General features: G+C 40.7%; 1 protein-coding gene and 1 non-coding gene across 4 annotated transcripts; both read right to left on the minus strand.

The window, feature by feature from the left end:
* Positions 1-15,742: 15,742 nt before the first annotated feature.
* LOC126195183 (intraflagellar transport protein 56) lies at positions 15,743-224,388 on the minus strand. 3 transcript variants are annotated; one of them, XM_049933697.1, is made up of 11 exons: positions 224,331-224,388; positions 147,661-147,795; positions 147,298-147,486; positions 103,487-103,695; positions 83,681-83,873; positions 77,578-77,733; positions 73,151-73,261; positions 65,357-65,554; positions 43,085-43,193; positions 31,547-31,787; positions 15,743-16,629 (listed from the first exon to the last, which is right to left on the minus strand). In XM_049933697.1, exons 3-11 carry the CDS (start codon positions 147,451-147,453, stop codon positions 16,518-16,520), a joined length of 1,485 nt encoding a protein of 494 aa, XP_049789654.1. In that variant the 5' UTR covers positions 147,454-147,486; positions 147,661-147,795; positions 224,331-224,388; the 3' UTR covers positions 15,743-16,517. The 3 variants fall into 3 exon arrangements, with proteins under 3 accessions (XP_049789654.1, XP_049789653.1, XP_049789652.1); XM_049933696.1 differs by lacking the exon at positions 224,331-224,388 and adding an exon at positions 174,071-174,357; XM_049933695.1 differs by lacking the exon at positions 224,331-224,388 and adding an exon at positions 165,632-165,680.
* Trnaa-cgc (transfer RNA alanine (anticodon CGC)) lies at positions 219,570-219,642 on the minus strand. The gene has a single exon. It is a non-coding gene; the product is annotated as a tRNA-Ala (tRNA).
* Positions 224,389-271,277: the final 46,889 nt, after the last annotated feature.

Genomic DNA, 271,277 nt, shown 5'->3' on the forward strand with positions numbered 1-271,277 from the left:
AATCTGTAGGTCACAGAATTACTACATGTGATTCTTCTGCTGAGGTGGACACCACATGGAGCACTACAGTATTGTTGGAGGCAGAGGCAGTGTCTGTTTTTAGTAGGCTACCTAAATTAATATCACCTTCTTGCTGGCATACAAGATTTGTGTGCCAAACTAATTGTATAATTAGAAGACGTTGATGTAGTGGTAAGGGTGGTTGTGTTTTCATGTAAGAGATCAGTATATATCATCAAAATATTGTTGCAATATCATAAACGCGACCATTAAACTGGAATACATAACTAATGCATGCCAGAGGATGAAGTTTAAACCTTGAAATGCTTACTAAACTTGCACCATTAAGTGTTGTGAGAACAATTAGAAAGTATTTTAACGTCATGTGTCATACAACTTTATGTGGACAGAATGTAGATGTCATGGAAGTTACATAACATCTTTCATTAGCAAAGCAGAGGTACAGTAAATTCAGAAGTGTCAGTTAGTGATTCTCCACATCCTCTCCACCCTGGCCTACCTCCAGAGACATGGCCAAATGGACAAGTCTGGTCAGATGTCTTCCATCAGCAGATACAAGGATGGCTGCATGGGGGACTCCAGCTCTGCCTTTTTTCAGGTCCTGTGCTCATCTTCTTCCACAAGTGCTGTGGGAGAAACTTTTCTTGCAGAAGAATGACATAATTGACTCGGATCCTTACTGATCCTCCATTTTTTTGGCATTTGAATTGGTGGAAGTTGAGCAAGAGCATGAGGTACTCCTTACTACAATGCTTCCAAAAATCTGCTGCTGTTTTTTGCTGGAGTCTGAACTCTCTTGTCCTGTCTGTTACAGTCAGTGGCTCGGGCTCTGTTGGCAATGTCGTAAGTCTCTCATTTGTGAGGAAGTGTGCTGAAGTCAGCACTTCAAGTTCAATTTGAGAGATGGGTCCCAAGTTCAGGACAGCTTCAATATTCATGAGCACAGTCTGTAGCTCTTCTTCATTCATACTGAAGCATCCGAGTACTTTTCAGAGAAATCTCTCAGTTGAGCTGACCATTCTCTCCCAGAATCCTCCCCACCAAACAACATGTGGAGCTATAAACTGCCATGTTATGTCTTGTTCAGTGAGGTATTGGTATGTTTCATCAGTAAAGATGGCTGTCCACAGTTCTGTTATCTCTTTATTGGTTGCATGGAAATTTTCGGACATTGTCACTATATGTTAAATCGAATGCCCCGTCTGCCAACAAATCTTTGTAGTGCCAATAAAAATCAATCCGCTGATGCACTGTAGACTATCTCTAGTCACAGCACAAGTAAACAGTACATTTAGCATTTAGTTGTGATTCTTCCCACTTTGGCATACAATGGCCCTGCAAAATCAATATCAGTCACCTAGAAGGGTCTGTGCAGTATTACCAAGTCAGCTGGCTTGGAGTTTCTATTTGTTGACGACTAACATTGCACACTCTTTTATATGGGATGACATGATAAATAACCTTCTTCATCACGCGACAGGTGTCTAGTATCCAGGAGGAGGAATGGAGCTCTGAAAGCACAATTCTAACTCCAAGAGGATGTAAATGGACACGAGTAGGCAGGATTAAAAGCTTTGTGAAGTCATGGCTTCCATCCACAATAAGTGGATGTCGTTCTTCTATGGTTAATTTGGTGTAATGCTGTTGACCACCTAGATGCAATAAATCCTCACCCAAAAAGAGATTGAGACTTTATTTTTGATCCATTCGGTAGTGATGTCAGGAGAATCGTACAAACATACCGTTATTTGACCATCGCACAGAGTCTTGTAAGGATGGCACAGGGATAAGCATCCCTGGAATAGATAAACAACTGAAACAGTTGAAAACAAATAAGTCACCAGGTCTGGATGGAATCCCAATTCAGTTTTATAAAGAGTACTCTACATCATTGGCTCCTTGCTTAGTTTGCATTTATTGTGAATCTCTCAGCCAGCACAAAGTGCCATGCAACTGGAAAAAAGTGCAGGTCACTCCTTTATATAAGAAGGGTAAAAGAATGGACCTGCGAAATTACAGACCAACATCGGTTTGCTGCAGAATTCTAGAGCATATTCTGAGTTTGAATATAATAAATCTTCTAGAAACTGAAAAGCTCATGTCCACGAATTAGTATGGCTTTAGGAAGCATCGCTGGTGAAAAACCCAGCTTTCTCTTTTCTCACATGATATACTGCAGACTATGGAAGAAGGGCAACAAACTGATTCCACATTTCTAGATTCCCGAAAAGCATTCGGCATGGCAACCCTCTGCAGACTGTTAATGAAGGTATGTGCTTACAGAATAGGCTCCCAGATATCTGACTGGCTCGAAGACTTCCCAACCCAGTATGTTATCCTTGATGGCGAGTGTCCATTGGAGATGGGGGTAATATCAGGAGTGCCCCAGGAGATGTGATAGGATCATTGCTATTTTCTGTATACATAAATGATCAGGCAGACAAGGTGGGCAGCAATCTGTGGTTGTTCACTGATGATGCTGTTGTGACCAGGAAGGTGTTGAAGCTAAGTGACTGTGGTTGATATAAGATGACCTAGACAAAATTTTGAGTTAATGTGATGAATGGTAGCTGGCACTTAGTGTAGAAAAATTTTAAGTTAATGCATATGAGTAGGAAAAACAAACCTGTAATGTTCAGATACAGCATTTGTAGTGTCCTGCTTGACACAGTCATGTCATTTAAATATATGGGCATAACATTGTGAAGCAATATGAAATGGAATGAGCATATGAGGATTGTGACAGGGAAGGTGAATGCTCGACTTCAGCTTATTGGGAGAATTTTAGGAAAGTGTGGTTCATCTGTAAAGGAGACCTGCATATAGGATGCTAGTGCGACCTATTCTTGAGTACTGCTTGAGTGTATGGAGTCCGATGGGGTCTGCACCAGGTCAGATTGAAAGAAGACATCAAAGCAATTCAGAGGTGAGCTGCCAGATTTGTTAACGTACAGCATGCAAGTGTTACAGATATGCTTTGGGAGCTCAAGTGGGAATCCCTGGAGCAAGAAGACATTCATTTTGAATAACACACTGATAAAGTTTAGAGAACTGGCATTTGAAGCTGACTGCAGAATGATCCTACTGCTACCAAAATACATTCTGCATAGGGACCACAAAGATAAGATATGAGAAATTAGGGCTCATACAGAAGCATACAGACAGTCATTTTTTCCCCTCATTCTATTTTGTGAGAGGAACAGGAAAGGAAATGACTAGTTGTGATACACGACACCCTCCGCCTCACACTGTACGGTGGCTTGCGCAGTATGTATGTAGATGCAGATGAAGATGTGTTTTCCTTCAGAGAATGGATTTCTTGAAAAATGGGGGAAGGGGGGGGGGGTTGTTGTTCTCTCAATGCAATTGAAAGTAGAGACAGACTACATTTAAGTACAAAGGGAAGTCACCTGAATTGATTAGTAACTCTTCTTGGCATACTGCTTGTTTCATTTGCTCCACAGCTACGGTCACTATACTTGAACAATCTCCATCAGGTTTCTCTCTTATGGATGGAGAACTAACTGCAATAGGCCTGAGTGATTCAGCAACAGTGGAAATATGACGCATTAGAAAGTGCAAGAGCACTGCAGTTACTTTGAGAGGAAAGTTAGGCCCTGTTTCCAAGACATAATTAAGTTACAGACAGCCCTTTTCATGAGAAGGCCGTGTGGTGCTTTCAAGGTACTCTTTCTCATCGCTATTTGATGAGGCAAATAAAAGATGCTGGTACAAATTTTGTGGTGAAGCCAGTTTGATGTGTTCATTTTGGATATGTGACATTGAGGAAGCATTTTTCAGCATAACAGATGCTATTTGGAAGAACATGTGCCAATTTTTGTGGGAAATGAACTACACTTCACTGATTCTCAACAGAAGAAGAAGCATGAAATTCCTGAATCCCTCTCACTCACTGGTTGATCCTGTCCATCACGTATTCTTATTGTCTTAAATTCCAAAGGTTTCAGACTACATTGCCAAGTGCTTGAATGAATGACAGGTTAATGATGTTAACAACAGCTTGATTTATGGAAATATTTAGGTGGCTTCTGCTAAGGATCCATCTGAATTTCAAGGGCAGTAAAGCCAGTGATGGGGACACACATATTGGCTAAGTGTTCTTAGCAATTTTCCAGTAGTGATCAAGTTCAATTAGTAGCTCAATGGGAAGATCACTGTATCCCACTGCAGAAGTGGCCAGGTGTTAATTACTAATGTGTTTCCTTTTGAACTCTTGTGGTACTGACACATGTCTCAAAAATGAGTAAAAACTCTTGACTGTGGTAAACTACATGAGAATTGTTCCATGTACTTCTCAATGTCAGGCGGACCAGGCAACAAAAGAGTGATGTCATAAATGAAGACTGAAAGGCACTGTCAGTGGATGACTTGCAACAGCGTCTGGTTTCAAATTGTTGTTACTGATCTGCTGACGAAGCTAGGTTAGTTGACACTATCTAAAACACAACTTGGAAGTCAACTTACACCTGTGGGTCCTGTTACATACATCCAGTATTCACATTGCCTACTGAAATGTGTTCAGAAGGAGTAACTGATGAAGTAAAATGTTCCAAATTCCTTCAGATTTACTTGTGACAGCTTTTTCAGCAAAAGAGACAAAATCATTTTCTTGATCATTCGTCATTTTCTCAGTCTTGTGCCCAGTGACCGTGCTGTTCACAGCTTCTACCTTCCATACGAGCTTGCTTGCTGTACATTACGATTTGGACTGAATGTTGAGAGCTGCTATAGTTGGTACAGTGTTAGTTAATCTGTAAGTTTCCCCATGAATTTCTTGAGCCATCAGTGCTCCAGCTATCTCTCCTGACAAGAATTCCATCAATTTCTGAAAATTGTACCCTCTTCATGTGAATTATCCAGTATGCATCTATTGAAAGGCAGGAAGTATCTTTGGAACTAAAATTCAACAATAAGCTTCTATATTCTCCACTGCATGTTGAACTTGCTTATTACATTCAATAAATGTTAAATTAAGAGGTTAGGGGAGTCAAATGGTACAGGTGTGACGTCTTCCAGATAGTCATGATGCACCTGGATAACTCTACTTCTGTTACCATATAGTATATAAAATTTCCTTGTTTTGTTTAAAAGCTGTTGCAGTTACATCTATGTCTTGTACCAAACTCTTGGGTCCCCCTCCAGGTAGCATTGAAAAAATACAGGTTTGTTGACAGTTGACAGGTATGAGTCTGTATCTATATAGGATTCAAATTATTTTCAAAAACGAGTCCAATGCTCAATATCACCAGAAAATGGTTCTAACTTGATTGGTGGTAGTAGAACACTGACTCTACAACTGTGTAGAAACCCCAGACGTTGTCCTGTTGGCCATGGCATCTGAAAGTCTTACCTACGTACCGTATTGTGCCTTCAGGATCACCCACTTTACACTGTTTGTATAATCTTCACATGCTAACATACACACTTAGTATTCCACATCATCAAGGAAGTCTTGGATTGCATCGTCCATGGTCATTAAACTGCAGTCGACTGCTAACATATTCTATCATATTTTTGGGTGGGGATTTGTCAAACAAATTTATTTGATTAATGAAACTTGTAGCATCAGAATGCTGCACTACTCATTAGAAAGGCAATCAGTACAGTGAAACCACATTTTTACGTTTCTTGCACTTGTACGTGGCATACTCAGCACTTTGCATGCAAAGTTGCCCTACTTTCATGTTTTCCATTTACATGTTTTCGCACTTTTATACTATTATTTTTACTCCTTCACAGTCATTTTTGCTGCACTTATACATTACAAAGACTAAGAAATTGTCTCAAAACATTTCATATATTGTGTGGCCAGTGACTGTCGGTTTGCTGTTTGTATGCACAGTCGCAGTTATTATGACGGGTCTTAGCTACAGTACACATGGTGACACTACTGTTATTGACCTTGTGGCAGTTGGTTTCAGATTGTATAACTTGGGGGAACATTCCTCCCAATAGTGGCATTCACACGATGCCACTCAGGGGTGCTGCTGACTGGCCAAGCAGTGGGTAGCCACTTATGAACAGTCGCCACAAGATGTTGGCAAAAACAGCAGCAGTAGCGGCAGCATCAAAGTTGCTCACAGCAACAGCTGCACCTGTTCTCATTAGCAGCATGACATGCTGTATGAATGCATGAGTGGTGCAGAGTAGCACTTCTCAGTGGCATCATATAATGGGACCCTAAGGAAGGGGAATGTGGTCCGGAGTCCAACAATTATACAATACATAACAGTGGCACTTGATGGTAGGGTAAGCAGGTGGAGAGCACACTGAGTGAAACTAGGAGTGTTTTTGCAAGGGGGAGCTCAACTTTTTTGGTGTAGTTTCCAATTTTTGTGCATGCAAAAATGATCATTTCATCACAAAATAAAAGAGGGTCTTTCCATGTAGGAGAAAGTAAACATAACTGAATAAGTGCAAAGGAGTGCTAGTGAACCTAAAGTGAGCATCGCAAAGCATCTCAAAATCCCATGTTCTACCTTAATTACCATACAGGCCAATGGAACACAGATAAGATCCAGTGCTTTGAAAGGCAGGCCAAGTGGTGAGAAACACAAGCATATCCAGGGTGGAAAGTTTGCAGACATGGAAAAATGCCTAGACTTGATTTCAGTAACAGCATGCAGTTAATGTACCTTCATCAGGTGCTATACTGAAAGAAAAGGTTTTATAATTCACAAAAAAAGTTAAATGTTGAAAATTTCATAATTCTTCTGGTTGCTTATATCACTTCAAAGTAAGATGTGGCATTAGTGGCCGCAGAGTTTGCAGGGAGACTAACAGTGTGGATAATGTCACCATAGAATGTTGGAAAGAGCATGATCTCCTAAGTATAATTGCAAAATACAGTCTGAAAGATATTTACAACACAGATGAAACAGGACTTTTTTAAATTTGTTTCTGGACAAAACATTGACATTTAAGGTCAATCCTTGTTTCAGGGGAAGTAGGAGCAAGTAAAGAGTGACAGTACTCCTTACTGCAAACGCAGATGTCTCTGATAAGCTCTGAGAACTAGTGTTGGGAAGGCAGGGGGGCCACGATGTTTCATGGACATAAAGTTGCATCACACTGAGTGTGAGTCAAACAAGAAGGCATGGATGACTGTAAACCTCTTTATGAGCAGTCACCTCAATAAGCTTAATGCCCACATGCGTCATAAGAAGAGGAAAATATTTTTGCTTCTGGACAATTGTTTGGCTCATTCTCCGGCACTGCAGTTCAGCAACATAGAACTGCCACTTTTTCCAGCAAATTGCATGAACCATGTTCAGCCCCTGGACTTGGGCGTCATTGCTGCCACAAAAGCAAAGTACAGGGAAATGCTAGTTCAGTTTATCATCACACATCTCAACAGTGGAAAGGAAGATCCTAAACTGGTCTAATTGCAGGTAGACCAAAGAATTGCATTGTAGATTAGGACACACTTTGCACATACACTATATATGTATAGCATTCCCTGTCAGTTCCCTCTGAACTTCACTAACATTTTTAGACTAGATCTATAAATTACATTACATTCAGCACAGATACATATATGTAGCTTTTTAATTTATTTTCTTATCTAGGCAATGCAATACATAAAGGCTGCTTGGAATCAATTGAAGCCAAACAGAATATGCAAGTGCTTAGGAAAAGCTGGCATCATTAAAGATGAAACTCAAGCTGACCCCAAAAATGTTGAACATTTTGATGTAGATTTCAATATACCAGAAGACAATGACTGGGCTCATATTCTAGCATTTTCCTGATGACCAGAGACTGTGTAGTACTGGTGTGCAAGACTCACACGTCTCCCACGGTTGACTTACATATTGCGCGCAGCTGATCTTCCCCTCAGGGCAGGCGGCTGCGTCGATCTCCACAATGCTTCTTCTCCGAAGATGTCGTACTGGTTACGGGAATTATACTGAACTACTCACTGTCAGAATATTTTCATATCAGCTTGGTTGTATTTTCTTCTTCACAATATAACAATTACACAAGTTTCCCATGCGTTTCCAAGTCTCACAAATCAACCCCATCAGGAAAACATTAGTACATAATACATAACATTACAATCTCTTTTGGTTTCAATAAGCCCTATTAAAACAGTTCTTGCTCCTAGCAAGTCAAACAACAGAGTCTATGTAGTCTCTCTAGATAAAACATATTTCATTTGTTCTCAACAGTCACTACTATTTCACTGTCAAAGAGTGTCCCTTGATTACTCCTTGGACTGGATATACGACCTCCCAGGCATGCGAAGCCCCCACTTGTCAGGGCCACTCTTCTGATGCATCTCCTGGCTTCTCGTGACAGCTGTCCCTCCTGCACACACAGATATGTGTGGCACTGTAAAAAGCTCTCTCACCCTCGTCAATAAAATATCGAGTGTTCGAGACGGTGAAGAGCCAAGTGTTTCTAGAATTTACCCCAAAATTCTCGAAGCACTACAATATTTCAAATGGAACCATTTTGAAAATTTTGATGCTGATAGTGCTGTGTGTTGTGTACAAATTGAGGATGAAATAATTAAAGTAATAGTGCCAGTATCAGCTGAAATAAATAGTTCTAACTGCTTTCGAAAAGCTGGCATCATGAAAGATGAAACTCAGGTTGTCCCCGAAAATGTTGAACATTCTAATGTAGATTTTGATATACCAGAAGACAATGACTGGGCCCATATTTCAAATGGAATTGATTTTGATGATTTTGTTGATTGTGATGCAGATACTGCCATGTAAAGTGTACAAAATGAGGATGAAATAATTAAAGAAATAGTGCCAGTATCAGCTGAAATAAATAGTTGTGAGGAATCCGAAGAATTGGATGGTGAATCTGGTGACGCTCTTAGTCTGTGAGAAGCACTCACTTACAACATGACATAAGATCAAGAAACATTAGTAATGACCAGATGTGCACAGTGATTGTATGGGATTCTGGATACAGATCATAATACATGTAATAAACAGTTCCCAAATTTTCTATATACACATTTATTTTACCATAAAGACTGATACACATGAACACTTCATGAAGTTCAAAGGCAGACTGAATTAAACATGGCGGCTCATCAGAGCAGTTAATATTCCAAAGATTGTAATTTGTGTGGTCATGTGACCTATCGATGCCACACAGCCCCCCCCCCCCCCTCCACGCAGTACGAAGTATGGCCTATGAGACCAGAGGGGGGGGGGGGTCATGTGAGTGTCATAGTCAGCGTGAGTGGTGCAAGGTGGCAGGCGCATGACCGGAAGCTCCATATCCGTCAGTTTGGTGTGCAAAGGTGCGGAGGGTGGCTGCCGGTCCAACTCGTAATCTGAAAACCAGCGGGGGGAATTATGCATCGGCCAACTCAGGAGCAGCGGTATGGGAGAGGAGGCGGTGTGTGAGCGTGCCTTCCCCGAATGCAAACAGAGCCGTCCGAAGAAATGAAAGCTCGAACACATGACGGGTCGCACTCTTGTGGGAGGGAGAAGTTGTGCGCTATCTTGACGTTGAGTTCCTCAGTGAGGGTCGGGTCTGTGCTGTCGGTGAGCAGTACAAGCACATGATTATCTAACATCATAATCGACACGTCGTTGATACGGTCAGGTGGTATGTTGCAGCACAAAACGAAGGACGGGGCATTCGTGTCTCTAGTACCTGAAATGTTTTCAAAACCTGTGAATGATGATGACATGCCTGAGGAACCCGTGAACTGTGGTGGTGAATCGTTGGATGAAGAAAACCCAACCATACGTTGAACAGACTCGTTAGTGGGTTCGTCAAAAGAACATGTGCTCAGGCAGTCTGACTGGGACAGCAGAGGGGTGTCAGAGTCTATGAAGGAAGGCAGGCTTGCGGGAGATATTTTATGGGAATCCCTGGGATCTTGGGGGAGAATTAGTTCCCCAGGTAGAACCGGGTTTTCGCTGAAAACGAATTTGGAAATCATCCCATGTAAATCTTGTTTAAATGTAGAACGTAGGCCCAGCAACACCCAAGGAAGTGCCTCGGACCAGAGGCGGTCGTGGCACCTGAGTGCAGTTTTAAGGGTGCGGTGCCATTGTTCCACCACCCATTGCTTTGCGGTTGGTAGGCTGTCATATGGATCTTTTTAATACCGCAAAGATTACAGAGAATTGTATAAATTGCAGATTTGAACTGCCGACCCTGGTCGGTTGTTTTGGTGGACGGACAGCCCAACCTAGTGATCTGAGAAGAAACGAATCCTTTGGTCACAGTTTCTGCTGTGATGTTGGGTAAGGGGACGGCTTCCACGTAACGGGACATTCGGTCTATTGTGGACAGGATATACCTGTGGCCCTCCGGCAGAGGCAGGGGACCAATAAGGTCAATATGTACATGACGGAAATGTTCCTTAGGGATGTCAAACTTGCCGAGTGGTGGAGAGGTGTGACATCCTATTTTGTTTTGTTGACAGGAAATGCAGCTGCGTGCCCATGTTTGATAGTCTGGTTTCACATCTTTCCACACAAAACGATTGGTGACGAGGCGAGTGGTGGCTAAGATGCCGGGGTGGGCGAGATTATGTAAGGTGTCGAAAACCTGTTGGCGCAGCATGGGCAGGAGCAAAGGCCGCAGAATGCCCTTAGAAGAGTTGCATCACACTTCGTCCAAAATGCCAGGGAACTTAGCCCTGGTAAACACGAGTGAAGACTGCGGGTCTGTGAGCAGAACCTGAGTGTCCTCGTCCGAAGCCTGTAGAGCAGTGAGGTCGGATAAATCAACGATACTTGAAATGGCATTGTTCCGCGAGAGGAAATCAGCGGGGATGTTCTCCGTGCCTTTGATGTAGTGTACATCCGTAGTAAATTGAGAGACCAGGTTGAAGTGGCGGAAACATCAGGGGGCGGGGGTATAGGATCCTCTGGCAGGTTGCAGAAGGCGTCCACCAGCGGTTTGTGATCAGTAACAATGAAGAAAGGACGACCCTTGATGTCAGTGTGGAAATGTTTGATGGCCTCGTACACCGCCAGAAGCTCACTATCAAAAGCGGAATATTTCTTCTGTGCTGTAGACAGTTTTTTGGAGAAGAAATGAAGTGGTGAAACTGTGTCGCCTTTATTTTGTTGTAATACTGCCCCGACCACAATATCGCTGGCATCTGTAGTGATGAACAAATCAGCAGACGGATCAGGATGGGCGAGTACGACTGCGTGAGCTAAAACTGTTTTAAGAGCCCTGAAAGCCTCTAGCATGGGTTCAGTCCAACGGACTGGTTTAACACCCGAGTTTTGTTTGCCGGAGAGCGAGTCCATCAGCGGGGCCTGCACGCCGGCGGCTGAAGGTAGATGATGGCGGTAGTAATTTATAGTACCTAGGAAACATCTGAGTTCTTTGTACGTAGCTGGGGGTGGCAATGACTTGATAGCCGGCAATGATTTGATAGCCTGCACGCGGGATTTGGGAGGCTGTATTCTGTCTGCGGAGACAGTGTAACCCAGAAATGTCACAGAAGACTGACGCAATTGGAATTTTTCTTTGTTGACCTTGACACCATTGGTTGCCAAAGTCTGGAGGACCTGGGATAAATGATCTTCGTGGTCTTCAGTCGATTTGCTGAAAATGAGTATGTCATCCAGGTATGCAAAGCAGAACTTGAATCGTTGTAAGATTGAGTCAATGAAATGTTGCCACGTTTGTGCCACATTCTTTAAACTGAATGGCATGAAGTTGTACTGGAACAAACCAAGCAGCGTGATGATCGCAGTCTTTGGAATATCTTCCGGTGCTACGGGAATCTGGTGATCAGCACATTTGCAGTCAATCAGACTGATGATTGTGGCGCCCAATAACATACGAGTGAAATCATTTATGTTTGGCACGGGGTAATTGTCCATGACAGTGCGAGCATTTAAACGTCTGTAATCACCACACATTCGAAAAGAACTGTCACTGGTGTCGCGTGAGGGACAGCGATGGCCACCGAGTTGCTCGGCTGGTGCGCAGGAGAGGGAGAATGTTTATCAACAAGCAGGGTGGCTGTGGCTGCCTGCGTAGTGGGCATGGTCATGCTGCGCGAGCGACTGTTATTAGAAACACTGTTTGAAAAACGAGGCCCTGCACGTAGCGGGTGCTTGGGCGGTGTGAAGGTCACTGAACGCAAATCGTGATATGCAATGAGTGTTTCTGAACTAACCTGATGAGTGTTCAAACTGATGCTGGGTGATGAAGTTCGATCCGCTGAAGGAACTGCGGATTTCAGTTTCAACAGCGAGTTGTGGGCCGCAGCAAGCTCGTTGTAAGTGTGAGCAATACATTGATTCAGCTCATCGTTCTCCTGGCAGAGATGCACCGAGTCATATTCTGAAAATACATTAGTGACGCAGGTCACAATCTTGCCCGCGAGGGTGGAACACTCGAGAACTAAATCCCATGTTGCGGCAGAAATGGAAAGAGGAGTTTGGGTGCCGGAGCATGGTATCTGAGTGTTAGATGGGTGGTGTAACACTGAACACAGGACTACTTTCAGGGAGAGCTTGTAATGGGACAAAAAATGCATACCGAGAATTGGTTTGTCGATGTCGGTGATGTAGAAGGTCCACGGGAAACGTTGATGCGTTGATAGCTTGTAGGAGAGACTTCGTCGGTGGAAAGTTGGTAGGAGCCAGCGATCGAGGTATGATAGACACGTCAGCACCAGTGTCAATTAGGTACACAAATTGCGATGAAATGTCTGTCACGTATAAATGGCCGCTCGGCCGAGGGGACAAGTGGATGGAGTGCAATGTTACGGGACGCCTGTTAAGTTCCCCGCAGGGTTCGGCGTCACGTAGTTCCTGCGTTTGGCATTTGGGTGTTGGCAAGGTCACTTGTTGGCCTCAGCCCCAAAAATCTTGTGGTACCAACAGTACAGCTGAGCCGGATGTGACAGTGGTGGTGACTGTGATAGTGGAGGAGGCTTGTCTTCGTTGATCTGTTCTGGGACGTAAACCGGGACGTATGGAGCGTGGGTGAGTCTTGAGTGTTCGGAAAGAGGAGAGGGCAAATGAGTACTGCCTGGTGACGTAGAAGGCGTGGAAACAGAGCTGGCCCTCCCCCTGCCTGCAGACGGCCGGTAAACAGGAGGTGTACTGTCACACAGCGATGGGGGATGAGCTGGGTGTTTCTGGCACAGGAGCACATACAGCTAGTCTGTGATGAATAGGTGAGAACCGATAGACTGGAAAGAGTGTGGGAGTAGGTGTATCTGTAGGTCAGTAGGTAACATGGCAGACCATACCACGCACAGGGTGACGTCTGGCATCGTGAATTCACTCATGAGTAACCTGAGGGGGTGCCAAAGTTGTGATGGAGTGCGGTCCCCCAGGTGCTCCTCGTACAGAATCTTGTTTATCAATTCCTGTGGCGAGCAGGCAAGTTGGTCCAATATCGTTTTCTTGGCAAACTCATACTCCGGTAGCGGTGGAGGCGAAAGTAGATCACAAATTAAATCCGGGTGGCCGTGAAGGTGTGTGACCAAACATAGGAACTTGGAATTGTTATCAGTCACTTGATGCAGTTCGAAAAGGTGCTCCACCAGTGTGATCCATGAAACTGGATTGTCCTTGTATAGGGGAGGTAGCTTGGGTAGGTGGCCTGGAGGTGGAGACGAAGGTGGCTTCGGCATGTCTTGGAGCGCCTGCGGTCCCGCTGCACAGGAGTTCATGCTAGGATCCAGCATAACCAGAGCAGAAATGTTACTAGCACACATGTTCGGAACAACAGCTGGTTGTAATGTCTCTGAAGACGCCCAAAAACATGACACAGCAGGCACGGTCAATAGTGTTGGAGCGAACGGTTGAGCGGTGCGTAATGAGGGCCCGTAAACTGGACTGGTAATTGCAGGAATAGCTCTGGCATTGTCCAACTCATAAATGATGCGGAAGGCCGGCGAGACAGACACTGACGGTACTGCGGAAGGAGCGAGCGGTTGAATGGTCGGAATTGACGCCCCCTGTGGGTGAGGGGGGTGGGGGGTAGAGGGGGGGGGTTGTGGGCAGGAGCTTAAAGTGGCAACAATGAGAGTTTTCTGCGCACACTGCCCATGCACCCTTCGTGGTAGGACCATAAAACACTGGTGAAACCTGTTGGCAGTCACACTGTCATAGTACAACATTGCTGGGTGAAGAGGCTATGTTGAGTGCACACGTACCCATGTGATCGCGAAACTGGGCCACTGATCCGGTGGTTTGCTGTGGTGAACTGGATGCATAAAAATGTCTGTTACTGATTTGTGAGGAAGGCGAGGCTGGCGTAGCTTGGTAAAAGTTGACTGCGTGTGCATTTTCCACAAATGGCGATGTTGCACATGGCACTAATGTAGCCGACATAGTGGCGCGTAGAGGATCAAAGCACATGTGTGAATTTCGGCCCCTTTGAACTTCGTACGAGTGATCGATCGTCACACTATTTAGTAGATCATCCACTTCGCTTTTCACATGTTGTTGTGCGTAATCCGGGAAAACAAAGCCTGAGTCATTGTTTGAGGTAACTGTGTAACACTCAGTCATTGTGGAGTTGCTAAAGTAGAGCTTATCCTTGTTGAATATTGTAGACCATTGTACGTTAGCTGCGAAATAACTGACGGCAGAAGGTTGTGTTGGCCTGGTCATAAGAGCTGGGCCTCCAAATCTTCGTAAAGAATGTTCGGTGATGTAGCCATGGTGTTGGATGTGAAACCTGTTGATTCTATATGACCAGCGCAGAAGTCGCGGAAGATGTAGAACTTTTTTTTTTGTCCAGTGTCACCAATATGGGATTCTGGATATGGATTGTAATATACATAATAAACAGTTCCCAAGTTTTCTATATACACGTATATTTTACCATAAAGACTGATACACATGAACACTGCATGAAGTACAAAGGCAGACTTAATTAAACATGGCGGCTCATCAGAGCAGTTAATATTCAAAAGATTGCAATTTGTGTGGTTGATGTGACCTCTTGACGCCAAAATTTCTTATGAAAACTTGATACATGAATGCAGTATTGGTTCCAAAAAACAAACCACAACTGATTCATTCTTTAGGCCCAAATAACTTTAATTGTCCATAATTTAGGCGTAAGTCTAATACAACTATTGTCCCTATTACTGTACCTTATAAGTATCTTCTGTTTGCAGACACTTGAGTTTAATAGAGAGATAAATTTCATTTTAACATTAACCTCACTTGTACATTTATTTTATCATCCCCCTTCAAAAATGTACTAACGAGGTTTTATGGTAGTTTCAATATTTGTGCTCATGTTTAGCATAATTGTAGCATCACTAACAGGTGGCAGCACTTGACAAATGCTAATATCAAACTTTCTCACTACAGGTCAGCTATGTGCTTGTTATGTCATCAAATTATTTTTCTACGCCCTACTCACACATTACTCCAACACTTAGAGTACGGGCAGTGAGCTAATACATTTTAGTAATGAATGCAAATGAGTGGAATGTCTCAAAGCTAAGATGACTTAGCTGCGAGCATGCAATGTATGTTACGCATGAAGAAATTCCTCCACATAGTTACTTGGAATCGATGCATAAGCACTCTCAAAGTATTGTAGATGTCCCAGAGACTCCAAAAGTTTCCATCTGTATCACTTTTTCCCAAGTTTCAGAACAGGAAAATGTGTGGGAACAATTAGGAAGTACTTTATTGTCAAGTAACTTACAACTTTATTTGCACAGAATGTATGTATCATGGAAGTTACATAACATTTTTAATTACCAAAGCAGAGATACAATACAATTCAGAAACATCATTTAGTGATTTCCCGCATAATGTATGACAGGGTATTAATGAGATATGGAACATCTGATAAAAAGTCAACTTCCAGACTTACAGGAAGTTAGTTATCTTCTGCCAATGATACCATAGTTGTCATGTAAATCCTCCCTGTTATACTTCTTGCATTAAAATCCCAGAAAAGTGCAAGATTCTCACATAAAACTGAATAAATTCCAGTAGCTACATACTTTCTGTCACCAATTTTGCATGACACAGATCGTTAAGACCATTTTATCTTCCTTTCATTTATCTCAACTACTATAGTTGCAAGTTTGATAATTGTTATTATGGTATGTTCAAGAAATGTTCACTATCATTCTAGAAATTATAGAATACATATTCTGGTAGATATCTTAGGAGAACCTCAGGCTGTATCCATAGTATGCTGTTTTCAAATACTTTGACTAAGGACAAAGCAATTCAGTTAGAATAAATTCTTGTAAAATGAGAGAAGGCATGGTCTGTGTTGAGTACAAGGATCAGATTTGTCAACTTTCAGCTGAAGCCGGATAAAGAAAAATTGAACAACCCATCAATGTAAATGTTAGTTAAAATTACAGTACTTGGTTCTGTGAACTGGGATGGTTCTGAAATAACACACTTTTAAAAGATCTACTAGATCACTTGTATTACTGTTAGCTTGCACTGTAGGGTAACTGTAAACAATTTCAAACTTGAACAGTGTCAGGATTTCAGGATTCTATTCATTTGAGAAGGATACATTCAGATATTTATTCGATTGTCTTTAGCCCACCTCTTCATAATTCTTATTATGAGTTCTACTTGTGAGTTTGCAGTATTTCGCAGAAGCTGTATTACCTCCTTCAGGTGTTCCCTAAAAACAGAAACAATGAAGAACTGTGTGGATATGAAAATCACAACATGAAACTACAGTGTACAACTATTTTTAGATGTTCATAGAAATAAAAATATTCATCTCTTTGCAGTGGTTAGAGAGAGAGAGAGAGAGAGAGAGAGAGAGAGAGAGAGAGAGAGAGAGAACTTCATTAAATTATCCTTTTATATGTAACCAAAGTATTTTATGTAAAAGCACATACAATGTAATGATTTAGGTAAATACTGAGCTTAGCAATGTGGCAAATGTTTGAAAAGAGTTGAGTTAAAATCCCAGGATGGCCATATTAATTTAGATATTTCACATTTTCCCCTTAATGAAAGGATGTCAACTTTCATAAGCCATTTTCTGATTTCATCATCTGTGTTTGTCAGAGCTGCTAATTTGCCAACTCTAATGGGCTATCTTCAAGATGATTGTAAACAACATGTAATATCTTTCTGTGAGTTTGTCAATTCCATCCTCATTATTTGTTCATTTCTATACAAAACTGTAACTGTATCATGGTTGACAGGGAAGAATGGCATTTCCATGAAATATTCTTCAATAACAATTTAACCTCAGTAGTAATAACATTAAAATTGTATTCACAATTATTGCTTCTCAAAAATTCTCCTTGTGACGAGCAAGGGGAGTAGACATTAATGGAAGGGAGATGGAGCAGTGAGGTAGAAAATGAAAGGAGAGATGAGGTAGGCTGAAGTTGGGGGACTGGCGGAGATATAAGCCGTTGTCATTGTGAAAGCAATGGAAGTATGGTTCGCATCTGTACAGTTTACAGTTCAGATTCAGATACGCTAGATATACTTTTTTTTGGGAGGGTGGGAGTGGGGGTGAGGGGTGGGGAGGGTTCCAAAACTGTCTGCCATGGGTGAGGTTACAAAAGGTCACAACACTTTGGGGGATGAGGATATGATTTTGGATAGGATGACCCCCCAGCTCAGGACAAAACAAGATACAAGTGAACCTCGTTTGGTGCTACTTGTTGGTGACGGGGGTACTATCTGGCAGTCTGTTAACAATTATGAGTTTGTTCAATTCAATTCAATTCAGTTTATTGCTCTTAACATGTAATTTTACATGCATGTGCATTTTTCAACTAAGTATAAAGTTTTTACAATCACAATTTTTTTAGTTTATATTATTTCTTATTACACTGTAATTCATGATAAAGTTATAAGGGCATTTTTGGATAAGACACTGATTGATTCGCTTTTTAAGAGAATCCTCTGTCAATATCTTAACTTCATTTGTAACAAGTTATTAAATACAGCTCCTTTGACATAGGGGCTTTTCACTGTTTAAGTTAATCTTCTGTTAACCATATGAAAATCTTTTCGATGCCTTGTTTCATAGTTGTGAATATCCATGTTTCTTTTTGTGATCTTAGTGTCTTCTTTCACTAGCATTACAGTTTCCAGTGTATGCATGGCATAAACTGTGAGAATATTGTGTCTAATGAATAGGGGTTTGCAAGAAGTTCCTGGTTTTACTTTTGCCATGATCCTCAAGGCTCACTTCTGCAGTATGAAAACTCTTTTCATATTAGTTTGGCATGTCCCACCCTACAGTACTATCCCATAAGACAAGAAAGGATGCACTAATCCATAATATACATTCCTTAGGGTTTCAGAATTAAGATATTGTGATAATCTTCTTAATACATATAGACTGGGTGTCCTCCCGCCCCCCCCCCCCCCCCCCGACATAATCATCTTGCTGCTTCCATGAGAGTCGATCATTTTTGCATAAACCCAAGAATTTATAGTCTGTACAAGTTTTTAGTAGAATTTCATCAATCACAGTATTTTGTCTGTTTGGACCACTTGCTTTAAAATGAATAATATTAGTTTGTTTCTATCTTTGCTTTTAGGTTCTCTCTTTCAAAGTGAGCTCTTGCCTTTTCAGTAAAGTTATGTATCTCTTCAACTAGGCTGGGCTCATTGTCTGCATAGCAGACACCAGATGTATCATCTGCATACATAATGATCAATGGCTTATTGTCAAGAGAACTTGGGAAATCATTTACATAGCATATGAATAGGACTGGACCTAAAATGGAGCCCTGAGGAAGACCAATATGTAAATTTCTTATACTTGACCTTCTCCTCTCCAGTATGTCCCCATTAAGGTACATAATATCTGTGCACCAATGTCTTAAATATGTTTCTAGCAATTGCATGAGTTTTCCAGTGACACCACTCTTCGCAATTTTTGATAAGAGCACGTCATGATGTACTCTATCAAAAGCCCTTGAGAGGTCCAGGAATACTCCTGCTGCTTGGGATTAGTAGATTATTGACAAATCGTACTGCAGCTGATGTGTTACTTCGACCTCTTCTGAAACCATGCTGGAAATCACTTAATATGTCAGCATTATTATTTTCTCTATCAGTTTGCTGAAAGTTGAGAATAGGGCAATGGGTCTGCAGTTCTGTACATGCTTTATTTCCCCCTTTTTGTGTATTGGTTTCACTACAGACAGTTTCAACTTGTCAGGGAATACACCATCTTCGAGAACACAGTTTATTAGATGAACTAGTGGTTTCATTAGTTCATGTTTGGATTTCTTCAATAGATATGGAGAAATCTCATCTAACCCTGCTGATTTTGTTTTGTTTCTGATGTTATCAATAAGCTGCAGAATGTCATATGTGCTTACTGCGGGTAGTGCACAGCAGTTCTGTTTGTTGCAGGACTCAAATGAGTGCTGTATATCCTGTTTCATAGAGACTTAATTTTTGACAGTATCTATGAAGTAATTATTAAAAACATTGCTGCTCGAACAGTCCACGGGTAAACTGCCAGTTCATAGTGTCCAACGGACACAATATTTCGGCAATCAGACATGTCACCATCATCAGGTGCGCTGACAGACTGCGCTCCTGAGCGTGGGCGGCCGATTTAAATCCTCTCCCCCCGCGGGCCGCTCTCTTCGCCGTCCGCGCCCGCGCCTGCGCGCCAGCGGTCGCGAAGACATGGGCGTCGGAATCTGTTGTAGCGTCGATGTGCTTGCTACGTCTGCCCTGGTCACCAGTTCATATTTCTTGCTGAGAGTCTTCTTAATTACATTCAATGACGGGTCCCAAGCCTTGCTGAGATTGTAGCCGCAATCTCGGTTGATAAGATCTCCCCTGGTGGGAATTTTGATAGCCTCCCTTATAACGCTGTCCAAATATTTAGAGGTCTGAGCCAGGATCTTGGTACGCTCATAATCCATCTCATGTTTCTCGGACAAACAGTGCTCTGCTACCGCTGGCTTATTTGGATATTTCATTCGAGTGTGCCTTTGATGTTCTCAGCAACGATCTTTGACGGTGCATACTGTCTGTCCGATATAAGTCTTCCCACACTCACAGGGAATTTGGTATATGCCGGCCTTCCTCAAACCGAGGTCATCTTTCACTCTCAGCAAGAAGTACAAACTGGCGACCATGGTGGACGTAGCAAGCACATCGACGCTACGACAGATTCCGACGCCCACGTCTTCACGACCGCTGGCGCGCGGGCTGTGAAGAGAGCAGCCCACGGGGGGAGGGGATTTAAATTGGCCGCCCGCCCTCAGGAGCTCAGTTCGTCAGCCCACCTGACGATGGCGACATGTCTGATCGCTGAAATATTGTGCCCGTTGGACACTATGAGCCGGCAATATACCCGTGGACTGTTCAAGCAACAAATACGCTGGGAGAAACTGAAGAATCACAAAAACATCGCTGACAAGGAGAGGATCAGAGATATCTCCATTATTCACAGTTAACTGTACACTATTAATTTTAGTTTCTGTTTCATTGTTTCTGATTTTATTTACAATTAACCAGCAAGTCTTTGAAACATTATCTGAACCTTGTATCTGTTGGCTGATTCTTTCTGATTTTAATCTCCTGACTTCTTTGCGGTACTTATATTTGTTCTGCTTGTAGAGTTCTTTATGTAACTCTGAGTTAGTCAGTCTGTGTAAGCTATACATGTTTTCCATTTTTTCTTTCAGATCTTTTGTTTTAAAATTTAATGACATAGGTTTTGATTTTGAAGGTTGATTTTTCTGGATACTCACTTTTTTAATGAAATGGCTCTATTTAAGTGCTCAGTAATAATTTCTTTGAATATGTTCCATTTATTGTTGACCCCAATGGTACTCATTACTGATTCCTATGATTTCCTGGCTTAAACTATGTCTTATTGTAGCAATGTTGTTTGCAGATAATATTCACCTGTCCTCATACATTTTTCTTGGTTTGAATTTGGTATTACATTTTAACACTAGTGTTTGGCCTAAATGCTCTGAGAGGTGACCATTTATTATGTCTGTACAGATGACGTGGTCATAATTCTGGTCGGTACTAGTCCAAGATCTTTAGCTCCACTTATGGTGCTAAATCTGTAAATCTGTAAAATGTTTGCTTTCCTGACCATCATGTAAAGTAAAGTGTTGGTGTTCAGATCTCCCAGTATGACAATATTTACACTTCTACAGCCTGACATTAATTTAGTTAAAACTCCATAAAGTGATTTCTGAAAAACATCAAAGTTTCCTCAGGGGGGTCTATATATACCTATGACATACAAAGGAACAGCGCAAAATGTGATTTTAAGAATTGTAATTTCTAAATCTTTGTCAACACAGAAATTGTTCCCCCATAACTCTTGGTCTTACAAGAAGAAGTTGCACTAAAAGTTTTACTAGATGGACAGGATATTACCAGCTTTTTGAAGGCTCCGACAAAGTAACTGGCATATATTGATAATTCACACTGCAGATGCCCACAATTGTCAAGGTTGTAAGGTCAGGACTATACATACAGAGTTAAATCCAAACTTCACTGAAAATTTTTTAGAGGTTCTTCATGGATATTTTCTAAATATTTAGTTTAAGGGGCCTGTGGTCTCTCGTGACTTGATGCAGAGTAATAATGTAATTATGATTTATTCAGTTTGTTACTCCAGTTATTTTTATTTCTGGAAAATATTTTGTCAATAGTGCAAGAGCGTATTATGCGCAATCACCAAAATATACACCACAAATCACAGGAAGGAAGGAAGATTAGACTTAAGCATTTCATTGACATACAAATACAGAGAACTATGAGGTGATGCAAAAGTAGTGTGGTGTGATTTCCATCACTGTGGGAACAGCTCAGCATACAGTAGGGGACTGAAGAAAGGTTACAGATTATTTCAGAATGAAGAAGGGAACAAACAGGAGTGAGGGCTGTGCCCGAGACAGTCTAAAAGAAGAGGTACAAAGGACAAGTGACAGGATAATGAAGATCGGAATAATGACAAAGGGAAGAAGTGTGGAGGTGGTTCAGATGCATGCCCTTTAAGTGGACTGTACATCTCAAGAGGAAGAGGACTCTGAGGATGAACTACAAAAGCGGTTGAATGAGCAAAGGATAATAGTCATGGGAGACTCGAATGCACATGCAGGGACTGAAATACAAGGGTATGAAAATGATCTGGGGGCAGAAGGATGGGGGAAGTAGAAATGAGAAGGAAAGAGACTACTGGAATTTTGCAGAAAACATGGTTTAGTGGTAAGTAACTTCTGGTTTCAGAAGAGAAAAAGCCACAAAGTAAAGTGGTACAGCAGGAATCTAGTTCAGAAATCTTTGGTTGATTACATACTCTATGATTGGAAAAGAAAGAGGACTGTAATGGAGTTACAGCTACTATCATCTAAGCCATTAGGTACTGACCACCAGCTGTTGGTGATGAGCATGAGAATCATGAAGGAACTGAAGAAGATAGAGAACTAGGAAAGGAGAATTAGCATATGGAAACTGAAGGAAAGGAAGTCAAAGGAAAAGTTACCAAAGGATAAAGTAAAACAGAAGAGGAATGGTGTCAGTTTAAAAGTGCCAGGGTAGAAGCTGCAGTAGCTGTATGTGGAAGGACAAGTGGTAGTAAACAGTGAAAGGAATCACCACACTAGAATGAAAGAGTAAAGGAATTGATGGAGAAAAAGAACAAGGCCTTCAGACTGTGTTTCTGAGAAAAGGTCACATTAGCAAGATAGGAGTATAAGAAAAAGAAGAAAGAGGCCAATAAGACAGTGGCTGAAGGGAGAAGAAATTAGATGGAAGAATGGATGAAGGTGTGGTGGAAGATAGTAGAAGAAGTGAAAAAATACTATATGGAATGGTCAAAAGTAATAGGAGAGGTTTGAGAGAGGATGCAACAGTGATGGATGGATATGGGAAAGAGGTTAATAACAAAGATGCACAGAAGATAGTGTGGAAGGAGGACTCTGAGCACTTGCCACATCCAGATGGACTTGGAGATGAGGATAGAAGATAGAATTAAACTCTGAGGGGGGGGGGGGGGAGGGAGGGGAGAAGGATCTGACATAGAAAGAAATGGAAGTGGCACTGGATAAGATGAAAGGAGGAAAGGCACCAGATGTGGATGAAAGTGTCAAAATGGTGAAGACAGCAGCTGAGGTTTGCAAACAATGGCTGTATCGTGTGATGAGGATGGCAAGGAATGAGAAGAGGACTCCAGAAGATTGGAAAGAGCACTAATTGTCCCTATATTCAAGAAAGGAAGGAGGAAGAATTGTAGAAACTACAGGGGAGTCACACTGATACCACACTGTGCCAAGTTATATGAAAAATCCTGGAGAGCAGAAGTTGAACAAGAGTCGAGAACAAATTGAGAGAGGAACAGCAAGGCTTCAGACCTTGGAGGTCAATTGTTGACCTCATACTTGTTATGAGGCAGTTCCAGGAGAACCAATATGAGGAAAGAATATGGGAAAGAATTTGTTATGGCCTTTCTCAATATACAAAAAGTATTTGATAGTGTTTGTAGAAGAAAGGTCTGTGAAGCACTAGAAAAGAAGGGAGTGGAAAAAGTAACAAGCAGTGCAGAGGAAATGTACTGTGCAATTCCGAGTTGTGTGAAAGTGGGAAATGAAAGGACAAATTGGTTCTAGCAAATAACTAGTGTGAAGGAGAGCTGTTATAGAAGTTATTAAGGCACTGGCAGTTGTTGTGCTTCCAGGTATAGTTTCCAAGAGAAATATTTTAGAAACTAAAGAAACTGCCTCCTTCTCCAGAAGATATTTTGTAAAAAACTTTTACTGAATACACATAGCTCACTCAAGCAACACACCCAACCAGAATCACAGACAGGAAAAGACAGATAGCTGAAGGGTGAAAAATTTGATATCAGCTTGAAGAAACATATGAATGGTTACTTTTTCTTTTTGTATATATCTCCTTCTGGTGTGGGCATGTTTATATTACATCTTTGTCCTGCACAGTGTTCAAATACTTATTAAATGACATATGCTTTATGAGTAAATCAAAATAAGATGCATCGCACAGTGTATTGTCACCTCTCCTCTTCAAAAAAAAAAAAAAAAAAAAAAAAAACCACCCTGGAGAAGAAGACAAGATGACAGCAATGGTGTTTGCTGATGACCTGATGATCTCAGGAAACAGGGAGGAGGAGAGTCAGGAACAGCTGGATGCTTGGGAAGAAACTGTGAGACTATGTTATGAAATTTAACATAAACAACTGTGGGATACGGGTTAAGTCAGAAAGAAAGGTGGCACAATTAGCAGATAAGGATTGGAGGCAAACAGTTGAAGAAGGTGGAGAATGGAAGAATTGAGAAAGAAATCAGTGAATGTGGCAGACAGGCAGAATCATTCCTGCGAAATGTTTGGAGCCTGGTTTGGAACAAAGACATCCCACAAAAAAGCAAAGAACTAACATGTGGAGGTCATTACATCCCAACATTGATCTATGCATCTGAAAAATAGATAATGAAGAAAAAATATGTAAGCAGATTACAGGCATATGAAACGAAGTTCCTCAGAAGTAGGATAAGAGTAACAAGGACAGATAACATTAGGAATGAAAGGCTAAAGGAAACAGTGAAAGAGGAACCCTTGCAGAGCAGAATAGAAACATGAAGGCTAAGACAATATGGCCAGTTAAACAGAATGGAAAACAAGAGGGTTCCCAAGAAGATACATGAAATGGAAATGCAGAGGAAACAAGCAAGATGAAGACTAAGGGATATACGGCTGAAGGGTATGGAGGAGTGTGTTGAAAAAGTAGTGAGGACTAGACCAGGGTAAACACAGAAAGATGGTGGGAAAATAAGACCTGATGGCATGGCTCATATTCCAAACAGACTCAGCCTAGGGTTGGAAACTGTTCAAGATGATGATGATGATGATGATGATGAAGGAAACAAACAAACCAAATATAACAAGCCACCAAAGACTATGGGTTCCTTATACCAACATGCTCACAGGATATCCCCGAACAACCTCCAAAATTTCAGCAGTGGAGTTCAGGTTCGTCCTGTACAACTGCTGACTCATGTGAAAACAGAAGTACCAGAAGTGCTATTGTGGATTATATTGGTGGATATCAGCATCTAGGAAGATAGCTCATTGAAAAGGAGAAGGAGAAGCTGATCTGGGAATAGGTTCCACATGAGAAAGCAGAGGATGCATTCCCGCAAAGTGTTTTGCATTCTCCATTACAATAGGTGCAATTCAGTTACAACTGTGGGCCATGATTTTCACGAGAGTTGTGGCACTGGACCTTCCACAGGTGAAAAAATTTGATGATGGTACTAACAGTTTCACGACATTGCTTATTTAGGTAAGGGGAATCCACAGGTAGTCCTATATGTGGATGTTCAAGACAAAGAGTGCATTCAACAGAGTTTTATATTTAGTCCACAGATGTCCATCATGGCCCCAACCAAGAGTTAGCCATTGCTCATAAGCCTGTCTGGTTTATTTTGCAGTGACATTTATGTTTCAAACCATAAAGGATTCAGTTGCTGAAAGCCCTTCATTATCGTGATAAACTAAAATTGTGAAGTCTTGTGAATTCGTTATGGGTGTGAAGGTGGATTATAACAATTTTCTTTCACGTTTAGTGTTCAATGTTGGAGTTACTTCCCATTTAAGTGGAAAAGTGAACCACTACAACATAAGAATTTCGGTATGCAGCATTGCCATATCACAGTCGAGCATAAAAGTCTTTCTCCATAGCTTCATATGTTTTGTACCATTTCTTGGAAAAAGATTTATGGGTCCTTCCTTTCTGTAGAAAAGGTCACTACAGGAACCACATAGTTCAATATGTTGGAGGTCAGATTTTATTCAAAACTGTGAGAGCATGCTGAAAATTCATTTTTCAACAGGATGGGGCACCACAGAAATGGCAGCTCCAGGTAAGATAATTTCTTAGTGAGATGACTCGACAGTGGATTGGCTGTAAGGGGTAAACAAATCTCATATTCCACCATTGCCCACCAAGGTCATCTGATATCATGGTATATGGTTTTTTTTCAAAATGAGGACTTCTGTAAAACTTCACCTGTGTATCTCCCCTTGCAGCAACTTTAGGTTAGCTACGATGTTGCACAATAATGGCAATGGATTCAGTAACTCCAGCTGTGTTCACAACAGTATTGGATGGGTTTAACTATCAACTGCATGTTTGTCATACATCTCGTGGAGAGAACATTGAACATTTGTGGAAGATAGATGAAAACTTTCAGCTGAAATGTAATTGTAAGAAGCACCCAAAGTTGTATAAGCATGCATGTAAAAGATATACCCTTGCAAAATGAAACAGTTCCTTTGAAAATAAAAACTCTGTGTTTCTTTGTGAAGTTAAAATTTACCCCAAGTTTCTCTCTGCATTCACTTGGTAGATATATTATTGTGAAATTACATGAATCTTTTACAAATATCCTGTATGTTCAGAATAGAATAATGCAAAAAATTATTGCAGCACATGGATGAGATCCTCGAATAGAATACAATGCTCCAAATTTATGGGTATAAATATATGTGACAAACATGTTATAGAGCTTCTCAAACAGCTACGTTCCACCAATTTTTCTCTTCACACAGTTGCGAGGTTTTGTATTATACAAGTCAACATCTTAACATATTTTGTATATTTACACTAATTAAGGAGAAGGAAGGAGACAAGGAGTAGTAGTGAGACAACAAGTGATACGAAGGTGAAGATAAAGATATCACTGAAGGGAAAGATTGTGGTGGTATTACAAATGTTTGCACAAAGGTATGATGTACTTCTATAGAAAAACAAGAATCTGAAGAGGGAATGCCCAGGTGGGGGAAAAGAATCTGATGGAAATGGAGGATTTAAAAAACGGAAAGTCCAGAATGGAATAACAGCAATATGGTAAGAAATTTTGATGAGGTTGGGAACCACAGCCTTCGAGAAATTTTTGGATGAAACTATTCCACCTACACTGTTAAAATAGAATTTATTGCAATTGCAATTTCTACAAATCATCAATGTCAAGCATTGTGGGATTTGGGACCCATCCAACAACATACAGTTGTACATCATGTGAAGGACAATCAAACAACTTAAAATCAAAGGTGGTAAAATAATCTATATTAAACAGAGTGACAGTCCCTATAGCTGTTTATTGTTTTTATCACTGTATGACAAACCTAGACATATATCTCCAGGTCATATCTGCATACAGAATGAAAGTAAAAGTCCTAATAATCAACATAACCTACTGAACAAAGTAGACAGTAAAGCAAAGTACTCACAAAACCAATATTTCTAGTGTTACGACTTCCAATGAGCAAGTGTGCATAAATACATATCACTTCGCAGTAAAACTGTGGATTTACCAGCAGATGGGAATCTGATCTGAACAGTGCATGATCAGTAAAAAATCTCTAAAGCTCTGTCAAAAGGCATGCCCAGACAGCACGTGACAATCCACGTCTGATAGGATAAAACCTATGAGCACAAAACATTGCAGAATGAACATAAGCTATACTAAAACATATGTCATGGTGTCCAAAGAGTATAAAAGAAGAGAAACCTACCATTGCCAAACACCAAGGGGGAAACAAAGAATTAAAAGACACACAATCCTTGGGAGTCATCAACACAGTGAAATATATCAGCAGGCATCAAACAGAATTGCACATTTCAGTGCTCACCACACATTGAATAGTGAAGCCGAGCACACACCAACCCATTGCAGGTTGAAAATTGCGACATCCAGCAGCAGAAACCAAATTAAAGGACATGTAGACCAGATGAAATATGTTACACAACTAAAGAAGCATCCTCATCACACAACACACACACACAAAATACATACATGTAGTATTACAAATAGTGTGTAATGGAGCAGCTTATAAATAAACAGACAAACAAAACCCCAACACCATCCCCTCTGTACTTCATGGCAAATCAATCATTTCCAGTCATCCACCATCCAGTGGTGTTACTCTTTACACCAGCTCCAGTGGTGCTTAGCACTGACTGCAGAAATGAATAGCTTATGAGGAGCTGCTTGATCATTTACCCCATTCTTTTTAACTCTCCACACACATTCAATGTTCTAGCTGGACTGCTGGTTTACATTGGAACTAAAGTATGGTTCCTTCTGCTAATTTATGTGAATTTTTTGAACCACACTCCACACTCCCTGTCCATCAGTATATGAAGTCTGCATGATCTCAGTTTACCTGTTCACATTTCTGCTTCACAATCATATCGCCATTAGTGAACCTGAGCAATTTTAGAAGGACTGAAATGTCCCTTCACTCAGGTGAAATCGAATAACTAGTCCACATTCAAAGTCACCGAGTTGTTGTAACCAACTGAACCACTGCTTCTCTACTGACTAAATAATACTTCCAACATTCTTTTATATTGACAGGTCCACCTCTTGTGACATCTAGTGGTCAATCCCACTTTACATGGGGGTGTCTGCATACTTTTTAGAGATCAGGAACTGAACAAGTATGAGTCTAATGCTAGGGGATGGATGCATTAAAAACCAGAGTTCTGCTGTTACATCAGTGCTGTACTGGCTTCTTTACTTTCTGTTGTAGTTTTGATAATATGACGAGTCTGAGAACAGTGGCACTGTGGTCACTTCCTACTCATTGATTTGTTCCCTCTTACTAATGTGTGCTGAAATGTGAGGCTAGTCATGACTTACAGAATTTGAGTGCATGACGTTGTTGTTGTAAAGTAGCACTGACAGGGTGAAAATGACTGACTTTTGGGATGATATGGCCTCTAACGAAGTTGTGTTTTTGTGAAGCTGTGGAGTGTGTAAGATGAAAATTAAGTGATGAAGTGCACACAACTGCAAATGTGCTCCATTAGAGGAAGAGTGATGCCCAGAAAAGGTATGATGCTACAGTCCACGCTTTGACAAAAAACATCCAAAGTTCATCCAATGTGTACAAAATGATCATATTCTTGTTTATTCCACCTCCACCATGAGAAAACATGGGCTCCTTCAAATGAAACCACGGAACAGAGCAAAGTCACTGTTATGTCCCTGCGGGCAAAAATTTGTGTATTCTTTCAGCCATGGAAACTTACATTTATGGGCTAATAGTGAGTTGTGTACCTTATCATTCATTTCTGTAGCTTTTTCAAAGTTTGCTACAATTTGTTTTAATAAGTAACCACAATTTAGAGAATAAACTTCACTCTTGGTCCTGTTTTTGTGTACTGTCATTAGATGCTCGGAAATGTGTCAAAAGTGTGTGTAAGTCACTGAAGTTGCTAGAAATTTTGAACAGAGATTAAATGTTAAAATAACCTTACCTACAGTCTTTGAAACAGTTTTATGCATACAAACATGTATACACAGTTACACATATACAAACACACATACATATGTAAATACTTACATACAGGGTGTTTCAAAAATGACCGGTATATTTGAAACGGCAATAAAAACTAAACGAGCAGCGATAGAAATACACCGTTTGTTGCAATATGCTTGGGACAACAGTACATTTTCAGGCGGACAAACTTTCGAAATTACAGTAGTTACAATTTTCAACAACAGATGGCGCTGCACGTGATGTGAAAGATATAGAAGACAACGCAGTCTGTGGGTGCGCCATTCTGTACGTTGTCTTTCTGCTGTAAGCGTGTGCTGTTCACAACGTGCAAGTGTGCTGTAGACAACATGGTTTATTCCCTAGAACTGAGGATTTTTCTGGTGTTGGAATTCCACCGCCTAGAACACAGTGTTGTTGCAACACGACGAAGTTTTCAATGGAGGTTTAATGTAACCAAAGGACCGAAAAGCGATACAATAAAGGATCTGTTTGAAAAATTTCAACGGACTGGGAACGTGACGGATGAACATGCTGGAAAGGTAGGGCGACCGCGTACGGCAACCACAGAGGGCAACGTGCAGCTAGTGCAGCAGGTGATCCAACAGCGGCCTCGGGTTTCCGTTCGCCGTGTTGCAGCTGCGGTCCAAATGACGCCAACGTCCACGTATCGTCTCATGCACCAGAGTTTACACCTCTATCCATACAAAATTCAAACGCAGCAACCCCTCAGCGCCGCTACCATTGCTGCACGAGAGACATTCGCTAACGATATAGTGCACTGGATTGATGACGGCGATATGCATGTGGGCAGCATTTGGTTTACTGACGAAGCTTATTTTTACCTGGACGGCTTCGTCAATAAACAGAACTGGCGCATACGGGGAACCGAAAAGCCCCATGTTGCAGTCCCATCGTCCCTGCATCCTCAAAAAGTACTGGTCTGGGCCGCCATTTCTTCCAAAGGAATCATTGGCCCATTTTTCAGATCCGAAACGATTACTGCATCACGCTATCTGGACATTCTTCGTGAATTTGTGGCGGTACAAACTGCCTTAGATGACACTGCGAACACCTCGTGGTTTATGCAAGATGGTGCCCGGTCACATCGCACGGCCGACGTCTTTAATTTCCTGAATGAATATTTCGATGATCGTGTGATTGCTTTGGGCTATCCGAAACATACAGGAGGCGGCGTGGATTGGCCTCCCTATTCGCCAGACATGAACCCCTGTGACTTTTTTCTGCGGGGACACTTGAAAGACCAGGTGTACCGCCAGAATCCAGAAACAATTGAACAGCTGAAGCAGTACATCTCATCTGCATGTGAAGCCATTCCGCCAGACACGTTGTCAAAGGTTTCGGGTAATTTCATTCAGAGACTACGCCATATTATTGCTACGCATGGTGGATATGTGGAAAATATCGTACTATAGAGTTTCCCAGACCGCAGCGCCATCTGTTGTTGAAAATTGTAACTACTGTAATTTCGAAAGTTTGTCTGCCTGAAGATGTACTGTTGTCCCAAGCATATTGCAACAAACGGTGTATTTCTATCGCTGCTCGTTTAGTTTTTATTGCCGTTTCAAATATACCAGTCATTTTTGAAACACCCTGTATATACATACAGCATACAACAATATTCACTGCTAACCGACCTCTCACTGTATTGATACATAATAATCGTCATGTCTGACGATTGCATATGTAGCAGTAATGCCTTGAGTCCTTGGTTATACTTGTGATCTTGTGTACTCACTCTCCTTTCTACACTGGTATAGTTCACTTGTAGCTGACAACAGTTTTCAGTTAAATGGGCAGTGGCAGAGACTGATGAGTCGACTCTCTGAGCATAAGGAGATGGCAAGTTGGGACATGATATCATAAAACCCACTGATGGGTTCAAAGCAAGGATACAGAGCTCATTTATGATCTCTAATACATTTGATCAGGTAGTGTACTCAACTACTGTACTCATGACCCAGCACAGCCTGAAGCATTGACAGTAGAGAGGTTTGTTCCAATGTTTATTTGGATCACTATACTATGTGAAGAAATAGGCATCACTTGTTATTGGTGATGGCCAGAACTGCTGCAAAGTATGAAAATTTTCAAAACCAACTGCTGCTTTCAGGAAACTGTAAAGGCAAAAGTCATAACCATTTCTTAACATATCTGTGATACTATTACTAGTTTCTTCAAATAGAATTACTTTAATGAAAATAAATATAAATGTATGCATATGTGATGCCTGGAAAAAGACTTACTTTGACTGATGACCAGCAATGATCTGCTGAAAAACACCAACACATGCTCCTCTTTTGCCTTCCCAGTATTCAGGATTTGGGTCCAATCTTTCAAGCATATCAAAGGCTTTAGCGGCATACCAGAATTGTCCCATTCTGTAGCAGTCATTTGCAATCAGTTGTAACAAACTGAAAGCCTCTGATGAAGTTTCCATTTTCAGATATAATTCCCATGCTGACTGAGGTTTCTTGTTCATAATATCTGAAACACAAATGCAGATCCCAGTGTGTGCATATCTTGAAGGTACAGGGTATTCATATGTTTGAGGATGTTATTCTAGTGTGTATATTGTTTTCATTTGAATATAATAGAAAGAAACACTCCACATGGGAAAAATATGTTAAAAAAAGATGCTGTGACTTACCAAACGGAAAAGCGCTGGTAGATAGACACAATAAAAAACACGCAAACACACACACAAATATCAAGCTTTTGCAACCCATGGTTGCTTCATCAGGAAAGAGGGAAGGAGAGGGAAAGATGAAAGGATGTGGGTTTTAAGGGAGAGGGTAAGGAGTCATTCCAATCCCGGGAGCGGAAAGACTTACCTTAGGGGGAAAAAGGGACAGGTATACACCCGCACACATACACATATCCATCTGCACATATACAGACACAAGCAGACATATGTAAAGGCAAAGAGTTTGGGCAGAGATGTCAGTCGAGGCGGAAGTACAGGGGCAAAGATGTTGTTGAGTGACAAGTGATGTACGAGGGGTGGCAACTTGAAATTAGTGGAGGTTGAGGCCAGGTGGGTAACGGGAAGAGAGGATACATTGAAGGGCAAGTTCCCATCTCTAGAGTTCTGACAGGCTGGTGTCAGTGGGAAGTATCCAGATAACCCGGATGGTGTAACACTGTGCCAAGATGTGCTGGCCGTGCACCAAGGCATGTTTAGCCACAGGGTGATCCTCATTACCAACAAACACTGTCTGCCTGGGTTTGTTCATGTGAATGGACAGTTTGTTGCTGGTCTTTCCCAGATAGAAGGCTTCACCGTTGCCCTTAAATATATGCTCTCTTCCCGTTAGCAACCTGGCCTCAACCTCCGCTAATTTCAAGTTGCCGCCCCTCGTACATCACTTGTCACTCAACAACATCTTTGCCTCTGTACCTCCACCTCGACTGACATCTCTGCCCAAATTCTTTGCCTTTACATATGTCTGCTTGTGTCTGTATATGTGCGGATGGATATGTGTGTGTGTGTGTGTGTGTGTGTGTGTGTGTGTGTGTGTGTGCGTGCGTGCGAGTGTATACCTGTCCCTTTTTCCCCCTAAGGTAAGTCTTTCCGCTCCCGGGATTGGAATGACTCCTTAACCTCTCCCTTAAAACCCACATCCTTTCGTCTTTCCCTCTCCTTCCCTCTTTCCTGATGAAGCAACCGTGGGTTGCGAAAGCTTGATATTTGTGTGTGTGTTTGTGTGTTTTTTATTGTGTCTATCTACCAGTGCTTTCCTGTTTGGTAAGTCACAGCATCTTTTTTTAATATATTGTTTTCATTTCATTCATGTAGTTCCCTGAAGTAATATTTCTTTTCAATTTCCATAATATACTGAATTCTTTTTAGTAACTTGCAGCATTCTCATTCCGTCTGGTAAGCCTCCCCTGAACTAGGTTTCTGTGAGACTTTTCTGAACTGTACCCCTTTCCCTAAACCTCTCCAGTTCTTTTCCTTCATCCCTCTTCCTTCCCCTTCAGCTCTTCCATCAAAAAAAGGAGCCACAGGCTCTGAAAGCTCAATCCTTTTGTGTGTGTATTCCATGGCCGCCCCTTGGTGAGTATATTTTTTTATCTGTCCATTTACATTACAGCATGTACAAGGATAGATTGCTACTCATCACATAGAAGAGTTGCTAAATCACAGGAAGGCACAATGAAAAAGACTGCTAAATATTTAAGCTTTCAAACAAAGCCATTCTTTCAAAATAGAAAACACACGCACACACACACACACACACACACACACACATATTCACGGAAGTACACTCACACAAACTTGGCCACTGTCTCTGGGTGCTGGGGCCTGACTGTGGCTGTGTCTGATGTAAGCAAGAATCTGGAGAGCTGAGTGATGGGGGTAAGGAGGAGGTGTGGGGAATGGAGGAGGAGGGTAAGCAGGATAGGCAAGGGGGTAAATTTTGGCAGCCAAGAACCACTAAAGCATTTATTTTACAACAGCAAGCACCAAGATTCCTGTGAAAAGTTGAGAACCGAATATCAAGATTTAGCATTCTTACACTCATGTGTCCCAGCACTTCATCTTTAATGGGTTCCTTGACACGTCGGATATGTCCCGTCAACCTATTTCTTCTTTAGTCAAGCTGTGCTATGAATTTCTTTTTCCCAAATTCAGTTCAGTGCCTTCTTGTTAGTTATGTGATCTACCCATTCAATCTTCAACATTCTTCTCTAGGAACACATTTCAAAGGCTTTTATTCCCATCTTGTCTGAACTGTTTATTGACCATAATTCACTTCTGAACAATGTTACATGTCAGACAAATACTTACAAAGAGGATGCCTAACATGTAAATTTATACTTGATGTTAACAAATTTCTCTTCTACAGATATGCTTTTCTTGCTATTACCAGTCTGCATTTTATATCCTCTCTATCTCGACAATCATTATTTATTCTGATGTCCAAAAAACGAAACTCATCTACCACCTTTAGAGTCTCATTTCTTAATCTAATTACATCAGCATCACTTAATTTAATTTGACTACTTTCCATTACCCTTGTTTTACTTGAGTTGATGTTCATCTCGTAATGTTTTTCAACACATTACCTATTCCTTTCAACTGTCTTTCCAAGAACTGAATAACATCAGGGATCGACTATATCCCTGTTGCATTCTTTTCTCACCAACTGCTCTTCTTTCATGTCTTTCATCCTCATAACTGCAGTCTGTTTTCTGTACGAGTTGTAAATAACCTTTTGCACCCTATATTTTATCTCTGCTACCTTTAGAATTTCAAAGAATGCACTCCGCTCAAATTTGTCAAAAGCTTTTTCTAAATCTTCACAACTGTTATTAATATCAATTTGCCTTTCTTCAACCTGTCTTCTTAGATAAGACATAGTTAGTACTGCCTCACACATTCCTACATTTCTCTGAAACTCAAACTGGTCTTCCCTAAGGTCAGATTCTACCAGTGTCTCCATTATTCTGTAATTAATTTCTGTCAGTTTTTTGCAAACATGACTTATTAATATTCACGACTGTCAGTGCCTGCCTTCTTTGGAATTCGAATTATTGTATTCTTGCTGAAGTCTATCATATTTTGCCTGTCTCATATATCTTTCTCACAAGATGGAATAGTACTGCCATGGTTGGCTCTCCCAAAGATCTCAATTATTCTGATGGAGGGTCATCTACACACAAGGCCTTGTTTCGACTTAAGACTTTTGGTGCTCTGTCAAATTCTTCTCTCAGTATAATATGTATTAACTCATTTCATCTACTTCCTCTTGCCTTTCTAAAATATTGGCTTCAAGTTCATTTCCCTTATACAGCTCCCCTATATACTCCTCACACTTTTCAGGTTTCCCTTTTCTGCTTAATACTGACTTGTAGTTTGAACTCTTGATATTGGTTCAGCTGCTTATCTTTCCCCCATAGGTCTCTTGAATTTTCCTACAGTTAGCATGAATCTTTACCCTCGTCATGAATGCTTCTACAACCTTGTATTTCCCGTCTAGCCATTACCATTTTACTATTTCGCATTTCCTGTCAATCTCATTTTTATACAAAAATCAAACAATGGAAAATCTAGGATGGAGTGTAACAATTTTATGAGAAGGAAAGTTGCTACTCACCATATAGCAGAGATGCTGACTCACAGATAGGCACAACAAAAAGACTCTCAAATTACAGCTTTTGGCCATTAAGGCCTTCTTCAACAATAGACTGACATACAGCACACATACACATGCTCACACAAACACAACTCACACACACGACACAACTCACACACACGACTGCAGTCTCTGGCAACTGAAACCACAATGAGAGTCTTTTTGTTGTGCCTATCTGTGACTCAGCATCTTCGCTATATGGTGAGTAGCAATTTTCCTTCTCATAATATCATTTTTTAGACATCTGTATTCCCTTTTACCTGCTTCACTTACTGCATTTTTTATGTTCTCCTTCTTTAAACGATATTCAGTACTCCTGTGTTATCCAAGGATTCCTAATAAACTTCATCTTTTGACCTATTGGATCCTCTGCTGCCTTCACTGATTTGTCTTTCATAGGTAATCATTTGTCTTCTATTGTGTTGTTTACACTGTTTCTGTCAATCTTTGCCTAATGCTCCCTTTGAAACTCACAACAGTCTCTGTCCTTTCAACTTATCACGTCTCATCTCCTTAATTTCCTACCTTTCTACACCTTCTTCAATTTTTATCTGTTGTTCATAACCAATAAATTATTTTCAGTGCACATATATGGCACTACAAATGTTTGGCAGTTTAAAATCTAGTTCCCAAATCTCTGACTTACCATAATGTAATCTATTTGACTCCTTTCTATGCATTGAGATCTCTTCTATGTATACAATCTTATTTCATTTATTAAATTTGCTCTGTAGAAAATTTTACCAATGCACTTCCCCTTTGATTCCTTCACCCCAGCCCATGTTCTCTTACAATTTGTCTTTCTCTTTCCTTCCCTAGTATCACATTCTAGCCCACATCACAATTAAATTTTCATTTTTTTCATCATCTGCGGAGAAAACTGGCATATAAACGTGTACAACTGTGGTGGGTCCTCACTATGTTGTTGATAGAAGCTTACCTGCATTTCTACTTTCTTACTCGTTATTAGGCCTACTCCTGTATTACTCCTACTTGATTTTGTTTTATAACCCTGTACTCAACTGACCAAATGTCCTGCCTTCTATTGACTTTTTCCCTGTTTCTGTCAGTCATTGCCTAATGCTCCCTTCAAAACTCCCAACAATCTCTGTTCTTTCAACTTATCCTGATCTCATCTCCTTAATTTCCTACCTTTCTGCACCACGTACTTCCTGCCACAACACTTCACTAATTCCCATTGTATTTAACTTTAATTTATCAATTTCCCCTCTTAAAATCTCTAACCTCTCTATCTGATTAAGGGATCAAACATTCCACACTCTGACCTGTAGAATGCCAGTTTTGTTTACCCTGAAAATGACATTCTCCCCATCCACTGGTCTGATTAAGAGACTGTTTTACCCAAGGGCATTTCATTGTCATGTACCCATACAGTAGAACTGCATGCCCTTGGAAAAAATAAAGGCTGTAGTTTCTTCATGATTTCAGACATTTGCAGTACCAGCACAGTGAGGCCATTTTGGCTAATGTTGGCCAGAGAGGCGTACAACCATCCCATCTGGCCGAGAATCATGGTTCATGTGGGAGTGGAGGCAATGGTGTAAATATTATGGAAATATTATTTTATACAAAAAATATGGGTCTCTCACATATGTCTGACACAGCCCCCTGCATGTATTATTTCTGCTGCATGCTCTGTCAGCCACATCTGTATGACAAACTCTAGCAGACAGTCAAGTGAGGTGCAATTGTTGTGCTGTGGGTGTTGCTATTTTTGAATTTGCTGTTTGTTATAGTGTGTGTGTGTGTGTGTGTGTGTGTGTGTGTGTGCGCGTGTGTGTAAAGATATCTGGATATAGTTTTGGTGTTTACACAAATATCTTAAGTGGGAGATACTAGGCCATAGTTATTTGTCTCAAGAGCTGATGACTGTAGTTATGAAGAATTTTAAGATACCAACTCAGAAGTGTGTAATGAATATTGGTCTTCAGGATACACTTTTTGAAGAAGACAGAGAGGAACTGGAAGAAAATGATAAAGTAACAGATGATGTTTATGAAGCTGTGTTAAATGAGTTTTCTGAATAGAAAGACTATGGGTGATGCCATAAAGGTTTTGAATTTCAAAGGCAAGTATGTGCATCAAATAGATATACCTAATGATATTCCATTAACATAAAAACAGTATTGATGTTCAAAAATGATGTGAAGCTTGTGATGTGAAGCTGCTTTCTAGCAAACATTCCCTTCATATTCGCAAAGTGATGGACAGAATAAATGACGAATCTACTACAGTTAAGAAACAAAGAAATAAATTGACCAGGAAACACAAATTGTCTTCAGAGGAATTGATTGGATTGATCTCTCCAATCATATTTTTTCTTGTGCGACGACACTTTGCTCAGTGTTAAAATGGAACAGAAATTTGTCCGTGTAGTGTCTCCTTGTGGGATGCATCAAACCAGTCAGAAGATGACGACAACTAAAAAAGCCCCTTTTGGCATATCTGTAGTAGACAAATAGATAACATACAAAGAACAAACCAGAGTACAAATGAAAATCAGAACTTTCAGAGAGAAAATTGCATTTCCTTTAACTGGGTCACAAATTCTTATCCCATAGGGCTCACATGCCCACCTGGAGCAACTGGGTGGGTACGGGCAGGGATGGGCACATGACTGATGCCCGTCTTGCAGCTGGTGTAACATAATATGATCATATTCTGCTGCTAAATGAAGGAGACCAGGGTTGGCCAAGCAGGTTGTGCATGTGCAAGACACATCGAAAGAGGCCATCTGATGGTTAGCCTAAACTACTTGCTCCTGCCCGCGAGCATGCCGACCTTGCAGTTTTGGAATACCCTATTGCAGTAAGTAAAAAAGTGTCCAAGAGATGCTCGTCAAGCATCAGTGGCATATGCTAGAAGCGAATCCTTGTGCATCAGACAGAGGTTTATCATTAAAATATCTGAGAGCGTGTGTTCCAAGAAGTGTCAAGCAATATATTATTCCTTCCCATATATATACATCATTAAATGAATATGACAGGAAAATCACATAAATCTGAGCACATAAAAAGACTTGCTGAGAAGTTGCTCATCTTAAACTCCATTTATGAATGGAAACAGTAAGGGCGGAAATTTTAGAGTTACCTCAAGTATTCTCTGCCACCCGTGTAAGGTGGCTAGTAGCATATACAGGTAGATGCGGACTGCAAGCTGAATGGCAGCATTCAACTTGGTGCTAACCTGTCCAAAAACTGGTTAAGGAAGAAATTTGTGGTGGAAGTATTTAGTCAGCAAGAGAAAGAAAGGTGGGGTTGCAAAGTACCTGACTGGTAATCAGGGACTTTACACCACACTTTTTCATATCCTGGATTACCTCTCCATAATCCCAGTTTGGTAATCAGGGACTTTACACCATATTTTTTCATGTCCTGGATTACCTCTCCATATTCCCAGGGTATGTGAGAATGTCACCCTACTGATGATAATTCATAATTCTCACTCTCTCCCTATTTTCCATCAATAAAAAAACAACAACAACACAAACAAGGAAGATCCCATATTCCTAGATTGTATGTGGTGCCACTATGCAGAGTGTTAAAAAATGTCCAAGCGTACAGATTAGGTTTTCAGATACGGTGGGGGGTTGAGGGGGGGCTCAAAGACTTATTATGTAATAGAGCCTAGTACATTGTCCTTGATGGCAAACAGGAATGCCCCAGGGAAGTGTGATAGCACCACTCTTATTATCTATATACATAAAAGATCTGAGACACAGGGTGAGCAGCAATCTGCAGTAGTTTGTTGATGATGTTTTAGTGTATGGGAAGGTGCCATGATTGATTGACTATAGGAGAATACAAGATGCATTAGAAAAAATTTCTAGTTGGTGTAAATGTGCTGTAAATGTGAGAAAACATAAGGTAATGCACATGAGTAGAGAAAACAATCCTGTAATGTTGAGTACAGCATGGGTAGTGTGCTGTTGGCAAAGTCACAGCAATTAAATATCTAGGCATAATGCTGCAAAGTGATTTGAAATGGAACGAGTGTGTAAGCACAGTAGTAGGGAAGGCTAACAGTTGAGTTTGGTTTATCAGGAGAACCTTAGAAAAGTGTAGCTCATCTATATCGGAGGCCGCATATAGGACACCAGTGCAACCCATTCTTGAGTACTGCTGAAGTGTTTGCAATTCCCACCCAACTGAATTAAAGGAAGACACTGAAGCAATTCAGAGGTGAGCTGTTAGATTTGTTACCAGTATATAAAATCAACTCATGAGTATTACTGAGATGTTTCATGAACTCAAATGTGAATCATTGGAGGGAAGATGAAGTTCTTTTAGCAAAACATTACTGAGAAACTTAGAGAACTGGCATTTGAAGCTGATTGAAAAACAATTCTACTGCCACCAAAGTACATTGCAAGCAAGGATCATGAAGATAATATAAGAGAAATCAGGGCTCATATGGAGGCATACAGACAGTTGTTTCTCTCCCTCTATTTGTGAGTGGAATATGAAAGGAAATGTCTAGTAATGGTACAAGGTACTTTTCATCACGAACAATAAGGCGGCTCATAGAGTATGTGTGTAGATGTAGATGTACAAGAACTGCATTCCACATGAACTCATCATAGTCAAAAACATTAAAACTTCACTCTTATACATAATGTTCAAACTTCACAGAAGAAACAGGAACAATGGGTGGGAAAGAAAGAAAGTCTTTCCAATTTAGGTGGTTGTGCACCCCGGGAGCATCATGGCCAACAATGGCATACAACATTGACATTTTTCTTAGCCGTAAGCAGCTGAGCTTGTAAGTGATTTTTTCCTTTATTTTTTTACTCAATAAAATACATAGAATCTCTAGTATCTTATCTTTTGCACATACAAAATAATTCCACAAAGGCACTACAATGGTGCTGAGGCAAAACCAGGAATAAATAAACGAAGTATTTTATCCATCCTTAGCAACTGTAGTTGTACATAAAGAAATAAATAGCACCTAGCTGCATAAATGAAATTTAATTTCTTTACCGGTTTCAGGCACTTAGTGCCCTTCTTCAGAAGGTTATACCCTACCGCGTTATTTGTGAGTGTCAACAATAAGATGCATACAGCAAAATGTCATGGACATTCATAGTGTCTGTACAAAATTAGTATAAAGAAGCAAAACATTTATAATAAATAAATGTTGAAAATTAACAATTTAGAATTAAAATAAAGATAAATTTAGTAGGGTTTGGTTTCATAACTGAAACTATTAACACAAGCATAAAGATATATAATATCATTATACAGAAAAAAAATGAATGGTACAAGAAAATATCTGTTTCACAAGTGTGCTGTCCACTGTTGCAGCATTCTCATATTACTGAATGGGAAAGTCAAGCCTTTGAAAATATCTCAGAAATGTGGATCCTTGGAGAAGCAATTTCTGGGATTATCTATGAGCTCAATCAGTCTTCTCTCTCATTGGTCAAAAGGCTCAATCCCTAGTCAAGAATCCTTTCACTCAGTCCTTTGGCTAAACCTAGGCATCAGATAAGACAGTGTCTTCTTTCATTTTCACAGCAGCAGTTTCTGCCTAATTAACTTTTCAAAAATGACTTGCTGATACAACAAATAGAGGTAAACTGGCCCACACTAAAAAAAACTCCACAACTGGAATTCCTATGCTTTCATTCTCAGACAAAATAGAGGTGACACCAACATGTGGATAAGTACAGCAAATAGTTCTCTGTTACATGCTTTTAACTTAGAACTTTGTCTCAGTGTGTTCAATGGCAGAAGAGGTGGATGCTAATGATTTTGCATATTTTTATGCTATTATGGTGCAATCTTCAAGGGCCATGCAGCTAGGGTCAGAAAACTATTTATTTTGTGTAACTTTGATAATAAAAGAGGCAATAAGTCTTCTTCCTAATGGTAGTTGTGGTTGATAATAAGGGTCAATTTATGCTGAACTGTAAAATTAACAATCAGTCATACCAGTAATACTAGAAATCAAATTAATTTCCATGTAGACTATGTTCCTGTTTAAGGTTCACAATCTTGCTCACATTGGGAGCATCTATTAACATTTTTTCCATGTTTACAATTATTTTTAACTTCACTTTATGCAAAACACAATATACTTCTTTTTTATTTACCCATACATGTTTTGGCAACTGTGTGTCATCATCTGTCATTATTTTGAAGAAAGGTTGGAAAGAGGCTGAGGGGAATGTGGAAGCAGTGTACATTGTGTTATTGAATATGCTCTTCATCTTGGACACAGGCCATCCATAACTATAGATATTAATTTTAATGAATAGAAGCTCTAGTTGCATACAAACATATTTACATATTTTCACAACTGGTTTTGAACCACCATCCTCCTGAATGTGAGTCCAGTGTGCTATCTGCTGCGCCACCTTGCTCGATAAAAGGCAATTACTTCTCTCCACAACTCAATTGTAACAGTGCTCTGTTCAACACTTTTCCATGTGTATGCTTGTTATTGGATTGGTTCACCTGGCAGCTGACAGTCTTTTGCTTTTGAATGTGCTTATGACAGGGACACATTTGGGTCTACTGTTTCTCATTTGGCTGTGAAGTGGCTTCAGCCAGTATGTACATTGTACATGCAGTGAAGTTTGTTTATATCGCAGATCTAAGAAGAATAATTTAGATTGTTGTTTTGTGTACCTACGACGTGTGTCAGAAAAGTAATGAGGCTGCCAACACTGCGAGCAATCTGCAATGCTGTGTTGTTCTACTTGTGTACACTGGTGTGTTCATTCCTTCCAGATAGTCCAAGTTTCAGCTCCCTACAGCAATCAAATAATTTTCGAGAGCACCATCATTAAAGTTGTGTTTTTGTTGGGTGTTATGGAAATGGAACAGCAGAATTTAGAGCAATGTTATGTCATCAGATTTTACGTTGAACTTGCAGAATTCACAAGTGTGAGCTTTGAAAAGTTGAATGTTTGGGAAGGTGGAGAACACACTGAAGATGAACCTCACTCAGGGAGGTCTTTACGTACAAAAACCAATGAAAACATCGAACATGTGCATCGTCTTCTGAGATCAGACTGACATTTAACAATAAGGGTGATGGTGATCTGTTAAACTTAAACGGACTCAGGAAAAGGGTGAACTGAATGAAACCAGACATTGCAGACTACTGGATGCTGCATCATGACAATTTCCCATGTTACATGGCCACTTTATCATGGAATTTTTTACCCCAAAAAGCATTTCTGTTGTTCCAAAGCCCCCTATTCACCTGATCTGAGCCCTTAAGACTTTTTTCTTTTCCAGAAATTAAAAAATGCTCTGGAGAGCATTCAAAAGAATGTGACTAACATGCTGAAGCCCTACCAGTGAAAGCCTTTCAGTGTTGCTCGCAAGACTAGGAATGATGACTCTACCAGTTTATAGCAGCCGACAGGAACTACTTTGAGAGAGCAATATTGTTGTTTGGAAACAAATGCAAAGTAAATAAATAAATAAATAAAAGCTTTGGTACATGAAAAATCAGTCTCTTACTTTTCTCATACATCTTTTACATGCCTTGAACCAATGAAAAATAAAGGGAAATTCAGAACAAATGATTCTATAAAACAATAGTTACATGGAAAAATTAAATTTAAATTTGCTGTGCACTAATAATATTTGAAAAAACACTTACAGCATCTGGCTAAATGGCTGATATAAACATATTCATCTTTAAACTTTTCATTCTTTATCAAAAGAAATATTTCTTCTGCTTCTTTGTAGCTGCCAGTTGCTGCCTTTGCCTGGAACAAAAAATAAGGTTCTGCTTAAAAATACCTTTTATATTAGAACAAGCTGATCACAGTGTAATTAATTTTCTTCTCCATTTCAGGGTAATTCTAAAATTCTAATTTACTGTAGTAATATCTATTGAGGAACACACAAGTCTGGTAACACATCAGATACGTGATGTACCTATTAGAAACGTAGCTGACATTCCAATAAAGCCTTAATGAAAGTGGAATTAATGTGACAATGCCCCTTACTACTAGACAACTTTAAAACCTGTGCTGAGGGCGTGCAAGATTTTGTAGTTGTGTGTGTCACTTTACCTCTTATGTCAATCACTGGAAAAAAATTGCATTTGTCTGTGTTTGTGTATATTTGTAGAAATTCTAGTTACTATTTGCTCCTCTTCTATGCCAGCCTTGATTCTCTCAGGAGTAAATTGGGCAGAAATCTCAAAATACAAACTGTCATCTCAGTCAATGACATTTTACACCAATTTGTTAAAAAGTTGACACAAAGTTTTCTGGGTAAAACTATTACTGATGAAAAAAAAAAGTTTTAGTGACTGTAACTTTGGTTGAAATATTGGTTTCCCCAGTAATAATTTTCAACAGTATGACCTGTACAATACCAGAAAACTTTTATGTCAACACACTCTGGCAGTAGAAGCCCAAGCAATTCTATTCTTAATAACTGTTTGATTTAGGTAAACAATCTTACAACTGCACAACTCTCTCTAGGATCACACATAATATTTCATGAATCCAAGATAAAATACTAGGACATAATTTTTAAAAGTAAGTTACAAACATTTTTGCATTTTGGCCACTCAAATGGAACTCTAAAGTGTTTGAAAAGCAAAACAAATTCAAAATTTTGCTATAATAAATGACATAATTAAAAAAAAACAGTTTGTCTTCCAAGCACATGAAAGAACATTGTAAATACCTTCAGTTTATTTACTCAAAAGATATGCTCAACATTAGGTAAGGGTATTCCGAGACCTGACAAATTCAATAAATCACTCCTTATGTTATATCCTAGCCAGTAATGCCAACCGAGCTCGCTGCCAAAAAGGTTGGCAGCATCAAAGTCCGGACGCCGTCCGCATAAGCAGCGCCAGCGATACAGGAAATCGCCGCAAGTCTGCGCGCGCCACCGCTGGCTTCTGGCTTCTTAAGCGCTGGAGTCGCGAGCGCTAGGACAGTTCTGGATTCGCCGCTCAGTTGTATAGACTCACCACCGAATTGTGTACTTGCTAGTCAGTTGTGGGTACATCGCAGCAGAGTTGCTGTTTGTCGTCAGCCGACGCCGACCTAGCCGCACCGACTCGAACTAGACAGATTTCTGTAGACCATGTTCACCACTGTGTTCTGTATCGTCGTTAATAAAGATAAGTACCGACTTTCATTTAATCCGAGTGTTTGGGTTTTCATCTTTCTGTTCACTGTTCCAGCGGACCCGTCGGCCCGCTATTAAAAGTGTGGCGGTGACTTCGTAAGCCGTTCCTACAGCGAATTGTTTGTCGCTACGAACGCCGTCACAAAACCTTACATATGCACAAATTATAGATGTATGAAATCAGCGAAAGTGCCTTGCAGTGGTTCAGCTCAGACAGGCAGGAATCAAAGTCTAGTTGTAACACTGCATTCAAGCAATTACTCCCCTGACTGAAGACAGTTTCTCCAAGAGGCCCACCATGTTCGATACTGTGTCCCTGTCTGTTGCTATTCTACTATTCTACATGCATGACCTACAACTTACAGTTTATGTATGTCCAGTCTTTCTTGCAGATGATAAATCAACTCTAATTGAAAATTAGATGCCCGAAAAATTCCAGGTGTTAAAATACTTTAGAAAAATTTGAATCCTTGTTCCATCAAGCTGCACTAGAACTTAATGTTACTCAAACCCAGATGATGCAACATTTAACTAAATCACTAGAACAGAGAGACATAAAATAACTTAAAATGAGTAGGAGTTCACAAGCAGCAAACTAGTAAAGTTCTTAGGCCTAAATCTTGACAAAAATTTAAATTGGACAGCACACGTACAGTAGTTATCAAACACATTGAATAACTTAGTATTTGCAATGTACATTTTGTCAGGTTCCACAAAAATGGACACCAGAAAGGAAGTCTAGCGCTTTTACACTTGGTTATTCACTGTGGCACATCTTCAGGAGAAATTCAACAAATGTCACAACACTCTTGGTATTAAAAAGGAAATAATTTGGCAGTAGGAGAACACAATTATAAAGGTACTGAAATTTGTACGCTTTCAGAGCCAATGGCTCCTGCTTCCAGCAGAAGAGTTGAAGGTGATGAAAGAGGGGTGAAGGAAAAGGACTGGTGAGGTTTAGGAAATGGGAAGAGTTTGGAAAATCCATACAGAGTACTTTGATCAGAGGAGACTTACCAGACATGATGAGAAGGAAAGACTGATTGTTGGGGACCGCACCAGACATGATTTGCAAACCTGAGAGATTAAAGGTGGAAGATAGTGTGATACTCAAGATAAAGACTACTGACAAAATGTTGTGCATGAGTTAATAAGAGCGGAAAGCTAAATCATTTTATGTGCTAGTGGCAGTAGGGATAAATAGACAGCTTAAAAAATAATAGATATGGAAAACCCAAAGGGACTGACGAAAGGATTAGTTACTGAGAAGAAATGATGAGACTGAAGAAATTAATCTAAATTAAGGTCACATGGGTGACGAGAACCAAGGACGTGCTGTAATGCCAATTCCCATCTGTAGAGTTCTGAAAAACTAGTGTCTGGGGAAAGAATCCATATGGCACGTGTGGTGAAACAGGCACTGAGGTCATGACTGTCACGTTGTAGAGCATGTTCTGCAAGAGGATATTGTGTGTGCTGCCAGTATACACACTCTGCCTATGCCTGTTCACTGTTCATACTGACTGATAACTTGGTGGTGGTCATGTCAATGTAAAAGACCAAACAGTGTCTACATAACAGTCGGTACACGACATGTATTGTTTCACAGGTGGCTCTCTATTTAATAGTATATGCTTTGCCAGTTCAGGGTTGATAAAGGTACAGTAGGAGGGTGCATAGGGCAAGTCTTACAGCAGGGACAGTCATAGGGACAGGAGCTGTAGGGTATGGAAATGGATCCAGAAGGAGCATAGAGTCTGACGAGGATATTATAGATATTGGGAGGGTGATGAAAAGCTGTTCTATGTGTAGTGGGCAAAATGTTAGACAGAGTGGATTTCATTTCAGGGCATGATTTTAGGAAGTCATAGCCTTGTTGAAGATGTTGATTAATACACTCAAGACCAGGTTAAGTGACAAGAGGTGTACTCTTAAGCCATCTTCTGGAGGTATCAGTAGTACCAGGACTGGATGTAATGGCCCGCAGAGGATGGCAACTGTCAAAATGTAAGTCGTGTTGTTTATTAGTACATTTAATGTGAAAAGAAGTGTGTAGCTGACCTCTAGTGAGGATGAGGCCAACATCACCGAAAGTGGCATGAGAATCTGAAAGGGACCCTGTGAAATTTAGTTTGGAGAATGTATTTAAAAACTCCGACAATTTTAAAAGGTCAACCTCACCATGAGACCATATGGCAAAAATCTCATCAGTGTATCTAATCCAAACAAAGGGCTGAGGGCTTATGGATCCCAGGAAAGCCACCTCCAAGAGACTCATTAATAGGTTGGCAAAGGAATGAGCCATCCTGGTTGCCATGGCTGTGCCCTTGATCTGTCTGCATGTCTTCCTCTGAAAGGTAAAGTAGTTCTTGGTAAGTACAAAGTTGATTAAGGTGAGCAGGAAGGATGTCATAGGTTTCGAATCATGTGGATACTTACTCAGGAAATGTTCAGCAGCAGTCAGACTGTGTATATGGGGGACACTGGTGTAGGGGGAGGTGTCATCAAGAGTGACAAACAAGGTGTCTGGTGGTAGGGGCATGGCCACAGATTTCAGATGATCTAGGAAATGGTTTGTGTCTTCAATATAGGAGGGAAGTCCTTGTACTATAGGTTGCACTTATTGATCAACTAAGGCAGGTATACTTTTGGTGGGTGTTTGAACCCAGTAACTATGGGATGCCCAATGTGATTGGGTTTATGGATATTAGGAAGAAGGCAAAAGGTGGGGGTATGTGGTTTGGGTGGGGTAAGAAGTTCTATGGCTTGAGCTGTTAGTCCTTGTGAGGGACCTGAGGTTTTAAGGGGGGATTGTAGGTCAATTTGTATCACAGGGATGGGATCTTGATGGCAGATGCTGTATGTAGAGGTGTCCGACAGCTGTTGTAGACCCTCACTTACACATTCCCATTGGTTAAGTACAGGTGGTACTTCCCAGAACTCAACACGAGGGAACTGAAATTACAACATTTCCTCAGTTCTCTCCACCCACCTGGCCTTAATTTATATTAATTTCTTTGGTTTCAGCACATCTTCTCATTAATTATTCCTTTCTTCACTATCTTTTTTTCTAACCTTTTATTTTCTGGCCTGTCTATCCGTCCGTCACCTCTACCACATACAGTACACTTAGCTTACTGTTCTTATTAACACATACACTATGTTTTATTGGTAATCTCTGCCTTGCAGATTACCCTATCTTCCACCTTGACGCTCTCAGATTTGCAAATTTCATCTGGTCAAGTCCCAAACAATAGGTCTTCCCTTCCCATCCTGTCTGATACATTTCCCCTGACCCGGGGTTCTGGGTGACTTTTCCATACCCTCTCCATTTCCTAAATCTCACCAGCCCTTTCCTTTACTCCTCTTCCTTCCCCTTCAGCCTTCTTCCAGAAAAAGGAGTCACTGGCTCTGAATGCCTGCAAATTTCAGTACCTATGTATGTGTGTTCTCCTGCCACCAATTGGTGAGTAGATTTTTTATCTATACAATTAAGCTGTAATCTACTCACATCACTTGAGGTGGAGGGTGCATATGGGGACTGGCATCTGACCTCATCCATTCACCTTACAAGCGGCCACTGCCGCAGCAGGATTTGAGCAGGCAAATGGGGGCAGGGGTTTGCTAGTTGTTGGGAGCTTCAATTTTAGGTGAATTATGGATTTCCTAAGGGAAATAACATTCAGGGCTGGAAAGAAGTCCTATGTGCACTCAGTAAGTCTGTCAGGGTGCCAGATCTGAGATAAGGAGGAGGTCCCCTGCAGCTATCGAGGTTGCAGGTTGTAGTCATCAGCCAAGTTATTGCTCATCTCAACACCAATATGCCTGTTGCTTGGATCTGATGCCATCTTCAGTTTGTATGGATGACTAGTGAAAGTGGTGAAGGCTGCTGGCCCTGCTTGGGCATGCAAGCAGAGCTTACAATTTGCTGTATTGTACCCAGAATTGACTGAGATTCTTGGGTTTGGTACTGAGTGAAGGATCTCAAGTAGAAGCTCCATCAGTTCTGTTAGCTACTCATGTTTGAGGTTCTTTGGTGGATGCTTGCCAGTAGCAGGGAGCAAATTCAGGTCATGTAGAGAGTAAAGATTCTTCAAGTATCAAGATTTTTAACAGTAAATTGCCAAAGCATCTCTAACAAGGTCCCTGAATTTATCACTCTCCTGGAAAGCTGTTGCACTCAAATTATAATCAAAACAAGAGACGGTTGAAACCCAAAGTAGAGAGCTCTGAAATATTTAACGAGGCACAGGACGTATAATAAAAAGAAAAGTTAGGCATCACAGGGGGAGGAGAATTCATTGGAGAAAAAAAAAAAAAAAAAAAAAAAAACCACCAAGTCTAGTGAGCTCCAAATTGAGTCTGACTGCAAAGTTATCTGGATGCTAATAGCTGGCCTAGGTGACCTCACGTTAATTATCGGACGTTTTTACCGAGTACTTGATTCCACTGTAACAGCGGTATAGTCATTCAAAGAAAGTCTACATTTAGAAGATTGGAAGTACGTCAATCATGCAATATTATTTGGAGATAACTTTAACCTACCAAGTATTATGAATTTGTTGCAGTTGGTAAGGGCACACAGTTTTGTGAGATAGTTCTGAAGACATTCTCCAAAAACTGACTTGAGCAGCTAGTTTGACAACCCACATGCTTCGGAAATAATTCAGGCCTTGTAGCTACAAACAGGCTTGATCTTATCAAAATTATCAGTATACAGACAGGGATTAGTAATCATGACATCATCATAGCAATGATAGTTACTGAAGTTGATAAATCTACCAAGAATGTAGGAGAGTTCTGTGCTGGAAAGAACATATAAGCAGTTGTTAGCATCTTAGTTAGGCAATGAATAGTCACCATTTAGTTACAATGTGATGGACCTAGAGGAATTATGAGCAAAGTTAAAATTAGTTGTAACTCACACTCTGGAGAAGTATGTGTCAGGTAAGTGGATTAAGAAAGGGAAAGATACATTGTGCTTTAATCACAAAATTCGAAAAATGTTCGGGGAACAGAGATTCAAACGAAAATGTTGACAAGCAAAAAATTGGTGGAAATTAGAGCACCTGTAAAAAGATCAAAGCATAAAGCATACAATAATTTCCATTGTCATACATTTACGAAAGATCTTGCCAATAATCAGACAAAATTCCGATCCTATGTAAAATTACTACATGAGTCGAAGGCTGCTATTCAGTTACTCATTGACCATTCTGGTGTGGCAAAAGGAGACAGTTAATGGGAGTTGAAATTTTACATTTCACATGTATACAGTCATTCACGTAGGAGGACCTTACAGACATGCCATTGTTTGAACATTGCACAGACTCCTGTATGGAGGACACAGAAATAAACATCCCTGCTACTGAGTTGCAACTGAAAGAGTTGAAAACAATGAAGTTGCCAGTTCCAGACAGAATCATATTTCAGTTTTACTGAGAGTGCTCTGCAACACTGGCCTCTTACTCAGCTTGCATTTATAATGAATCTGTCACCCAGTGAAAAGGCCCAAAGGACTGGAAAAAAGTGAAGCTGACTTCCATAGAAGAGAGAGAGAGAGAGAGAGAGAGAGAAAGAGAGAGAGAGAGAGAGAGAGAGAGAGAGAGAGAAAGAAATGGACCAGCAAAATTTCAGACCATTATCCTTAATATTGGTTTGCTGCCAAATTCTTGACATACTTTAAGTTGGAATATAATAAATTTCCTTGAAATAGAATAGCTTCTGTTCACAAATCAGCATGGATTTAGAAAATGTCACTCAAGTGAAACTAAGCTTCCAAGACCTGCCCGATACACCCACCCAGCAAATCCTACTCTAGTCCTGTCACAGGCGTATCATTATCCCATCAAAGGCCACCTGTAAAAGCAGTTACACCATACACCAGCTCTGCAGCAATTTATGTACAGCAGTTTATATGGTCTTAACCATCAAATAATTGTCCATCCCAATGAAGGAGAGCAAAATTGACCACCCAGTGAGAGAAAGAGATGCTGAGCGTGATATGCTTGATTTAAATGGCTGCTTCACAGCCCATGCTATCTGGTCCTCCCCACCAGCACCAGCTTCACTGAGTTACATAGATAGGAGTTATCCTTGCAACATGTCTTTTGTTTCTATATTACAGCTACTCTCAATGTTCACTAATCCCCTGCATCCACATCCTCTTTCCAACAGTCTCCCTTTCCTCTGGTCTGTTGGTCTGTCACCACTTCCCAATCTACCCCCCACCCCATCGTCACAGTATACTGCATGAATTCACTGGTTCATGTGCATATGTGTCACATGTCTACCCTATACACCTGCTGCCTCTCCCTTCTGGATTCCTATGTTGTACACCCATGGCCTCCCCCTGAGCCATCATCCGACATTCTTCCCCAACCCATATCCTGCTACCCTGCTCCCTCCACCTGATACAAATCACCACCCACGGCTATTACCAAACTGAAGTCTGGGACACAATAATGCTCTGTGCATGTGTGTGTGTGTGTGTGTGTGTGTGTGTGTGGAAGGGGGGGGGGGCGTATAGACATATGTGTATGTTTGTGTATGAGTACTGTAGCTCGATAAAGGATTCCTCCAAAAGCTAGAAAAGTTGATGACTCAACACTTTGACTAGTTACCTTTAATGCTGAATTACATTACAGCATATGGTCACAGTTTTGAAATGTGCAAAAGCAGCATTAACTTCAAGTGATTTTGAGAAATCAAGAACAAATCATGTATTTGGGTTATCTCTGTATGGTTAAAAGCCCAGTAATTCATTGATATGGCATCTTATTTAGCAAGTTATTTGTTGCGACGTTGTTATCAGGAGAAACAAACTGGCGTTCTACAGATCGGAGCGTAGAATGTCAGATCCCTTAATTGGGCAGGTAGGTTAGAAAATTTAAAAAGGGAAATGGATAGCTTAAAGTTAGATATAGTGGGAATGAGGGAACTTCGGTTGCAGGAGGAACAAGACTTCTGGTCAGGTGAATACAGGGTTATAAAAACAAAATCAAATAGGAGTAATGCAGGAGTAGGTTTAATAATGAATAGGAAAATAGGAATGTGGGTAAGCTACTACAAACAGCATAGTGAATGCATTATTGTGGCCAAGATAGACACGAAGCCCACGCCTACCACAGTAGTACAAGTTTATATGCCAAGTAGCTCCGCAGATGATGAAGATATTGATGAAATGTATGATGAGATAAAAGAAATTATTCAGATAGTGAAGGGAGATGAAAATTTAATAGTCATGGGTGGCAGAACTTGATAGTAGGAAAAGGAAGAGAAGGAAACGTAGTAGGTGAATACGGAATGGGAGTAAGGAATGAAAGAGGATGCCGCCTGGTAGAATTTAGCACAGAGCATAACTTAATCATAGCTAACACTCAGCTCAAGAATCATAAAAGAAGGTTGTATACATGGAAGAAGCCTGGAGATACTGGAAGGTCTCAGATAGACTATATAATGGTAAGACACAGATTCAGGAACCTGGTTTTAAATTGTAAGACATTTCCAGGGGCAGATCTGGACTCTGACCACAATCTATTGGTTATGAACTGTATATTAAACCTGAAGAAACTGCAAAAAGGTGGGAATTTGAGGAGATGGGGCCTGGATAAACTGAAAGAACCAGAGGTTGTAGAGAGCTTCAGGGAGAGCATTAGGGAACGATTGACAAGAATGGGGGACAGAAATACAGTAGAAGAAGAATGGGCAGCTTTGAGAGATGAAATAGTGAAGGTAGCAGAGGATCAAGTAGGTAAAAAGACGAGGGCTAATAGAAATCCTTGGGTAACAGAAGAGATATTGACTTTAATTGATGAAAGGAGAAAATATAAAAATGCAGTAAATGAAGCAGGCAAAGCAGAAAGGCGGAAGGAGTATATAGAGGGTCTATACAAGGGCGATGTTCTTGAGGACATTATTATAGAAATGGAAGATGATGAAGATGAAATAGGAGACATGATACTGTGTGAAGAGTTTGACAGAGCACTGAAAGACCTAAGTCGAAACATGGCCCAGGGAGTAGACAACATTCCATTAGAACTACTGACAGCCTTGGGAGAGCCAGGCCTAACAAAACTCTACCATCTAGTGAGCAAAATGTGTGATACAGGTGAAATACCCTCAGACTTCAAGAAGAATATAATAATTCCAATCCCAAAGAAAGCAGGTGTTGACAGATGTCACAATTACCGAACTATCAGTTTAATATATCACGGCTGCAAAATACTAACACAAATTCTTTACAGACAAATGGAAAAACTGGTAGAAGCCAACCTCAGGGAAGATCAGTTTGGATTCCGTAGAAATGTTGGAACATGTGAGGCAATACTGACCCTATGACTTATCTTAGAAAATAGATTAAGTAAAGGCAAACCTACATTTCTAGCATTTGTAGACTTAGAGAAAGCTTTTGACAATTTTGACTGGAATACTCTCTTTCAAATTCTGAAGGTGGCAGGGGCAAAATACAGGGAGCGAAAGGCTATTTATAATTTGTACAGAAACCAGATGGTGGTTATAAGAGTTGAGGGGCATGAAAGGGAAGCAGTGGTTGGGAAGGGAGTGAGACAGGGTTGTAGCCTATTCCCGATGTTATTCAATCTGTATATTGAGCAAGCAGTAAAGGAAACAAAAGAAAAATTCGGAGTAGGAATTAAAATCCATGGAGAAGAAATAAAAACTTTGAAGATCGACGATGACATTGTACTTCTGGCAGAGACAGCAAAGGACCTGGAAGAGCAGCTGAACGGAATGGACAGTGTCTTGAAAGGAGGATATAAAATGAACATCAACAAAAGCTAAACGAGGATATTGGAATGTAGTTAAACTAAATCGGGTGATGCTGCGAGAATTAGATTAGGAAATGAGACTCTTAAAGTAGTAAATGAGTTTTGCCATTTGTGGAGCAAAATAACTGATGATGGTCGAAGCAGAAAGGATATAAAATGTAGACTGGCAATGGCGAGGAAAGTGTTTCTGAAGAAGAGAAATTTGTTAACATCGAGTATAGATTTAAGTGTCAGGAAGCCATTTTTGAAAGTATTTGTATGGAGCGTAGACATGTCTGGAAGTGAAATGTGGACGATAAATAGTTTAGACAAGAAGAGAATAGAAGCTTTCGAAATGTAGTGATACAGAAGAATGCTGAAGATTAGATGGGTAGATCACATAACTAATGAGGAGGTATTGAATAGGATTGGGGAGAAGAGAAGTTTGTGGCACTACTTGACTAGAAGAAGGGATCGGTTGGTAGGGCAAATTCTGAGGCATCAAGAGATCACCAATTTAGTACTGGAGGGCAGTGTGGAGGATAAAAATCATAGAGGGAGACCAAGACATGAATACACTAATCAGATTCAGAAGGATGTAGGTTGCAGTAAGTACTGGGAGATGAAGAAGCTTGCACAGGATACAGTAGCATGGAGAGCTGCATCAAACCAGTCTCTGGACTGAAGACCACAACAACAACATGTTAATATGGCTAGATGATCCTCCCATTATATTAGCAAGTGTATTTTACCTGTATATTGAAATGGGTAATACAAGAATTATTAGTATTATTATTTTTTGTACAATTCATATTTTTATACAATCTCTTGTTCACACAAATAAATCTTTGCTGGCATCCTTGAATAAACTACTTGAACTAAAAGCATTGCTCTTGGCTGTATCTACAGCCATACTCTGCAAAATGCTGTTGTAACAGCCTCAGACACTGTTGGTACCAGTGCCGTATCTGGAGGAGCAGCAACTACAGTAACCGTCCTTCTGACAGAAGCACCCCTCGTCATGTGCCTGCTTCTGTACTGCCACTTTCGCGTGTCAGCAACCTGGGACTTCAGGAAGCGTTTGCAATTTGACACAATGCCACATGACTACAGATCGATGCAAGTCACTGAACCTGTTCCAACCTTCCAAGTAGTCAGCACCAAGCAGCTGCAGTTAAACCCCAGCTCAACCGAGTATGTCATGACTGGCTCAGCAGGGTCATACACTGTGCCTGCCATGTGTTAGTAATTACCACAAGTTCCACTGATGCAGCCTCGGAGTCTATGCCATAAGTATGATGCAGCCCTCATAGCCAGCCTGTGATGTACAGCCAGCTGAGCAACAGACTGTCAATTCCAGCCTTGGAGTCTTCACTATAAATATGTCGCCGTTACCACCGCCACTGTGGGGCCCAATCTGAGGAGAACTGTCTGACTGCTCAAGACTCGGCATCTGACACTCTGCCACCGGTTTTTGGGGGGCTGTTCGTCACTGCCAAAGTCTGCCAGCCATTTGCTGCTGCTTTGCAGCCAACGGTTCAGAGTTAATACTCTGGACAGCAATGCAATTACTGCAGCAGCAGAAGACACTGTCAGCTCTCTGTGCTGTGCTGTGCTGCAGTAGAGCCAAGTGTGGTGCTATGGCCACCACCGATGACCCAGTTCTGGCGTGTCTGTGACACTAGATCAGCACGCCACCACCACAGCAGCACGTATTGTCCACGTACTGTGTCTCGCTTGCTTGCTGCTACAATAGAATAGTATGGGAGAACACTGGACTGTGCCAGAGGAGAGGAGCAGACAGAAGATTACTTAAATTGAATAAATTACTAAAGAACTGTTTTATATTCACCGCTGATTTATCTGCAGCTTTCCCACACATCACACGTCTACCAAACTACTGACAAACTCCACAACATCCTAAGAAGACTCGAGCATATACTGACAATCAGGAACTGTTTATGTTCACTCTTGTTTCCCCACAGTTACACCGGATCACTAGACGGTGAAGAGCATGCCAGAGGGTAATTCTCATTGCACCAATAATTGGGGTTTCTTCCCATTGCATTCATACATGGACCATTGGAAGAACATTTTTTAAAGCCTGTGTGTGCACTGTAATTAATCTAATCTAGTGCTTGCAATATCTGTGGGAGTGGTGTATTGAGGGTTGTTGTATACTCTTAGATTCACCTCTTTAATCTGATTCTTGGTACTCCCCCATTCGTGAAATAAACCTGTGACCATTTGTACTCCCCTTGTTCGTATGAAATCAATATCGTCTGTTAAATCTACCTAGAATGAGTCCCAGAGACGAGAGCAATATTCTAGCAGGAGTTACAAAACTGTTTCCTAAGCAATTTCCTTTGTAGAATGACTGCATTTCACTAGTACACTACCAATGAACCGAGGCCTGCCACCTGCTTCATCTACAACAAAGCCTATGTTATAAAGTAAACTCTCACTAATCTGGCCTCTCAGTAATCCAGCCCAAATCAGCCTTCACTTGCTCAAGCAGAAATGAATTATAATGTGCAATAATATGGTTAGTTAATTACAATGTTAAACAATGCTATACATGTTTGAAATTGTAGCTTTCTTTACAGTTCAGTGTAATTGCTAATAAAACGAAACACATTATGCTAAAAACCAAGCAGGAACTGGAAATTAGAGATAAGCTGAAGTGAGGTTCTTCGCAGAAAGCCATCACTGCTTAGTACAATCTTGGACGGGCAACTATTTATGATCAAACTTAACAGATAAGGAGATAATCAAAAGCACACAAGAAAGTTATGGCGGAAGTGATGAAGACAAGGATGTAGGAGGAGAGAACATGAAGATGTCTCACACTGCTAGTGCTGAAGCTGCAAACATATTCCTGGAGTACATTACGCAACAATCAGAAATATGCAGTATCGGTGTAATGCTTGTAAAACCATTGCATGTTAAAGCATGCCACCGTCATGTATCACCACTACAATAACTAAAAATGTGAGAATTGTGAATTGTGTTTTATTCGTCTCATGACATACATTTGCAATCCATTTGGTTTTCATACAGGAGACATGTCAAAAATTTATAATACAGTTACAATGACTTTTACGTTAATAAATAATAGCACTACAATAAATAATAACATTATAAGGATATTTCTTTGAATATGAACACATTGTATCTAACTGAAATTTCCAGTTTGTCCTGCATGAATTCATACACTGATTAATAACATTTCAGTGTCAGTACCTCATATAGCTTTCTTTTAAGTGAACCTAAATTCATCTACATCAAGTTGTTTCCTTTTAATTTATTGAGGTCCCTGGGCATACAGTCTGAGGCAGTGGGTGGAGAGCATAAAATATTCTTTGTTTCTAGTATCATGTGAATGGACAAAATGGTTTCCCCTCAAATAATTCATGTCTCGTGTACAAAAATATAACAATTTCATAAATTTATAAAGATGGCAGAGTTAATATTTTAAGTTTTCTAAATAATGGTCAACATGGTTCTTTGTGATTTGCAGTGCACATATTTCAAATGATTTTTTTCGGTATTTTTAGTATCCGCACTATGTTTGTCGAGTTACCCCAGAAAACAATACCATACCTAATGATGGATTCGAAGTAGCTCGTATATGCTACCATACTTTTTGTGTGTCCATGTCAGTTGCAGTTGATAATATTTGCATTGCAAATGCAAAGCTGCTAAGTTTGTTTGCTAGGTATTCAATGTGTGCATGCCAGCTCAAATTTTTATCTACATTTAAACCTAAGAATTTGACTGAGGCAACTTCTTCTAAATCTTGGTTGTTGTGTACAGTCTTATTCTGCTCACATTTTGACTGTTTGGTTTTGAACTGCATCATATGAGTCTTAGATATGTTTAGATTCAACCCACTTAACTGAAGTCAAGTTTGTAAGGTACTGAGGGTAATGATCACAGATTTGGGAATTTTTTTCCAAATCCTATGAAAATGGATGTACCTCTTGATTTAATAAATTATAATCCCTATGTGTTTACACTATAATTAAGACACTCAACAATCTGGCATTTCTACTGATCCCCACCCGCATGTGTAAGGAATTGGTGGATTAGCAAGAGTCTAGTGTAGTTCCATTTAAATATCCCTATGAATTGTTACAACCACATATTTGTATCCATTGATTGATTACAATTGTAACTCACTAATATCGAAATCACAGGATACTATGTTTTTCATTTAGTGAAGTACACAATTTCACATTCCTTAGCATTTAAAGCAAGTTGCCAATCTTTGTACTACTCTGAAATCTTATCAAGACATGACTGAATATTTGTGCAGCTATTAACAGATAGTATTTCATTATAGATAACTGCATCATCAATGAAAAATCTGACATTACTATTAATGTACTCTGCAAGGTCACTAATATAAAACATGAACAGCAGGTATCCCAGTACACCTACATGGGGCATATCCCAAATTACTTCAACATCTGTCAATAAATAGTCATCCTAATAACATAGTGTGTCTCCCATACCAAAAAGTCCACAATCCAGTCACAATTTTTGCTGGATGCCCTATACAATCATACTTTCGATAATAAGCATGGATGTGGTACTGATTAAAAGGCTTTTTGGAAGCCAAGAAATATTGCATCTACCTGATCCATGGCTTTCAGGATGTCATGTGAGAAAAGTGCAAATTTGGTTTCACGTCATCGATGTTCTCACAATCCATGCTAGTTGGCAGTAATGGAAATCATTCTGTTTGAGGTACTTCATTAACGTTTGAGCTCAGAATATTTTCTAAGGTTCTTCAACAAATGAATGTCCAGGACACTGTATTGTAGTTTTGTGAATCAATTCTGCTATTCCTCTTGTAGATGGGTGTAGCCCGTGTTTTCTTCCAACTACTGGCTATGGTTTTTTTGTTTGAGTGATTTTCTGTATACTATGGTTAAAAGAGGGGATAACTCAACTACAAATTCGGTATAGAGTCTGATAGAGATTCCATCAGGCCCCATATTTTTGTCCAATTTTAGCAATTTCAGCTGCTTCTCAACACTGACATAAATTGGGGCAATTCTCCTGGAATTTGTGGTGTAGCGCCATACATCACTCCTATAGAAATCTGACGATAACAAGTAGCGTAAAACAGACACTGAGTCACAGTTCATTCATAACAGATGTTCAGACAGGCCCAAGTGCTAGTACTTATAGCTCCAGCGGAGATGTGCCACTATCGTACAGGCCATGAAACCTTAAGCACTCAAAATGATGCATTTTTCTTAACTAATTTTTGTCTGTGGATGTGATATTTTCTGTAATTATTTCAAATTTCATGTTTTTAATTGTCAGATGAATGAAGGGAATTATGTGATGTAACGCAATATGTTAATATCTGCATTTCTATTAACTGAGTGTATGACAGCATGGGAACTTGTATCTGAATAGTGTGACAGAAGCATATATACCAGGCGAAATTAGTGATGCACAATTCAAAAGTTTGTGGAACTGGGAAAGTGAGGAACATAATCCGGTAATTTAGCTATATAAAGATGGGATTATGATTGGTTGTGATGAATCTCTGTCAATCAAAAATGAATGCATTCACACGTATTTTGTGAGCTAGAGAATTGCTTTATGGAGTCTAGAAGCACATTTAGGGCTCAGACATTGTGAGGATCACATGCATTTACACTGAACCCTGAAAAGATGTTTTAATTTTGTGGAATTATGGTTTTAGAAAGATTATGGAGAGTCATAAGGTGTTAATAGGTGAACAATATAAACAAATGTATGAATTCCGGAGTTTTACTGTGAACTGTGACATTTTGAATAACTAAAATATATGTTGTGTATTGCACAAGTCATGACCGAGAACTGATTGTTAAAGTGGTCAATTTGTGTAATATTGAGTGCATTCTGTATCACAGATAATCTGTTTTAATTTTTCTGGTGACAGATTAGGTGTATACTATCAGCTGGCTATTGAGGGTTATTGATTACACGTGAATGTTAAAACTGCAACTTCAAATTAGATTGGAATTGATATTGTAGCATGCTGAAAAGGGTGGAATTGATTGACTGAGTTCACATTAACATTTAGACACTTATTCATTTATTAATAACTTGAGCTAAGATCAATACAAAAGAGTAGTTTTATGAGAACAATAAAACTCTCCTAATAACTAAAATCAAATTGATGACGCAAAATGATTTAATGGCCCAATAAATTCTACATTTTTAAATTCTCAGTTTAAAGAATGAAATATTAAAAAAAATCATCGAAGTCCTTAAAATGAAAACCACTGGTTTAGTTTAAAATCCTATAAAATTTCAATTTCACTGTATTTTAAGAAACATACACATGCTCATTTTAACAACTTACAAACAGATTGGTACCAAATCTGGATTTACATAGAATAATGACGAAAATAGTAATTTCCATATTAAAGTTTATTGGATTTCAGGTGCTCATTCTATCATAGCATGTACTTTGGTGTATAAAAATCAGTCTACTCCAGCTCATACAAATGTACAGACTACCCTCGTTGATTCGAAAAAAGCTTATGGGGCCTGAAGATGGCAAAATGAATTGTCAAAATTGGTTGCATATGAAATAAAATAAAATATCTTAAAGTGTACAGCTGTTGGTAGAGTTTATTGTATTGAAACCATGCTGAACTTGTTGGCAGCCAATAGTTCCACTATTGCTAAGTGCGGATTGCACCATATGGAATTGGATTTAGGATTGTGTCGACAGCAACTGACATTACGGAACTGATTACTGGTGCAGACCTTCTGCTCATTATCAACTAATACCTGACATCCCCTACCCCCACCTGCTGGACACTATTACTGGGTTGTCTATGACTGGCTTTCAACTATGTGTGGCCACATTCGATGCTGGAGTGATCCGGTTGGCCACAGATGGGTATGCAAGCATACTCAAGCAGTTTCCAACACTCACATGACCTCCACATGAGGACAGAAGGTATGTGATAATACAGCACATTATATTAATACTACTGTTGGCCCACCTATTTGCTGTTGACCCAAGTGACTTGCACCAAACTGATACGCTATAGTTAGACCAGAGTTTGATACGATGTTGAAGGGAGGAATCGTACGATTCTCAAGTTGGCAATGGTCATCACCATTAGAGCTAGTGCCTAAAAAGAACAATGCATGGTGGCCATGCACGGATTACCATGCCCTGAATGCACCTACAATCTTGGAGAGGTAACCAATCCCATTTGCTAAAAGATTATAATTATGCCCTGCCCAGCAAAACGTTTTTCAGCATATTAGATTGCGTTAAAGTGCATACACAGATCCCTGTTGGTGAGGAAGATATTCCAAAAACAGCCATAATTACACCCTTTGGCTTATTTGAGACTTTGTATATGATCTTTGAACTTAGAAATGCTGCACAGATATGGCAGTGATTTATAGACTGCTGCTTTGCCTACCTTGATGACATCCTCGTCTATTCAGCCACTCTGAAAGGGCTTGAACATCATCTGTTAGAAGTGTTTACATAAGTGAAAGATTTTGGAATTGTTTTGAATACAGCAAAGTGCGTGTTCAGCAGGGCAGAAATTACATTCTTGGGACAACTTATAACATCCAAGTGGTCACTCCTTCTGTCGTAGCAGCTCCTTATCAGTTAGAGGGCTCGCACAACAGACAAGCCAGATGGGATGCCGTCCTCCCTTTAAGAGCTCAGATCAAAACAACGCCAGTGAATGTAAACAACAACAGACTTTCCCCATAAACATTGAACTAATTCGTGAAAAGCCATGTGACAGAGATCCACCAATTGGAACTCATGTGACTGTGTAGCACTCCGCCGAATCAGCATCATAAGCATGCTAGCAGAATCAGACCGGCAGTGTGTACCTACAGCTAGGACAGTTCCGGCCAATACCAACACCGGATTTAGCATAGTAGACACTCGCTGTAGCATTCAGTAGAAAGTTGTATCTTTGTAATTGTGTAGACTAGTACTCTGGTTATTATTTTCTTTTCATTGTCTTGTACTCTTACCTGGTTTTTGCCACAGCAAGAATTGTTGTGCTTCTTGTTGTTGTTGTATTTGGAAATTAGTGCACACCAAGAAAGCGTTTTAGTTATAATAAAGTGTGTTCAAACTTGATCGTTTGTTCTTTCCTGCCAGCCGCACGACACTACACCTGCTGTCAGAAAAGATTGTGGTTATCCTTAGCATGCCTTGACCACAAATGGCCAAGGAATTGTGTCAGTTCTTAGGGGGCCTCAACTTTTATCACAGCCACTTAATCCATGCAGCAGAGCTCTCAGAGCTCCAAGAACCTCTAATGGCAGACTAGCAGATCCCAAAACTAGAGAAAACCACCCCTGCAGTGGATCCAAGCAGTGTTAGATGCTTTTGAGGTGGACAGACAAATCATTGCCGAGGAGGCATTACTAGCACATCCTGCATTGGACACTCCTCTTGCGCTTGTTGCTGAAGCGCTACCGGTGCTGCACTACAATAATATGTAAGCAATGCTTGGCAGCTGCTTGCCCTTTTTTCCTGGAAGCTTATACCAACACAGCAACAATACAGTGCATATGACACAGAACTGCTAGCTATCTGTACAGCTATAAAATACTTTCATACACAGCTCAAGGCCAGAGTCTTTACAATGCACGCAAAACAAAAGCCTCAAACATTTGCATTACAGCAGAATAATGATAAGTGTTCTCCGTGATAGTATAGCCCGGTAGCGTTTATCTCATCGTTTCTGTCTGCAGCTAATGGTCTAGTGGCTAGCCCACAGCTAACGGTCTAGTGGCTAGCGTTGCTGCCTCTGGATCACGGGGTCCTGGGTTCGATTCCTGATCAGGTCGGGGATTTTCTCCACCCTGGGACTGGGTTTTTGTGTTGTCCTCATCATCTCATCATCATTTGAGTAGTGGCGAGACTGGAAGTGGAAAGATTGGAACTTGAATGGGCGCTGATGACCACAATGTTGAGTGCCCCACAAACCATCATCATAGTTTTCTATTGATGTTAAGCCTGCATAAACACTATTACACAGGCAGTTGACTTGACACACCTCACCAAAGCCCAAGAATCTGACACGGAGCTTTGTGACTGCCTGCGTGATGCTGCATCAGACTCACAGCTCAAGCTTGTTGAAGTTCCAGCTTCAGATACTAGAGTTTATTGTGATGCAACTCATGGCAAAACCAGGTCGTTCGTGCCAGCACCACTCCATAGACAAGTATTTCAAACTCTACACAGTCTGTGCCACCCGGGAGTTTAGGTGATGGTGAAACTAGTCTCCAGCTGTAACGTATGGCCAGGAGTGAAGAAGGACTGCTAACAGTGGGCCCATGCGTGAACACAATGTCAGTATAGTAAAGTAGCACAGCATGTGCTCTCACCAATAGGCAGCTTCCCTGATACGACAAAAAGATATGCACATTGATGTCATCGGGCCACTGGCATCCCCCCACCCCCCCACCCCTCTGAAGGGCGGCATCCCCCCCCCCCCCCCCCCCCCCGAAGTGCAACGTTCTTACTAACCATTGCGGCCAGATTTACACGTTGGCCAAAGGCGATTCTAGTCAACAATATTTCCACCACAACTCTAGTGGCCACATTGATGTCACAGTGGGTTGCATGTTTTGGATAACTGCTCCATATAACTATGGATAAAGGGAAACATTTCGAATCTGATTTATTTACCAAACTGAGCAACTTCTGTGGAGCAGTGCACCATTCCACTAAGAACGACCACCCCACCAGCTAGGGCATGGTAGAACGCTAGGATTGTTCCATTAAGGCAGTCCTAATGTGTCATGAGATGGACTGGACATCACCCTCACCATTAGTTCTCCTGGGGCTTCAGACAATGTGAAAACCAGACTTGGATGCATCACCAGCTGAATTAGGGTATGGTGAAACCTTACACTCACCTGGTGAGTTTATTGATTTGAGAAAAGTACCAAAAGACAGCACTGACTCTTCACATTTCAGTGACGACCTAAGAGAGAGAATCTCATAAATCCACCCATGACCAACATCCCAACATCATGAGCACCAAACTTTTATACATAAGGAATTAAGCAGGTGTACACATGTGATGCTACATAGGGACAGAGTTAAGCCAGTATTAATGCCTCCACATACAGGCCCACACTGAAATGTCACCAGTCGTCAAAACATTCAGATCATGGTCAATGGAAAACAAAATACCATCTCTGTCAATTGTGTCAAGCTTGCATTTGTCATACAAGAAACTGCCGGTATCCAACCCTGTCCTACCAAGCCACATCCCTCGACTATTGCTGAGCTGCCAGTACCAGGACCCTCGACGACGTCTTTTCACAAGATGCACTCTGGTTGCAGTGTGTGCTTCCCAGCAAAGGACTTGGATGACAGATGGTGCAACACAGAGGAGAATGTGCTGCTTTCCCCTGGGCGGCTGTGAAGGAAGGTTGTGATTGGCTTGTGCTTGACAGCTAGCAATCAGCAGACTGCAAAATGTCAGCTGAATTCATGTGCTGGCTGCAAGGAGCACTGGCAGTTTGCTGCTCTTTGCTGAGGTGCAGATGTTCTGCACAGTGAAGTTTTCTTTGCTTCTTCCTTTTTTTACTTTTGCTTGGTTGTCGATAGTGTTTATGTTTAATACTGACTGCACTTAATTGAACTTTTTTTTCTTTTACTGAGTTAGATGTATGCCACAGTATGTGTCATCAGAAATAAAGTGTTGAGTTTAATTGTGCATGCAGTCTTCTTCCATATTTGGACACGAAAATGATTCGCTGGTCTCACTCTACAAACAGACATAAGTGACAATTGCTTCCATCGCTTCAGCTATTTATGTACTCCTGTTTTTCTTCCACTCTCTGGTCCTCCTTTCACTTGTACTGCACCATTTGAAATGGAATTCTAATAAAATATTTGCATTCTTGTGACTTTGTTAGCTGGGACACCTAAAACTAAGTTATGTACTTCAATTTTTAACTTAAAATAGAAAAGGAAGCCAAGATAAAGATAAGATACTCTAGCATACTGTAGCCCTTAGCCAATTTACTTTTCCCCTATTGATTACTGTGTCATTCCACAATAATACTGCTCCGTATGACAGGAACTGCAGATCTGGACATTTGGTTCATGCATTCAACCAAGCAGGCTTGGGTGCAAAGCTAGCATTTGCAGTATTAAGTTTGAATGCCTCCAGAGCTGTAGCTTGTGTAAAAATGTGGCAACAATATCACTAAGGAGTCTTGAGGATCGCAAAGACTCAAAACACATGACTTTACTAGGTATAATATGAAGGGCAGGAGGAAGTTAGAAGTGTACCCCACTCCCTAAAGTCTTATGCTGTGATGGATAAAATGCCACATGGAAAAGTGACATTGTCTACAAGCTCTTTTGTTTTTCAATAGCAGACACTGATGTATTATGTATGAGTAAACTTAACTAGAAGAGAACAATCATATCAGTTTGTAAATATTTAACATTTTAACAGTCTCTTATTAATAGGTATACAATTTGTATAGATCTCCTTTACACACTAACATTTGTGAAAATTGCTACATCAAGAAGGACACATGTCACCAAAGTGAAGATATATAAAATTTAGAGCTCCACATGATCTTTAACAGAGAATTCACCATCATGTGAGGCCTCCATATGCTGCAATAAAATAAAACCATCTACACACTATGGCATGGGATCAAAGAGGATGTGGATATTCGAGGGAGTTTCCTTCCATTTAATTTGCATGTAAGTCACTAATCATCAACAGTGGTTTCTGGTAGACCGGAATGAACAAAGTGTTAACAAAGCAGTGATACTTTTTGTCCTCTGAGGAAAGCCTGCATGTTCTTCACCACACCTGACCAAACATTCATGGGCAACAGAGGAAAGGCCAGTAGCACAGAATCTATAAAAGAGGGTTATCCTCTCTGCACAGCTGTCCTATTTTTTCTGAGTGTTTTAATTCTCACAAATGTTAGCATATAATGAAACAGTGTAGATAAATTACCTGGGCATAATTAAAATTGAAGCTGTCATCATTGTAGAAAAAGCTTCTAATAGAGTTCAAGTAGACAAGCACATCATCAAATTGCCTCTTGAGAAAATATGAAGATGCCATGCATTGCCTGCCAGGAACTGTATCACATTCACTCGCACTGCTTCCAACAAGCTGGAAATACTGCTGTGCCATCTTAAAATTTTCACGCTGAAAATAATGTTTCTATTAGTTAAGAACAACTACTACTATAGTATTTCCTTCTTTACTTTCAGTATGGTTATATATATCAAAATTACATTGAGGAGCATTTGAGGCAATATTATACATGAAGCAATAATTTTAGGTGATAAGTTTCCTTTAATTTACGTCTATGGTCACTGTACTACTAACATGACTCATGCATGTGATGTTATTTATATGTATTTGACGATGCTGGTGCTGATTCCACATTTAACATTTGACGATGCCACTATGGATGCAGTACATTAGGACTTTGTTTTTATGAAACATATCTGATGATGATATTTCATCCTCTGCCACTTCTCTTTCTTCTTATTCCTTTTTATGTTCTTCTTTTCATTTTCATCTTTATGTACCTCAACTTTGATTTAAATGCCTTTCAATTTATTCCAAGCTCTTTTTTTAATGTGGTTGTTTTCACCAAATTCCATGGTTCTACCACCATGTAAGTGCAGTCTTTTGAATTCAATTTTTTGTGATGAGCCACAATGCTTTCTTCACTTTCATCTTCCATCAACAGCTTTCTCAACAGTCATCTTCTGCAATGTCGCTTCCTAGTTTCGATAACTAATCAGTCCACTGGCTGCAACAAACTCGTTACATTTGGTGTCAGGAAGAGTATTTTGAAACATCCATCCTCTCTATCATGATGGCTTTTGTTGGGGTGGGTGCATGCATTGTCCAGATTTAACATCACATTACTGCCCTCTTTTCCTATGGCCTTTTGATACTTTTTTTTTTTTACTTCAGGTATGGAAATTGAATCGCAACATTTGCAAAACAAAGTAGCTGTCATCCAGGCCTTCGAATGATTCTTGTGAAAAGCTTGGGGATTTTCGATTTTCTGTCAATGGAAGTGGTGTTTTGTGGTTTCCCATAGAGTTAGCATAGTTCAGCACTGGAACATTATCTTTACTAACCTTATGGCTAGGAGCACTAGTTTCCTTTAGAAGCCAAAGCTGCTTCAGGCAAAGCCTTCCAAATAAGACCTTTCTCATCTGGCCTGTATAATAATTCAGGGTCATATGATTCTGGATCAATTTTCAATTTTTCAATAACGTTTCCAGCTGGTTTTGGGTCTGCAGATAGTTTTCCATCACTTAAATCCAGCCCATGCGTATTGTGCCTTGCCTCAAAATTCTTTAGCCAGACATTGCTCACTTTAAATGAAGACAAACTGTCGATTTTCTCAACTAAAAATTTGGCTTTTTCACAGTCAGCCCTGAAAGAGGGTTAACCAATGCTCCCTGCTACAAAAACCACTGGAATATGGCCTCTTCAAACTCTTTGTTTTCTGCTGTTTTCATTGCTTTTCTCAACGAATTTCTGCTTACATTCTCAAGGACAGACACACAAAGTTTAAAATTGAGGACTTTTTTTACATCTGAAATTTATGATGTTCCCACACTGAACATTTCAGCTAACTGCTTACTACCCAGGCCTTTGTCTAATTGTTCAAGCACTTTTATTTTGTTTGCCTATTATAAGACAACTCATTTCCTTTTAGCCACACAGTAAATTAAAACACAAATACAAAACAAAACAAATGACATTGAAGATGGAATGCATAGTGACAAATCAATCTATATGGTAAAGTCATGACGCAGACTGATGTAGACTGCACTGAATGATGCGTAACACAAACACAACAATGCGTATACTGTATTCATTGTTCACTGGAGGAGTTGTTCTTTTAATACATTTGCTACAGATTGATTTTAGAATGATTAAGAAATGTACAGTGTACTATATATTGTAATAACTATCGAACAAAACTGACAACTTTGGTCATACAGCAATCTGGACAATTGGTGATCTGAATAATCAGATTTCAGGTAACTGGAGTTCTACTGTACAAACTCATTGAACAATAGATCCATTTTGTCTTAGCCAATAGAACTTCCCATTCTCAACAGACAGAAATTGTCAGAAATGAATATTGCTTCAGGCTTGCTCTAGGAATTTTCTTAAGATCACTAGTGTTGTCAACAAATATAAATGACCTGGTGGATAATGTTGTGAGATCCATGCGGATGTTCGTGGATTGTACTGTTATATACAGGGTCATCTTAACACCAGAAAACTGAAAAGAAATGCACAACAGCTGCAGAGACAAATATACGGGGCATAAGGTGTATAAGTGCAGATATTTTTGTATTTGGTACCTTGTATGTAGAGACACTAGTGAGTTGGTTGTGTTTTCTCTGTGTCGAATGGCCAACCCCCAAACATGTCACAAACCTTATGACCTGACATTTTCTGCACGGCTGTAACTGTACCACTATGTGGACTATGCCTGTCAGTACAGACTACCTGTCTTCGTGTCCACACTTCAACATCTGACCTGTTGCCCGGGAGAAAATAAGCATTACTGGCATTGACACTTGTACTTGGAGATACTAACCAACCTAAAAATGACTTGTAACAGTTATAACAACTAGTCTGCAAAAGACGTAAATACTGATGTAATGTTGTTCAGTACACTGTCCTCAGTCACCAACAGAAATATCTGCACGTATACTCGTTATACCATGTATATAACGTGTTGCATGTGAATAAGTACTATTGTTTGATTACACATGGAAATCAACCACTAGAATCAGCTCCCACCATAAAATATACACACATCAGAAAACGTTTTGCATCACACCAGTTCCCAGAACTCCTGAAGATAGATGTTGACTGTGGATATTGTATCACAGATACAGTCCCTTTGTCACTAAATGTGACCAAAGATGTAAACAACCATGAATGAGCAGCGCCTATTAGGCAGGAGGTCCGACAGCCAATCAGTTCCAGTCATTCTACCAGGAAGGAGGTATATGGCTTGTGTTGTCTGTAGTTCAACCATGCCTAAATGGTCAACACTACAGTTCGATTGTATCTGCATTGTTACTTTGTGCCAGGAAGGGTTCTCAACAAGGGAAGTGTCCAGGCGTCTTGGAGTGAACCAAAGGGATGTTGTTCAGACATGGAGGAGATACAGAGAGACAGGAACTGTCGATGACATGCCTCGCTCAGGTCGCCCAAGGGCTACTACTGCAGTGGATGACCGCTACCTACAGATTATGGCTCGGAGGAACCCTGACAGCAACGCAACCATGTTGAATAATGCTTTCCGTGCAGCCACAGAACATCATGTTATGACTCAAACTGTGCATAATACGCTGCATGATGCGCAACTTCACTCCTGATGTCCATGGCGAGGTCCATCTTTGCAACCACGACACCATGCAGCGTGGTACAGATGGACCCAACGACATGCTGAATGGACCACTTGGGAATGGCATCACTTTCTCTTCACCGATTAGTGTCACATATGCCTTCAACCAGACAATCGTTGGAGACGTGTTTGGATGCATGACGTACCCTGCTAGTGGTCATGGAAGGTGCCATAATGGCTGTACGATACGTGAATGCCATCCTCTGACCAATAGTGCAACCATATCGGCAGCATATTGGCGAAGCATTCGTCTTCATGGACGACAATTCACGCTCCCATCGTGCACATCTTGTGAATGACTTCCTTCAGGATAATGACATCGCTCAACTAGAGTTGCCACATTTCCTCCAGACATGAACGCTATCGGACATACCTGGGATAGATTGAAGAGGGCTGTTTATGGACGGCGTGACCCACCAACCACTCTGGGAGATCTACACCGAATCACCATAGAGGAGTGGGACAATCTGGGCCAACAGTGCCTTGATGAACTTATGGATAGTATGCCATGGCGAATGCAGGCATGCATCAAAACAAGAGGATGTGCTACTGGGTATTAGAGGTACCGGTGTGTACACGAATCTGGACCACCACCTACCTCTGAAGGTCTCGCTGTATGGCGGTACAACATGCAATGTGTCATTTTCATGAGCAATAAAAAGGGCAGAAATGATGTCTATGTTGATCTCTATTCCAATTTTCTGTACAGGTTCCAGAACTCTCAGAACCGAGGTGATGCAAAACTTTTTTTGATGTGTATATAATAGTGTTTCAGGAGTGATCTAAATTTGAATAGCCAAATAAAGTTATTTGTAAGATAGGCAGGTGCCCACCAAATTAATAAAAAAAGTTAGAAAAATAATAAAAATAGTCCACAAATGATATAGTTTAGAAAATCTTTGTTCAGCCAGCTCTTGAGTATCATTAATTTGCACTCTTATCAGCTATGATTAACAGAGGAGATAGCGGAGATTCAAAGAGTTTGTTTAGTAGGCACAGGAGTACTACAAAAATGCTAATACAACTCCAATGGTAGACACCACATGAAAGGAACTGTGCATCATGGAAATGTTTCTTATAAAATTTGAGGTTTGAATGTTCCACAAAGAGACAATCCTGACATGCACACCCACTCACCCTCCCTCCCACACACACACACACACACACACACACACACACACACACACACATATACACATACACACACCTGACATAACTATGTTGGAGGTGACCTCAGAATCTAAATGTGGTTGTTTTTCTTATTGCAGGAGTTTATCTGCCCATATCACACAAAAATATACGATTACTAGATTCAGCAAAATTAAATCACCATCTTCAGGTCATTTGTATAAAAAATGGATTGGTCCTGTAAAAATTTTGTCTATACACATGATCTGAAGATGGCAATTCAACTTCGTTGAAACAAGTAATCATTGTGTATTTTTGTGCGATCTGGGTGAATAAACCTCTGTGCTAAGAAGAACAACTGTGTTTAAAGAAATTAGAGCTAATAAATGGACATATCAATGATCATAATTCCTGCACACCATTCATGAGTGGAAAATGACTGGAAAGGGGGCAGTAATACTAGTATACAACATACCATACAAGCAATATTATGAAAAGGAAAGTTGCCACTCACCATACTGCAGAGTTGCTGAGTCACACTAAGCACAACAAAAAGACTGTCACTCTGTGGCTTCAGCAACCAGAGCCTGCAGTCCTGTGTGTGAGTTGAGTTTGTGTGTGTCTGTGTGTGTGTGTCATCTATTTTTGACAAAGGCCTTTGATAGCAGAAAGCTTATATTGTGACAGTCTTTTTGTTGTGCCTATGTGCGACTCAGCATCTCCGCTATATGGTGAGTGGCAACTAAGGAAAGTTTCATAATATTGCTACATTCCATCCTGGATTTTCCACTGTTTGACATACCATACAAAGATATACGTAGATGTTTAATTTTCATATTTTATCTTATTAATACTGTAACATACATATACAGAGAGAGGGGGGGAGGGGGGGGGGGGGAGTAATATAGCCAGCGGAGGCCAATTTTACTGACTTTATTGTATTTGTTTATTTGAACCCCCAGAAATCTCACACTGTTTAAGCAAAAAGGTATGGGGCAGACAACATTATGTTAAATATATTTTCACATATTACATTTGCAACAACAAAAGATGTTTAGTAATGAAAGAATAACCTTACAGTTATCTTCAACAAGTAAATAGACTAAAATACACAAGAAAATATAGCACACATATTGTGCCAAATATTATTGTTGCTACTATACAGAAATGACAAAAACTTAGTTCCTATTTTAATATACTAAAACAAAGAAGGTGCACGGTAATATCTTACTAGATTACAATACCAGAGAAGGAAAGTTGCTACTCACCATATAGCAGAGATGCTGAGTCACGATAGGCACAACAAAAAGATTCCCACAATTATGGCTTTCGGCCATTAAGGCCTTTGTCAGCAGTAGACACACACACACACACACACACACACACACACACACACACACACTCTCACGCAAATGCAACTTGCACACATGTCTGCAGTCTCAGAGAGCTGAAACCACACTGCGAGAAGCAGCACCAGGGCATGATGGGAGTGGCGACTGGGTGGGTAAGGAGGAGGCTGGGGCGGGGAGGGGAAGGGATAGTATGGTGGTAGTAGCAGACAGTGAAGTGTTGCAGTTTAGACGGACGGCAGGAGAGAAGGTGCGGAGGGGGGAGGGGGTAAGTAGCAGAAAGAAGAGAAATAAAAATAAAAATAAATTAAAAGACTGGGTGTGGCGGTGAAATGACTGTCTGCCACTCCCACCATACTATCACTCCCCCTCCCCGCCCCAGCCTCCTCCTTACCTCCACCCAGTCGCCACTCCCATCATGCACTGGTGCTGCTGCTCGCAGTGTGGTTTCAGCTCTCTGAGACTGCAAACGTGTGTGCAAGTTGTGTGTGTGTGTGTGTGTGTGTGTGTGTGTGTGTGTGTGTATCTACTGCTGACAAAGGCCTTAATGACCGAAAGCTATAATTGTGTGAATCTTTTTGTTGTGCCTATCGCGACTCAGCATCTCCACTATATGGTCAGTAGCAACTGTCCTTCTCTGGTATTGTTATATTCCATCCTGGATTGTCCATTGTTTGATCTTACTAGATCACGTTGCATAAGAGTACAAGCATATTATTTCTTTATAGTTTTATAAAATAGTGACACACAGAAATTCTGATTTAAGTGGGAGGCAAGAATAAAAAGTAATTATAAGGAATGTTGAGCACTGTGTACACAAAATTAGGGACTTTTTTTTTAAGTTTTAAATTTTGTGTGGGAAAGGATAAGGTAAAATAGATCAAGCATGTTTTTCTTCAAGTACACTTCGACAGAATAAAACGTATGTCTCAGTGTCTCATTAGCAAATCCTTAACTTTCTCCCTGAAGGTTGATGGTTGATTTGGAGGGAGGGGACTAAACAGCGATGTCATCAGTCCCATCTCCCTGAAGGTATTACATTTCTTTGTAATTGATAGGAGCAGTTTGTCAAAAAGTAGGCTGCCCATATTTCTCACCCCCTTGTGATCTCTGCCCTAATCTTTGGCTCACCAGATGAATGTTTGCTTTGTTCTTGTTTCACGGCTGTGGATTTCTCCATTTGTTGTAAAGAGTTCTCCCCCCCCCCCCCCCCCCAAAGAAGCTAAAAAGTTTTTCTCTTAGTGACCCCAGAATGGGATGCCATATGGTATTGCTGAGTGTACAAGCCCAAGATAAACAGTTTTTAGTATATTTATATCACATGATTATCTGAAAATTGTGAAAGCATAGCAGAGACTGTCAAGCTTGTTTAACAGTTTTGCCCTGTGGTGGTTTCATTGGAGTGAACTATCAATATACGCGCTTAAAAACTTTGTATGCTTTACTAGTTCAATTTCTTTACCACCAATGTGCAAGGATTCCATATAGGCAGGATGGTTTCAAGGTGGGTAGAAGAGTACATGATCTGTCTTGTTTATGTTTAACAGTAATTTATTGTAGTGGAGTCATGAGAGGAGTCTTTCAGTTGTTTCATTAATTTTGAGCTGCAATTGCAGAGCTGAGATCAACTGAGAGAACAAGTTTGCATCACCTGCAAACTTCATACAGTCTACAGCCACTAAAGTCATGATCAAAATACTCGAAGTTAAATACGTAGCTTTCCTAAGAAAAAACATTTAAAATAAAAAAGTTAAATGTATAATTCAAGTTAAAACATTATGTAAAGAAAATTTTAATTTATGCATTGAAAATTTATATGGCACTGAGTGAGAAAAACAAAATAACAAGTGGAAATACTCTTACAGATCCATTTTCTTGACCGATCGCTGCATACACAACTCCTTTGAGGATGTATTCTGGAGGGACTGATGGTTCCAAATCCTTTATTAGATTGAAAGCCTCTTGTATGTCATCCTAAGAGATGGTAATCAATATGCATATCAAAATATATTAGGTTAAATATTGTATCAATCAAATCAGAGTAAATACATCAACAAAAATAATCAATGTTTGAAAACACTATGCATCTCAAAGTGAATATTGGGGTTTTAAGGCTTTGTAACACTCATTACATTCAACTTACATTTACAAATGGTACATCAAAAGAAAGAGCAACTCAAACAGTTTGTTTCTATACCTGCTAGTATGTTCTAAGGCCTACAGACAACAGTTTCCATGCCAATTTTGCAAATGAAATGTTGATGCAAGATGATGAAGATTTTCTGGATCATGTCTTCAATCACCTAAGTGGAAATCTGAACCCATGTAAAGAGCACATCTGGGGTCAGCAAATACCCATGAGGTGGCACAGTTGCAATGAGACTCCCCTAAATTGAATGTTTTTTGTGCCATATCCCAGAGGAAAGCTTATGCACCTTACTTTTTTGGAGAAGTAACTGTAGGCTATTTCTTCAGTTGACAGAGGCTGAGCCACAGAACTTTAATTGACAGCAAGATGGTGTGCCACCTCACCGACATAACTCAGTATACAATTGGTTAAACACTGTTGTATGCAACCGCCAGATTGGCCACAAGGGGCCAGATGACAGAGCTTGTTTCGCATGGCCCCCATGTTCACACAATTTGATGCCATGCCATTTTTACCTTCGGGCATTCATAAAGGGTCATGTGTATGTGGTCCACTACCTGCTGTTCTACCCAATTAAAGAGAGAGGATTGAAACTATTGTTGCAACAATTACTCTGGACACAGTGATCAAGGTTTAGGAAGGACTCGTCAATCGGCTCTATCCGTGCCATGTGACAAATAATGCTCACATTGAACACTGGTAAGAAAAACTGTTCGAGATGCTCTTTCATTTGATGTATTATTATTTGTAATTACAAGCTGAATCTAATAAATGATACAAACACTTAACATGATATTAATTTTGAAAAACACAGTCTAAAATCGACATATAAAAAAGTGTACTCACTACGTAGCGGCAGGAAAAAACACTTAACAGATGTGGAACACTTGTTTCCACATCTTTTATGTGTTTTCTCCTGGCGACACTTGGTGAGTAAATTGAGAGTAAAAGTATCTAAATTGTATAAGAATACTAAATGCATATTTAAGATAAATTTTACTCACCAAAACAATAAAAATATGGAGAGGCTGATAATATAACAAATAAGTGGGACCATTCAAGTTTTTAGAGGCCGTGTTCCTTCTGCAGAAAGAGGTGGTGAGTAGGAGTCTGATGGTACGAAAGGACATACATCTATCACATGCAACTCAAATCAAAAGAAATGTATCTTGGTTACGACAGCAAGAAATATTAAAAGAGCTTTCTTAGTACAGTCATATGTAGCTAAGAGGCTCATCAATTCAGAGATTTTGCCTGCAGTCAATATGCGACTAAGATTATGAGGTCCCATTTGTCTAGGAATAGAGATGCAGGGTGTTTGAGAACAATTACTTTCTCTCATATTTTATCTACTATATTTAGAAAATAATGGCCATGTTATGGTTTGCCTTAACCAAAACAGTAACAATCTACTTTCTACTCCCAGCACTTTTTTCAATATAGGTGACAAAAGTCAAGAGATAGCGATATGCACATATATAGATGGTGGTAGTATTGTATACCCAAAGTAAAAAGGGCAGTGCATTGGTGGAGCTCTCATTTGTACTCAGGTGATTCACATGAAAATGTTTCCAATGTGATTATGGCTGCATTACAGGAATTGTCAGACTCTGAACGTGAAATTGTACGAGGGTCGGTCAAAAAGTAATGCCTCCCATTTTTTTTCTACTTAAAGAAATTAAGTTAAGTGAAAAATTTGAATTTGGCGCCATTCCTCAAACCTTCTTCTGCAATCCACTGCAGTAGTAACTTTCTGTGTCAACAGGTGGCAGCACAGCAGAAGTTTGTAAGATGGCCGACATCGATGTTCGTTTGAGACAGCGTTGTGTGATTGAATTCTTGAATGCAGAAGGTGAAACGCCCATACGCATTCATGAAAGACTGAAGAAGGTGTATGGTGTTGTGACAGTGGATGTCAGCGCTGTTAGACGATGGGTTCGTCGTTGTAAGGAAGCTGAAGGGCAAACACCGTTGACTGACGAAAAGCGGAGCGGCGGGCCGGTGAGTGCAGTGACTCCACACAACATTCAGCAAGTTGATGACATCATTCGTGGTGACCGTCGGGTGACTGCAGATGAAGTGTGTCGCATTATTTCTCTTAGTAAAGGCAGTGTGATCACGATTATTAAACAATTGGGGTACTCAAAAGTTTGTGCACGGTGGGTTCCAAGAATGTTAACAGATCAGAATAAAGAGGCAAGGAAAACAATAGCCTCCCAACACTTGCAGCGCTTCCGTTTGGAGGGAGATGAGTTTCTGAAAAAAATTGTGACCGGGGACGAAACATGGGTGCATTTTTTTGAACCCGAATCAATGAGGCAGTCAATGGAGTGGCGTCACACAAGCTCGCCGAGGAAGAAAAAATTCAAAACTGTGCGATCGGCAGGGAAAGTTATGGCAACAGTTTTCTGGGATACAGAGGGTGTGATTCTGGTTGATATTTGGAGCAGAGATGCACAATAAATTCTGTTCAATACGCCACAACCCTCAAAAAACTTAAAGCACGTCTTCAGCGAGTTCGCCCAACAAAATCAATGGCAGATGTTCTTCTTTTGCATGACAATGCAAGACCACACACCAGTCGTTACACCTCTGACGAGATTGTCAAAATTGGATGGGAAGTTTTGCCTCATCCCCCATACAGCCCTGACCTGGCACCATCAGACTTCCATCTGTTCGGGCCACTAAAAGAAGCTCATCGTGGGATTCATTTTGAAGATGAGGAGGCCGTCAAAACATCCGTGCGTCAATGGCTTAGGAAGCAGAGCTGTGATTTTTACCGTGCTGGGATACATGCCCTTGTTCAAAGATGGACCAAAACTGTAGAGATGGGCGGAGATTACATTGAAAAATGACAAAATGATCCTCAATGTTGTGGTTTTCAACCTATGTAATTGCATTTAAATTTCCTGACAATTAAACGTAGAAAAAAAAATAGGAGGCATTACTTTTTGACTGACCCTCGTAGTTGGAGCTAGATGCAGGGGACATTTTACTTTGGAAATCAATGGGGAATTCAATATTCTGAGATCCACAGTGTAAAGAGTGTGCTGAGAATACCAAATTTCTGGCATTACCTCTCACCATGGACAATGCAGTGGCCAATGGCCTTCAGGTAATGACTGAGAGCAGTGATGTTTGCGTAGTATTATCAGTGTTAACAGACAAGCAATACTGGATGAAATAATTGAAGAAATCAATGTGGGATGTATGGCAAAAGTATCGATTGCAGTGCCTCTCCTTGGCTCGTGACAATATTGGTTGAACCACAGACAACTGGAAAACTGTAGCCCGGTAAGATGAGTCCTGATTTCAGTTGGTGAGAGCTGATGGCAGAGTTCAAGTGTGGCACAGACTCTGCAAAGCCATGGACCAAGTTGCCAGCAAGCCACCGTGCGAGCTGGTGGTGGTTCCATAATGGTGTTGGCTGTGTTTACATGGACTGGGTACTCCCGTCCAAGTGAAGCAATTATTGATTGGAAATGTTTATGTTCAGCTACTCAGAGACCACCTGCACTCACTCACGGACTTCATGTTCCAAAATAGATAGGATTATCCCATGACTTTGGTTACCTCAGTGTATTCTGGCTTTGCTCCTCGTATGAACACATTTCTCTACTAACAACTATTTTCCACTTTTCTGTCTTTATTCTCCCAAATAAGATCACAATATTTTATTCTTATTTTTTTCCTGCTGTAACATTTATTTTTAATGTATCCTTTCAATTGTAATTAATAAGGAACTCATCTCTTTTATACCTCTTCATATCACTGCTCTCTGTGGCAGTACTCACTCTTCACAATGTACTGAATATTAGTAAGTTGTTGAACAGCTAAGTCTTATCTGATTTTTTATTATTCAGTTCGTCTCCTGGATTTTGTGACTTACTTCTCTTGAATCACTGTGTGAAACAATTCCCTGATTCTCCCTCAGACTTTCAAAGAGGAATTCTTCCACTCAAGTTGAGATTCAAATTGAGAGGTCTTCATATGTCAAAAGAATCTTTTTATGAATCTTGTCCTTTAGATCACACTCAGTTTTCTTACAGATACAATATTGTGGAGGAATGTTTTCTCTATTATGTTTCTTCGGTTTGCAGGAAGTACAAAGTTCACTTATACAACCATGTATAGTACATACCTGCTTTAGGTAGTATATGACTAGATTGAGACGTGCTTCTGGAATAACATCAACAAGAGGAGGAAGAACTTGCAGAGCTCCCTCGCCACCCCGGAAAACAACCAGGTTATGTCGTATGAGATCATGTCCAAAGCTGAATGTTGATGAACTCTGGTCCTAAAATCATATGAAATAACATAATATTATAACCTTCACCTTACCCCTTACACAGTATGTTATATTGGCTCGGTAGTTTCTTGTAATGGCCGAAACTTTGACATTTGACATTTAAACGCAGTTCCATTATGAGAAAATAAATGATTGGATAGTTGCACATCAATATGACTGCTTTCTGATTAAAATGATGCTTCTTTTTAAACATGTTCCATGGATTTCATTATGAAATAATATGGAGTGACTCAACATGTTGTAGTGTACCGTATCACTTGAATGAAGTGATGTGTCGCTCAACGTCTACCACATTGATGAAGGATGATCATCGCATTGAAAGTATTTGTTTTTATTAGTTAACTAACGTAGAATCACATACTGTTTGGAAGTTTATAATTTTCTGTACTTTCACTCGGGTACAGTAGGCACCATGCACCTGCAAGGTGAGATGATAGCAGTTTTGTTATGCTTTGCAGTACTTTCTGGTTTGGGGGTTTATTCCATGCTGCAGTGTTCCGGCTTGGATGTGCGGGGCACACCATGGAACTGTGCATGTTATGATAGTGGGAGTGATGTCACTAGAATAAAAATGCAAGTTTATTGTTTGTCAGAGTGGGCTAAGAGAACTGTCGTTAATGTTAAAAAGAATGCATGTAATATTACAGCACATGTTTGAATACAAATCTTTATGAAGTTTTCTTATTGGAAATGAAGGAGCAATACAGTGTTTCAAAAAGAATGGCCTGATTTTGGATGGTAATAATTATGAAACAGGGACATGCTGGCAAAGAAATGTGTGTTGATTGAATGGGTGTGGCCTAGAGTTTCAATAATTGCTATTAGATGTCAGTCAATGCATCTTCTCAGTTTTCAGTCAGTCATAAGTAAGGTGGCATATGCTCAACAGAAGCCATTTTGTGTGCTGCAATTTGCAAAGAGTGAGGTAGTGATTTTGGTCGGCTGGTATCTGCAGTGATGAGCAGTCCCTCTTGAAATATACTGAGGGTCTCAATGAAGCCTTCATTGACTGTAATTATCCTCCCAACCTTGTACAAAAACAAATCTTCCATGCCTTATCTTTCCAGTCTCCCACCACCTCCCAAAGTCCCACCATCTGGCCAGAGAGGAGCATTCCCCTCATAACTCAGTATCACCCAGGGCTGAAGGAACTGAATTACATTCTCCACCAGGGTTTTGGTTACTTCTCGTCATTCCCTGAAAAGATAAATTTCCTGCCCACTATCCTTCCCACCCCTCCCACAGTGGTATTCCGCCATCCAACAAACCCCCACAATATACTTGTCCATCCTGCTCCCAACCCCTTACCTCATGGCTCATACCCCTGTAATAGACCTAGGTGCAAGACCTGTTCCATACATCCTCCCACCACCAGCTACTCCAGTCTGGTGACTTACATCACCCATCCCATCAAAGGCAGGGCTACCTGTGAAACAAGTCACGAGATCTACAAACTAAGCCGCAACCACTGTGCTGCATTCTATGTAGGTATGACAACCAACAAACTGTCTGTCCACATGAATGGCCGCTGACAAACTGTGTCCAAGAAACAAGTGGCCCACCATGTTGATAAACATGCAGCCAAACATGATATCCTTCATTTCAATGACTGCTTCACAGCCTGTGCCACATGGATCATTCCCACCAACGTCAGCTTTTCTGAATTAGACAGGAGGGAACTTTCCCTGCAATACATCCTATGTTCCAATAACCCTCCTAGCCTCAACCTTTGTTAGTCACTGTCCTCACCCATCCAGCCCCTTCCCTGTTCCCATTCCGACAGTACACAGCCATCATTCCACCATCACACCCAGTTTTTCAGTCTTTTTATTTCTTGCTTTTTCTGCTACCCCAACATCCCCCCCCCCCCCCCACAAACTCTCCCCTGCCCTTCGCCAAACGTGCACCACTTCACTGTGCACCATCCCCACAATACTCCCCCTCCCCCTCCCTCTCCCCACTCCAGCCTCTCCTCTTACCCCCACCCAGTCGCATGCACTGGTGCTGCCACTCGCAGTGTGGTTTCAGTTGCCTGAGACTGCAGTCATGTGTGGAAGATTCGTTTGTGTGTGTGTGTGTGTGTGTGTGTGTGTGTGTGTGTGTGTGTCTGTCAGTCTGTCTGTCTTCTACTGTTGAAGAAGGCCTTAATGGCTAAAAGCTTTAATTGTGAGAGTCTTTTTGTTGTGCCTATCTGCAACTCAACATCTCCGCTATATGGTGAGTAGCAACTTTCCTATTCATAATATTGTTACATTCCGTCCTGAATTTTTCATTGTTTCATTTGTTGTGGAAATTCATGAACATCATGCAGAATCCTGTTGAAGGAACTGGGTGTTCTAACCACTGCCTCACAGTATATTTATTCCTTAATTAAATTTGTTGCAATTATTTGTCTCTGTTACCAACGAGTAGCTCAATACATAGTATCAGTACTGGGACTAAGAACACTCTAAATAAAGACCTGAAATACATACCTTGGTCCAAAAAGAGGTCCAATATTCAGGAACACACATTTTCAATAAATTGCTAGCAATAATTAAAACTTGGTTTCAGATAAAGCACAGTTTAAACAGAGTTTGAAATAGAATGAGATTTTCACTCTGCAGCGGAGTGTGCGCTGATATGAAACTTCCTGGCAGATTAAAACTGTGTGCCCGACCGAGACTCGAACTCGGGACCTTTGCCTTTCGCGGGCAAGTGCTCTACCATCTGAGCTACTGAAGCACGACTCACGCCTGGTCCTCACAGCTTTACTTCTGCCAGTATCTCATCTCCTACCTTCCAAACTTTACAGAAGCTCTCCTGCGAACCATGCAGAACTAGCACTCGTGAAAGAAAAGATACTGCGGAGACATGGCTTAGCCACAGCCTGGGGGATGTTTCCAGAATGAGATTTTCACTCTGCAGCGGTGTGCTGATATGAAACTTCCTGGCAGATTAAAACTGTGTGCCCGACCGAGACTCGTACTCGGGACCTTTGCGTTTCGCGGGCAAGTGCTCTACCATCTGAGCTACCGAAGCATGACTCACGCCCGGTCCTGAAAGCTTTACTTCTGCCAGTATCTCGTCTCCTACCTTCCAAACTTTACAGAAGCTCTCCTGCGATTGTTTGGAAGGTAGGATATGAGATACTGGCAGAAGTAAAGCTGTGAGGACCGGGCATGAGTCGTGCTTCGGTAGCTCAGATGGTAGAGCACTTGCCCGCGAAAGGCTAAGGTCCCAAGTTCGAGTCACGGTCGGGCACACAGTTTTAATCTGCCAGGAAGTTTCATATCAGAGTTTGAAATACTTTTTAATAAGCAATTCCTGCTCTATAGATGAATATCTTAACAGGGACAGTTAGACTAGCTTAAGTTTTGACAGCACTTGGACACAACAGTCAAGATTAGGTATTTCGCATATAATAATTTTTTTTATTATTATTACAGTACTGTAAAAAGGAAAGTTGCTACTCACCAAATAGTGGAGATGATGACTCGCAGATAGGCATAACAAAAAGACTGTCACGAAGGCATTTTTTTTGTTGTGCCTCTCTGCGAGTCAGCATCTCCTCTATATGACGAGTAGCAACTTTTCATTTCACAGTCTTGTTACACTCCATCCTGGGTTTGCCATTGTTTGATTTTATTATTATTATCTGATTCTGACAGTGTATTGATTCTGTAAACATTAGTATTTCCAGTTCAATGTAATGTATTCGCTTATCTTGACAATCTCCTGACAAATGATCAGGGAAGTGAGTATTATATTCCAATCTTCTAGGTTTTTTATGTTATACTTTCTGACATATTCCACACCCACGAGAATCATCTCATTTTTTGGTCTATGGAATGAAGACTGAATCTCCTCTAATCTCTATCAAATGTCTTCACTTCAAGGGCCACTGTGGAGGCATTTGGAACTTAATGCAGGACATTGACATAAAGACTGCTGATCAGGAACTTGACTCCACCAGTTTTCTTCCCTTGCCAGCCAAATACTGTCAGTGGAATTTTTCTGTCACCAGGATTCAAATTGTCTTACCTTCGAGTTGAGTACCACCGCAAAGTCGTGAATAAGCAACATGGACTATGAGGTGGGTTATACTAAACAATGACTTTTTTGGGAGTAATGAGACACACGTTGTATAAAGCTGATAAAGATACGAAGAAAATAAAGGAGACTGGAGAAGATGGATAGTACTTCAGTAGAAATAGTTCAAGCTAAAGGAAAAGTGATATGAAAGAAACTTACAACAGTGTTTACAGAATGTCTGGAGAGGTAGGCAGTTACCCAAAACTGAACAATGGTGTGAATATTCTACTTTGCGAGAAAGCAGACAGACAAGGTATGTAAAACTGCAAACCTATCAGTCTCCTCTTCATACTGTACAAGAAATTCATTAAAATTACCACAAACTGCTTAGTGAAAATCATCAATCACAGGCACAAGTTGGATGCAGAAGTGGATACAATACAATGGATTACTTGCATGGGGGATGTTGTAGAACAGAACGGTGAGTATGAATTACCAAATGTGGCAGAATCTGACTGAGTTACATAAGGCATTGATTCAAACATATTACTACACTGAAGTATTTTTACATAAACACTACCGATTCAATCTGACTTCATCACAACAGAGAAAAGTTCAGAACTGGAAGAAGCTATGCAAGGAGATTCCATACATCTAAAACTACAGTTAACAGTCCTACAAGACCTTTACAGATCAAGGAACAGGGACAATGAAAAGGAATATGTGTTAATGAAAACTATGTGAACCAACTTCATTACAGATTTTGGTACCACAGATGCTTAGTAGAGATAAATATCAACAGCCAGCCTAATGGTCTAGGGATAAAACGAGTGCCTGGAAACTGATAGGTTATGGGATCGAATCCTGGACAGACCACAGAATATTTAAGTCTGCCTAACATAGCTTGTGCCTCTCAATGATGTGAAGATAAGCCAGCAGTGATATATGGTTCGGATCCTATATTAAATTTTAAGTCTCCTTACCCTGAGTAGACTACTGTGGAAGGACATGGATGCACACGTCACCAAAGTACCAATTGCAAGACTTCTACCAGGTCACTGCACCATACAGAATTATCATTATTAATAGTCAATAGAAAAGCTCAATATCGCAGGTTTCTTTAGTGGAAGTACACACATTCACACATAGAGCCTCACACACCCAAACATACATGCACATTACCGTGGCAAGACGGATGGTTGATTATTGATAACAGCTGCCTGGGCAAATAAGGGTGGGGAGGGGTAGGGAAGGACATACAAGGCGAGGAGGGGCTAGAAGGGTAATGGGAGGCAGGTTTTTGAACAGATGACTCAGCAGCTGCACAACAAACAAAATGATTTCAGAGGGTAGAACATATTAAGAGGTAGGGAGAGAGAAGGAGAGGAAGGTGGAGGTGAGGAGGGAGATGGGAATGGGAGAGAGAAAGTGAGAGGACTGGAAAAGGGGAAAGAGAAGGGAAGCAGGTAGGGAAGGACCCCTCTCTCCCTCCTTCTATCCTTCCCTGCCTCCTTCCCCTCTCCTCTTCCTTTTCTGGTTCTTTCTCTTTCTTTCTTTCCTCCCAGTCTCCCCCTCTTCATCTCCACCTTCCTCTCTTTTCCTCCTCCCCCCCCCCCCCCTGTTCCCCTCTCCATCCCCCTACCTCTTACATGTTTCACTTTCTAACTGCTTTTGCCTTCTTATGCAGCCACTGAGTCATTGGTGGAAAGACTTGCCTCACACTATCCCACACCCCCTCTTGAGTCCTTCCCTACCTCCTCGCCACCTCCACTGGCCCAGGCAATTGTTATTGATAATGAACAGTCAGTCTCACCATGGTCATGTGTGTGTGTGTATTCATCCATACAAAAACTGCGGCTCACACACATACATATTTTATTGTACCTCAGTTACATATAAGAAAGCATAAAATAGTATTTACCATAAGTGATTTCAATTCTGATTCTGCTGCCTTGCCATTGTACAGGCGGAAATGATTACATGCTTTTAGGTTTATAGCAATTGCGGAATCTGGATAATTTTGCAGATAAATAGTAAGAACTTCTTGTGACATATCATAATAATCCAGCTTGTAATAGCAAAGAGATATATAAACATTCAGTGCCAAGTACTCCCTGAGAAAGAGAAAATATTATAAATGCTGCATGTTATTTACTAACATGTACTGTATAACTTATGGAAAACATCATTCCAATAGTGAAATCAAATTTTTCTAAGTTACATCACACTCATTTGAAAAACTGCTCAACATTGGGGTAATTATTTCTCAAGATAAAAGAATGAATTACGAAGATAAAAGATGGTGAAATGCAAAGAATATGAAACACAGAATAAAATCAACACATAAATTTTAACATACAATCTCAGACAAAAGAAAGCATCTACTTCTGTCTCAAAAAGTGTTAATTTTACATTTTGACCGATTTTGCGTTAGAGAATCTTAATGTATTCATAGACAAAAAGGGGAAAATAAGACATACAACAATGGTAAAAGAATAAATGCTGAAAGTTAAGTTTTGAAAATAGAAATTATGATTCTGTATAACATAACATAAAAAATATGTCAGATATGTTCAGAGCATAGGTACAACATGGCTCAACTTTTCACTGCATAGAATGTTATGATCTGCTGAATAATCTCAGCTGGTGATCGTCAAAGTGCATGGGCAAAAACATTATCACCACTGGTCATACTATGACTGGTATTCAATCTGACTTTAATGTTTTACATAACAAACAGAAAAGCTTCCAAATTAATGTATTGGAAAAATCTGAAATCTTTATCAAACTGAAAAATAATTGTAATAACTCCTTCAATGGAGAAGATGAATTTCATCATCAGTACCAACATTGAATTTTTAAAGACTTGCTGTAACAGACAACATTGTGATGATATCCAGTCTTGCTTGCTGCAGATGATGAAATCTGCAGAACCTGCTGATACTAACTCAAGCTGGTGGCTCCCAGTGCACTGGAAAATGGTGGACTGCCTTCACCACTGCCCATTCTATGGCATACTATATGTTGATTGACTGCCTGCACAGTGGGACACCTGCTGATGTCATCATCGACAGCTGCCACCTGCTCATTATATCTAGTTTCATCCACATCTACATACACACTCTGCAGTCCATTACAGAGGGTGCCACATACCACTACTAGTTATATCCTTTCCTGTCCCATTGCAAATAGAGCGAGGGAAAAATGACTATCTAAAAGTCTCTGTAGAAGCCCTAATTTCCCACATCTTATCTTTATGGTCCTTCCGCAAATTGCACATCAGCGGCAGTATAACCACACTGCAGTCAGTCTCAATTATAGCTCCTCTGTACTTCCACAATAGTGCCACATGTAAAGTGCATCATCTTCCCTCCAGGGATTCCCATTTGAGTTCATGAAGCATCTCCTTAATACTTGCATGCTGACCAAACCTACCAGTTACAAATCTAGCAGCAAGCCCATGAACTGCTTCGATGTCTTTCTTTAATACGATCTGGTAGGGATCCTAAACACCCAAACAGTACTCAAGTATGGTTTTCACTAGTGTTCTAAATGCTGTCTCTTTTATGAATGATCAACATTTTCTCAAAATTCTTCCAATAAAACAAAAGTTGAACATTCACCTTCCCTACTACCAATCTCATGTCCTCATTCCATTTCATATCACTTCGTAACATTACGCCTAGTTATTTAATTGACGTGTTTCCTTTGCATTCCATTAAGTTCTCATCCTTTGTACTCTCATGTATACATTATATTACTAATAATGTTTCTAACATATCATATCTGTTTATTTTAGTATTTAATTAGTTCACACACTTAAATTCAAAAGTTGATCAGAGCACTACATTTTTATATTAGTTTACTAAAATGAGTGTTACGTATAACTGACAGATATGTGAAACTCACTTTTCACAATTCTTTCTGATATTTAATTACTCACAGAAAATATTTGATTTTCAAGGTATGTCACCACCACCTTCATCAGTAACAAGATTCATAACCATTACTCATTATTTAATTATCACATTAAACCAATTGAAGTCACAACTACACATCCCCTGTGTTGCTACCTTATAAGGTGATAAAAATATTATTTAAAGGCAAGAAAACATTTTATTAACTTTGTAATTACACCCTGGATACGAAAAAAACACATTTACTGTAAGAAAATACACAGAAGTTACACACAAGCCAAGAATAAAGATATTGACAGCAGAGTCATGGAGCAGCACATAAATATAGACGTCAAGGAATTTTTTCTTTTCTTTTAACACTTCCTCCAAAAGAAAAAATCATGAAATTATTGCTTTGTCTCTTGCATGCCAATTTCTGAACATAGAAAATTAAATCGAACTCGTTCAAGAGGTTTCGTCAAAATATCTGCCAACTGGTTGTGTCCATCAATGTGTTCCAAGAAAATCTCACCGTTCAGATATCTTTCACGAACATAGAAATGTCGGACCTCTATATGTTTAGAACGTCGATGATATTCTGGATTTTTTGCCAACTTCAATGCACTAGCATTGTCAATGTAAAGAACTGGAGGCTGCCCCGACATTTCCACTAATTCTGATAGCAGACGACGTAACCAAACTAACTCTTTTGCTCCTTCACTAGCTGCAATTATTTCCGCCTCGGTTGTGGATGTGGCCACTACTTTCTGCAACTGACTTGTCCATGACACTGCACCACCTGAGTACTTTGCAAGAATTCCAGTTGTTGAGCGCCTTGTCCGGTTATCACCTGCGAAATCTGCATCAGCGTAAATCTTTAACTCTTCTTTTTTATTATATACAATTCCAAAATTTAAGGTCCCTTTCAAATACCGGAAAATGCGCTTTACTCTATTCCAGTCTTCAGTGGTTGGTTTCTCCATAGCTCGAGCAGCTTTATTGACTGCAAAAGTGATGTCTGGACGAGTTACTGTTGAAAGGTACATGAGACAACCAATTGCTTCACGGTAGGGTACAGATGACGAAACTTCTTCGTTTTGATTATTGTCCTCACGTCCAATAGGAGTTGAGATTGTATTGCATTCTGCCATTCGAAATCTTTGCAGAATTTCTTCTGTGTATTTCTCTTGACTTATCATTATTGCTCCATCTTCATATTGATTTATTTTTATGCCAAGAAAATTGTCAAAACTGCCAGTTGTTATTTCGAATTCATGTTGTAAAACATCCATAAAAACAGCAATTTCTTTCTTGTTACTGCCGACAATCAGGCCATCATCAACGTAGATTGCCACATAAAGGCTATTTCCATTTTGTCTACGATAAAATAGGCATGGGTCTGCATCACTGTTTGAAAAACCAGCTTTCTTCATGAACTCAACAAAACGTTTGTTCCAGCAACGTGGTGCTTGCTTCAACCCATAAAGACCTTTTTTTAAGAAACATACTCGGCCTGTACCATCTTCGAAACCTTCTGGTTGTTCCATATATACTTCATCTTCAAGTATTCCATTCAAAAAAGCTGTCTTTACATCGAATTGTTCTAGCAGCATTTTCTTTGAAGCAGCTACAGCCAACAGAGTTCGTATGGTGTCATAACGTGCCACAGGGCTAAAGGCGTCGTCATAATCAATTCCTGCTTTCTGAATACAGCCTTTTGCAACCAATCTGGCTTTAAAGCGAGTACCTCCATTGACTGCGACCTTTCGCCGTAGAACCCAGCGGTTTTGCAATACTTTCGCATTCTTCGGACGGTCAACCAGCACCCAGGTATTGTTTTCCTTAAGTGATTGAAGTTCTTCACTAATAGCTTGCATCCATTCTTCCTTCTCGTTTGACTGCAATATTTCTGAAAAACAGTTTGGATCTTTGTATCCTAGTGCATCAACTTTTGTTGCCATACAAAATTCACCACTTTCCATCCAGGTTGGTTTTCTTCGTTGTCTTTTATTCTTCTGTTTCTCTTCATTAGAAGATTCAGCAGCTTCTGCTTTTAGAAATTCTGTTAATTCTTTATTTTCTTCAGATTCACTCGACTCTTGACTTTCTCTAGAATCGAGAGTGCCAATTTTTTCTTGAGTTTGGCTTCCTCCAGAAGTGTACAGCCTAGGAGATTTACATTGGTCATCTTTAGATGAATTCGGATCATTAAATTCTTCCCGAGGGACTTCAAATTCAACATGATCACTATGTAAATCACAAACAATTTCTGGCTTAAATTTTACATCGTGACTCAACACCACTTTTCTTTTAGATGGAATCCAAACTCTGAACCCATCTTTGTCATTAACATATCCAACAAGTCGTCCAAACACTGCCTTATCATCAAACTTGGAACGGAATTGTTTGTTAATGTGAACATAGCAGCCTGTACCAAAAATTCTGAGATGATCAAGTCGTCCTACTGGTCGATTAAACCATAGTTCATAAGGGGTTTTATTTTCAACTGAAGATTTTCCAGTACGATTTATTAGGTAGACTGCTGTGTTGCATGCCTCTGCCCACAACCCTTTAGGTAATTTACTCGGATTTAGCATTGACCGGGCAGCTTCAACAATGGTCCTATTTTCCCGTTCAGCCACACCATTTTGTTCAGGAGTGTAAGGAGGAGGAATCAGTAGCTCTATTCCCCTGTCTGCAAGCAGTTCACTGACATTCTTATTGTTAAATTCTTTGCCACCATCACATCTAAATTGTTTGACAACATGTCCATTAGTTCGTGCTTCATTTAAAAACTGCTTAAGCACAGTACACACTTCACTTTTGTGTCTTAAAAAGAAAATTCGACGAAATTTACTAAAATCGTCTTTGAAACATACATAATAATGCTTGCCTCCAAAATATTTCGTGCTCATTGGTCCATTTACATCCGCGTGGATTAATTCACCAGTACTGGTAGCGCGTATTGTTCGTGTTTTGAATGGCAGCCTATGCATCTTTCCAACCGCACAGCCGTCACAAAATTCACTCTTGGCATCTTCCACATTAATGTTCATTCCTTTTAAAATGTTCTTCACATGTTGTTTATTCTGATGACCAAACCTTTCATGGTACACTTGCAATGTTTCGGATGAAGTCATCAAGCTCATACGATTCATTTTTGCATTTCTAACAACACGCATGTTCAACACATAAAGTCCATTTTTCACATAACCTGTCATAACAATATTGCCACTGACTTGTTTTCGAACACAGATATTATTATAACTAAAATGAGTACTGTAGCCTCTGCAGGCAATGGCTCTCACAGAGAACAGATTAGCACTTGCATCAGGGACGTATAAAACATTGTCCATTCTAGCATTGTACCATTTATTGTTTCGTCGGATTCGGATGTAAACTGTTCCTTGACCGTACGCACACATTTTCACATCTTGTTTTCCCAATGAAATTACTTGAGGAACATCCAATTCACTATACGAAACAAAATACTGTTTTAATTAAACTGTGTTGTTTGCCTTTACACGTGTACTGGGCCCATATCCTGATGAAAAATATTATTTAAAGGCAAGAAAACATTTTATTAACTTTGTAATTACACCCTGGATACGAAAAAAACACATTTACTGTAAGAAAATACACAGAAGTTACACACAAGCCAAGAATAAAGATATTGACAGCAGAGTCATGGAGCAGCACATAAATATAGACGTCAAGGAATTTTTTCTTTTCTTTTAACATAAGGTAATAAGATTTCTTGTTCCCCAATTGTATGTAATAGGCTTATGTTCATGTCTCACAAATTACAAAATAATGGAAAGTTCAGGATGGAATAACAACAATATGGAAAGTATAAATTGCTTCCCAGCACACAGAGGAGTCATTGAGTCACATGTATAGACAATGAAAAAGACTATTAAAATGTTAAGTTTTTGGAGACAGTCCTTCTTCCAAACGAGAAAACATACATTTATTCACACAAGGTGACCAGTATGTATGAGTGGTGCTTGTGTGAATGTGCATGTGTTTTCTGTTTCAGAAGAAGGGCTTTGTCCAAAAGCTTAAATATTTTACCTGTCTTCTACACTGTGCCTGTCTACAACTCAATGTTTTGCCTATGTGGTGATTAATAATCTATTCTTTCCCTACTGTTGAAATTATGAAATACCTTTATTTTTATTTTCCAGGTGAAGCTTGATGTTAACTGTAAACCCAAAACCAGTTATATGTGCAAATAAAATAAAATGCGACTAAGATTGTGAATCATGCAATTTATTTACATGTCAGGGTCATTAATCTCCTTCAAATGTCAAAGTGATCTCATTCAATACAAATGGAATAGTTCAGTCAGTCACAAGACTGGGATGCCATCAGACCTAGTAGTGACCTTAGACTTGACAGATGAGTAAATGATGGGAAGATGTGTGATACCAGCTCACTTTGACTGCATCCAGTTTACAGGTGTCCAATTCTTGGGACATTCCTTTTCCAAAGCTGTGCTGGCAAGGCTTTTCAAACACCAGCATTTCAAATGTGTACTGTGAGCATCTTAATTTAAGCATCAAAACACTGAGGAATGTGCTGCCATAGACCATCAACAACTGTTCAGCAGGCTTACCATCCACAACTGCCTCCATACTAAAGGCATTTATGTGCCTCTGTTTACCACAGGTCTCTGGGTGCAGAGATCAGCATTGGCATAAAATATAGCCATTGTTTTAAGCTGGGAAAATATCAACTGGACTTGTGACTTGCAGAGCTTATTTGTAAACACTAATGACAGAGTATGGCTATGCCAAAAAACCACATGAGTTAGCGTAGTCAGTTTTCTATCAGCGCATGGGTCAGGGGGCATGTGGAGACATTTTCTGGTGAGGAGGTGTATACTTGGGATGGAAGGAATCTGTTACATTTGCCATCATATTTTACCAGTGAACAATACAGGAACCTATTGTTCAGTCATGTGCATTGTTTCTCTGACTACAGTATTCTGTGGACAGCCTGCACCTTTAGCAAGATAAGGCACCACCCCATTATTCTCAAAATGTGTCAGAATGGTCTGATTAAACATGCTATTGATTGGAGGAAGCTCATCTGAATCACTGAGTGAGATGCACATTTTGTATCAAGCTTTGACTGACTACTACCACCTGTGCAGCAGTTGAGGTGTCATTGACCAGGATGGCTCCACAGTACTTTTGATGTCTGAAGCCATACAATTCCACATCACACCCATCATTAGTGTGAAAGGTGGTGTTACACACTTAAAGTAGGTTACTCTTGTTCAGTTTCTCACAAGTGTTTCCATCTGTCCCTAAGAGACAACTGTTTACTGCTATAATTTTCAATTAACAATTCATACTGGCCTTTTTTCCCATCTTATTTCCACTCTTTCCTCCCTGAATCTGCCCGTCTTTATCACAGTTTTCCTGAATCTGCTGACACAGTTAAATGAACAACACAGTAATTCTGTATGGAACCAATTTCCTCACCCTGCCTACTAAACTAGTATGGTTGGCAGCAATTTTTATTTCATTTTACACTCCAAATAATTCATGTTGGACGGCCCTTTCATGATCATTTGAAACTGTCACCAGCAAGGTAGCATCACAGACAACATACTATTAAAATGAAGTAATAGAAAATACAGCAAATGCCTCAACAATGGCCAAAGATATGTTGAAAAGTAGTGGAAATTACACTCGAAGCAATAAATTTACTATTACAAATCACTGGTAGCTGACTGGTAGCCACACTTAGTGTTTCAATCACTGAATGTGTGTATTTTGTGTGTTTTAGTATTCAACATACAATGCAGTCTCTATTATCTGACCTAAACTACACCTGGACTATACTGGATAACTGAAAATATCAGATAAAACACAATATTTTGGAAACTGGGGTAAATGTATATAGGTACTGTAAACTGTATTATTAAAATAATGTCATACAATGGAAAATCCAGGATGGAAAAACAACAATATTATGAAAAGTAACGGGGGAGGGGGGTTATGGGCGCTCAACATCGAGGTCATCAGCGCTGAAAAGTAACAATATTATGAGAAGGAAAGTTGCTATTCACCATATTGCAGAGATGCTGAGTCACAGATCGGCATGACAAAAAGTTTTTCACAATTAAAACTTTCGGCCATTGGCCTGTGTCAACAAACCACAGTGTGGTTTCAGTTGCCTGAGACTGCAGTCATGTGTGTGAGTTGCGTTTTTTTGTTGTGCTTATCTGCGACTCAACATCTCCGCTATATAGTGAGTAGCAACTTTCCTTCTCATAATATTGTTACATACCATTCTGGATTTTGCATTGTTCAATATTATGAAAAGAACAGATTGCTACTCACCACACAAAGGAGGTGTTGAGTTGCAGACAGCCACATTCAAAAGACTACTAACATTTCAGCTTGCAGCCCAAATGCATACATTCAAAACAGAAACCACACACACATTCGCACAAGCACAATTCACACACTCATGGCCACTGTGGCCAGACTGCAATGATCTTTTGGCCAAAAGCTTAAATGTTTAATAGCCTTTTGATTGTGCCTGCCTCGAACTCAGCACCCCCTCTATTTGGTGATCAACAGCTAACCCCTTACATAATATTGTTGTTGAAACAATGTCATGTTTTACATCATTTATTCAGTTTGAAAGACTTTACATTTCAAAACATTGCAAAGGTCAAATATTTGAAGACTCTGCAGGAGAGTTTGAATTTTAAAGGAAAATGAAGCTTTTAATTATAGACCTCTACAGATCCCCCATTTTACACTACAGGATTTTCCTCTCCAGAGTTGAGACTTATTACACATGGTCCTTAAGAAATGAATTTATTTTTATGTGGGGGTTTCAATACGAACTTTATGATTGATTCTCCAGAAAAAAGAAGGGGTACTTGGTACATATAATTTATTTTCAGGGAAACAGCAGCACAATCAGTCTTCAATGACTGTCCTCTAATTGACAGGTCCAGTGTGAGGAAAAATATTAATGACCTGTCAGATCATGATGCACAGACAAAAGTACTAAATTATTGAGTTTTCTGCACCCACTTGTTGACAAACTGCTTGTTGGCTTCCGTTTCGGGTCCTTCAGCTATAGTTTATTGATGATTTTCCTGAAGTATCGCCAGCACAAATGGCTGACATTGTCAAAGCTTTGCCCTCTGTTGTTGGTGGCAGACTGGAATTGAGCTCGTGGCCATGGATATGTACTAGTCGCACCAACATCTGAGCACTTTTCCTTGGTCATTTCCACTGTGGTTCTCCCCTTGCTACTGCAATGGTTGTTCATTGGAACATAGGAATCCAGGATCCATTCACCTTGAGGGTTTCCCTTTCTCGTTGAAGCTATTGTCATGTTTCTAGATTTTTGAGGCTTCCCTAAACAAAAGGGCATGGCAACTCTTCTCTACAGCAAGAACTTCCATGTCAGTGAATTTTATTACATTGTCAGTCTCACATAGCACCTGCTCTGCCTGAGCCGATTTCTCCACCTGACAAACCTGCAATGCCTTTCACATTTGGTGATCCTGGTGTTGATTGAACGTCCAGTCGTTCCAACATGGACTTTTCCACATGCACATGGAGTGCACTATACTTCCGACATTGCAAGTGGGTACTTTTTGTCCTCTGCCAATCTGAGAAACTCTTTGATCTTCTTTGTCAATTTGTAAAGGATCTTTACACTGTGTATGTCTAACAAACAATTAATTCTGCCCACCACCCTAGGGATGTAAGGCAGAAAGGCCCTACCCAATACTTCTTCTTGCATCATGTCACTTCACCGAATGTTAGATTTCATGACACTTCTTATGTAACTGGTGGAGTACATGTTGCTCCTCAGAATGCTTTCCAGGTGTTGCACCTGATGTCTGAGGAGCTGTGACTGACATATTCATCTTGCACACATTATGGGTATATTAATCGTCTCTCTTTTCTGGCTTGTGTGATGGTTTGACATTTTGTGAAGATATAGGTCCACGTCAGTTTTCGCTAAACATTGTGTCCTATGTTCTCACCATCCCTCATAGTCAGCATGTCTAGCAAGGGTAGCTGTTTGTCTTTTTCTACCTCCACAGTAAATTTTATGTTGGCATGCAGTCTGTTCAATGTCATAGGAAGTCACCAAGCTGTCCCTCACCATGGCTCCACACAATGAAGATGTCATCAACGTACCTGTACCACACCTTATGTTTACAAGGTACCAAGTCCAGTGCCTGTGTTTCAAAATGTTCCATGAAGAAATTGGCCTCTTAAGGACCAAGTGGACTGCCCATCATGAAATCTTCCAGCTGTTTGTAGAAATTTCCGTTCCACATCAAATAGCTCTGCTAAGACTTCCATGGTAAAGCTTGGTGATGTCATGCAGGAAAATGGAGCCAATATGCTCCAGGGAGTCCCTGAGTGGTACGAGAAGATGCCTTGATTAACCAATTTCTATTTCATGTGATTCACTGCACTGGATCCAGGCATAGGTTTTAGTATGTCATTGGATCTAATAGGTCCTGAATCTTCTGCTCATAATCTGTAATGCACACATTTCTCTGTATGTCCAATGAGAGAGAAGACACTCTGATTAACTAGTTTGTATTCTATGTAATCCGATGCATTGGATCCACGCTTAGGTTTTGATATTTCATTGGATCTAACAGGTTCTGAACCTTCTGCTCATAATCTTTGGCCACTGTTACAACAATCACTTTTCCATTGTTGGCAGGCAGCACCAACACACTCTTGTTGGTGTTGCGGCAGTTCCACTGCAAACAGTATTCTGGTGGCCTCAGTAAGTATTTTCTCACCTTTTTTACAAGGAAGGGTCCAGATAATCACTTTGGTGTTAGCAATAATATCCTCCATAGGCAAAGTTCTGAGGATGATGGTACATTCACTCCTTTTTGAAGAACAGACCATCTCTCTGATGTCAACGTTTTTCACTGAGATTGACCACTGCACATAACACATTGGGAATTGACTTGTTGATCTGCTTTCCACTCTTGCAAGGCATCTACTCTTTCAACAGACGTACAGAGTAAACTGTGCATCACAGAAGCTCTATCACCAAAAACCCATAAAAATAATACTCCACTAAGACCAATAGTGAGCACTACTGGCTCACCAACATATAGACTGGTGAAACACTTTGTCTGTCTGCTTCAGCCCCAAGTGGGAAATACCAACACACACAAAAAAGGCTCAAGACATTTCATTGAGAAACTGAAGAAACTAAAACTTAGACCAAATAATAATCTGTTCAGCTTTGATGTTGTTTCTTCATTTACCAAAGGGCAACTCAGGGATTCTTTGGAACATATCAGTTCCATTTTACTGCATGACATCACCAAGTTCTTCCACATATGTCTTACCATGTGCAATTTAATGTGGAATGGTAATTTCCATGTACAGCTAGAAGATGTCACAATGGGCAGTCCACTCAGTCCATTGGTAGCCAAATTCTTCATGTAATATTTTGAAACACAGGCGGTGGACTTGGTACCTTGTAAACTTAAGGAGTGGTACACGTATGCCAACAACACCTTCATTGTGTGGAGCCACCATAAGGACCAGCTTGGTGACTTCCTAAGATATCTGAACAGTTTGCACGCCAATATAAAATTTACTATGGAGGTAGAAAAGGACCAACAGCTACCCTTTCTAGAGATGCTGGTTATGAAGGATGGTGAGAACCTGGGACACAATGTTTATCAAAAACTGACATGTACTGATACCCACACAAAATGTCAAATCACCACCCAAGCTGGAAAAGAGGGGTGATTAATATGGTCATAATGCTTGCAAGATGAATATGTCAGCCGCAGCTCCTCAGATGTTGGGCGCAACACCTGGAAAGCATTCTGAGGAGCAATGGGTATACCACCAGTAACATAAGAAGTGTCACGAAATCTAACATTCGGAAAAGAGACACATTGGAAGAAGAAGTGTCAGGTAGGGCCTTTCTGCCACATGTCCCCAGGTTGATGGACAGAATTAATTGTATGTTGAACGACACAGTGTAATGATACATTTTAAACGGACAAAGAAGATCAAAGAGTTTCTCAGATTGGCAGAGCACAAAAACCCATTTGCAATGTTGGGAGTATAGCGCACTCCATGTGCACTTGGTAAGTCTCTGTTGGAGTGACTGGACGATCAATCAACACCAGGATAACCAAACATAAATCGCATTAAATGTTGCGTCAGGTAGAGAAATCAGCTGTAGCAAAGCATGTGATGTGCAAAATTGACCATGTAACAAAACATGCCAACATAGAAGTTCTTGCATTGAAGAAGAATTGGCACACCCATTTGTTTAGGGAAGCCTTAGAAATCTAGAAACATGACAACTGCTCTAACAAGAAAGAGGAAACCATCAAGTTGAATGGATGCTGAATACTCATGTTGCAGTGAACAACCGTTGCGGGTAGCAATGGGGGAGAACCACAGAGGTAATGACCATGGAAAAGCCCTCAGATGTTAGTGTGACAGGTACATATAATCTGTGGCTGTGAGCTGGATTACAGTCTGTCACTAGCACACTGAGGAAGAAGTGTTGGGTATGGCCTTTCTGCCATATATCCCTAGGATGACAAATAGGATTAATTGTACATGGGAGAGACACAAGCCTTGACAATGCCAGCCACTCATGCTTTCAGAATGTCAGAAAAATCATCAAATAAATCATCAAACACTTGTTGGCCAAAGAATCTCAGACAGAAGGTTAGAAACAGATAGAAATGCTAAAAGGAATCAAGGCATAGCAATATCCCAAAGTAGTAAATGAAAAAGTTAGAAATATGAGCCCTTTTGCAAAGTATATACTTAAAGTGAACCCTGAAGGGCAAACTTGGCAAGAAATCTACAATACAGCCAATTTGAATGAAAGATAATATGTTTCTACAAATGTTTTTTACTTTCTTTGACACCTCTTCCACATTAAAAACTGTGGGCACTGTCTTCAAGAGCCAAAGCCCAACTGCAACCAAGTCGATTAAATGGTAAGAGTAAATAAGATACCATCCTTAGATTAGAACAATGAGGGATGTAGAAGGATAAAGAAATCAATAGTTGCGGTCAGGTCAACCCCACACCACCATGGCTGAGACTGTTGTTGGTGGGGACCAGCCATGTCCACTATGGTGTAAAATGGTGATTCTATAGAATAGCATGTTCCACCTTTAACCACTTAGGTAGATGAAAGATGTTCATTGAAACTGAAAACACAGTTTAGATAGTTGTTAAGTGTTGAACAATGCACTGCATTCACGCTGATTTGATGTATGTGCAGATGAATGTAATAGGAAGTACCTCAGCACAATGACAAAGCATGAAGGAAAATGCACATCTCCATCTGGTGTGGAGGCCTGCTTATGCTTTGGTGTCATGGCTTGGTGGCATCTCTGAAGTCATGGAGAATGGCATGAGCAAGAAGGTAAATACCTGAACAAATGAAGAAATACATGAGAACTGTAATTATGTTCTGACATTTCAAATCAGAAGATCAACACGTCATGATCTGCTTGGGACTACTGGTTAAGAGAGATCTGTTGCTCCACAACTGTAATGGAAATTATGCAACAGAAAAGTTACCACAAAATTCTTTATATCATTTAGTAGCTTGGGTATATCGGATCTCTTTCACAGCACCTGCCCCACTGCAAAAGGTGAAGAAGTTATATGGCACGGTCCACTGCACTGTGTAGTATGTCCACTATAGAAAATAACCTTGAGAATGGTGACAGCAAGATATTATGGTAAAAGTTGGCAAACAGACTGTACATTGTGTGCAACCCAACAAAACCAGTTACTCTTCACTGCTCAAATAAAGATCTGGATGTGGGAGGATCTTTCAGTGATGGCTGATGTGCATTACACACATTTTAGAGCTGTTGTTGTTGTTGTTGTTGTTGTTGTTGTCTTCAGTCCTGAGACTGGTTTGATGCAGCTCTCCATGCTACTCTATCCTGTGCAAGCTTCTTCATTTCCCAGCACTTACTGCAACCTACATCCTTCTGGGAGCTAGTGAATTGGAAACCATAGGACAGAGTCCAAGATTAGAATTTCTTCAAGGTGCCTTGTAGTTGACATTTTTGCAAAACTTAGGTTTGAAGAACTGTAAGGTGAAGGTGAGACTGTGATTCCACAGTCTCTATTAGTCTGTTAAATGCTACTGGAATAAGGGTTATGCTCGAAACGGAACCTTGTGGGTCTTGGTTTCTCTGAGTGTGAGGGCCACATACTTGAACACCAAAGGATTCATAAGATAAAAATTTTTAAATAAGAATCAGAACAGCACCTCTAAAGAAGAATATGATACCATCTCTAGTAACAACACGAGACCACCAAACAGTGACGTAGGCTGGTTGCAGCTCAGCAAAATCAAAAATAGGACAACAAGGTGTTGGTGGCAATTGAAGGCCATTCTAAAATCAGATTCTGAGCAAATTAGGTGGTCACTGGTAGGCAAGGCCTGCCAAAATCCACAATGAAATTTGGATAGAATCCCTTAGAAGAGTTGAAACAAGCTGTCTGTTAACCATTCATTTGAACCACTTGCATACAACATTTGTAAAACAAATATGGCAACAGTTGCCTTTGTCATGTGGATCTTTTCTTGGTTTCAAAATTGGGATAACTATGCTTTCATTTTACTCAGACGGCGAGGGGGATCACGGTCGAGAAAGAGGGAAGGTGGTGAGGGGCAGGAACTCACTCTCACACCAGATGCAACTAAAAAGTGCAATAATATAATGTTTGTATTCTGGGGGTAAATGAGGTAGGATCTGGTTAGGTATGTGATCAGGGTCTGGGGCTGTGTCATGGCATTGTGTCAGGTTACTAAGAAGTTTCTATTCATGGTACGGGTCATTGTATGTTTCTGAAGATTGAGAAATGACTGATAGGTAAAGACTTTCCCCTCATCCTTTATGGTGGTGAAAGGGAGGGGGAGGGAAACTTGCACATGCTGAGACTTTGTCAAACTGTGTTGCTAGTTGATCAGCAATGACAATGGCATCAGACTGAATGTAGCGATCCTGATCTACAGCCAGGACACTGCCTGTAACTGCGGTATAGTTTATCCCATACTTGGGGGGAGGAAGTACAGGTTCCAAATGTGATTACAAATCTTGCCAACACTCCTTGCATATTTTAATTAGACAGTAGGCCTGGGCTTGGAAATTCTTGAAGGTGACAAGTGTATCTCCATGGGAGAGGAGTTCAGGATTCAAAGAATTGGTGGAGCTATGTCAATCTGCTTTCTTTAAGTCCCAGTGTGGAGGGTGTTCTGATGTTCAGTACAGCAAAGTAAGAATAATCAGAAAGTGGTTGCTGTCACATAAATCATCATGCACCTCCCAACAAACAGAGACAGGAAGGTTGGGTTACAGGTTCTTAGACTGATAGGCATCATTTGCTGGGCTGAAGTAAGTTGGAGATCTGGAACTTAAAATATAAAGATTAAAGCTCCATTTTTCCACAGTCACAGTTATACAAGTAATATAAGCTATACACAGTCACAATAGACCGTAAACAACCTATGTTAATCATGAAAAAACCTGGTCTGGTATATTGTCTCACTAAGAGTCTTTGCAATTTAGTACTGGAGGGCAGCATGGAGGGTAAAAATCGTAGAGGGAGACCAAGGGATGAATACACTAAGCAGATGCAGAAGGATGTAGGCTGCTGTAGGTACTGGGAGATGAAGAAGCTTGCACAGGATAGAGTGGCATGGAGAGCTGCATCAAACCAGTCTCAGGACTGAAGACCGCAACAACAACAACAAAAACAACAACAACAAGAGTCTTTGGAACTGCTCCACAAAGGATTTTGGGTATTAAAATCCCCTACGAGGGAAAGGAGTGGAGGCAGACGCAAGATTATATCTGTATCATATAGTATGTGATATCCTCATCCAGAGCTACATAAATTTTACGCTGTGTCAGATAGATGATATGCATAGCTGACACTTTTAGTGAAGTATTCAATGGAATCACTTCTCTAAAATTGGTCTTGTGAACCAATGTATAATCCCCATCCAGTGTCAGCCCAATTTTTGTAATGTGCTTTGCAATGTATGAGAATAGGGGAGTAGCCTGCTCAAAATCAGGTTTTCTGTAGAGCTATGTCAATCACTGGCAGTCTGCTATCAGGCATTTAGGTACAGAAAGGTGATGAAAGTAGATATTGCAGTTCCGTTAGATAACGGCTGTGTGCATTTTAGGTGGAAGGGCAGGAGTGGTACCACCTGTTGTGAGCGATTGTTATCAATTTGCTTAATACCTGCAGGTTGTTTTGGGGAATTCAGGGCTGTTAACATTGGAATTCCAATTTAGTTTTACAAAGAGTACTCTTCAGCATTGGCCCCTAGTGACTGGAAACAAAAAGAACAGCTGACACCCACATGTAAGAAGGATAAAAGAATGAACCCACAAAATTACAGCACAATATCCTTAACATCAGTCACCTGCATAATGCTTGATCATATTCTAAGGTCAAATATAATAAATGTTTCTTCAGAGAGAAAAGCTTCTATCCATAAATCAACATGGATTTACAAAGCATTGCCCATACAAAATTCAACTTGCACTTTTCTTGCACTAACTATGGATGAAGGCAAACAGGCAGATTCCATATTGCTAGAATACCAGAAAGTGTTTGACACAATGCATCAATGCAGACTGTTAATGAAGGTCTGGGCATACAGAATAGGTTTCCAGATATGTGAGTGGCTTGAAGACTTCTTCAGAAATAGCTCACAATACATTTCCTCAATGGTTAGTGTTCGTCAGAGGCCAGGATATCGTCATAAGTTCTCCAGGGAAGTGCAATAGGACTGCTCTTGGTCTCTATACACATAAACAATCTAATGGACAGCATCACCAACAATCTGGAACTGTCTGCTGATGGCACTGTTGTGTACAGGAAAATGTCATTGTTGAGTGATGGTAGGAGGATACGGGATGAATGGGACAGAATTTCTATTTGGTGTATGAATGGCAGATTGCTCTAAATGTGGAAAAAAGTAAGTTAATGTATATGAGTAATGAAAACCATTTCTGTAAGGTTTGAAAACAGTATAAGTGGTGTGTTGTTGTCACGGTCATGCCAATTAAATATCTAGCTGTAACATAGCAAACAGACATAAATGGAACAAGCAAGTACGATCAGTTGTTGAGAAGGTGAATGGTCAACTTTGGTTTTTTGGGAGAGATTTAGGAAAGTGTGGTTCATCTGTAAAGGAGACCGCATATAGAACACTAGTGTGACCCATTCCTCAGTACTGCTCAAGTGTTCGGGATCCGCACCAAGTCAGATTAAAGGAGGACATTCAAGCAATTCAGAGGTGTGCTACTAGATCTATTACTGGTAGATTCAATCAGCATGCAAATATTATGGAAATGCTCTGCAAACTCAACTGAGAATCCCTGGAGGACACAAGATATTATTTTTGCAAAACACTATATTGAGAAAGTGTAGATAATTTGCATTTATTCCAGACTGCAGAAAAATCCTACTACCATCAATATACATCTCAGGTAAGGACTGTAAGGACAAGAGAAGAGACATCAGGACTCATACAGAGGCATATACACAGTCCCTGCCTCCATTTATGAGGGGGATAGGACAGGGAATGACTAGTAGTGGTGTGAGGTACCCTCCACAATGCATCATGGAGGTTTGCGAGTATGTATGTGGGGGTACATGTAGATTTTTTCCTTTCTTTTCTTTTCCTGTTGAGATTTTTGTTCATGTTGAGGAATGCGTGTCTGTATTTCTGGAACTTAAGATGTAGGGGGCATTTTACAGACTATTTCCCATGCCTCCTTCAGGCACTGGCTGTTGTCGGGTCATAGGCTGATGGCAGGTTGTATTCCTCAAGAGGGATCTGTTGAGGACGATACTACTCTGCTTGGTGAGAAGAGGCCAAAATCCTCAAGGTAAATGTAGAAGGGATAATATGGGGTGGAATACTCTTTTCTCCAATGAGGCATGCTTGTGAGACTATTTCAGCGTAGTTTTGAAAGGGGAGCGTCGGCACTCTTCTGCTGTAGATGAACCTTGGTTACTACTTGCACAAAATTTGTCACTGTTTGTACAGGTTGTACATTATATAGTAAATCAAAGGTTTTATATTCTTATATTTTGTGTTCTTACATGAAGGCATGGAAAGACAGTTAACACAAATCGGTGTTTTTGTCACACACAGTGTTCTCGTGTAATAGTCAGCCACAGCATCCACAGACTGGTTCAAGATAGAGAAGGCAAGGTGTCAAACTCTAGAACTGTTTCTCTACTGTCTGTATTTTAAAAATCTAGAGCAACTTTTTTATAAAAGATTTTCTAATTTCTTAAATAAAAATAAAATATTAATAGAACCACAAAATGGTTTTAAAAAGGCAGTGCTTTTTCCTATACACACTATACAGGCAGGAACATACCATAATCATTTTATAATCTTAGCAAAAGTCCCTGATGTCATCAATCATGATAAATTACTTAAAAAAAGCTCACAGACATAAAAAACAGTAAATGGCACAATCAATACCCTCCAGTTAGATTTATTACCAGACAAACATGGAGTTCTCAGAGGTTCCATATTGGGATAAATCCTCTTTTTACTATATGTAAATGCTTTAGAGACAACAGTAGTAACATAAAACTATACCAATTTGGAGATGACATCAGCACCTTAATTACAAGAATTACCAAAGAAACCTTTCAAAATAATGTTACAGTCATCACAAAGAATATAGTGCAGTACTGTCACATAAACAGCTTGATTATAACTCTGGAAAAACTGTTACAATGCACATATACCACTCAGAATAAGACACTGGCTAATCTTCATACTGAAATAAATGGACAAAAAACTGGAAAAACAGTGTACAAAATTTCTTAGTACATGAATACAACAGAACATCAAATGGAACCCACATGTAGACTACATAAACAGAAATCAGCAAAACAAGTTTAATAATAAAAATACTATCCATATGAAAGCTAAAAAGCCATACAATATATGATAACCTCAGGCTCATATCTTCTGCATAAAGCTCACTAAGAAACTGTGTATCACATGATAATCTCAGGAACATATCTTTTGCATAAAAGCACAAAGAAAATGTACATCATACAATAATCTGAGGTCTGTACCTTCTGCACAAAGCTCACTCAATATTGAAATGTGGTGTAGAATTTTGAGGAAACTGTGGGGCATGTTCGAAATCATTTAAATTACAGTAAAAGATTATTAGTTATGGAAGGTGAAAGCCAATGATAATTACACAGGAAACTATTTACGAATTTGTACACAGCAACCACACAAGACAAACAAATGTAGGTGTACAACAGACAAATACAGCACTCTTACAGAAAGGAATATTCCATCCCAGCATCAAATAGTATAACGCAAATCCACAAAAATAATGATGGACAGGAACAATTTAAAATCAACAATGAAGAATTACTTGGTCAAGCTCTGCTTCTACACAGTAAAGGAATATCTATAAAAACAAAACTGTAGACCAATTAAAATTTTATTTGTAAAGTGTGCAGTGTAAGAAAATATTGTGTAATATTACATAATGGTAAAATGATGTGTTTAATAATTTCAAGAAACGTGTACAGCATGAGTATTTAAGGAATAGTCCAGTGTTTTTTGTACACTGTGCACTCCTCAAGTCACACGACCAATAAATAAATAAATCAATCACCACTTTGTTCTGCATGCAGACTATGGAGGAAGTAGGGTAGAATATTTACATAATCATCCTTAAATCTATTGCTTAAATTCACACAAGGCACTCACGTGTGCAATACTACCTGTTGTCCTGAAGCACCCTCTTGTAAATATCAATTGCTTCTTGATAGTGAGAACGAAGATAATGTATTGAAGCTAAAGAAAGCTGATCTTCAACAATGTCTTCTAATTCCTGATGATGTTCCATTAGTTTTTTCTCATCTCCTAGTTTATGAGCTAAATGGAAAAGCAGCCTTGTCTTCAGATTAGATGTAGGTGCCTTATCTAGAACCTGAAACACAATTTGTCACATTGTATTTTGTACTTTTTATGTTACAGTGTTTGATATTGTACATTAACATCCTCAGGCTGTATTTTTATTACTTCTTTTATACAGATTTTCTGTTAGTACAGGGCCTAGTAATACAAAATACACCTCAAGGGAAAATACCCCGCAGATGTGGCTAAAACCAGATTTAAGATTTGAATTATGATATAAAAACAATGAGCTGAGTGAACAATAGGGAAAAATGAAGAAGAGTAAGTTAGAGGGAAAATAAGGAGGAAGGGGAGGGGGGGGGGCAGGAGGGAGGGGGAGGCGTGGGGGATAGTGAGAGGAGAGAGAGAGAGAGAGAGAGAGAGAGAGAGAGAGAGAGAGAGAGAGAACTGTACAGCAAAGATGCTGGTGAAAATAAAGATCATGCAAGACTCTCAAACAAACTTTTTGGGGCAGAGAAATATAGATTAGTAATAATTTAAGGAGGGGTCAATTCACAGTGAGGAAGTTCTACAATCAGAAGACTGTCACTGAATGTCATTGATTTAGAAGTATATGTAGATAAAAACCATGAGCAGAGAGCAGTAAGCAGTAAAAGGAGTTGAGTTTATTAATATCGACCAATGAGCACAGCCTAAGAATGAGATCTGATAAATGTGGGGGAGAAGTTAAAATTTCGGATGGCAGAAAAAAAATGGTTTCAATACAGAATTCATTCAGAACTTTGTAAATAATTATCTCTTACACCCATACCAGACTAAATAAAAATATAGTAATAAGCTGAGTGTGGAAAACTCAGAACAAATGGAATCATTATTTTATTTTGCCATGTTGTTGTGGTGGTCTTCAGTCCTGAGACTGGTTTGATGCAGCTCTCCATGCTACTCTCCCAGTAACTACTGCAACCTACATCCTTCTGAATCTGTTTAGTGTATTCATCTCTTGGTCTCCCTCTATGATTTTGCCTGTCTCATACACCTTGCTCACTAGATGGTAGAGTTTTGTTAGGCCTGGCTCTTTCACAGCTGTCAGTAGTTCTAATGGAATGTTGCCATACACTAATCATTTTGCTATATTGGCTTTGGTGCCAGACTGACTAGCATGCACCCCTGTAATGGGACAGATACTTATGGGCCCAGCTATGGAGTTAAATACAGAGAACTACCCACAATACCCCAGCAACTGGGGACTACTATTGGAAGGAATGGGAGATTAACAAAATGAAATTAATTCTATTCATTATGAAGAACTGTTGGAGAAAGTCCTCTGTTTATTGCCTTATAGGTCAGCCGTTGTTATAGATCAAACACCATATCATACGATGGTTGATCGTCCAACTAAAAACCTGAGCATGTCTTGGCTGAATGGTGAAACCATATCTTGAATAGCGTCAAAGAATATTTCACTCCCACCTGGAGTTTAGCAAACTGACTACAGCAAAGCTGATACTCACAGCCAGTCCTTATTTTCAAACACTAAAAAAGAAACTGGAATATATAACTAAACAACTTCGACCAGACGTAAAACTTGTTTGGTTACCTGTGGCTCATTGTGAGCTTAATCCAACTAACTCATATTGGCCTATGTAAGGAAAAAAGTAGCAAAAACCACGAACACATCAGAAAATGGTAGCAGTACTCAGGTATTAAAGCTTTATATCGAGAATCCTTATATGCTGTAGCTCCATACGAGCCGCAACTCTTATACCTAATCATGAACATAGCACCTGATTCTGCTTCCGCGCCTACTGCTAATCACTCTTTCTAATAGGCACACAACCATTCTTCAATAGTACTCTTTATAAAATCCATATCACACTGTATTGTCACAGTGGTTGCAGCTTCTCACGATCATGAAAGATAATACTGAACTTTAAAACCAAAATACTCCATATAGCCTACTGCACAATAAAATAAGAAAAATATTGGTACAACTCATTTTGCAATAGGCCTATTAGGTCGCTTGTAATTGAAGCCTAAATTCAAGCCTCCATAATAAAAAAATCCAATAGCAGAGTCTCAATGGCTGGGGGACCAGAAAATTTTAATACAATCACAAAAGGGCAGTGCAGTGTAGCATTGTTATCTGAATTTGAAGACAGCCATATGAAATGTGTTGCTCTGTTAAAAACAACAGTCTTTGCATTCCTTTGGGAAAGAGTCCTTGGTACAGGTGAAGGTGGTTATATTTTGATTCTATTTGGAAGTCTGAGAATTGCTTTATTTGGGAGTCAGTTTGGACTGAAGCTTGCTGAGGGTCTACAAACCAAGTGTGTTATTTGCATAGTATTAAAAAAGTATGAAAGCTTTAGCATATTGCTGTCCTTATACTATACACTGTTTGTGAATGAATAAATAAATTTCATCATGAAAACGTCAACAATGGTGATTTACACTGGCCAAAAATGTACAGCTTGTCTCTAATATTCCACAGGTAGTTTAAGGTAAATAACAAAGTTTTTTTGCAATTGATAGTATGTAATTAAAAGTAGGTTCTGTTGCATGTTCTGTATTTAAATTTTTTCCTCTACTGAGACACTAACAACTATGGTTTTCATATAGGCAATTATATGGAAGAAAACCTTTCATTTTAAGAATTTTATCATTATGAAACTTCTCACATGGCCAATTTAATTGTATTTGAATTACTAGTTATGATATAGAGATACATTTAAAAGAAATTGATTATTTTTTCCCTTTGCCAAACTTGTATGGCAACCTTACGAGTAACACTGGGGCTCTATCAATTATTGTATTACTTAGAGCATAACAATCTAAGAGGGCACACTCAAAAATAATGCCTCAGATTTTTTTATGTGAAATCTCTTAAGGGGCTCCGGAAAGGCTCAAAATCATGAAAAGTTCAATTTTTACTTTTTTGTGTTTTCTGAATCTGCAGACTATTACCTTTTAATAGACATATAATTTATTCAATTCCGAAGACTACAACTATTTAAAATTTTTTTTTGAAATGTGTTCTACATGGGCGTGACCCACTGTGGCGCTGTTAAACTGCTGTCAAATGGTGTTATTATTAACGTCCGTGTTCATCAGGTACATTTTAGTGATGTGAGATAAAGTATGTGTTGTGACTAACCTGTGATGGTTCAATATATATCGTTAGTGTGATTGTCGATTGTTTCATGTTTATTTACTCTGTCGTTATCTCGAAAATATTTGTAATTAATTCTGTTTCTTGAGTCTCTGTTTTGTTCAAGTATAATAATGAATAAAAGTAAAGTTATTAGAAATCCTCTGAAGGCTTTTAAGAAAAGGAGAAATGTTGGAAAGCCAAAGGTATGTGTTATTACTGTAAACAATAAAGACGATAACGAAGTGAGTGAACCTAACCTCTCAAGTACACCTGTCCATAGCAGTCAAAGTGGGAAAGAAAATACTTCACAGAAGAAGCTTGGTTCAATGAGTGAAAACTATGAATGTTTTATGGGCGAATCGGATGTGAATGAAATATTTGATATGTCGGTTCTCAAAGGAATTTTTTCAAATTGTGTAAGATGTATTCATTGTAGTGAAGTTGGTCTGGAACTCTCCATAATAAAGCACGTAGGACTTGCTAGTGAAATACAACTGAAATGTGATAAGTGTTCATACATGACCACCTTTTGGAACAGTGTTGCAGTAACTGCAACTGAAGAAAATGGTAGCAAAATCTATGAACACAACATTAGATTTGTTTATTCCTTGCGTTCAGTTTGTAAGGGTGCTACTGCAGGTGCAATTTTCTGTGGCATCATGAATCTTCCAAATCCCCCAACCAAGTTTACGACCTATAATAAATTAATAGGGTCTAAAGTAGAAGATGTCTGTATAGAATCTATGAAGAATGCTGTGGAAGAGGCAGTAATGGAAAATAATGGTAACAGAGAGTTGACTGCAGCTTTCGATGGTACCTGGCATAAACGGGGACACACATCTCTTCATGGTGTAGTATCTGCCACCAGTATGTATACAGGGAAAGTTTTAGATGTAGCAGTAATATCAAAGTATTGTAGATGTCCACAAAAATATAAAGGTACACATGAAAATAATTGCAAAGCTAACTATAGTGGCAGTAGTGGAGGAATGGAAGTGGCTGGTGTTGCCAGTATATTCCAGCGTTCTGAGGCGTGTGATAAAGTGCGATATGTTAATTACCTTGGTGACGGTGATTCTAAAAGTTTCAAACATGTTCAAGGACTGAAGCCCTATGGTGATGATGTTGTAGTGCAGAAATTTGAGTATATTGGACACGTACAGAGGCGAATGGGAACAAGACTTCGGCGACTGAAAGCTTCGTACAAAAAACAAAAACTCAGTGATGGTAAAGGGTTGGATGGGAAGGGAAGGTTAACTGACAGTGTGATTGACAAAATACAGAACTATTATGGAATGGCTATTAGGCAAAATACACAAAGTGTCGACGAAATGAAGAAGGCTGTTTGGGTTCTTTTTTTTCATACTTCTTCAACCGATGAAAATCCCCAACATAGCTTGTGTCCCAAAGAAGAAGACAGTTGGTGTAAATATAACAAAGGATTGCTAACTGGTGAAGTGTACACTCATAAGCATAGTCTGCCTCATGCAATAATGGAGGTGATAAAACCTATTTTCAGAGACTTAGCAGCACCTGAACTGTTGAAAAAGTGTATTCACGGAAAAACTCAAAACCCCAATGAAAGTGTAAATAGTGTTATATGGTCGAGAATCCCCAAGACTGTATTTGTTGGAATAGAAACACTTCACTTTGGTGTGTATGATGCTGTTGCGACTTTCAATGATGGCAACATTGTAAGGTGCAAGGTATTTAGAAATATGGGAATGAAGATAGGTTCTAACATGGTACGAGCGATGCTTGCTTTAGACAAGGAACGCCTTCGGGCTGCAGACAGGGCTGTAAAGAGTCTAGAAATACAAGCAAGAGTAAACAGGAGGAGGAACAAGAGGAAGCTGGAGGAGGAGTTTGCAGAGGATGAAGATAATCCATCCTATGGACCTGGAATGCACTAAAAAGTTAATCCAATCTTTGTCGCTCGATTCCCAAAACTTTTATTTTCTCATACTAATTACATGTTCTCTAAGGATCTTCCAAACATATTTGTTTCAAACTTTCAGTAAATGTTACACAGTACCTTCTGCATAATTTAACACAGCCTTTTACCAAAAAATTGTATATTTTTGAATATATAAATAAAAAATTGCAATAAAATGTTGTGAATTTTCATTACAATTGAAAAAAAATCATCTTTAATAACTGAACTAAAATTTTGTAAAATCCCTGTGTTAAGTTGTAGCCCATATTCCAATAAATAATCTGTAAAAAGTTCAACTTCCTACCTCAAATACTTTGTGAGGAAAGATGTAATTTATAAGCGTTATTTTAACATTGCAAGTAGAGGGCGTTCCGGAGCCCCTTAAAGCTTTTTAAATAAAACAAATATTATTAATATTTTACATCTTTATTCTTCATGTCTGTATACTTATTTCTCAACATAGTCACCCTGGCGATGAACACATTTCTCCCAAAAAGAGACCAGTTTGTTGATAATATCACCATAGAATGTTGGACTGTGTTGATGGAGCCACAACTCCACCTATGCTTGCACCACTTCATCACTACCAAAGTGAAGTCTTCAATGGTGTTCTTTAAGTTTTGGGAACAGATGAATGCTGGATGGGGCTGAGTTGGGACTGTAAGGAGGATGACTGATGACAGTGAACCCACGCATCAGACTGTTGCAGATGTCTCTGTTCATATGTAGTCTGGCACAGTCATGCTGAAGAAGAGGGTGCTCCATTTGTGGACAAACTCTTCACATTCAAAACCTGATTACAGCATGCTGTTTCTCATGCACTGCACCTAAATAGTTATGTTACACACCAACATGTTACATACTACAATTCGGAGCCCTCTAGTGGCAGAAGGCTGCAAATATGTCGACATGAAGAATAATGATGTGAAATGTCAATAAAATTTGTTTTATTTAAAAAGCTTTATGAGTTTTCACATAAACAGTTTGGAGGTACTACTTGTCAGCATGCCCTAATATGTTTTATCAAGGACACAATTTATCATAAGTATCACTATCCATCAATATTTGGTGGTACTGTGCTCTTTATTTCACAATATAATTATGCTTGTATAAATACATTAATAATGTATAAAAGGACAAATTTATTTTTTAACATCAACTAAATGATTTTTTGATGATTTTTCTTTTTGGTGTACACTTACTTCGTAACTTATACTATCTTTGTTTATCCTTATGTACAGAGGATAGGCAAAATAATGTGAACAATGGTATAGTAATGGAATGGTTATGTTTGATGTTCAACAATGGAGGTGAGGCACACGTCGTGCTGGATTGTGTGTGTTCAGTAAGGACTAGGCATCAGTGCAGGTTGTTTACAAGTAGTGCACATTTCTTATTTGCATCCAGGGACTAAGGTTGACATGCAATGAAAGACCTAACAGAGTTCCAAAGAGGACCGATTGTGGGGGCACAATTAGCTGGAGCATCAGTAACCAAAACAGCCAACTTTTTGAATGCTTCAAGAGCAACTGTTTCAACAGTGCAGACAACCTTGTAGGTGGGGCAACCCCAGCTGTGAGTATTCAACTTGGGTATTAGTAATCGCTTCAGCTGTATTCTAGTACTTTATTACTGTACCACTACCAGTTTCCTGGTGTTAAAGCCACATCTTCAGGTGACATATGATTAAAACATTAGAGCGGAAAAGCTCGGAATCTTTTTTCCCAACATTTGTTGTCTGTCAAATGCGAAACACCGCTAAAAGATGGTATGTCATGTGTTTTAGCCATGTTTTGTATTTGAGAGATAACGAATGTTGGAAAAAGAGAGTCCAAGCTTTTCCACTCTAATGTTTTAATCACATGTCACATGAAGATGTGGCTTTAACAACAAAAAAAACCTGTGGTGGTACAGTAATAGAGGACCAAAATACAGCTGAAGCGATTATTAATACCCAAGATGTTTCAACAGTCATGACAGCCTACACAAAACATGGAAAATGTAAATGTAATAGTGAGAGTAAATCAAAACTAAATGACAGAGGTCGAACGCTAACACGAATTGACTCAAATCAATACAAAACTAAAGTGAATGTTCACAGATGAGCTACTATGCCAAAACCATTAGTGGCGACAAATAACGCAAAGAAGTGTAAAACATGGTGTCAGGAGCATAAATCCTGGACGGCTGATCAGTGGAAACATGCCATGTGGACATTTTTGTTATTTCCAACAGCGAGCCAGGTTTATGTCTGGAGAACACCAAAAGAAGCCTCCAATCCTGATTGCTTGATTCCTATGGTTAAGCATGGATGTGGAAGTGTGATGGTGTGGACAGCCATATCATGGTATTCTGCTGGTCCCATCATTACTCTCAAAGGCTGTGTTACAGTCAATAATTATGTGAACATTTTAGGTGATCAGGTGCACCCCATGATTCAAATGTTGTTCCCCAACAATGATGCCATATTTCAGGATGATAATGCACCCATTCACACAGCTAGGACAGTAAAATCATGGTATGAGGAGTATGCTACTGAACTGCAGCGTCTTCCCTGGCAGCACAGCCACTGGACTTGAACATTATCAAAACCTTGTGGGCGGTATTGGAGCACAGACTCTGGAGCAGATTTCTGCCTCCCTTGTCAATATAGGAGTTAGAAGAGGTTTTGATCAAAGAGTGGCATAACATTCTGCTGGAGACTATACAATCATTATATGCCAGTATTCCAAGAAGAATCACAGCTGTATTATGAGCAATTGGGGTCCAACCCCTTACTAATAAACCATTCCCAAATAAGTGCAGGTCTTCATATTATTTTGCCTATCTGCAGTACATATTACAGTGCTTGTTTACCTAGAAAATAAAATCCAAGTTCATAGAAAATAAAAATCCAAGTTCATCATGTTCAGCTGTTTATCTGTCAACCCAAAATTAAATAATTACAAGAGGTTATAGGCCCACGACCATGAAACAAATCATATTTTATGAAAAATTAATTTTGGACTTTAGTAATAGTCTATTTAAAATTGTCGTAAGTAAAGTTACTTTCCCAACCATAAATGAAGAGAAAAATAACTTCAAGGTGGTTATGCATGTTAATTTTTTATTTTGTCCTGTAAATTCGTTGTTTACAAGTAGTGTAGTAGTAATTTAGGATAAGTCTGGTGACAGAATACATTGTTACATGAGCAAGATCTCATACATATACTACTTTACCCTTTACCTAATAACAATTGGTTGCGCATTATATTACAACCTGTGGTTTACTGGCAGAACTTTAAGTAAATGCTTAAAAGTACAGAGTAACTGAAAGTACATATTTGTATCTTAATGTCATAAATTTTTATCATCATAAATGAAAGTAAAAAACAACAAATTTATCTTCAGACTTAAGTAAAAGCAGCACTTTTTTTAAGTGTGTTTCTTACCTATGTGGTTTCCTGTATTTCTGCACTAACAGTATCCATTCAAATCTTTATTACCACATAACGTGCCTCATATAATTAAAGATTGTTACACAGGTGACTTGTCAATTCTAACACTATACACACACTAATAAAAATTATGTAATGTTATAATACATACACTATTACTTTTTCAGACATGTACTTTTTACATGGTTATCATTTAAAAAATCTATGGTATACATATGCCATTGCTTCTTTAGGCATATACTATTTTACACAGTTATCATTCAAGAAATCATCTACACTATAGCAGCATTCAATTTTCAATTATTTTTCTATGTCTTCTTCAGTATTTTTTAGATTTGGGTTACACTTCCCCTTCCAGATTCTATTCATAAATTTCAGGCCATGTTATGTAATGATATAAATGGTAATGTTCAGTTGGCTCGGTACTGTAGTATCGCTACCTAGTTTTAAGTGAAACTTGTGACAATTTGTAAGAAGCCGCCATGGAGCATTCCATTAGCTACCACTGACTGGTAAGTGCTATGTGGCAACATATAGGTTACAGCAACATGTACATGAAAGGATTGTGAAACAGGCTAGCCATGCTCAGTGAAACCTGCACTGTGCAGAAGTGATAGCCAGAGTGGGCAGGACAGTATCACCACACCAGGGCAAGGACCATGTTACGAGCTATGTGGCCAGAGGGTGAGCAATAGTGCAACAAATGTGCCATGGAGCTGTAAACAGTGAATTTTGAGGCTGATTCAGTCAGAGTCTGATGGCACTACCATGATTCCAGGGCTACACTATATGATGAGACACCTGAGCACTGCCAGCAAAGCTATGGGCTCAGGACCATGTCGGTGCAGCTGCCTCCCTCGCTAAGTCTACTCTGAGGGACTTGGTGCCTTAGTGCTGCCCACCTGCCGTCCTCACATTCTGCTGCCAGGCTCCTACTAGGTGGCAGCAGGTCATGTCTCATGCATGGCAGTCTTCCCTCATCACAAAGGCGGATGCAGGCTGGGCCTGAGACACCAAGGTGTGGCCGTCTGCAGCAGAATGCCATTGCATCACTGTGGATGTCAGGGCCTTGACTGACTGACTTGCCATTGGGCTGTTGCCTGCCTAACGTCAGCATCCCAGGGGGCTGATACGTATAACTCTACATAGGGGCACAAGCTGGCCATCTGCTGGCCATTGCCAGCCTGCCACACTGGAGTTGTCTGGTTACTCGACACTTGGTGAGTTACAACACACAGTATATTCCAATTTTGGGGCAACTTACAGCTCCCACTGTGTACAAATCTGTGGTTCATTCCCTGACTTTTCTGGTACTGGGTGACTCTTGCACTAACAATTTGTCTGGTCTGGATGCTTTCAATGCCTTTGGTTTGTCCACTGTGGATGTGGTGCACCTTGTTCCTGACCAGATGCCTTGCCAGATTCTCCATTTTCTGAGTTCTTGCCTTTTTTTTCAGATGAGCTAGGTTCTGTCACTAATTTTACAGCCCAAATTACCCTGAAACCTACGACCCAGCCATCCTTTTTCCACGTGTGCCCTATTCCAGTGGCCTTGTGTGATCAGGTGAAATCAGAATTCAACAAGATGAAGTTATTGGGGGTCATAAAGACTGTTATGTCAAGTGAGTGGTCTGCCCTCCTCATGATTGTTAAAAAATCGAATGGTCAGCTCCATCTTTGAGGCAACTTGAAAGTTTCTGTTACTCCTCAGTGTACCACTGACACCCACCCTTTGCCCTATAAGGATGAGGTGCTGACCAAACTTGCCAGTTTTTCTCTGAAATTGATTTATCTGAAGACTATTTACAGGTTCTGTTGGATGAGGATTCGAAAAAGCTCCTTGCGATTAGTATGCACTTCAGGTTTTACCAATATCAGTGCTTCCCACTCTGTGTGGCTAGTGCCCTGGGAATTTTACAGCACTTTTTTTTTAGAACAACTGACAATGTCCATTCCGAGGTGCATCAACTATATCAATGACACCGTCATGAGGGGTGCATCCATTTACACACCTGGTTTGCAGTCTTACACACTGCATGGCTGAAATGCAGCCATCCATTGTGTATTTGGTGTTTGAGGTTTCTCAGGGTAGTGTAATGCCTTTATTTCAGCAAGTTGCTGCCATCACAGCTGTGTCTTACTCTTCCAGTGTCAAAAAACCCCAATCATTTTTAGGGAAAACTGTCTCCCACCACAAATTCATTCTGGGTGTGGCCTGTTGGCCCATCCCCTCCATGAACTGCTCCATAAAGACGTTCCTTTCCAGTGGATGCTGGCCTGTGAATGTGTGTTCATGCTTTTGAAATCTAAATTGCATTCTGCTCCTTGTTTGGCTACCTTCTATCATGGCCAACACCTGGTCTCAGCTACAGACACCTCTCAGTATGGACTTGGGGCTGTCTTGCACATCGCTATGAGGACTGTTCCGAATGTCCGATATCTTATGCGTCAAAGACACTCAAGTCCACTCAGCAGCACTACTTCCAAGTTGAAAAGGAAGTGCTTGATATCATCTATGGCCTTAAGAAGTTTCATGTATTCTTGTATGGATCTAAGTTCCACCTCATTACTAACCACAAACCCTTGGTTTCATTGTTTAATCCTTCTGCTTTGTTGCCCAGCAAAGCAGCACATCACCTCCAGATATGGCCCTGCTTCTGTCTCACTACAATATGAAATACATTTTCGGCCCACCATGCAGCATGCAAATGCTGATGGGGCTGGATCCCTGTTGATCAGGATGATGATGGTGCTGTGAAGCCTTCCTCTATTATAAAGACAGCATAGCTTCTGTTACTTCTCAGACTGTGTTCTGCTGCTTAGTGTACTGTTTCTATGTTTGTCATTTACTTGAACTTGGATTATTAAACTTTTGTTCTTAGTGGCTGCATTATTGGTTGTGTCTAGCATTATGACAAAGACATTGGTTAACATTTGTGATCAATTCATTTATTGCATAGGTTGGGAAGCAGCAGTTCCTGAAATCATTTTGATAGCATAAAATATGCTAGTTTCCTTTTGAATATCTGTACATTATTAATTTCCTTTTTTATATTGATGTAAAGATTACTGTATATTTTCATTCCTGACTCTGCAACACTCTGGTGTATTTTTATGAGAGTTGCAGAGACTAGATAGTAATTTTTCATCTGTCTTGAGTCACAGTTGTGAATGTGTCAATTTGTCTTAAAGAATCCCCTAATGTTAGCTATAACCATCATCAGTGAGTATATATACTTACCCATAAATGTAAACAAACCCCACATATTACTCTAACTGTTCATTTTTGAAGTATTAAATCTTTTTCAGTTCCCTCAGCATTTCCTGAGAAGATTATACCATAGGTGATTACAAGAAGGAAATATGCAAAATATGACAACAGCATGAGAAATGGCTCTCACAAGGAGAGATCCCCAGCGATGTCATCAATTTTTTGAAATAATATATATGGTGAGGAAGGTTACGGTCCAAGGAATCAAACCCTGCAGCCATTCATCCCAGTAGGTCCTCATTTGCAAGTAACCATTAATAAGAAATTTCAGAATTTTGTGTGATGCTCTATAATGTTAAAAATAGCAACAATTTACAGTATGTTTGCATAGTGTAATGGTTAAGGTACTGATCTCACATACAAAAGGTTATGGGTTCAAATCTTATCAAAAGCTTTCAATTTTTTTATTTTTAAATCTATATCAAAGTGATTTTGATCATTATTATTATTCAATTATTTTATATATATACTTATATGTAATTTTCTCTATTCCTTTTTCGCTTCATATTAGTCATCATATGAAATACATCATTTGCTCTTTCTTCCTATGAGTCTTTTTTACATTTGAAATCCTTGTTCATGTGACTTTGATTACTGTTATGTAACTTGATTTAATTTCTTCCATTTTATTAATTTACATTTTCATCCTTGTTATTGCAGTCATTACTTCTACTTCTCATTTTGCCTGTATTTTGTTTTACTTATAATCCCTGCTTTCGTCGAAATCATCACCTGCGTTATTCTGTCCATAGTACAATAAAAATTTATGTTTTAAATGTTTGTATGACGATTACCATCCAAAAAGCTGTACATCTTATAATGAAAAATACATTCTTGACACCACAGCACAGGCAATATAAATGAATTATTTTGTCTTTTGTTTTTAAATAACAGATTGGCATTTTGAATGTTTAAACATAATGATAGATAAATAAAAATAATTAAATTCACATGCACAAAAATTCCAAGTGCAAAAAGAATGATAGGAGAAAAAAATTAGTGCAATTGAAGAAGTTAATACTTTGTTTAAAATGACATGACAAAGGAACACAAATAAAAAAAATTCTTACTATTTTTAAAGCTATACAACATTAAGTGAAATTCTGAAATGTTTTTTCATCGACTATTTGCAAAACAAAGGCCTACCAGGGTGAACGGATGCAAGGTGTAATACCTGGGACCTTAACATACATCAGCGTATAGAATGTTTCAAAAAGTCAACACCACCACTAAGGACCTCTTCTTGTCAGTGCAAAGCATGCTGAGCTAAGTTTCTTGAGCAGCTGATCAATTTCCTCATTCCATCTTAACTGATTGCACATACGGGTGTCTAGGAATTTCATATGTGTGCCTTTCATTAACTTTCTGGTTGTTAATTTCAGTTTTAGGAAGTTTAAGATTTTTATTTGTTGTTGAAACTGTGTAATCTTAGTTTTTAAAACATTTAGGGTCAGGCAATTTGCTGTAAATTATTTGTGTCCTTGGTTAGTAGCTATCTGGGCTGCACCCTGCACTGTGGAATTGGGCCCTTCCATCAGAATATTTGACTCATCAGCAACCATCATTATTTTTGCTCTGTTATTAATTATAATAGGTATATTATCATTGTACATCAATAAAATCAGTGGCACAAGGATCATGCCCTTGAGGACTCTGTGTTTTATACTTCCCCAGTCTGAGTTTATTGTTACACCTGCCTCTAGTGAGACAACTCTTTGTTTCCTGTCATGTGAGAATGATTTGGCCAAACCAGTGGTTTGCCTTTGATGCCATAGTATGGAAACTTTTCAAGCAATGTGTTATGATGTACACAGATAAATGCCTTAGCAAGGTAAGAGAAGATCCCCACTGGATATCCTCTGAAATTTCATTTGGATGGAGTTTCATCTGTTGGACTAAATATAGGTATCTCTGTGTGAAAGCCCCATCAAAAACCAAACTGTGTAGATGTCACTAAACCACTTTGTGTAGTGCAGCTATAAATCCTACCACACACTATTCTCTCAAATATCTTTGAGAATACTGGTAGCACACAGATGGGCTGATAGTTGGCTATTGCATGCTTATTTCCACTTCTGTGGATTGGCATCACTATTGCATGTTTTAGTCTAACCATAGATATTCCAATTTTCATTGATCAATTAGACAAGTTCCACAATATATTACTGACATGTATGTAAATGATTTTTAAAGCCTGCTTGATACACCATCATAACCAGAGGATTGAGCGCTTTAAAGTAATTTTATGATTCTTAGAATTTCTTTAGGAGTTGTGTTTTTGAAATGAAGTACTTCATTTGGTGCAGTATATATGTGATTAAGCAGCTCTAAGGCTTCTGTGGAAGAGTGATTATTATAGTTCCCTATTTTTTCAGCTGCCGTTATAAAAATTCATTGAATTCAGAGGCTGTAACTTTTTGATTATTCTAGTCTGTACTAGAGAACTGTGGTATCTCTACTTGTTCTGATTTTAGGTTCCTATTAGTCTCACTTTTGATGATGTTCCATCTCCCCTCTTTGACCTACTAATTTTCGGTGCATAATGCATTAATTTTGCCTTCCTGATTACACATGTTATGATTTTACAGTATTTCTTGTGTTGCAATTCCACTGACAGGTTTGTACAAGCTCTCTGGATCCCTTTTTGACACGATATTTTAAAGCCTTTTGTTAACTACTCTTTTCTTCCATCTAGGACTGGTTTGATTTTAGTCTATCTTTGGGAGAAGTGAGCTGCAAAGTGTTTGAGAAATAAGATCACGACTAAAATGAATATCTGAATCACAATCTCTGCCTGGCATATATCCTCCCATTGTTCCTGATGTAAACAATTTCTGAACTGTCTTGTAGATTCGGTATTTATTGTTCTAAGATGTGAGACCATTTACTGTTTTTCTGCTGGCAAGTTTTAACATTGTCGACCGCCAGTAACTTCACCAGCAAAGTGCAGAGTAAATGGTCTTTGGAGACTGGAGCTTCTTTGGGCGTTCCGTCTACTACTTGACTGAGTGATACACGTGTCATGAATTTCTGCATTGTTGTGATTCTTGAGTTTCTCCCGGCGTATTTGATAATCAAAATATCCACGGGTGTGCTGCCGGTCTATAGTGTCCAACGGGCAACGGATCGCCGAAATATTGTGCCCGTTGCACACTATAGACCGGCAGCACACCCGTGGATATTATGATTAATTTCTGCATTGTTTTTCTTGTGTTTTCTGTAATTATACAAACCTTAATAAAAGTGTCTTATCATAATAAGTTGGAGTTTACTGTGCGTGGTCTGTCCCTACAGCCAAAAAACCCACATTGGTGACCCCGAGTCGCGAAAATACATTGCATTCGCTCGCTGTGTATCACCAGTTTTGCGCCAATAGACAATATCGCAGCCTCCAGTTTTTCCGGCAGTACAGGACGCCGCGACCGCAGAATGGACATTCAACTGTGAAGTGCAACGCTTTACCCTGTGTGCTACTAATACACCGGGAATGTTCGTATCTCCGGTGTCTGCCTCGCCTGGCCATACGACTCTAACCTCTGCTGGCATACTACACTGGGCACTGCACACATTGTCGCGGACACCTCCTATGGTATTCTACGCTCGACAGAATGCTCCTCCAGCACAAGGTCCCGGAAACCCCTCGCCCAAGTTGCTACCGCACAACATGAACCATGCGACTGTTCAGTTTCAGGGTCCACACGAACGGCTGCCCTCTCCTCAGAGTGGCCCACCATTTAACGTGTCCCCCTCTGCGCCGGTCAAAGGGACACTTGCGCCAACTGCGCCGGGCCATTTATACGCCTATCCGTCCTGCTGTCCCGCGCACACCTTGGGCGATGAACCTGCCGTGGTTCCGCCCCGTCACTCGGCACTCAATCGCAATCTCGCGCCTCTGCTCGAGATTTCGGCTGCATCAGCGGCTGATCCTTCCACCCCTGCCGCGCCGTGCTCGTCGTGTGGCCGTACAGATTCCCTGCCTACAAGGACTGGATACCACGTCTTGCCTACAATGCTAACGGATGTTCAACGCAACACATTGCCCGTCACTGAGGCACAGTTCGCACCAGTGAAGACTGTGTGCATAATCCCTGTATGTTTCGTGCCTTTCCTACAGCCCCGCAAGCACTGGCCCCCAGTTGTTTTCCGTGCTGCTGCCGTTACAACCGGACAACCCAGTGATGTGGTTTACCTTGGTGGACAACATGTTGGACATACACGGTATTGCGGACGACAGCACTCGTTTTGTGTGTTTAGTGAACCACCTGCACGACCACCCTGATCTCATCAGTGGCTTGTTGCTGAACCCACCAAAGAGCAACAAATATTCCGCTGCTCGTGCATTACTCATCGAATGCCTCTCTTGTCCACCAGCTGATACGATTCACAACATAGTTTACGACGAGACTTTAGGAGACAGAATACCCTCACAGCTGTGGCGACGCTTGCATGCGCAGGTCAGCACCGAGATCTTGCCGAACTTAGCGCTCTGGGCATTGTTGTTGGTGAAGCTCCCGCAAGAACTACAGATACATTTGCTTCCACATACTGCGGCGTCACTCGAGTATAAACTATGGCTGGCAGACAAGGCATATGCCATTATTCGACATAGCCACCTCCCTCCGCGCAGAACAGTGCCTAATACCACTGAGGTTGGTAATCCTGTGATTATACTTCCACCGTCGGGCAGTAGAGGCCGGGCACGTGCATATTGCAGACAGCACACGGAACAGCAGCCATCTAGCGGCCAAGACCTGGAACCGCCAGTGGGTCGGCAACAGCCTCTCCCCACCCCAACCGGGCTAGCACCTACCCGCCCCGCCAACCCCTCGCCTGACGCTTCGGCTGGTGGGATGAGTACAGCTGACTCACGCATATGCTGGTTCCACTCCACTTTCAGGGATGCCGCTCGCAATTGCTATCTGCCCTGCGCATTCCCAAATGCCGCACGTGGCCACAGTAGGCACCATGGCCTGCGGATACATACAGGGGCGCCCACAGACGTTGCATTCTGTCAGATCCCCCACCTCACGAGGACGTATGTACACCTTGGATTTCGGTTCACGCCGGTATTTTCTCGTCGATACCGGAGCAGACGTTACTGTGATATGTCCCACATTTTCTGTAAAGGACTCACCACCAACCAAACTGTCCCTTCGAGCAGCAAATAAGTTGCCAATTCGTGTCGATGGTTTGGCCAAGTTACCTATTGAACTCATACCTGGCAAACAGTTCACTTGGTCCTTCTACATGGCTGACATCGAAGATCCAGTATTAGGCATTGACTTCCTTTTCCACATCGCACTGTCTCCAGATCTTCAGTCGGCAGCATTATTGCACCACGCCTCGTCCAATCATATTGCATGTTCAGTCGCCTCTTCGGCCCCCCCTCCGCCTCAGCTTCCCGACTACTTCGACACAGCTCCCATCGAGTGCTCTTCACTGGCGGACAGCCTCACAACTTCCATTGCCCAGCTCCAGCCTGAACGCTCTGTGGTCGACGATCTCCGTGCTCACAACGCCGAACAACCGTGCCATATCGTTGACTACGCAAGCCCTCACCGAGGCATGATGTCTAGTACAATGCCTGTCAACGCCGCCACCATCTGACACCGGAGACGCATCTCATGGAACTTTGTCGCCACTGACGCAGACAGCTTCCCCGGCACATCAGGTTAGTGACTTGTGTGCTACCGATCCCCGTTCTCGACGGCTCCCGAGCGAGTTCGCCAGCCGAGCTGAACGCTATCATGAATGGCATGACACACAAAATTGTCACAACAGATGGGCCACCAGTGCGGCATAAAGCACGCCAACTGCCACCACATAAACTATGCCTTGCTAAAGCTGCAGTGGAGGAACTTCTAAGGGCAGGTATTGTTCGCCCCATCAGACAGTAATTGGTCCTCGCCCATACATTTAGTCCCAAAAAGGACGGCACAGTGCACCTCTGTGACGACTATCATCGCCTCAACGCACGGACAGTATTAGACAATTATCTGATACCTCACATACAAGACTTTGCACAAGTACTTAGCGGAGCACGCGTCTTCAGTGTCTTGGACTGCCGCAAGGCATATTTACAGATACCAATGGAACAGAGTGACATACCAAAGACAGCAGTGATCACACCTTTCGGCTTGTACGAATTTTGTTATATGCCTTATGGTCTCAAAAACGTGGCCCAAATTTCGCAGCGTGTTATAGACTCACTTCTGTTTAACTGCACATATTGCTATGCATGCCTCGACGACATACTAATTTTTTTCCCCCTCTGACAGGGAACATGAACTCCACCTAACCACGATACAGGACTTATTGACACGTAAAGGAGTTGAGATCAATAATGACAAGTCACAACTCCGTTGCACCGCTGTCACTTTTCTGGGGTACACTGTCTCCTCCGATGGTATATGCCCCCCGCAGGAGCGGGTTGACTGCATTCGCACTCTACCTCTCCCAGGTCGTTTCGTGAATTACGCCGGTTTTTAAGAACTGTCAATTTGTACCGCTGTAACCTGCCGATGGCAGCAGCAATTCAAGCCTCTTTGACTGATGCATTGGCCGGGAAACAAACCTCGGGCAGTCGCCGAGTACAGTGGTCTGACAACATGGTGAGAGCTTTTGAAGACCTTAAATCAGCGTTAGCACGTGGTGTCACTATCGCCCACCCTTTTCCAGATGCCTGCATCTCTTTTACAGAGGATGCAAGTGATTTTGCAATCGGTGCAGTCCTCCAACAGCATGTCAATGAGACGACACAACCACTCTGGTTTTTTTTCCAAAAACTATCTACAGCTCAATGTAAATGGTCAGCGTTTGACAGAGAATTGCTTGCAGTTTATGAAGCTGTAAAATATTTCTGCACAGACGTCATAGGAAGGAATACAACAATTTTCACAGACCATCGCCCCCTCGCGGAGGCTATCCGTAACCCCGCTACTGACCTTCCCCCACTTAGGTTTCGGCAAATGGACTTAATTTGCCAATACACTACAGACATCCATTACATTTGAGGTTCAGAAAATGTGGTGGCTGACTACCTATCACGTATCACTGCAATTTCGTCCCCCATTAATTTCGACGAATTGGCCCACTTACAGGACAGCGACACCGAATTGCACAACCTCCGACAGGACCCAGATACTTCCCTTCAGATTGTTTTGTGCAACCTACCAGGCTTGGCCAGGCCACTGTGGTGTGATACATCCATGGGCACCACCCGGCCTATTGTTTCCCCTGCGCTGCGTCACCAAGTGTTCACTATATTACATAACCTGGCACATCCTGGTGCTAAGGCTACTACGCGCCTGGTTACAGAACGCTTTGTGTGGCCAGGTGTGAAGAGGGATTGGCATACTTGGGCTCGTGCTTGTTTACAGTGCCATCACAGCAAACTCTGCAGGCACACAGAACCCAGTCTAGGTAAATTCGACATCCTGAAAGGCCACTTCCGACATGTACATGTGGACCTCGTAGGACCGTTACCCATGTCTGATGGTTTCAGGTATATCCTGTCCATCATTGACCGCGTTTCACGTTGGGTGGAGGCAATACCTCTGCAGGACATCACAGCGGATTCCGTAGAACACGCATTCGTATCCTCCTGGATAGCTCAATTTGGCTGCCCTACATCCATCACCACAGACCGGGGAAGACAGTTTGAATCCCTGCTGTTTAACAAACTCTGCGTCCTCTGTGGGGTGCATAGATTCCACACTACAGCTTACCATCCTCAGAGCAATGGACTGGTTGAGCGATGGCACAGGACTCTGAAAGCGGCACTCATGTGCCATGGTGGTGAGTGGTGCGATGCCCTTCCCTGGGTTATGCTAGGAATACGCACGGCTTACAAGACAGACCTCCAGGCTTCACTCACAGAGCTCCTGTATGGCGAGACCCTAGTTCTCCTGCGGAGTTCGTCAATGACGAAGCAATCACCGATCTATCCGACCTCCCCACGCTAGTTGAGCATGTCCAGACACACATAGCCTCGATCTGCACGCCTCCTCCAGGACCACATACACATCCTCAGGTATTCCTGCCTTTGGCACTGGACTCTTGCGAGTTTGTTATGTTATGGGATGACACAGTCAAACCGGCATTACAGCCACCTTAGTCTGGCCCGCATCAAGTAGTGGCTCGCACGGACAATACTATGGACATTCTCGTCAGTGGCCGCCGGCAGACAGTTTCCCTCCAACATGTGAAACCAGCCTGGACGATCGAGGAATCTGTACCACACACCCTTGAGTCGAGTGTTCTTCCATCAGGTGACAACCCCGATCTCACATAGACCGTCCACTCCCCTGTGCCCCACCATGATTGTATGTGCACCGAGCCTACACCTGTGGGCAACTCAGTGGTTGCGTATGATGATACTCTACCCTCGTTTCACACAGGCACTGCGTGTGACAATCCACAACCTCAGGCTCAACCACATGTTGCTTGTGACATTACCCTGTCCCAAGTGTTGGCACCCAATACCCCCACAGAGTGTTCCAGTGTTTCTCCTGAACTACGTTACTTCCCCTCCCCCCCCCCCCCCCCCCCGCTACCCAACCCCCCAACCACCCTAGAGCCCCCTATATCCACTGTCAAAGAAATTTGCATCTCAATCAGTGCCTCTGAGTGCCCATGCGACAAGCTTTCCTTGCAGCTCCATGAGGGATCTATCTTCGTCCTCCACATAGGGGACACTTCACATGGGTCCACACCCACGTCACATATCACCATCCTGTGCACAGTCCCTATCCCAAATGGGGTGGATATGGCTGCAATAGCTGTAATGTTCAGCACCGACGACATCTTCTGTACCAGTTCAGTTCATGCGTGCAGGACAACCAGTCCCTCCCCCCACCTGCCCCACTGGATGGCAGACTATACGAGTGCTAGTCCACCCTGCACAGACAGTATGGACTCTTAGCACACGCTGCTATCAGTAACTTCACTGGCAAAGTGCAGAGTAAATGGTCTTTGGAGACTGGAGCATCTTTGGGCATTCCGTCTACTACTTGACTGAGTGATACGCGTGTCGTGAATTTCTGCATTGTTTTTCTTGTGTTTTCTGTAATTATACGAACCTTAATAAAAGTGTCTTATCGTAATAAGTTGGAGTTTTCTGTGTGTGGTCTGTCGCTATAGCCAAAAAACCCACACACTCAAAGATGTAAGAAATTAGAGTGCTTGGAAGTTTCAAGTATGTATTTAAAAATCCACACAATGCATGGACTGTAGTCTGAAGAAGCATCTGATAATGATGCATACTAAAAGCTGGCTGCAGCTTGAACAAAGTGTGACACAACAGCTCAACAAAGAATAATAAAATGTAAAAAAAGAACTGACCACTGTAAGCCACTGTTTCAACAATTAAAAATCCTGTCACTACCCTGCCTCTATATAATGGAACTAGCTTGTTTTACAGTACAGTACTTGGAATTCCTCCACAGAAATGCAGACTGCCACACACATGACACCAGAAACAAAACCCAATTCCAACAGACATAAAAACAAGCAAAAACCCAAAAATAATGAGAATTAAATTAAAGGAACTACTACTAAATCACTGTTTCTATTCCATATATGAATTTCTTGAAACTAAATTTTAATTACTTGTAATAAGCTGTTTATCAACTTGTAGATATTTCTACTTAGTAAGATAATTTAATTATTATATCTTATTTACCATGGACCTTGCCGTTGGTGGGGAGGCTTGCGTGCCTCAGCGATGCAGATAGCCGTACTGTAGGTGCAACCACAACGGAGGGTTATCTGTTGAGAGGCCAGACAAATGTGTGGTTCCTGAAGAGGGGCAGCAGCCTTTTCAGTAGCTGCAGGGGCAACGGTCTGGACGATTGACTGATCTGGCCTCGTAACACTAACCAAAAGAGCCTTGCTGTGATGGTACTGCGAACGGCTGAAAGCAAGGGGAAACTACGGCCGTAATTTTTCCCGAGGGCATGCAGCTTTATTGTATGATTAAATGATGATGGCGTCCTCTTGGGTAAAATATTCCGGAGGTAAAATAGTCCCCCATTCGGATCTCCGGGCGGGGACTACTCAAGAAGACGTCGTTATCAGGAGAAAGAAAACTGGCGTTCTACAGATTGGAGCGTGGAATGTCAGATCCCTTAATCGGGCAGGTAGGTTAGAAAATTTAAAAAGGGAAATGGATAGGTTAAAGTTAGATATAGTGGGAATTAGTGAAGTTCGGTGGCAGGAGGAACAAGACTCCTGGTCAGATGAATACAGGATTATAAAAACAAAATCAAAAAAATGGCTCTGAGCACTATGGGACTCAACTGCTGAGGTCATTAGTCCCCTAGAACTTAGAACTAGTTAAACCTAACTAACCTAAGGACATCACAAACATCCATGCCCGAGGCAGGATTCGAACCTGCGACCGTAGCAAAATCAAATAGGGGTAATGCAGGAGCAGGTTTAATAATGAATAAAAAAATAGGAGTGCGGGTAAGCTACCACAAACAGCATAGTGAACGCATTATTGTGGCCAAGATAGACACGAAGCCCACACCTACTACAGTAGTACAAGTTTATATGCCAACTAGCTCTGCAGATGATGAAGAAATTGAAGAAATGTATGATGAAATAAAATAAATTATTCAGATAGTGAAGGGAGACGAAAATTTAATAGTCATGGGTGACTGGAATTCGGTAGTAGGAAAAGGGAGAGAAGGAAACGTAGTAGGTGAATATGGATTGGGGGTAAGAAATGAAAGAGGAAGCCGCCTGATAGAATTTTGCACAGAGCACAACTTAATCATAGCAAACACTTGGTTCAAGAATCATAAAAGAAGGTTGTATACATGGAAGAAGCCTGGAGATACTGACAGGTTTCAGATAGATTACATAATGGTACGACAGATATTTAGGAACCAGGTTTTAAATAGTAAGACATTTCCAGGGGCAGATGTGGACTCTGATCACAATCTATTGGTTATGAACTGTAGATTAAAACTGAAGAAACTGCAAAAAGGTGGGAATTTAAGGAGATGGGACCTGGATAAACTGAAAGAACCAGAGGTTGTACAGGGTTTCAGGGAGAGCATAAGGGAACAATTGACAGGAATCGGGGAAAGAAATACAGTAGAAGAAGAATGGGTAGCTTTGAGAGATGAAGTAGTGAAGGCAGCAGAGGACCTAGTAGGTAAAAAGATGAGGGCTAGTAGAAATCCTTGGGTAACAGAAGAAATACTGAATTTAATTGATGAAAGGAGAAAATATAAAAATGCAGTAAATGAAGCAGGCAAAAAGGAATACAAACGTCTCAAAAACGAGATCGACAGGAAGTGCAAAATGGCTAAGCAGGGATGGCTAGAGGACAAATGTAAGGATGTAGAGGCTTATATCACTAGGGGTAAGATAGATACTGCCTTCAGGAAAATTAAAAGAGACCTTTGGAGAAAAGAGAACCACTTGTATGAATATCAAGAGCTCAGATGGAAACCCAGTTCTAAGCAAAGAAGGGAAAGCAGAAAGGTGGAAGGAGTATATAGAGGGTCTATATAAGGGCGATGTACTTGAGGACAATATTATAGAAATGGAAGAGGATGTAGATGAAGATGAAATGGGAGATACGATACTGCATGAAGAGTTTGACAGAGCACTGAAAGACCTGAGTCGAAACAAGGCCCAGGGAGTAGACAACATTCCATTAGAACTACTGACGGCCTTGCGAGAGCCAGTCCTGACAAAACTCTACGATCTGGTGAGCAAGATGTATGAGACAGGCGAAATACCCTCAGACTTCAAGAAGAATATAATAATTGCGATCCCAAAGAAAGCAGGTGCTGACAGATGTGAAAATTACCGAACAATCAGTTTAATAAGTCAAGGATGCAAAATACTAACGCGTATTCTCTACAGATGAATGGAAAAACTGGTTGAAGCTGACCTCGGGGAAGATCAGTTTGGATTCCGTAGAAATATTGGAACACGTGAGGCAATACTGACCCTACGACTTATCTTAGAAGGTAGATTAAGGAAAGTCAAACCTACGTTTGTAGCATTTGTAGACTTGGAGAAAGCTTTTGACAATGTTGACTGGAATACTCTCTTTCAAATTCTGAAGGTGGCAGGGGTAAAATACAGGGAGCGAAAGGCTATTTACAATTCGTACATAAATCAGATGGCAGTTATAAGAGTCGAGGGGCACGAAAGGGAAGCAGTGGTTGGGAAGGGAGTGAGACAGGGTTGTAGCCTATCTCCGATGTTATTCAATCTGTATATTGAGCAAGCAGTGAAGGAAACAAAAGAAAAATTCGAAGTAGGTATTAAAATCCATGGAGAAGAAATAAAGACTTTGAGGTTCGCCGATGACATTGTAATTCTGTCAGAGACAGAAAAGGACTTGGAAGAGCAGTTGAACGGAATGGACAGTGTCATGAAAGGAGGGTATAAGATGAACATCAACAAAAGCAAAGCGAGGATAATGGAATGTAGTCGAATTAAGTTGGGTGATGCTGAGGGAATTAGATTAGGAAATGAGACACTTAAAGTAGTAAAGGAGTTTTGCTATTTGGGGAGCAAAATAACTGATGATGGTCGAAATAGAGAGGATATCAAATGTAGACTGGGGATGGCAAGGAAAGCATTTCTGAAGAAGAGAAATTTGTTAACATCGAGTATAGATTTAAGTGTCAGGAAGTCGTTTCTGGAAGTATTTGTATGGAGCGTAGCCATGTATGGAAGTGAAACATGGACGATAACCAGTTAGGACAAGAAGAGAATAGAAGCTTTCAAAATGTGGTGCTACAGAAGAATGCTGAGGATTAGATGGGTAGATCATATAACTAATTAGGAGGTATTGAATAGGATTGGGGAGAAGAGAAGTTTGTGGCACAACTTAACTAGAAGAAGGGATCAGTTGGTAGGACATGTTTTGAGGCATCAAGGGATCACCAATTTAGTATTGGAGGGCAGCGTGGAGGGTAAAAATGGTAGAGGGAGACCAAGAGATGAATACACTAAGCAGATTCAGAAGGATGTAGGTTGCAGTAGGTACTGGGAGATGAAGAAGCTTGCACAGGATAGAGTAGCATGGAGAGCTGCATCAAAACAGTCTCAGGACTGAAGACCACAACAACAACAACATAGTCTCAGGAAAGATCAAAAAGGGCTCCAATCTCAAAGGGTACAGGGCAAAGAAACGACAAGAATTGACCAAGCAACAGTCGGTATTATAGTTGTAGATTGTCGTAGTTGCGTTGGAAATGTACCAGAGCTTCAAGCGCTGATAGAAAGCACTGAAGCTGAAATCGTTATAGGAACAGAAAGCTGGCTAAAGCCCGAAATAAATTCTGCCAAAATTTTTGCAGAGGCGCAAACTGTGTTCAGAAAGGATAGATTAAATGAGGTAGGTGGTGGTGTGTTTGTGTCTGTTTGTAGTAGTTCATCTTGTAATGCAGTTGAAATAGATAGTTCCTGCGAATTACTATGGATAGAGGTTATACTCAACAGTCGTACCAAAATAATAATTGGCTCTGTCTACCGACCTGCCGACTCAGATGATATAATAGCTGAATGGTTCAAAGAAAACTTGAATCTCATTACAAATGAGTACCCCACTCATACAGTTATAATTGGTGGAGACTTCAATCTACCCTTGATTTGTTGGCGAAAATACATGTTCAAAGCCGGTGGTAGACAGAAAACATCTTCCAAAATTGTACTAAATGCTTTGTCTGAGAATTACTTTGAACAATTAGTTCATGAGCCCACACGAATTGTAAATGGTTGTGAAAACACACTTGACCTCTTAGCCACAAATGATCATGATCTTATAGAGAGCGCCATGACGGATACAGGGATTAGTGAACACAAGGTCATTGTAGAGAGGCTCAAAACCACATTAACCAAAACCACTAAAAATAAACATAAAATATATCTATTTAAAACAGCAGATAAAAATTTGCTTGATGCCTTTCTAAGAGAGAGTCTCCATTCCTTCCAAGCTAATTATATAAGTGTACACCAGATATGGCTCAAATTCAAAGATACAGTATCAACAGCAATAGATAGATTCATACCACATAAGTTAATAAGATACAGGACTGATCTACCATGGCACACAAAAACTGTCAGAACACTATTGCAGAAGAAACAAAAAAAGCATGCCAAATTCAGAAGAATGCAAAATCCCCAAGACTGGCTAAGTTTCACAGAAGCTTGAAATTTAGGCGGACATCATTGCAAGACGCTTTTAATAGTTTCCACAATGAAACATTGTCTCAAAATATGGTAGAAAACCCAAAGAGATTCTGGTCGCATGTAAAGTACACCAGTGGCAAAAAACAGTCAATACCGTCATTGCGCGATAGTGATGGAAATGTTACCGTGATGGTGCCACTAAAGCAGAGTTACTAAATACAGTTTTCCATAATTCCTTCACGAAAGAAGACAAAGTAAATATTCCAGAATTCGAAACCAGAACAACTGTTAGCATGAGTGACATAAAAGTAGATATCTTAGGAGTCGCGAAACAACTCAAATCACTTAAGAAAGGCAATTCTTCCAGTCCAGATGGTATACCAATCAGGTTCCTTTCAGAGAATGGAGACACAATAGCACCTTTCTTAGCAATCATATACAACTGCTCACTTGACAAAAGGTCTGTTCCTAAAGACTGGAAAGTAGCACAGGTCACACCAATATTCAAGAAAGGAAATAGGAGTAACCCATTGAATTACAGATCCATATCACTGACTTCAATCTGCAGTAGGATTATGAAGCATATACTGTACTCAAACATTATGAATCGCCTTGAAGAAAATGACTTATTGATACATAACCAACTCGGATTCAGAAAATATCATTCTTATGCAACACAGCTCTTTATTCCCATGAAGTAATGAGTGCTGCCAAAAAGGGATCTCAGATCGATTCCACATTCCTAGATTTCCAGAAGGCTTTTGATACCATTCCTCACAAGTGAATATTAATCAAATTGCGTGCACATAGAGTATCTTCTCAGTTGTGTGACTGGATTTGTGATTTCCTCTCGGAGACGTCACAGTTCGTAGTGATAGACAGTAAATCATCGAGCAGAACAGAAGTGATATCTGGCGTTCCGCAAGGTAGTGTCATAGGCCCTCTGCTGTTCCTGATTTACATAAATGATCTAGGTGATAGATTAGCTGCCCCCTTAGATTGTTTGCAGATGATGCTGTAATTTACTGTCTAGTAAAATCATCAGACGATCAATTCCAATTACAAAATAATCTAGAGAGAATGTCTGTATGGTGCGAATAGCGGCAATTGGCACTAAACAGACAAAAGTGTGAGGTCATCCATGTGGTACTAAAATAAATCTGATAAATTTTGGGTATATGATAAATCACACAAATCTAAGGGCTGTCAATTTGACTAAATACCTAGGAATTACAATCACGAGCAACTTAAATTAGAAAGACCACATAGATAATATTGTGGGGAAGGCAAAACAGACTGCACTTTGTTGGCAGAACACTTAGAAGTTTCGACAAACCCACTAAAGAGACAGCCTACATTACACTTGTCTGTCCTCTGCTGGAGTATTGCTGCACAGTGTGGGATTTTTAACAGGTAGGATTGACGGAGGACATCAAAAAATTGCAAAGAAGGGCAGCTCGTTTCATGTTATTGTGCAATAGGCATGAGAGTGTCAGTGATATGATACGCGAGTTGGGTGTCAGTCACTGAAACAAAGGCAGTTTTCTTTGCGGTGAGCTCTATTTACGAAATTTCAATCACCAACTTTCTCTTCTGAATGCAAAAATATTTTGTTGACACCCACCTACATAGGGAGAAATGATCATCATAATAAAATAAGAGAAATCAGAGCTCGAACTGAAAGATTTAAGTGTTCCTTTTTCCCATGCGCCATTTGAGAGTGGAATGGTAGAGAAGTAGTATGAAAATGGTTTGATGAACCCTCTGCCAGGCACTTAAGTATGAATTGCAGAGTAACCATGTAGATGTATACGTAGATGTAGATCTGACTCAGTTCACATATAAGGGACGATCAAAAAGTTTCTGTTTGAGGCCATTGCTGCAGCATATATGCAGCATAGCATGACTACAATGTGGGCGTAAAAGCATTGACATGAAGGCAAGGGATTAGTACGGCATTCACACCTTTCTGATGTGCATGTGGTAAATGCAGAAACATGAACTTGGTAATGTTATTACCACATGTGTCCAAAGAGGACCAATGTGTTGTTACTCTTTTCTTGGCTGCCAGAGGACAAACCCTGATAGATATCCATCAGAGAATGAAGAATGTGTATGGTGCAGCATGTCTGTCAAAAACCACCACTGTGGAATGGTGCGCCAAGTTCTCCAGTGTCTTTATTTTACAATTACCACCATTGCCTACTTTAGACTACGGTCGCCTTGAAGCTTTTCCCGACTCTAACGGCTTGGCTTGGAAGACAGAGTATGGCAGAGAGTACAGGACTTCTTGCTAAGGTTCCTTATGGGACTTTGGTGCCAGACAAGCCATTTACTCTGTCTACAAGAAAAAAGAAAAAGCTCAATGCAGATGGGTATCTGTTCCAGATAGGCGAGGATGTGCAGCAGGCATTTACAGACTTCAAGGAAACTTTTAAAATTTTTTATTACCTTTTATAGCATTATTCAGTGCTTTTCTTTAAGGAAATTTAGCTGAAACCACTCATACGAATTACCCACAAGGACTTGAATATGTGACTTAACATGTGGATTGATGTTCGAATGGCCTAAAACAAGCTTCAAGATACTATAAGCAACATTTCACAGTAGTTTTATGTAAGTTTGTAAACCACCCAACAAATGGAGATCAATATGTATTCACCAACCAGGTCACAAACAACCTATTCATATTGGCAGTACATGTCAATTATGGTTGATAACTACTAAGAAGCCTGTTATTACTGACATTTTACCAAGCAAACTATGTAGAGAATTTGACATCAGATCCATAAAATTGTTTGAAGATTTGAGCTTACAGGCAGAAAACTTAGCTGACATTTCTATTTTTCTGCATCACGAGGTGAACAAACCATGAAGATTCTGTGCCACTTCAGAAAGGAGGATATTAGTCATGTGCAATACCAGGAAACCATCACTGTTATCATACGTGTGGTTATACACATAAAAGAAAACACACACACACACACACACACACACAGGAAATCTGTGGGTAGTCTGATTATTTGCTGTTGGAGCATGGCCAGACATTACCTCTGCAGTCTGCAGTGCCAGTCAGCATCTTATGAAACAAATGAAGATTCATTGGAACACTATGGAAAGGACCATGAATCATATTAAGGGCACTATGAACTTTATATTTTCCTTCAAAACAGGAAAATCACCTTCAGACCTATAGTGATCCACACTAAAATGGTGATGTGTAAACCAGGAAATCCACAACTGGTGTGCTGTTGAAGCTTGGTGAATTCACTGTTACATGGGGTTCACCAAAACAGAGTAGAAGCACACTCTATGAGGCCAAACAGACTGCTGCCATTCAAACAATCAGAGAAATCGGCTGGGTTAAGAGTTTGCTCAATGGTGTGGCCTTATTTGACAACAAAAAAACAATGTTGAACATTGAAAATTTAAGTTCAGTGAAACTTATTAATAACAAAGACTTTCAACTAAGACTGATGTGTTTTACCATCTTTTGTGCAATAAGAACAAAGAGGATGCATTTGTACTAGGACATGTTCCACTCAAGGACCAGCACGCTGACTTATTAATGAAGCCAGTACGAAAGGGATGTTCCATACACAGAGAAAGAAGCTGAATGTCTAAAGTATCATGACATTTGAATGAGACTTCCAAACGCATAATAACAAATTTGAGTCATCTTTAGGAGGAGTACTAAATATGGAAAATAAGGATGAATGTATTTTTTAACCAAAATCAATACTTTCTTTAGCGATTCCCATTTCTGGTTGGATATCACAAAAATCTTTGCAGTGTGCACTTTCCTTGTATGTTACACCATCTTTATATGTCACACTGTAAGTATTCCAGGGCTTGTGTGTCTAGCAAATAAAAATCAAAATTCCTGATGTTTAATTTGCTTATTACCAAATTACAAAGGACAACTAAAACAAGCAGAAGTTCAGTAAACATATCTCAATGAGGAACTTGAAACTTTCAGCACATGTCAGGAGCATCTAGAGGAATTCTGGCTCAAGTTTAAAAGAAATTGACCATGCACTGGACAGGTATATACCCAGTAGAACAGTTCATAACGGGAGGGAACTCCCGTGTTGTACAGCCACTGTAACAGGGTCTATAGGTGGACGATGAAAAAAAATACCTGGATTTACTGGTTAAAAATACACCTTATCCCAGGTGAAAATACACTTTTTCCGTGTTAAGTGACAGTATACTTTTCCTTGGAACTGTAAAACTTATCAATCTTTTGAATGGTTATTGTTTTATACACTGGCGTATACTTTCCCAGCACTTCAGGAAACAAAACTCAGAGAAAAAAAAACATGTTATGGAAAGATGTCTGATGCACAGCAATATGTACACTGCATATTTTTGTATTCCACCAAACACCACACATTACTTCCCGATGCATTGAAATTGAGATTATGATGCGCTTTTGTAAGCCAGTCATAGCTCATGTCACATGATCTCACCAGCCAATGATAGTGGATATTCAGTGCACATGACAAAGGATATTCAGAGAATAGGACACGTGATGTAGTCAGCCAATAGCAACACCACTGTTAAGTAGCCTGAAAGACATAAATAGGAAAAGTTAATGGTTTAAATTAATATACACAGTGTTGCTACAAGAAAAGAAAAGCTTTCACATATAATATTGGTCTCAAAGATTAATAATCTGCAAGAGAAGCTAAGCTTTCACATATAATGTTGATCTTATTTGTGTGTGTTACACTTTAAGATACATCACACAACTGTGCCGGTAAAATTTTTAATGACATAAATGTCTGAGCTTCTGGGCTCGAAATTATTCTAAGTGATTGTCCTCAAAGAGTTGATTTTTAAATGAGAGTCAAACACTCTGTGATTTAAGAAATTCTTCATACATTATCGCACATAGTTCATCTTGCGTAACAGGAAATTTTCTTTGAAAGTAACGCTTTTCAAACAACCATTCGCAATATTTTCCCGCGACCTGTTAGAAATAGGTTTGTTACGGCAGTTTCCGAGGGCATCAGATAAAAGGCATCATCTCACTTGCGCAGCTACGGTGATGCAGGAAGCCCGTATATTCGTACCTGTAAAACATTAATAGATCTTAACATTATATCATAAAAGAAACAAGACATTAAGACGATACTCCAAGAGCATGGGAATTTCATGAACCATACTAAAATGCATAATTCAGCTTAAGGTGCACATTCGTATGTCCAGATTGGGACATAAATTTTCTTGGAGTACCAGTACCATATTATCTCATGTTTGGTTCTTTATTATGGCATAATGCCATATGTGCTTGGCCGGCCGCGGTGGCCGTGCGGTTCTGGCGCTGCAGTCCAGAACCGCGGGACTGCTACAGTCGCAGGATCGAATCCTGCCTCGGGCATGGGTGTGTGTGTGATGTCCTTAGGTTAGTTAGGTTTAAGTAGTTCTAAGTTCCAGGGGACTTATGTCCTAAGATGTTGAGTCCCATAGTGCTCAGAGCCATTTGAACCATTTTGAACCATATGTGCTTGAAGACGAAAAAGTGCACTTGAAATGCAGCGAACAGTTTAAACTAGCCAACAGTGTGGGATTCAAACACTTCGTTTCAAATAAATTGACTGCCTCAGCAGAAAGGATTAATAAAAGCCTAATTTCTTTAGCAAATTGACAAAAATAACTTCATTGTTCTGCAAGGCGATTAAAGCTTGACTATCAGAAAGGTGGAAATAAAATAAAATCTGAAACTAATAACATATTTTAGCCTTCCATAATTATGTGAATGTATTTTAATTCACTCGATAGCTCCCGGCCACAGAAATCCATTTTGTTTTCACTTGACGTGAGAGCAATAAATGAAGAGGAAACAGCAAAAATACTAAATGTAAGCACGGGACATGTGGAGACTACCCACCTCCCCACTACAACTCAGACTGGTCTGAGGATCAGTCCCGGATCTATGATATTTCCAAACCCAGGCAATACTAGATAGCCCCCCCCCCCCCCCCCAGCCCTCAAGCGTTTGAGGTGGGATGCCAAAAATTTTAAAAATTGACTTTTCATAAATATGTTCATTTTGTAGCACACATCTTTCTGAAGAGCCTGAGACATAAAACATGTGTTCAAAGAAATGTAAGAATGTTATTTGGTCTTAAGTGTGCCAAAGTGCAGTACCACGCCTCTTCACACAGCATTCTTCTATCGCATGTCACTGTATTTTTGCTCTGTGGAATTCAAACGTGTAATATTTTGTAATGGGTGACATCAAACTATATTCAGGTCAGTGGAAATTAAAATGACCTGTGGTGCCTCTCCTGCTCCCAGTCCCGGTTTGAAATCCTGCTCCTCGTAAAAAAAAAAAAAAAAAAAACTTGCAATTAATACTGGATTGGGATTATTTGTAACAGGGAGAACAAGAACTCTTCAGAAAATTTGCACTCTTTATTGCCTATTATCTAATAACTTTTTTTGTTCTGTGTGACGTAAAATTAAATATAGGATACATAAAACCAGTAAAAACAATAGACAAGCAAGACAGTACACATTTCTTCAATCCTTAAGTCCTAGCATTTTTTCTCTCTAATCTTGCCACAGCTTTACATGGCATACTTTCCTTTCTGGGAAAGAATCTACTACCTCATCGAAGTTTGTCAGAGATTTTGCTACAAGAAAAAACAAAATGCCATTGTCTAATACTGAAAAAGCTATTAATACAAATAGTACTCAAGACTGGTGTGGTTTCTTGATATGATTACGTGTATTTTGTCACTGTCTGCTAGATAAAATGAAATAGGCCTGCCTAATATTGCAGCAATTGTAACACACACCAAATAAATGAGACTGTTTTGGGACAAATGGTCATTTTTTATAACATGACAGAATATAATTCACAAAGTACCAACATCAAATGCCTATTAGGCATACTACAAGCAAAAAGTTTTATGTCAGAAAACAGTTTCACATTTCATCTATATGCTCTAGCTTCTGAAGCCTGAGATCGAAAAGTAGTAGCACAAAATTTTTATCATATTCTTCCTTTATTTGAGTGATGTCCCTGTTTCTTCTCCTTCCTCGTCCTACAATCTTGTCATCACTAATTCTGTAACTATTCCTTACAATGTCAAAACTTATTCTCCAGTTAACTTTGAGGGGGATGTTCGGGTTGGTTACACCAAACAACACCCATTTAGCAATAGATCATTTATTCACTTAAACACATGCAAGGCTCACAAAGAACTGAACATGGCGGAACAGACCAAAGACGATGCTCAGAGTTCAAAGACGATGCTCAGAGTCCAAAGACGGACACATATCGATGCTGGTGTCGACCTCATCGGCGCCGCCACATAGACACCCCCCCCCCTCCCCCTGCAGTACGGGGTACTCTTGAGTGGAAGGGGGTGGGGGGGGGGTGACTAAGGTGTCGGCAGGGGTAGTCCAAGGGAGCCGGACCTCGGTCAGCTCGACAGCATTGTCGGGGAGCTGTGTGGGTAGATGTCGCGAAGGAAGGTTCGGCCACCGAACCTGGAAGTCATTGAAGCGAGCCAGGAGGCGTACTGGGCGTGCTGGTCATGCGGCGACAGGTAGGCCGGCAGTTTGTGGGTGGAACGGAGCAACAACGATGATGTCTCCGGTGGGTGTGGCGAACACACGAAGCATCTCCAGGTCGATGTCGGGTGGGAGGGGAACACATTTCACCAGGTGGCAGGGAATGGCGGAGGTTGTGTCGTGAGCACTGGATGAAGAGGAACACACGATGAACAGTGAACAGTGTATAATCGCGCAGTACTATTGAGATGTCGTGGATTATGTCCAGGGGGACAGGCACAAACACCTCGAGCGAGGGCACGTTCAAGATGGGGGGGACGTGAGAAACCTCGACAGGACGAGGCAGGCGACGGTGTAGAGGTCGAAGGGACCGGCGAAGGACCCGGCGGCGAGGGCGTGATCGTAGGTAAGCTCAACGTGGGGGGCATGTGGTCACTCGACGGAGTGCGTGAGACCAGAGTAGAGTGCGAGGTTGGAGGAGAGCTCGACAATTGGAGCTGGAAGTCACTCGATCGAGAGTGTAAGTCCGACGTGGAGGGAGTGGTCGGAGCGTCGTGAGCCACAACAGTGAGTGGCATGATCGTGGCCTGAAGGGCGGTAGAAGAAGGCTCGACATGAGCAGGCTTAAGTCTGTTGAGAGAGACTGTAACAGCTGAATCTTTCATCTGGATGTCATAGGTGTTGGCTGAGCGCCTGAGAACTCGGTACGGGCCGGTATATGGAGGTTGGAGGGGAGCACGGAAAGTGTCATCTCAGAGCATGACATACTCGCAATTGTCCAGAGATTTCAGGACGTGAACCTTAGGGCAGGAATGGCTGGTGGGCGGAGGGATATGGAGGTTGATGAAGTGGCGTCTGACGCGGTCCATGAAGGAAGGTAAGTCAGACTGAGGGAGAGAAGCGGAAGGGCTCACAAGTTCGCCAGGGAGAACAATGTTCTGGCCGTTTATGAACTCGGCTATTGTGCCTTTGAGGTCTTCCTTACAGACCGCACGAATGCCGAGTAGCACAAGGGGAAGGGCCTGCATCCATAGAGAGTCGTGGCATTGAAGAGCTGCCTTGAAAGTGCGGTGCCAGCGCTCTATTAGCCCATTACTTTGCGGGTGATATGCTGTGGTATGGATGCACTGGATGCCGCAAATGTTACGAATCTCGGTGAACAGGGCCGACTCAAATTGTCTGCCCTGGTCAGTCGTGATGATAGCTGGACATCTGAAACACGATACCCATGACTCAATGAAAGCTCGAGCAACTGTTTCTGCCGTAATATTCTGGAGGGGGACAGCCTCGACTGAGCGAGTTGTTCGGTCGAGACGAGAGAACATAACAAAAGCCGTTAACGCAGGAGCGTGCCCATTGCTGGCAGTCCTTACTGACATTTCTCCACACAAAGCGTTCCGCTACGAGGCGGGCGGACGCACGAACACCGGGGAGGGCTAAATTATGCAACGCGTTGAAGACAGCTCGACGGAGCATGGTTGGGATGAGGGGGCATAACATGCCCGTACTGTCATCGCACCAGATCTCACCAGAAATGCCAGGGAAGGTGGTGCGGATGAAGTGTAGCGAAGAAGTTGAGTCTGAAATCAGATTTTGTGTTTCCTCGTCAGCGGGTTGGAGGTTAGGCAGTTCAGAGAGGTCTAACAGCGAATGGACAGCGTCAACTTGTGAAAGGAAATCAGCAACTATATTGGCAGCACCCTTTATGTGTCTGACATCTGTGGTGAACTGAGATATGAAGTCCATGTATCTGAAGCGGCGAGGAGGCAGGTCAGCTGGAGGGTCGGTAATGGCCGCAGCCAGGGGTTTGTGGTCCGTTAACACATAGAAAGGATGTCCCTCAACATCAGTCTTAAAATGCTTGATCGCTTTGTAGACCGCGAGGAACTCCCTGTCAAACGTGGAATATTTCCGTTGTGCATTGGTGAGCTTGCGTGAGAAGAAGTGCAGAGGCGAAGTTTGGCCGTCGATTGTCTGGCTAAGGACAGCGCCAATGGCAGTATCGCTCGTGTCTGTGGTGATGGAAAGCTGAACATTGGGATGAGGATGTGCGATGGTGCAGGCCTCGGCAAGAAGATTATTGAGGGCAATGAAAGAGTCAGTCATAGCAGGGGTCCATGGACGGGCCGAGATCCAGAAGTCTTGGTGCCTGCCAAGGCGTCCATCAGCGGAACCTGAATCTCCGCAGCCCGAGGTAGATGATGGCAATAATAATTAACCATCCCCAGAAAGCGCCAGAGCTCTTTGAATGACGAAGGTCTGGGTAGGTTTAGTATTGTTTGTACTTTGTCAGGGGGCGGTGAAATGCCATCGGCAGAGACCCGAAAACCAAGAAACGTGACAGTGGGTCGATGTAGCTGCAATTTGTTTTGGTTGGTCTTGATGACTGCTGCTGCGAGACTGTCCATAACAGTTTGCACATGTCGAATGTTGTCCTCAACAGAGGAGCTGAACACAAGAATGTCATCAAGATATGCAAAGCAGAATTTTATTCCGAATAGCACTTCGTTGATGAATTGTTGCCAGGTCTGGGTTGCGATTTTCAGACTGAAGGGCATGAATCAAAACTGAAATAACCTGATTGGGGTGGTGATTGCTGTCTTCTCGATATCTTCAGGAGCCATGGGGATCTGGTGGTAGGCCCGTTTGCAATCAATGACAGAGAAGGTGGTCGCACATGCGAGGGAACTGGTAAAGTTGGCAGTGTTGGGTATGGGGTAGGTGTCCATAATTGTTCATGCGTTTAGTCTACGGTAGTCTCTGCACATGCGCCAGGACCCGTCTTTCTTGGGTGTCATACGAATGGGCGTAGACCAGCCTCTGGCAGAGGGTTCGATGACGCAGGAGCTTAAAAGTTCAGAAATCTGCTTTTTAAGGTCAGAGAGGCACTCAGGAGAAAGCCGACATGGTTTACTGGATATCGGGGGTCCTGGTGTAAGGCAAAGCTTGTGAACCGTGCCACTGGTCACGACGGGAATGTTGCCGGAAGCACGGGAGGCGGTTTGTTTACAATGTGAGGCGGGCGGGGCAGGCGAGGCGAAGTTGTGGTGTTCGGAGCCACTCGGCGGATCCGACGGGAGCTGAGGCGGCGAAGTGTCCCAGGAGTCAACGTGACAAGATGGCCGCCGGCACAAAGCATTGGCACCATGGTCAGGTGAGCTCGGTAGAGCTCATGAGCTGTTAGTGAGTCCATTGTCTGAGGGCACGGCCTGTGGCAGCACAGTTGCGGGCAAAACGCTTGGCGCGAGTGCACTGTTTGTGTTGTCAGTGGCGGTCGCACGGTGGTGCGCAGGAGTCGAAGGTGCATAGTGTGAGGTGCTGTCCAGGAGGGGCGAGCTAGGAGCCCTCAGTCTGGGAACACGTGACGCTCGTTGCGCATGCGCGCTTGTGCCCAGCCAAGTGTCAAACGCTGCCGTGTTAGAAGGGTGTGGCACTGCGGAACTGTCAGTACATGTTATGGCAGTGTTGATAGGACAGTTGCAAGGGGTAGCGGGAGGTAAACACATGGACGCCCGATTGCTGGGATTGCAAGCAGATTCAGTGCACTTACTGACCTTGCTTTGTCCTTGCTGTAGTGTCTGTAATTCCTTTGCTGCACCAGAGAGCTGGAGCTGTGTTTCGTGGAGCCAGAGGGAGAGCTCGAAGTTTTCCTTGGGGACATGTTCCAGGTCGACAAGGAACTTGTGCGTGGTTTCTTGTAACGCTGTTGACAGAGACGAGCATGTATGGATAAGATGAGCCCGGACTGATGTGTCACGGGGGTGGTGGTGCGGGGGGGGGGGGGGGGTTTGCTCGACGGAGCACAGGGGAAGTGAGTCTTGGACAGATGATGAAACACGGTGTTTCGCACTAGGTCCGGTGAAAGTTTGTGGTGTCGCAAGAAGTCAATGCCTAGTATAAGTTTATCAATTTCACACACTAAAAAAGTCCACTCGAGTTTGCAGTTTGTGGAGAGTGAGACGATGTGGGAAGTTGAACCCGAGCATTGTGGTTTAGTTGAACTCACAGCTTGCAGTGAAGTATGATGAGGGAGGATGTTCGACAATGCTAAGGACGTAGGCAGCAACGAAACAAGGCGCCTGTGTCCACTAGGAAAAGGTATCCCAATGAAATGTCTTTAATTTAAGTCGTCCGCAATTATCCGGTCATTCCCGGACAGAATGGAGCACTGGGGGATGCCTGTCATGTTGTGCGCAGGAGGCGGCACCCGGACCTACCTGCGATTGGCGTTTGGTAAGCAGCAGGGTGGTCTGCAGTTCCATGCCGCCTCACCAAACCGTGTGTGGAAGTAACAGTACGGGTAGTGCGGTTGCATTTCCTGCAGAAAGTTCGTTGCCAGTGGTGGTGGCCGAGGTTCGGTGGCCACAGCAGGTTCGGTTGCAGGAGGGGGTGTGACCGTGGGTGGAGCCTGTGACATCCCAGTTGCTTGTTTATTGCTTCCCGGAGAGAGCGGAACAGTCGGCACAGTATGGCCCCGGCCGCAGGGTGATGAGCCTGAACCTGAGACTTGTCAGGTAGGCAGTGGCTGGCGAAATAGAGCAGTGATGCATCATGTAGCTTGTCAGCAATTGTCATTCTTTGCTTGACAGGTTCAGGAGACCTTTGAGCCAGAGCAAAGCGGATGTGAGGAGATAGTTTATCTGACCAGATGGCGAGGAGAGCTGTGTCAGAGAATAGATCGGTGCTGACCGGGGCATGTAGCCGTCTCCAGAGCTGGGAAGGTTTGTCGTTGCCTAGTTGCTCGACTTGGAGCACTTGCCGTATTGCTGCCTCAGTTGAGCGTGCAACCCGATGTAGAACTGTCTTTTTGGCTAGAGTGTACCAGGTAGATGAGTCTGGGGCATCAACCAGGTCAGCAATCAAGTCCTCCTGGTCGTGCAGGTGGGTGATGAGGCACAAAAACCTGTTTGACTCGTCGAGTTTGTAATGGTCGGACACTTTGTCCACAATTTTGAACCAGGTTGTTGCTCTGTCAGGATTAAACAGTGGCAGCGTCGGTAAGCGTTGTAGAATGTTCGGAAGAACAGGTTGAGTTGAGTTCATCAGGGCACTGCCTGAATCTAGCTGTTCTTGCTGTAGTATTCCAGGAGAGAGAGCCTCCAGGGGATGTGGCAACGACAGCTGTTCGGGCGGCAGCGTGAAGGTGACACGTTGTGGATGACCGCGATCTGTCGCGACGCAGAAGGTCGACGCGGATGAGCCGCCGTAATGTGTCGATTGCAGTTGTGGAACCTCAACATGTTGCGGGTGTGTTCGGATTGAGTCACGGAAGACCGACGCAGATGAGGCACCAAGATGTGCCGAGAACGGTAGCGGAAGCTCGACCGGAGCCGGCGTGGGGGCGACAGGTGATAAAAAGTTCAAAGTTTGAGAACATGTGTTAGTCTGCGGGAAGCTCGACGTATGATCAGAGCCGGGGCCACCTGTGCTGCAGGGAGGCCGCGGAGGTGCGGGCTGTCCAGAAGCACAGTGTGGGAAATGATGTTGAACGTGAGACGGAATGTGTGAATGTTCACTGTTCATAGTCACTCCACTCGAAGATATTGCGGATAAGGTGAATGTCATGGCACAAAAAACTGAGGCGTAGCAGTGGGACGGAGTTGGAGGTCGGGCACAGACAACAAGTTTGTTGCTGTTGCAGGCCGAGGTATCGAAGTAGGAAGGCATGTGCTGATGCTGAACCGAGGCAGGTGCGGGCGTGGTCGGATGCTGAGGAGGTAGACCTGTGAACGAAGCAGTTCTGGCCATATGGCAGGTATCCACGTGGTACTGCATGGATTGCGGCATCGCAAATCGTTGTCCTGGCGGTACTAGGTTGTCCAACAAAGCATTTGCAGAAATCGGCATTGGTCCCACACTGCACAGAGATCCGTAAGAGGTAACTGCACAGTCGATGAGGGAGGGCACATGTGGCAGGAACAAAGGCGTTTGATAGCCGGACTCATGCGCACTCCTAACGTCACTTATTGTTGCAGGCTCGAAAATGTCCAGCGAAATCGGCGGAATCACTGTGTGAGAGGCATCGTGCTGCAGTCCTGGCGGTTGTACATCGTCTGCAACACGATGCATGTCGATCACAAAATCCGGCGTTAGGTACTGGGCCGAAGTCATTGTTCGAATGCTGTGTCGATGTAATACATGCAAAAATAACCGACACGGAGGTCATGGACACAGTAAAACGGTGAAACTAAAGTTTTATTTTTGCTCCCCCCCCCCCCCCCCTCTCGTTCATGTTTTATTGCTGCCGTACTATTCTGCAGTAGCAATATATACTAATATCCTTTGTTAGAATATTGGTTCTTATCAGTCAAAGTTACAAAAATTTAATTGAAAACTAAAAAAATGAAAAATTCCTGGGTTTTTCCCAGTTTTCACCCGGATGAAAAAATTCCTGGGTTTTTCCCGATCTCCCAGTTGTCCCGGTTCGTATACACCCTGTGTAAGGAAACTTCTAAAGAAACAGAGATTACTGCTTAATAACTGTAAAACCTTTAAAATTGAACAACGCTCCAGGCCCCGATGGATGTCAGATTCTATACGGAATTTGCGGCTGAGTTAGCCCCTCTTCCAACTGTAATCTGTCGTATATCCGTTGGAAAAAGGCACAGGTGGCACCTGTCTATAAGGAGGGTAGCAGGAGTGATCCACAAAATACTGTCCAATATCCTTGATATTGGTTTGTTGTAAAATCTTGGAACGTATTCTGAGCTCAAACACATTGACGTATCTCAAACAGAATGACCTCCTCAGTGCCAACCAGCATGGATTTCTAACACATCGATCATCTGAAACCCAACTCATACTTTTCTCACAATACATACTGAAAGCTTTGGATCAAGGCAGTCAGGCAGATGCAATATTTCTTGATTTTCAAAAACCATTTGACTCAGCCCCACGCCAACAGTTATAGTCAAAAGTACAATCATATGGGCTATAATGTGAAATTTGTGACTGGATGAGGACTTTTTGATAGGGAAACAAAACATGTTTATCTTGGATGGAGAGTCAATGTCAGATGTAGAAGTAACTTCGAGTGTTTTCCACGAAAGTGTGCTGGGACCCTTGCTGTTCATGTTGTGTATTGATGACCTTGCAGACAATATTAATAATAAAATCAGGCTTTTTGCAGATTTTGCAGTTATCTGTAATGAAGTAGTATCTGAAAGAAACTCCATAAATATTCAGTCAGATCTTGATAAAATTTCAAAGTGGTGCAGAGATTGGTAACTTGCTTTAAATATTCAGAAATGTAAAATTGTGTGCTTGACAAAAACGAAAAAATGTAGTTCCGATGACTATAATATCAATGAGTCACTGTTGGAACCAGGAATCTGCCAACCCACACGAATATCTGTGAAATGGAATGATCACATAGGTTCAGTCATGGGTAAAGGAAGTGGTAGAATTCTGTTTACTGGTAGAATACTGAGGAAGTGCAATCGCCGGCCGAAGTGGCCGTGCGGTTAAAGGCGCTGCAGTCTGGAACCGCAAGACTGCTACGGTCGCAGGTTCGAATCCTGCCTCGGGCATGGATGTTTGTGATGTCCTTAGGTTAGTTAGGTTTAACTAGTTCTAAGTTCTAGGGGACTAATGACCTCAGCAGTTGAGTCCCATAGTGCTCAGAGCCATTTGATTTTGAAGTGCAATCAATCTATGAAGGAGATTGCTTACAAATTATTTATGTGACCAGCTCTAGAATACTGCTCAATACTGCTCTTGACTTTAACAGGTCCTAAACGACAAACAGATAAGAAATACTAGTGAGATTAAGCAGCTAAGTGAAGCACCTGCGATTATTCAATATAAAATTTGTTAACAGGACAAGAGAGTAACTGCAGTAAAGGAGAAAATGGGACATGTAACATGGGTAATTTTCAACATGGCATGGATGGATTATGAGCAGCACCTGCACTTAGAAGTGGCATGCACGGGAACTGTGTCTGGTCATTCAGTGCTAAGCTTGGCCTGACAGACATATGTTTATCAATTTCCATTATTTCAAGGTAGTTCATCTTCCTTCCTTTGTGCATGTGACACATCATGTTGCATCTTATAACTGTGCCTTCTTTAAGCAGGTGATCTACAAAAAGTAGAGTCTCCTTTTCTAAGTTTCCATCTTCTATGGTGCTCCTTCAAGTGGGTGCATATTGCCCTGTGAGATGGACATATAAAGAATTTGTCACAATTACAAGTGATTTTGTATATTCCATTCTTTTCAAAGACGAAGTGCTGTTTTTACCATTGGGCAAAAAGTATCGAACAGTGTTGTGCACATAAACTGATGTTTAAAAGTTACTGGATTTAAGCTTTCTGACTACTTCCAGCGAGACTTTTCCATTATATGGAATTGTGTACCATTTATCACATTCTTGAGGTGGTGGTTCACACATCTGCTGTTCCTGCTTTTCGTACATTATGGAATTCACCAATGTTGCTGGGTAGCCATTGTTTGATGCTATTTGTCTGATTGTATTTAATTCAATTTGGAAATTGTCTTCACTAATGGAGTATTACATCACATCCATAAATGAAGATGAACTACCTAGAAATAATGGAAGTTAATAAACATATGACTATCTGGCCAAGCTTAGTACTGAATGACCAGACACAGTTCCGTTACTCGCCATTTCTAACTGCAGATACTACTCATAATCCTAGCCATGCCCCTGTTACACACGTCCCATTTTCTCCTTTACTGCAGTTACTCTCCTATTCCATTAACAAATTTTATATTGAATAATCACAGGTGCTTCACTTAGCTGCTTAATCTCTCTAGTATTTCTCATCTGTTTGACATTTAGGACCTGTTAAAGTCAAGATTATTTTGTTCAGTCACTCCCCTGGAACATATCACCAAAGTTTATTGATCAGTTTATTTTCTTCTAAGAACAAAGTTGTAATTTGTTATATAGTTCATTACTTAATGTGTCATATATTTTACCTTAATTAAATAATTGCATTTTCACTGAAATAATTCCCCTTCTTTTATTCCTAAAAATTACATTAATAATTTTTATCTTTGGAAATGAAGATACTCTATAGGTGCACTAGTCTAAAATCTTTGATCCTACAAAAAATTCACTGCAGCATATATTTATCTTTGTACCTGATGATGGTGTAACAGCCAAAAACCAGTTTGTGAAGTAAATAACAACTATTGTACAATGTTACACCAGTGTTGCGTGTGTTTTCATCCATAACAATAAAATATTCAAACAAGAACTGACAGAACAAATCAATCAACGTAATATCAAGTTATTAAAAAAAAAAAAAAATACATTTCCATGCCATCTACTGACTGATGTTGACTTTTCTCAGGACCTACGTTGCCCTCCCTGGTGTTGCAAATCACAGTCCTGTGACGACATACATACTGTTGAACAAACTTATATGAAGATTGTTACATTTTCATTATTGTAGAACTTTGGATAATTTGTTTCAGTTATCCACAAAGTGTTTTACTTTTGTTAATACAATGAAACTGCACTGCCTGCATGTTCACTATGCACAAATTAGTCCCAGCAACTGCCTTGGTTGCTCTATGGGCATAATTCACATCACTGAGCTGCATGTAACTCTTCCAACACACAGTTTGTTGACAATGTAATCTGCAGTAATTATGTGCCTTCTAAACATTCATCCAGCTCTTTATTGCTGTTATCCATGGTCAATAACAGAACTCAACATCCTTTTTAAAAATTATTATCTCCTGTAATAGCACAGACTTCAGTACCTGAAGCAATCATACATATGAATCCAACTTATTTGAAATATTTAAGCACAATGTTTTGTTCTGAAACGAAAAATAAAGTGACTTACCAATTCAAATGACATACTGAAATAGGAAAACAAAATGTGAACTACTCCAAAATAAATGCTGAAAGGTAGGATGGGCATTCTCAGAAAATAAAATAATAATCATGGTATTGCAAACAAGAAAAGACAAAATAATTATTGATCTCAATCTTTCAATACCTAGTCTCTAATTAAGGAAGCAGAGCAAACAAATATGTTATGAAGTGGTATACAGGGTAATGCACAAACATTTATCAGGAAGAAATTAGTTTGATTTCAAGTTTTCTTTCATGAGATTCTCATAGATATCTATTAATTGATTACTCAAGTATCCTAAACGTCAGTACTCATTTTGAAATGCTGCTACGAACAAAGGCAAAATGGCTCACCCTTAAAGCTTCTGGATACATTCCAAGATAAAAGTAGCAGCACGCAAGATTAACAAATACACCATCTGGAGGATTCTTTAAATGTCTCAAGGATTCATATACAGACATTGCTCTTTTGTAATCACCCAAATGAAATGCGCAATAGCCAATCCACATCTCTGTCTCTTCATTGTTTTTACGTCCTGTAAACTAGAAACATAGTTCTATGTAGCATCATAACATCTGAAGCACATATTAAATTACTATTCTATAACAGTTAATTTATGATAACTGCCCACTTATCTGTCTAAAGTATAAAGCTAATTACAAAGAAAACAGTAGAAAAAAATGACAGAACAAAAGAAGATAATGCTGTCAACTCACCTCAAGAACTGTTAATGCTCCAGTATAGTCCCTTTTGGCCAAAAAGTCTTCTAATTTTGGTATTTCTTTTCGACCTGATGGCTGACTGCTTGCAGTGTGGGTAACACCACTAGCTGGTTTTGCTCTGGATAGAATCTGTAACCATTAAAGTGGTTTATTTCACCACAGATAGTGTTTAAAATACTGTGTTATTTTTTTGTTTCTATGAAAATGTAAATTTAAACTACAGTAAAATTGCATCACTATTCATAAAGAGATTCATTAAGAAAATAGACATTTTCAATAAATTCTTTTTTGACAAAAATACAAAATGCCACAAAAGCAATAAAACAATAACATTTTTTTGATAGATGTTTTATATGTTTATGCCCAATGACATTTAAAATCTCAAAAAATTCAAGTATATATCATTTTTCCACTTGCCTGAATTTCTCTTATTATCTCTGTTGTTAACATAAGAGTTTAATTAATACAGAGCAGTGACTTCTAAGACTTGGGACATCAACCAGAGACTAAATCACTTCTGAAGTACTCAGTATTTGTTTATGTACATTAGGAGAAAAAACAGATACTTTGAAGAAAGCCATTGCTTCTCTTCTTCTACTAATCAACTGTTGTCTTCATGTAACACTTCAAAGCATTTATATAACTTTACACAAAATTCTATCAGTTGTTTACATCCTGGGGAAGTGAAAACTTGTTTAAACACTGTAGATATACAGAATTTACATCCCTGAGTCCAAATATTCTGACAAATTGCAGAGATAGTGGCTAGTGGCTTAATGAGATATTCTTTTACTTCTTTGTGTAATACATGGGAATTTTCAATTTTCTGCCTGTGTCTGCTGCAGAACACAATGAAAAAGATTTCACAGTGCAAAGCAGACAGAACTGCAATTTTTCATTAACACTTATGCATGTACTAGTTCCACTTCAGTTTATTATCCTTCTTTATGCTCAGGAATTCCACACATTGTGTCTCATTCCAGTATGTGCTCATCAGTCTTTACTTCTGGTGCCTGTAAGCAACTCTGATTTGTCTAGAATTGCACGATAATCACAAGAAATGAAAATTAAGTCACCCCAGGAGATATCACACTAATATCATGAAACACTCCCTCTAGCCTGATAGTAGCCTCAATTTTGTGAGGCAGAGAGGCCACAGGTTTCTTCAGGTATGACTCATTCATCTGAAACCATTCACTCATTGATGATCGGATTCCATAGAGCTATTGAATCGCATGGACGCTGATTGCTGTATTTCATCTACTGATCCAAATACTTCCGGACATTTTATATGGGGCTAAGACTGGTTGAGTTAGTTGGCTAGTTGAGGTGTGATAGGGTACCTCAGTGTGTGTCTAACCAGAAATGTATTCATGTAGTCAGTGTACACAGCTGTTGTCATCTTCGAAGGTGAAAGAGTCCATAGCATTCTCACCTTGATGCTGTAGAAGAAAGCACAACATGTAGTCACTAAAAATGTACAAATAAACAGTTTGGTTTACATTCATGGTAACCTGAATGACTGGGTTCAAGTCACTGAAAAAAAATTCCCCCAAAACATTATAAAACCACCCCCAGGCTGAACTACACCTTCCACACAAAGAAGGTTATACATCACAATGGGTCATTAGTGTATGCAACACCTTGCATCATTTGAAAATAGCCAAAATTGTGAGTTATCAGACCACACTATATGCCTCCAGTGAGTTACTGTATAGTTTTTGTGTTGCTTGTGCCACTGAAGAGGTGCAGTGTAGTGCTGTTTTTTGAGGGCCACAGTTTAATTAATGAAGATCTAATACTGTTTCTCTATTACCTTTGCTCGCTCAACCGTGCCTTGTATGCAGCTATGAAAGACTTTGTCTTCTCCTCGTGTAGTTATTGCTACAAGGAAATGTAATACTGCTACTCTACTTATTTTAACAATATATGAACACCTTTAGTATATATAATCTGTATTGTTCATAAATATACACAACATCAACTGAAACACACACACATTCACACAAACAAGCACATCACTTCCACCAGCAGCTCCAACCAGAATGCGACTTTTGTGAACAGCAATCTGGAGTGGGGCAGCGAAAGGGGAGAGACAGCAGGGTATGGGTGGGGGGAGGAGAGAGTACTGCCTGGTGGGCGTTGCATGGACTAGAGACTGGCAGGCACAGTGCCAGAAGATGGGGTGTGGAGGTTGGGAGCAGAATGCTCCCACCACCCCTAAGAGCTAGTTACAACAGGATACAGCCTTCATCACCCTATACCATCCCGGACTGGAACAACTGAATCACAGCCTTTGTTATGACTTTGATTATCTATCATCATGCCCTGAAATGATGGACAGCCTACACAAGATCTTTCACACCCCTCCAAAAGTGGTGTTCAGTCACCCGCCCACCCTCCATAACATCCTAGTCTATCCTTGTGCCACTCCCAGTCCCACCCCAGGGATCATATCCTTGTGGAAGAGCCAGGTGCAAGACCTGCCCACTCCACCCACCCTGAAGCTCCTATTCAAGTCCTCTCACAGGCTTACCTTACCTCATCAAAGGCTGGGCCAGCTGCGAAAGCAGCCATGTTGAATACAAGCTCTGCTGCGACCATAGCACAGCTTTTTATATTGGTATGACTACCAGCCAGCTGTCCACCAAGATGAATGGTCACCAGCAAACTGTGGCACAACATGCAGCTGAATATAACATGCTCAATTTCAATGGCTGCTTGAAAACCAGGCTGATCTGGATCCTCCCCTCCATCACCAGATTTTCTAAACTGCACAGATGCGAGTTGAAATATTGTATCCTGGCTAAGACACAAGTTGAAAATATGGTTACTATTTTTTGTTTACTTAAATTTGCCATATTTCGTGACAGTACCTTTTCCGTTAGACGTTTGCAAGGTGATATTAGTCTTGGCTTCAGTTGTCTAAGTATGATTCCACAATGCATCTTTGTCGGCTGCAGAAAAGACGTGGTTCAACGTGTTTGCCTCATTTTGGTGTTTCAAACACCATTTCTTCAAATGTAGTTTCTTTTTTTATGGTTAATACAAAAAAATAGTAACATAATTCAAAATTATTTATGACGGCGACCTTCACATTGTTCTTCCGTCAACACGCACCAAGAGTTAGTTGCCGACTGACTATAGTCAAAGACGACTCCAACGTCAAAGATATTTTACACAACACTCAAGCTTCCACTTGTAATCAGTCTCTTTGCTATTCTTCGATACATTTACTAATAGTAATCAATATGCTTTCACTCTCAAAAACATAAGTAAATTAACATATAATAAGGCAAATTACAATAAATTCTGACAAAAAGTATAAAAAAAACATTTACAATTTGGTATCGACAAATACAGTAAAAAAAAAATAACATCTCCCAGATCCATTACAGAGTTATCCTTCCAACACATTCTCTGCTTCCGAAACTATCCCGGCCTCAACCTATGGTAACCTACCGTCCCCACACCCAAAAGCTTCAGCCCCATCACCATATCACTTTCTCCCTTTTCACATTACCTAATTCTCTTAGTGTGCCCCCCATTCTCTCCCCTTCCTTGCTTCTCTCTCTTTCTACTCCTCTCCTTTTCTGTTCCCTGCTTGCCCCCCACCCCTTTCACACACATCCCAACTCCTGATGCTGGGTCTAGCAGTCTTTAGTCCCCTGCATGTCCTGCCAGACAGAGCTCTTTTCTCCCCCCACCCATACCATGCTATCCTTACCCCTTCCCTGCCCCATTCCAGATTGCTATTCACTTTACAGTTGCATTCCAGTTGGAAATGCCAGTTGATGCATGAGGTTCACTTGCTTGCATGAATGTGAATTGCTCAAGAAGGTTTTGGATGAAAGCGATAATGTGTAACAGTAATTTTATTGTACCTGTCTGAAATTCAACAGATTATCTTTACAGTGAGTAGCATATCTACCCTTTTCTAAATATTGTTGATATTCCAACCTCTTGATATCCCAACCTGAAGTTTCCATTGTTTGATTCCAACATCAACTGAATAATACCAAACTTCTGTCAAATCATAATGTCCAGTGCAGAACCTCTACACAAAAGTATATACAAAGAATGAATGAATCTGAATGACATTTCATTTATCTGAAAGAACATCACAACTAGTGTCAAAAATATAATGTATATTCTCCAAGGACTTCACACTTCTCTAAAGTATGCTGGTGATGCTAGTAGCTTCTATATTCACACCCATGCATGTACTTTCTTTCACAAAGTTGCTGCAACGACTGTCCAATCTCGAAGGCACTTGTTGCCCTTCAGCATGCTTCTCCACAGGCAAATAAAGTAACAAATTCACACAATATTTGTGCTCTCTTCTATGATAACTTATTTTATGGTTTTCATTTGTGAGTATCATTTGCTGGTCAGTCCGCCCCGATAGCTGAGAGGTCAGCATGACGAATTGCCGTCCTACGGGCCCGGGTTCGATTCCCAGCTGGGTCGGGGATTTTCTTCATTCAGGGGATGGGTGTTGTGTTGTCTTCATCATTATTTCATTCCCATCTGGTGTGCAGGTCACCCAATGTGGCGTTGAATGTAATAAGACCTGCACCAAGGTGGCCAGACCTGCCCCGCAAGGTGCCTCCCGGCCAACGACGCCAAACGCTCATTTCATTTCCATTTGCTGGTCAGAATGTGTGGAGATACACATCACTCTTCTGAAGTTGTATGTAGCACCACAACAGCTTAATGTGCTGCTCTGAGCAATGATCTTTTGTGAGACACCCAACTCCAAATGTTCGTTATGCGGAGTTTCCTTCACAATGTTGACTAAGAAACTGGTTGAGATACACCTGCTTTTACTGACAGCAGCAATTCCTATAGGATTTCAAACCAATGGTCATTAACAAGGCATGGTACTCATCTTTGGTCTGTCAGTTAAGATCTTTTCATGACCAATGTTCTTACTCTGTGTTATATGTCTGCAAGTGGTAGACACAGACAGTCTGCACTGAAACAATAACAAATAATAATAATTTCATGTGGCTCAATGGTAGGATGCAAGCCTTTCACTTAGAACAGTTTCACTGACAGTGTGGTCATGGGCAAGTCTAAACATGATAGCCTGGCACCAGTTCTTCACAAGCTGCAGCACTTCAAAGCAATCAGTGTGCTCTTTTAAAGTGTGAATAATATTTTGTCTGGTGAGTTTATGAGTATTTATAAGATTAAGGGTTAAACTGTTTGCTGTGAACCAGTTGTAAGTTCATGCCACTATTCTCCTCGCTGAGTCTAGTATGGACATGCTTATGCCCTTTGTCAATCTACTACTGTCATCAGAAAACATCTCAAGTTTCTGAAGAGAGCTCCATCATCCCAGGTAAATCGTTTGTGTAAGCCAATAAAAGGAGCAGGGCAAATGCTGAAACTCGCAGTCCATCATATTTAATGTTTTCCCACCCTGAATTTGATCTTGTTCCTCTCGATTTTCTATTGTTAAGATACAGCTCCATCCACTTTGAGGGAAAGCCTTTAATGTCACACTATTTTAGTTTCTCTAGTAGACTTTTATGATATACATAATCGAAGGTCTTGGTAAGACCGGAGGAAATGGTGAAAGGATAATTTTTCTTGTTTATTCTACTAGAAATGAGTTCATAATATCATAGATGGCTTTCTCAGTAGAGAAGCCTTTACAGATCTCAACCTGAGCTGCTGTTAGTTATTCGCAGAGAAGTTGTTCAATATTTTGTTGTAAACCAGCTTCTCACAAATCTTTGAGAACACAGGAAGGAGGAAGATGGGTGTTGCTTATTTCCATTTCTACATGTGAGTGGTACTGCTGCATTCTTGAGTCTTTCAGGAAATACACCTGACTCATTCAAAGGTGATCAAGGTAACTTAAGGAGGGAGGATGTCATTACCAAGTCAGCACAATGAGTACATGACAAGTATCAAGTACATTAACAAAGCAGCAAGGTGAATGCCATTTCAAAAGGAGAATGCAACGTGTAAAAATTCTGCTAAGAATATTAGCAATTCTTGAGTTACAATTAGAAACAAGAATGAGGCCAACTACCAGCAGAAACTGTTATGGTAGAGTTAGGAAAGGTAACTCATAATTCCCGACATGTTGACCGAAAATACAGTCACAGCACTGGATCAAAATAAGGTAATATACATCAAACAGACATCACCTGCAGGGTGCCTGGAGCTCTCAAGGCAACTGTTTAAACAGTGAGTTTGGAAAGACATCAAACACCAAGGATTGCCACTGGTTAAAAAATGCAACACTGAGTTCTGTTCTAACAAAGAAAATTACAAGCAGGAGTTAAGAGCTGTTATTACAAAAATACTTTTTTGGATATTGAATATGGGAAAGTGGCAGATGCACCATAATGGTACATATGATTTCAGCACATTACTTTCCTCTCTACAGGAGGAAATGATAGCATGAAGAAATTTCTTCTCTTAGTAGTCATTATACAGAATGCCAAAAGGCCCATAAGATTTTTAAACTAGAATATCTTTTCTACACAGGGACCATAGTAGAAAAATATAAGTGGCCTAAAAGTCACATGCAATGTCACTACTCCTAGGAATTTGGTCAGAGCAAGTACAGTTGCTTGCTATGTGCCAAAAATGTTAGGTGAGCTAGCAAAAGCTTTACAGGTTTTTGACCCAACAGTAGCAAAACATGCACATGGTTTTTCATTGCATCAGAGACATTGTGGTATGGAGCACAAGGCACTGGAGGATAGCCCTTGTCACTGCTTCAGCAGCTAAAAAAAAACATAAGTTTATAATGGGGCCTCAAATTACCCAGAACCACACATCTGCCAAGCATTTACATAACCCTCCCCCCTTTCCAGTTAGATCACCACAGAAGGGAACAAGATAAACAGCACTGACAATGAAAACAAAAGTTACATTGTTTCTAGAAATTTCAATCCATCACACTCAAGTAGCACTTGTATCAAAAACTTAAGTTTCAGAAAATATATAAGTAGACTGAATTACATGTCTGTTATACAATTATGTATTAACACACTAAACAAAGTGATGTGATGATGAACATATATTTGGTGCAACAAATAACGTAACTGCTATAATGAAATTCCTAAGAGACTGGAAAAAGGATAAGCAATTATAAAACAGAAAGTAATACAGCAACAATGTATGTACGAACGTTTGATACAAATGATTTTTAGTTTCTTGGCCATTCAAATCTAAACTAAAAGTTTGGTTTGTGGCTGCAGGATGATATGTAAGCAGAGTGGGATGCTACAGGTTGTTTGGTGACAATAATATGGGAGATCTGAGCACTGCATCAACCCACAAAGACTGTTCTCTCTTCAGCGCTAGTCATAAGCAAGCATGATGTAGAACTGTACACACCACTGTTGTGAAACAGATTACTGTCTGTTTCCTCACAAAGGAAGGTATCAAACCTTGTGAGATATTGCTGCACAATGAATTGTTCTTCTTGTCACTATCTTGCCCAGTGTTTGAATGTGCCAAAATATTTTGTAAGGGTTGCGATACTGTTCAAAACAAATATCAGAAACTATGTTTATCGTCAAATGTAGTCTATGACAACACATTTGCCCTTTTGAAATCTTGTGGTAGATGACTCATATTTAGCCTCCTAAATGAGCAAGAGAGAAATATTCATTTAGGCACCTTCCAGCTGCTTTTGAGTCTGATAGATAACGAGAGATGCTTTTACAATGAGTTTTGAGCTGCAAGTATATTTGGCTACATCACTAAACATCAAAGACCGTGATGACAAGTATGGATTGGAGAGAAAAAAAGGAGTGAGGGCCCCTGTAAAGGCCAGTACTTGTCTGTCAGCATATAAAGTTCTAATAACAATATTATGAAAAGGATAGTTGCTACTCGTCGTATAGCAGAGATGCTGAGTCGCAGATAGGCAAAACAGAAAGACTGTCACAAAATGAGGTTTCAGCCATCAAAGCCTTTATCAAAAATAGACAACAGAAAAAGGCCTTTTTTGACAAAGGCCTTGTTGGCCGGAAGCTTATTTTATGACAGTCTTTTTGCTGAGGCTATCTGCAACTCAGCATCTCCGCTCTATGGTGAACAGCAGCTATCATTTTCATAATACTGTTACATCCCATCCTGGATTTTCTAAAGTTCTAATAACTGTCTTTTGGAATTTGAAAAGATATGTAACTCAATGATTTTCCTCATGGTAACCACATACAGAACCCTTAACTCCAAGGAATACATTAGGCATCCCTTGAATCTTTCTTACAGACTGATTTATCCTCATGTGACACTCAGATGTTTGTGTCCTGAAAGAGGTGTGAGGCGAACAAAACTTCATTGATGATGCAGCAGACCAGCATGTAAGCCATTATCTATTGGACTGTCCCTTTTATTTTGTGATGAAGGGATCATAAAGCTGTCTATTTAGTGGAAAACCTGCATTTATGCTGGAAGAAACCATACAGATAAATAATACACTACTTTTGACATGTCATAACCAATTCAAGCCACAAACAACTATATCTGGAACAGAACTATGCACAATTTCATTGTTTATTAGATTTATCACCAATGTCAGTAAACTTGGTACATCAAATCCAGCAATTTTTACTTAGTAGGTAATTGATTGGTGGAAGGCAACGGCAAACCACCTCCGCTAGGACCTTGCCTAGTCGGCGGTGTGGGTCTCCTCTGAGTATGGGACCTCATCATCATCATCATCATCATCAGGTAACTGATGGGCCAAATGAACATTTCTCTCTGTGTCACTAGGGGCACTTGTGTCCAGTCTTACTGATACCTCTTGATACCAAATGTGCAATTATCTTGAAGATCATGTCCAACATTTAATTAAACCCCTACCAAATTAAACGACTATTCCTAAAATATGTGCTTTTCCAGAGACAATGAGTATCTCCAGTGGAATTCAGAGGGAAAAAAAAGGGTGGAACAGAAAATAAGGATAACTTCTTGCCAATTTCAAACATATTTCCTGAAATATGCACAGTGATGAACAGCAGTTTAAGTAACACATAGCATTAAAGGGAAGAAAAGGGTCACAAGAACAACATGTTAAGTAGCTTCAGACATCTCAGAAGTTTTGGTGATCATGAAATTCTGGTTATAAAACTCAATAATGGGGTATAAAGGACTTGCAAAAAGTGTATGCATCTGTCCTTATAAACCAAAATGTGAAAGGAGCATCCCCGTAGAGTGCAATTTATAATACTCAGGCATCCCTTAGGAAATTGTGATCCACTGATCAATCCTCCTATTCCAGAAGTACAAGTGAAAGATGAATTTAGTCAAATTGTTCCCTTTAGCGCTTACTGTAAGTATTACATCCATAAATATTGAAAGCTTGTCTACACAGCTAATGAACAATTTTTCCACAACTTATGCAGTCGAGAAACACATTGAGTTTCCCTACACAGATGTCCAAAGATTCGTAGATGGTTCAAATCAACGCAATCAATAAGGGAGGTGCTACTCTTTGTGAAGCCAAACCTAATGGTAAGTTGTGTCTATCATAAGGAAACAAATGAAAATTAACTTACTTCATTTCTGTAGAGTTTAGCAACATTCTAGTTACTTCCATTTATGAACCTTCAAACAAAAAGTTTGGAATTATGCCACCTTTAAAATTTAATACAAACAAGAGATCTGGTGTGACAAGTGATTTGGCTCTGGCCCCTAATCCATGAAAGTGACTGCCCTCCATCATATGAGAGCCGAAGTCAGTAGAGGGGTTATAACCCTTCACTACGTTGCTTTGCAGATGTGCAAAGCAAAGTTTCAACTCTCTTTTTGCTGTTGTTTTTGAAGTTTAATGCTTGAAACTGCTTTGCTGATGTGCTATGTTGTATTATGACGGTAACTGATAAGATTCTGCCACTAGAATGCACTACTGAGTGTATGACGCGACAATGTGTGTTGCTGTGAGTAGCATTGTAAGTCAGGCTGACATTTCTCTCTTTCGGTGGTGATTGTTAATAGTTGAATGGAAGAACATGTGAATGCAAAAAATTTGTAGTGCTTCTAGAACCTTTGGAGAGTATTCTGCTCCGTTCATCTTGTATTTGTGCTAATAAATATGTGAGTAGTATACAAATCAATTTCGTTTGCATATGTGCAGAAGTGCGTAATAATACTTCTATCCACAATCGAATGATGAGAAAGTAGTGTTTCCTTCTTTCTGATTTTTTTCTAGTTTATCGTGATAGTTCGAGTGCTGTAATGGAGTCATTCTCGTATTTTGACAATGGATGACATAAAGTGATGACATATGAAGAATTAATTGCCTTAGAATGCCCTTCTGGCAGTGAAGATGAGTTAGATTTTGATGATTCAGATGAAGACCCGACAATAAACGTAAATGATCTGGAATCTGCAGATAGTGATAGCGAGCCTGAGGCTACTGTAGTTAATACACATAATTCTGTAATAACTTCAAGTTGAACAAATATATTTCAAGGAAGACGCGTATACATGAAAGTCACAGATCAAGTAAACAGAGTAAGATGCGTGTACACTTTAACAATCAAATCATAACTGAGTCCAAGCCTAGCAGCCACTGGCTGGCTGGCCGCTTAGGTGGCGCTGCTGCTGCATGGCTGGCAGACAGCGCCGCATGTAGAGGACGCGCGTAACTGCGCGGCAGCACTTTTAAAGATCGGCGAGTCACATTACTTCCCCCCTTTGAATTTGTTGCACAGGTCTTGATGGAGGTGGCCTGTAGATTGCTAACGTCCATAGGTGTTGTTTGACTGGCCTTAAAGTCTCGAGGAGGCGGCTTCCCGTACGGACAGAAGTGTCCCCAATGATAACGGGTCGAGATGACAGGAGACGTGGGGGTCGAATCTGCTGGGGCCCCATGCACCAATCTGCCCGTTGCGGCAAGTCCGGTTGTTATAACAGGAGACATGGGCGATGTGTCCGCGTCCGTAGGAGAAGGAGGCGAGTACAGTTGCTCCAATAGATGATGGTCATCTGGTTCCTGCATGGGCACGTCTCCTGGTAGTGTCAGTTCTTGTGCTGGCAGTGATATGATGGTGAGAGGACTGCGTTGTGAGTAATGAGAGATTCCAGTATCCCGAGCGTCAGGTAGAGCCGAAGGTGGTGTAGCGGCTTCCGGAACAGGCGTTGCTGGCACACGAGGCCGAAGCTCGCCTGAATGACACACTGCAACACCCGTGTCCGTCTGGATTTCATACAGACGTCAGCCATGGTGTCGTAAGATGTGGCCAGGACTCCATTTTGGCCGCCTGCCAAGCGAAGGCACCCGCGGCCGTGAGATGGAAGGCCGCAGAAGATGAAGTAGTGTGCGGGGCTGTCAGCCATGTAAGAGCTCAGCCGGGCTGTGGTCGCCCATGGGGGTGAAACGGTAAGAAGCCAGAAATTGGAGAAGCACATCATCAGCAGAAGAAGTCAGGAGTTTCCTCATCTGAGCCTTAAATGTGCGGACCAGTCGTTCAGCCTCATCGTTTGACTGTGGATGGAACGGAGGGGCCGTGACATGCATGACGCCATGATGGGCACAAAAATCCGCAAAATCGGAAGAGGCAAATTGCGGACCATTATCAGTAACAAGAGTAGAGGGAAGGCCTTCCAAAGAGAAAATGTGAGCTAGAGCATTGGTGGTTGCCGTGGTGGTAGACGATGTGCAACGGACAATGAAAGGAAAGTTAGAGTAGGTGTCAATAACGAGAAGCCAATAAGTACCTAAAAAAGGTCCCGTGAAGTCAGCATGAATACGCTCCCAGGGCTTGTCAGGCGAAGGCCACGGTGATAAAGATGAGTTCGGGGCGGCGGCCTGTGACACACAAGGGCCGCAGGCAGCGACCATGTGTGCGATTTCAGAGTCGATGCTGGGCCAGTACACATGACGGCATGCCAGAGATTTTGTGCAAGACACACCCCAGTGCCCATGGTGAAGGAGGCGCAAGACTGAAGCACGCAAAGACGCAGGTACCACAACACGCCGCGAAGCATTTTCGGTGGAAAGGAGGATAACACCATCCCTAGTCGTGAGGCGGTAACGCAAAGCGTAGTAGTTCCGCAACGGATCAGAAGTCTTAGCGGACAGATGATCTGGCCAACCCTTCTGAATACAGCCTAAAACCCGGGAGAGGGTAGGGTCAGAACCCGTAGCAACCACCAGCCGGTCCCCAGTGATGGGGAACCTGTCCACAACCTGCTGCTCGGCAACATCCAGGTGGAAACACAAAAGTTCGTCCCTATCGAATGCCAGATCAGGACCCATGGGAAGGCGAGACAGTGCATCAGCAATCGCATGTTGAGCCATTGGCCGGAAATGAATCTCATAATTGAAACGAGACAATTAAAGAGCCCAACGCTGGAGGCGGTGTGCAGCCTTGTCGGGAAGTGACGTTGATGGATGAAACAAGGAAACAAGTGGTTTGTGATCTGTAACAAGATGAAATTTGGATCCATAGAGAAAAACACCAAACTTATGAAGAGCATAAATAATGGCCAAAGCTTCTTTTTCAATTTGAGAATACTTTTGTTGGGCATCCGTGAGCGTTTTGGAGGCATAAGCAATGGGTTGTTCAGAACCGTCAGAAAAACAGTGCGCAAGGACTGCACCGACCCTGTATTGAGAGGCGTCCATGGCAAGAACAAGATGTTGGCCAGGTCGATAAGTAGCCAGGCACGGGGCCTGTTTCAGCATAGTCTTCAATTTCTGGAAAGCCACATTGCAAGACGCGGACCAGTGAAAAGGCACGTTTTTATGCAACAGGCGATGCAACGGCTGAGCCACCGAAGCAGCAGATGGTAAAAACTTGTGATAGTATGCTATTTTCCCCAAGAAGGCCTGCAGTTCCTTAACAGATGTAGGGCAAGGAAGGGCATCGATCGCAGCGACAGTTTGCTGAAGCCGACGAATACCATCCCGAGAGAGTTGAAACCCCAAGTACATGATAGATGGCCGAAAAAATTTTGATTTCTGAAGATTACACTTAAGACCGACAGTCTGTAAGACACAAAAAAGTGTGCGGAGATTTTGAAGATGTTCGTCAGTGGTGGAGCCAGTGACAACAATGTCGTCCTGGTAATTTATACACCCAGGGACAGTGAGCAATAATTGTTCCAAGAATCGCTGAAAGAGAGCAGGTGCGCTGGCAACCCCGAATGACAATCGTTGGTACTGATAGAGGGCGAAAGGTGTGTTAAGGACCAGAAACTGCCGGGAAGCAGCGTCAAGAGGAAGTTGATGACAAGCTTCTGACAGGTCAAGTTTAGAAAAATACTGGCCTCCAGCAAGTTTAGTGAACAATTCTTCAGGTTGAGGCATAGGGTAAGTATCGATAAGGCATTGTGCATTTACAGTGGCTTTGAAATCGCCACAGAGATGAATATCACCATTTGGCTTAGCAACGACAACGACAGGAGAGGACCACTCACTGGAAGTGACAGGAAGCAAGACCCCTGAAGCAGTGAGACGATCCAGCTCCCGTTTGACCTGATCATGAAGGGCCACAGGAATGGGCCGAGCCCAAAAAAACTTAGGCCGAGCAGTAGGTTTGAGGGTGATATGAGCTTCAAAATCGTTTGCACGGCCTAACCCAGGAGAAAAAAGGGACAAAAATGTCGTCGACAAGGAATCCAATTGAGCATAAGAAATAGCGTCAGAGACGATATTGACAGTCATCTAAGGAGAAACCAAAAACGTGAAAGGCATCGAAACCAAAAAGATTCACCGCGTTACTATGGTCGACCACAAAATGTGCGAACAGTGCGAACGACAGATTTGTAAGATACCTCAGCATCAAATTGTCCCAAGAGAGAAATCTTCTGTTTATTGTAAGTCCGTAATTGCCTAGTGACAGGTGACAGATTGGAGAACCCAGCTGAAGATACGCCTGAGAATTGATGATAGTCGCAGCAGAACCAGTATCCACCTGCATGCGAACATCTCGACCAAGTATTTGGACAGTGAGGAATAACTTCCCTGAAAGGGAAGAAGTACAATTGACAGACAACACAGAATCAGAATCAGCGTCATGTTCATGAACATCATGTGTGCGGTCGGATTTGCAAACGGATGACACATGACCCTTTTTTTTGCATTTGTGACACACGGCCCAACATTGTGGACAATCTTCTCGTGAATGTTTTGTAAAACACCACGGACATGAAGGAAGTTGCCATGGGTTTTGCTGCAGTTTTTTAGAGGTTTGTTTACGGTTAGGCTGAGGCTGTGCTTGGGAGCGTACTGTGGCCACGTCGGCCGGTGGGGACATGCCACACGCTTCGTCAACATCACACAGAAGTTGTATTTCTCCGACATCGCTCCATGCCTCTATTTGCGCTCCAGCGGCGCGAGAAATTTCAAAAGACTGAGCAATGGATTGGACTTCGTCTAGAGTCGGTATGCCAACTGAAGGGCACGTTGCCTAACTTCTTTGTCGGGTGCCGATCGGATAATAGCATCCTGTACTATGGAATCGGCGTAGGATTCTTTGTGAACTTCAGTAACAAATTGACACTTTCTACTGAGGCTGTGAAGTTCAGCAGCCCAAGAGCGATAGGAGTGATTCGGTTGTTTTTGACAACGATAAAAGGCAACACGAGAGGCTACCACATGCGTTTGATTTTGAAAATAGACGGACAGAAGTGAGCACATATCAGCAAAGGACAAAGACGCAGGATCTTTCAAAGGAGCCAATTGCAACAACAACTGATACATTTGAGGTGAAATCCATGAAAGGAACAGAAACTTACATGTTTGTTCGTCTGCGACATGAAATGCCAAGAAGTGCTGTCAAAGACAGTTTTTCATAATCAGACCAGTCTTCCGCCGTCTCGTCGTAAGGAGGAAAAGTAGGTAGAGACAACGATGAGAGACACCCCGCATTTGATGCCGCGATGAAATCACGAATCGCATTTGTGAGAAGCGTTTGCTGTTCTATGAGGCCTTGCAATAGTTGCTCTAAAGTAGCCATGGAAACATGTGGGTCAACGATGGAAAAGAAAAATCCCATCCTCGTTGCCACTTGTAATAACTTCAAGTTGAACAAATATATTTCAGGGTAGACGCAATACATGAAAGTCACAGATCAAGTAAACAGAGTAAGATGTGTGTACACTTTAACAGTCAAACCATAACTGAGTCCAAGTCTAGTGGCTGCTGGCTAGCTGGCCGCTTAGGTGGCGCTGCTGCTGCATGGCTGACAGACAGCGCCGCATGTAGAGGACGCGCGTAATTGCGCGGCGGCACTTTGAAAGATCGGCGAGTCACAACAACTACTTCTAACAACTGCTTTGTTCTACATGATGTCCTTATCCCAATAGTCAGCCACCCAGAATGCCTATTACTGCTAGTGCCCTGTTTAGAATGTTGTAACGCAAAACAACTCTCATAGAGCAAGAGAAATGTGTTAAGGCAAGCATTATATTTATCATCTATGTTATTGGCACTATAAACATCCTGGCACTCTTGTTCCTTGACAAGGTTTAGAAAACTCTCTATTGCTGTTGGATTAACTTTCCTACATAGTTTGTAATTATATGTGACATTTGTTTGACTACAAAAGCCTTTTAGTCTTAAAATATGTCCATCATGGTCTGAAAGGACATCCACCCTTTTACTAACAGAATGCTCATCTTGTAATGAAGATGAATAAAAATATTGTCTATGGCTGTGCTGCTGTTCCCCTGCACCCTAGTTGGAAAAAACACAGTCTGCCTCAGATCGTATGAATTTTGGAGATCTACCAACATCCTTTTTCTTGCACCATCATAAACAAAATTTATATTGAAGTCACCACATATAACTAATTTCTAGTACTTCCTACAAAGTGAATCAAGAGCCCTCTCTAGCTTGAGCAGAAATGCTCTGAAGTCAAGAGTTAGAGGACCTATGAACAACAACAATTAGTAGTTTAGTTTCACTTAATTCAACTGCCCCTGCACAACATTTAACTATCTGTTCAGTGCACAGTGCCATGACACATCTATGGACTCAAATGGAAAACTGTTTTTTATGTACATAGCCACTCCCCCGCCTCACTAGGAACTCTTGAAAATCAGCCAGCTAATCTGTATCCTGGTAAAGGAAGCCTCTGAATTGTCAAATTATTTAAGTGATGCTCCGACATACCAATAATTTCAGAGTCAACATCTATAAGCAGTGCACTAACTTTATGTCTAATACCTCTCATATTTTGATGAAATATGCTAATTCCTTCTCTACTTGGAAACATGATGTCCTCTGAAGATGAGCACTTAGTTAGAGAGACTTCCTTTTAGAACGTATACCCATCAGTTGAATTCAATCTAAAAAAAAAAAAAAAAAAAAAAAAAAAAAAAAAAAAAAAAAAAAGAGCTGCAGCTCTAGCACCAACTACTACAGAATTTTTCCATGACTGATCCCATCACCACCACCCACTACACTGTCACCTACAAGTTTTGCCAGCCTCCCCTTCCCATACCTATTGAGGTGCAGGCCATGCATAGTGAAACCCGATCTACTGATAGACCGAACTGACACCACTGAAATGTGACCCCTGCAATTTGCCATCAGTGCGCTCCCCAGCCCCATGTTACGAGTAACATGCCTAAAAGCTGCTTTAAGATGAAGCCGATCATGACGCTGAAACAGTTGCATGAAATGCACATTAGTGCCACCAGTTTGAGTAGCTATCTTTACCAGGTCACCACCTACATCATATTCCCCAACCCTATCAAGACTGTTCCCTGCTCCACCCACTATCACTACTAAGGACTGCTGTATGTTCTCTACATCTACAGCTACAAGAGGCTCCTCGCCGTTCAACTCTGACAGTTGGTCAAATCTATTGCATATATGCAAAGTATAACTGACTGAATAGCTCCTCCTCCTACCTGCCTTCTTGCCAACTGCCAGTTCCCATTCCCCACCACCCTTCACCCTACCCACCTCAACCTATCTAGTTCCTCCTTTGCGCTTTGTAACTGCACCTGAAGGGCACAGATCTTACGCACCTGCTCCTCTATCAACTTATTTCTACTACAGATTCTGCATTCCCAGGAGAGGATCTCACTGGCTTCTCCACTGCATTCCCCCCAATGAACAAATCCCTCACCGTAACCCACTAATCACAAACCTACGACAGAGCTCACACTTCTCACTCATGGTAAAATTTTACAGTTACTGAAAAAAACTATATGTCTGTGTTACCCAAGTTCAGTTACACCAGTAGAACTATTCATAGAACTAACAATAGCAGTCACAAAATTCTCTGTCTACTAAGATAGCAACTACTTGTATTAATACTACTACACCACAACTAATACTAATACCAACAAAACTTCACAAAACTATCAGCTAAAATCAAAAATTCAAGCGGCCACTGGAACACTCAACAAAGTTAAAACACTGAATGAAAATTTTACTGAAATATTTCACTAGAAACAATAAGAAACATAAGCTGAAAACTAAAGCATGATATTTACTAAATGACTTCAATGCACAGAAAACTCTAAAAAATACAGCGAGCGAATGTTTCCAAAAATTTATTAAATCGTTATTTCGCCACAAACAGCACGAAGCTGAAAACTATTAAATTTAATAACTGTATAACAGTGCACAAATAACTTTGTCAATACTTAGCTTTATAACTGCTACAGCTGTAACCCACACACTGCAAAATGTAAGCAGGTGATACCACAGAAAATGATGCCCTAGAATCAACTAGTGCTGGCACAGACTGGTATTGATGGTGACATTGCTCTTTTCCCAGAAATGGTCATCTCACGTAGTTTTGCTGATTTTGGCATCTGGAAGCATGGTGATGGGAAATGATTGTGATGTATTGAAAACATATCAGCATGTTGTCCTTCTGTTCCCTAAGTCTGCTTTTCTGTGTGGTGATCAAACTGCAAGAAAACCGGCTGCATCTCTGTTGTCAAGAACCTTAGATGTTATCTGATGATTGTAGCATAAATCTATGGTTTCATAGCCAACTCCTCCAAGTTGGTTTACCTGGTACATATCAGTACCAATGACTGATGACCTCCTTCTTCAATACTACTTCCTCCTGGCTGAGTTCACCATCCACTGCTGCTACTTCCAGCCTCTGCATTTGACACTGAAACATACGATAAACTGTCGTTTCTCATCTAATATTAGCAATTCTATTGGTCTTTCGTGACTTCCAGGGTATGACAATCGGAAGTCTGTCAAGCATCTTTTGTTTGATATACTCATTTCTAATGCATTTCTTCTAGGTGCTAGCACACTTGATGAAGTCCTCTGTTGTAATGGCATCCCTCAAAAAGAGTGCTTGCAGATGTCGTCTTCTGCGCCATTCATCGGGTGTGAAATATTGTCAGCTGCTGTCATATTTCGGAGCACTGTGTGAGACACAGTCCTAAAACACTCGGTAAATACAGGTGTGTCATCTCCTACACCCCCCCCCCTCCAACCCACCCATAGCATTGGGCTCTGCTCTTGGGACATGCCACTGGTTGTCAGCAATGTCTTCTTAATTCTCACCTGAAATTTTTCCCAGTTACTGAAGTTTTACTCTTCATTCTTGAACCGCTGCTGTTCTGTACCATCCAAATGAAAGTATACTTTGGCAAGACACATTGTGTCATCCCACCTATTGTATTTATTGATACAATCAAATACCTTTAGTGATTTAGTCCGATCCTGGGCAAATGTTAGGCCCTACATAACGCACCACTACACCCCTATCATCATCAGTGCACCCACCACAAAATATATGTATGGTACACATGAAGAATTACTGTAAGTAGACCTTTGCATCATCTTGAATTTTCATGAGTTTACTATCATGATCATAGCCATGGTCATCTTATGAGACTCATTTAAAGGAAATAATATGTTGTTACCTCTCCTTGGATCATGCTATATCAGTCAATGAATTCTTAGTCAGTGAAAAAGAGTCTCAGAAATGTTCAGCAATCTCCCATGTGATTCCAAATATGTTGGCATGGGATGGTACCATGCGGCTGCCCATAGCCGTGCCAACCCATTCATGGGCCACCTAGAGGAATCCTTCCTATACACCCAGAATCTTAAACCCCTCACCTGGTTCGGATTCATTGATGACATCTTTGCGATCTGGATTGAGGGCGAGAACACCCTATCCACATTCCGCCAGAACCTCAACAACTTCTCCCCCATTTGCTTCACCTGGTACTAATCAACCCAACAAGCCACCTTCCTAGATATTGACCTCCACCTCAAAGATGGATACATCAGTACCTACTAACCACCAGCAATACCTCCACTTCGACAGCTGCCGCCCATTCCATACCAAGAAGCCCCTTCCATCACCTAGCCACCCACGGTCATCGCATCTGTTGTGACAAGTGGTCTCTCTCGAAATATACCAAAGGTCTCACTGAAGCCTTTATAGACCATAATTATCCTCCCAATCCTGAACAGAAAGAAATCTCCCTTGCCTTATCTTTACAGTCTCCCACCACATCCCAAAGTCCCACCGTCCGGCCACAGAGGAGCATTAACTCAGACCCACCCAGGACTGGAGCAACTGAATTACATTCTCCACCAGGGTTTCCACTACCTCTCATTATGCCCTAAAATGAGAAATATCCTGCCCACTGCCCTTTCCACCCCTCCCACAGTGGTATTCTGCCGTCCTCCACACCTACACAATATACTCGTCCATCTCTACACAACCCCTGCTCCGAACCCCTTACCTCATGGCTCATACCCTTGTAACAGACCTAGATGCAAGACCTGTCCAATACATCCTCCCATCACCACCTACTCCAATCCGATCACAAATGTCACCTATCCCATCAAAGGCAGCACTACCTGTGAAACCAGTCATCTGATCTACAAGCTAAGCTGCAACCACTGCACTGCATTCTATGTGGACATGGCAACCAACAAGCTGCCTATACACATGACCACTGACAAACTGTGGCCAAGAAACAAGTGAACCTACATTCCAGTAACCCTCTTGGCCTCAACCATCGCTAGTCATTGTCCTTACCCATCCAGCCTCCCCGTTCCCATTCCACCATTGCACCCAGTCTGTTTAGTTCTCTCCTTTTCCACTACCCCCTCTCCCCACTTCTCCCCTATCCATGGTGCAACCTCCCGGCTGCACATAGCTGCCCTACCCTGTCCACCTCGTCCCTGCATGCTCTCCAGCAGCACTGCACTGTCCACCACCCCTACCCTACTATCCCCCACCCCTGCCCGCCCCAGCCTCCTCCTTACCCCCACACAGTCGCAACTCCCATCATGCACTGGTGCTGCTGCTCACAGTGTGGCTACAGTTGCCTTTGTGTGTGTGTGTGTGTGTGTGTGTGTGTGTGTGTGTCGTCTATTTTTTATGAAGGCCTAATGGGTGGGGGTAAGGAGGAGGCTAGGGCGAGGAGGGGGAGGGATAGTATGGTGGGGGTGACGGACAGTGAAATGCTTCAGGTTGGACGGAGGGCATGGGAAAGGTGGGGAGGGGTGGCGCAGGAAGTAGCAAAAAAGGAGAGAAATAAAAAAACTGGGTGTGGTAGTGGAATGACGGCTGTGTAGTGCTGGAATGGGAACAGGGAAGGGGCTGGATGGATGAGGACAGTGACTAAAAGCAAGAAAGATTAGCGTTTAACTTCTGGTAGACAATAATGTCATCAGAGACAGAGCACCGCTCAGATTAGGATTGGAAATCAGCCGGATGGCTGCACCTTGATTTGACCCGTTGTCCTTCAGGATGTAAGTCCAGTGTGCCTATTAAAGCACTGCAGTGTTCAAACCGACTTCCTTTAGGTGCTGACAGCTTTACTTTACATTCTGTCACACACTTTAAAGTGTGTGGCAGAGGCCATATGCAGAATTTTATTTCCATACCTACACACTGAATAATTTTTATGATTTGATGTGCCATTAAAAATGTGAAATGGAGCATTATAATAATTTTCATAAATATTTGTGGTATGGTTATATAAAGTTGCAGTAACAGTTAACTACATAAATTTGAGAACTGAGTAGAACTGATGATGGGGGTGAAAACAGGTTCCGTTAACATCCTTCCTAATTAGTTCTACATCTACATCCATACTTCGCAAGCCACCTGACGGTGTGTGGCGGAGGGTTTATAGACAGGGCCTTGCACTTACAAAATACTATCACATCATATTAATTTAGGAAGGCTTTTTTTCTTTAAAAACACTCAAAATGACTATAAATTGAAGGATGGGCACTAACACAACTGATCCCCAGCTGTTTTTTTGTGTTCACATTGGTCTTCATTATTTTATGGAGCATATGATAGTGTCTTCAGAACTAATGGGGGCCAGATGGTGAAAACTACAAATAAAGTTTCACTTTGTGATGTTTGCCCGCTTTATTTCTTCATTGATAGTCATATTCCACTGTTAAGTTGATGCATTGTTGTTAATTTAACCAATACATCATTCCTGTTTGTCAATCGGCCGTGGACTGACTGTCTCGGGACCAAAAATCGGTCCCTTATACATCCTCGCAATAAAAGGCATTGAAACTATACATTGTTTGATGCTTAAGTTACAGAAATTACTATTAAAACTATAACTCATTCAATTAACAGAATACATCCAAAAATTCCTTCTTTTTAACAGTTTCTTCTACCACCAAGGTTAGGCCAAATTATTTGTTTAAATAATGAAATAAACAGATATAGTCATACAAACTGTAGCTTTGATAAACCTGGTAATTATTTTGGAGTTAATTAAGGGCTGGCTTTGCTAATACGTTTTCAAATAGAGCCAAGTAAATACTTTAAGACTCATAGTAGTTCTTCCTCCAAATGTTTATAATTAGTACAGAATTTATATTTGTTTATAAGTCAACAATACAGCATAAGTCACGAAACACTTACTGCTTTCACCATATAATAAAAGGTATTAACTAGAAATGGTCAAAATAAATTAGGAGATTAATTACATACACAAAACTAAGAACAAAATTAGACCTGGTGCTACATTCCTTAAGACTGAGGGCCAACATTTCTCTTTTATGGAAATGCAGATTATAATCATGCATGTTAATGGTAATTAGGCAAAAATAAAAATAAAATGAATTTAAGGAGGTAGATGGCAAAACAAGAAAGGAAGTAAAGAGATCCCACCTTGCTTCATCACAACTTATCTTCCGAAGGGTGCTTGTATTATTATTATTTTCATTTTACTAGAATTTACGGACCTCCTGTAGTTGACATCTCACAGGGATGACTGTATGTTACTTAATTAATTTGGGGATCATATCATGTGTAAATATGTTAACAAAGGACAAGGAAACCACAGAAACTTAAATTTATGATTAATGGAAAATCTCATATAAAGATGTAAAACAAATACTAACAAAGAGATAGAGGGGCTGGCCAGTACTTACCTCAGCTCAGTACAGCCGATAGATACACAAAAAACAGAACCGAAAATTTACGTTCCTAGCTTTCGGAACAAATGTTCCTTCATCAGGGAGGAGAGAGGGGAAAGAAGGGGAAGAAGGGAAAGTGGATTCAGTTACTCACAACCCAGGTTATGAAGCAACAGGGAAAGGAAAACAGATCCTTGCTACCCTCCCTGCTTTCCTTTCCCTGTTGCTTCATAACCTGGGTTGTGAGTAACTGAATCCACTTTCCCTTCTTCCCTTTCTTTCACCTCTCTCCTCCCCGATGAAGGAACATTTGTTCCGAAAGCTAGGAACGTAAATTTTCGGTTCTGTTTTTTGTGTATCTATCAGCTGTACTGAGCTGAGGTAAGTACTGGCCAGCCCCTCTATCTCTTTGTTAGTACTTGTTTCAAAACTTAAATTTATGTACTTTATTAGCAACAAACTATTAAATACAGTGAAGTACTATCCATGCTTGAGCCACTTCACTTTAAACAAATAAATGCTGCACACCTTAATGTAAGCTACAAAAGTCAATCACAGTGTCTACTGAAGAGAATGATCGCAATTTCAGAAGGAACTACAGGGGTTATCAATTTGGTTTAAGAAGGAACAGATCAACTACAGTAAATACCAGCTTTTCTACACTCAGACGGGTAACTGAGTAAGACTGGGAACATAACACTGATATTTACAAGGTTTTGTTCACTTCAGAAAAGTTTATGGCAGCCTACAGAGTGGTGCAATACTACTGCCTTGAAAGAGTTTCAATTTCCACAAAAGTTAATATGTCTAGTATAGATGCGTTTAGAGGACATCTATTACAGAGTAAAGATCATTACAGGAATGTCAGAGCATTTTGAAGTCAGAGCTGGACTTAGACAAGGAGACACATTATATCCAGTACCCGTTAATTTAATTTTCAGAAAGATACATAAAAAATTAAACCAATCTGGAATAAAATTGGGTAACAACACAATAAATCAGCTCGCATATGCAGATGATGATGATGTTATAATAAGAGGTAGTGAAGACAAATTGCTGCTCATGACAAGTTCTTACACAAATATTGCAAGGAAATTTATTTGTTTATTTATTTACAAATTAATGAGGCAAATACCTAGTACATGGTCGTGACAAGGCACCCAATGATGGTGCCGTACTGACAGTTCATGAAGAAACTTTTAAAAGAATAAACATATTAAAACATTTAGGAAGCATTTATAGCGAGTAGCATAGAATGAAAACGGAGATTAAGGCAAGGATCAACAGCGGCAAACAGAAGCACATTTTTGCTTATACGTCATTCTCAAAAATTGTGCATATTTAGGTTCCAGGTAATAACATGCATTATTTAAATGCATTTAAGTTTCTTTCAAACATCTTGAATTTAGTTTAAAACTATGTTAAATCATTAATTTACATATTTTTAAATAAAATTATTCAATTTTGTTAAAAATTTTATTAATGGTATGAGAGATCTCACCTCCGTTACTCATCCCCTTCACCTATCTTGATTACATTACATTAAATTGTACAAGGCATTATTAAGGGTTTTAATTTTTAAGCATTTTAACAATTAGAAAATTTATTCAGAATAAGATATTACTGTATTTTTTAATTAAACAATTTTTTAAAGTTGTTTAAAAATTGTCAAACCGAGTCCCATGCTACAGCCTCACCTCCGTGAATAACAGCTATCAGTTCAATAAATTTTTCTCTTGAAGCTTTCTTCTTCATGTAAGGGGAACTGCAAGCAGCCATCTTGATTCTTGTGCAGTTATAGTGTGACTTGTACGATTGTAGCAGTTTGAGTTAAATTATTACGGTGCCAGGATGAAATACTGACATTAATGATCATCACCTCCATTACACTATTGCTATATGTAAGTTTTAATAATTTATAATTGTTATTTTTATCAACTAATTACATATTAATTGTAGATTAACAGTAAGGAAGCAGGAAAGTCTAACCTCAAAAGAAGCACCTCGACATCTAATTTTGTGAATGTTTCACACTTCCATTACTCTCACCTCCATGAAAAATGATCTTCACAGAGGCGAGAATGTAATAACGGAGTGTTGGTCAGTGATTAAATGATAAAATAAGCTCTCTTATTTATCAAATTAGAAAAGCTATGTCCACATAAGAGTGAGAAATTTATCTTTTAACTACACATTGATTTTTTTAAGGACAGTTTAGGCTCTAACTTACGTTTTTCAACATATTAAAAGGTTAGCCTCATGCATCAAAATGATCTTATTTTCTTTACTTTTTAAAAAGTAGTGATGAGATTATCTAGCTTATATAAGCTTGCTGAGTAGGTTTATATTAATGTTACATACAACAGCCTAAAGGTTTTTAGTTTTTAAAGCTGTTCACCGCACTCAAAACCTTGCTTTGGGCTAAGGCCTGAGATTCTTAGGGTAATTTGTCTGTGTTCCCTGAAAATGAGGTCTCTCATGTAGAATGATGTGAAATCTTGACAGTTTTAAATCCACCAACCATCAATAACTGAGGATAGTACTACGTTGATGATTTGGAAAATTATAATATTTCAGCCTGATGTACCATTTGTATCTTGATCTATTCGTACACTAACAGCAAAAATAACAAATAACGATTCACTTTATTTTTCAGTGACCATTATTAACCTCTAACTTATCCATTATTCAGACATTTTAGTCAGTTATCATCTCCATTATTACCCTGCATTACTATTCTAAATAAATTCTTTAGTTTTTTTCAAAAAGTGCAGTCTTTTTTTGGAACCTCTATTCGAGTATTTATTTACTTCACTGTGCTAACATAAAAATAAATAAAACATAATGCTTTTCAAAATTATAAAAAAAATTACAAAATATGCCCAATTTTTTAGAATGACCGTTATGGGACACACTGTGCAATAGTGCAGTTCTGATAAGTTTTATATCAGACAATACCAGTGTGTAGCTCTACATGGCTGTCAAACACTTAAGTTAAGGAAAACTGATGACAAGAAACTGCTAGTCTTTGACAGAAAGATACTTAAAAGAATGTTTGGTGCCATCTCAATCACAGGAATGGAGGCTATATTGAAAAATCTGGGACTGGCAGACCTACATTCACAAGCTGATATTGTCCAAAGGGTGAAGAAAAGTAGATTGATGTGAACCAGATACCTAATTAGAATGGGAGAGGTAAGACTACCACGAGTGGCTTCTCAGGATCTAATAAACGCAGAAGGGGCTCAGAAAGACCACAGACAAAACTAAATAATGATATTAACTGGGTTATTGGAGCAATTGGCATGGAAAATAGAGAAAGGTCCATAAAAAGCCAAAAACGGACATGACTGGTGGAGGAATGTTGAGCATGCATGTGGTTTCCAGGGCCAGGAGAAATGTTGAGCAAGCATATTGTCTCCCAGGCCAAAGTGACAATATAGAAGAAGAAATCATAAATAAAACTGCTGCTTCCTCAGTTACAATGAATAGTTGCGTTTGTCTGTTACTTGTAACTTAATGTTTCGGTTTACTATACGTGCTTACAACGGCATTTTCCCACAAAAAAGAATAAAATAAAAAAAATAATAAAGAACTGTGTAAATCTGATCTGTGTTTCTCTATGATTGGTTTTCATTTTCAGCAACAAAAACCATTAAGGAGTAAGAGTATGAATTCCAAGATCGTTAAAAAGATTTCGGGAAGAAATACTTTACACATATTATTCCTCGATTCCTCGGAATAAATATTTTATTTATTGCGTTAACTTACATGAAGTTCCTGACAGCTGAAATACGGCAAGCCGGAAAGTATATAAGTGGTGAATATCACGGTCAAAACGAATGCTTTCCTTGACTTGCTGAGCTACGTATCACGGTGCACGCTACAAATAATATGTCGTTTTGGAATCTTGTTTTGTATGTAAAATTCAATGTTTGACAGAGACTGAAAAATCACGTTAAATTACAAACGCATGACATTCTCTAAATGCCAATGAAGAAATGCTTAACTGGCTCCGTTACGTTACGTTTTTTTTTTTTTTTCTTTAAAAACTAGTGGCCTAATACTTACCATACGTAATGAAAAATCGATCAGGTAGAGATGACACAAAAAGGTGACTGTCTTAGTACTTCCCAATCACTCGCACGTGCCTTCGGCCCAAACAACGTACCACGCGCACGCAGTCGTATTTCGCTCTGTGGAATTTGTTTGACAACCGTCTCCCATAGCAACGGCAACATTGTTGCCAACACGCTCTTCCAACTGCTTGTTGTTATGTAGTTTCTGTCTCAGGTCACACCATTGGCGAGATACCTTTGAGTGAGCTGAGCCCGAAATATACAATTAAATTAAACAAGACGATCACAATGTTTCTCTAAGGCAGTGTGCTTAGTCCCGCTTTTTTTCCTTTGGGGAATACCCAAGTACAGGTACATTCCAAACTCTCGCGACACATCTCAGATTTATCTTCTAAGTGGAGAAAGCAAACACGTTAAGTGTATACAATACATTTTTTTAAAAAAATCGTGGAACGACTATGAGATACAAATTTATTACGTAAGACTGTCGAATAGGAACAATTTTTTATGTTATAAATATTTTATCTGCAGAAGATAAGAAGACACTAAAAATCTCGCTACTCCACTGACATGTAATCGTGACACACTAGATGTGTCACTTGCCCTCAGCGACAAAGAGCCGTTTTGGGGCTCCAGTCCCTAACTACAACGAAGAGACCCGAGCAGTGGCGATTATCCGAGAGTGCAGTGACAGCAGCGTACAGAATAAATGCAGACGGGAAGATGTGGTCACGAATTGCCCCACTTTATTGTAAACAACACGCAACTGTATTAATAAACAACTGATTACTAACTTAGTTATAATTTTTATAAGGGTCTTTTTGTCTCAGCCGGGTTTCTCGCAAATTTAGTTTGTGTACTGCTCATTTGCTTACAAACTTCAGTTTGACTTTATATGTAACGTCAGTTACTTCATTTCAGTCTTGGGGCAAGAAACCTTCACTGTTGTTAAAGTATTGTGAGCAGAATGGTTAGAGTAGTTGTTTTCTCATATATTTGGGCTTTAGATGAGTGACTTATCGTTCTGTGTGCAGACTGCAGCAAACGTTGCTATTAAGGAAGCCATGAACTTTTCTAGGGCTTCTAGTTCCTTAGCTGTATAGATATACTTAAAGAAGATCGAGATTTTTGAAGCGATTCTGTCACTTCGTTCTGTCAAGGCCACAGGATGTTGGTTTTGACATGTATTGGCTTGTGCAAATACTCCTTTTCTTTCTTTCAAACTCGAAAGACCCTCAGTTACAGCTTATCGGCATTTTTCGCATTTGCTGGAGGCTCAGAGCCATCAGTACTGATTTAACACACGCTCTGCATGTGTTACTACAGCGTGAGAACAAATTTATGAAAAAACCAGAAAAACAACACATTACCATTACATCCAGTACGGTATAGCAACACAGTTGGCATTCGAAACACGTTCCAGTTGTCTCGGAATAGATAAATAAATGCCCTATATTGTTTTCAAGGGTGTTTTGAACCATTCTTCTAGCGAAATAGTGGCACGTTCAGGTGGCGATGATGGAAGCGGATACTGATCACGTTCCCTTCTCTCAAAACTAGAACATAAAGGCTCTATGATATTGAGATCTTGTGACTGTGGAGACGCGACAGTTCATCTACGTGGTCAAAACATCAGACCTGGACGATGGAAGCTGTGTGAACAGATGCCCTACCATCTTAGTACAACACCATTGCCGGCCGTAGTGGCCGCGCGGTTCTAGGCGCTACAGTTTGGACCCGCGCGACCGCTACGGTCGCAGGTTCGTATCCTGCCTCAGGCGCGGAAGTATGTGATGTCCTTAGGTTAGTTAGGTTTAAGTAGTTCTAAGTTCTATGGGATTGATGACATCAGAAGTTAAGTCCCATAGTGCTCAGAGCCATTTTGAACAACACCATTGAGGTGGACAAACATTTTAGCATGGGGTCGATCTGATCAGCCAAAATGCTCACATAATTCTCGGTAGTGATTCGACCTTGCAGAGTAGCCATAGGAGTCCATGGAATACCACGATATGGCATCCCAAATAATCACTGAATCCCCAAACTGTGTTTCACCCTTGGGACGTCAACTTGGCCAGAAGTTGGAAACAGTGCGAAACAAGGCTTAGTCGACCAAATGACTTTCTTCCAAATGCCTCAGAACATGTCCTACCAACCGATCCCTTCTTCTGCTCAAGTTGTGCCACAAACTTCTCTTCTCCCCAATCCTATTCAATACCTCATCATTAGTTATGTGATCTACCCATCTAATCTTCAGCATTCTTCTGTAGCACCACATTTCGAGAGCTTCTATTCTCTTCTTGTCTAAACTATTTATCGTCCACGTTTTACCTCCATACATGGCTACACACCATACAAATACTTTCAGAGACGACTCCCTCACTCTTAAATCTATACTCGATGTTAACAAATTTCTCTTCTTCAGAAACGCCTTCCTTGCCAGTGCCAGTCTACATTTTATATCCTCTCTACTTCGACCATCATCAGTTATTTTGCTCCCCAAATAGTAAAACGCCTTTACTCCTTTAAAGGTCTCATTTCCTAACCTAATTTCCTCAGCATCACCCGACTTAATTCGATTACATTCCATTATCCTCGTTTTGCTTTTGTTGATGTTCATCTTATATCCTCCTTTCAAGACACTGTCCATTCCATTCAACTGCTCTTCCAAGTCCTTTGCTGTCTCTGACAGAATTACAATGTCATCGGCGAACCTCAAAGTTTTTATTTCTTCTCCATGTACTTTAATACCTATTCCGATTTTTTCTTTTGTTTCCTTTACTGCTTGCTCAATATACAGATTGAATAACATCGGGGAGAGGTTACAACCCTGTCTCACTCCCTTCCCAACCACTGCTTCCCTTTCATGCCCCTCGACTCTTACAACTGCCATCTGGTTTCTGTACAAATTGTAAATAGCCTTTCGCTCTCTGTATCTTACCCCTGCCACCTTTAGAATTTGAAAGAGAATATTCCAGTCAACATTGTCAAAGCATTTGAAGCTAAAATTTATGAAAAGTAATTACTTTATAAAATATTTTAGTTTTGATTTTGTAATAGTTAAGCACTAGTTCTGAATGTACAGTTAAAATTTTTTTTAGAAACATTTGAAATTACGAAGTATTTGCAACCTTAAAATTTCTGTTATTAATTACGCAATCCTGTACTGTTTACTATACTTATTTCTGGCTTAATTTGTGAAATAATAATTGAAATTAATAATATAACGAAAACTAGTAGGAATTCATTTGTTAAGAAAAATTGTAAACCCTTTGGAATAATATTTCCACAGAGTGTGGGAGTCATAAGCTTGCCTCTGATGTGATCAGATGTGTTTTTGTATAACAGGTGCAAACAATGTAATTTCGGCTTTGTTAATGTGGAAAATTGAAATACTGTATGATATACTAAAATGTGAGAGAATCAGTGGAAAATATATTTCCATAGAGAAAATTGGACTACAACAATCTTCCAATTTATTCAGTTCAGACCAAATGTAAGGACCTGATGTTAGATTTTCAGCAGCAAGACTCAGACCCCTAGGCAAGAAGAACTGGAGCCATCTCAGCATGACAAGTTAAGTAAACTTGCAAGTTTATTGTAATCTTCGCGCCTCTCAAATCTTCATAAAAGACTTTGTTTATTAATTATTTGGACTGGGCATTGATTAATGTGAACAATAGATGGAGGAAGGAAGGACAAGGAAGATTACACAGCTCACCCTGCAATTCTCTGCTTCTGGAATTACCTTGGTATTATTTTGGCGGTGACAAGTTTCGCCAGTGCGATATTCAGTTCTGCAGTGCCTTTTGTAGTTGTCGTTCTCTTATTTTCGTCACAAACCTCTTCCATGACCGTCTATCACATTCACGCAACACACACTTTCGTCTGTTGTGATTAAGCAGAGGAAATTTTCCCGCTTTCCCTGTATATGTGGTATAAATGTTCGATGTGGTGCCTCCTGAAAACACTTGGGCTGCCTTGGTTATGGAGCACCCACCTTGCCAGCACCAACAATTGCCTACGTTCGAATTCACTTAACCCCGACATAATGCACTCAAAGCGATGCAGATCACTGTTCTGAACATGACTAACGGTTGCAACGTATTAAATATATTGCACAGATACTGTCTGTGGTCAAACAGTACAGCGTAACCCATAGTCCTGGTTTGCATTTGTATTTGCGTTCAATAATGAAATTCTCGTGGTGTTTTCATATTTTATTCCAACAGCTGTACATTTTCAGTTTTCACAGGAATCGACATATGGCCATAAATATCTGTTAATGCAAGTGTTTTCTATTAGGTCACATAAATACACAGCACCACTCCACCCTATGTAATACACTATCTTTACATTTGAAACAGATGATACTTGCCATTTACAGTCATCCACAGTAATCAAATCTTCTTCATTGCTGCACTGGATTTATCTGTGGGAAAAGTGCTCTGCAGTTTGTTTTTCAGTTTGGGTTTCAGAAGCATCATAATCCGATGAAACATTTTGTCTTGAACGAAAGACATAAGGCCAAATACGGCTTTATCCAGTAGCTTTATGCGGGTTTTCTCCATAGAGATATATTTTAAGGATCGGTGCATTCTCTCGCTGCAGTTGACAACTGCGTGTGGCTCAATAGTCACTCTTTTGATCGGACTCTACTTCGTCGATACGTGTGTCCCTAATCTGTCCCAGTTATCCAAACAGGGAAAGAGGTCCTATAGTTTAACATGGAAGCCGAATCACGTGCTACTCCTGCTGACACACATACATCATTGTGAGGTGAAGTCTAGTTTAAACATGGACTGAAAATTTCGATGGTCCAGCTGGGATTCTATTCTGCGCATGTTTGAGCTCACTGTGACTTGCAGTCAGTGCCAATACGCCCAGCAGTACTTGTTATGGACACAGATCTCCAGAAAGTAGGTCCCAAACTTTGTTGTATCAGAATCACATTTTAGGTTTTCAGTTACAGGTAGAATAATCGCGAATGCGTCAGCTTTTCTGTCCAGTACTTGCATAATGTGAGATGTTCTCTTGGTTTCTTACAGCTCTCCTCTCGGCCTTGTCTACATGCTATTTATGACAGAGGCTCGTTTTTCGTACTTCCACTGTACCCTTCAACGAGGTAAAGGAAGCTTCCGCCAAGTCTATCATAAATTTCAGTAAAAGCATCGCAAACCGGAAAAATAACGACAGAAATTCTTAATTGTTGTTGGATGTGAGAAACCCAAGGGTTAATTCTTGCCTCACGTCATCCAATACCAGTTAATGTCGTAAATTCAAAGTCATAGTTCCACTAACATAAATTCCTGCACTTCAAAATATTTTCTTTGGCGTTTTTTCGTTATTAACATCAAGTCTGTACTTTTAAGCTTCCGAAAAATCCCCCTTAAAAATCTTTGTTTAGACGCATTGTACAATTTACCATTAAAAAAACGTATTGTATCAAATATGTGCAAACTCGGCGCAGTTGATATTTTATATTTTTGAATTTGTTTTTGCAGGATGCCTGTGGTGCTAGTTTTGTTATGCATCTGATGGCTTTCTTTTGAAGTTTTAAAATTCTCTGAATGTGCACATCTGTTGTATACATTCACAGTACAGTACAATATGTGTGGGAAAATAAGACCATAGTACATTTTACCAAGGTTCCTGTGTCCATTGTAATGTATTTTTTTATCATTAAGAATGTATTTGTACTTATTTTTGAACAGATCTTATTAATGTGGTTTTCCCATGTCAGATATTTGTCCATCTCTAATCCCAGAAGCATATTACAGACCAAATTAAGTCCTCTGAGCTGTTAGTTCTGTTTGTTTCAAATTTTATACACATTGTTTTCTTCCTGTTCAAATGTGTGTGAAATCTTATGGGACTTAACTGCAAAGGTCACCAGTCCCTAAGCTTACACATTACTTAACCTAAACTATCCTAAGGACAAACACACACCCATGCCCGAGGGAGGACCAGCCGCACAGTCCATGACTGCAGCACCTTAGACCCCTTGGCTAATCCCAGGCGGTTTTCTTCTTGATGACCAATAAATTATTTTCTCTGAAAGACCATTATTCAGTCTGCATGTTTTCAGAAGCTCTCTTTTCCAGATACTCACTAAGTTATTACATACTAGTAAGGTTGTGTCACTGTAAACAAAATCATTTTTCCATTTACTGCAGTGAGCATATCGTCTATGTAGAAGGTAAAGAGCAGAGGTCCTAATCCTGAACCCTGTGCCTCTTCATGCTTTACCTACTGAAAATCAGTGTAGACATTTTTTCTCTGTATTTCTGGGTTTATGTTTTATTTCAACACACTGGCACGCTGTTGTGTGTTTTCAACAAAGGTTTTTATAATATCTACAGTGTTAGCTCTTATACCATAGCAGTCCAATTTTTCTAGAATGCACTAGATACTTTTCTTTGACAATGTAGGACCTCAGTGATGTATGTTACGAAGATTGCCATGCAGTCTTAGTGGATCTCTCCTTTCTAAACCTATTGTGTACTTCATTTAAGATGTTTCATTTCTCTAAGAAGTTTATAATTCTATCTTTAATCACTGCTCCTACTATTTTAGACAGATCAATTATGATTGTAATGGGCCTATAGTTTTCTGCATATCTTTTTCTTCCCTTATTTAAATACTGACACAAACTTGCTCCTATTTAGACATTTTTGAAATACTCTTTCCTTCTCTGTTAAATTTATCAGGAATGTCAGAGGCTTTGCAAGATATCTAGCACATTGTTTCACTATTTTTCCTAAGATGCCATCCAGACCTGCTATATTTTTTTAGTCTTCAATTATTTTTGAAACTTCGAATTCATCTATATCGAGTAGGTATAAAGTCTCAGCCATGCTTTTGGAACTTTCCATACTCTTTGTTACTGTTATGTTTCATTTTAGAAGAGTGTCCACTATAACTATGTAGTGCTGATTGAAAATACCACAAATGTTTCTAATAATCTGTCATTTCTTCCCCACTCCCTGCATACATTCTGTTCTCATTTATATAATTCCAGTCTGTTTTAGAGACGTTAGAAGAATTATGTGTTTCAACTGTTTTGGCGGATAGCCTTTGCTTCTGTTATCATCTCATAATTTCTATGGTGTATAATTTTTTTGTTTTATTTACCCCTAATAGTTCTGCATATTTTCGGGCAAGCTATGACTATGTGTTGTCTTAATACATCACAGAAAGATTTGTAAACATCATCCTACTTTTCAGCGTTTAGAAAATTTCTAGCCTACTCAAATTTCCAAGTTTAGTCTGTCTAAACTCAGTCACAACGTTCTCATCTTTAGATCATCTTTCAGTTCAGTTGTTTGTCCAAAATGGCCTGAAATAACGATATTTACAATGTGAAATTTTTGTCTGTTTGCAGGTATGTTTGAGAGAACATGGACTATGAAGTGGTTGATTTTTCTGTATATCTTATTGAATTTTTTACATGTAACTGGAGACTGTCTGTCCTCATAATGTCATGAAAACTTCTTGTGTAGCCACTGTCATTCAGCACATCTATATTGCCACTATCACAATAGTGTATTTCTTTGCGTCTTTATGCAGAAGAACATTAACTTCCAATGGAAAGCTTTCAGTACTTGAGCTAGGTGATCGACTTACTCCTATTGCAAGGCATTTTTCTCCCATGAACTTTATTTGCACTGCTTCTGCTTCAATGCATACATCTGTGCAATTTGAGATCTCATGTTGAATACAGTTCCCTACTTTACTGCTTACATATACTGCTATTCCCCAAGTTTTGTATTCAGTATGTTGTTGTTGTGGTCTTCAGTCCTGAGACTGGTTTGATGCAGCTCTCCGTGCTACTCTATCCTGTGCAAGCTTCTTCATCTCCCAGTACTTACTGCAACCTACATCCTTCTGAATCTGCTTAGTGTATTCATCTCTTGGTCTCCCTCTACGATTTTTACCCTACACGCTGCCCTCCAATGCTAAATTTGTGATTCCTTGATGCCTCAAAACATGTCCTACCAACCGATCCCTTCTTCTAGTCAAGTTGTGCCACAAACTTCTCTTCTCCCCAATCCTATTCAATACCTCCTCATTAGTTACGTAATCTACCCACCTTATCTCCAGCATTCTTCTGTAGCACCACATTTCGAAAGCTTCTATTCTCTTCTTGTCCAAACTAGTTATCGTCCATGTTTCACTTCCATACATGGCTACGCTCCATACAAATACTTTCAGAAACGACTTCCTAACACTTAAATCTATACTCGATGTTAACAAACTTTTCTTCAGAAACGATTTCCTTGCCATTGCCAGTCTACATTTTATATCCTCTCTACTTTGACCATCATCAGTTATTTTACTCCCTAAATAGCAAAACTCCTTTACTACTTTAAGTGTCTCATTTCCTAATCTAATTCCCTCAGCATCACCCGATTTAATTTGACTACATTCCATTATCCTCGTTTTGCTTTTGTTAATGTTCATCTTATATCCTCCTTTCAAGACACTGTCCATTCCATTCAACAGCTCTTCCAAGTCCTTTGCTGCCTCTGACAGAATTACAATGTCATCGGCGAACCTCAAAGTTTTTATTTCTTCTCCATGAATTTTAATACCTACTCCGAATTTTTCTTTTGTTTCCTTTACTGCTTGCTCAATATACAGATTGAATAACATCGAGGAGAGGCTACAACCCTGTCTCACTCCTTTCCCAACCACTGCTTCCCTTTCATGCCCCTCGACTCTTATAACTGCCATCTGGTTTCTGTACAAATTGTAAATAGCCTTTCGCTCCCTGTATTTTACCCCTGCCACCTTCAGAATTTGAAAGAGAGTATTCCAGTTAACATTGTCAAAAGTTTTCTCTAAGTCTACAAATGCTAGAAACGTAGGTTTGCCTTTTCTTAATCTTTCTTCTAAGATAAGTCGTAAGCTTAGTATTGCCTCACGTGTTCCAACATTTCTACGGAATCCAAACTGATCTTCCCCGAGGTCCGCTTCTACCAGTTTTTCCATTCGTCTGTAAAGAATTCGCGTTAGTATTTTGCAGCCGTGGCTTATTAAACCGATAGTTCGGTAATTTTCACATCTGTCAACACCTGCTTTCTTCGGGATTGGAATTATTACATTCTTCTTGAAGTCTGTGGGTATTTCGCCTGTCTCATACATCTTGCTCACCAGATGGCAGAGTTTTGTCATGACTGGCTCTCCCAAGGCCATCAGTAGTTCTAATGGAATGTTGTCTACTCCCGGGGCCTTGTTTCGACTCAGGTCTTTCAGTGCTCTGTCAAACTCTTCACGCAGTATCTTATCTCCCATTTCGTTTTCATCTACATCCTCTTCCATTTCCATAATATTGTCGTCAAGTACATCACCCTTGTATAAACCCTCTATATACTCCTTTCACCTTTCTGCCTTCCCTTCTTTGCTTAGAACTAGGTTGCCATCTGAGCTCTTGATATTCATACAAGTGGTTCTCTTCTCTCCAAAGGTCTCTTTAATTTTCCTGTAGGCAGTATCTATCTTACCCCTAGTGAGACAAGCCTCTACATCCTTACATTTGTCCTCTAGCCATCCCTGCTTAGCCATTTTGCACTTCCTGTCGATCTCATTTTTGAGACGTTTGTATTCCTTTTTGCTGCTTCATTTACTGCATTTTTATATTTTCTCCTTTCGTCAATTAAATTCAATATTTCTTCTGTTACCCAAGGATTTCTATTAGCCCTCGTCTTTTTACCTACTTGATCCTCTGCTGCCTTCACTACTTCATCCCTCAGAGCTACCCATTCTTCTTCTACTGTATTTCTTTCCCCAATTCCTGTCAATTGTTCCCTTATGCTCTCCCTGAAACTCTCTACCACCTCTGGTTCTTTCAGTTTATCCAGGTCCCATCTCCTTAATTTCCCACCTTTTTTCAGTTTCTTCAGTTTCAATCTGCAGTTCATAACCAATAGATTGTGGTCAGAATCCACATCTGCCCCTGGAAATGCCTTTCAATTTAAAACCTGGTTCCTAAATCTCTGTCTTACCATTATATAATCTATCTGATACCTTTTAGTATCTCCAGAATTCTTCCAGGTATACAACCTTCTTTTATGATTCTTGAACCAAGTGTTAGTTATGATTAAGTTATGCTCTGTGCAAAATTCTGTCAGGCAGCTTCCTCTTTCATTTCTTCCCCCCAATCCATATTCACCTACTATGTTTCCTTCTCTCCCTTTTCCTACTGACGAATTCCAGTCACCCATGACTATGAAATTTTCGTCTCCCTTCACTACCTGAATAATTTCTTTTTTCTCCTCATACATTTCATCTATTTCTTCATCATCTGCAGAGCTAGTTGGCATATAAACTTGTACTACTGTAGTAGGCATGGGCTTTGTGTCTATCTTGGCCACAATAATGCGTTCACTATGCTGTTTGTAGTAGCTAACCCGCACTCCTATTTTTTTATTCATTATTAAACCTACTCCTGCATTACCCCTATTTGATTTTGTATTTATAACCCTGTAATCACCTGACCAAAAGTCTTGTTCCTCCTGCCACCGAACTTCACTAATTCCCACTATATCTAACTTTAACCTATCCATTTCCCTTTTTAAATTTTCTAACCTACCTGCCCGATTAAGGGATCTGACATTCCACACTCCGATCCGTAGAACGCCAGTTTTCTTTCTCCTGATAACGACGTCCTCCTGAGTAGTCCCCGCCCGGAGATGCGAATGGGGGACTATTTTACCTCCGGAATATTTTACCCAAGAGGACGCCATCATCATTTAATCATACAGTAAAGCTGCATGTCCTCGGGAAAAAATACAGCTGTAGTTTCCCCTTGCTTTCAGCCGTTCGCAGTACCAGCACAGCAAGACTGTTTGGTTAATGTTACAAGGCCAGATCAGTCAATCATCGAGACTGTTGCCCCTGCAACTACTGAAAAGGCTGCTGCTCCTCTTCAGGAACCACATGTTTGTCTGGCCTCTCAACAGATACCCCTCCGTTGTGGTTGCACCTATGGTACGGCGATCTGTATCGCTGAGGCACGCAAGCCTCCCCACCAACGGCAAGGTCCATGGTTCATGGGGGGGGGGGTATTCAGTATAGCGACATTTATTTGTTAGCGAAGAAATATGTTCACATAAGCATATCAAACAATGTTTGTAATAGAATAAATAGAGCCTGTTTACCTTATCCATTATGTTTTTTCCAATTTATGAAACTACGCACTTAGAGTTCTCTCCTCAGTATGCAGCGACGAATGTCTAAGAACTGTATATTTTAGCTATGTACATTCAGTCATAAGCTATGGGATAATTTTCTGGGGAAATAATGTACTCAACTTACAAACAGTTTTTAAAGTGCAGAAGAGAGCAGTGAGAATTATAACTAAAAGCAGTAAGTGGGCTCACTGCAGAGAACTATTCAAAATACTTGGTATTCTAACTGTTCCCTGTTTATTTATGTTCCACACTATAGTATATATAAAGAAAAATATAGTGAATTATAGTACAAACAGCATTTTACACAGCTATAGCACAAGAACAAGCCACTGCCTTCATCTAGATAGGAGAAACAAGCATAAGACCCAAAAAAGTTTCTTGTATCAGGGTGTAAAATTGTATAACAAGCTGCCACAGGAAATCAAAGAAATTAACAGCATGTACTGTTTCAGAAAAACTCTTAAAGTGTATTTTCAGGAACACTGTTTTTACACAGTAAGTGAATATCTAAATGTTTGAATGTAATTTAAGTGACATAATGACATTGTATTGTATATTCTGTAAATGTATAACAAGCTGCACAGGACATCAAAGAAATTAACAACATGTACTGTTACAGAAAACCCTTAAACTATATTTTCAGGAACACTGTTTCTAAACAATAAGTGAATATTTAATTGTTTGAATGTAATTTAAGTAATAAATGTCATTGTATTCGTATACTCTGTAAATGCATATAAAAGTGTCAATGTATCTGCAAAAATCACTGTATCCAAACTGACAACATCCATACATTGCAAAATGTCTACGGATGGCTAATCAAATAAATAAAAAATAAATAAATAAATAAATAAATAAATAAATTACGTCATAAGTACTTGCATTTTTCTCCTTTATTAGAGCTAACATTTTCACTTAAAATGTTATTTAATGAAAACTCTTTCATCAAGTTATGTTCTTATTTACATGCATTGTGGGCATGAGCTATGTCCTGTTATTGTGTTTTATTATTTTTCGCTTTCAGATCCCGGGCCTCGCTTTTGGCAGAGCACTCAATGGAAAAAATATCCAAATCGTCGTGAAACATTTGCAACTTGCCACGAAAACAAGTGTACGATAACAGAACAAAAATTAAGAAGACAAAAAGCACAAAATAAACTACCATATAACCAATGAGCGCGACGACAATATATTTATTTCCGATGTCAGCAGACGACGACGCCGTAAAGACTTTCTTGCCGAGGAACCTTGACGGGACGTCACGTAACGCAATGGTCTGTTGGCAGCCTATGTGAATTCTGCCACTTTAAACTCATTGTGGCAAGAATGAATGAATGATCATACGGCTTGATTGGACAGTAGACCCCATATGGTCTACTGTAGAAAGTTTAGTAGTGTCACGATGTGACAGCCAGTGTGAATTGGCCTCTATCGGCAAACCGACAAACAATTTGTGCATATGAAAGCTTTTTAGGCGACCGGTAGACCAATTTTGCTTTCTGGCTGAGTCTGATGATCCGACAGTACTCCCCCACCCCCCTCTCCCCACCCACAATTACAACCAACAAATTATCACTGTTCAACATGGGTTCTATTTCTGATATTAAAGTATGTGCTTCTAGACCATTTTACCGTGGGAAATTCAAATATGTAAACAAAATATCGTTGTCAGGGATACTTTTTATGCAATATGTATATAAATATATATGTATATTCACAATTCATGGCAAACACAGAGACGTTATAGAGAAATACGGGTATGTTGCCGCATCCAGTAGTGATAGAACGTGATAATTTCTTGTGCAACAGCAGGTGGGAAGAATCAGGCATAATTAGGTTATCCCCCGCCACACCTATGTCACTAAGACCACCTGAAACATCTCATTAACTCGAACGGCGACAGCCGGTCGCTGCCTCAGCAGTAAAGCTTCACGCCTCCTAGGGGCAGGTGCATCGAGTTTACAACAGTGGTGTTAGCCGCAGTTTGTGTCAGTCTTAACGAGTGGGTGTTTTGGCTGACAAGTAACTGTCTGTCGTATTTCCGAGCACGTATGAATTTTTTAATTCCTGTGTGTAAACTGATTGAGCCTGGTGCTGAAGGTAAAACGACTGCTTGTTTTTACACATCAGCGTTCCTCTAGTTCCCTACTGTTAAGTTAATACAGGTGTATTACCAAAGCGGTATTTTTAAATTTGCAGAAATGCCACGTCGTCGTGGACGTCGATATAAGCCGGACAACTTCTGCTACATCTGTGGGAAGTTCACTTTTGCCAGAAATAGGAAGAAAATTTCTTCAGTCATAAAGAAAGCATACAAACATTACTTTGGAGTAGAGGTAGGAGACCAAGATAAAGAATGGGCACCACATTTCTGTTGTGCTACATGTTACTACAAACTAATTCAGTGGTGGAAAGGTAAAGAGAATGTGGCGATGTTTGCTGTTCCCAAGGTGTGGAGGGAGCCTAAGGACCATGTTACTGATTGTTATTTCTGTCTAACAAAAATTCAGGGTTTTACAAACAAAAAGTCGAAGAGGCACATTGTTTACCGAGATCTGCCTTCAGCGAGAATGCCAGTGCGGCATTCGGACAACCTTCCAGTACCTTCAAGAGCTCGAGGTCAGATTCCGAGTGACAGTGAAATAAGTAGTACTGAAGAAATCACAGATGATGATTCTTTATATCACTGCACAAGTGAGTCATCGCCACATGTGTTAACACAGGCAGATTTAAATGATTTAGTACGTGATCTAGGACTAAGTAAACAAAAGGCGCAGCTGCTTGGTTCAAGATTACAAGAGAAAAAGCTACTGCACCAAAGTACTAAAATCAGTGTGTTCAGGAACAGAGGACATGCCTTTATTTCTTATTTTTCAACTGACGAAGCACTGACATTTTGCAATGATGTTGCTGGCCTGATGAAAGTGCTGAACTTCACTTATATTTCACAGGAGTGAAGACTTTTCATAGATGCATCGAAAACAAGTCTGAAGGGTGTTTTGCTCCATAACGGAGCTAGTTTGACAAAAGAGAATTACGAATTCGTACAAAGGATGCTAAATTCATTAAAATAGAATGAACACAAATGGAAAATACGTGCAGATTTCAAGGTAATTGCTATGGTACTGGAAATGCAACAAGGCTACACAAAGTATGCCTGTTTTCTTTTCGAGTGGGATAGTCGAGACCGAAATTCTCACTTCGTGAAAAAGAAATGGCCTAGGCGAAGATGGAAAGTTGGCGAAAAGAATGTACAACGTGAAAGTCTGGTAGGTCCTGAACGTATACTACTTCCACCGCTTCACATCAAACTTGGCCTGATGAAACAATTCGTGAAGGCCATGGATCCAACAGGCTGTGGGTTTGCATATCTAGCTACCAAATTCCCCCGTCTTTCAGCTGCAAAAATAAAGGAAGGTGTATTTGTGAGCTCACAAATCAGGGATCTGCAGAAAGATGCAAATTTTGAAGCATGTTTAACTGATAAAGAAAAAACCGCATGGGACTGTTTCAAGATGGTGTCGGAAAACTTCCTCGGAAGAAGAGGAGCTACTAACTACAAAGCAATGGTGAAGGATATGATCAAAGCATATCAGGATTTCGGGTGCAATATGTCTTTGAAGGTACGTATGATGGACTCTCATCTGGACTACTTCCAGAGAGTTGTAGTGACGTATCGGATGACCATGGGGAAAGATTCCATAAAGACATTTCTACCATAAAAAGGCGCTATGAAGGGAAGTGGGTACCTTCTATGTTAGCAGATTATTGCTGGAATATCATTCGAGAGAAGAAAGATTCACAATACAAGAGAAAAAAGTGATGTGCATTACAAGGCAGTGGCTCATTGTTTGTCAATTTTCTGTAATTTCTCATGTCAAATAAATGCTTCAAAGTGTATACACATAGGTTACTGTGTTATATGTTAGATCACACCCTCCATTAATGTGATGAACTTATAACATCATAAATATGGGCATTTGTTTGTCGAATTTCACCTCACGTTTGTTGCAGTATATCAGAAACTGAAAAGAGAAATAAAATTGTGATTACTCATAAACTATCCCTGACAGAAAAAAACCAAAAACAGTTTTCAATTCAGCACTCAATATACAGCTAGGATCACAATATTTTTTATTAGAAATAGAAAAAAAGTTTATTTTTGTAGAACAGTGTTATGCAACGAGTAGGACTGTTATCCCAAGCGCCAGAGAAAAGTTCATACCAACTGTGCATGGGAATCAGTGCTATTGAAATATGGCAAACACGATTGAGTACAAGGCAGACGAAACTTTGATGACATTTTCTGGAGAAATTTAACGACTTCAAATATTTGTGCAACAGGTTGCGCGAGGAGTACAGCAATAGAGTGGCATTTCATTCGTTGTTAACGAATCCATAATGGTTTCATGTGGCACACAGAGACAGAAACATTATGAAAACACCCCTTGAATATTATAACTGCCATCTGGTTTCTATACAAATTGTGAATAGCCTTTCGCTCCCTGTATTTTACCCCTGCCACCTTCAGAATATGAAAGAGAGTATTCCAATCAACATTGTCAAAAGCTTTCTCTAAGTCTACAAATGATGGAAACGTAGGCTTTCCTTTCCTTAATCTATTCTCTAAGATAAGTCATAGGGTCAGTATTGCCTCACGTGTTCCAACATTTCTACGGAATCCAAACTGATCTTCCCCGAGGTCAGCTTCTACCAGTTTTTCCATTCGTCTACAAACAATTCGTGTTAGTATTTTGCAGCCGTGGCTTATTAAACTGATTGTTCGGTAATTTTCACATCTGTCAGCACCTGCTTTCTTTGGGATCGCAATTATTATATTCTTCTTGAAGTCTGAGGGTATTTCGCCTGTTTCATACATCTTGCTCACCAGGTGGTAGAGTTTTGTCAGGGCTGGCTCTCCCAAGGCTATCAGTAGTTCTAATGGATTGTTGTCTACTCCTGGGGCCTTGTTTCGACTTAGGTCTTTCAGTGCACTATCAAACTCTTCACGCAGTATCATATCTCCCATTTCATCTTCATCTACATCCTCTTCCCTTTCTATAACATTGCCCTCAAGTATATCGCCTTTGTATAGTCCCTCTATATACTCCTTCCACCGTTCTGCTTTCCCTTCTTTGCTTAGAACTGGGTTTCCATCTGAGCTCTTGATATTCATACAAGTGGTTCTCTTTTCTCCAAAGGTCTCTTTAATTTTCCTGTAGGCAGTACCCATCTTACCCCTAGTGAGATAAGCCTCTACATCCTTACATTTATCCTCTAGCCATCCCTGCTTAGCCATTTTGCACTTCCTGTCGATCTCATTTTTGAGACATTTGTATTCCTTTTTGATTGCTTCATTTACTGCATTTTTATATTTTCTCCTTTCATCAATTAAATTCAATATCTCTTCTGTTACCCAAGGATTTCTATTAGCTCTCGTCTTTTTACCTACTTGATCCTCTGCTGCCTTCACTACTTCATCCCTCAAAGCTACCCATTCTTCTTCTACTGTATTTCTTTCCCCCATTGCTGTCAATTGTTCCCTTATGCTCTCCCTGAAACTCTGTACAACATCTTGTTCTTTCAGTCTATCCAGGTCCCATCTCCTTAAATTCCCACCTTTTTACACTTCCTTCAGTTTTAATCTACAGGTCATAACCAATAGATTGTGGTCAGAGTCCACATCTGCCCCTGGAAATGTCTTACAATTTAAAACCTGGTTCCTAAATCTCTGTCTTACCATTATGTAATCTATCTGAAACCTGTCAGTATCTCCAGGGTTCTTCCATGTATACAACCTTCTATCATGGTTCTTGAACCAAGTGTTAGCTATGATTGAGTTATGCTCTGTGCAAAATTCTGTCAGGCAGCTTCCTCTTTCATTTCTTCCCCCCAATCCATATTCACCTACTATGTTTCCTTCTCTCCCTTTTCCTACTACCGAATTCCAGTCACCCATGACTATTAAATTTTCGTCTCCCTTCACTATCTGAATAATTTATTTTATTTCATCATACATTTCTTCAATTTCTTCGTCATCTGCAGAGCTAGTTGGCATATAAACTTGTACTACTGTAGTAGGTGTGGGCTTCGTATCTATCTTGGCCACAATAATGCGCTCACTATGCTGTTTGTAGTAGCTTACCCGCATTCCGATTTTCCTATTCATTATTAAACCTACTCCTGCATTACCCCTATTTGACTTTGTGTTTATAACCCTGTAGTCACCTGACCAGAAATCTTGTTCCTCCTGCCACCGAACTTCACTAATTCCCACTATATCTAACTTTAACCTATCCATTTCCCTTTTTAAATTTTCTAACCTACCTGCCCAATTAAGGGATCTGACATTCCACGCTCCGGTCCGTAGAACGCCAGTTTTCTTTCTCCTGATAACAACGTCCTCCTGAGTAGTCCCCACCCGGAGATCTGAATGGGGGACTATTTTACCTCCGGAATATTTTACCCAAGAGGACGTCATCATCATTTAACCATACAGTAATGCTGCATGTCCTCAGGAAAAATTACGGCTGTAGTCACATACTGTTCAGATGACAATACACTTGATGCTTTAGGACTAAAACCGTTACAGGTTCCTGAAGTTTAATATTAGCTGCATCCCTTGCCGTCATTAATATGTCTTTCTTCTGAGACACAGCATCTATAAAATACCTACTTCATGAAACTTACTCTGTGTGTGACTTCTATGACATTCATCAATTACAGGTAACAAAATTTTATGCAGGTCTTCAATACGTCTATGGAAGTGAATCAGCAGTATGCACGATCGCCATTTACAAGTTGGTGGTGCAGTGGGCCTGCGTCATTGCCACAGCCACGTATTGTGCTCGAGGTGTATGCTGTGATGGAAATTGACAAAGGACGTGTCTGCAAAATGATACATCTATTTGTAATAAAGGAATACACTACTACTTAACAATATTTTCTGATAGCGAACGTCTGCACTCCGATGATTACGTGACTGTAGTAACAGGCACAGCACAATATTTCTGCTCAAACACTGTTCCCAGTGGGTATACATTCCACAGTGACTGAACACATTGGCCGATCACAAAACTGTGGGAAAACGATGGACACATGAACGGATGAAACCTATAATCATCTTCTCAACTTGTACTGTGCATCATGTTTCATGATTCCAATAAAACGAGATGGACGAATGGACATGTTGTGGGGAGCTCACATTGCGATTAACCGACCTGGCCCATGGCAAGCAGAATCAGACTCCTGCAGAAATGTTTACACCATTCCATTGCTCATCTTGCACTGACCTCTCCTTTGTCTCCTGCGTGCCTGTGTCTGTCAAACCATTGGCAAAATTTGGCCTAACAGTATATCTGCGGGTGCGATGTAGAATGCCAGGCACTGCTAACTCATGCTGGCCGCAACTATAGCTCTAACTTTCATGTATTTCTCTGCATGGCTGCCGTGCAGATTCCACACTAGAAGAATTAACTTGAGAGCTGTGTGAAGGAACTGGTGACCGGACACATTCACGATGTACTGCTGTTCATAGTTCATTGAGTTCATGGACACCATCTGACATGGAAACACAGCGGGGCACTCGATGTTCGAGACAGTGGAGGCAGGGGAAATGCCCAGAGCATCTTAACTCACGCGAGTACAGTGTTATTGCGGCTACAATGTGGGTCCCAGAACTGCAGTAGAGTGCCCCAGCAACACAGTGGGCAATGTCTGTAGTTCGACAGGAATGCAAACACAGAAGTCAGTGGGGCAGTTGATCTGCCCTCAGTGCCTAATGTGGTAGAGGCACAAGGGTGCAAATGTGGCAGAAAGCTGTCTGTGAGACAGGAGGTATGACTGGACCTCGACTGGAGATCAGCTGATGATGCAGTCCACTGGAGACAGGGTCTCTACAGCAAGCAGCTGCTTGTGGGCCATATTCTAACTCCATACAGCAGCTGAGGAACATCGGTCTGTATCGCATGGTGTGTCGTTGTTATTACGCTACATGAGCGTTTAAGCAGATGTGGCAGCCAGCGTTTGTGACATAATCCACCAGCACCTGTGGTGGGTGCAGCCTGGGAAGGTTGCACTGGCTGCTTGTGTGAGTTTGGAGGAGGTTGAGATGCATGTGGCAGTGCAGTGATAGCTGGTAGCATCTGAGGATCACCAGTGGGTGGAGAAGCAAGCTTTGCGGTAGGGCTTCCTTGTATGGTAGCGGGGGAAGCGTCGTCCAGCGACAGACCATCTTCTGCAGGATTGAATAAATGACCAGCTGCAGGAGCTGACAAGACACAGACAGCTTGAGTCAGTCGACCTAGACTTTAGTTGACTTGTCATTGTACTCAGTGTCTGGTGTTTTGTCGCTGTAGGTGGCCCCAAATAGGGCAGCTGAAGTGGTGACTCTACTGTGCTGGTGTGCAGCACTGTAGATCAGTATGTACGAAAATTTTTCTGGTGCCCTGCTGTGTCAGTGTGCATTGCTGGAGGCTGGCCATATGGGTGCAGAGACATTATACCAATAGTAGGGTTGAGGCATCATGTGGTGGTTGTATTTCCTCCATGAAATCCCCAGGAATGGCGAGTTGTTCTCCATAGATGTGATCGCCAAGTGAAGGGCCAATGTCTTTCCTTTGTTACTTGCAGACCGAGGAGTACCAGCGCGAGAGCTTCCTTCCAGGCGGTGTTGTGGCAGGCTAGGGAGGCTTTCAGTGTCCTGTAGAGTCGCTCGACCATTTCATTATGTGCCAGGGATTGGCTAGCAGTTTTGTGGAACTGCACGCAACATAGTCGAGCGATGTGTGTGAACAGCATGCTGTAAAATTGTCGACCTCAGTCTGTTGTGGGGTGACAGGTGACAACAAGAGTGCCAGCAATGTTCTTGGCAGTGATATCCACTATGGGCCGATGAGTTAAATGGTTCATCATAGTCAGTAGGTACCACTTGCCATAGGACAGAGCAAGTGGGCGCATGATGTCCACGTGGATGTGTAAGGGAAGGTACTGATGTGTGCATGGGAGTGTCTCCCGACTTTGGGATGTTAGCATGCAGTGCAAGTTTGTGCACATTCATGGCAGTCTTTCCAGAGTTCTGGGCAGATGAATCTTGAGTCGACGAGTGACACAGTTGAGATGACACTGTAGTGTCACAGTCCATGGATGTGGTCAGAGGTGCTGCTCTGGAATTTCACTGAGAGAAATGGGTGGTATGTGCCTGTAGTTACGTCCCACCTAGTCTTATGGGTGGAGCCAGGAATGGACACTAGTTCGAGCCATAGGCCACTGGTGGTTTCATGGCGGAGGTTGTTCAGTTGTTTGTCACTCTCCTGTTCTTGTGTGACATCCTCAAATTTCATAGGTGGAGAGACAATAGCACAAGTGCAGGACAAGCTGTTAGCGACGATATTGTCTGTTCTGGAAATATGACGAATGTCCATAGAGAAATGCGACACATACTCCAACTTAGCTCGTCAGCTCTGAGCCACCTCCCTGCTGAGCCAAAAGGTCAGCAAGTAGCGCTGCAGACTTACTAAAGCGAGCAGCGGAAAGGTAGCACGAAGTCGAATTGACACATTGCTTGCGAGCCACACAGCTCACACTGATAGCTGGATTGGCAGCCGCTATGATGCCCACTGCTATGATGCCCACTGCTATGATGCCCACTGCCCTCTGTCTGTGAAGCACTAACAGGTTGATTTGCATCCTGAATGGCCAGATTCTGTAGTACGTGGTGTAGGTCAGCATCCAAAGTGGGAGGTGCAGTAGGTTCGTGTCGCCGCAGCGTGAAAGACGCCAGAGCTGTGGCTTCGTAGTCTGAAGTATTGGGCGCTGTTGTCTGCAAATCGTGCACCCTATTGAACAAGTAAGTGACAGCTTTCAGCTGCATGTTTGTCTGCACGACTATGACTGCGTGCACTTGCACTGGGAGGCTGTGCACCCAGACATCACACAGCAGCGAGTCCAGAATCATGTTTGTCTGTTTGAGGCTACAGATGGCGCAGGAACTGAGATGGTCTCTTGTCGCCGCATTCTGATTGGTGCAGCAACTGACGTACTCTTGTGACGACGAAATCCGACAGATCAACTCTTCCTTTAACAGCTTATTTAAGAGGGGTGGTGATTATGTCCCGAGATTTACCTGCATAGTTTTTGGACGAACTGGCTCACGACATGCCTGGTTTAGCGAGTTTGTAGGTGATGTTGTTGCTTAGGAACACCACCTCCACTTGGCTGAACAACATGGATGGGTCGCGAGTCCAAAATGGCAGCGACCTAACCAAAACCCACCCTGTGCTTGCCACCAATCCTGTAACATCGAGAGGAGTCGATGTGGTGGTGCTTTACACGCCGAAATTTTCCTGAGCTGTCTCTTCGTACCGGTGTGCGGAGTCCGTGCATAAAGGGCGTGTCTGTAACTCGCTCTCCAGCCATTGGTTGCATCCTAGGAGTTCCTCTATCCTATTCTGTAGTTCCTCCAAAGTCGCCATCTTGGCTTCGAGTAAAGTTCTAGTGTAAGGGGAAAGTACACATAAAAATAACACGACATGAAAAGATACACACACAAAATAAACTTTTGAAGTTCAAATATTTTTCACACGTGTCTACAGAGAGCACTGAATTGTTTGTTCGCTAAAAAAGTACTGATCACTCCACTCGCGGTCCCATATCACGCATGCCAATGAGAGTTCACACTATATGTTTAGCCAGTCGATCACCTCGCGGTCACCAGTGAAGTGCAAACATGCAGGATCACTGTTAAAAGTTAGTGGAGAAATAGGCCAGCTTTATTGCCACACCCACACACTATGCGATGGTGATGATAATTGACAAAGACTATGCTGCAGTGTGATATATTTTTTGTCGTAAAGGAATACACTATCACTTAACAATATTTTCTGATGGTGAAAGTCTGTGTTCTCATAATAACGGGAGTTGCACAGTAGTTCTGCTTAAACACTGTTCCCGGAGAGTGTACACTTCTCAGTGATCGAGTATGTTGCCCAATCGAATAAACACAGGTGAATGATGGACATGTGGGCGGATGAAACTGGTAACTGTCTTCCCGACCTGCAGGGTACCATGTATGCCATGGCTGTGATGAAATGAGATGGAAAAATCGATGGTCCCATATGCGTTGTGGGGAGCTCACATTAAGATCGACCCATGTGGCCCAAGGCAAGCAGAATCAGACTCTGGAGAAGTGTGTAAACTGTTCTGTCGTTCTGTTCTCCTGCATGCTGTGCACCTCGCATCGTTGCCAAAATTTGACCTAACGGTAAACACATGAGCACGGCAGCAAATGCTGGACACTACAAATTGTGCTGGCTGTATTGACCGCTCCTGCATTCATACATTTCTCAGCACGGCTGTCACAGAAATCACTACCCTCACAGACTATATGTTCCTATGTACCAATACGTGCAGCAAGACAGACAAAATCCCAAGCAGTTAACGTGAAAACTGTCTCACATTTTCCTCCATCTGCAAACTGCACTCTCTTCTTATTATTATTAGGCGAAATGAAACGTGTATTGATGACTTAAGGCTTCTTAAATATACCTCAAACTCCAAGACAACATCTTCTATGGTAGATGGTTGACCCTATATACAGGGTGAATCACCTAAAACTTGCACTGGAAATACTGTGGAAATGGAAAGTGCTATTGATGTGTGGTTTTCACAGAATGGATTAGTGCTCATGGTCTCGTATTGCTAACCACTCAACAGAGTGTAATAATAAAGTTTTCCGAAACTCCTTCACCAAAGAAGACGAAGTAAATATTTCTGAATTCCAATCAAGAACACCTGCCAAGATGAGATACATAGAACTAGATATCCTCGGTGAAACAAAGCAGCTTAAATCACTTAATAAAGGCAAGGCCTCCGGTCCAGGTTGTATACCAGTCAGTTTCCTCTCAGAGTACGCTGATAAAATAGCTCCATATTTATCAGTTATATACAACCACTCGCTCACAGAAAGATCCGTACCTAAAGACTGGAAAATTGCTCAAGTCACACCAATACCCAAAAAGGGAAGTAGGAGTAATCCGGTGAATTACAGGCCTATATCACTAACGTCCATTTGCAGTAGGGCTTTAGAACATATACTGTATACAAACATTATGAAGTACCTCGAAGAAAACGATTTATTGACATATAGTCAGCACGGATTCAGAAAATATCGTTTTTGTGAAACACAACTAGCTCTTTATAGTCAGCAAGTAATATGTGCTATCGACAGGGGGTGTCAAATTGATTCCATATTCTTAGATTTCCAGAAGGCTTTGGACACCGTTCCTCACAAGCGTCTTTTAACCAAACTGCGTGCCTACGGAGTATCGCCTCAGTTGTGCGACTAGATTCGTGATTTCCTGTCAGAAGGGTCACAGTTCGTAGTAATAGACGGAAAGTCATCGAGTAAAACAGAAGTAATATCCGGCGTTCCCCAAGGAAGTGTTATGGGCCCTCTATTGTTCTTGATCTATATTAACGACATAGGAGACAATCTGAGTAGCCGTCTTAGATTGTTTGCAGATGATGCTGTCATTTACAGTCTTGTAAAGTCATCAGATGCTCAAAACGACTTGCAAAATGATTTAGATAAGATATCTGTATGGTGCGAAAAGTGGCAATGACCCTGATAAAGAAGAGTGTGAAGTTATTCACATGAGTACTGAAAGAAATCAGCTAAATTTCTATTACGCGATAAGTCACACAAATCTGAGGGCTGTAAATTCAACTAAATACTTAGGGATTACAATACAAATAACCTAAATTGGAACGATCACATAGATAATACTGTGGGTAGAGCAAACCGAAGACTGCGATTCATTGGCAGAACACTTAGAAGGTGCAACAGGTCTACTAAAGAGACTGCTTACAGTACGCTTGTCCGCCCTATTCTGGGGTATTGCTGTGTGGTGTGGGATCCGCATCAGGTGGGACTGACGGATGATACCGAAATAGTACAAAGAAGGGCAGCTTGTTTTGTATTATCGCGAAATATGGGAGATAGTGTCACAGATACGATACGTAAACAGGAGTGGCAATCATTAAAACAAAGGCGTTTTATGTTGTGACGGGATCTTCTCATGAAATTTCAATCACCAGTTTTCTCCTCTGATTGTGAAAGTTTTCTGTTGGCACCCACCTAGATAGGGAGAAATGATCATCACGATAAAATTAGAAAAATCAGGGCTCGCACAGAAAAATTTAAGTGCTCGTTTTTCCCGCGTGCCATTCGAGAGTGGAACGCTAGAGAGACAGCATGAAGGTGGTTCATTGAACCCTCTGCTAGGCACTTTATTGTGAATAGGAGAGTAATCATGTAGATGTAGATCTAGATGTATTTTTTGTTCAAACATACGCTTTTTAGATGGATAAATGCCTTTTGACAGTAACAAACTAAAAGTAAGGTAAATTAGAATATCAGTGGTGTTTGCTGCCGTATTATAGCGCGAGTCGTTTACGAAATATCGTATTGTCAAAAGTTCCCACACGACACTTGTACAATACCTGAGGTAGCACACACTTAAGAACAACACAAGTGCGTACAGTAGTTATATGGATTCTGACCAGTAATGAGACGATTGACCATCATAGATTGTCTTCAAAATGATCACAGGCAGCTCCAACACACGTTTCCAGTCTGGTATGGAACGACTGCTGCACATGTGCTAGCATTTCAGCGGAGATGCCTGAGAAAGCTGTAGAAATATGTTGTTGCATATCATCAGGTGTAGTTGGCATGTCCTTGTAGACAGCGTCTTTCAGATTTCTCCACAGAAAAAAAGTCTACAGACATCACATTCCAGGAATAGGCCAACCAAGGTACGGGTCCTCTGCGTCCAAACCAATGATTTGGAAACAATTTGCGAGGACATGCCGTAGTTCTTCTTGCACTATGGGCTGGACAGCCATCATACTGGTACCACAGGTTCCTCCTATTCTGCAGAGGACTGTCTGTAGTATCCATGGAAGATGGTCTGTCAGGAGACTGCGATATTCATGCACTTTCAGTGTTCCGTATACGAAACAGGAGCCTATAAGCTGATGGTTCACTATACCACACCACACGTTTACACTCCAAGGACAGTGACATTCCACCAGGCGAAACCAATAGGGATTGTCAACAGACCGATAGTGCATGTTTCAGCAGTCTACCTGGGCATGATTGGTAAATGTGGCTTCATCACTAAACAAGGTACATGACACATTTGGAACAGACTGTCTTAATGCCAATGTATGTAAATGCTTGAGTAATGAATGAAGGTGCAACCTTCAAATTTTTTCAAAAGCATCTAGGAGAAGCCTGGGTGTTCGCAATTGTCTTTCTGCTTTCAGTTATCGCAATGTAAGCACTGTGGTCTATAGCTGTAAATGATTTCATAATATGCGAGCTTATCTTGAGTTATTTATGTGTTTCTTTCTTACTAACCCAGTAGATCACATGTACATTTCATTATTTATTGTATTACGAGTTCTATATTTCAAAATTTCTAGCAGGGAAGATGCAATACCTCGATGTGGCAACGATCTGCCATTGGCGTAATTTCATTACTAATTTGCAGTGTTCTTTTTTACATTTTGTGTGTGTGGAATATGCAGTAAAGCAGAGAAGAAGTTCAAGTATTTCAAATCAGCCGTACAGCATAGGGCAATTATTACCAAATCTCAATATACAGTGTAGATTATTTTCAAATTCCATCGGTCCACATCCTCTGTTGCACCGCTTCCAACACCAATCTGCGATTACAACCATTACACTCTTTATCCTGGTAAAAAAATTTTGAGATATTTGGCTTGGAAAAGGTGGATGTCAACTCATATACTTTAGTCTGTAAGTTTGGATATCGTACACGCTGGAAAATGAGGCATCATTATTAAAATTTTTGATTGTTCTCTTTATTTGATTTTAGATCCCTCTGGTAAGCATAAACGACATCGAAACAAATTCGCACTTATTGTCGACATGATACCGATTCAAGGTTCTTTGTTCCAGAGATGGTACCACAAAGGATCTCGCCGCTCCAGTTGCCCTTACCATGGAGGTAAGAATAAGGGGAGATGGCGCTACGTATCCCAGTCGTACTACGTTTTGAAGCCATGGGGGCGTGGCTCGCTGCCATTACACTCTGACCAAAACATTGCCAGTGTGCTATAGCGCTGCTTGTATTACAGTCGCTAATTGCACCATATACGCATGTAACGTCATCAGATTGGTTGTTTCAAAGTTTTTGTTTAAAATAAAATCTCGTAAAGGCGAAATTCCGCGTTTCTTTTGATTAAAAATAGTTTTTAATGTAATATTACGAATAGCTAGTCTTCAATGTAAACGATACAATTTTGTTAATTCAGTAATAAACGTGTATCACAAACTAAATAATAGTAACTGAAAACTAAGTCAGCTATACCCTCCCTCCAAAGCCCCATAAATAAATTTTGTTTGTAATACGTACTGGAACATTTCAGTTACGTTAGACTACTGGGAAACACTGCTCATTACCACCAATATTTACTGAAATACGGTACATAGAATGGCAAATCTATACAGTGTCCTGTTTAGGCCTATACTTTACGCCAGTTAATGTAGTGTTAGCTTTTAATTTGGTACATGATGAAGACAAAGTGAGTTACTCAACACTTCGATTATCGACGATATGTACGTATTATACCGAAACGTGAACTTGAAAACTAAGAATTTAATTCTTTGAATTAACATACCTTTTGCAAATGTTTTGGGTGTGTAGGGAAAACTGATGGTACAGCATTTTCATGCAGCCTTACTGTTGAAAGGGAAGTTCGGTCTATGTCCTCTTCTCGAAAATGCTGAGAACATACAGGGCTCCATTTAGACGCACGACAATTCTTCCTCCTCACGGCATTCTCCCACAGAGCTTTCCGACTTTCATTTTTAGGAAATCTAAAATCATACAGGAGAAAAATACGCTATAGTACAAGTACAGATGTAGCACACGTTCGTTCACAATGAAGTTGTAAAATCACACTTAACGAGACAACTTACATATGAAATGTTATTCCCTTCGATTTCGCATCACAATCAGAACAATTCGTACATCCGAACACCACACAAGTCACCATAATAGCGCAAAATCCTTCCAAAACCGAGCGACAAGCCTATGCACACAAGCTTACAGCAGCAATGTTTTGGTCGGATTGAGATGGCTACCCTCGGCTTCACATAGCTTCGCAGCTGTGACGTCACGGCGTCTCCCTCTATTCTTACCTCCATGGCCCTTACCCTCCTTGGGTCAAACGTCACCTGCGTCGGGAAAGGAACCAACGGGGGTCGACGCAGCACTGCTGACGTCACCTCGGCGCCCGCAGTACACGACGATGGGGTCGGGACCTCTTCGTTCCCTCTTCGTGTATTTAAAATTGATATATGTTATGTATGTAAAGCTAATATCAATGAATAAATGGTGTACCTCTGATAACTGGTATTCCAACTACGCAAATGCACTGCTGAGACGATTTTTGGACCTGATGATGGTCTGATTCTAGACCGAAATCGAACGTCTCAAATAAAATATACTGTTACTGCTACATAATAAATAACCCAGTTCTTAACATTTATTATAGCTGTACAACACCATCCCCATGAAATAACACTGCTTACTTATTTTTACAAAAATATCTTTCCGATTTATCCTTGCTCATGCTAACAAGTTTGCCCGCATCTCGTGGTCGTGCGGTAGCGTTCTCGCTTCCCACGCCCGGGTTCCCGGGTTCGATTCCCGGCGGGGTCAGGGATTTTCTCTGCCTCGTGATGGCTGGGTGTTGTGTGATGTCCTTAGGTTAGTTAGGTTTAAGTAGTTCTAAGTTCTAGGGGACTGATGACCATAGCTGTTAAGTCCCATAGTGTTCAGAGCCATTTGAACCATGCTAACAAGTTTCCTAAGCTGTACACTATTATATATTAACTATCTGCAGAGCCTCCGACACTCTTTTAGCATATATATACAATTGTAGCTGCTTGTGTTCTGCACTTTTTACTCAAGTCATTGGTATCTGCTGCACGCACATAGCTTAGGTAATTTCTGTTTGATCAATATGTTTTCCCCAGACGGCATTGTGGCGCCTTACGTAGTTGTCGCTATTCTTATTACCTTTACAGAGACTGATTTGTCACTTCTTTTACTTTCTAGATGACTTCAGTTCCGTATACTCTTATGTTTTCAGTTCTTCTTCCTCATCTTTTATTCCCTTGTGTTCATTTGCCTGCTAGAATATCAACTTCTTCCTTTCCCTTTTCTTGTTCATTACTATAACATCTTTACCATCGTATATTTATAGACTATTTGATCACATTCACCCCATACTTCATTGCATTGTAGAATATTATGGTTTCAAATTTCTTCTTTCCATATTTACTTATTGCCGTTTCAGGTTTCATTGTACTCAGAACGATGACATTTTTATTCTTCTTTCCTTGGTTTACCGTCATGGTGCACACTGTTTTGCCAGGCTGGCACAGGGTAATGGTGAAGCATGGTTCTGCATTTGGCTTCTGTACCTCATCAGGGATTTCATGGTAAAGTTCATAGCACCAGTTAGTGAAATTTTCTTTGTTTGAGCTTCTTAGTAAATTGAAGAGACGTGAAGAAGTCGCCTGTTATCACGTTTCTTCCTTTTCTGATGTATGGGAAAGTATTACATATATTTTTGTCACTCTATCAGTACCATTTTAGACACTCATATCATTTTTTGTTGCATTTGTTGGTTATGAACCGAGTGAACCCGCATCTTATTTTGTTTGATAAGAGTTGCTCGTCTATATTTTCTCCAGTGTGGTGAAATCGTATATTTTCTGTGAACTTTTCCCATATTTCAGATACAAGCACCAATTTGTTTGCTAGAAGGCGTTCACTATGGGTTGATTTTTCATTGAAATGGAGAAATCTGAGATGCTAATGAAGTCTGTTCCTTGGCTTAATGTCTCTGTGGAAAGTAGGTCCCCAAGAATGCGATCAAATAGCATCTGTAGACACATCATTTTATAGAAATAACACCCTGAACAAATTTGATGGCTATTAGTTTTTGCAGTTCCAGAAATGACACTGTTCAATTATTGATTTTTAATACTTTTCGAGTATTTGATTCTGTGAGACATAGCATTGATTCATCATAATTAAGACAGAAATTAGGGATGACAGAGTTGTCTACTCATTGGCAAGTGTAAGTAGTAGGAACTCGTCTCACCTTGAGAACATTCACTGCTAACCTTCTTCAAGAAGACGAAAAATTGGCAATCTCTCATTCAGTTCCATCTCTAGTGACCATCGTTGCAGAGGCCTACTGGAGTAGACGAGGACTGATGTAAATCGGTGTCTGAATCCTCCTCTACTAGTTGCTCCTCATTTATAATGTCTTGACCCTCACCTTCCTTTGTCTCTGGTACAAAATATTCAACTATATCAGTGTAGTCAGTTTCCGATTCAACTTAAGAATTCTCTTAGAGACATAACATTTCATCGTCAGAATATACATGCTGACGAGACATGTTCGAAAACGTCTTTTATGGACAAAGAATATTATTGAATGACACGATATAAACTGTCAAAGATTGCAAAATATACCTGTCAAGGCGCAAATGAGCGGCAACAACTCTGCATGATTGCTGACTGTTGCCACATTATTTTTGTATTATTACTTATATTCAGAGGAGAAAGAGCAGTATCACAGTGACCCGTACCGCCATTCTAGATGTATCGAATGAAATGTCCAAGAAAATATAAATATTTTGTAAACCCGAATACATCATCGTAAAGAGGAGAAAAATTTGGGAAAATCGTATGACATCATAAACGAAGTAAAGAAATTGAATATGACACTGATGAAAAATTAATGACTGGGGTCATTTTGACTGCTTTCCCCATTCCATTGTTGATCTGTCCTATTGAGCTAACAGGTCATAAAAATGTAAATCTCGTGTGAATAGGGTCTCCCGTCGGGTAGGCCGTTTGGCGGTTGCAAGTCTTTCGAGTTGACGCTACTTCAGCGACTAGCGCGTCGAACAGGTTATGAAATGCAGTGAAACAACGATGACAGTCCTCAAAGCGCAACCAATCATATTATATTTTGCACCATTTGCATGGGTGCCTTATAAAGTAGCGGTTTGTGTGTGCGTGTGTGTGTGGGGGGGGGGGGGGGGGCAATGGGAAGCCCATACCGCACTTCCGGTCCTGAGGGTGCTGGGGTGCCTCCATATGTTGAGGGCCTCAATATTTGGAGGCCTCTCAGGACCAGACGGCTTTTAATCAAAGCCAAACCAAGGCCAAAATCCATACATATTATAAAAATGGATATATATATATATATATATATATATATATATATATATATATATATATATATATATATATACATATGTGTGTGTGTGTTCCGCACCTCCTCCTAAACCACGGGACCGGTTTCAACCAAACTTAATACACATATGCCTTACTGTCAGGCGACATCTACCTATCAAAAAGAACCGTAGCTTGCGATTCGTGAACTCCCAGACTTTATTCATATAGTATTTGTGAATGAGAGCACTTAGTGACATGCGACACGTTTTGCACATGATTTAAAACCTTGGCCAAATTTTTACTCGCTAAAATCTCCACAAAATGGTAAACAGAAAAATGGATGTCGGTTACCACTTTTCCGTTGTTCATGCAGTAAAAGTGCCTCATCAGACACAGCGTTTTAGTTTATTATTTCTTTAATATTAACTGTATTCACGACACAATTTAAAGACAATATGCACGTATAACACTGAATGGAAGTGCAAAATTGTCATTGTTCGTCACATAGCCCAGGAGATATGACGTTATAAAGAATGAGATGCGTGAGAAACTGCCATATGACGTTTAAATTTATTACTTCTTTGCTACCAACTTTACTCCTAATAAATTTCGCAGACAATACATAGGCTGCTGAATGTACCGATAATAGTACATCATTGTACAATACACAGTTCAGGAGATACGACGTCATAAACATGAAGTACGTCAGACGCTGCGTGGTGTGGGCGTGGATGCACAGCTGTAAACAGATACCTGAGCAGCGCCTGGTATCTCCGCTAGTATGTTCAATAAATAAGAGGCAGTTTGCAGTTAAAGGCCCCATGCATACGCAAAATACAAACATAGGTACCTGTTTACCTATTTTCAGGCCATGACAGTTGTCAGTGGATATGTTCAGAAATTTTTGAATTTTTGTAAAACGTTGCATGAAACCTAAAAACTGCAAAATGATAATCAGTTGTCTTTTAGACGCAATTACTCTACATGAAATACTGTGATTGTAGCACTGAAAAATCTGGTAGAAATTTACATTGAGTCTGATAAGATGCAGATGCTGGATGAAATAAAAAAACTATCCTAGGCAGTGAGTTTTTCTGAACTGAAACTAGTAAAAATTATCTCCACTTATGATGAATCAACAGCGATTAGCTAACATATCCATTTTATCAACTGAAAGAAATGTTTCAGATGAAATCGAATTTATTGGTGTCATTGTGAATTTCAGTAAAATAAAGGCACAACATGGACCATAATAATATCAATAGTAACTACTATCTTGTACTGAGGTTATGAATGTAACTGATAGTAGAATTGCAGATGCTTTGTATTCAGACATTTAAAATAAAAGACAATCTTCTTGGTCTATTCTTTGTTATTTCTTAGCATTCTACCTGATGGCCGTTGTGTTAATTGCTGATTTGTATTCTGTTTCTCACCTATATTTTAAAATGCATAAATTACAATTAGCGCTGAGTGTATTCATTATAAATATTTGATTTTTTCAGCCATTGCATATACATTAATTATATTCTACAAAATGTGCCCCCCTCCCCCCATGAACCATGGACCTTGCCGTTGATGGGGAGGCTTGCGTGCCTCATCGATACAGATAGCCGTACCGTAGGTACAACCACAACGGAGGGGTATCTGTTGAGAGGCCAGACAAACGTGTGGTTCCTGAAGAGGGCAGCAGCCTTTTCAGTAGTTGCAAGGGCAACAGTCTGGATGATTGACTGATCTGGCCTTGTAACAATAACCAAAACGGCCTTGCTGTGCTGGTACTGCGAACGGCTGAAAGCAAGGGGAAACTACTGCCGTAATTTTTCCCGAGGGCATGCAGCTTTACTGTATGAATGGAGAGCTGCATCAAACCAGTCTCAGGACTGAAGACCACAACAACAACAACAAAATGTGCACTACAAATACCTCAATTTTTAAAGCAGATGAGGGGCTTCATTTAGTTCTGCTGTCCCAGGCCTCCGATGGTATTAGTTTGTTGTTGGCCTTATGGTCCGTTTTCTTCTTCAGAAAGTAATTATCATCCTCTGGTTTTCTTTTTTTTCGTATGTTATGCTGTAAATCTCCTTAGAGCTTCATAAATGTGTATGTGTGTGTGTGTGTGTTGAAATCTTATGGGACTTAACTGCTAAGGTCATCAGTCCCTAAGCTTACACACTACTTAACCTAAATTATCCTAAGAACAAACACACACAACCATGCTCGAGGGAGGACTCGAACCTCCGACAGGACCAGCCGCACAGTCCATGACTGCAGCGCCCTAGACCGCTCGGCTACTTCTGCGCGGTGCCACATAAATGTAAGAAAAATGAATAATCTTTGTTTACCAGTCAGTTTGAGATATTTTTTTTCAAATGCTTTTGAGCACGTGACCTATAAGAGAAGATTAAAAGTACGCATCACTTTCCTAGAATTGGAATTATTAGTTTCTCAGGCTGGAGAAATGTATAGGTTTGGGGTGGGTAGAAAAGGAAGGGTAGGACACTTCAAGATGAGAGGGACCAACCTCTACTGAGGACATCCTTATTATGATCAACTTAGCTTTTAGCTAACACATGGGTTTGGACATTTCAAAAGCTAGGATAGTGATGTATACTTTTACGCGTCTATTGGCAGTAACAAATATTTCACTTTCTGAAGTTATGACTAGTCAGATTTGTATCATAATTAAATAGTTTTCTTGGCTGACTTTCCTTTCGAGTACTAACTCATCATTCTGAGTAAAACATGTTAACTGCTGTTCAGGATTTTTCATGGAGAAAGTGATACATTACCCCAGAAACTAAATCCTAAAGCTAAACACGGAAAATGATTGTGTTTGTATATTTTGTAGCTTCCTAAGGAAGTCATTTACAGTGTGCTTCATAAATTGTTGATTGCTAATACAGTGCACAGATTGAATTTTTAAGAGTTACTTCTCTTTTGTTAGTGTATACTTTAGCATCCTTGAAGGTTCTTGATGTGGTCTACAGCACACAGTTAATGATCAAAGTAATGGAATTATTAGTTAACTGATTCGAAGATAGTTTCACAGGAGATGAAATACAAAGGTTTTGTTAATTATTTTTTGACCTCAGAAAATTTACTAGGTACAAGAAATACATGTTGTGGATTATAGTTACAACAACTGGGTTTTATAAGTCTCAGAGGTTGTATTAATGTTTTTGTGAGTTGTAAACCATGTGTTGGAAGCTTTTTTTTCAAATGTAGAGAGTAAGTATATTTTACAAAATATACTGGTTTACAGAATTAGTTGATTCCTAAACAGCTTGATATTTTAATAGTTTTAGTCATTTGTGCCACAAACTCTGATACTGTGGGATGTCTTTTGACCAAGTAGACATTAAGAAATTACAAGAACAGTTTATGACTCTTTCTTTAACAAAGTTCAATAACACATTTTCAAGTGTAAGTGGCGCAACAATCTCTGGAAAGTGTAACAGTAAATTTGTTTCAATGATGAGTTATAATTAGAAATAAATGCAATATACAGAAAATAGTTAAAAAAGTAAGATAAAAAATACTGTGCTTCTTGTAAAATATCTATGATAAAGGTCTGTATACAGCACTTGAAAATAATAAGTCTAGTTACATAATAATATTATTATAAAAGAGAGAACATGTTTAGTTCTCTTTACGTCCAATCAGTCTTTGTTGAACAGCAGTGGTACAAAACTGCATCAAATTAGAGTGCAGCATTCTCTGGGGGGTGGAGGAGGAGGACCATGATGTAGTCCATGATGATGAGGGGGGCCAAAATGAGGAGGGCCATGGTGAGGTGGTCCATGGTGAGGTGGTCCGTGGTGATGTGGTCCATGGTGAGGTGGTCCATGGTGAGGTGGTCCATGGTGAGGGGGCCCATGGTGAGGTGGTCCATGGTGAGGGGGCCCATGGTGAGGTGGCCCATGGTGATGGGATTCATGGTGGTGAGGACCAGGCATTGTTTGATGCTCAGCTCCTTACTGTGAGAGAAATTCAAAACACATATAATTTGAATAATGAAGTATGATTAGGAAATATAGTATGCAGAATAAAATAATAATGGAATTAATATTTCTCTGTGAAACAGAGTTTTCTGTGTTGATTTATATGTTATCTACAGGTCTGAAATTGAAAATGTAGTAAAGCGTCTGGTTTTTCAGCAGGTTTTATGAGGTTGCTGAGTCAAAAATGTAGGAACATAGGCACAAATAATTTTTAACTTCTTAAATTTCTCCATCTCGTTACAAGAATCTCTCATATCAGATTTAATTTGACATTCGGGATAATAATACAAGTTTGAATCAGATCAGTTTAGAACATTTTGCTGAGATCTTAAAATACCAGATTCTTCTGCTCAAACAACAGTAACGCCAACTTATCTTTTAGCTACAACATGTATTGGGACATTTCAAAGGAATTCTGTAATCACCAATATAGAAATGTGATTAGCTGTGAAGTCCTTTTCTTTGTAATGTACAGTATAATTATGTATCTATAATCCTCTTAGGATTGGAAAATCTTTGTTTCTTTGTACTACATTCACAAAGTGCTTTGTATGACATTGGCAATTCTTTCCTTCATAGCGACAGGCTGGCCTGGAGGGCATGTTGGAAAACATGTGGGTTAACGTTATTAGCGTTTTTTTTTTTTTTTTTTTTTTTTTTAGTTAATGTGCACACCTTTCTGCTGCAGGAAAAGCAACGGAATAGGGTGGATAATGATGCTCAAATCTGCTTTTTCAGGTTTCCTCAAGAAACACCAGACACCACATGTGTACTCTTGTGGCTCCGTAAGGTATTATGCCTAGAGATAGTCACTTATGTCACTGTGATATGCATTTCTGTAGCTGCCACTTTCTTGTGCACTACTACGTATGTAAATGATCATAACTGGTATCAAGACATACTCCGTCTCAATTTTCACTGCTCCACAAGTCAGGCTGAACGTGGTGATTAATGAGATAGGAGGAAACCTGGAAAATGGCACCCTTGATCATAACATATATTTAAGAAGGTATCGATGGGCATAGTAGTCACTGTAGGTGCTACATTGGTCCTTGACTGGAGGTGCAGTTACTGTTCAATCTGCTGTGACTGCTCAATGGATGCAGCGATCCAGACATGAATTTGTTTGTAGCTGCTATCCAGAACCTCAGTGAGGCATAGACACCTTCCTAAGATTATCAGCACCAACAGTGCTACTAACTTGACATATCACACTCAGTGTGTAAGATACTGTAGGTTTTTAAAACGGCCACCTTGCTTAGTGCACTCTACAATAATACTGTCTCACTGAAATTCAGTTGAATGCATGGATTTTATCATTAGCTGCGTCACTTCTTCCCTACAGCGTTTAACATCTTAATATAATACTTGAAGTAACAACCATCCTTTCAGCAAATTAAAGAAATTCAGTTTTCATAGGAGTTATGTTTCATGATCTTTTATCTTCTACACCATAATTTTTGAACCCATTGTTTTACTACTCTGCACCTACACCTACATCTATACTGTGCAGTTAATAGGGTTTCTTCTTGCCCCATCCATGTTTAGAGCACAGAAAGAATATTGTAAATAATCTAACCTTGCTTTTGTGATCCCTGTGGGAGCAATATGTAGGGAGTTGTAATATATACCCATATGAAAATCGGGTTCCTCTCTGAACACGATGGCTGGATACCGTGGGTATGATAGGTGTGAAGGGTGAAATGGATGAGTAAAGCAGGGGAATAATGTAACAAAAAGACGTCCAGATACAAAGCAGTTCCTCTATTGGAACAATAACAGCAGAATTAATTGCAGAACTCATTTACAAAGGTAAGTTGCCATGAAAATGTCTATGAACAAAAACTATCAATTGAGTAATCCCCAGCACTCATGCAGGAGTTACAAGTGTTCAACATCCGTGTGTGGTGGTATCAGTTTAAATAGTTCTTAAGACATCATGAGAAACATCGTTAATGTTTTTAAAGTATGGTAAACTAAGCTAATCTAACACTGTGATCAAGGAACTATGGAAATACAAATACACTGAAGACCCAATGAAACTGCCTAATATTATGTAGGACTCCTGTGAGCCTGAAGACGTGCCCCAACAAGATATGGCATAGACTCGACTAAAGTCTGAAGTAGTGCTGGAGGGAATTTACACCATGAATCCGCAAGGGCTGCCCATAAATCCGTAAGGGTACGGAGGGGTGGAGCTTTCTTCTGAACAGCACGTTTGCAAGGCCACCCAGACATGCTCAATAATTTTTCATGTCTGGGGAGTTTGGTGGCCATCAGAAGCATTTAAACTCAGAAGAGTTTTCCTGGAGCCACTCTGTAGCAATTCTGGACGTGTGGGGTGTCCTTTTGTCCTGCTGGAATTGACCAAGTCTGTCAGAATGCACAATAGACATGAATGGATGCAGGTGGTCAGACAGGATGCTTACATATGTGTCACCTATTAGAGTCGTATCAGGGTTCCCACATCACTCCAACTGCACATGCCCCAAACCATTACAGAGCCTCTATCAGCTTGAACAGTCCCCTGCTGACTTGCAGGATCCATGGATTCATGAGGTTGTCTCCATACCCATACATGTTCATCCGCTCGACACAATTTGAAAGGAGACTCGTCTGAGCAGGCAACATGTTTCAGACATCAACAGTCCAATTTGGTATTGATGGGCGATGGTGAGGCATAATGTTTTGTGTTGTGCAGTCATCAATGGTACATAAGTGGGCCTTCAGCTCCAAAAGCCCATATTGATGATTTTTCGTTGAATGGTTCGCTCGCTGACACTTGTTGATGGCCCTTCATTGAAATCTGCAGCAATTTGCAAGGGTTGCACTTCTGTCACGTTGAACGATTCTTTTCAATCGTCGTTGGTCCCCTTCTTGCAGGATCTTTTTCGCGCAGCGATGTCGGAGATTTGATGTTTTACCAGATTCCTGATATTCACGGTGCACCCGTGAAATGGTAATACGAGAAAATCCCCACTTCGTGAAAATGGTTCAAATGGCTCTAAGCACTATGGGACTTAACATCTGAGGTCATCAGTCCCTAGACTTAGAACTACTTAAACCTAACTAACCTAAGGACATCACACACATCGATGCCGAGGCAGGATTAAAACCTGCGACCCACTTCATCGCTACCTCGGAGATGGTGTGCCCTTCACTCGTGCGCCGAATATAACACCACATTCAGACTCACTTAAATCTTGGTAACCTGCCATTGTAGCAGCAGTACCCTATCTAACATCTGTGCCAGACGCTTATGTTATATAGGCGTTGCCACCCACTGCGCCATATTCGACCTGTTTACATATCTCTGTATTTGAATATGCATGCCTATACCAGTTTCTTTGGCGCTTAAGTGTAAATAAACTTGGACATACTGTTAGTATCTAATCGAACACAATGATCAAAGCAAAATATAAATAAACGGACTTGAGGCACTGTGGGTGAAGCTAATATAGCTCAGTGATTAGAGCAAATACAGAACACAATAAATGTACTTGAAGTACCGTAGCTAAAGCTGATGTAACAGAGTTGAGAATTTCAGTCTCTAACACCTGTACAGGTGATACTGCAGTGGTCTGTATATAGTTCTGTAAACACTTGTCCTCCACAGGTGTCGTGGGAACCTGCAATGGTGTTCGCTTTATAAGACCGACTCACCACTGATGTCTTCATGAGCTGTGCATAAGCCGTTAAGTTCTGATAATGAAGTAACTTGCGCATAACGTTAACACCAAAGCCTCTGCTAATGCGATGTTTCTGTCTCATTCTTTGAGGTGCCCATTTTCCACATTCCAGTGACGTATTTCAGTCTCAGAAACTAGATGTTTCAGAACTATAAACAAATGAATGCTAGATAACGCTGGTACAAGCTGTTAAATTTAATTGTAATTCTATCTTGAGAGGACAGTCCCCTTTATGACAATCAGTGCAGATGTTCTCTAGATTGATTTTTTAAATTCAGCTGAGGCTCTTTATACTTGACATTCTAAAATCTTTGGAAAGGTAACTAGATAAATTCAGTGTTCTCTACACATTTAAAAATATTTTATCTAGTGGAAAACTATCACCTGTTAACAAATGTAACAAAATGTAGATTAAACTTTTATCAATCAGTCGCTAGTACAGAACAGAACCTATAGGATGTGAAAGCCAGAATAAATCATTTAAATAATAGGAAATTGCCAATTAAGGTGTGTGTATTGACAGTATGTGATCTTATGATCGACTCTTTGATATATACAAAAATAATGTTGCTGAATGCTCGAACATGCACTAAATTGCTATAAATAATCGAACACTGCCGAGTAAGAGTTATTAGGTCTCATCAACATTAACATCAAAGAGAATTCTGTCTAAGTGGTTCCCAGGCGCCCGGGTGGATGGAACCATAGAAATCATATGATATTTTGGCGACCTACCGCATAGCTAAAATATCATTTAGATTTCTGCAGTTTCATCTAACTGAACTCTGAGAACAAGTCAGGTATGTAACACATAAAGATATAACAGATGTGTGTAAATCTCATAAGACTTCCTCACTGTCTAATGGTCCAGCCTGGTCGAAATTTTACATGGGCACAGGTCCCGCACCTTCTGCAATTTGCTGCATTCGTCTCAACAGGCCCACTGCCTATGTACACAGCCACATTACTGGTGTGTCCCACATCTGAGCTCATTCTTTCAGCTGGGACTGTGGGTGGACCTAAGGCATCAACATTAGCCATAGGGGGCAGCAAATGTTTGAGGTCACGCCCAACCAAGAGCATCTAGTCAGGTAATGGAATCATTTCCAGTCACAATGAATTGTACCGGTACCCCTTCCATCCAGTTGTCGAGTCGGTGATATCTACACAACTATGAACGTGACATGTCTGCACAACAGCCTGCCTGCTACAGCTATAGCCATCACTCTCATGTTTGGTGTCAACAGGGGTCCGACAGCGACCAATGATGGGAGCCAATGGAGGTGGAACTACTTCCGCACCCTAGGCCACTTTTGGCATCCACTGATAGCAGAGATCCCTTTCAATACACAGTCAATGGAGGCGTAGCATTTTCAGACTCAGGTGTCCATGGAGACCGAATTGTTGTTCCCATCCCCTATGCAGCAAGCACCAATTCCCCTGCAGGCAGACCATGCTGCACCTCACAACGCAATGATCAGTTGGCAATCTGATCACCTGCGCTGGCATCTGACGTAGCCACTCTCGTCCATGACTTTCCACAGGAACATTTGGTGGGGGTTTCCAGCATCTCTCTCTGTGTCACTCTCTCCTTCCTTCAGAAAGTCAGGATAGGCTGGGCCATTTCCGGCATTACGTGCCGTTTTTTTTGGTGGTGGCGGTGGGTAGGTGGGGGGGGGGGTTAGTATCCGATAGTGATTTGGATTGCCCATCCAGCTTGATTATCGATATGCAGAACAGGTCTGGCTACGTACTCCAGCCGCAAATTGCTTCGACGCAAGGTGCCGCCAGAGCCGCAAGCATGTTACACGTAGCCGTCCACTGACGTGAGACTGCCTGTAAACACCGCTGCGTTAGTTCACTGAAGGGTTAACTATGTGCCATTGATTAGTAGGGTTTTGATCATGTCTGCATTACGTTTTCAATTCGAATTGCTCCTTGGACTGTTGGTATACGCTTAAGACGATTTTGCTATTCTCTGGGTTTGTTTTTGGCGAGCTATTCACTTCGTGAACTTTGCCGCGTCGACCTCTGGAATCCGCTGTTTGTTTCATCGGCCTCTGTATTACCACGAGTATTGTAGTGTCGGCAGACTTGCCAACACTGCGTACACTAATTGAAAGAGGCGGCCAAGATGCACGCGCTAACTCACGAAGGATGGAATGAGGTCTGAAACAGGAGACTTAATGAATGCTATAAAGAAAAGTACGTAACTTCTGGACTACTTAACTTTTAATACAGCCTTTGTATACATCGTTCTTGATGAGACATCTGGAGATTGTGGCGATACAAGTGAGACTCTTTTGATACCAGCTATATAAGGCTAATGGCGCCTTGCTAGGTCGTAGACATGAACTTAGCTGAAGGCTATTCTGTCTCTCGGCAAATGAGAGCAAAGGCTTCGTCCGTATAGTCGCTAGCAACGTCGTCGTACAACTGGGGCGAGTTCTCGTACGTCTCTCGAGACCTGCCGTGTGGTGGCGCTCGGTCTGCGATCACACAGTGGCGACACGCGGGTCCGACATGTACTAATGGACCGCGGCCGATTTAAGCTACCACCTAGCAAGTGTGGTGTCTGGCAGTGACACCACAAGTATAAGTGAATATAATACAGAGTAGGATGGGAAACCTACTTACTCTCAGCTATAGGTGTGTTCATGTGTACTTCTTACAGTTAATGAATCAGTTGCAAGGAAGAGATACCATTATGTGCGCTAGAAGAGGGTAAAAAAAAGGTCAGAATCTTTCCAAACTGTATGGGGTGCAACACAGCACAATGGAAGAAGGAAAAAAAAATGCGACACCAAGGAGTTGTGCAGCATAAACGAAATTTGGTAGGCGTGTTTCTACATCTGAGAGATGATGTCTATTCACATTTCGTGCCAGTCAAAAAAAGAGGCGCTCGTAGCGGCACTATGAGGATGCAAATCAGATTTCTGTTAACCCTTTCGTGAGCCGTAGGAAACATGCTTCCCACTACAATGAACTCGCTCCTAGTCCCGTGGGATTCACAGTTCCCACCTCTGTACGGTGCTACCACCTAGTGAACAGTATAGGGTACTACTTCCTGTCGGAAGTTCCCGCCGTTTTTGCTGTACCTTCGCGCGGAGGCATTGTATAGCCGATTGTTGCTCTGTAGAGGAGCCTTTCAGTGCTGTTTTAGTGACATTTTGTGATTTTTTCCCTCAAAGCTATAGTATAAAGTAAATACTTTTATTTGCCCAAATTTATGAAGGAAAACGTAAAATTGGAACGAGGAGAATTCCAGCTTGAAACAAAAGGAGCCATTTCTGCAGTAAAATGGGTGGATACGCGTCCAGTCACTTTTCTGTCCTCAATTCATGACCCATGAGAAACAGCCACAATGAAAATAAAAACAAGGATGTTACTAGTACAGAGATTTCTTGTTCTGATGTTGTGGCAGAATACAACAAAATAATGGGTGGTGTCGATAAGTTTGATCAATTACGAGAAATGTATGCTATTGGCAGATGTTCTGTGAAATGGTGGCACAAAATATTTTATTTCCTGGTGGACGTTGCTGCAGTGAACAGTTTTATCCTGTGGAAAATAAGTAAAAGAGAAAGTGGACAGCATGATCAGCTCACATACAGGATCCATCTAGCCAGACAATTGATCGCTGGCTTCTCATCCCAAAAAAGGCGTGGACAAAAACCTGTCTTTCTGGCAAAAAGGGGTAAAGTACCTGAAGATTTTCGTCATGTGGCTGTAGGGGAGCATCAACCCATTTTAGGAGAAACCTACTGGACGTGCCGTCATTGTAGTACCAAAGCTTCGGAAAAGAGCACTCGCTGTGTTTGTACATATTGTCAAATACCACTTTGCATAGACACATGTTTCAGAAAATTTCATGGCAAGTAATTGTGAACAATCATTGTGACAAGAGAAGTAAATTTATCAAATAAATATGACATATATTGAAAAAGTTGTTTTTGTCATTTAACTCCAAGGAAGGGCAGTGGGAAGAATACTTCCCACGTTGTTGTGTGACCTCACTTTCACAATTCGAGCAAATTTGATATTCTGTATGATAAATATTCCTATCTGTTAACTACTATCTGCTCTCCATTCATTAAAAAAAAACTGCTCAATAATTTTGCCCACGAAAGGGTTAAACACACTCTGTCAACTGTCGTGGGCTTTACTTATCTTTGAGAGTGGACGTGGTAAGTTGACTTTAGTCAAGAATGCCTTTAAGACGTCATTATCAACACCTCACTGAATTTGAAGGAGGTCGTGTAATAGGGCTATGAGTTTATTTTTCTTTCTGCCATATGCAAGCAGACATGCCAGGAATGTAGCCACGTTACATGATTGCTGGCAGTGGTGGTCACGAGAATATACGGTCATAAGAAAATCAGTCTCTGGTCGCCTAAGTGGCACCACCGAGACGGAAGACCATCGTGTTTGGCGTATGCAGGTGGTGCATCATACTGTACCTCCTGTAGCAATCTGAACAGCAGTTGGTACCACAGTGACACAACGAAGTTGCAGATCGGTTAATTCAAGAACAGCTCCGAGCCAGACGCCCTGTAGTGTGGGTTCCACTGTCCCCAAACATCGCCCTTTACGACTTCAGTGGTGTCGAGCAAGAGCTCATTGGAGGGCAGAGTGGGGGTCTGTTGCGTTTTCTGATGAAAGCTGGTTCTGGCTCAGTGCCAGTGACGCTCTTGTGTTGGTTAGAAGGACGCCAGTTCAGGGCCTCAACCAACCTGTCTCAGTGGTAGACACTGGAGACGGGTAGTTCGCGAACGAACGGGTGCAAAGGAACGGTCCACCAAGATGAACGAAAGGATCGAGGAACGAATTCCAAGGAACGACCGGTTCATAGTTCACTTCGGTCGCGGCGGTCACTTCGGCAGTTCTCATTCCAGCCTCGGTCCCGTGCTCGTCTCAGTCTCGGTCTCCCTCGGCCGCACTCGTCGTTCTTCGCATGACCACCTGTCTCAGTTCCACTGCCGACTGCTCCTAGTTAGTTCAATATCCAGTTGTTCGTTTCGTTCACTGCGCTCGCCTATTTTACATGTGTTCCAAACTGTTCTTGCACTGGGTTTTGGCTATGCAGCGTCCACGACCGGTAATCAAAAAGTATTTTATAGTTACGTAAATTACATAAAAATTACGTTGTATGTAATAGGTACGTCTTTTCAGGTAACAAAATGGCGTATCAGCTCACTTCATTATATCGATGAACAGCAGAACACATACTTATAACAAGGCAAGTTTTTTTTTTGTTATTCATATATTTTTTGGTTTCATCGACTTGATTTAGCAGCTAACTTTCAATAATTTGCTTAATTTTTAGTGTAAGAAAATTCATACGAAACTATTTTCGTGTATCTTTCATATACAAAACATTACATTTAGGAAGGCCCTAATTATTTTTAAGTTTGGTTGTTTCCAATTTGCATTACCTACTAGTTTAGTTTCTTTGAAAAAAAAAAAAGAAAAAAGTGGGTTGTGGGTCATTTTGGCTCAGTAGAAAAAGCGATTCCTCTCCATTTTAAAAGACATTGCCATAAAATCGTATTTACTTATTATCTCAAAAACATTTGTTAAGACGGAGCTTTCAAACCAAAAACTTTATTACTGCGAACTTAATTATTACTATTATTGCTGCATTAACTTTAATAATCCAACATAAAAACCTAATTTTTACTAAGCGTGTGGCGCAAGTATGAGAAAACCACATTTTATTTTATGCTTCCATAAAGTCTCTACTTTGCCTACGAACTCAGAGACAACGTGAAGTATATATAGGATGTAAACGATTATTGATTACAACGTAGCATAGCTATGTAGTGGAAGTCTAAACGAAGAATTTTATACAAGACACTTGTGGTCTATTACGTTGGGAAACAGCCACCAACAGGTTTACAAGACTACATGAGCTATAGCCCATGCGCGTCGCGTGAGATTTTCATGTTCTCTTCTCCAGCTCTCTACACATCGTCATCGATTGTTTCGCAATTGTTGCTTGCATTAGCTTGTTATTTCTTCACTGCCTAATTATTACATGTTTGTCTGTTTGTCGTATCTGCTCGTAACGGGCAACACATCGTCCGTAATTGGCGAGCAGTCTGTACTCGGGGCCGGTTTTCCGTGCGCCACCCTATATTATTTCCCTGCGATCAGCCACACAAGGCTATAGTTGGCTAAGCGAGAGGTTGTGCAGAATCACAGAAATTACTTCTAAAAGTGTGTAAGAATTCTGTAATGAATAAAAACTCTATACTCCATGGGGGAGGCAAGTGCCCCCTCTTGGTGCCCTCCATCCTTCAGTCACCTACAATACTAGTTTTCAGTTTTGTCATAAGAACCGTATACCAAGCGCAAATGAACGGTGAACGAGTAAAAATGAACGGTTTCCAAAAAAGAACGATCAGCAGTGAACTAGTTCCCAAGGATGAACGAGTTTGCCCATCTCTAGTAGACACACTGGACCTACACCTCGAGTTATGGTCTGGGCTGCGATATCATATGACAACAGGAGCGCTCTCGTGGTTATCCCACGCACCCAGACTGCAAAATTTGTACGTCAGTCTGGTGATTCGACCTGTTGTGCTGTCGTTCATGAGCAGCATTCAAGAGGGCGTTGTCCAACAGGATAACGTTCGCCCACATACTGCTGTTGTAGCCCGACATGCTCTAGACAGTGCCGTCATGTTGCCTTGGCCTGATCGATCACCAGATCTATCTCCAACTGAGAACATGTGGGACATTACCGAGCGATTACTCCAGCGTTAGCCACAACCAGCATTAACCATCCCTGTACTGGATGACCAAGTGAAACAGGCATGCAACTCCATCCCACAAACTGACATCTGGCACCCATACAACGCAATGCATGCACGTTTGCATGCTTGCATTTAACATTGTGGTGGCTATACCGGTAATTAACGTACCAGCATTTCGCATTTGCAATGGCTTACCTCGTGTGTACGTTAATCTGTGAACTTGGAATGTTAATCACTTGAACATGTTACCTATACAAATGTATTCCCAAAATTCCATTACTATTCCTGTGAACATGTGTCCGGAAAGGCATCATTGTCACGATATATGGCGCTGACGAATGACAGTACCTCTGACCACGTGCCGTGTGTTCCTTTTGTTAGGTTAGGTTAGTGTTTTTTAACGTCCCGTCGACAGCGAGGTCATTAGAGACGGAGCACAAGCTCGGGTTATGGAAGGATGGGGAAGGAAATCGGCCGTGCCCTTTCAAAGGAACCATCCCAGCATTTGCCTGAAACGGTTTAGGGAAATCACAGAAAACCTAAATCAGGATGGCGGGAGACGGGATTGAACCGTCGTCCTCCCGAATGCGAGTCCAGTGTGCTAACCACTGCGCCACCTCGCTCGGTGTGTTCCTTTTGTGTTGCAGGCTGTGTAATTGACGCAGCGTGATATTCATTTCGGGAAGAAGCCGAGATGGTGTTTGTGTACGGCCAAACAGATGGAAAAGATGGAGAGGCAGCACGGCCATACCAAAACAAGTACCTTCACAGACACCAACCACATCACACGACATTTCAAGGCCTTTTTGGGCGTTTATGCGATCATGGGTCCTTTCAGACGAACGCGCAGGGAGGCGGCAGGCCATACATACACCAGATGGAGAATCGTGTTCTACAGGACATTGAGACAAAGCTTAGTACAAGCTCCAGCGAAGTGGCCCTCCAGCATGGTGTACGCTAGGCTGGTTCAAATGGCTCAGAACACTATGGGACTCAACTGCTGTGGTCATAAGTACCCTAGAACTTAGAACTACTTAAACCTAACTAACCTAAGGACAGCACACAACACCCAGCCATCACGAGGCAGAGAAAATCCCTGAACCCGCCGGGAATCGGACCCGGGAACCCGGGCGTGGGAAGCGAGAACGCTACCGCACGACCACGAGATGCGGGCTATACGCTAGGATACGATTATGTGTATCCTGCATGACAACCGCTACTACCCTATCCCATGGAGGCCACTTTGAACATCTGTGGTAATGTAGATGCGATGCAGTTCTGTAGTCTGTTCCGGTGCGGTTTGTTGTCGTTGCACGCACACCATCCATTTCCGGACACATTTCATAGAACCTTTTTTTTCCTCCGTTTCCAGTCAGGAATTCGTTCCTGCAGTTTGTCGGTTTTGTTAATGTTCACCCTGTACTAATGACTTTTAAGACAATACTAAAAGTAACATCAAGCTTTTATGAAGCTCTAGCTAAAAAAAGGCTAACGAATATCTACTCATATTGCAATGAAATTTTAAAGTAGTGCAAATATCGAAAACTTACTTTAAATGGAGATGGGACCTGGATAAACTGACTAAACCAGAGGTTGTACAGAGTTGCAGGGAGAGCATAAGAGAACAATTGACAAGAATGGGGGAAAGAAATACAGTAGAAGAAGAATGGGTAGCTTTGAGGGATGAAGTAGTGAAGGCAGCAGAGGATCAAGTAGGTAAAAAGACGAGGGCTAGTATAAATCCTTGAGTGACAGAAGCAATATTGAATTTAATTGATGAAAGGAGAAAATATAAAAATGTGGTAAATGAAGCGGGCAAAAAGGAATACAAACGTCTCAAAAATGAGATCGACAGGAAGTGCAAAATGGCTAAGCAGGCATGGCTAGAGGACAAATGTAAGGATATAGAGGCTTATCTCACTAGGGGTAAGATAGATACTGCCTACAGGAAAATTAAAGAGACCTTTGGAGAAAAGAGAACCACTTGTATGAGTATCAAGGGCTCAGATGGAAACCCATTTCTAAGCAAAGAAGGGAAAGCAGAAAGGTGGAAGGAAGGGACTATACAAGGACGATATACTTGAGGGCAATGTTATAGAAAGGGAAGAGGATGTAGATGAAGATGAAATGGGAGGTGTGATATTGCGTGAAGAGTTTGATAGAGCACTGAAAGACCTAAGTCGAAACAAGGGCCGGGAGTAGACAATATTCCATTAGAACTACTAACAGCCTTGGGAGAGCCAGTCCTGACAAAACTCTACCATCTGGTGAGCAAGATGTATGAGACAGGCGAAATACCCTCAGACTTCAAGAAGAATATAATAATTCCAATCCCAAAGAAAGCAGGCGTTGACAGTTGTGAAAATTACCGAACAATCAGTTTAATAAGTCACAGCTGCAAAATACTAACACGAATTCTTTACAGACGAATGGAAAAACTAGTAGAAGCTGAGCTCGGGGAAGATCAGTTTTGATTCTGTAGAAATATGGGAACACGCGAGGCGATACTGACCCTACGACGTATCTTAGAAGCTAGATTAAGAAAAGGCAAACCTACGTTTCTAGAATTTGTAGACTAAGAGAAAGCTTTTGACAATGTTGACTGAAATACTCTCTTTCAAATTCTGAAGGTGGCAGGGGTAAAATACAGGCAGCGAAAGGCTATTTACAATTTGTACAGAAACCAGATGGCAGTTATAAGAGTCGAGGGACATGAAAGGGAACCAGTGGTTGAGAAGGGAGTGAGACAGGGTTGTAGCCTCTCCCCGATGTTATTCAATCTGTATATTGAGCAAGCAGTAAAGGAAACAAAAGAAAAATTCGGAGTAGGTATTAAAATCCATGGAGAAGAAATAAAAACTTTGAGGTTCGCCGATGACATTGTAATTCTGCCAGAGACAGCAAAGGACTTGGAAGAGCAGTTGAACGGAATGGACAGTGTCTTGAAAGGAGGATATAAGATGAACATCAACAAAAGCAAAACGAGGATAATGGAATGTAGTCGAATTAAGTCGGGTGAGGCTGAGGGAATTGGATTAGGAAATGAGACACTTAAAGTAGTAAAGGAGTTTTGCTATTTGGGGAGCAAAATAACTGATGATGGTCGAAGTAGAGAGGATATAAAATGTAGGCTGGCAATGGCAAGGAAAGCGTTTCTGAAGGAGAGAAAATTGTTAACATCGAGTATAGATTTAAGTGTCAGGAAGTCGTTTCTGAAAGTATTTGTATGGAGTGTAGCCATGTATGGAAGTGAAACATGGACGATAAATTGTGTGGACAAGAAGAGAATAGAAGCTTTCGAAATGTGGTGCTACAGAAGAATGCTGAAGATTAGATGGGTAGATCACATATCTAATGATGAGGTATTGAATAGAATTGGGGAGAAGAGGAGTTTGTGGCACAACTTGACTAGAAGAAGGGACCGGTTGGTAGGACATGTTCTGAGGCATCAAGGGATCACAAATTTAGCATTGGAGGGCAGCGTGGAAGGTAAAAATCGTAGAGGGAGACCAAGAGATGAATACACTAAGCAGATTCTGAAGGATGTAGGTTGCAGTAGTTACTGGGAGATGAAGAAACTTGCACAGGATAGGGTAGCATGGAGAGCTGCATCAAACCAGTCTCAGGACTGAAGACCATAACAACAACAACAACTTTAAATGTTAAAAATGGGAAATTATGCACATTCGAATACACAAAACTGCAGTATCTTAAAGCTAAAATATCAATAAGTCCCAACTGGAATCAATCAGTTCACACAAATAAGTGGGTGCAACTATTTGTGGGAATAGTCACATAGAATCAGTCGTAGGTAAAGGAGGTGGCAGACACAGATTCATTGTAGCAGACACAGATTCATTGGTAGGATAATGTGAAAACGCAGTCCATCTAGCAGTCTCCAAAGGAAATGGTTTACAAAACGCTCGTGCGATCCGTCGTAGAACTTTGCTGAAGTGTATGGGAAAGAAACGAAGTAGGTCTAGCAGGGGATATTGAACTGTACAAAGAAAGGCACTACGAATATCACAGTTCTGTGTGATTCAATGGACGTGTAACGGAGATGCTGAAAACATGAACTGGCAGATGAATGAAGATAGGTTACAACTGTCCCGCAAAAGCGCAGTTACAAACTTACAAAAAGCCATACTTATATGCTGAGTGAGGAATCTAGGAATATATTACAGTGTTCCATACATCGCTGCTATAATGTGTTTGAAGACAAGATTACAGTAATTATCTCGAGCACGGAGACAGGTAATCAGTCATTCTTGACGCGTTACATGGCCTATGGATTGGGAAGAAACCCTAGTACATGACGCAATGGAAAGCTCCATCTGCCATTCAATTCACTTTGGCTGGCAGAGTATGGATATAGATGTAGATGATAAAATATCTGAGCTCCCTCTGTCCTTACTGAATGTAAACAAGTCATTGAAATAAGCAGTTGCATTTTCAAGTGCATGCAAGACAATATCTATGGCGATACATCTTCTTCGTGACTGGCGGGGCTTTCATCTCATCAGAGTGCAGAGAAAAGGCACCATAGAAGGTCACTAATCCGTTTAGTTCACTCAACAATGTTGCAGAAATGTTGAACTATGTCAGCTGACGGACATTCTTTAAACAATACCACATGATATGGAAAAGTGATCGCAAAATTTCGCGAGGTAGTATACAGCGAGCAATGTGGTGAGCCTTCGAACCTTCCCACTGCGCGCGAAATGATCGCGGAGAAATGATTACACTGTTCACAGAAAACGATTCCAATATACCAAGAGACGAACTTTTGTTCAAATGCAGCTTCCTGAACACTGGACACTCGCATGTTATTAACTGAAGTGCGCACACCGAAACGTTGGTCATAAACAGCCATCAAAGCAAATGAATACCAGCATAAGACTCACCACATCCATGTCACTGATTAAGCAGCAGCTATTCATTTCGCCACAGTTAGCTGTACTTATTTCCATAACTTAATTCGTCTACACGTGTAAGGGAAAGTGAGCTGGAAAAACACTGAACAATGTTTTCACATATAAAGATGCCCCATTTATGCACTTCCTAATATTTGTAGGAATCGCAGAAATTTTACAGAAATTTTAAAGAGTAAATAAAGTCCTACCCGACCGAAGTTGCTGTTCATTGTGAAGAAATTGATGAAGGATATAAATTTCCTGGAATGACTAAATGACTAATGAAATCAAAATAAAACACTCTCATACTTGGTTAACGTTACACCTTTCAAGCGTTTTTCTGGTCGCAGTAAATAGCTTCCCTCTAAAGGTAAAACCACTGAACACAGAGAACTCACCTGTGCGTGCTTACTTTGCAGACTTCGGTGGCAGTTGCCCTTTTGCTGTGTTCAACGCCGATCATTTCCTGTGTGCGTTATCTTTCTTATCGCTCCGTAATCAGTGGGAACTCAGGCAAGAGGTAAGGGAAAGCCAATCCCACTGACGTGTGACAAAAAAAAAATGGCTCTGAGCACTATGGGACTTAACAGCTATGGTCATCAGTCCCCTAGAACTTAGAACTACTTAAACCTAACTAACCTAAGGACATCACACAACACCCAGTCATCACGAGAAGACGTGTGATATTTTGCAAATATGCGAGAAAAGTATGCTCTGTGAGACTGTTTGTTAGATCTTAAAAAACAAAACAAAAAATAATCATAGTCGAAAGGTATCGTTTTTACGGAGACGTCTTCTTACTAGCTGACAAAAGTACGGAAATTGCGAAAACATAGCAAATACGGTACGCTGTTGTTGAATGTCAGCTCCTCACACCTGGCCTCGACATATGAGTGAACGTGGCATCTGTCTCCGCGATAGGAATTGAAAAGTTACTTCTTCAGAAATTAGGAATTTTATACGACACCATTTGAAATTACGATATCAGTTCTTTTTGCAATCACCAAATTTCTCCTCCGGATGTGAAAAGATTTTGTTAACGCCCACTTACAGACGGAGAGATATTCTTCTCAACAATATAAGAGAAATCGGAGCACGGACGGAAAGATTTAAGTGTTCATTTCTCCAGCGCTCTGTTCGAGACTGAAACGGTACAGAAATACGAGTATAAAGGTGATTCGATGAACCGTCTGCCAAGCACTTAAACAATACAAAATACACTCTGACAATATATACTACTCTATGCAACACTATATTATATTATATTATAGTGTAGCTTATTGCATTAACTTTTAGAAACTATCCTGGTGTAATTTGGTACACGGTCATGATTAAAGTGCATACTGTAATGTATTGACACTAGTTTTTTATTATTAAGTATGTACTACTACATCCTGTATGATGAAGCCAATATCACTCTAAAATGATCTATGGTGAATAAAATCCTGGATTCTTGATTCGTTGCAGAGTTCTCATGTGAATGTTGATGTTGATGGGTAAGTTGACGAAGACTCTATGACGACGAATTTCGAATTTCTCCGACATAACTACAGATGATGCTACGTGCACTATGACACTGCTTCCCTAGCGCGTTCTGCAGGCACGTCTGTTGAACTAGACTCACTTGGTCATTTTTTGAGGTTGAGAACAGACACGGAAGTTCACTCTGTTTTTGTAACAATTTTTCCTATGGTTTAAATAAGTTCATGTTAGTAATACTTTTATATTAATTAATATTAGTTGATTCCTCTTAAGCCTTGTAAATTTACACTTTAATGATATTGTTCTGTAAGATTTTGTACATGTTTAAGCCTGTATCCAAAATGTCGACTGCGGTTAAGATGCCGAATTTTGCAGAGGCTAAGATGACGAATCACTTCTCTGTTCAGTATAGTGATGCCATTTTGATTGCAGGCTACATAATAAACGTGGAGGAAGTGTACGTAAGGAAGAATGACTGACAGAAATGGAGCAAGGAATCAATGAAAGAGGCTGTGAAGCATTAAGAAATGGAAATCCTATTAATATCGCCGCTAGTAAGCTCAGACTCCTTGAAACTACATTACGTCACTATGTAAAAAAACATACTGATGAAGTAAGCTCTGCTTTTATTCCTATTTAAACATATTTGAAAATCTAATTTTAAGATAATATTTTATCTATTTGGTTTTCAAGGAAAATTAAAATAAAATCTTTGTCTTCTATTTTTTTAGAAAATCTCGTTGTGAACCCAATAATTCACACAGCTTATTTTATTTCAGGATTTGCCACAAAATTTGGGCAGGTTTAAAAATACATTTAATGAGGACCAATTACAAAAATTGGAGCAATATGTCACAGATTTTGACAGAAGACCTTTTGGACTGACAAGGTCTGACTTTGCTCCAGTTGTCTGCGTTTATGCTATATTTAAGAATATAGAGTGGATGTTGAGCAAAGCTAAAAAGATGGCAGGGAAAGATTTTATTCAGAATTTCAAGACACAGTTCAAGATTTCTTTTGGTAAAATGTGCTGGCGTAACCTGTCGTCAACACACCAGTCGGCAAAGATGAAGTGCGAAGATCATTAAGTAGGTGCAGGATCAAGTGCGCTTATCATAAGATAGGCCAGAGAGACACACTGACAAGCAACTTGCCGCCAACGCCCTCTCAACAGCATGTATTTTGCTGCCGCCCCTATCCAGAGGCCCTCACTGACTGGCTCACTCCAGTTGGAGTCTGTTAGTATAGTAGCCAAGCGGGTCACAGGCTGCGACAGTACATACCGATCAGATTAGTGACTACAGTGGGACTTGTACCTTACATCAGTCTGCAAGAGAACTATTACTGAGGAGCTTGTACCACAACACATGGACTCTATTCAAGTTCGGTAGATGTTCATGTAAATAAAGAACGGTATTAATCCACGTGTGTATTTGTGTTGTAGAAGGAGGATACCAGCCACCCATAACAACAGCCTCTCCCTTGCTTCCTTGCGGTACAAGACTCTACATAAACCAGCTAGACAGACTGCACTCAATAAATTGAATGTAGAGGAATTATTTAATGTATACAGAGAAATAAGAACAAAATACAGGTTTGGGCCTCGCGAGATTTTTAATGTTGGTGAGACAGGATGTCCAACTGTTCCCACAAAGATACCACCAGTACCGAGATCTACTGACAAGAGAAGAGTAATAAAGGTTTCCTCTGTTGTGAGGGGAACAAATGTCAGCGTTGCTTGCTGTGATAGTGCCACAGGTCAGTTAATACCTCCATTTTTTATTTATCTGAGGGTTAGAATGCAGCCAGCTTATCTTGATGGTGCACCACCAGCATTTGTTGGAGTTGGCCATAAACATTGGTGCTGAGAGCTTTGTAAAATGGCTGGAGAATTTGATTAAACAAGTAAGATCATCAGAAAGAAATCCAATCCTTTTGTTTATCGATAAGCATACTTTTCATCTCACCTTGGAAGCCGTTACTCTCCACAAACATAATTTCATAATTCTTCTAGGTTTCCCGTCTCATACAAGCCACTGATTGCAACCGTTGGATGTGTCATTTTATGGACCTCTGAAGACTGCCTATAGCAGATCTTGTACTGACTACCTTGTTAATCATCCAGGCCAAGTGATAACAATACAAGTCACTGCAGTACTGTTCAAAATTGCCTTTAGCAAAGGTGCAGCTATAATGGGGTGCAGCCAACTGCAGGTGGTTGCTCAAATCGGTTCCAATGATATGTGTCACTTTGGATCAGAAGAGATTCTCTCTGGTTTCGAGCGGATAACAGAAGTGGTAAAGGTTGCCAGTCTTGCTTGAAAGATGAAAGCAGAGCTGACCATTTTCAGCATAGTCGACAGGACTGATTGCGAACCTCTGGTACAGAGCCGACTTGGCAACGGGAATAAAATAATAATTGGATCCTTTTACCGACCTCCCAGTTCAGATGATACAGTTGCTGAAAGGTTCAAAGAAAACTTGAGTCTGATTTCAAACACGTACCCGACTCATACAAATTAGTTGGTGGTGACTTTAATTACCCTCGATATGTTGGCGAAAATACATGTTTAATTCCGGAGGAACCCACAAAACATCATCCGAAATTGTGCTAGACGCATTTTTTGAAAATTATTGCGAGCAGTTAGTTCTTGAATCCGAGCGAATAGTACACGGTTGTGAAAACACACTTGACCTCTTAGCAACAAATAATCCTGAGTTAATAATGAGCATCAAAACAGATACAGGGATTAGTGAACACAGGGTTGTCGTAGCGAGATTGAATATTTTAACCCCCAAATCCTCTAAAAACAAACGAAAAATATACCTATTCAAAAAAGCAGATAAAAATCCATTTGACTCCTTTCTGAGACACAATCTTCACTCATTCCAAATTAATGATATAAGTGTAGACCACTTGTGGCTTGAATTCAGAGAAATAGTATGGGCAGAAATTGAGAGATTTATATCAAATAAATTAACAAACGACGGAGCCGATCATCCTTGGTACAAAAAACGGGTCAGAACACTGTTGCAGAAACAACGAAACAAACACGCCAAATTTAAGCAGATGCAAAGTCCCCAAGATTGGCGATCTTTTACAGAAGCTCGAAATTTAGCACGGACTTCAATGCGAGATGCTTATAACAGTTTCCACAACAAAACCTTGTCTCGAAACCTGGCAGTAAACCCAAAGAGATTCTGGTCGTATGTGAAGTATGGCCCGCATCTCGTGGTCGTGCGGTAGCGTTCTCGCTTCCCACGCCCGGGTTCCCGGGTTCGATTCCCGGCGGGGTCAGGGATTTTCTCTGCCTCGTGATGGCTGGGTGTTGTGTGCTGTCCTTAGGTTAGTTAGGTTTAAGTAGTTCTAAGTTCTAGGGGACTTATGACCACAGCAGTTGAGTCCCATAGTGCTCAGAGCCATTTTTTTGTGAAGTATGTTAGCGGCAAGAAACAATCAATGCCTTCTCTGCGCGATGGCAATGAAGATACTATCGAAGACAGTGCTACCAAAGCAGAGTTACTAAACACAGCCTTCCGAAATGCCTTCACAAAAGGATACAAAGCAAATATTCCAGAATTCGAATCAAGAACAGCTGGCAAAATGAGTAACGTAGAAGTAAATATCCTCTGGTGCAGTCTGTATACCAATTAGGTTCCTTTCGGAGTAGCTGATGCATTAGCTCCATACTTAACAATCATATACAACCGTTCGCTCGACGAAAGATCCGTACCCAAAGACTGGAAAGGTGCACAGGTCACACCAATATTCAAGAAAGGTAGTAGGAGTAATCCGCTTAATTACAGGCGTATATAATTAACGTCGATATGCAGCAGGATTCTGGAACATATATTGGGTTCGAACGTTACGAATTACCTCGAAGAAAACGGTCTATTGAAACACAGTAATATGGGTTTAGAAAACATCGTTCTTGTCAAACACAACTAGCTCTTTATTCGCGTGAAGTATTGAGTGTTATTAACAAGGTATTTCTGGGTTTCCAGAATGCTTTTGACACTGTACCACACAAGCGGCTTATAGTGAAACTGCATGCTTGTGGAATATCGTCTCAGTTATGTGACTGGATTTGTGACTTCCTGTCAGAGAGGTCACAGTTCGTAGTAACTGACGGAAAGTTACCTACTAAAACAGAAATGATTTCTGGCGTTCCCCAAGGAAGTGTTGTGGTGTCACCGCCAGACACCACACTTGCTAAGTGGTAGCCTTTAAATCGGCCGCGGTCCGTTAGTATACGTCGGACCCGCGTGTCGCCACTATCAGTGATTGCAGACCGAGCGCCGCCACACGGCAGGTCTAGAGAGACTTCCTAGCACTCGCCCCAGTGGTACAACCGACTTTGCTAGCGATGGTTCACTGACAAAATACGCTCTCATTTGCCGAGACGATAGTTAGCATAGCCTTCAGCTACGTCATTTGCTACGACCTAGCAAGGCGCCATTACCAGTTACTATTGATATTATGAATAATGTACCGTCAAGAGCGACGCTCATCATTAATGGATTAAAGTTAAGTATTCCACCAGCTACGTCCGTTTTTCTAAATTCTAATTTCCTTGTCCTGTTCCAGACCTCACGCCAGCCTGCGTGAGCTAAAACGCGTGCCTTTCGGCTTCCTCTAATAACACGGGGTTGGCTCTCCTGCCAACCCACAACAAGTGTTATAGGCGCTTTGCTGTTCTTTATCTATATATTAGCACACTGGACTCGCATTCGGGAGGACGACGGTTCAATCCCGTCTCCGGCCATCCTGATTTAGGTTTTCCGTGATTTCCCTAAATCGTTTCAGGCAAATGCCGGCGGGATGATTCCTTTGAAAGGGCACGGCCGATTTCCTTCCCAATCCCTCCCTAACCCGAGCTTGCGCTCCGTCTCTAATGACCTCGTTGTCGACGGGACGTTAAACACTAACCACCACCACCTTTATCTATATAAACGATTTGGGAAACAATCTGAGCAGCCGTCTTAGTTTGTTTGCAGAAGACGCTATCTTTTATCGACTAATAAAGTCATCACAAGATCAAAACAAATTGCAAAACGATTTACAAAAGATATCTGAATGGTGCGAAAATTGGCAATTGACCCTAAATAACGAAAGTGTGAGGTCATCCACTTGAGTGCTAAAAGGAATCCGTTAAACTTCAGGTTACACGATAAATCATTCAAATATAAAGGCCGTAAATTCAACTAAATACCTAGGAATTACAATTACGAACAACTTAAATTGGATGGAACACACAGAAAATGTTGTGGGGAAGGCTAACCAAAGACTGCGTTTTATTGGCAGGACACTTAGAAAATGTACCATATCTTCTAAGGAGACTGCCTACACTACGTTTGTCCGTCCTTTTTTAGAATACTGCTGAGCGGTGTGGGATCTTTACCAGATGGGGCTGACGGAGTACATTGAAAAAGTTCAAAGAAGAGCAGCACGTTTTCTATTATCGCGAAATATGGGAGAGAGTGTCACTGAAATGATACAGGATTTGGGCCGGACGTCATTAAAAGAAAGGCGTTTTCCGTTTCGACGGAATGTTCTCACGAAATTCCAATCACCAATTTTCTCCTCCGAATGCGAAAATATTTTGTTGACACCGACCTACATAGGGAGAAACTATCACCACAATAAAATAAGGGAAATCAGAGCTCGTACGGAAAGATATAGGTGTTCGTTCTCTCCGCGCGCTACACGAGATTGGAATAACAGAGAACTGTGAAGGTGATTCGATGACCCATCTGCCAGGCACTTAAATGTGATTTCCAGAGTATCCTTGTAGATGAATGCGATAAAGGGCTTTATGGACACAGGAATTGAGTCATTAAATCCATAGATACTCAGTGATGAACACTTTGCACCCTCACTAACAGTGGACAATGCCATCAATGAAATTTTTTCAGCGATATATGCTGTACCTGGCAAACCAAACAGCAAAAGATACACTAGCAGGGCCTTCACCTAACTCTACAACTGCCTCTATTTTACCTTCGTTACCCCGAGCAGAACTTCTTCCAGGGTCTTCAATTGACCCTACACCTACTTCCATTTTATCTCCATTATCCCATGAAGAACTTGGTATATTATGAGTGCCCTCAGATCCCTCTAATTCTACATTTACTTCTGCTTTACCTCTGTTACCGCAAGCTATGTCTAAGTGAGGTCAAAACGCATGAAGAAATAAGCTGCCATCTCTACACACAACCCATGAAAATAGCTCTGGAAGAAAAGAGACAAAAATAAGAGGACCATGGGAAGAAGAGACAAGAAACAAAAATGAGGAGAGATAAAAAATTAAAAATGAAAGCAAATGCAAAGGCAAAAAAAAAAAACAAAGGTCCTAAATGTAAACTTGTTTTCAATATAGAATTTGGAATGAAACAAAAAGAAAAGAATCCTAGAATAGACTTCTGCGACACATCTTCAAATATATCCATCAAAATTGATTGCATTGATTGTGAGTCTGAATATGTTGATGAAAGAGACTGCTTCCTTTGTGATGAGTTTTGAAAGACAGGGATGTAGTATCAGTGTCCATTATGCCAACAGTGGGCTTGTGCGCAGTGAACGGGCTTAAAGTACTGGGAAGCAAAGGAGAAATGTTAGATTTGTGACTTTTGTGGCAAATACATAACCATCAATAAAATGTCTTTATTTTGTAGGCAAAATGTGCTTTTCATCGTCTTACCAATACCCCAAAGTCATCTGACCCTCCATGTAAGATAAGTTCACGAATGGTACTATCACTAACAAAAATAGGTCTATCTAAAAAAAAAATCCTTCGTTTTAGGATATGTTTAAGAACTTGAATCTGAAGCGAAGATCTGAAGTACAGATTTTTTCTTAAATAAACTATTTGAACTCAAAATAAAGGCCAGGGAAATCATAATATAACTTACTGTTGGCAAATTACCTGACAGTCTCCTAAATTACAAACAGAAGAACTCTAAGCTCACTCTACATAATATTAGTAACTCCACTAACATAGCATACTGGTCGCTTCGGAGTATTGCAAATGGAGTAGAACTGCTACCAGGTGCTCATGAGAGCCCCCACCACTGAAGTAAATCATGGCAGCGAGGTGATGTTTATGTGCATGTCAGCTGCATGTAATCAGCGCGCTAAGGGCCCCTTCAGACGTAGCCAATGAGCAGTGCTGCCAATGGCGAACGCTGCAGGGTGCATGTGCCGTTTCACACGCAGCCACAGCTACGAATGGTGGCGCTCCAGGCTGTCTCGATGGTCCGCTTCGCCGCCAACGGCGACCGCTAAAGTGGCGCCACTTGTGACTCTGCAAGGAACTTCATGGTAGCATTCAGACTGCTCCACACCCACACCAAACGCGCGAGCCTAGCGCTGATGACACTCCCGAGACGTGGTCCGCTTTGTTCCTGATGCAGTGTAAGGCGGAAGTAGTTGGTTGTGCACTGTCTTAAGACACTGGCGGTTGGATATAGGAATTCATGGATCAAACATCAACACGAAGGATTTTGTTATTGAGATTGAAACGTGGCCCGCAATATGACATCTGAAAGAGGAATGCGTGGTACTCCATCTACCAGAAATTCGAAACAAATTTCACTCATATGTCCCCAATAGAAAAAAGTAAGGAAAGTAATGATTCTTTCCACGAGAGATCAATAATATGGGAAGTACTGTAGTGGATAAAGTGCTTTACAAATTCAGTACATGCAAAAGTGTATCCCAACCAACCATCTCAGATGCATGTTAATTCCTATTTCCAATGTGATGTACGTTTAAATTATTTCCAAGACCCTTCATTCATGAAATAATCAACAAATGCTATGTGGTGTCACCGCTAGACACCACACTTGCTAGGTGGTAACTTAAATCGGCCGCGGTCCTGTAGTACATGTCGGACCCGCGTGTCGCCACTGTGTATTCGCAAACGTAGCGCCACCACAGGGCAGGTCACAAGACACGGACTTGACCTCGCCCCAGTTGTACGGACGACATAGCTTGCGACAAGACGTACCAAGTATTCCTCTCATTTGCCGAGAGACAGATTAAATAGCCTTCAGCTAGTCCATCGCTACTACCTAGCAAGGCGCCATGTGTATCATTGCTAATTGCTTACTACTATGCAAGAGATGTATTTCAACAAGAACAAGACTACATTAAAGTTAAGTATATTAAAATCTCTCTTCTTTTCTTTATAGTTTTCATCCAGTCTCCTGTTTCAGAATTTACGCCCGTCTGCGTTAGTTTCGCGTGCACCTAGCCACTCATTGTGTCGAGACCTTAGGGAATCGACACAACATGCTATTCGGATGCATTTACTGCAGCAGCTTATCCAGGTAGAGAGAAACCTACAGCCATCTCATTCTCTAGTCCAGCAGCACAAAGTGTGTCAGACATATACCCTTCTCTTTCCCCGCTAGAGTTATACAAAGGCCAGTAAGTTTCTATTGTAATTTCTGCCAGATCTTCTTGAACATTAAATTAAATCTGCTCCAATACTGAGCAGCGCTGCATAATGGCCCCATGTGAAGCTGGCATAAGATGGCAGAAAGGAGAAATCATGTTCGGTCCTGTCCAGGAATGCACCATGAATGAAGCTGCCCGGGTTTATTGGAGTATCAACACAGACTGTCCAGCATGTCTACAAGGAGTGGTGTATCACTCTCAGTCATGTAACTCACAAAGTTACCCAAGGGATACACTTAGATTTTGATTGACTTTGAATGTGTTGTAGTGTAAAGCAAAATATGAGACACACGTTTCTTTATACAAATCCATACTTCCATTAAGGGGATGAAACACCCATTTGAATATAAACTAACGCTAAATCACGGTAAGACTCAGGTTTAACAGTTTCTAACACACAATTCAACAAAACGTGACGTTTTAATTTCACAGAACGGGCATATGATTAGTGAAACTGAACAGTTCCAATTTCTAGGTGTTCAAATAGATAGTAAGCTGTGGTGGAAAGCCCACGTTCAGGATCTTGTTCAAAGACTTAATAGTGCCATTTTTACTATTTCAACGGTATCAGAAGTGAGTGATCACTCGACACGAAAATTAGTGTACTTTGCTTATTTTCATTCACTTATGTCGTATGATATTTTATTTTGTGGTAACTCTTCCCATTCTAAAAGGATATTTTTGGCTCGGAAACGGGCGGTTTGGGCAATAAGTGGTGTAAGTTCACGAACCTCTTGTCGACCCCTGTTCAGAGGTCTGCGTATTTTGACATTGGCCTCTCAACAGAGAGAAACAGCAAGCTTCGATCGAGTTTTGAAGTTTCGGAAACTCACCATTTGTATGAAGCAAAACCAATTCTTCCAAAGTTACTGTTAGGACTATGGCGTGCAGCAGAGAAACTACCAATCATTTTTTCGTGCGAGAATCGATAACTAGTGAAAGTTACGTTACAATTTTGGAACAATTTGTCACCATACATTAAGTGTTGGCCTGATGAGGGACTGAGCAGGTCATGCAAGATAGGTCCCAACCTTACTGCACCAGTGTTTCACTTTCTTGATGAATACTTTTGGAATAGAGTCATTTTGTTTGCTTGTCGCAAACTTTCTGGTACTGGCGTCCATTGGCCTCCATACGCACGAGACCTCGCTCCATATGACTGCTTTTTGTGGAACGCATTGAAGGATACTGTATACCGGAACTACAATACCACGTTAGACGAGCTGCAATGGTCGATCCGTGTGGCAACTGATCTGTTGAGACACTACGACATGTGATGGCGAATTTCACTGTTCGTTTGCGTAATCTCTCTATTGCAGGCGGTGGATCTTTTGAAAAGATTGTGGTGTGATTGCAAGAACTCCTTGCAGAGGACGAATTAATATTTGCAGACCGATATTACCTGTACAGCTCCATGTGTTAGCAGCTTGCAACTACTATTTCGAAACTTCTGTATCAAATTCTTACAGCCTGCACAAGAAACACACTCTTCATTGCATTTTTCTATAGATAATGTCAAAATCAGGGAGTCCTTTGTTGGACACCCTTTGCGACTGTGATCCTGACATCCAGACATTCTACAACTTGTTGTCAAAGTGACTACATTTACTACTATCAGTTCGATCCGTAGAATCACAGACAACCATCTGCGTAACAGTGTATTACTGTCCGCACCACGAACGTGCTAACACTTATGGTACAATGCTTCGCTAAATTCGAAAAGAAGCCTCCACTTTTACTCTGAAGCGCCGAGGAAACTTGTATAGGCATGCGTATTCAAATACAGAGACATGTAAACAGGCCGAATACGGCGCTGCGGTCGGCAAAGCCCATATAAGACAAAATGTGTCCGCGGCAGTCGGTAGATCGGTTACTGCTGCTACAATCGCAGGTTATCAAGATTTAAGTGAGTTTGAACGTGGTGTTATAGTCGGCGCACGAGCGATGGGACACACTTCCTCCAAAGTAGCGATGAAAAGGGAATTTTTCTGTACGACCGTTTCACGAGTGTACCGTGAATATGAGGAATCCGGTAAGATATCAAATCTCCGACATCGCTGCGGCCGAAAAAAGATCATTCAGGAACGGGACCAATGACGACTGAGAAGAATCGTTCAAGTGACAGAAGTGCAAACCTTCTGCAAATTGCTGGAAATTTCAGTGCTGGACCATCAACAAGTGGCAGCGTGCGAAGCATTCAACGAAATATTATCGATATGGTCTTTTGGAGCCGAAGGTCGCCACTCGTGTACTCTTGATTACTGCACGACACAAAGCATTATGCCTTGCCCGGCCTGTCAACACCAACACTGGACTGTTGATGACTGGAAACATATTGCCTGGTCGGACGAGTCTCTTTTCAGATTGTATTGAGGGAACTAACGTGTAAGGGTATGGAGACAACCTCATGAATCCATGGACCCTGCATGTCAGCAGGGGATTGTTCAAGTTGGCGGAGGCTCCGTAATGTTGTGTGGCGTGAGCAGTTGGAGTGATATGGGGCCCCTGATACATCAAAATAATACTTTGACAGGTGACACGTACGTCAGCATCCTACCTGACCACCTTCATCCTTTCGTGCCCATTGTGCATTCCGCCAGACGTGGGCGATTCCAACAGGACAATGCGACGCCCCTCAGGGCGAAGGTTGCTACAGAGTGGCTCCAGGAACACTTTTCTGAGTTTAAACACTACCTCTGGCCCCCAAACGCCCCAGACATGGACATTGTTGAGCATATCTGGGATGCCTTGCAACGTGCTGTTCAGAAGAGACCTCCACGCCCTCGTACTCTTACGGATTTATGGACAGCCCTGCAAGATTAATGGTGTCAGTTCCCTCGAGACTTTAGTCGAGTCCATGCCACGTCGTGTTGCGGCACTTCTGGGTGCTCGCGGTGGCCTTACACGGTATTAGGCAGGGGTACCAGTTTCTTTGGCTCTTCAGTGTAGTTTTGCCAGAAGTGTGTTGGCCCATAAATTTTATAAACACTTTGTATTAAGTACTATACTTGGCGTTGGTTAACATCGACATTTACATACAGAGTTTGGACAAAAATGCGGGAACACAACAAGAAATAATTCAAAAGCCAAGATCGCTTAAACACTTTTTACTAGGTGACTGGTTTCAACACACTAAAGGTGTCATCATCGGATCTGTGAAGATATAACACAACAGGTTTGAGGGAGGTCTTACATGAATTACACTATATAAATTACTATTAGTACAGTACCACATACCTGAATATAGCTTAACATGTATAAATCATTTGGATATAACGATACATGAAGCAGACCAGCTGATATAGAATCATTGTCGCAGAAATAAAAACTAAAAAACAACTGCTCTCGTGTTCATTCTACAACAGAGTGATCACCCCACAACACACTATGTGTTCACTGCAAAACCACAAGATATACATGGTTGCTCGTAAACGCACATGCTAGACAAGCCTGAAGGTTGCGCTGCTGTATTTGACAATGAGCGCACTTGTGCAGTATCGTCAGTAGGTTCCAGGCGTCAGTCGTGTCAGGACGGTGTTCTGTGTGCATTATGTCGGAGTTAATTGAACAGAACGTCGGCAAGTTGTTGGTTCCCATAGGGTGTATACTTCCATAACGAAGGTAGCCGAAGTGTTTGGCGTTTCATGAGGCACCGTATGGAAGATTTGTACCGCGCACAGGGAAAGTGGAAAAACAACATCCGACAAGTCACAACGCGGACGAAATTGAGTGTTGAGTGATCATGACAGATGGTCATTGAAGAGGACTACGACGAAAAATAAGAGGGTGACAGCTCAAAAAGTCACTGCAGAACTGAATGTCGGACTCGCTAACCCTGTCACCACCAGCGCCACATGAAGGGAGCTCCATCAGCTGGAAATTGCTGGAATTCCAAAACCAATCACTAGAAATGCACATGCCCCTAATAGGAAAACGTGATGCTGAAGCAATCAAACCTGGACTATGGGGCAATGTTTCCAACTTCTGGCCGAGTTTACGTCCAGAGATTGAAACGTGCTAGACGTTCGGTGATGATTTGCGCAGCCATATGGTGGTATTCCATGGGCCCCCTGGCTACCCTCCAAGCTCGCATTACTGTCTAGGGTTATGTGACCATTTTGGCTCACCAGGTCCACTACACGGGACAATGTTTGTTCTCCAGCGGTGATTCCGTGTTTCAAGACGACAGGGCGCATGTTCACACAGATTGCATCGTCTATTACTGGTTCTGGGAGCACTAAGATGAATTGTCGCATGTCCCCAGGCCACCACCGTCACCAGATCTCAAAAGTGTTGAGCCTTCGTGATCTACTTTGGAAAGAAGAGTGAGTGGTCGGTATTCACCTCCACCATCGTTACCTGAACATGACACTGATTCGCACAGAGAATGGTACAGGGTTCCCTTGATGTACTTATGTATTCCGAGACAAGTGGAAGCTCTTTTGAATCCCAACGATTTTGTTGCTCCTTATTACGTATTGCGATGTACTATGTTTCTGTTTTTACATATTTTCGCCCAACCGCTGTATATAATCTGCAGCCTTTTTACAGTTCGTGGCGGAGGATACTTCGTACCAAAGTATAGGAATTTATTCCCTAATCCGTTCGCTTACTGGTGTGGGAAAAATGAATGTCTATATGCTTACATGCGCCTCCTAATCTTCTTTAATTTATTCTAGTGGTACTTGCACGAAGTATACGATGGCGACAGAAAGAATATTAGGTTTCTCAGATATTAGTTCTCTAAATTTACGAATCAGGCTTTCGCGGAAACAACGTCGCATTTCTTCCAAAGATACGCATTTAAATTTCTGTAGGATAAAGCATTTTCTGTCACGATTCTTGAATCCACACCTGAGGAAACAGAGAATGAAACATACACAATGTTTACCTGCATCTATCTTTTGCAAGACATCGTGTGTGAATAAAAGAAGGCGTGTTTCACATGAGAGATTTTTCTTACATTAGCAGTAACAACTATATTCAGGTACATGTGTTACTGCAGAATGTGTCTGTACAGGGATAACATGATTATTGTTGAAATATGAATGAATAGCTTCCAAGAACGTTGCGCACTTCCGGTGCTTACATGCACTTGTCAGTCAGATAAAAATTTTTGTCTTAAGATTACACATTCTGCTGTTAAACTGACGTGTAAGCGCACGTGATAATCGCAGAATGAATCAAGACTGGAATTACCAAAGATTAGTCAGGAACGTGACTGCGGAGAATGCGAGTTCATTCCTCGAGGTCAAACAAAGCGAACGAATGCCTGGCAATAGTGAAATAACAATGAAACCAGTTTTTTCGTGGAGGATGAAGGGCGACCGATTATCTGTGTCAGCGACGCCTCTCTACATGGACAATTTTACGCAATTCTGCTCTTGTACATAAGGCACTTCAGTACAATTGTTGGCCACACACAATGTCAAAAAACCAAGAATATAACCGCTACAGAATCAAGGAGAAGTTTACAATTATTTCAATTCCTAAAAGAAAAAATAATAAAAAGCAAAAAAAAAAAAAAAAAAAAAAACTGGTGAGTAAACCTACCCAAAGGACACACTTTGATTTTGATATATGCCCATAGGGTGGTTAAGAGGGTGAAACATTCCACTGAAAAAAAAGTGTGTTTAATATTTGTGAATGAATAGTATTAAAAAGGTAACATACAAAATGAAACATTTGAAATAAAAGTTTGTTTAAAATATACGTTACAAAGTTGCACCCAGATTTGTCAAAATTCCCTTCCCTCTCGTATTTTGTTTTTCATTTAAATGCTTGACGAATACCAAAATGTATAGCAACTTCAACACCAGACTAGGAATATATGATAAAGTGGTATTCAAAAGAGGCATTTGTCAGAAATAAGCTAATGTATGACCGCTTCAGGGGCAGTTGTCATGTTGAGTTGTTATAAAAGTATTTCCCAGATAAATACATTCTAACTGTATATTCTACATGTACATATATTTTTGATTTTATTTGTGTTTCACTATTGTGTTGCATTTGAGTTTACTTTTTTCATTTGTCTTTTTTTTTTCAAGTTGTAATATTTACAGATTTAATTGTTTTATATTTGATATTGTTTATATATTGCCATTTTAGAATTATTGTAAATATAAAAAATAATAAGAAACTGCTGAGTTGTTTGAGTTAAAAAAATACTGGATTCACTTTGCACATCAAGCACAGGTGATTTCGAGAAAAATAACCTTTTTGAAAAACCTGGGTGCACCATTGTAACACATATTAAAAACTATGGAACTTTCATTTGAAGACTTTTTTGTATCTCTTACCAATTCAACAGTTTTCATTCAGATATACTAAACTAAATTTTTTTCAAAGGGGTGTTTTATCCCCTTAATGGAAATATGGATACATATAAAGAAACATATGTCTCATATTTTGATTTACACTACAACATATTCAAAGCCAATCAAAATCTAAGTGTATCCCTTGGGTAACTTTGTGAGTTACATGACTGAGAGTGATACACCACTCCTTGTAGACATGCTGGACAGTCTGTGTTGATACTCCAATAAACCCGGGCAGCTTCATTCATGGTGCATTCCTGGACAGGACCGAACATGATTTCTCCTTTCTGCCATCTTATGCCAGCTTCACATGGGGCCATTATGCAGCGCTGCTCAGTATTGGAGCAGATTTCATTTAATGTTCAAGAAGATCTGGCAGAAATTACAATAGAAACTTACTGGCCTTTGTATAACTCTAGCAGGGAAAGAGAAGGGTATATGTCTGACACACTTTGTGCTGCTGGACTAGAGAATGAGATGGCTGTAGGCTTCTCTCTAGCTGGATAAGCTACTGCAGTAAATGCATCCGAATAGCATTTGCTGATTATTTCATGAATGAAGGGTCTTGGAAATCTTTTAAACGTACATCACATCGGAAATAGGAATTAACATGCAACTGAGACGGTTGACTGGGATACAGTTTTGCATGTACTGAATTTGCAAAGCACTTTATCTACTGCAGTACTTCCCATATTATTGATCTCTCGTGGAAATAATTATTACTTTCCTTACTTTTTTCTGTTGGGGACATATCAATGAAATTTGTTTCGAATTACTGGTATGATGGACTACCACGCATTCCTCTTTGTGATCGAATTGCTGTAATCGTCAGGTTTCAGATGTCATATTGCTGGCCACGTTTCAGTCTCAATAACAAAATCTTACGTATTGATGTTTGGTTCTTGAATTGCCATATCCAACCACCAGTCTTACGACAGTGCACACACAACCAACTGCTTCCTCTTTAACAGCAGTGTTGATCGATTCCAACAGTGACTCATTGATATTTTAATCATAGGATACTACGTTTTTTCGTTTTGTGAAGTGCAAAATTTTTGATTTCTTAACATTTAGAGCAAGTTTGACAATCTCTGAACCACATTGAAATCTTGTTAAGTTCTGACTGAATTTTTATGCAGCTTCTCTCAGATGGTACATCATTATAGATAACTGCATCATTTGCAAAAATTCCTGATTTTACTATTAATATGGTCTGCTAGGTCATTAATTCACCACATGAACAGCAAGGGTTCCTTCACATTTCCGTGGGGCACACACGCAGTTGCGTCTACATCTGACTATCACTTTCCATCCAAGACAACATGCTGTGTCCTCCATACCAAAAAGTCCCCAGTCCAGTCACAAATTTCACTTGATCCCTATATTATCGTACTTTTGTCAATATGCCTAGGTGCCGGACTGAATAAAATGGTTTTCGGAAATCAAGAAATACTGCATCTAAAAGTGAGTGTGAATTGAGTTTCACATGATCGAGGTTTTCGGAAACCATGCTGGCTGGCATTGATGAGGTCATTCTGTTCAAGATACCTCATTATGTTTGAGCTCAGAATATGTTCTAATATTCTACAACAAATCACTGTCAAGGACATTAGTCGGTATTTTTGTGTATCATTTCCATTACCCTTCTTGTAGACGGGTGTGACCTGTGCCTCTTTCCAAGAAGTGGCCACGGTGTTTTGTTCGGCGGATGCACAATAGATCATAGCGAGAAGATGGGGTAACTCAGCCGCAAATTCAGTATAGAATCTGACAGTGAACTTTGTTCAATTTTAACCATTCCAGCTGTTTATCAGCACCACTGACACTAATACTTATTTCATTCATCTTGTCAGTGGTAAGAAGATTAAATTGGGGCAGTTGCTCTGGGTTTTCATTCTGCAAAAGGAACATCTGAAAACGGAGTTAACCATTTCAGCTTTTGCTTTGCTAACCTCAATTTCAATTCCTGCCCTATTACCTAGGGACAGGGCAGTAACTTTGGTGCAATTAACAAACTTTACAAATTAACACAATTTCTTCGGTTCCATTAAAGATCATTTGAAAATATTCTACTACGATACACAGTGAAGGCATTATGCGTTGCTCTCTTGACAGCCAAACACTTTTCATTCAGCGTCTCTCTATCTATAGCCCAACGCTTTGTTTTACACCTATTATGGAGTAATATGTTTCTCTAGGAGTTTGTTTGCAGTGACTGTATACCTTGGAGGTTCTCTCCCATTATGGACTGTTTTGCCGGGTATGTATATAACCAGTGCATGGTCAACTATCTTTTAAACTTGAGCCAGAATTGCTCTACATGCTCCTGCCCTGTGCTGAAAGTTTCAAGTTCCTTATTGAGATATGACATTATTTACTTTTTATCTAGGTTACTGAACATATATATCTTCCTGGTTGTTTCAGTTGTCCTTTGTACTTTGGTAATCATTGTCGCCACAACCGTGTCATGGTCACTGATACCAATTTCGATGTGGACATCATCAAAGAGCCCAGGTCCATTTGTTGCCATTAGATCCAATATGTTGCCATCATGAGTTGGTTTCCTAACTATCTTTTCTATATCGTTTTCAGAGAAGGCTTTTAGTACTATTTCACAGGATGTCTTATAACGCCCACAACTAACAAAACTGTAATTTTCCCAGTTAATTGTTGGATGATTAAGGTCTCCACCAATGATTACAATATGACTGTGCAACTTACATACTGGTGAACTGAGGTTTTCTCTGAAGTTTTCGGTTACATCAGGAGAGGCGTCAGATGGGCGATACAAGGATCCAATTATCATTTCGTGCCCACCCCTGATACTGAGTCTTGCCCAAAGAATCTCACATACAGCTTGAATTTCTATCTCTGTGGATTTGAGTTTTTTTGTCTACTGTGACAAATACACCACCCCCATTTCCCATTTGCCTACCCTTTCTATATACACTTAAATTTTCTCCAAAAATCTCATTGCTATCAATTTCAGGTTTCAACCAGATTTCTATACCTGTTATTATGTGACTTTCACTGCTTATTACGAGCTCTGCTTCGGCAGTTTACCATTAGGATTTTAATACTGTCACCTGTGAGAGGCATTTCTTTCGATCTTACACTGATACTTCTGGGTTTCCTAAAGTTATCGTTATATATTTTGGATAGAGAGTCGCATAATCTAAAAAACCTTGCCTGCACTCCACACACAATCAGCTATCTGAGTAGCAGCGTCTGATGTGTAGTGTACACCTGACATATTTAGGGGAACCCTACAGTTCTCAATCGTGTGGTGCAAGTTCAGGAAGTCCGAGCCTAGCTTGTCACAGAACTTTCGAAGTCTATGGTTCAGACTTTCGAAGTCTCTGGCTCAGTCCTTCCACTCGACTCAGAACCAAAGGGCTACGATCACATCTGGGGACAATGCTGCAAATTGTTAGCTTCGTCGAAACTCCACATGTAAGGCTGGTATTCTCAACCTCCTCCGTCAGTCGCTGGAATGACCCAAGAATGACTTCGGACTCCAGATGGCAGGCATCGTTTGTTCCAACATGCACCACAATCTGCACTTGGCTGTAAACTGTTCTCTCATAGGCTTCTGGAAAAGCCTCTTCAAGATGTTGAATCAGGCCCCCAGGCATACACACTGAAAGGTGGCTACACTGAGCCACAGCGCCAGAGATCGCGCTAGAGAGTATTGTTCCGCCGCCTCCACTGGCAGTGATTATTGAGATGTCGTAGTGGGCAGTGGTTGTTGAGAACTCGTAGTAGTCAGTGCTTGTTAAGAACTCGTAGCAGAGAGTGTTTGTTGAGATGTGCTAGTAGGGAGTGCTTGCTGAGATGTGATACTGAAAAGTTCTTGTTGAGATGTGGTAATAGCGAGTCGGTGTGGAGATATATTGTAATGATTAGAGTGATTTTGGTCAATATATGAAGGTAACGAAACTTGATTTATTTTTCATTATTTAATGTCGTAAATAATGCTTCATTACAGGTTCAGTCAACAAAGCATCTGGCTTGTGTTCTGGGATTAGAGTGTAATTCTGGTTTTCTTGAGTAATTATGGTATTTCTATTTCCTTTAATTAATTCAGTATAAATGATATTTAAAATTTCTTGTGTTGTTGAAGAAGAACCGTGCCAGATGCGTACGTTGAGTCATACTCCCACACACAGAACAGTCACACTTGTGCTTTGGTTTCGTAGGTTTTATAGTTGCTGGGGACTTAATTAATTAATTGTGTTAATGAAAATTTCCATTGCATTCTTTGTTGTTGTTCTATGCAGTCAGATTGCGTAATAATACTAGTCAGGGCCAACCGTTTACGAGATTTCGTAATCGAACAGACAGCTACTAAAGCAAAAAAATAAAATTATTTGCATTTTATTTTAATTAAGCCCCCATGCACGTGGCGACCGCTGCTTCGGATCGTCCCTTGGAATTCTTCTGATTGTAAAAATAGTAGACAGTAGTATTGTTGTAGTAATTTGTAGTTTAGTAATTGTAGTCTATATTGCATGTGCAGATTTGGCAATTGTCATTCTTCTATTGTTCGTTAATCGTGTATGAGGGAAGCATTTCGTGTGAATGATATTGTTGGAGATATAGTGTCATTGTGTGTAATTTTCATATAGTGACGAGTTTTGTATATTTTGTAAATGATTACGCGATCGATGAAAAAGGCAAAAATGATGGATAGTCAGAATGACGAAATTGTTGACATGGCGAACTCGCCAACACAGGAGAACAGTATGACGAATAATGAAAGGGAAAGCAATGTAATAAGTCGGGAAAATAGTTCGGAACCATTTCAAAATTTTTCTCAATCAGAAAACTCACAGAATACGAGATTAACGATAGAAGGTTCTGAAATAGTATCGAACACAGATAGCTTTACAGCTATGACGAAGGAAACTGGTTTTGCGAGAAATGTTAGGGGCGAAAAGAATTTCGAACCAGATCATATGGAGCAGTTGATGGGTGCAATATTAGATTTGGGATCACAAATAGGAACAATTAAAACAGAGATGGGAACTTTACGATCTGAATTAAAAACTGATATGGGAACTTTACGATCTGAATTAAAAACTGATATGGGAACAATGGAAACACGGTTTGGATCTGAATTAAAGACAGACTGGGATCACAAATGGGAACAATGGAAACACGGTTAGACTCACAAATAGGAACAGTCAAAACCGAGATGGGAACTTTGGGATCTGAATTAAAAACTGATATGGGAACACTGGAAACACGGTTAGATTCACAAATAGGGACATGGTTCAAAAATATGAAAGATGAATTAAAGAAAGAAATTAGAGAAGAAGTACAACCGATTTTGAATTCTCACAATAATAGATTAATTTCAGTAGAGATTAGACAAAGGGAACAGGATAGAGAACAGGAAGAAAGAGATCGCGTGATAGTACAAAAATTTTCAGAGTTAAATTTACAACGTGCACACGATAAGGAGGAAATATTTGAGAGAATCGAGGAATCCGTACCAAATGACAGAATAAATAATCTAACACAACAATATGAACAGTTAACTACTAAATGTGTCAATACTGAAACCCGAGTCGCGACACTTACGGAAGACGTAAATAAACAGAAAGAGCAATTAGGTGACTTATCGGAAAGAGTTGAGGAGATTTCAGATAAATTGACAAATCTTAGTTTACATGGGGACAGAGCTTCAGATGATACAGCACCATTGCCATTTGCAGAAACCGAAGAGTATCAGAACATAAATAAGCATGTTGAAAATCAGGGAAAATTTAATGAACGCGTGAAAAGGGTATTTGAGGCATTAAAAAAGCAAGTCAAACAAATTGAAGGCGAAATCGTAGGAAAAGACGGCAAAAGAAATTTAGAATCACAGATACTAGAGGGGTTTGAAGAAAATAATTTGTTTCATTTACGGGATGCAACAAGAGAGCGCCAGGCGCGCGAACTTGACAATAATCGACATTGGGACTGGGACAGACGCGGTAGGTCTTTGTCGCCACGAGGCGAAAACTTTGACTATAAACACTTTTTGACTGTTCGGAAATTTAAGATCTTCCGCAATTCTAAGAATGACATACATCCATGTGCATGGTTAGATCAATTTATGTACGCACTCCCACCAAATTGGCCACTAAGTCACAAACTGGAATTTATGTGTGGATATTTAGAAAATGAACCGGCGACGCGGATGCGCGCACTCATTAGAGATTGTAATAATCTGAATGATTTTTATCATGTATTTCTATCGGCATATTGGTCCGAAAACACACAAGACAGAGTCAAACACAGTCTTATTATGCAGCGTAATTTCAAACAGTCTGAGTTCCGCACGCCAGCGGAATATTTTGAAGACATGATTCGAAAGAATCAGTTCCTTTCCAACCCTTATAGCCCGACTGAATTAATTCGCATTTGTTTAACTAAGCTGCCACAATCCATAAGACAAATTGCTTTAGCTGGAAGATGTAAAGACGACATTGAGACTTTTAAGACTTTGTTACAAGAACTTGAGTATGACAACGACGACGGGACTTCTTGTAACTTTTTCAGTAACAGTAATTACGATAGATTTTCAGAGAAAAGGGATAGTGATCGGAACGGGCGTTATATGGGTAATTTTGAGAATGACAGACGTAACAGACAGGACAATAGATACCAGCCTTATGACAATAATAGACGTTCTAACACAAATTACACAGACAATTATAATAACGCTAATTCTTACCGGAATGATCAATCATACGGAAACAGTAATCGGTATCATCAAGACAGAAATTATTCATACAATAATAGAAACTCTTACCACAGAAATAACCAGGGTAGTAGGTATAACAATAATTTCAGAAGTGACAGTCGAAATTATACAAGAAGTAGTTATGCAGACAGATAGGAAAACAGAAATTTTAATAACAGACACAACCAAGAATTTGCATCTAACGGACAGGTAGGACCTAATTGGCATCCTCCGCGTGACAGAAATTCAGAGAGACAAGTGGAAATAGTAGAAATTGATCCGCAAAATGACGGGAATAATCAAAGACGTGACGCAAACAATCGACCATGACTTGCAGCTTCGGCTTCTGGCAGTAATATAGACGGTTCAAAAAGTAATGACACTACAACTTTACACTACGTACGCCTGGAAGATATGAGAGACATTTTGCTAGGCGAAAAGGAGAATAATGTAGAGGCATTTTTACATCCTGTTATTGAAGTATGTGTGGGTAAGAATAAGTTCACTGCAGTTCTAGATTCTGGGAGCCCATTGAACGTCATTAGTGAATCAGTTTTTCGTATATGTGAAAGAACTATTGCCTGTCCTGTGTTACCTATTTCTAAAACTACAATTCGAGGAGCGATTTCTGGAAAAGGTGTGGAAGTTAAACAACAGACGAACCTAAATTTCATTTGTCAAGGATACGAATTGTCTGCTAATTTTATTATTGTTCCATTACTCAGTACACAGATTATATTAGGTATGGAGTTTCTTAACACATATAAGGCAATTTTGAACTTTAAAGAAGGAAGTGTGAATTTGACTGTTGCCGGAATGCCGAAATGTTTGAAATTTTTCGAGTGTTTAGCAAGATCTGAATCAGATACAAAATGTTTAAGGTGTCTTACTTCTGATGTTTTCGTTGAGCATTATGACGACAGTGTGTTTATTCATGACAATGACAATAGATACAGAGACGCGATGGAGGATATACACTCCTGGAAATTGAAATAAGAACACCGTGAATTCATTGTCCCAGGAAGGGGAAACTTTATTGACACATTCCTGGGGTCAGATACATCACATGATCACACTGACAGAACCACAGGCACATAGACACAGGCAACAGAGCATGCACAATGTCGGCACTAGTACAGTGTATATCCACCTTTCGCAGCAATGCAGGCTGCTATTCTCCCATGGAGACGATCGTAGAGATGCTGGATGTAGTCCTGTGGAACGGCTTGCCATGCCATTTCCACCTGGCGCCTCAGTTGGGCCAGCGTTCGTGCTGGACGTGCAGACCGCGTGAGACGACGCTTCATCCAGTCCCAAACATGCTCAATGGGGGACAGATCCGGAGATCTTGCTGGCCAGGGTAGTTGACTTACACCTTCTAGAGCACGTTGGGTGGCACGGGATACATGCGGACGTGCATTGTCCTGTTGGAACAGCAAGTTCCCTTGCCGGTCTAGGAATGGTAGAACGATGGGTTCGATGACGGTTTGGATGTACTGTGCACTATTCAGTGTCCCCTCGACGATCACCAGTGGTGTACGGCCAGTGTAGGAGATCGCTCCCCACACCATGATGCCGGGTGTTGGCCCTGTGTGCCTCGGTCGTATGCAGTCCTGATTGTGGCGCTCACCTGCGCGGCGCCAAACACGCATACGACCATCATTGGCACCAAGGTAGAAGCGACTCTCATCGCTGAAGACGACACGTCTCCATTCGTCCCTCCATTCACGCCTGTCGCGACACCACTGGTGGCGGGCTGCACGATGTTGGGGCGTGAGCGGAAGACGGCCTAACGGTGTGCGGGACCGTAGCCCAGCTTCATGGAGACGGTTGCGAATGGTCCTCGCCGATACCCCAGGAGCAACAGTGTCCCTAATTTGCTGGGAAGTGGCGGTGCGGTCCCCTACGGCACTGAGTAGGATCCTACGGTCTTGGCGTGCATCCGTGCGTCGCTGCGGTCCGGTCCCAGGTCGACGGGCACGTGCACCTTCCGCCGACCACTGGCGACAACATCGATGTACTGTGGAGACCTCACGCCCCACGTGTTGAGCAATTCGGCGGTACGTCCACCCGGCCTCCCGCATGCCCACTATACGCCCTCGCTCAAAGTCCGTCAACTGCACATACGGTTCACGTCCACGCTGTCGCGGCATGCTACCAGTGTTAAAGACTGCGATGGAGCTCCGTATGCCACGGCAAACTGGCTGACACTGACGGCGGCGGTGCACAAATGCTGCGCAGCTAGCGCCATTCGACGGCCAACACCGCGGTTCCTGGTGTGTCCGCTGTGCCGTGCGTGTGATCATTGCTTGTACAGCCCTCTCGCAGTGTCCGGAGCAAGTATGGTGGGTCTGACACACCGGGGTCAATGTGTTCTGTTTTCCATTTCCAGGAGTGTAATTAGTAGCGAAGAATTAATTAATGAAAAGGTTAAGAAAGCTGAAGTGCCAGATGACGTTGCAAAAGAAGAGCTGCACCATATTTTGACTTCACATGCTACAGTGTTTAGTCAACACACAGGAACTATACAAGGCTTACAATATTTATTTAAAGTTAAAGAACACACACCATTTCGCGGGAAAACGTACGCTATTCCTTTGGCTTACAGAGACAAGGTTAAGAATGAACTTCAATACATGTTAGATCAGGGCATTATTGAGCCAGCAGTCAGCCCTTATACCAGCCCATTACATGTCGTTCTTAAAAAGGATGGGTCAATTCGTTTGGTTCTGGATTCCAGACAGATAAATAATATTATTATTCCTGAAACTTACCGTCCACAAAATTTAGATGAACTTCTTCAACATTTCCATGGAATTAAAGTTTTATCCACGATTGATATGCGCGCAAGTTTTTGGCAAATAGAACTCCACCCTGATTGTAGAAAATATACTGCCTTTTTAGCCTTTGGTAACTGTTACCAGTTTCGGAAATTACCGTTTGGACTTACTGTATCTTCAGCAGCATTCATTCGTAGCTTAAATGAAATTTTACCTGTTTATCTTCGTGACAATATTACTTCATATGTTGACGATATTCTTATTGCTAAACGTTCTTGGAGTGAGCATAACAAAATTTTGGATTCATTATTACGTATTTTTGCACGAGTTGGCATTACAGTGAACTTGGAAAAATCTGAATTTGGTCGTTCTCAGGTGAAATTTCTCGGTCACATTATTTCTACAGAAGGTATTCTTCCTGATCCAGAGAAACTAGACGCTATTCGTAATTATGCTGTTCCTACCACAAAACGTGATGTGCGTAGTTTCCTTGGTGTCTGTAATTTTCTTAGACGCTTTGTTAGATTGTACAATTTGGCCACACCTCGTTTATGTGAACTATCTGGAAAGAATTCTAATTGGTGTTGGGATGAGGAAGCTCAGTCAGAATTTGAACAACTTCGTGATGCTTTAGTTGCTGCTCCACTTCTTCCGCATCCGGATTTATCTAAAGATTTTTGTTTGGCGACGGACTCATCATACAAAGGCCTAGGTGCACATTTATTTCAAGAGATAGAAGAAAACGGCGTTGTAGTACAGAAGACTATTGCATTTGGAAGTCGTGTTCTCTCTAAATCCGAAAAGAATTATTCGATTACGGAACTTGAAGCTTTGGCTGTTGTTTGGGCTTTCACAAAATTTCGCACATTTTTGTTCGGTAGACATACTAAGGTTTACACTGATCATCGAGCTTTGGAATTTCTTATGTCGACAAAATTAACTCATGGCAGATTGTCACGATGGGCGTTGTACCTACAGGAATTTGATTTTAGTAATGTTTACATACAGGGATCCCCAAATATTGTTGCTGATGCTTTATCACGTGCACCTATGGGTTTGAAACAAAGTGCTGAAGAGGACTGCAAAGAAAACCATTATTGTTTGATGTACATTCAAGGTGTTGCGTTTGAGAACTTTATTTCGTCTTCGCTCCAGGACATCGCTAAGGAGCAAAATAAGGATCCAATCTGGAAGGATATTAAGGAGAAGTGGAGGAGAAAGGAAAGCGTAGCGATCAGACAGTATTATTTAGTTCGCAATGATATTCTTTTCAAACGAAAATCGGTCGACAACTCTGTTTGGTTAGTTTGTATTCCTGATGAGTGGGTCAATAAATTGATTTGGTACACACATTTCAGTTATGCGCACTTTGGTCCCAGAAAATGCTTTTATAAATTACGAGAAAATTGCTACTTCAGTAATATGGAAAAACGTATTCGATCTGTTCTTGCCAAATGCAAATTATGTCAAAAGGCTAAGCCGCCAACTGTTTCTCACAGAGCACCGTTGTTTCCTATCATTCCAGCGAAATTAAAGGACATGGTTGCAGTCGATTTGTTCGGTCCAGTGGTTCGTTCTACTAATGGTTTTGCGTACATTTTCGTAGCAGTGGAATTAACATCAAAATATGTGTGTTTTACACCTTTACGCAAAGCAACAGCTCGTTCAGTATCTAACGCTTTCATCAAACATTTTCTTAAAGAAGTTGGTCATGTTGATAAGGTTATATCAGATAATGGATCACAGTTTCGCTCTAAAATTTGGCTTCGTACTCTACGGCGTCGTTAAGATTAAACCAATTTTCATTTCACTTTTTCACCCTCAATCTAACGCTTCAGAGAGATGGATGAAGGAAATCAATAAATTGTGTCGTCTTTATTGTCATCAGAATCACAGAACTTGGGATCAGTATCTTCATATTTTTCAAAACATTCTGAATGAACTTCCTAATGACTCAACTTCTTTACCGCCTCTATTGATATTAAAAAACAAAGCACCGTCAAATCGCATTTCTGAAATTGTTCCTTTTCCGCCTACACGGAAACTGCGGCATTCTGAAGTTGTCAACCTGGCTCTACGAAATATTGCATCTGCGGCTGCTAGAAGAGAGAAATCAGCGAAACGTCCTGGTCGTTTAAAAATTTTGTCAGTTGGTCAAAAGGTGTTAATTAAGTCTCACCGTTTGTCTCATAAAGGAAAAGGCTTATGTCGCAAATTTTTTCTGCTTTATAACGGTCCATACAGAATTCGCAAAATTATTCATGATAACACTGTTGAAGTAGAAACTCTTAAATCTCGGCGCTCTAAGGGAATACATCATATATCGAACGTAAAAATTTTTGTGGAATGACATACTTTTGAGAAACCAACAGTTATACGTAAACATGCGGAGAATGCAAGGATACCGCGCTGTGTTTTGGCGGCGGCACATACTCAAAGCAACAGTCAGTCTGCGCGCCGCACAAGGCAGTCGTTGACCGTAAACAATCGCTTCCTACGTCACGCGCCTACAGCTGATCGAGCGCTCAGTGCGAATGCACTGACAGACGTAAACAAATACACAGTCTAATTTCTCGGATTAAATTCTGTATAAAGCTATAGTGACTTTATAAATTATGTTATTAACGTTCAGTATTTTTCAGGATACGGTTGTGTAAAATATTTAAGACCTTCAGGTAAATTCTGTGCGTGTCCGACGTTAAGACGACTTGCTATGGAGAAAATTTCAGGAAGAATGTAATTTCGAAAAAAAAGTAATAAACTAAAAAGGTAATGATTAATTGAGTTTATTTTTCAGGTAACATATTTCCACTTAGGTACGTACTTTAGACGTAATTTGCTGCTTGCGATTACGTGACTCATACTTTGTGCTAAATTTCATGTTCTATGATTTTACTTGTGAAGCGACGTGCTTGTGTACATTTACTGATTTTGACAATTATTGATTAATGAACATTGTTATTGTTTGTATATATTATGCATCGCTTGGCTGCTATGCTTTTTCACTGATGTTATATATTTTTTATTATGTGCCTGCTGTGCTTATTTATTTAAATTGTAATTGTCAACTGATTAATTGTGCTGACTGTAGTTATGTATGTAAGTTATACTTTGTGATTTATCTGCTTGCGCCTTCATGTTTACTTATTAAGATTACATATGAACATTTATTTGCTTATGATGATATGATGATAATGACCTGTTTATTATGTAAGATACATATTTGCTGCTTTGCGTATGGATTGCATATTAACACATTTCCTTTTGTTGTCATAAGTACTCCTTAATTTGGTGTATTGAAATGCTGATATACTGTGTGCGAACATGGAGTATAGGTTACACTGTGGTATTAATTATAGATTGTTCGCTTGGCAGAGCCTTGTTATAGGGATTGTGCTGCATCCACTTGTTGACATTCTGTTCTCTACTGGTATATTTACTCGCTATTGCATGTTTTGCTTATGCTCAGTGCCTTATATTTTTATGATAAGAAAATGAACTGCTATAATTCTACGAACGACATTAGTACAAGAAACTTCATAGAAGTCACATGAGATGGAGGTTTTATGGAAGCTGTATAAATTTATGCTAATAGGAAGGAAGCTAACGACATGACATACCAACACTAGGTTAGACCATTGACAGTTATTACACTGCATTTTTCGTGAGCAATTGAAATAGGAAGTGACACTTGACACAAGAAATACTCCACATGTTTGCTTCTGTTTGCCATAATTCTTGAAGTGGTGTACACACTGTGAAATATTATGATCATTAACACTTCGTAATCGTACTTACTTACTGAAAGTTATTCAAGCTAAAGGCTGTTAGAGGTCATGTATGCATTTCTTTTATTTAATGATGGACAAGGAACCAAAATGTATCTTATAATTTATAATGAGTAGAAAATTTGGGTCAGATGGATTACACAGAGGTTGTGTGTGGACACTGTGTCTTCGGATTGTATGGGATGCTGAATTGAAGTTTGCACTAGGATTTTGTCTGTACTTGTTCGAGGAGACTGACTAGAGGAAAGAGTTGTTATGGAAGTGAAATGATATTGGTGCTGAGGTTTATATATATCGACGTACTGAAGAGGTATGATTGAGGTATTGAGATTATGTGAAGCTGATGATTATTGGAGTTTTCATGGACAAGAGGTAAGGTAAATGATATTGATGATCGACGTATTGAAGAGGTATTATTGAAGTATTGAGATTATGTGATGCTGATGATTATTGGAGTTTTGGTGGATATGATGTGTCGGCAGCTGGGCCAACACCTTGTAAATAGAGGTGGCTTAAAGGGCACGCGAGACTAACGCAGACGGGCGTGAAGTACTGGAACAGGATACGTAATTAATGCTATGAAGAAAAGAACGGAGCTTCTCACATACTTATCTTTAATGTCTTCTTGTACATCTCTATGGTGAACACAAGTGAGACTCTAATTACAATCACTGTAAGGCTAATGGCGCCTTTCTAGTTCGTAGCCATTAACTTAGCTGAAGGCTATTCTGTCTCTCGGCTAATGAGAGAGAAAGGCTTCGTACGTCTAGTCGCTAGCACTGTCGTCCGTACAACTGGGCTGAGTTCGAGTCAGTCTCTCGAGACCTGCCTTGTGGTGGCGCTAGGTTTGCCATCACACAGTGGCGACACGCGGGTCCGACATGTACTACAGGACCGCGGCCGATTTAAGCTACCACCTAGCACGTGTGGTGTCTGGCTGTGACACCACAGGATAAGAGGTGAAGTAAGTGAGGAGCATATTTTTTTTTTGTTGGTCTATATGGAACAAGGAGGATAAAGATGGCAGACTAGAACACTAAAGTAGCAGGAAGATTGTCTACACACACACTTTGTTAAATCACTAAGCAGTATATACTTTTTTTTTGGAGAGAGGAAGTAATTGCATATCTTGGTTCACTGACAGTTGTTCAGCAACCGTACAATTTGATGTGGCTTGGCAAACATTGGTCTTGACATGATGACTATGACGCTGACTAACTATTATTGACTGTTATACATTGCTGCCACTACTACTTGATACACATGATGAACATAAAATTATGACAGAATCGCATTTACACAGTTAACACTATTCAATTACAAAGTAGCACTAATGTGGATGAAAGATGAGTGAGTGTTTTTTGTGTGTTTTCCTTTCCCTATCCCAAATTGGTACCAACCTATCTCCTAAATATTATTTTACTTCTTTGTTGTGGCTTGCACTGACACCGATAAATATTATAGGTTTACTGTTATTTGTGTATTGTAATAGTTAATATGACAATTATCTGATATCATTTGTGTGTTTATTATTATTTGTATGATGAACTGTCTAATTAGTGAAAGTGAATATTATGGACTGTTACTTGCACTTTTTCTACATGATTGGTGCCACCTGGACATGTTTAATTTCTGCTGATGAACTGTGTGATTAGTGATAGGGAATTTTATGGACTGTTATTTGCACTTTTTCTACATGATTGGTGCCACTAGAACATGTTTAATTTCTGCTGATGAACAGTGTGATTAGTGAAAGTGAATATTATGGACTGCGGTCAGCACCTGTTCAACATTGCTGGGTGCCACTGATGGACTGCTTCTACCGAAATGATGTCACTTGTTGGTGTCTGCACCTGCTCAACATTGCTGGGTGCCACTGATGGACTGCTTTTACTGAAAAGATGTCACCTGTTGATATCTGCACCTGTTCAACATTACTGGTGCCACTAATGGAACTGCTTATACTGAAATGGTGTTACGTGTTGGTGTCTGCGCCTATTCAACATTACTGGGTGCCACTGATGGACTGCTTCTACTGAAAAGATGTCACCTGTTGTTGTGTGCACCTGCTCAACATTGCTGGTGCCACTAATGGAACTGCTTATACTGAAATGATGTTACTTGTTGGTGTCTGCACCTATTCAACATTACTGGGTGCCACTGATGGACTGCTTCTACTGAAATGATGTCACTTGTTGGTGTCTGCACCTGCTCAACATTGCTGGGTGCCACTGATGGACTGCTTCTACCGAAATGATGTTACTTGTTGGTGTCTGCACCTATTCAACATTACTGGGTGCCACTGATGGACTGTTTCTACTGAAAAAATGTCACTTGTTGGTTTTTGCACCTGTTGACCATTGCTGGGCGCTACTGCTGGAACTGTCAACTGCTTATTCTTGAGCTATGGAAAGCGTTTATGTGAATATTTGTATAAACTGATTTTTTGTGTATTACTGTTTGTGAAAAGTTATGAGACTCTTACCTGCACATATTCGTCATTGTTGACGCTATTGATTGAACTGTTTAACCACATAATATTGTGTAAACTATTATGTAAAGTCACATGTATGAAAAAATTTGTATTGCTTACTGTATTCTATATATTAGCTTATTGAAAGGTCAGTGCAAAGCCAAAATTTTATCTAGTTATATGATATTTACGCATTAATATTATCTTTTATTTTTGTCTGTATTTTTTTGACGAATTTGGTGGTATTTTCACCACCAATGCTGGCAAAAATACCATCAAATTCTAGCCCGTGGAGGAAGGGCATATGAAAGGTGGCTACACTGAGCCACAGCGCCAGAGATCGCGCTAGAGAGTATTGTTCCGCCGCCTCCACTGGCAGTGATTATTGAGATGTCGTAGTGGGCAGTGGTTGTTGAGAACTCGTAGTAGTCAGTGCTTGTTAAGAACTCGTAACAGAGAGTGTTTGTTGAGATGTGCTAGTAGGGAGTGCTTGCTGAGATGTGATACTGAAAAGTTCTTGTTGAGATGTGGTAATAGCGAGTCGGTGTGGAGATATATTGTAATGATTAGAGTGATTTTGGTCAATATATGAAGGTAACGAAACTTGATTTATTTTTCATTATTTAATGTCGTAAATAATGCTTCATTACAGGTTCAGTCAACGAAGCATCTGGCTTGTGTTCTGGGATTAGAGTGTAATTCTGGTTTTCTTGAGTAATTATGGTATTTCTATTTCCTTTAATTAATTCAGTATAAATGATATTTAAAATTTCTTGTGTTGTTGAAGAAGAACCGTGCCAGATGCGTACGTTGAGTCATACTCCCACACACAGAACAGTTACACTTGTGCTTTGGTTTCGTAGGTTTTATAGTTGCTGGTGACTTAATTAATTAATTGTGTTAATGAAAATTTCCATTGCATTCTTTGTTGTTGTTCTATGCAGTCAGATTGCGTAATAATACTAGTCAGGGCCAACCGTTTACGAGACTTCGTAATCGGACAGACAGCTACAAAAAATTAAAATTATTTGCATTTTATTTTAATTAAGCCCCCATGCACGTGGCGACCCTGCCAGGATCGTCCCTTGGAATCTTCTGATTGTAAAAAGTAGTAGACAGTAGTATTGTTGTAGTAATTTGTAATTTAGTAATTGTAGTCTATATTGCATGTGTAGATTTGGTAATTGGCATTTTTCTAATGGTATTTTTTTTAAATTTAATTTTTGTTGTCTTGTCTATGGGTTTGACAATTTAGTGCAATTATTTCAATTGTTCCATGATCGTGATTGATGGAAACATTTCGAGTGAATGGTATTGTTGATGATAAAGTGTCATTGTGTGCATTTTTCATATAGTGACGAGTTTTATATATTCTGTAAATGATTACGCGATCAATGAAAAAGGCAAAAATGTTGAATAGTGAGAATGACGAAATTGTTGACATGGCGAACTCGCCAACACAGGACAACAGTATGATGGATAATGAAGTTGAAAACAATTTAAGTAGTCGGGAAAATAGTCCGGAACCAATTCAAAATTTTTCTCAATCAGAAAATTCACGGAAAACGAGATTAACGATAGAAGATTCTGAAATAGTATCGAACATAGATAGCTTTACAGCCATGACGAAAGAAGTTGGTTTTGCGGGAAATGTTAGGGGCGAAAAGAATTTCGAACCGGCTATTATGGAGCAGTTGATGGGTGCAATATTAAATTTGGGATCTGAATTAAAAACAGTGACAACACGGTTAGACTTACAAAGGGGAACAATGGAAACACGGTTAGAATCACTGGGATCACAAATGGGAACAATGGAAACACGGTTAGACTCACAAATAGGAACAATCAAAACCGAGATGGGAACTATGGGATCTGAATTAAAAACTGATATGGGAACACTGGAAACACGGTTAGATTCACAAATAGGGACATGTTTCAAAAACATGAAAGATGAATTAAAGAAAGAAATCAGAGAAGAAGTACAACCGATTTTGAATTCTCACAATAATAGATTAATTGCAGTAGAGATTAGACAAAGGGAACAAGATAGAGAACAGGAAGATAGAGATCGCGTGATAGTACAAAAATTTTCAAGGTTAAATTTACAACGTGCACATGATAAGGAAGAAATATTTGAGAGAATCGAGGAATCCGTACCAAATGACAGAATAAATAATCAACACAACAATATGAACAGTTAACTACCAAATGTGTCAATACTGAAACCCGAGTCGCGACACTTACGGAAGACATAAGTAAACAGAAAGAAAAAATAGGTGACTTATCGGAAAGAGTTGAGGAGATTTCAGATAAATTGACAAGTCTTAGTTTAAATGGGGATAGAGATTCAGATGACACAGCTCCATTACCATTTGCACAAACCGAAGAGTACCAGAACATAAGTAAGCATGTTGAAAATCAGGGAAAATTTAATGAACGCGTTAAAAGAGAAGTTGAGGCATTAAAAAAGCAAGTCAAACAAATTGAAGGCGAAATCGTAGGAAAGGACAGCAAAAGAAATTTGGAATCACAGTTAGCGGAGAGGTTTGAAGAAAATAATTTGTTTCATTTACGGGATGGAACAAGGGAGCGCCAGGCGCGCGAACTTGACAATAATCGACATTGGGACTTGGACAGACGCGGTAGGTCTTTGTCGCCACGAGGCGAAAACTTTGACTATAAACACTTTTTGACTGTTCGGAAATTTAAGATCTTCCGCAATTCTAAGAATGATATACATCCATGTGCATGGTTAGATCAACTTATGTATGCACTCCCACCAAATTGGCCACTAAGTCACAAACTGGAATTTATGTGTGGATATTTAGAAAATGAACCGGCGACGCGGATGCGCGCACTCATTAGAGATTGTAATAATCTGAATGATTTTTATCATGCATTTCTATCGGCATATTGGTCCGAAAACACACAAGACAGAGTCAAACACAGTCTTATTATGCAGCGTAATTTCAAACAGTCTGAGTTCCGCACGCCAGCGGAATATTTTGAAGACATGATTCGAAAGAATCAGTTCCTTTCCAACCCTTATAGCCCGACTGAATTAATTCGCATTTGTTTAACTAAGCTGCCACAATCCATAAGACAAATTGCTTTAGCTGGAAGATGTAAAGACGACATTGAGACTTTTAAGACTTTGTTACAAGAACTTGAGTATGACAACGACGACGGGACTTCTTGTAACTTTTTCAGTAACAGTAATTACGATAGATTTTCAGAGAAAAGGGATAGTGATCGGAACGGGCGTTATATGGGTAATTTTGAGAACGACAGACGTAACAGACAGGACAATAGATACCAGCCTTATGACAATAACAGACGTTCTAATAGAAATTACACAGACAATTATAATAACGGTAATTCTTACCGGAATGATCAATCACACGGAAACAGTAATCGGTATCATCAAGACAGAAATTATTCATACAATAATAGAAACTCTTACTACAGAAATAACCAGGGTAGTAGGTCTAACAATAATTTCAGAAGTGACAGTCGAAATTATACAAGAAGTAGTTATGCAAACAGACAGGAAAACAGAAATTTTAATAACAGACACGACCAAGAATTTGCATCTAACAGACAGGAAGGACCTAATTGGCATCCTCCGCGTGACAGAAATTCAGAGAGACAAGTGGAAATAGTAGAAATTGATCCGCGAAATGACGGGAATAATCAAAGACGTGACGCAAACAATCGACCATGACTTGCAGCTTCGGCTTCTGGCAGCAATATAGACGGTTCAGAAAGTAATGACACTACAACTTTACACTACGTACGCCTGGAAGATATGAGAGACATTTTGCTAGGCGAAAAGGAAAATAATGTAGACGCATTTTTACATCCTGTTATTGAAGTATGTGTGGGTAAGAATAAGTTCACTGCAGTTTTAGATTCTGGGAGCTCATTGAACGTCATTAGTGAATCAGTTTTTCGTATATGTGAAAGAACTATTGCCTGTCCTGTGTTACCTATTTCTAAAACTACAATTCGAGGAGCGATTTCTGGAAAAGGTGTGGAAGTTAAACAACAGACGAACCTAAATTTCATTTGTCAAGGATACGAATTGTCTGCTAATTTTATTATTGTTCCATTACTCAGTACACAAATTATGTTAGGTATGGAGTTTCTTAACACACATAAGGCAATTTTGAACTTTAAAGAAGGATGTGTGAATTTGACTGTTGCCGGAATGCCGAAATGTTTGAAATTTTTCGAGTGTTTAGCAAGATCTGAATCAGATACAAAATGTTTAAGGTTTCTTACTTCTGATGTTTTCGTTGAGCATTATGACGACAGTGTGTTTATTCATGACAATGACAATAGATACAGGGACGCGATGGAGGATATAATTAATAGCGAAGAATTAATTAATGAAAAGGTTAAGAAAGCTGAAGTGATAGATGACGTTGCAAGAGAAGAGCTGCACCACATTTTGACTTCACATGCTACAGTATTTAGTCATCACACAGGAACTATACAAGGCTTACAATATTTATTTAAAGTTAAAGAACACACACCATTTCGGGGGAAAACGTACGCTATTCCTTTGGCTTACAGAGAGACAAGGTTAAGAATGAACTTCAATACATGTTAGATCAGGGCATTATTGAGCCTGCAGTCAGTCCTTATACTAGCCCATTACACGTTGTTCTTAAAAAGGATGGGTCAATTCGTTTGGTTCTGGATTCCAGACAGATAAATAATATCATCATTCCTGAAACTGACCGTCCACAAAATTTAGATGAACTTCTTCAACATTTCCATGGAATTAAAGTTTTATCCACGATTGATATGCGCGCAAGTTTTTGGCAAATAGAACTCCACCCTGATTGTAGAAAATATACTGCCTTTTTAGCCTTTGGTAACTGTTACCAGTTTCGGAAATTACCGTTTGGACTTACTGTATCTTCTGCAGCATTTATTCGCAGTTTAAATGAAATTTTACCTGTTTATCTTCGTGACAATATTACTTCTTATGTTGACGACATTCTTATTGCTAAACGTTCTTGGAGTGAGCATAACAAAATTTTGGATTCATTATTACGTATTTTTGCAAGAGTTGGCATTACAGTGAACTTGGAAAAATCTGAATTTGGTCGTTCACAGGTGAAATTTCTCGGTCACATTATTTCTGCAGAAGGTATTCTTCCTGATCCAGAAAAGCTAGACGCAATTCGTAATTATGCTGTTCCTACTACAAAACGTGATGTTCGTAGTTTCCTTGGTGTCTGTAATTTTCTTAGACGCTTTGTTAGATTGTACAATTTGGCCACACCTCGTTTATGTGAACTATCTGGAAAAAATTCTAATTGGTGTTGGGATGAGGAAGCTCAGTCAGAATTTGAACAACTTCGTGATGCTTTAGTTGCTGCTCCACTTCTTTCACATCCGGATTTATCTAAAGATTTTTGTTTGGCGACGGACTCATCATACAAAGGCCTAGGTGCACATTTATTTCAAGAGATAGAAGAAAACGGCGTTGTAGTACAGAAGACTATTGCATTTGGAAGTCGTGTTCTCTCTAAATCCGAAAAGAATTATTCGATTACGGAACTTGAAGCTTTGGCTGTTGTTTGGGCTTTCACAAAATTTCGCACATTTTTGTTCGGTAGACATACTAAAGTTTACACTGATCATCGAGCTTTGGAATTTCTTATGTCGACAAAATTAACTCATGGCAGATTGTCACGATGGGCGTTGTACCTACAGGAATTTGATTTTAGTATTGTTTACATACAGGGATCTTCAAATATTGTTGCTGATGTTTTATCACGTGCACCTATGGGTTTGAAACAAAGTGCTGAAGAGTACTGCAAAGAAAACCATTATTGTTTGATGTACACTCAAGGTGTTGCGTTTGAGAATTTTATTTCGTCTTCGCTCCAGGACATCGCTAAGGAGCAAAATAAGGATCCAATCTGGAAGGATATTAAGGAGAAGTGGAGGAGAAAGGAAAGCGTAGCGATTAGACAGCATTATTTAGTTCGCAATGACATTCTTTTTAAACGGAAATCGGTCGACAACTCTGTTTGGTTAGTTTGTATTCCTGATGAGTGGGTCAATAAATTGATTTGGTACACACATTTCAGTTATGCGCACTTTGGTCCCAGAAAATGCTTTCATAAATTACGAGAAAATTGCTACTTCAGTAACATGGAAAAACATATTCGATCTGTTCTTGCCAAATGCAAATTATGTCAAAAGGCTAAGCCGCCAACAATTTCTCACAGAGCACCGTTGTTTCCTATCATTCCAGCGAAATTAAAGGACATGGCTGCAGTCGATTTGTTCGGTCCAGTGGTTCGTTCTACTAATGGTTTTGCGTACATTTTCGTAGCAGTGGAATTGACATCAAAATATGTGTGTTTTACACCTTTACGCAAAGCAACAGCTCGTTCAGTATCTAACGCTTTCATCAAACATTTTCTTAAAGAAGTTGGTCATGTTGATAAAGTCATATCAGATAATGGATCACAGTTTCGCTCTAAAATTTGGCTTCGTACTCTACGGCGTCGTAAGATTAAACCAATTTTTATTTCACTTTTTCAGCTAAACGTCCTGGTCGTTTAAAAATTTTGTCAGTTGGTCAAAAGGTGTTAATTAAGTCTCACCGTTTGTCTCATAAAGGAAAAGGCTTATGTCGCAAATTTTTTCTGCTTTATAACGGTCCATATAGAATTCGCAAAATTATTCATGATAACACTGTCGAAGTAGAAACTCTTAAATCTCGGCGCTCTAAGGGAATACATCATATATCGAACGTAAAAAATGTTGTGGAATGACATACTTTTGAGACATCAACAGTTGTACGTAAACACACGGAGAATGCAAGGATACCGCGCTGTGTTCTGGCGGCGGCGCGTACTCAAAGCAACAGTGAAGTCTGCGCGCCACACAAGGCAGTCGTTGACCGCAAACAATCACTTTCTACGTCACGCGTCTACAGCTGATCGAGCGCTCTGTGCGAATGCACTGACAGACGTAAACAAATACACAGTCTAATTTCTCGGATTAAATTCAGTATAATGCTATGGTGACCTTATAAATTATGTTATTAACGTTCAGTATTTTTCAGGATACGGTTGTATAAAATATTTAAGACCTTCAGGTAAATTCTGTGCATGTCCGACGTTAAGACGACTTGCTATGGAGAAAATTTCAGGAAGAATGTAATTTCGAAAAAAAAAGAAGTAAAAAACCAAAAAGGTAACGATTAATTGAGTTTATTTTTCAGGTAACATATTTCCACTTAGGTACGTACTTAGGACGTAATTTGCTGCTCGCGATTACGTGATTTATACTTTGTGCTAAATTTCATGTTCTATGAATTTACTTGTGAAGCGACGTGCTTGCGTACATTAACTGATTTTGACAATGTTTGATTAATGAACAGGGTTGTTACGTGTGTATATTATGCATCGCTTGGCTGCACTGCTTTTTCACTGATGTCATATTTTTTTATTATGTGCCTGATGTGCTTATTTATTTAAATTGTAATTGTCAACTGATTAATTGTGCTGACTGTGGTTATATATGTAAGTTATACTTTGTGATTTATCTGCTTGCGCCTTCATGTTTACTTATTAAGGTTACATATGAACATTTATTTGCTTATGCTGAATGATGCTAATGACTTGTTTATTACGTAAGATATATGTTTGCTGCTGTGCATATGGATTGCATTTTTACACACTTCTGTTTTGTTGTCATAACTATAATTTGGTATATAGAAATGCTGATATACTGTGTACAAACATAGAGTTTAGGTCACACTATGGTATTAATTATAGATTTTTCGCTTGACTGAGACTCGTTATAGGGATTGTGCTGCATCCACTTGTTGACATTCTGTTCTCTACTGGTATATTTACTCGCTATTGCATGTTTTGCTTACGCTCTGTGCCTGATATTTTTAAGATAAGAAAATGAACTGCTATAATGCTACGAACGACATTAGTACAAGAAATTTCATAGAAGTCACATGAGATGGAGGTTTTATGGAAGCTGTATAAATTTATGCTAATAGGAAGGAAGCTAACGACATGACATACCAAAACTAGGTTTAGACCATTGACAGTTATTACACTGCATTCTTCGTGAGCAATTGAAATAGGAAGTGACACTCGACACAAAAAATACTCCACATGTTTGTTTCTGCCATGATTCTTGAAGTGGTGTACACACTGTGAAATATTATGATCATTCACACTTCGTAATCGTACTTAATTACTGAGAGTTATTCGAACTAAGTCTGTTAGAGGTCATGTACGCATTTATTTTATTTAATGATGGACAAGGTAAACAAAATGTATCTTATAATTTATAATGAGTAGCAGATTTGGATCAGATGGATTACACGAGAGGTTGTGTGTTGACATTGTGTCTTCGGATTGTATGAGATGATGAATTGAGGTTTGCATTAGGATTTTGTCTGCACTTGTTCGAGGAGACTGACTAGAGGAAAGAGTTGTTATGGAAGTGAAATGATATTGGCAATGAGGTTATATATATCGACGTATTGAAGAGGTATGATTGAGGATTGAGATTATGTGATGCTGATGATTATTGGAGTTTTGGTGGATAAGAGGTGAAGTAAGTGAGGAGCATATTTTTTTTGTTGGTCTATATGGAACAAGGAGGATGAAGATGGCAGACTAGAACACTCAAGTAGAAGGAAGATTGTCTACACACACACTTTGTTAAATCACTAAGCAGTATATACTTTTTTTTTTTGAGAGAGGAAGCATTTGCATATCTTGGCACACTGACAGTTGTTCAGCAACCGTACATTTGATTTGGCTTGGTAAACATTGGTCTTGACATGATGACTATGATGTTGACTAACTATTATTGACTGTTATACATTGCTGCCACTACTACTTGATACACATGATGAACATAAAATTTTGACAGAATTGCATTCACACAGTTAACACTATTCAATTACACAGTAGCACTAATATGGATGAGAGATGAGTGAGTGTGTTTTGTGTGTTTTCCTTTTATAATCCCAGAGAAGTGATCCCAACCTATCTCCTAAATATTATTTTACTTGTTTGTTGTGGCTTGCACTGACACCCATAAATATTATAGGTTTACTGATATTTGTGTATTTGTAATATTTAATATGACAATTATCTGATATCATTTGTGTGTTTCTTATGATTTGTATGTTTAGTGTAAAAGCATTGTATGTGTATTCAAACTATTGTTCATGCCTGAACTGTCTGATTAGTGATGGTGCTGCACTTTTCAACATGATGTGTGACATTTAGTCATGTTTAATTTCTGCTGATGAACAGTGTGATTACTGAAAGTGAATATTATGGACTGCGGTCAGCTCCTGTTCAACATTGCTGGGTGCCACTGATGGACTGTTTCTACTGAAAAGATGTCACCTGTTGCTGTCTGCACCTGCTCAACATTGCTGGGTGCCACTGATGGACTGCTTCTACTGAAATGATGTCACTTGTTGGTGTCTGCACCTGCTCAACATTGCTGGTGCCACTAATGGAACTGCTTATACTGAAATGGTGTTACTTGTTGATGTCTGCACCTGCTCAACAGTGCTGGGTGCCACTGATGGACTGCTTCTACTGAAAAGATGTCACCTGTTGGTGTCTGCACCTGCTCAACATTGCTGGGTGCCACTGATGGACTGCTTCTACTGAAAAGATGTCACCTGTTGCTGTGTGCACCTGCTCAACATTGCTGGTGCCACTAATGGAACTGCTTATACTGAAATGGTGTTACTTGTTGGTGTCTGCACCTATTCAACATTACTGGGTGCCACTGATGGACTGTTTCTACTGAAAAAATGTCACTTGTTGGCATTTGCACATGTTGACCATTGCTGGGTGCTACTGCTGGAACTGTCAACTACTTGTTTCTTGGGCTATGGAAAGCGTTTATGTGAATATTTGTATAAACTGATTTTTTGTGTATTACTGTTTGTGAAAAGTTATGAGACTCTTACCTGCACATATTCGTCATTGCTGACGCTATTGATTGAACTGTTTAACCACATAATACTTGTGTAAACTGTTATGTAAAGTCACATGTATGAAAGAATTTGTATTGCTTACTGTATTTTGTATATTAGCTTATTGAAAGGTCAGTGCAAAGCCAAAATTTTATCTAGTTATATGATATTTACGCATTAATATTATCTTTTATTTTTGTCTGTATTTTTTTTGACGAATTTGGTGGTATTTTCACCACCAATGCTGGCAAAAATACCATCAAATTCTAGCCCGTGGAGGAAGGGCATATGAAAGGTGGCTACACTGAGCCACAGCGCCAGAGATCGCGCTAGAGAGCATTGTTCCCCCGCCTCCACTGGCAGTGGTTGTTGAGAACTCGTAGCAGAGAGTGTTTTTTTGAGATGTGCTAGTAGGGAGTGCTTGCTGAGATGTGATACTGAAAAGTTCTTGTTGAGATGTGGTAATAGCGAGTCGGTGTGGAGATATATTGTAATGATTAGAGTGATTTTGGTCAATATATGAAGGTAACGAAACTTGATTTATTTTTCATTATTTAATGTCGTAAATAATGCTTCATTACAGGTTCAGTCAACAAAGCATCTGGCTTGTGTTCTGGGATTAGAGTGTAATTCTGGTTTTCTTGAGTAATTATGGTATTTCTATTTCCTTTAATTAATTCAGTATAAATGATATTTAAAATTTCTTGTGTTGTTGAAGAAGAACCGTGCCAGATGCGTATGTTGAGTCATATTTCCACACACAGAACAGTTGTACTTGTGCTTTGGTTTCGTAGGTTTTATAGTTGCTGGGGACTTAATTAATTAATTGTGTTAATGAAAATTTCCATTTCATTCCTTGTTGTTGTTCTATGCAGTCAGATTGCGCAATTATACTAGTCAGGGCCAACCGTTTACGAGACTTCGTAATCGGACAGACAGCTACAAAAAATTAAAATTATTTGAATTTTATTTTAATTAAGCCCCCATGCAAGGGCTCGTGGTACGGAGCCGCTGGGGGTGTGATTCATTGGGTCTGCTGGATCCCGTACGAAGCTATCGGCGTCTGACGCAAATTTGCGTTGCTGTTACCAACTGTGGGACGCCAATGTGGTGGTATCGAACTACAGTGGTGTCCAAAATTAAAGGAACAATCTGCCGTTTCCCACCCTGCGACTAATTCACGATATACATTACTGGCCACTAAAATCGTTACACCACGAACATGACGTGCTACAGACGCAAAATTTAACCGACAGGAAGAAGACGCTGTGATATGAAATGTTTAGTTTTTCAGAGCATTCAAACAAGTTTGGCGACGGTGGCCACACCTACAACGCGCTGACATGAGGAAAGTTTCCAACCGATTTCTCATACACAAACAGCAGTTGACCGGCGTTGCCTGGTGAAACGTTGTTGTGATGCCTCGTGTAAGGAGGAGAAATGCGTAACATCACGTTTCCGACTTTGATAAAGGTCGGATTGCAGCCGATCGCGATTGCGGTTTATCGTAAGTCGACATTGCTGCTCGCGTTGGTCGAGATCCAATGACTATTAGCAGAATATGGAATCGGTGGGTTCAGGATGGTAATACAGAACGTCGTGCTGGATGCCAACGACCTCGTATCACTAGCAGTCGAGATGACAGGCATCTTATCCGCATGGCTGTAACGGATCGTGCAGCCACGTCTCGATCCCTGAGTCAACAGATGGGGACGTTTGCAAGACAACAACCATCTGCACGAACAGTTCGACGACGTTTGCAGCAACATGGACTATCAGCTCGGGGGCCATGGCTGCGGGTACCCTTGACGCTGCATCACAGACAGGAGCGCCTGCGATCGTGTACTCAACAACGACCCTTGATGCACGAATGGCAAAACGTCATTGTTTCGGATGAATCCAGGTTCTGTTTACAGCATCATGCTAGTCGCATCCGTGTTTGGCGACATCGCGGTGAACGCACATTGGAAGCGTGTATTCGACATCGCCATACTGGCGTAACACCCGGGGTGATGGTATGGGATGCAATTGGTTACACGTCTCGGGCACCTCTTGTTCGCATTGACGGCACTTTGAACAGTGGACGTTACATTTCAGATGTGTTACGACCCGTGGCTCTACCCTTCATTCGATCTCTGCGAAACCCTACATTTCAGCAGGATAATGCACGACCCCGTGTTGCAGGTCCTTTACGGGCCTTTCTGGATACAGAAAATGTTCGACTGCTGCCTTGGCCAGCACATTCTCCAGATCTCTCACCAACTGAAAACGTCTGGTCAATGGTGGCCGAGCAACTGGCTCGTCACAATATGCCAGTCACTACTCTTGATGAACTATGGTATCGTGTTGAAGCTGCATGGGCAGCTGTACCTGTACACGCCATCCAAGCTCTGTTTGACTCAATGCCCAGGCGTAACAAGGCAGTTATTAAGGCCAGAGGTGGTTGTTCTGGATACTGATTTCTCAGGATCTATCCACCCAAATTACGTGAAAATGTAATCACATGTCAGTTCTAGTATAATATATTTGTCCAATGAAAACCCGTTTATCATCTGCATTTCTTCATGGTGTAGCAATTTTAATGGCCAGTAGTGTAATAACACGAACTATCAACAGATGTCTATACGATCGTGTTCTGCGCGTTAGATGGCATTCCGGTCAATGGACAACCACGACAACAATGAAGTCAGGACAGCTATCAAACTGGGTAGTGTTTGCCGTATAGTCCCACATCCACAATCGCTGTGTGGACAGTCACAGTACAATGACAGCATTGCACAGAGAAGACGCCTATCAGACTCTCTGCAGTGGAGGGCCATAGGAAGAATGGGAGCAGGACAGTCGCAAACTCATGTGACCCTACGGCTTAATGTGAATCGTGTTATTTACTGGATGTGGTGATGGGTCATAGAGACCGAAACTGCATCCCGAACAGGGCAGGGCCGACCATGTCTGGCACCAGAAAGAGAGGACCTTTATTTGGCTGTAAGGGCATGACGGTACCGCCTTAGTACTCCATGGCAACTGGCATCTGACCTCGCAGCATCCATTGGACATGTTGTATCGAGGCAACCAGTGTACAGAAGGCTTCAGCAGAGTGGTTTTTATTGTTGGAGACCTGCTGTAACTGTACCTCTGATGCGTCTTCACAGAAGCGAATGTCTAGATTGGAGTCGTTACCATGCTACCTGGACAATCTGACAGTGGGCCAATGTTCTTTTCACAGGTGAGTGCCAATGTGTCTGGAGAGCGATTCTCGATGGATTGCGCATCTGGAGGGATCGTGGAACCTGATTTTGGGACCCAAACATTGTGGAAGAGATCGATGTTGAGGAAGATCCCTAATGGTGTGGGCAGGGATTATGTTGACCACACGAACAGCTCTTCATGAAATTGTATGGGTGAATCAACAAGGTTTAACTGCTGTCAGGTGTTGTGACAAGATCTTGGAACCTCATGTGTGGTTGTCGTGAAGTGTTGTTGGCCCAGATTGGACGATAATACTCGACCTCGTAAAGTATAGGTTAAAAGCGGTGGCTCGTTTATATATATATATATATATATATTTTTACAGGTTACTATCCCTTGCTGTAGGGGCTGTGATTCTTGATATTTTTTCTAAACCAGCAAGGTAAAACAGAGGCCACTACTTCCACCACATCAAGTGGATTTAGTGCTCACGTACTCACACTGAGCCGTGAACAGTTCCCAGTTTATCAATGGGGTATAATTGAAAATTATAATTACTATTATCGGTGCCATGCGTGCAATGGTCGTGTCAGGCACGCGATATTGAATCTTTATCCTATTGTTAACGGCGCGAGATCTGCACGACCTTATAGCAACCGCTATAGTTCTGTATTGTTCTACTGTGACACTAAGGGTGATTTCACGTAGTGAAATGATGAATATAAGATCAAAGGACTCGTATATTAAACGGTTGAAAATTGAACAATAATACAACCAAATGGGTGGGGGAAGAAAGATATGAGTTCAGCAGCCAGCCCCAACGTACGTTCATAATAAGCCACGATAGCAGGAGAAAAGGAATTTTAGGAACGATCGCCGTATTGTCAAATGGGATCCAATTTACTAAAGGAAGGGGTTTGCAGGCATGCAACGACCACCACCATGAATCAGCCAAAGACTAAGAAAGATGCTTCTGTGGGTGAAACGCTAGGTAGCTTCCTGTACTAAAGGAATAAAACCAGCAAGACGCGAAACTATTCATATAACTTTGGTTCGAGGTCCGACTACGTTAACGAAACATGAAGGGGCACCAGACACTCACCACGTGGCGTAGGACAAAGGGCACAAGTTTTCAAGCTAGGAAGACCTAAATTCTGAGTCGAATTTTACACAGGAGAACTTAAAGAGCTACTGCCAGACGAAGCGGAAAAGTGAGCATGAATGTATGCACTTTAGTGCCGAACTGCAAGCTACTGTGTCTAACCAAAACATCTCGCACATTATGCCCAACTGTACAAGGAAAAACTACAGTCTTATAACCCGGAAAAAATTGCATAAACCGTAATTCAAGGAACGCACATCAGTACAATGGCCCATAAGGTTCCCTCTGGGCCGCAGGGTGCGAATCTACTGTGCACGTCGGCACTCATGCTCACCGAACTTCGTTTCCTGGAAGCAGCACCTCCGGTCTCCGGCACGGTCACACTAGAACTGCCCTACTGCCCCTTCGTCCACTATCCACCCGCAGAGGGCGGTTGGCACCTACCCGCGAAAAACGGGCTCGCACCTGAACTGGCCAATCAGAGGGCCGGAATCTCACAGGAAGGCGACCTCGCGACGTTAAAATCGAGCAGAAATAGCAGTTACAAGGTCGGTAAGGCAGGTTGGGGAACTGAGAACAGGAGAAACTTTGGCCACTACTGAACTTTCAAACGACACCACGTGCTATCCTGGCGATCGGAAAAAGGATGGGAAACGGGAAGCCATCATGGCTGCTAGGAAGACTGCTGCCCTCGTCCATAAATAAAGAAAATTCCTGGCGCCAAGCTCCTCTCACAGATCAGTGTGAGACAAACTGTGAACATCTTCAAATAAATTAGGCAACCCTTAGAAATTATTAACAGGGCCTGTATTATTATATTACCGAATACCATAATGCTGGGATTAGGAATATGAAATGCGAGCACTGAACGGTGAATGAAGTGCACGTCTTTCAAGGTGGTTGATGTTTTCTTGGAAACGGAAGATACTGCATGCATGGCGTGTTCTGATCGCTCTCCCAGTTTCAATCCCATTGGGCTTGTCTGGGGTGCACTAGGCAGACGGGATGCATCAC

This window comes from Schistocerca nitens, chromosome 7, assembly GCF_023898315.1.
Source record: "Schistocerca nitens isolate TAMUIC-IGC-003100 chromosome 7, iqSchNite1.1, whole genome shotgun sequence".
Taxonomy (NCBI): domain Eukaryota; kingdom Metazoa; phylum Arthropoda; class Insecta; order Orthoptera; family Acrididae; genus Schistocerca; species Schistocerca nitens.

Coding starts and splice junctions, on each gene's coding strand:
- LOC126195183 (XM_049933695.1), bottom strand. Junction 77,734..83,680: donor CAGAATTGAAATCACTTATG/GTAAATACTATT, acceptor ATATGATTTTAG/GACCAGAGTTCATCAACATT. Junction 73,262..77,577: donor TCATATACTACCTAAAGCAG/GTATGTACTATA, acceptor ACCATCTCTTAG/GATGACATACAAGAGGCTTT.